Source organism: Psittacula echo (assembly GCF_963264785.1).
Source record: "Psittacula echo genome assembly, chromosome: 21".
In the NCBI taxonomy this organism is placed as follows: Eukaryota; Metazoa; Chordata; class Aves; order Psittaciformes; family Psittacidae; genus Psittacula; species Psittacula echo.
Genome location: NC_137757.1, coordinates 3,662,628 through 3,946,711, shown reverse-complemented (window position 1 = coordinate 3,946,711; position 284,084 = coordinate 3,662,628). Strand labels below are relative to the sequence as shown.

The 284,084-nt window shown below is 52.2% G+C and overlaps 8 protein-coding genes across 18 annotated transcripts; 2 read left to right on the top strand and 6 right to left on the bottom strand.

Moving 5' to 3' along the window:
- Nucleotides 1-49,858: 49,858 nt before the first annotated feature.
- SDC3 (syndecan 3) lies at nucleotides 49,859-84,822 on the bottom strand (the record flags this gene model as incomplete). The annotated part of the gene is made up of 5 exons (XM_080632528.1): nucleotides 49,859-50,025; nucleotides 50,977-51,247; nucleotides 52,977-53,584; nucleotides 54,323-54,440; nucleotides 84,733-84,822. The coding sequence occupies 5 exons, from the start codon at nucleotides 84,820-84,822 to the stop codon at nucleotides 49,859-49,861; spliced, it is 1,254 nt and encodes a 417-aa protein (XP_080488654.1).
- A 2,992-nt stretch (nucleotides 84,823-87,814) lies between these two features.
- On the bottom strand, nucleotides 87,815-151,484 carry PUM1 (pumilio RNA binding family member 1). Of its 9 annotated transcripts, none has more exons than XM_080632222.1 (22): nucleotides 151,390-151,484; nucleotides 147,089-147,462; nucleotides 136,462-136,530; nucleotides 128,974-129,082; nucleotides 126,660-126,838; nucleotides 124,554-124,720; nucleotides 123,073-123,343; nucleotides 119,063-119,156; nucleotides 117,678-117,794; nucleotides 111,979-112,130; nucleotides 109,998-110,136; nucleotides 108,317-108,460; nucleotides 106,665-106,961; nucleotides 104,460-104,696; nucleotides 100,686-100,953; nucleotides 100,017-100,146; nucleotides 98,779-98,913; nucleotides 97,354-97,491; nucleotides 95,629-95,754; nucleotides 94,523-94,644; nucleotides 92,442-92,634; nucleotides 87,815-89,670 (listed from the first exon to the last, which is right to left on the bottom strand). In XM_080632222.1, exons 2-22 carry the CDS (start codon nucleotides 147,449-147,451, stop codon nucleotides 89,539-89,541), a joined length of 3,582 nt encoding a protein of 1,193 aa, XP_080488348.1. In that variant the 5' UTR covers nucleotides 147,452-147,462; nucleotides 151,390-151,484; the 3' UTR covers nucleotides 87,815-89,538. The 9 variants fall into 9 exon arrangements, 8 of the variants coding, with proteins under 8 accessions (XP_080488348.1, XP_080488350.1, XP_080488351.1 ...); XM_080632224.1 differs by having other exon boundaries at nucleotides 98,785-98,913; XM_080632225.1 differs by having other exon boundaries at nucleotides 117,678-117,782.
- Nucleotides 151,485-160,201: 8,717 nt separating this feature from the next.
- NKAIN1 (sodium/potassium transporting ATPase interacting 1) lies at nucleotides 160,202-180,317 on the bottom strand (the record flags this gene model as incomplete). Its single annotated transcript, XM_080632527.1, has 6 exons — nucleotides 160,202-160,287; nucleotides 162,899-162,959; nucleotides 163,649-163,846; nucleotides 165,613-165,693; nucleotides 165,875-166,012; nucleotides 180,264-180,317. The coding sequence occupies 6 exons, from the start codon at nucleotides 180,315-180,317 to the stop codon at nucleotides 160,202-160,204; spliced, it is 618 nt and encodes a 205-aa protein (XP_080488653.1).
- A 4,137-nt stretch (nucleotides 180,318-184,454) lies between these two features.
- On the bottom strand, nucleotides 184,455-193,513 carry SNRNP40 (small nuclear ribonucleoprotein U5 subunit 40). Its single transcript, XM_080632655.1, has 10 exons — nucleotides 193,200-193,513; nucleotides 192,195-192,324; nucleotides 191,086-191,179; nucleotides 190,311-190,476; nucleotides 189,785-189,907; nucleotides 188,704-188,824; nucleotides 187,700-187,782; nucleotides 187,225-187,286; nucleotides 185,708-185,811; nucleotides 184,455-184,867 (listed from the first exon to the last, which is right to left on the bottom strand). Exons 1-10 carry the CDS (start codon nucleotides 193,419-193,421, stop codon nucleotides 184,818-184,820), a joined length of 1,155 nt encoding a protein of 384 aa, XP_080488781.1. The 5' UTR covers nucleotides 193,422-193,513; the 3' UTR covers nucleotides 184,455-184,817.
- Nucleotides 193,514-193,547: 34 nt separating this feature from the next.
- Nucleotides 193,548-206,806, top strand: ZCCHC17 (zinc finger CCHC-type containing 17). Of its 3 annotated transcripts, none has more exons than XM_080632657.1 (8): nucleotides 193,548-193,622; nucleotides 194,296-194,442; nucleotides 194,812-194,869; nucleotides 195,989-196,089; nucleotides 196,661-196,752; nucleotides 197,813-197,913; nucleotides 198,846-198,994; nucleotides 206,147-206,806. In XM_080632657.1, exons 2-8 carry the CDS (start codon nucleotides 194,401-194,403, stop codon nucleotides 206,339-206,341), a joined length of 738 nt encoding a protein of 245 aa, XP_080488783.1. In that variant the 5' UTR covers nucleotides 193,548-193,622; nucleotides 194,296-194,400; the 3' UTR covers nucleotides 206,342-206,806. The 3 variants fall into 3 exon arrangements, with proteins under 3 accessions (XP_080488783.1, XP_080488784.1, XP_080488782.1); XM_080632658.1 differs by having other exon boundaries at nucleotides 193,593-193,668; XM_080632656.1 differs by lacking the exon at nucleotides 193,548-193,622 and adding an exon at nucleotides 193,694-193,853.
- A 1,028-nt stretch (nucleotides 206,807-207,834) lies between these two features.
- FABP3 (fatty acid binding protein 3) lies at nucleotides 207,835-210,727 on the bottom strand (the record flags this gene model as incomplete). The annotated part of the gene is made up of 4 exons (XM_080632539.1): nucleotides 207,835-207,888; nucleotides 208,478-208,579; nucleotides 209,959-210,131; nucleotides 210,655-210,727. The coding sequence occupies 4 exons, from the start codon at nucleotides 210,725-210,727 to the stop codon at nucleotides 207,835-207,837; spliced, it is 402 nt and encodes a 133-aa protein (XP_080488665.1).
- Nucleotides 210,728-213,681: 2,954 nt separating this feature from the next.
- Nucleotides 213,682-214,638, bottom strand: LOC308228746 (cAMP-dependent protein kinase inhibitor beta-like; the record flags this gene model as incomplete). The annotated part of the gene is made up of 2 exons (XM_080632281.1): nucleotides 213,682-213,764; nucleotides 214,494-214,638. The coding sequence occupies 2 exons, from the start codon at nucleotides 214,636-214,638 to the stop codon at nucleotides 213,682-213,684; spliced, it is 228 nt and encodes a 75-aa protein (XP_080488407.1).
- Nucleotides 214,639-232,322: 17,684 nt separating this feature from the next.
- SERINC2 (serine incorporator 2) lies at nucleotides 232,323-238,614 on the top strand (the record flags this gene model as incomplete). The annotated part of the gene is made up of 10 exons (XM_080632565.1): nucleotides 232,323-232,361; nucleotides 235,662-235,823; nucleotides 236,327-236,514; nucleotides 236,613-236,692; nucleotides 236,810-236,947; nucleotides 237,072-237,241; nucleotides 237,333-237,423; nucleotides 237,548-237,683; nucleotides 237,826-238,032; nucleotides 238,476-238,614. 10 exons carry the CDS (start codon nucleotides 232,323-232,325, stop codon nucleotides 238,612-238,614), a joined length of 1,350 nt encoding a protein of 449 aa, XP_080488691.1.
- Between the last annotated feature and the right edge of the window lie 45,470 nt (nucleotides 238,615-284,084).

Genomic DNA, 284,084 nt, shown 5'->3' with positions numbered 1-284,084 from the left:
GTTCAGCCAAACCCTGACGTGCCCCTGCTGAATGGACTCATCAGATGTTTTCCAAGCATCCCTGATTTCTATGAAGCCAGGGAGAGAGCTCAGGCCTCCCTGACCCTCACAGAGGGGATTTTCTCTCCCAGTACTGGATGTTTTAGCTGCAGCACTGCTGGGAGCCCTGCCCAGGGTTGAGGCGTTCTGCTAAGCACCAGAGCTCACTCCATTGAAAGGGCAAGGGATAGAAATGGAAACATGCCCTGAAACAGAGGAATTCCTGGGAGTGGGCTCTGGGCAGCGGAGATTGTTTGTCTCTGGCTGTTTATGTGAGGAAAAGCTGCTGAGGTTCACAAACAGCCCCATGCAGGGCAGAGGCAGTGGCTGGGTTTACAGCCTGTTCATTCACTGACCTCCTGATTATTACCTGCCCGTTAGATTGAATGTCTCGGGCAGGCCGGGCTGATTTCCCCTCTCTCCATCACCCTGCTCACCCCTTTCCGCCTCCTAATGGGCTGCATCTGTTCAGCAGACCCAGCAAAGCTGGGATGCTGAGAGGGGGGGATGTTGGCTGCCATCAGCAAGAGCTGGGGAGGGAGGAGGGAGAAGGCAGAGTTTGCCTGAGATTCCAGGCTCCAGGAGGAGGAAATCCTGCCTCCAGCCAAGGACCAGCTGCCCCAGATAGGGTGAGTGCAAATCAAGTTGAAGGGATGATGATGCCCAAAGAGGGGTCCCAGTGATCTGCTGCGATGCTCTGAGATGATGCCCTATATCAAGGCGGCCTGGCTGTCCTTGGCTCCAGTCTGTGGGACCTGTTCCGCATCCCAAGGCACTGTCCCCCCTGCCATGCGCTTGCACACATGCTCTTTGCTTCAGATCTGCAAAATTCAGACTGAAAGCAACCCGGGTTTGCCAGCTCTTTGCAAGGTCAGACCTGCCTGTGGGTGAGAAACAATGCAAATGCCACTTCCAGCTGAGCCAAAGGTCGAGCTCTGCAGTATCCATCAGGGAGCAAGGTTATGAAAGAGGGAAACGAAGCATTAAACCCCCTTCATGTGAAACAAGGAGGCTCCCATTTGGTTGTTGTGATCCTTCTCCCCTCAAATCCTGGATAAACATGAAGCCTCTTGACACTGGATGACAACTCCTGTCCCAGTGGGGCCGTTTCTACCCAAGCCAGGAGCAAACCTTTAATCCCAAAGCATGGATTGAATTCACAAACATGCAGTGGATCCTTCCCTGAGTGGCTTCAGAGGATCCCTAGGTTGGACGCATCCCCTGGCTCAGTGTTTGCAGATGGTCTAAGGAGGTTGTGTGGGTCAAATCAAGGTAATCAACTCTGCATTAACATGGAGCTTTGGGAAGTGAGGTCCGTAGGGTTACCAGGGGTTACCTGACTCATCCATGCTGGGGGCAATACGGTCGCACATGGAGGCCGGAATGGGGCTCAGAGCTGGATCCAGCACCCTGGTAGGAAACTCTCCCAGTTTGGGGAACCCTACTCATATGTCGAACCATTCTCCACCCCAAAATCTCCTCTGCAAGGCTCCCATCCTTGATGCTAATGGTTGTGTTGCTTAACTGCTCCAAATGTGGGGCTGTCCCCACTTAACCCTGGCCTGCAAAGCCCTTCAAGATCCTCAGCTGAGATGCAAAGGGAGCGTTGCTCAGGGAGAGGGGTGAAAGTGTGCCTGAGCCCGTGCCTTGGTGACACAGACATTCAATAACCAGACACACAAGAGGACGGCAGCCTGAGCTCAGGACACAATATCTTCCCTAATCCCCAAATTGTGTCTCCTGGGGATAATAATCAAGTATCTTGTCCACAGCTTAATTGTAGTCAATTATACCAGCAGGGAAAAGTGCACCTTCATTGTGCAGATACAAAGGGAAGCTGAGCGGGAGAGCTTGGATCAATCTACTCAGAGAAAATGCAACAAATGGGGCTTTGTGAATATCTTTCCTTGGTTCTTTTTTTTTTCTTTCTCTTTTTCCTTTTTTTCCCCCTTTTTGGCATATATCCAGGTCAAAAAAAAAAAACCCAAAACTGTGGCAAGAGGTGATGAGGGGGGATTGGATTTAGGTCAATGGGAGACAAAAACCCACCAGACAAAGGAAAAGGAATGGATTTTGTTCAGATTTTAAGTGTTCTTTTAAACTCCTTATAAAATGAACTGAAGCAAAGCCCTACCTGAAAAGGTCGGGCTGAATCTGTAAAGGAAATAGCAGGGTCTTTGCTCCTGTGTTTGAGCTGGGGGAGGAGGAAGGTGTGCTGGGAGCATTTTGGTGTCTCAATCCGTGCTTTTCACTGCCAGGGAAACACTGCACCCAGCAGTGGCAGAAGAGCCTGCAGGCTTCCCTCTGCCTTGCATCCCAATACAACCCAGTGCATCCCAGTACATCCCAAGTGGCTGGGGAAGCCAAACCAACCCATTCTGCATGTGCCTATATTAGCCACTAACTTTTCAATGCCTAGTTGCAGTTTGGCTGATGCCCAGTGCAATGTTGTGCCCAGTTGCAAGCAGGAACCACCGTTTTCTCAAGCCTCAGCCAGCCTTTTCCATCACTTCCAGGTGTCACCAGCTCCTGGAAGCTCTGAACTGGATGTTGGCTCCAGGACAATGCTTTTAAGCCTCAGGTGCCCCTGCTTTGAATGGGCAGGGTATACCTCATGTGGGGATAAGAGCAGGAGTGGATTGTCCATGATACATGCTGCTGAAGGAGGAAAACCCTCAATGGGATCAATCCATCCTTTCCTCCATTCTCCTGAGCCTACAGGCTCTCATCCCAAAGCAGCAGGATGCTGTGGCCGTGCTGCTCACCAAGGCTCATCCCAGGCACTCTTAGCTGGTTTGGCTGGGAATTCTGGCCTGGCCTCAGACCACCAGGCTGATTAAAGGGATGGTGGGGAAATAGAGAGGAAAGCTTATGCTACAGGATGAACAAAAGCAAAAGAAATAGCAAAGCATGTGGCTAGAGAGAGGAAAAGCAGACGTGGGGCCAGCACAGGCAGAGAACAGGCCAGGCAAGGGAGAGGAGGGAGCATCAAAGAGCGAATCTCTGTGTATTTCCCATTCAAGTGCTCTGAAAGGCAGACAATTCAGTGTGTGTCTGCCTCATCTCCTACACCAATTAATTCAGTGATAGAAAAATCTCACACAGACTCATCAGCTACGCTCTTCCTTTCCTGAGTGCTTCCCATCAGCTTCTACAGATCTAAAGCATCCTCAAACCCTCCATTTGCAGCGCTGAAAGTCTCAGACCAACAGAGCCCATCATTTAACACCACGACCACCGTGAGATGGTGACTTGGAGGATACAGACCCGGGTTCACATCGAGCCCTGGCTGGTGGCAACCAAGAACCACCACTTCCTTACAGTGTTTTTCATAGTTTTCCATGAAAGGGTTGAGGAATAGGGTTGGATCTTTCATCACAAAAGTCCGCATCATGCACCATTGCCTGGAGACACCCAAGGCCAGGCTGGATGTGGTTCTGGGCAACCTGATGTAGTTGAAGATGTCCCTGCTCATTGCAGGGGGTTGGAACTGGATGAGCTCTGAGGGCCCCTTCCAACCCAAACCATTCAGGGACTGTATGATCACTGATGGACCGGTTGATGGGGTCTTGGGCCACAACAGTGCTCAGGCAGGCATGGGAAGGAGTTTCTGCAGAACACAGCTAAAGGAGGACCTCATGCCTTGCAGGACACTCACACCAGAGCAGTCTTCATCCTCAGGGGCTGCCAAGCTCCATGGGCTTTCAATTAAAACAACAAAGCCATCCATCAGGAGAGGAGCTTTTTGAGCCAGCCCCATGTTGTGCAAGCCCTGAACCTGAACGTGTGCATGGGCAAGTCTTGTCCAAGGGCCTTCATTGAAAATCCAGGGAGCTCCAGGGAGGGGGTGTCAGCAGGTGGTGCTCTTCACCTGGAATCAGTGGGAAGCTCCCACTGCTCGGGGCCTCCTTCTTGATGGTGAGACATCAAATGGAGGTCTTGACCGCTCATGACCATGAAACTGCTCAGAGAATTGACTGTACAAACAGCACCTCGCTCAACAGCTCTATTCCCTCTGACACATCCTAGCCATGAGCAGAGGCTCTATTGCTTTTAATGCCTGTGCAGAGAGGCTGCTAAATGCTTACACAGAGAGCTGGTGGGATGGAGCTGATGCCCTCCTCCATGCTGTTAGCAGGAAAATGAATGGTCCTGTCCAGAAAGTGGGGTTTAGGTGCCTCCCTATCCTCCAAACCTATTAGGCTCCCAGCTCAGTGGTGGGTTGGCACTAGCTTCCCGTCATGTTTCAGCTGGATGTGTTTGCTGAAGGCAGTGGCATTCTGCAGGTCCCAGGGATGGTGTGCGTGTGTCTGCAGGGGATGCGGCACGAGCAGGGATGCAGGGAGCGCGGTGCTCCCGGCTCGGCTGTCAGCTCTCCGGTGTCAGCAGTATCAGTGATGCTGACAGCTGGCGACGGGGAAAAACCAACCTTACAAACGGAGCCTAATTGGTCTGGAGCTCTTGGAGAGCAAACAGAGACACCGGGATGGGCAAGCGTGCCAGGTGAGTGGTGACATGTCCCTGGGAGAAGCACAGAGCTCTGCTCTCCAGCACTGATGCTCTGATCTCCCCAAGAGTGTCCACTACAGCCCCAACACCTAATAATGATGTTTCTGCAGGCAAACTCTCAGCCAGTGCAGCTGGAGCTGACACCATGTGAAATGTGCTTGATTTCTGCCAGACTTCCTGACCCGTTGATGTTTCTGGCGCTCTATTGCAGCTCTTCTGGCCAACTGACATCTTTCATCCTCAGACATTTCTTCAGTCGTTTTTCCTCTATCACAGGGTCTGAACCTCCTCGTGCCCGCACTGAGATGAGAAGCTGATAGCTGGGTAGAGCAAGGCATCCAATCTTGCCCTCCAAAACGCTCCTAAGGTCAGGCTGGTGATGGGAGGAGCAGGGCAAAAGGGTTTGTGTTAACAGTGAGTATTTACAAAATATGTAATTCCTTCAGGAAGTCTTTGGAAAGCTGAAGTAATCCATTCAGGTTGTGTGTGACAAGCATCCAGCCAAGAAATACAATATACCCTGGGTGCACCAGCCAGCAGACAGCACGATTTGTATGCAGGGCTGGTCCTTGGGTAAACTGCTTCACTCTACAGAGCTTTCCCAACAGGAAGAACTGTGGGGTGGGTGTTTGTTGGAAGCACCGGAATAAAACTGGAGTCACTGCATCTTCCTGGGGGAAAAGCGTGGTGCAGGAGGATGGCACCAAGCACTGAGGACATGGAGGAAGCTTCTACCAGGGCAAAATAAGACCACTGAGATCAATGGGGAAAAGAAAAGCTCTCCCTTTGGCTTTAAAGCTCAAGATGCCTTTTCCCTGCACCCCTCCAGTACTCTGTATGAGCTCTACAGTGACTCCACTCAGCAGAAAAAGAGGTAATTTCCACAAGTCTTTATTGCATTTATAATTAAGAGGCACCACTATTTCCTCCCAGCTGAATTGCCTTGGTAGATCAGGGCTTGCTTTGAAACAGGGACTATTACTGTTCAATTGGTTATTGATTATTAGCCCATTCTCATTCCTCAGTAAAAGCAGGCATTAAGACAGAAATGTTCTGCCTGTGATCGAAGACCTTGCAAGGGCTCTTAGAAACATGGGGATTATTTATTGAAGCACTGACCCAGTAAAAGCAAATGCGATGATATCTATTGATATTTGATTAGGATTTTGCCAAGGAGCCAGGAATAAGTTATTAAATACAGCTACTACCTGTTGCATAGAAGAAAACAATTCCACTGCTGTCCCACATAGCCCGTGTGCCTGTCTCCATCTGTGGTTCCTCATTGCACCCTTCAAGTGATCAGCTCTTTGTGGAGGAGAATACATCTCTTTCATTAGGACATCAAACATCCAGCACCGCTTGGCCTGATCTTGGGCTGAGGTGTCTCAGTGTTAACACTACTAAAAATGAACACCAGTGACCGTGATGAATTAGGCCATGCTGCAAACACCAAGGGAGGAAAAGACAAAGGCAACTCAAGTGATTAATCAATGGGCTATTGGCCCATTGGGTAGTGCGTTTTCTTTGTCCCTATTCAATGCTATGAACGGTCATCCTAAAAACACTGTGAAAACACAGCAGTTTAACACAACACTGAACACATAGGCTGGTACACCAGGAGGAATGCCCCCTTCAACCAAAATAAAACAGAGGGATGAAGATAAGGGCTTGAATGCTCCCCAGTCTCATGGGAATGGCTTCCTCCACGTTAAAAAAGTGGTGTAACCTACTGTAACCTGTCACATCCCTTACTTCTGAGCCAGGCTTCAAGTGTCCAGATAGTGATGATGCTCTGATCTCCACTTCTTCTGCCCCTCTTTCTAGGTGTCCCAATGCAAATTGCCATCAGAAGGGGCTGTGGAAAGAGCCTGCCCTAACGTATCTACTGTCCTAGGGTGGACCTGAAGGACATTTACACTGCTGTTTTGCAGCTGAGCAACCTTCACAGCCAGCCCAGCTCAAAGTGAAAGAGGATCACAGCCTCCTCCTGGGACCAAGAAAGGATTGAAACCCAGGGACAGGAGCTTGTCCTCCAGCAAAGCAGCTGGTGCTGTAGTCCCCCAGCTTGCAGGAGGGTGAAGGCGCACTCCATGATGCCTTAGCTTTAACAACCAGCTCCAGCCCAGAGCAGCTCAGCCCATCACAGCTAGACCAAAACAGCTCTGCCTTTCCAACGCTGCTCTCAGCTCTTCTCCCATCTGCTGCTCTCTGGCACAGAAGCAGCAGCAAGGCGAAGCCTTGGGTACCTGCCACCCAGGCCCACTTTGCATTCAAATCCATCCCACACGTCTTGAGCTCCCACTCAGCCCGGAGCAGCTGCAGTTCCAAAAAAAACCCCTATTTGTCAGGAAATGCCACTTAAAGCAGTGTTAAGCACGAGCAATTGGGCCATGCACCAGCAAAGGCTCCCGGTTGTACCATCCTCAGCTCCTCGGCTACGATTCCGAGAGAGAAACTGCTAACCCTGAGCTGACTTTGATGTCATTTAAAATCAATTGCTAATAACTCTTCATTTCCCCCCTCTGGTACTTTTTCCCCTTCTTCTCCCCTTTCCAGCCCATTTCTTCTTCTCCCTCTGTTTTCTCCTTCCCTTTCTCCCCCTGCCCTTTTCCCCTAAAGAAATGAACTGAAGATGAGAAGTATCTGTTTTCTGTTTGCTGTGTGACTGTTATTACTGTTCTCTGTGCCTTCACTGTCTGAATTCTGGAGACAGGGCACAGTAAATGGGATGTTTAATCTTGCTGTCAGGGCCATATATCATTCCCCGAGCTCCTTCTGGGGTAACAAGAGCTGCTCAATCGACAAAACAAGCCGAGGAATGAATAAACCAACAGAAAACATTCAGTCCATGCTATTAATCCACCCAGAGCCAGAGGCAGATTCAGGAAGGAAGGAGCACACAACAGTGGCTCCTGATCTCTATTGCTTCCTGGAAGAGTTTGGCCATGAGGAGTGTGACTTGCTCCAAGGACATGGACCTGTCCCACAGCATCAGCCTGCAAACGTGCTGGTCCATGAATCCCACTGTAGCCATGGGAAGCAGCAGCACTTTCCCCTCCTCCTCCAAGTCTAATTTCTAGGGTGAGATGGACTCCATCTGTATCTTCAGGCAGGCAGTGGCTTCCTCTGTGTCTTGAAAGTGCCTGACATGTTCTGAGGTGTTGCTGTCACCAGGAACAAGGCTTCATTAAGGTGATGGAGGGTTGAGTGGGAGCTGCAGCCACTTTGGGAGCAGCCTTGCATGGCACGATGCTGCTGGTGGCTTGCTGCGAGGCTGCTGCACACCCAGCAAATGGGGCTGCTTATGGTGAGCAAAGGGAAGGCTTTGGGTACCAGCATGTCCCGGCTTGGCAGCAGCTCACATAGACACTGGCAGGGCATTTGTCTCTGTGCTTTCAAGCTGAAAACAACCTGTCAAACTGAGCTCCTCTGTCAGGAGCTGAGCCATCATTTCTTCCTGCAGCCCCTTCTGAAACAAGCAGTACAGACCATTTTGAAGACCTTCCACAGGGACGCTTAGAGCAATGCAATGCTCAGAGGTCTCCAGGATGCCAACCAGCCCTCACACCATCCCCAGCCATGGAAACACCCTGAATATGGATCCAAGCACCTGCAAATGTGCTGGTCCATGAATCCTGTCTCCAAACGTTGGGTATGGACCTTAGCTTGGCCATGGCAATATCTTGTCCACGATGAGGCATAAGGAGATGGATAAGAAGATGCTGGCCTAGAAAGGATGAGCTGAAAGGTATTTCCCACCTTCCTCGTGCTTGACAGTTTCTAAATGCAATAGTCCAACAAAAGTAGGAGCAGCAGTGATTGATAACGTGGGCACTGAAAGAGGTGCTTTGTCATTTAATATTCACTGGCCATCTATGATGAACCTATGTTACATGTAACATGCATCACACAGGACAGACTTGCTGCAGGGAGAAAGATGGGGGAGATGGAGAAGGGTGGAAAGTGCCATGCTAACAACAGCAATGTTATTCTGAGATTCCTGGGCAGATCATTACTAATATGAGAAGTCCCTGTATGCAGAGGAAGTTTTCCATCCTCTCCACAGGGGGAGAACAGGAGCATCTCCAGGAGGCACGTGCCCTGTAGGCCATTACAGCATTCAGGATGATGAAGATGTTTGTTAATGGAGCTGAGGTAAAAGACTAGCCTCATCCAACTGCGAGAAGTTTCTGGAGATGCCCAGCAGAATAATAATCGCAGCATTAAGCATTCGGAGAGTACTTAGCCATGCTATCATATTAGGCAGGACTATCAGATGGCCAATAATGCATGCACACAGCTACGCGATCACAGAGGCGGTGGAGCAGTGGCTGGGGGAGAGAAGGGAGAGGGAATTTAAAGCATGTCTCAAGCCACGGGGGTGGGTATAAGGGAAAGGGACGTTATTTCAAAGGTGAATGGAAATGCTTTTAAGCATAAACAAATGAAGCATCCGAGCTCCCGGATCATGACGGGAATGGATGTTGAGATCAGTGTTATACCCCTGCGCATCTTAATGGCAAACAGCTGCCAAGCATCTGTGGTTGATGAAGGACAGAGGCTTTCAGGGAATTGCTTTCACCTGCAGGGCTTGAGAGACCTCATCCCACCTTGGCTTGGGCAACCCACATCCCCCTAACCAAAGCCAGGCAAGAGCACACAAATGGGTCTGGGTGCAAGGAGAGTACATGTCCACATACACACTGTCTGATGGGATGTCTCCATCAGAGCCTACAAGAGCATTTCTCAATGGAAAACACTTTTGCAGAAGCAGAAAGATTCATCTCACTGTGCACAGAGGTTTTACTAACCCCTGAGACAGCTAGGAGGTCATCTCACCTGGATGGTCTCTATTTCAGCCCTATCTCTCACACTAAATTCATGACCAATGACTTTAATACATTCAGAGCTGGTTCCTTCCCTGTACCTCAGTTTCCCCGGCCTCGGACTGGCAACGCCACTTCTTGATACCTTTGAGAGACAGTTTGAAATGTGGGGAGTCAGCTCTGAATGGTGCAAAGCTGTGAGCTGTGCAAAATGACAATGCTCACCAAAGCTAATGGGTATCCACATAGGTAAAGCTGCAGCAAACCAGACAGGGCACTGAGCACACCAGGATGAAACCCTGAGTTCTTCAAGCTCTCGCTGCTATTCCTATTTATTCTTATTTATGTTGATCAATAGCCACATACCTAATATCAGAGGCAGAGCAAGGAGTGAAGGACATGGGGAAATTAGAAAGAAGACCTTTGCGTTGGAAGATGCCATCTAGAAATGACATCCAGTTCACCAGGAACTGAACTTGGAGCCCTGAGCTTGTTCTGCACAGCCATGGGATGGCCTGGGGCTCGCAAGGTCGGTTCTGTAGCAGCTTGGGGTTAGAAAGTGAAAAAGGAGGAAAGAAAACCATTCCAAATGCAGCCTGCACTTCTCTGAAGAAGACATTCCATCTGCATCGCCTTTCCCTGCACCTACGCAGGCAGCAGTGTGTTAGAACAGGACCATGGCCCCCTCCTGAGCAAAGATTCATGGTACAAAAAGAAAACAACACAAACCCCACAGATAACCCCCCACACACACACAACCTAGATCGGGATCTGCTGTCACTTCCAATCAAAACACTCATCAGCATCCCGTTTTCCCCCAAACCGCCACCAACGCTGCAGTGTTGCGGCTGCCCCCTCTCCATGCTCCCTGTTAGCAGCAGGGAGGGGAAGGATGTCAGCTCCTCCTCGGCAGGTTTCCCAGCGCTTGGATCCCACCACCAGCTCTTGTTCTGGGCAAACTGGGCCAGTGAAGCTTCCCCAGTTCTCTGCCTCTTCAAAGTGGGATTTCCTACACTGTGGATTCCCCTTGGTCTTCTATAGTCAAAGCATGTTTAATTCTTAGCCTTCACGTTGCTTCAAAAGCGCCAACAAAGGAATGTCTGTAAAGCTGCAGAACTGAGCACCAAGAAAGGAGGAAGTGCCAAATTTGCCACATCTCCACCTCAAGCTGGCTGCAGGATGACACATCCAGCAACGTCCCAGCAGACCGGGGCTCTGTTTCCTGGCTTCATCTGAATTGCACAGGGATAATGGAAAGATTCCCTTAAATTCAGACCCCTACAATATTGGAGGGGGGTTGAGTTGGCTCCGATGCCCTTCAGAGACATTTCCTCCATCCCAAAATACATCTCTGAAATAACTAGAATGATTCACCACTTCATTCAATGAGAGGACCTGGGATGAAACCCAACTTTGATGGCTAGCAGAGGAGAGATGCATCCCAGCTGAACAAAAACAAGAGTCTGGGCTGGAAACATCCAACAAGAGTGTCCTAGAGCTAAGGAATACTTGGTACATGAGGTCTAGTTCAAGACGACTGCAAAGAAAAGAACTTTTCCTGGGTTTTTCCTTAACTCTGAAGGACCCTGCCTTGGCATGTGTGGAAGCCACTAGACAATCAGTCTGGATTAGAGAGACAGCTGATTAAAACGAGCGCCAAGAACAATGGTTGCTGATGATGAGTAAGATTGGATTTAGGTCACATTAAAACACTGTGAATAAATCATCCCGCTAAAGACCAATTACGCCAGATTCTTTGATTGACGAATGGAAAGGAAAAAGACTCTTCTGATGTGTTGCTGATGATTTCTAGGCTGCCCTTTAACCATTCTCTGCCCAGAACCAAGCACAACACTTTTCCAACAAAAGGCTGTGAGCAACTTTCTTGCTCCCTGAGGCTTTTGAGAGTGGTGTGGGACAGAGCAGAAACAGGCTCAAAGGCACTTCCTCCAACCTGACCTAAAGCAGCAGAGATTGCAGCTGTCTGTAACCTGGTGGAATAAGGACCAGAGCCTCTCTTTGTGTAAGGAAGTTGTCCCCTGACCCTCACTTTGTAAAACTCAGCCCAGCTCCCCTTTGAAAGATCCCTCTTAAAACCCATGGCAGGGCTCCCATCGCTCCTCTGTCCCATCTTCTCCCTCTTAGTGATTCTGTTCCTCCATCTCCAACAACTATAAGAACTGCTATTTAACTTTCAGGAGGTAGGAATTAGCCCCATTGAAAACAAAGGTTAAACCGCCAGGTTTTGATTTGTTTTTCAGCAAAGCCAGGATTTCATCTGAAATTGCCCTCTAAAATAAAGAATAAGCACAAGGGTTTTTAAGCTGGGTAATACACGATCATCCTGGCTTATTGTGCTAGATGTATACCTTCCCTTAGCCAGGAACCTTTATCTGTTTCATGCATCAAGTCTCTTTTTGCTTGCCACCAGTTTTTGTTGCTCAATCCGTGTTCACTGAACTCTTAAATTATTGTTTAAAACAAATAATCTCCCTATTGTCTCTCTTGAAGACACAAAGACCAGTCCAGAACAAAAGGAGATGAATTCCTCACCGTAACGGCTGATTGAGTTGGATACAAACCTCAGCCTTAAAAAGCCAAGTGTATTGCAGACATCTCTACCTGCTCTAAGCAAATGGTTCATCCTCTGTAAACAACTGCCCTCCCTTCAGCAGCTTCTCACCCACCTCTGTCTAAAGCCCCAGCATCCTAAATCTCTTACTAACTGCTGCACCCTTGAGAGCATCCTCAATATCCAGGCTTAGCCAGCACAGGAACTCTTCTGCAAATGCACATCCCTGTGTATGTGCACATGAAACACAGAACTTGCTAAAGGCTATTGGGCAGCAATGTCCAATTGTCCTTGAATCCTTGAGCTCTCCAAGGATTTTCCTTGGTCCTTGTTTACCTTGGGAATTCACAGCTAAGCGTGTCCTCCATGGGGTGGGCACAGATATATCTGTGTTGGTGGCAGGACACTGCTATCTGCAGAGCGCTGTCCTGTCCGTATGATTGTTCTAATGATGCAGAGAGGTTCCTATTCTGTAATAAATATGCTTGGCCTGCCTCCAAGGTGAAGGAGAAAGGATTGGTTACGAATCTTTTCTGATAGAGAAAGCCAAGTTAACAAGTTTATTGATTTTGGCAAATAAAGCTCTTTATGTTGCTCCCTTGCTCATAGAAACAAACATACACTTAGATCAAGCCCATATCACCAGCCCTGGGTTGCTGTGACTCAGCAACACCCCCGAAGCACCCTCAGCCAAGCCACCCTTGGAAGTTCTTGTATTCAGATCCCTTCCTCCAACCAAAAATATTGCTGGAATACGCCAGGCCTTTGCTAAATGCCTGTGAGGCTTTTATTGGTTCTTATTGCATTTCCAGCAGAAAACAGGAGAGGCTGAGCGGAGCTCGAAGGCAGCTTGCTCTAACCTGCCTCGCCATGGGGGATGTGCTTGCTAGGAATCAATGGCATAATCCATTTTGTTCTGTCTTGCAATACACTCTTACAGTTAATCCACAAGGACACTGCAGTTTCGGTGCCAAATGAATGCTGGCACAGAAGATGTATATCACCTGCACCTGGGAAATCACCCTTACAAATTCCTAACTGCATTGTGTTTGGCATCCTTTACAATCCGGAGGTTACACAGAGTTTAGTTACAGCTTTGCCATCAGTGCTGAAGCACCATGGGAATTTGGTTCACAGCCCGATGTAACACAGAAAATGACCTTCCTTCCTATTAAAATATGAATTATAGTTGTCTGTAAGTACATACTAGTAGCCACCGTGGTGCAAGAATATGTATGATTAACTACGTGAAGGGGACATGCATATTCCTATATATGCATCATGTATATAGGCATATTCGCATCCTGACATAAATATATTCTCAAGTGACAATATTCTTTATTACCTATATCATGAGTCAGGAGCTGATTTCAGTTTCAGAAACTGGTGACCAGATAAGATTGGGAAGAACTCAGCTTTTAAAATGTAAATAAAGGATGAAGATAAGTGCAAAGGAAATCAATAAAAAGATGAAGACATTTCTATGAGTCGCCTAAATGAGACAGCTACAAAGGGAAGAAGGAATATTTGCCTTTATAATATAGGCTAAGGGTACATGGGTTCATGACGTAGTTTTTATTCTTCTCCCAGATTCTGCCTACCTCAAATCCTTTGAACAATGAACTCGCTCAAGGAGTGCAGACATTAAAGCCTCTCTCCCAACAGACGCGTCAGAAGACCAGCAGGACTTCAGCAAAACTAGACTCAACTTTCCTGCCCGTCTGACAGCAACCATCGAGCATAAACTAACACAAACATTTAAAACTCTTTCAGGGTTTCTTTATACACGGCAAAGAAATCCCAGCGCGACAGAGTTCGCTTTCTAAACGCCATCCTTTGAAGGGCACCTTAAAATACCCCAGGAGAACGCAAAGCACGGAGCAAAGACCAGAACGCCTTGAAAGGAACCTTCCCGGCCATCAATTCAGCCCTTGCTATTGCTGGCAGCCACATAATAAAACCTATTCATAAAGCCCCATTTGAAACGACGTGGGCTTCTCGCCGCCACCGCTCCCGCTGGAGCCTGTTCCAGGACCTCACTCCTCCAAGCTCCAAGACCCTCTCATTTCCAGGCTCAGTTTATTGACGGCTGTTTTGTAACTGCTTGGTCATGGGCCAGCCTGGTCCCTTGGTTCTCCTCCCTGCACTGCACGTCCCCGTGCTGTGCTGCTCTGCTTGGGGAGAGACATCACATCTGCTCCTGGGCTTCCCTGCACAGACCAGGATGGGATCTGGGGAGTGCTTGGGGCAAAACATCCCCCCGTGGCCCCTCTGCAGTTGATGGGGTGATTCCAGAGGAGGACTTGGATCTTCTTGCTCTGAAGTCCCTACTGAAGGAGTCCTCTTTTCATCGACAGACTTCAGGGATTTGGCTGCCTAAGCTGAAGCAGCCTTTTAATAGCTCTGTCCCCACTGGTTTTGAGTGCCCCTTTCCCCAGTCATCCCAGAAACCCTTATCCCAAACCCAGCCTGAGGAGTCCCCCATTCAGACAACTTCCCAAAGGAGGCAGTGAACACTTCCATGTGTTCCATTAGCCTTGACATCCGGAAGGCAAAAGGTTTCTCTAACAGGCAAGCTCCAGGTTATACCAATGTTCATAGTGGTCCTGTGATGCTGCACACCTTCCTGCCCTCAAAGGAGAGCACATCTCCTGAGATAATGAATAGAGGTAAGCTGTCATGCATGGAAACTGAGAGGAGACAAGACCTTGTAGGTTTCACCCTGATATATGTCTCTAACCAGGTTCTACACTGGGTAAAGACGTACAGCCGGAGAGAACAGTATTCATCTCCTCCAGCAGCATCACAGCAAAACCTATGTTTTACCTGTCTCCTGCAGGGTTTTACAGCACGACAGGCTCCTGGCAGCACACGACGTCTCCACTGTGATGGTGTGAACAGCATTGTCAGCACCTCCAAGAACAGGAAAAACTGAAGGGGAGACAAAGATCTTCAGGAAATTCTAACAGCTCCAAGAGCAATTTGTGTGCAAACAAAACTGAGTTCATTTTCTAGAAGAAAAATGTTCTATTTGAATTTATTCTTAATTGATTATTTTCACTCGGGATTGTTCTAATTGTGTGTGGGTTTTCTTATGTTTCCAACGTTTAATGGCACGACTTCAGTGACAGTGCATAATATGGAATGCCACTCCATGTTAGTGGTGACAGGGAGAACATGATGCATTAGCTGCTACTCCTGCCATGGTATAATGTGACAGAGCGTGTCATACTGGCAATGCAGGAGATCATCCAGCTCCAACCCCTGCCACGGGCAGGGACCCCTTCCACTAGAGCAGCTTGCTCCAAGCCCCTGTGTCCAACCTGGCCTTGAACACTGCCAGGGATGGGGCAGCCACAGCTTCTCTGGGCACCCTGGGCCAGCGCTTCAGCGCCCTCACAATATAGAACTTCTTCCTTATCTCCAACCTGAACTTCCCCTGTTTCAGTTTAAACCCATTCCCCCTATTATAAAATCATTATATTGTCATTTATTTAAATTTATTTTAATTAGAGTTAATTTAGTATTATTTTTCCTTCCATCTCCATTTCCAAGGCAGTTGCCAAAAGAGAGAGGAGAAGGAGAAGGATGAAGAGACTATAACTGGGAAGGAGCTAAAACGGTTTCCCCAAGGCATCACATACACCCCTGAGCAAAACAGAACTGGTGGCTTCTGCCACTCAAGCTCTGCTGCTGAATTCACCTCTGGTTAGAAGCTGGGAAATGGCAGCAAAACCAAGGAACGAGTGAAAAATAGACTATATTATCCAGAGCCCAGTGCACTCTATCCCAACCCTCCATCCTAATAGCCACTGGTGTTCAAAACCAGAATAACTGTCACAAGTGCTCCAACTATTTCTCTCCTTCGGCGCCTGCTAAGTGCTCCAGAAAATGCATGTTGTTGCCTCTTTGGGTGACAAATTTAGCCTGCTAATGAGCGGTTGCATCACTGTTTGCTGAAGAAAATCACTGCTGCCATTTTTGCATCTCCCAGCCCGTATTTTAGGTGTCACAATATTTTCCTCTGTGTGTGCAGGGCAATCCTTTAGCCCCTTGTGTGCCTGCAAGGGTTTTATATGTAGCTCTGAGGCCGATGCTCTCCCAGGCACAATCAGGAATGGTGAAAGAGCTGCATTCCTGATTTCTCCTGCATTCCTGTAATAGGACTTGTGGCTTTCCAGGCAGGAAAATCCAGGCTTCCCTTGGAACTCTGCATCTTCAGAAGGTCCTCGCTGGCCATGAAAGCCGCAAGTAGGAAACCCCTGATTGCCATGGATATGGTGCTGGCCCTGTGAAGGGCTTTGAGAGAAAACATGACAGGGAGAGCAAGTATTTGCAAGGTCAGAGGAGCAGACACTGCCCCGGTCTCCCCCACCGTGAACTGCCCTAGCATTAAGGATGGAATCTGGCTCCCTCCTCCCAGCAAACCCTTCATTGTGCTGTTGTGAAAGCCATGTCTGCAGCTCTGACCTGAGCCAGGACCCCCAGTACATCATCTCTGCCCCGTTTACCCATGGCTGCACGCTGTGGGAAGCGTTGGCTCCTGCTCTGTCACCCTCAGGACTTTCCTGAGGACACTCAAAATCTCAGTATAAGGGGATTTTCTCCCAACAGGATCTGGCCCTCAGCAGGTCCTTATGATGGCCAGTTAGAGGTAAAGGCACAGGGCAGGCTGGCTCCTTCTGAGAAGAGGCAGGATGCTTCTTGTCTTCAGTGTCACCCCAGAAAACAGCCTGATCTTCCCAAGTCTGGAAGCTGCAGGGTGAGACCAAAGCGCTTCCCTCTCAGAAGGACATCAGGCAGTTAGGACGAGAGCTGGGAACCCATAGAATCATGGAATATTAGGGTTGGAAAGGACCTTAAGAACATCAGACAGGGAAAATTCTGGAAGTTGTCTAAGCACCAGAGCCTGAGAGAGTTCTCCCTCTACACTGATTTCCTTTAATCCTTTCCCATAAATCAGACTCCTCGACTCTTATGCCCCTTTCTGTTGCTTTTCTCTTAACACGCTCCAATCCATCAAACTCTGTGATGCCAAGTGCTCACAGATGAAAGTCCTGTGCCATCCCCAGCTCAATAGAGCTGGTGAAGAAAAGGACTGAATTCCATAGCAGATTCTGAGTTGGGGGACGTTTCTGAACACTTCATAATGGAAAATCTCCACTTCATCCATATATATTCTGGGGCTGAAACAAAGCTGCTGGGGACTCTTCAGTCTACACCAGGCAACCAGAACCTGCTCTGCAAATCCAGAAATCACCAACATAACTTTAAGACACCCCTTCATCCTTAAATAAGGCAACAGATGTAAATGAGGGCTGGTGTGTTGATAGATCATTTTCCATAGACATCCAATCTACATATTTGCAGTCACAACAGATTCAAATATTGATACTGATACCCACTATAGCTCTATGATATCTATTAAGTGTATTACCCTCTCCATCAGAAAGCTGTCTGTGACAGAATGTTCTCTCCTGAACCAATACGAGCAAGGTTGGGAGTCATTTAGAAAGAGTGCTCTAAATGTCAAGTCTGTCATCTATGTTATTAATACGTCATGAGTGGACTCTAGGTGATGCTCGCTGTGAGATGAACGTTATAAATGGAACAAGCTGCACGTACAATTAATATTCCTCTTGATATATCATTTGTAAGTGCTTTCGAGAGGTTGTAAACAGGGAAAGCTTGCTTGGAGATGAATGAATTAAAGGGAAAGGAGTTGAAGAAAGAGAAAGGGAGGTGCAGGATTAGACCAGGCTGCCTCCTTCCTAGCAAATAAATGCCAGCAGCCTTTCCCTCCCTCAGACCTGTTGTGCTGCCTTCATATCTCCCAGGACCAGGCAGGAGCAGGCAGAGAGAAGGAATGGACTCTCCACCTACCCACCGCCCGAGGGCACAGGACTATGCACACAGCATGAGGAAGGGCTACAAGGAGACCAGGTTGGAAACAGAACTCTTCAGCACTCCTTTTGGCCTCGTTACTGCATGTTTTGCAGGCATCCTTGGGCTTCCTGCAGCTCCAGCTGGGTAATGAGGAGATGGCAAACTTGGCTGGTTACTTCAGACATATGTCCATCATCAGCCACCCCTGGGGGCATCAACTCTGCTGTGGGGACAGAGCTGTGCTGGCCACAGTCTAAGCAGACACTTCTGGCATGATGCTGGATCACAACAGTCAGCCAGATCTCTTTGAACTTGCTTTTGAAGAAAGGGAGTTTAATGCTTTTATCTCCCTGGATATGAAGTGGCTCGTAAAGCCCCAGTCAAGAAAATTCAACAATAGATTCACAGAACCATGCATTGAAAGGGTCCTTAAAGCTCCTCCAGCTCCAACCTCTGCCACGGGCAGGGACCCCTTCCACTGGAGCAGCTTGCTCCAAGCCCCTGTGTCCAACCTGGCCTTGAACACTGCCAGGGATGGGGCAGCCACAGCTTCTCTGGGCACCCTGGGCCAGCGCCTCAGCACCCTCACAGGGAAGAGCTTCTGCCTAAGAGCTCATCTCAGTCTCCCCTCGGGCAGGTTAAAGCCATTCCCCTGGGCCTGTCCCTCCAGGCCCTTGTCCCAAGCCCCTCTCCAGGTTTCCTGCAGCCCCTTTAGGCCCTGGAGCTGCTCTCAGGTCTCCCCTTCAGGAGCCTTCTCTTCTCCAGGCTACCCCAGCCCAGCTCTCTCAGCCTGGCTCCAGAGCAGAGCTGCTCCAGCCCTGGCAGCATCAATTATAGTTGGAAACATCCTGAAAGTAGTGGAGAAGATGTTAGAGCAAAGAAGGTAACTTCTAAAATCACAGTTATGATCCTTGTTTACAGAAAACATAGAAAAGTCTTGGGGGTGAACAGAGGCTGCAGAAAGAATGGGATGAGGATAGAAAAGGCTGAATCCCACTGGAAGAAAGCTTGAAGCACCATTCTGGCCTGTCCCCTGGTAATAGGTGCTGCATAAAAATAGAACAGAAAGTCAACACGGTCTAAATAAAAGATGAAAGGCAGGCAATGAATACAAAAGGCAGCCAGCAAAGCACCCAGGTAACAACACTGTAATGAACATAGTGCCTATTATATGCAAGTAGTAATTCCAACTCACGAACGGCCTCACCTCCATCTCATCTCCAAAGCATCCCTATAGAGGTACATCTGAAAACTGACAGCATCAGTGCTGTGCCTGCCCCCTGGACAAATTGAGGACTGTAGTCTCCATAGTTAACAGCCTGGCATCTCCCATCAGAGGAAATTCCCACCAAACATGCCATGACAAACCAAGATGCAGTGTTTGTGCTCCGGATGAGTGACAAAACCACTCCTGACAGCCTGATTTTGCACTGCCGTCGTGCTTTCCAAGCACACATCCCAAAGGATTTCTCTCTTGATAGGGCCTTCGACGTGCTTTTAGGAGAGGCTCAGATGAAGGAGGGCTGTGGAGGATCACTAGCTCTGTGCAAGGAGCAGGAGGGGGGGAACAACTTCACCACACTGGAAAGCCAGATGAGATGGACTTCGAGTCACCAGGATGAGATGGATCAGCAGCCTGGGGGTTATGAATCTGGGAACAGACAAATGCAGACGAAAACTTCCCTTGGTCTAAGCTGTATTCCCAGTGAAACCAGAACAGCCCTCGCAGGCCTGGCTGCCTGCTGTCCTCTCCTTCCTTTATGGGGAGCCTTCTGGGAGCCATCACTGAGGCACGACTCTCATTTATTCCTCTGTTTACAGGGACTGGTCATTATTTACTGAAGGTTCTCAATGCCTCAACAGCATTTGAAGCAAGCAGGAAGAACTGCATTTGTAAAGACGTAGTCAGAGATGACAGAGAAGAAAATTGCTCCTATCTATCATGTTGGCTTCTCTGCTTTGCTCTCACCAAGCGGTGCTGCTGTTAATGCAGGCTATGGCCCTCCGTGGCTGCAGTAGGGATGGGTTGTACGCTTCTGCCTTCCTTAATTCATGCTTCGCAGCAACAAGTGCTCTTTCTCTCAAAGACAAGCACGATTCACTCTGAAGCTGGACTTTGCAGTGAGATGGGATGGAAATGAGAGGCTTGGGGCAGGAAGGAGCACCAGGCTCACCGCACAAACACGTGTGGGGATGTGCACACACAGGTACATACAAACTTCCTTCCAAAACTTGTGCTGTTCCTTGCCACAGACCACGATCGGCGGCTTTCCATAAATCAAACCTCTTGCAAAGCTCTGTGCAACGCTGGGAGATTTTCAATCGGGTTTGATGAACGTCGGAGCTGTTATTTCATGGTGGCCATAGCAACTTCATACAAACCCCTTTTTTGAGGCAGATACTGTTAATGATGCTACTGCAAAACACTCCCATAAGGATGCAATTAAGAAAGGTTGATGATAATGGGCATTAAAGAGACATTTTATCAGCTTCCTAATGGGTGGTAAAAAGCTGCTCAAGCAGGCATGGACCTGGGTACAGCTGCAAGGATCCCACATGTTCTCTTCTTCTGCAGCACCTCTTGCTCCAGTCTTCTCTGTGGTTTCTATTGTTGCCAGCCTCAGCACTCTCTGTATAGTAACTCTCACACCACGCAGGCTTCTCTTCCTCACCTTTTCCATTCCTGGGGCCTTTCACTGTCAAGGCAGTTTCAGAGACACTGGTCCAGGACATGGACATGAGGGGTTCTTGTTCCTCTATTGAACAGTTCTTCCACCGTTTCCTCACCTCACAGCATCCCAGTAACACATCACTGTTATTAAGTTAGCTGTGTGACTCATCCCAGCTGAATCCTGACCCTACTGAGCTGGTGGCTGCTTACACTCAAGGCAGTGCCTGCAGAGAAGAGCTTAGCATCCTAAAGAGACAAGAGCAGACATCAGGAAAGGAAAAGGAAGTCCATAAAGAGGGAGTAACTAAACCAAAAGCACAGACTCAAATCTCTAAGGCATATTTATCCACCTCAGTGGTAGTTATTTTGGGTTCACTTCATACTTTCAGGAAACTTCATGGTTTTCTTCGGCTGTGTTATTCCAGAAGTCTGATTTAAGTTAAGATGAAGCATTCTGGAGTCCACTTTTTGTCTCTACAGACCATTTAACCACTCATAGGTCTGGATTAGATGGAGACATCTAGTTAAAGTGAGATGGATCCCAGCCCTGGTTTATCAAGGTGAAGTCTTAATTCCTCAGTCTGTGCAAACGAGCATTGTAAGAATACATTCATTAACCTGCAATAACTTTGTGTTGCCTTATTGTCCATCTTCCAGTGCCTTTGCGTATCAAGACAGAGTCCTTCAAGCTGAGCTGATATTTCCTCATACCAATGCAATGGCCAATTTGATGCAGGGGTTTCAGTCTGAATATCACAAAGACACACAAGGGCAAACCATCCAAATCTTTTACCATCAGAATAGGCCATGGCTGAACAAATGACCCCAAAACTAAAGCAGAATAGCATCGGGGAAAACATAATTTCTTATATCCACCACACTACCCCTGTGGCTGGTGATGAGGAACCATCTCTGTTTACCTTCAGCTTGCCTTCACCTATGGCAAAGAGCTTTTTCTTCATTTCTAATACTAATACAGCTTTCCAAACTGTTTTCTTTAAAGCAGCTATTAAGAATGAAGGGTTAAAGTTGCTCCTCTGTGTCTCGAACATGGTACAGGATAACCAGTAGCTAAACTACAGCGAGTCAGACTAAAGGGCAATGAGTCTTTGCTAGCCTTGCAAAAAATTGCCCAGGTGTCCTAATGCATCTTCTCGAGCAATGTCTCCTCCAGTGAAATTCTGCTTGCTGAGGTGGTCCTTAATCAAAGAAGTAGCTGTTACCTGTGACACGACCAGGGATTTGATGGTTTCCCTCATCATGCTTTACCAGGGTGCCTAAAACAAGACTGCAGACCTGAAGATCAGTCCTATGAGAGTTGTGCTGGAAGAGGAGACATCTTCCTCTGAAGAAGTGCCTGAGGAAAGGTGATCAGAAGAGGAGCTATTCATGTAGATCATCTTCCAGCAATTCCTTTTCAGGCAGCCCCCAGGCAGACCACTCTTTGCAGGGATCATCCTTTAGAGAACAATTCCACCTTGATGAGGTTATAATTTAGTGTTGAAAAGAGCTGGGCAGCTCTTTGAGTGCTCATGGGTCGTCTGTGGGATGAGCTGGCCACAGATTCCCATTCTCCTTCCATCCCTGCAGAAAGCCCATATGGAGAAAGAGCCTGGTGGATGCAGCGCATCAATCAGGTAACATGGTAATAAATGGTTTGAGGTAGGAGTTGTGCAGCGGCAGTGTGCATGTGTCACATACACCTGAACACATAAGGGACATCTTCTCTAGGGCTGCTATAGCAGCAGTTGCAAGAAGAATGGAGAGACACAGATGGTAATAAACTATGGTGGATCCAAAACTTGTATTTAATGATGTTGATTTCATAGGATCACATAATCCCAGCCTAGTTTGTGTTGGAAGGGACCTTAAAGCTCCTCCAGCTCCAACCCCTGCCACGGGCAGGGTCACCTTCCACTGGAGCAGCTTGCTCCAAGCCCCTGTGTCCAACCTGGCCTTGAACACTGCCAGGGATGGGGCAGCCACAGCTTCTCTGGGCACCCTGTGCCAGCACCTCACAGATTTCTGTCCCTAAAAATAGGCACCAGCAATCCGGATGGGTTTGTTTTTCACAGCTCTTCCTTCAGCATTCCATATATTCCTCCCCAGACCTCCTGTGGGCAGGCAGACACCAAGGACACGAGTGCCTGACTTCCACGCTATTTCAGAACCAGTGACCTATATACAAGCAGTGGCTGCCAGTCACAGCGAGAGGGAGAGACTCGGCTCTGGTGTTGAGATGCTCACACATGAAGGATTTCTGCCTGGGTCATCAACCCCCATTGGCAGAGCTTGTTGATGCCTTGGTTCCATGACACGGAGGAGGGCATCACAGTGAGGTAGCGACGAGGCTGAGAGCTGGCGAGATGCTATGGGTGGGATGGGGTCTGTCCCACACCTGCCACCACCAAGGCTGGAGAACAGCCTGTCTTAGAGACGATGCCATCACACACAGCTTGCTGACACCACAGTTAAGCAAATGGTGCCATTAGCAGATGAGTGGATTTTATTGGGAGCTCCATATAAACTCTCCCCACCAACGCTCCCTGCTTTAGCACCCCACGAATGGCTGATCTTTACCGCTGCTGAGCTGCTCTCTGAGGTCCTGGCAAGGGAATAGGGTGGGATGTGCTCAAGTCCTGCAGGCAATCTCTGCCAAACCCATCCTTCTTGAAGCAGCCCCCGACAAGGACAAAAGCCCCTAGGCATCACTTTGGAAGGTATTTGATCCTTGGAAATACTGCTAACAGCATGATGCCATCCTGGGGGCTCCGCAACCAGTCCTGAAGCCCCACTGTGCCCTCATAAGACAGGAGCCCTGCCTGCCTTCCTCCCAGCCCAAGCCATGAAGATGCAATCACAGCAGAAAGAGAAAAGCAATGTTATGCCCAAAGCCATGCTGGAAAGTAAAAGATGCTCCTAAATCTCTGCTACACTGAGCCAGGGGTAGATCCACATCCCTCAGCTCCATCAGAGAAGCTCCTGACACTTGGCAAAGCGTGGGTTCCCTGTCGCTTTGGGAAGCCCCTTTGGGAAGGGGGGGACTTCAGCCTGTTCATAGCCCCCAGAAACACACACCACATTGTCTATGAAACCACACAGCTTCAGAGAGATCTAATAAAGAATATGGGGAAAAGAGAGAGACCACAATAAATAAACCTGAGCAAAAGGTGGTGTTTCATAGCAGGCTCCAACCATACATGACAAGGGGGACCTGATAGATACCGGGCTGCAATAGAAACATCACCTTTTGAACAAGATACTTTATCTGCTAAATCAGTTCCCTCTCTTGTCAAATTAAATCCAGAGGCCATTTAATCAGGAAAGTCAAAGCCAGATCCAGTGTCTCGGGGGAAGCTTTATTGGAAGCAGGTTCTGTCTCTGCGAGGAGGAAGGTAATACATATTTGAGACTGTATATTAATGCTAAAGCATTTGTCAGGAGAAGGAAAAAACCATTGCAAAGTAAGGAGGGAACAGTTCAGTTTCCCCCCCAGAACATCATCTACATTGAGGAAATATGGACTGACCCAGTTTTCAGAGGTCTTTTTTAAGCAAAGAGGAGTAAACATTGTAAGTGATGTTTCTGACCTAAAGAATGAGCTTTGGAAGGCACACCAAAATGATGATGAACTTAAACCAGGAGAGAAACAGGCTGGGATGAGGGGTAATATCCTGGCCTATCTTGAGAGGAGGTTTCAATCCCTGCAAGAGGATGCCTTCTTGCCTTGATCCTTTCCAGCATCACACACTGGAAGTGCGCTGGTTGAGAAATGGGAACAGCCCCCTGGTCCCACTTCTGGAATATGATTTGAGCTCTTCTGTAGTGCTGAATCCTTTCATAGGGAGAATAAATCCCAATATAATAAAAGCCAAACAACAGTAATGAAGAGAGGGAAAAACAAACAGGAGAACAGACCAGGGCAAAAAGAGTATGACCCAACAGAAGGAAACACACAGGGGAAGATGCTTTGCTGCCTGAAACCCAAACCAGCCCCTGGGAAGGAAGCAGCTGAATTTAAAGTGACCATTTTGGAGATAAAGAGGTTGCTAAAATTACTGTTGAACATTATCCAAAAAGGCAGATAATGCCTAGATTACATCCTCACAGTTTTATCGCCTTAAGCTAAAGGAGAAAGAGAAGGGGGGGGACAGAGGCTCATAGGGAGAGAGATTTGGTTTCCTAGGACTGTCACGAGCCACATTGACTTGGACTCCAATCTCCGGGATGTTTAATATGTAGATTGACTTAGGCTTTCTCAGTGAGTAATTTAAGAAAACAGCATCTGGAAAGAAGTCTGAAGTAATTTAAACTCGCTGTAAGTGAAGGCAGCAGAAGGTCAGGTTCTTTAACATAGGCGAAAAACGATGACATGGTATCTGGAAAGAGGCCAGGTTTGCGCAGTGGAAGAGGATTTCCTGCTTGTATTCCCATCCATCGTAACTCACTGCTTCCCTTTAAAGCACATCTGCGTGCGTGCGTGGAGATGCTCATGCTTCCAGCTGCAAGAGTTCTGAGCCTCCGAGGTTTTCTCCTCCTCCCCAGGCATCACTGACTAAGAGGTACCCCAGGCTAAGAGCAGCAGCTACAAGAGAGGAAGGATCCCATCTAGCAAGACAGAAGCAGCGAGGTAATGATTCAAGGAGAGGGATTCTCATGGCTGCCTCTCCCAGGAGAAAATCACAGTCTCTCCTTCATCCTTTCTTTGTCTGGCTTGTCTGCTCTGGGTCCAACCCAGTGAAGCAGTTAAGCGAATGCTTAACTCCCATTGATTTCAAGGGGATTACGCACCCAGCCTGAAATTAAATGTGCTTTAAATGAACCAGGGACTGAAAACCACAGTTTGCAGTGGGAAAGAAGCATAATGGGCCCCAAATGGAGACAGAAGCTATTTGGGAACAAAACTTTTGAGGCTTTCCCCCTGCAGTGTGAGACTTCTGCTGATGGGCTGAGCAAAGGGCTTTGTGATGCTCTCCTGGTCATAGGGACATGCGATTGCAAAGGTGGTGACAAAACAATGCTATTAAAAACTAGATTAAATCAACTGAAATCGTGTGAGCAGAAGCAGTTCCAGGTCCAGCTGTACATCCAAAACTATGTCTGGATTAGCTCAGAGCTGTGTCTGGATGAGCTCTGCACCTTCTCTGAGGAGGAAAGGAGGAGATACAGCAGCTCTGGCACCAACATGGGCAGCTGGGAAGCCAAAGCCACAGTCATAGTCTTCTAAAACCAACCTTGAGTCTTCCCATCCAAAAGCCAAATCCCAAGCCAGTGATGGCCTGTAACAGTCTTCCAATGCCTAAAGGCGGCCCAAAAGAAACCTGGAGAGGGGCTTTGGACAAGGGCCTGGAGGGACAGGCCAAGGGGAATGGCTTTAACCTGCCAGAGGGGAGACTGAGATGAGCTCTTAGGCAGAAGCTCTTCCCTGGGAGGGTGCTGAGGCGCTGGCCCAGGGTGCCCAGAGAAGCTGTGGCTGCCCCATCCCTGGCAGTGTTCAAGGCCAGGTTGGACACAGGGGCTTGGAGCAAGCTGCTCCAGTGGAAGGTGTCCCTGCCCGTGGCAGGGGCTGGAACTGGATGAGCTTTAAGGTCCCTTCCAACACAAACCATTCCATGATTCTATGACTCTGTGTTCACAGTGCAGGAACATGCAGAACTGCAGAACACTCAGCTGAACATCCTTAGAGCCTACTTGGATCAAATGTGAGTTGCTTGCCAAGGCACAACAAAAGGCACCTTCCTGACCTCCAAAATAGCTTCGCATGAGACACAGATTGGCTTCGCGAACTGAAGAGCATCAGCACATCAGGGTGGCCTGACTCATTTTAAGTTTTACTCTGCAAATTGAGCTGCTTTTCCTGGACATTTCCACCAGCTTCCAACCCGGAGTAAAAACTGAGCCTGGCACTTTTCCTTCCAAAGATGAAACACTTGGCAAAACGATCAACAACTGAAATCAGAGGCTCACTGTGGGGACTACTACAGAGCTGCAAAGGGGGGTACTGCAAGTACCCACCAAATACAATCTCCTCTTCTATAGATTTCTTTGTGATCAGCCGCTGGTGCTAAGTAACCACATTTTAGTATTAAAAACACAATTTGTTCCAAACGCGGTGGCTACAGGAATGCCACATCCTATTCTTAACAACCCCATGATGTACTGACAGCAAGCCAAATCCTGTTCTCAATTACACGAGTGTAAATTCACAGTAACTCAGAACATAACCCTCTGCGAAGGGAGTTAGCAAATGCTCCGAGCTTTCAGAAATCACATTGCAAGGATTTGCATGCACAGGACTGGAAAGGCTGTCAATCAGAGCATGGGGACCGTGGAGAGCAGGCACGTCCCATCAGCTTGGCATTGGTGAAACCATCAGGACTCACTGCCCGTGCTCTGGAGGGCACAGATTTGACAAAGAGAGCTCGTCAGACAGTGTTCTTTCTCTCTTATGCTCCCACCCACATGCAAAGACACCATTTTACAGCAGCATAAATCCAGGAGGGAGAATCCAAGCTCTCACTGCTGTCCCTGCCACCAGGCTGGGGCAAATCCCTTCCTGTCTGCATCCACAAGCCCTGAGCCATTGGTTGCTCCAGCTGGGCAACACACTGCTGAGCCCCAGCATCAAAAGCCAGAGACAGCAGAACAGAGCCCAGCTGCACTTGAAAGACAAAGTCCTTGGGAAAACAGCCCCCCTCAGAGCATGGAGCGCACCCGAGCCCCCATGCAGCAGCAGCAGCACTCATCCTGCCAGAGACTTCAAATGGAGACATCATCTCCCTTGCGTGACTCCCCCTTTCATGCGCCCGGATGCAGGCGAAACCTCTCGCCAGAGGGACAGGGTCTGGGTGAGGACGTGCTGGGGCTTTCCCGGCCGCCACAGAGCTCTCATTGTGGAGAGAATACAATGGAGTCACCACAGAGCACATGGGCAAGGCGAGGGCTTGGGGAGAGCAGCGGCTTTGATGTGCTGAGGAGGAGCCGGCTGTGGGGTCCGTTAACCCTTGGGGCTCTGCCCAGTGTTAGCTTCTTCCCTTGGTCTCCCTGCAAAATGGGGCCTTCAACTGATGTGGGAAAGCTGGGAACCAGGTGTCAGGATGCTTGGGGTCCCATTCAAGCATACCTACCCTCCCCACCAGGTATTTTACAAGCTGCAGCGTTTCTCTGCTGATTTCCCATCCCTCTCCTGAATGATTCGAACATTATCCTTGAGAAAACCCCATTTCTTGAGCTCCACTTATTTATCTTTTCTGCCCAGAAGCAGACTGCTCTTGAGCTCCAGCCATTGCACCCTGCACCTACCCACTACCCAAAGCCCACTGCCCACCTGCTCCACTACCTATCTCTTTTATACCATCCACAGGCCATAGACCTCCACTGGACCTCTCCAACACTACTCAAAACATCCCATGATGTAAATGAGACCTTGTTAGCTCCATAGAGAAGGAATGTGGTGCTAGGGGAGGAGCTGTTCTAGAAGATGGAACTGCTGGAGCAAGTCCAGAGGAGGCCACAAGGATGATCAGGGACTGGAGCACCTCCTGTATGGAGCCAGGCTGAGAACATTGGGGCTGTTCAGGCTGAAGAAGAGAAGCTGCGTGGAGACCTCAGAGCAGCTTCCAGTGTCTGAAGGGGGCTACAGGGATGCTGGAGAGAGGCTCTTCATCAGGAACTGTAGGGATAGGACAAGGGGTGATGGGTTCAAACTGAAACAAAGGAAGTTCTTCCCTGTGAGGGTGCTGAGGCGCTGGCACAGGGTGCCCAGAGAAGCTGTGGCTGCCCCATCCCTGGCAGTGTTCAAGGCCAGGTTGGACACAGGGGCTTGGAGCAAGCTGCTCCAGTGGAAGGTGTCCCTGCCCGTGGCAGGGGTTGGAGCTGGATGAGCTTTAAGGTTCCTTCCAACCCAAACCACTCTGTGATTCTATGGTTTTGAATCATAGAATACCAGGTGGGAGGGACAATGATTGTTTCTTGTTGACCAGAGAAGGCTGTACAAGGCGGCATTTCTAGGAGGGGGACAAGGCAAGGTAGGATCTCATCACATGCATCCTTCTCCTGATGTCAGCATCCTCCCTCACACGGTGCCTGCGGAGTGCACACCATTAGCTAGATCAATATAGTGTTTCTGAGGAAGGAAAATGCACCTGGAGTGTGGTTCATCTGTCACTGACTCCAAAATGTATGAAAGCACCAAGTGACTGCGAGGAGCTGACAGACAGTTCCTTTGGGATTACAGGAGCAGACTCCAAAGCAAAGCCCTTTCCAAGGCTTGACATGCGAAAACGCAGTTTAGAGGCCTGATGCTCAAAGATATTTATTCCCCAGGATCCTGGCCAACAATGAGAGGAGCTGCACATGGGTGGCAGGGCTGAGCGTCAGGCCCTGAAGCCAGCTGTCTGGGAAGATGCATCTCATTCTGAGCATCTTTATTCCAAGCCTGTGCCAGAGAGCACTTGTTAGTGTGGGTTAAATCCAGGCTTCACCCAACATAGCCAGAAGCCCATCACTGCCATTCAAGTGAGCGGCGCCTTTACTACTACATCTCTAGAGGAGCGAAGCAGACAGGAGCATCTTGCAAGTTAGTGTCTAAGACAAAGCAGGATCAGTCACGTCTCGCTTTATTCCCCTTGTTTTACAAGCATCTGTTGTTTTGGAAACATCTGAAATGAGCACAATTCAACACAAGGCACCCACCCTATGCAAAGCATCCTCTGTCAAAGACGGAAATCTCAGACACGTGTCTCAAAAGGACTTGAAAGCTTTTTGCTGTCGTGCTGCTGGTGGTAATTTTGTTTAAAGAAAAAGAAAGGAAGGGACTCCTGGTTTTTGAAGAACTCGCCCAGATGTTTGTGGTTTGGGATCATTTCTTTTCTTGAGTGCCTGGTTAGTCTCATGTCTATTGAAACCTGCTCTGCTCACACAGAACAAGGGGGCTCTGACAACGTTCAAAGGGATCTGGAGAGCAGCAGTTTATACAAAGCTTTGCTCTGCTTCCCTGCGAGAGAAAGAGGAGGGAGGGAATGGTGGGTAGGCGCTGTAAGGGTGGCTGCTGCAGTAGCTTTGTCTACAGAAACAAAATGCAGTGAAACAGAGCTTTCCAGCAAGAAGTCCTACAGGCACACTGGGGTGTTTCTCCAGCATAATGTTCCCAAAGTCTTCAACAGGTTTCCGGGTGCAGATAGAAAATGCAGCCCATGCCCCAGCATGGAAGAGTAAAAACCTTCTTCATGTGTCCCACAAACATAAACTGACTCCTGCCTCCCATCAGAGCATGGTGTAGCTGCCCCAGGTGTCACCTCTCTTATGTGAACACTTACTATAGTTATACTTCATGTTAAGTGGAGAAGATCAATGCTTAGGAGAACAGGGAGAAGAAGTCCAGAAGCTCACTAGCCATCAGGATGAACTACAGTGCACTCAAGAACAGTCATGATGCAATGGCAGGGGTAGGAGCCTGGGAAGATGCAGGCTTACAAAGTACTTGAATTCCCCTTCCAAAATTCATGGAACTCTGGAATTCCACACTCAAAAAACCACCATCCATCTGATAGATTGAACCAACACAGAAACCTGGGTTTGCTGCCTTCTCATTGGGATGCCAGAAGGACTTGGTCACTGCTCGAGTGCCAACCATTACTTCCCAGCACAGTGATGCGAGGACATGCAGAGCCACACAGCAGCCTTTAGCTCTCCAGTTCGAGCTAGGCGCTGTTTTCCACCCTGAAATACAGTTTGACCTGAAAGAGCATTTAACTGCAACATTTTCCACCAAGCCAGGACCTGTCAAATGGCAGATCAGAGCTGAGCACAAGCAGACACTGTGCAGTCGCAAGGCAGAAACCAGTTCATTAACCCCAGATTACACAGACTGCAGGAACTGGTGCTGAGGGAGCTTAGCTACCAAGTGGGTTGGTGAATGCTGTTCTCTTGGCTCAGCAGTGTCAGCTCTGACCACAGGAACTTTGCTGCTGCCCTCCCAACATGCCCATCCATCTCATCCCATTCCATTCATGTCCATCCATCTCATCCCATTCCATTCCAAAGAGAAATTTCATCCCAGAAAGGGTGCTCAGGCATTGGAATAGGCTGCCCAGAGGAGTCACCATCTCTGGAGGTATTTAGAAGACATGTAAATATGGCACTAAGGGCTTAGTGGTGGCCTTGGCAGTGCTGGGGAATGGTTGGACTGGATGAGCTTAAAGGTCTTTTCCAATCTAAATTATTCTGTGATTCGATGGCATTGGCATCTCAGGATGCTGATCCAGGCAGCCAAGCTCAGAGGGGACTGGATGGCTCATAAACCAACCAGGGTCTCAGCAAGAGACAATGCATAGCCTCTCAAAGGGAAATAAATAGTCTCTGGAGCAGCATCCACGAGCAAGGAATATGCAAGGCTGGGGCTGGAGAGAGGGAGGAGAAAAGCTTTCCTGGTCTCTGCATCCATCACTACTAGACATACCTGAAATGGATCCAGGAGGATAGATGTCACTAACTAGGTATATTTGTCACCAGGCTAACAAGGAGATGTTTTAAATCTTAGCAAGGAGACCTAAATAATTCAACCAACAAGGCTGGGGTAGGTGAGAGGACTGAAGGGAGCTGAGTTCACCGCTCTGAGAAAGCCCAGCATTATCTAAACCATCACATCAGCTGGATTAAAATCACAGCTAAAAGCCCAGGTTTGGAGGCAACGAAGAGGGGATGGGATGCTCTAAATCCCTCTGTGGGAGCTGATAGCACAGGAGGGCTGTCATGGAGATATTCCAAACCCCAAAAGACTCGGTGTGGGGTCCAACTGCAGGACTTCCCACCCGTCAGCCTCTCCTATTAGCACCACTCCTCAGCTGCCACAGGCAGGAACAAACGCTGTGATTCCTGATGCATGCTAGAGTGATGTTTCTATTAGATTTCCCTCCTTCGTTGAATGGGGGCTTGGTTGGAAATAATTCGATGTGGAGGGTTCAGCAAATTTCCCTATTTTTCGGCCGATTCAGTTAGGAAAATCTCATTTTCTTTCCATTCCTCCCGGTAGGCTTTGAACCTGTCAATTAATTTCCAGCCAATTTGATGAAGGGAGAAAAGTTTCAGACCTCCAAACGACGTGAAAAGAGATGGCTGGGAGAGGAGATCCTGCCCGTGTCTCACGGGATGGCTGCAGGATGAATTTATCTGGGGTGTTAAGCAGCACTGAGCCACACTGGGAAGTGCTGTCAGGATTGTACCCAACCTCAGGTGAAGTTTTGGTCCGAAAATGCATTTCTCTAAGCACAGGAACAAGGGAAATAAATCAGAAATCAGGTATCCCAACCCCAGCTAGTGGTGGGGCAGCGAATTCTAACCAGCGAAAACATTTCTCTCCTTCTCCCTAAAGTTGCTTTAATAACCCGAGATCTTAAATGAAGGCAAGAAACATGTTTTCTATTCATCATTACATCAAGGAAGCATTACGACATCATGGAAATGATATCTTTGATGTTAGACTTCACAAACGAGCTTTGATGGAGCATGGAATAAGGAATGGCGGTAGAAACCCCTAATGGGGACCCCCAAATTATGGGGTAGGTGCACATTTTGCTGTCAGCACTATGTGATGGGGGTTAAGCCACAAAACACCCTCTGAGGACTCGGATGCTGTAAACAAGGTGCTGCAAGGATTTCTTCTCCCTTTTACATGTGTGCCTTGTCAAAACAGCAGCGTCCAGCTCTGTAATATCTTTTACAACATTTACCCAGCAGTTGCTTTTCTAGTGGCCATTAAGACAATTCCGCTTGGCCAATTCCCCCTCACCTCCTATTTGCTGTCACAATCACAGTTTGGGAAACCACTTGTATTTCATGAGAGCTTAAATCTGGAATCATCCCCACAGGGCTTCCTTTAAATGTTTTCATCATCTCCTCTTCCCCTACTCCGCAGACTTTCCAACATGGGGGAATTTTCTCCAAGCCGAGGTTAACTTGCTGAGATGTCATTATAAATCCAAAGCAAATAGGCCTGAGATGTTCCTTGTGGGCCTTTCATTCAGTGAAATGAGTCTGGCAGCGCAGCAGTTACTTTGCAAATACACTGCAAAGCTTTGAGGTTTGCCTCAAATCATCGGTTGTGTCTTTGCTGCCTGCTCCTTGGAGCTGGAGGAGGGATGGGAAGGTCACTGGCTTGCCAGGAAAATGCTTTCTCACAAGTGCTGGATGAGCCCGCTTTAGGGGCTAAAATAAGGGTCTGCAGAACTGGGACCCCTTCTATATGTGTAGGGTCAGCTCTTGGAAGACTGACTTGACATGAACCTATTATGTCCATGAAAATGGATGGAAACCCACAATCCCTGGTGTTGCCAGTTGCCTGCTGAAACCTTTTACAGGTGATTGACCTAAGTATGAGCTGCTCTGCCAGGACATGCCTGTGAAAGCAGCTCTGCCCCTTGACAGACTCAACAGGTTCTGCTACCACACACATCACTCCCAGCAATGACTTGGTCAAGCCTTGGGAGCTCTGGAGTTCATCCTCACCGAGCATTTCAGTGCTTCCAGGGAGCAAGAATAGTGGGCAGAGCCAAGCCAAGACCCATGAGACCATAGAGCTGGCAGACCAGATTCTGACAAACAGGGATCCCAAGGAGCCCAGAGAAGTGCAAGCACAGAAGCTGTTCAGAAGCACATGATTCCCTTTCCATCCCTGGCACTGCTCAAGGCCAGGTTGGACAGGGCTTAGAGCAAGCTGCTCTAGTGGAAGGTGTCCCTGCTCGTGGTAGGGGGTTGGAACTGGATGAGCTTTAAGGTCTTTTCCAGCCATGCTCCCATGAGCCCTCCCTATGTGACATCCACCTTGGCCTGTGGCCTTGAAGAGGGGGTGCAAGGAAGGACCCAGAGCTGGATGATGCTGATGAATCTGTCTCTTTCTCTGTCCCTTGTAGTCTGGAGAGTACAACTGCTGGAAGGCAAACACTGGCTCCACTCTAGAGATCATCAAGCTGTTAGCTAAGCATGAATAATACCTTTTGCATTTAGTCACTCCTAATGCAGACTAAATGGGAGGCACTTCTGGGTGCTCCTTCAGCTGCTCTTAGAGGTGGCTCCCCTCCATTCAATCAACTGCAGCTGTGTCAAATATCCCTGCCTCAGGAGATACAGGAAGACAGTTGGTTCAGCCTCTGATGAAGGCAGATGAAACCCTCACTCAGTTTCTGAGATTCAATCCCACTAAGATCTATCAATTAACTGAAGACATTGGAGCTTGCTAATGTCAGACTAATTAAGACATGCTTCTAGCACTTCCTATTAGTTATTCTCATGGTTATTAGGTGTGGAGGAGATGTATATAAATAGACAGGAGCTCTTTGCTAAAGCAAGAGAGACTGTTGCAAAAGCAGGCTCTGATGGGGTGTTCTGAAATGAAGTTTGAGCAATACAATATTGTCATTTAGCAAAAGAGGGGTTTAATCTAAATATGACAGGAGCATTTTGAAACCTTTCAAGCTATTAAATTAAGCACAAGTTGGACCTGAGACTACAGGAATTGATCTCTGCCCAAAGCATCATCTATACCTGTGTTGAACTGAGGCTGGGAGATGAGAGCTTGAAGACCAAAGCACCCACTGAGTCTTCTCCCTGCTGGAAACAAGGGTGGTTGCTCTACCACCCACTATTGCAGCTATGTGTCCTGGGTAACCTGCAAACCTGCTGACTGACTTCAGCACCATTTGAGATAGGGTAAGAAGTCTCAGGGAAATAATTTCTTTACCAGTTTAGTGGAAATAGGTCATAAGAAAACGCTGAGGGAAAAGCTGCCCTATAGATTTAGCCTTTCTTAGACCCCTGACTATTCGCACACATGGGAAAGGTTATTGAAGTCCCAGCCACAAGGAAATCTTCCTTCCTCTGGTTAGACCAGAGGATTGATCTATGAGATCTCTAGGAAATGGATGTCTTTCTCTGTGCTCCTGCCGTTGCTTAGCACAGCTGAAATGCTCAGAGCTGCCTGGCAAGGCTGAAATTCTCACTCCAGTGGAGCAGAACAAAGCATCAGACATGGAGAGGTACCCAAAGATGACCTTTTCCATAAGAAGATCAGGCTGTGGTGATCAACTGATCCAGCCTCACATCTTTGCTGAGGCAGTTACGCTGGGGGGGTTTTATGGCAGCAGAGCCCAAGGGAGGAGGACCATGATACACACCACCCAAGGGGTCACCAGCACCATGGGCTGAAGAAAACCTGTGTTCTCCCTTCCCATGGCCCTGAGCCATTCAGCATCCAAGAGCTGCTCTTTAATCAGGCATCTGAAATATCAAATAGAGTCATTTGGGGAAGACTGCCCTAAAGTTAAAAAGGGAACTTATTATGGAGCCTGAAACTAAAGAGAACCAGCCCATGAGCCTCCTCCTGCAAGTCTTCCTCTATCCAGCAGAAACCTCAAGGGATCAACTCCCACTAAATTACCCTTCTCTCTGCCAGCCAGAAACTTGTATGCCTCAACCTCCCACTAAATTACTCTCCTCTCTGGCCAGCCTGAAACCTCAGCGGCTCACTTCCCCTCTGCCAGGCACTGATCCTCCTTTCAGTTGAATTTCCATCCTCAGGTTCTTCTCCAAGTGCAAGATCTGTAGGACTCAATGAAGGAAAACAAGCCTGCAGGCTTCTGGAGATGTCCTGAGGGGCCTCGAGCAGCAGGTTCCTACCAAAACCAGGCATGAGCCCCCAAGATTTGCTTATGCTGCTCCTTAAAAGCCCCCTTAACTGTAGCAAGAATCCGGAGTTCTCTTTTCTTCCTTTCACAGCTTCTCTGGGCACCCTGTGCCAGAGCCTCACCACCCTCACAAAGAAGAATTCCTTCCTTATACCTAATCTAAATCCCTGCTCTTTCAGTTTATTTCTGCTCTGTCCTCTCCTCAGCTCCCCCAGGAAGGACAGAGTCACATCCTAGAACAGTCAATGGGCTCCGAGATGTGCAAATTATGAGGAAGAAGCAGCTTTAAACATTTTGCTTCCCCTCAGCCTCCCTATATCTTTGTAAAGTATTTATTCTGGCAGCCCCTAGTACATTTACCATGGGAGATAAACTTTCCCATTTGGGGCTAGTGATGAAGAAAACTGCCTGTTATCAGCTGACCAGCTCATACCAGCAGGAGACATCCTATCTTGGACACATCAAGGCAGATTTCATTACTAAAGAAGCTGTTTGTTTGCCCTGATCTATGGAGAAAAGAACCCAAAAAGGCAATCTCTTTTGTTCCCCACAAGCAGCAAATCAGTGTTTCTGCTCTGTCTTCATTACCTGCTCAGTAATTGTGGCTGCTGAGTGCCTGGTGAGACACCATGAAGGACGCCAAAAGCTTTCCTTTCCCCTTTTTGCAGCACCATCTGCTTTTGTCTTCTGATGGAGGCAAGGAAGCATCCACTGCATTAAAGGGGCATAAATGAACCCTCTGGCTTTATTTTTAATGTGATAAATAGTAAATATCAAATGGCCTTTGCCTGTTTGCCCTCACCATCTGCTGCAGGAGTTGATTTATTGGGAGCAACATCCTTCGGCTGCAAAGGAGAGGATTCCCCCTGACACCTCAGCTCCCTGCCCTTCACCTTGCCCAAAATGAGCAAAACAAGGTGAGATTTGAGGTGTTTCAGAGGTGACTGGGGAGTAGAGGTTGTGTTTGCAACATCCATTTTTCTCTTCATTCCAGGGGCTCCGAAAGCATCCTGAGAACATTACTTGGCTCCTCCTCTAGCCGCACATTGTCTTTGCAGGGATGCAAATCGCGCACATAGAGGGCAGATGTTGGATCACATCTCATGATCCAGGGGTTTGGCCCAAGCTACTCAAGACTCAGGGCCGGGAGAGATGCAACCAACCACTGAAGGATGGTTGAATTGCCCTGAGGGGGATCTGGTCTCTTCCTTGATCAGACACTGTGTTTGCACTGATAGAGCCTCTCAGGTGGCTTTTAGAAGGGACAACCCTTGACCATGTACCATGGGTTACAAATGAAAACACACACAAACCATCACAGCCTGGCAAGAGAAGATTCCACCTCCTTCCCCCATCAAACATCCAGGCTCGGAGGGGAGCCACTGTTTGCTCAGCCTCCCAAACAGTTTGTGCTGATTGGAACTCACAGTACAAAACGTTCCAGCGGCTGATTCCGGGCCTCCGGGAGCCCTTGAGGAGGCTGCAATAATGAAAAGTTATTAATTAGCCTATTATTAATTTATTATAATTATTAACTGCTGACATCCTGCTCAGCTCCAGCTGGTGGGGCTGCAGTTGCAGATGGCAGGAGCCTGCTATGAGGAGAGATGATCTTGTTATAGCCCTGCTCCAAGCCATGCACTGAGGTGACAATGAATGGGGGAAAGGGAAGGAGGTAGATAGGCTCTTCAGATGCCTGCATTAGAAATAGCAGCCCAGGATTGCCATATGTATTAAGTTTCCTGCCCGAGCTGCATACACAGTCTATGCTGTCTTACAGGAGACTTGGCAGCAGCATAGAGAACACTTTAAGGATGTGAGCAGTGGTATTTCAGAGCAGAAGTAGAAAACCAGGGGAGATGGGAAGGTTGTGGTTCAAAATCTCTTTGGTGGAGTAGACACAGAGCACATGCTCCGTGTATCGTTACCCCGCGCCAGCCAGGATGAGGGCTTTTTGTGCATGGCCGCATTGATGTGCGCTGCTCCATCTACCCAAACCATCCTCCAGCTTCTCACATTAACCCCATGGAGACCTTATAACATCAAGTTTCAGATGTCCCTTCTCAGGGCACCACTCTACACGCAAAACAGGCAAAAAGTGCCAAAAAAACAGCCTTCTTTCAAAGCTTTTTCAAATTTGAGCTGTTGAACTCATTGCCTTGAGTGGTTTTGGATTCAGAATGTTGCGCTATTACAGAGGGAAATGCCCTGGGGTATAATAACATGGATTCAGACTGAAACTTGAGCCACAGACTGGGCACAAAACCTAATGTTTCTAAGCAGGAATTAACCCCTTACTGTTCACAGCTGGGAAGAAGCCTTCAGCTGCAGTTCAGAGAGCAGCAGAAGGAGCCACTTCCATCCCCAGCCTGATGCTATAAGAGAAACAATTGGATTAAAGGCATAGGAGATAAATCACTGCTTGTGCCTCAGTTTCCCTGGTATGTAGCCAAGAGGAGACTAAAGAAACAGTTCAGCCAAAAAGCCAAGAACTCAGAAACCCTCCTGGTTCACACACACTGATTTTGAGATCTTACCAGAGAACTCCCTGTTTTCCCCTAGTCCCTCCTCTCCCAAACCCACAGCAGCTCCTTAGGGGACACTACTGCTATCTGGAGAGCACCCCTGGGTGCCAGGGCACTTGTTATACGCTCTCCTGTAGCCCCACCACAGCCCTGGCTGATGAAAGCCTTGTCATTATCCAGTTACCTTGCAACTGCTTTTAACTCCAGCCAAATTAAAGCAAAATGCAAATGAAGGTGTTAATTCCCAGCATCCAGAACCAGACAACAAAGCCAGGGATGTTTGTGGGAGACAGAGGTGAGGGAATAATGAGAAAAGCACATTTCACATCGCCTCAACAAGTTCAAATCAGAGCAGCCTCCCTCTGTAACCCAGCCTCTGCTGTAGACCTTTCCAGAAGAGATGGCAGGGAGGATTCTCTGGCCTCAGAATGTCCCTTTTGTTGGCAGGGACATGTCTGTCACACAGAGGATGCCACCCAAACGGTCTTCAATCTGTCATCTCCACCCCAGCTTTGCAGAGATGGGAGCAGATCTCCAACTTACCTTCCTCACCACACACATGGAATGCAAAGCCACAATGATGCTGCTTGCCAGCAATGCCCTACCTTATGTAGCAAATAGCCTGCAATTTAATGCAACGATTTGCAGCTGTATGGATCATGTGCTGATAGAGACCACCTCTCACATCCATTCGTTGGGCTTCTGTCCTGATATTTAAAGGAAAAGAGGTGAATAAAGAGGTGACATCTAGCTGGATGGGGTATGGTGGTTATGAGGCTCAGCCAACTCTTCCCAAGTGTTTCCAACTTGTGCAGCTTTGGTTTTTAAATGGAACGCTAATAATTGCTGTGGTAGGATGCAAGCAGGATTACCCAGCAGCTCCTCTTGCCAGGTAAGTTTACTTAGACCAGACCTACAGAAGAGCTCCCCAACCTATGCTATAAGAGGAGGATGATGATTACATCTACCCTTGACCCAATCCCTTCCCCAAAATTCAAGCTGTGGAAGATGAAGAGGCCTCCTGCAACTCAATGGGCCAAATGCAGAGAGAAATCTCATGTCAGGAAGCATTGTCCATGGTGGGAGTGTGGGGCTGCTTGTGGTTTCCTCTGGAAGGCATTGACAGGGATGCAGTTTAGTCTGAGCTTTATCAGAACCAGCTGTTCCAATTCTCCGTTTCCAATGACTTGGTGTTGATGAGAGTGGATTACAAGGAATAATGAGAAAGGCAGAATCAGATTGGAATGTTTGGATTTTATCTAAATGGAATGCTTAAATGGATTTAGCCTTTATTATTATTGTTTTGTTACAAGCAGTAGCACAGGGTCCCTATTATTTTTAATTGGCTTTGTTCCTCATTAGATTGAACACAGATTGTCAACCAGCAGAATTCCTCATTGAATACAAATCCAGGCACCAACTGTCCAGGCTCCAACAGGCCTGAACAAATGCTGATATTTTATTCTGGGCCTTTCTATAGAGGTGGAAATTTCCCACCAGGGAATTCTCTGGGCTCTCAGACCTAGGATACAGGGCGAGTTGTCCTGTCCTCCCACCATGGGGATGGACACAGCCTCAGGAAAAACAGCCCCTGGTTTGCAGAGGGGAGGAAATACTTGTGAGCAGGGCTGGGAATAGGTGAGGGACACGTGCAAATCCCAAAGGTGTGCTTAGCAGCACAAATGCCAATTGTCTTGTAGCAGGTAAATGATGGGAAATGTTTGACTGCTGTAGTAGCTGCTAATAATATCGGCTGATGCTCAGGAAATGCTGTCATGCAGGGCAGGAATGGGCTGCTCTTTGCCTCAAATCCTGTACAATAGACCAAAAATACTCGGAGGCGGCATTCTGGAGCCACTGGCGTCAGGCATGCCCAGATATCCATCACTCCCATCAGGCAGCCCTGTCTTGCAGACCAGGACAAGGAGTTTTATCCGGCTATTCTCTGCTAGGGTTTTATCTGTTTGTATATACATTATGTTTTTAAAGGGCTTCCTGTCGTTGGAAAGCAGAGAAAAGGGTTCAGGAGCTCCAAAAGATAGGGAGAAACACAGGGAGGATACTTAGGTGAGATGGGCCGTGTCTTCAAGACCTCAGAAGAGATGGGAAAAGATGGGAATGAAGATGTGGAGATTATATACAGCAGGACAGAGGGCTCCAAAATAGGACTTTGTGCATATAGAATGAGGCCTGTCAGGGAGCTGGAGGAAAGGGAAGCAGGAGATGACCCACCATGTGCATGTACTGAGGTGCCAGCAGAGCAGCAGTTGCCTGCACTCTGGGATGAGGCAGGACAACCCATCACTGCCTTCAGCAAAGCTGCCTTGGGAGCAGTAAGACAGCATTAGCTACACAGTTGGTAAATGCTCTTTATATGATGTAAGGAGAAAGGCTCATGAAGGATTTGCAATCCTCTGAGGATCTAATGGGTGGCTTGGTCACTGGTTGAATGCAGCCAGTACTGGGGTGGTGCCATGTGAGGTCTGGGCATGGGGTACAGCCATAAAGGCATTTGAGCCTCACCTCATTCTTCAATACCTGAATATTCAGGTGGATGTCTGGTCCTGGCAAACCCCATTCCTCCCTGCCCTGACTCCTTTCCAGCACACCCCAAGGCTCATGCAGGAGGTCTCCATCCGACATGCAAGCCCCTAGTAACATCTTCCCATTGCACCCAAGCATCCTATAGCATTTGGGCACAGTGGGGAGACTGCTTAGGCTCTGGGGACTGCTGGGACATTCATTATATGGCATTATGTGGTGCCAGCATCTCTGGAACCCAGAAGCTGATTCCATCATTGCAGACTGGTTTGGGTTGGAAGGGACCTTCAAGCTCATCCAGTTCCAACCTCTGCCACGGGCAGGGACCCCTTCCACTGGAGCAGCTTGCTCCAAGCCCCTGTGTCCAACCTGGCCTTGAACACTGCCAGGGATGGGACATGGCCCAATGGCCTGATGTCATGATGAGGGGTACTCAGGAGCCTTGAACCTAATTCTAGGCTTCATACAGAAAGCAAGAGCCACCAGTAGGGTGCCTTTGGGTGGTGGTTGCCAAATGGGCTCTCCTTGAGCTGCCATAGCAGCAGACACATCCTGGGTTCCTGGGACAAGCTGCCTTCCCAAGGCTTCTGTATTGGATACTTGGATAGACCACAAAAAGTCCACTGATAATGGAGATATTGGGATTTTTTTTTGCAGTACCTTCCCAGTTTACTGGGATCACCCGGAATTCCAGCCCTGTCCTTGGATGCACTCGCTGTCCCTTCCAGCGAGGCATTGCCTGCAAATCTAATAATCATCCGTGTTATGCCATCATTCAACTGTTAATGAAAGCATTGAATAAACCTGCCCCAGGAGAGGCCCTGTGTGGATGCCCGCTCAATCCATCTGTCTGCTTTGACAGTGAGCAGCTGACAACCACTCCCCTGGTACCTTACAAACAGGTTTCTCACCCGTCCTACAACAACTGCATGTAGATGAGGGTCCCCTGTGAGACAGTGACAAAACCTCACTGCCCTGGCCGTGTTTGTCACAGACAGGTCCTTGTCTGTGCACAGAGCCAAGTTCAGGGTCACAAAAGGACATTAGGTTGATTTGACACATCGGTTCTTGACAAGTCCATCAAGTCTGATGTCCTTGTCATCTTCAGGGTGCTTACAAGCAGTGTGACTGTTTCATCCAATTTATGAACAAGCCTGGACCTCCCCTGCCTAAGCTTAGGTTGAGCCGTAGTCCTGCTTTTCCCTCTAAAGTGGGCATCTTTAGCCATGCAGCTTTTTAGAGCATAGGCACACTGGTTTCTCTATCTATTGGCTCTTGAAAGCTCTGGGGACAGTTTACCCCGGGCAGCAGTAACAATTCTGTTTCCCTCCATGCTGTTTTCAGCTCAGGGTTGGTATGTGAAGATCTTTCCCACTGACACTCAAGTGTGCATCATGGAGGTCCTCATGCAACTGCCTAAAAGCCATTTGTGAAGCAAGGAAGGGGTTAGTGCCTTTGGCCCATTCATTTGCAAGGAAAAATCTCAATTACAGTGTTGGTTTTGGACATTCTGCTCATGTCACAGAGATTTATGATGTCTGAGTCACAGGGAGCCCCTTTTTCTGCAAAATAAACCCTGCTTTGGACTATTTGGGGTTATCCTACCAAATCCTAGGGGGCTGCAGTGGTGCCGTGCGAAGGGAACATTCCCATAACAACCATTGCAGGGGGGGAATATGCAAGACATGGGGATGGGGATATAATTAGAGGCTGTTCCAAGCCTTCAGCATGAATACCAACACCTCAGTGCAAGCAGTTATTCACTTCACTTGTACCGGCAGCTGGCTGTGGCTGCTGCCAAGGGTGCAGGGGCTGACCACCAGCACAGTGAAATCATTATTACTGGGGCTGGGGACAGCCTTGGAAACCTGAATGGGTGGCCCTGGTAAATCTGAGACCCTTCTGGAGGCAGTGAGAGCTGCTGTGGGGTGCAGGCAGGGGATGCATAGGGGCTGGAGGAGATTGGAAATACCAGGTACTTGGATGTGTTTTACCTGGCTCTGAGAGTCAATGGTTGGAGTGAAAGGGAGGTGATTTTATAGAATCACAGAATCAACCAGGTTGGAAAAGCCCTTTAAGCTCATCCAGTCCATCCATTCCCAGCACTGCCAAGGCCACCACTAACCCATGGCACTGAGGCCTCGTCTCCACGAGCTGTGAACACTTGCAGGGACGGTGCCTGCAGCCCTGCCCTGGGCAGCCTGTTCCAATGCCTGAGCACCCTTTGGGGCAGGAATTGTTCCTCAGCTCCATCTAAACCTGCCCTGGTGCAGCTTGAGGCCGGTTCCTCTTGTCCCATCCCTTGTTCCTTGGGAGCAGAGCCCAGCCCCTCCTGGCTCCATCCTCCTCTCAGGCAGTTGTAGGGAGCGATCAGGTCCCCCCTGAGCCTTCTCTTCTCCAGCCTGAACCCCCCAGGTCCCTCAGCCCTTCCCCATCACACTGTGCTCCAGACGTGGGGCTCTGTCTGCTACCGTGATCCAGTGGGGTACTTCTGAGCTGCCTGGCCTCAGAGGAAAAACGGGGTTTGTCCAACGCAGCAGTCTGGGACCCTTGCTAAAGGTTTAGTGTTGGGTTATATAGAACAGCAGTTTAACCATCTTTGTACTGGATGAAGCACTTAGTGATGGGGCATGAGAGCCTTCAGCCAGAGGCTTATAAGGGAAGCAGGGTCCAGACCGGTAGTAAAAACCAGCAACACTTCAAAAAACATACCCCAAACCCAAAGTGATGCTCCCTGAAACTCATACCAGCACTGGGGCTGGGGGCACATTTGGAGCACGGAGCACATCCAGCTCATGGGGTTGCTAACTTCCTGGGGCTTGGCTGAGCCCTTGGCTGAGGCTGACTCTCAAGACAGCACAAAGCCATGCAAAACATGCCTTCTGCTGCAAGTTGGGATGCATCCATGGAGGTCTGGCCTCTGCAACACAGGAGCCGGTTAAACACATCCAAGTATCTCCCTGCGGAGGCCAAGAACATCGCTGCCAAATCTCTCACCACGTTCGCTTCCAGGAATCGCTTTGGAAAGGAGAACTGTGAGAACGGGACCCCAGGCCAACAGCCAGGCTGCTTCCACCTCCTGCCTGGGGAGGGGATGGTTCTCACAGCTCGGATACCTCCTCCCGCTTGCTGGTGACACTTGTAGGACATGGGGACACTGGCTTGGCTGGAATGTTCCATGCTGTTAGACGCATCTGTATCACTTGCAGCATCCCTCCGCATCCCAACCTCCCCCGTGGTCCAGCACAGGCACAGTGGGGCGTGCTGCGGTGGTCCCCGCGGCGCTGGCTCCTCAGCATCTCTGCTGAGTTGCCATGGAGACCATTAATTAACCATCATCCCTCGGTATCGAGCCCCGAGAACAAGTGAAACCTTTTCCCTTCACCTTCATTGCAGGCTGGCACAAGGAAAGCCGGGGCCAGGCAGGCTGCAGCAAGAAAGCAGGCAAAGCCCTGGGCAGACAATGTTTAAATGACTTTATTTTTATTCCTTTTCTCCTTTTATAAATGGGCACAGCACAGAAAGAATTAAAAAAAATAGACAGTACCATTAACAGTGCTCGATCCATTGGCAAAAGATTATTTTTAGAGTCTTTTTTTAATCATTATTATTATTATTATTTTTAAAGTTTTGGCCATTGAGTAAGAACAAAAACAATTGACAAACATTTTCTTTCCTTTTTGCTTTGTTTTATAGTTTTTAACAGACACTATGAAGCAGTTTCAGTACTAAACTCTAGGAGAGTTATGTACATACCAAAAATGTTCGGTTTAAGATATGTTTCCTATTAAAAATATTTACATGCATTGTTTTGTCACCCCCTCCCCTATTCCTTGAAAGGTAAAACATTTGTGGTTTCTTCTCATGGGCGAGATTTGTTGTTCTTTAATTGGGAATTTAAATTAGCTTCAAAGAAACAGTGAAGTGGGGCTCGCTTGTTGGGCTTTTCCTTTGATTTCTTGGAATCTTCTGGAAAGGGATTTTTTTTTTTTGGATTTATATCAATGGATTTTTCTTTTTTTTGTGGTTCTTTTTTCCTTTTTTTCTGATTTCTACAAGAACGTTGCATGTTTATTTACAGGAGAACCGATGTGTGGTGATTGATCCTGGTGGTGAGCGCTTAGTGAGAAAGAAGCATGTGATTTTACAAAGGAGTTCTATCAAACTGCAATGGATATACATTTCCCTAAAGTCAGCAGTTCTGTCTGGTTTGATTGTCAGCTGTACTCTTATGACTTAGACCAGGGGGACCCAGAACAGGGGTAGCTTATGCACTTAAAGTCACTGGTACCCTTGAGGTCTTTGGAGATGCGGTGGATGAGCTGTCTGGAACGTGGGGTGAAACAAACCCATCTGGGCATCACAGGAGCATCTCCAGGGGAGTCTTTTTCCCAGAAATAAAAACAAGAGTTAAAAAAAAACCCTCAGAAGGGAACCCAAAAAAGGTTTGTACGCTCCAGACTGAGACTTCTCTATAGAGACTGGGTGCGGGTATGTCCGCGGAGCTGCAGGCACAAGGTATGTGGGACAGACCAGAGCGAGCACGGAGGGGCTTTGGCTGCTTCACCAGCATCCCAGCTCCGCTTCGGCTCCGAATGGGGATGCAGCCATCGGAAAAAGGCTCCTTATCCCCAATCCTGGCAGACCCCAACCCAGCACCGAGGTGACCAGGGTCAGGCCACTGCTATGACGGGGCAAAGGACGGAGCTGGCAGCACAGGGTCAAATCCTGCACCCCACAGCAGAGCATGAGGGCTGCAGCGTCCAGCACACGATGCTGGTTGATAAACCCTCCTCCTCCTCAATAGGTGCCGAGTTTACATTGAACCTGTGCACGCGCGCGTGCTTTGCACACACACGTATATACATATATACATACATATTAATTACATACACATATATATACATACATACACAACACACCCATCCCTGTCGCCGCAGGCTCCAGCCCAGCCGAGCAAGCTGGCGAGGTGCCTGGTGAGATGCTGGTTACTCTAATAAACCTTTCAGTGCTGAAAGCTCAATGTCACTGTAGGAGCTGCCAGAGCCTTGCAGAAACCCTCCGAGCCCAGAAACACTCATAAAAAGGGTGTTTGGGGGGAGCTAAGGGGGGAATAATAATGGTGATAAAAGAAATCCATTCTTTTAGCTGATGGGTTTGTTCCCGTTAAAGCCTCCGTGCTGGTGACTCATGGCAGGGGCCGGGTAGCTCTGAGTTATGAGCCTGAGGAGCGGGAGCCAAGGTTCACAGGGAGCAAAGCAGCTCCTATCCAGCGATCTTTGGCACCCACCACACAAAATGGGGAGGGAATGGGAACTGTAGAGGTAAAGCAGCACATCGCAGCACGCATCCAGCTCAGTGCCATCATCTGCCCTGCAGCAGGATCCCCCCAGTACAGGGATCTGCTGCTTTGGTTTTGAAAAGTCCAAAATCAGAGATTTTGGGATAAAAAGGTGCAGCTCCCCCGAAGCCCTGCAAAACCTGTGTGGGGCTGGGTCCTGCTGCTGGCTGGGGCCACCTCCATCCTTACCCATCCCATCCTCCCTCTTCCAGCTCCTCATTTGGGCTCCTGTGCATGATCTCTGGTCCTCCTTTCTCTTTGCCCCCTCCTCCTTATTTATGCAGCCCAGGAGTCGTTGGTCACTTCATCGTCCTCCTCTAAGGCATCAGCTGCTGCAAATCACAGCAGAGAGTAACTGAAAACAGAGCTGGGAGAGGAACCACTGCCACCTTCCACCCTTGCAACTGCAGCTTCCTTAAGACTACAGAACTGGCATGGCAAAGAGGCTTCCTTCAGCTTTGGTGTATCGCACACACACAAGCATGCAGGAAAGGAATGGAAAAGGAAGTGGGAAGGCCCTGCTTTATGCCCATGTGGATGCTCATATCCTTGGATGCACAGCTGGAAGGATGGACACATCTGGGCGTTACCCCAGCTGGGAGACCACGGCTGTTCATAGGGATGTCACTATAAGGGACTGACTATATATCTCACTATATATATATATAGTGATATATAGAGATATATATATATGACTATATATATCACTATAAGGCTGAGTTTGTGCAGAGGGAGATGATGACAGATCCATCAGGCTTTGGGAGGGGATGATGTGAGAAATGCTACCATTGGATTTGATTTCCCTAATAACTTGCTCTGTGGCCAAATCAACAGCTAAGGAAAAAGGCTTTTGCTCCTCCTCCCTGTGCTTTCTCGCTTCTTCCTCATCCATCTTCACATCAGGACTCCCTTAAAAGCCCCAGAGATGTGTGCCCATTCAGAAGTGCCTGCTGGAGGGAGCAGTTGTGCCCCACTGCCACCAGCTCAGGACCATGAGCCACAACACACCTTGTTCATGTGGGTACCATACACCGCCTCAAGGATGGCCACACTGCAGCCCACCACCACCACATTGCCATTACAAACCCTGGCAGCATCTCTTAGCTGGAGTTCATTGGGTTTTTACCCATCCCCATTGCACTGGTAATAAAGAGCTGATGGTATCTGCAATTTGATTTGGAGATGGGCTTCTCCCAAAAAGATCAGCCCATGCTCAGCTTCATCCCACCACCACCACTACAAGGGAGGCCCAAGATCAGCCATCCTCCAGCAAGACAAGGCTTTTGTTCTTCCAAGCATCAACTCCAGCCACTAACCCAGTGCTCCTGGGGAGCTGAGGCAACAGGAAAGGCTCCATCAATTTATCAGCAGAAGAAGGTGGGCTCCAAGAACATAAGATCCTCCTTGAGATCCCATCCCCTCTCCAAGCAAAGAGCAATACAATAAATGCATGGAAGCAGCAGATATACGATGAACTAAGACTTTGGACAATTCTGATCACCAGTTTAACTGCTTTCACCTTATTTTGCCTGTGGTTGTCTTGTACTTCTAATTACCGCAAGAGAAAGCGCTGCCCAGCCTCCTCTCGCCATCCCACTTCCAGCCTTCCTCACCTCCAAAACTGTGATGGATTTAAGTGCCAGGATTACAACTTAACACCAGCTGAGTGAGCCGAGGTTAAGCTTGAGTGAATAAAAAATTGTATTATGGAACGTCGGACTATTAAATGGGGAAAAAAACGGAATGAAGAAGATTAAGGAAGCAGCTAAGAAAAGCAGCATTTAAAAGATTAAGCTGGGAGGGTTTTTCTTTAATGTAAGCTCAAAGATTAAGTTCACGTTTTTCCAAAAGATGGTGATTTTGGGTGGCCTCAATACTTGCCGTGTCCAACTCATTATACCATGAAGAGGCTCAAGTTCTGCCACTCTCCAACAGTCCCCAAAAACCCCAAAGCCATCACATCAATGAGTTGAAACTCTCCCCTTCAAGCAGCTTGGAGAAAGTGGCTCTTAGAGCCAGGCTGGCACCAGCCTTCTTCAGATGTTGGGTCCCCTCTTCACAGCATCCTCATCTTCCACATCCAGGATGGACCCAAGAAATGGGTACACACGCACTCACACACACATGCACACCATTTGCCTTTCAGCCTCACCATCCAAGGCATCCAACAGGACTATCTTTCCCAAACTAAAAGAACCAAAACATCGACCATTTTGAGGCTGACATCTCTAAAATGGGGATTTCAGAGCTGGCCTGTACACAGGGGCTCTGCTGCTTACCCTGAAGTAAAACCAGGTCAGCGTTTTGGGTTGCAGTCTCTGCATTGGGCACCCCAAGGGAGTGTAGCCCAAACCTCACATCTTCACAACCAGAAAGTCCCATCCAGCCATTATAAGCAGTGCAATGAAAATTTACAGGGATTTCGTTTCATATATATATATAACTGTGTATGTATGTGAGTATATATATATATATATATATATCTAAAATATGCGTTTGGCCTCTCAAATTCCTAACATAAAGAAGCACTGCTGTCTTGTAGACTCCATCAGGGTCATAAATCCCTATATCCACTAACACCCTGAGGGGACAAAGTGTCACTGTGTCTGTGCAGGTTAATTCACGATGCAACGGAGTCAAAGCAACTGATTTTTCTCCCTTTTCCTGTTTAAATTGCTCTAAGAGCAAAGCCAAGGTCTCCATGGGACACCACTGAGATCACAACCATCATGAAAACAAAGCTCCTTGACTGCATCACAAACAGTGCTTCAGCTAATTAAAAAGCCAACTCATTGAAATAGCTAATTGACTTTTCTGCGCAGAGAGCTTGCTCCAAGAAAATCTAGCCTTTCTAGAAGGCACGGTTGGGCTTTGGATCAGGCCCTGCTGCTCTGCACCTTAGGTAGCCTCAGGGGGGAAACCACTGCACTTGGGTGGTGATGGCTTCCAGGATCTATTGCTCTCAGGCTCCTGGGTGCCCTGTGGGTTGTACTGGAATTTAAGCAACAACAAAAGAAACACAAACCATCAGTCCTGGGTCTTGTGAATGATATGTAGCAGCCAGCCTGCCCTGGGGTGGACTGGTGGGAAGCCACTGCTTTGCCTCACCTTCCTCATCTTCTGGGTGCAAGTGGCCTGGAGGGGACCCTTGACAAACCCCAAAGGGGACACGGTATTGCCTTGGCTTTGCATTTGTTATGCTGTGTCTTACACCTTGTAGGGCTTTCTAATCCCCTCTGGAGTAACAGGGGAGAGGATTCAGGTTCTCCATTTCCAGCTCATCTCCCTGCCAGCTCCCCACCAAGCAACGTCCCGCTCTGCTGTAAAACCAGTGCTGTCGGTCGTACTGCGCAAGCTGAGTTTTATTGGTCACAGTGAAAACCCAGCAAAAGCAAGGTCCCTTCTCCACCAAACCCCTCAGCAGCCGGCAACATGCGGCTTCTATAGATTTAAGGTCTCTGGCTGTGCACAGCGATGCAGTGAAGCGAGGCGGTGGCAGGAGGAGAGCAGCAGGAGATACCCCAATGCAGCTTCTTGCTGCTCCGCAAACTCTCCAAAGAGTTGATCTAAAAGGATCATTTCCAGCGTACTGGCCACGTGTGTGTTGATTTTTGCCTTTCCTCACTCCAAGAGCAAACCCTGGGGCATCAGGTATTCCAGCCCCTTGTGCTTGTTTTCAAGGTTCGAAGCGTATTTGAGAGTCGTGTCCTCTCTTCAAACAGAAGCAGGGAGCAAGGAAATTCCTGCAAAGCAACCGACCCCGTTCAAAAAGAAAAGAAGAATTAAAAACAAGAGAGAGGGAAAGAAACCTCGCTCCTTTCCAAAGGGAAAAACAAAGGAAGATAAATCCAAACCAACCCCCCTGCACCCCAGGGCTGGTAGAAGGTGTCTAGATCCCAGAGTCCATTGTGTTGGTGGGAAAAGCCCAGTGACCTTCAGCCGTTGTTGGCAGCCTGAACACCCTGTCCCATGCTCACCAGGGTGCTCCCTGGACACGGGTTCTTTGGTGTTGGCTCCATGCCCCGTGCCTCCCACTGTGAAAGGCCAGCGGTACTCGCTCTGAACTCGGCGATGCTCTGGGCACTTGGTTTTCCATCCTGCTGAAGATGTGTTTTCTCCTTTAGCTGTTGCAGGTTTTGCTTTTTAAATTCACAGTCTGATCCAAAGAAGAGAGAAAGAAAGAGAGAAAGAGAGAGACTGGATGAAGTAGAGGAGGAGGGAGAGTTTGGAGCGGGGAGGGAGGGAGCGTGAGGCACGCCAGGCTCTCCTTCTACGCATAAAACTCCTCCTGCTTGTCGGGCTTCTGGTACGTCACGTTGGCTTGCTTAGGCTCCTCCAGCGTGTAACTGCCTTCATCCTTCTTCTTCATCCGGTAGATGAGCAGCATGACAAGGAAGGCAGCGAAGAGAGCTCCCACCACGCCTCCCACAATCACCGCTGCAACACAGACAAGTAGCACATCCATCAGTGCTGCCCCAGAATGGCTTTCAGAGCAAATAAGGGGAGGGGGGATCATTTTGGATTCCAGCCTGGTTTTGTGCTTTGCAACTTTCCTCCTCGAATGTATGGTTAAGAAAACTGAACATTAAAGTGAGGGGCTGATGCAGTGGTGTGATACAAGGAGCTTCAGCAAGCTCCCCAAGTGCAGTGGTGTTGAAGGGTGGGTAGGGCCTCAAGGTGAATGACTGGCCACTGACCTGAGGCAGCCCAGGCACAGAGAGAGGTCCCTTGTGCAAGGAGGGTGCAGAAAGTACCCCCAAAGAGCTGCTTATTTGGGAGCCTCCCAGCATCTGCCATGCTGAAGACCACCAGAACAATAGCTGCTTTGCTGTGCCATTGCCTCCAGCTGTCTTTAGCTGGTAATGGGACATTGACACTTCTGTCCCATCAGTAACGTCTCTTGCAGCCAGAGGTGGCCAACTGGTTTTCAGCCAGTACCATAGCACATAGAATCACAGAATCATAGCATCATTTAGGTTGGAAAAGACCTTTAAGCTCATCCAGTCCCACCGCTCCCCACCACTGCCAAGGCTACCACTAACCCATGGCACTGAGGGCCTTGTCTACATGGTGTGTGACCTTGCCACCTCCTGGCTCCATCCTCCAGTCAGGCAGTTGTAGGGAGCAATCTTTCCACTAACATCCTACATTTTCCCTGGAAAACCATCTTAGCAAAAGCAAACTGTGCACAGCTCTGTACTCTCCTCACAAAGACATGAGGACTCTTGAGAACCCCTCAGCAGAGGCCCTGGAGTGCCTGTTGTGGGCTATCCCACACTCAACACTACCTCAATGTCCTTCCAAAGCCCAGCCCCAATCCTGGGGCATGGCCATCCCAGCTCTCTGTCCCATCCCTAAAGCCCCCAGCTCTTCCCCACAAGCTCTCACCTATCAACACTTCTTTCCTCTCCAGGATGTTCTTCTGGGGAAGCTGAGCGGCCGAGTTGCCAGAGTCTATCGTGTTGTCCATCAGCCCCGGCTCCGCGTTCCTGCCCAGCCCAGGTCCCGATGGGGGTGTCACCACAGCCATCACCTCGTTGCCAAGCTCGGGACGAGTCGTCTCTTCCTCCTCCCGGATCTCAAAGTCCCCGCTGGGGCCGCTGCTGACTGGGACCTCCAGCTCATTGTCAAGGGCTGTCGTCACCTCCCCTGGCTCCATCTGGGAGAAAGGACAAGATGGAGCAAGGGGACAAGGACTGAGGAGTGGTTCCTGCCTTCAGCAGCTCTGATGCATCCAGAGGAAGGACATCACAGTGCTGATGACAGCAGGGAACATGGGGGATAACGCTGGGGTGTCCCTTCCCTGTGTCTCTGATGTGGATGATTACATTGCATCAAGTAACACAACCCCACATCTTGATGGTCACCAAAAGGCTGAGGCCACTGTGGCTGAGCTGGACCATTCCTATATGTTTCTATCCCAGGTACCCCGAGATGCACAAACTCTCACCTGCTCCCTGCCTGTAGCTCCCCCTGAAGAGAGCCCCACATCCCAGACCCTCATTTGGGCTCTCTGTCCCCAGTGTAGACGGATGGATGGCTGAAACATCTCACAGATGCCTCCTTGCTGGGCATGAAGTGATGCAACTCTTTGTGCTACAGCAACATAGCAAGCGTAAAGATTAATGCCATCAGACGAGCCCCAGGGAAGTTCCTTCCCTCTCCTTTTTCTCCCTTCAACCTGCTTTTGTGGTTGCAGCCCTGTGGCGCGGGGCACAAGTGGGAAGATGGGTCCAACTTTGGCCTAAGATCTCATCTCAGTCTCCCCTCGGGCAGGTTAAAGCCATTCCCCTTGGCCTGTCCCTACAGGCCCTTGTCCCAAGCCCCTCTCCAGGTTTCCTGCAGCCCTTTTAGGCACTGGAGCTGCTCTCAGGTCTCCCCTTCAGGAGCCTTCTCCTCTCCAGGCTGACCCAGCCCAGTTCTCTCAGCCTGGCTCCAGAGCAGAGCTGCTCCAGCCTAACCATGACCTATTCATTGCCTCCTGCTTATCCCCACGCCTGCAGCTCACTCAGGGCCAAATCACCTTTCACATTCCCCCTTGTCCCAGCAGCCTGACCTGCTGCATGTTCACATGCTGCGCTGGACCACGCTGAGCATCCCTGAGCAAAACCTCCCTGGGATCCCTCCTTCCTGGAGCAAACAGCTCCCTGTACATCTGCCTCGGGATGTCACAAAGCTCAATGGGCCAAAGCTGGGGCAGGCGAGTAGGAGCCCTCTCCGTATCACACTGCCGCTGGCATGAACACATGGCTCAGTGCTTCCCACAAGCAGGCGGTTTTGTGACAGGGATTAATTGAAGGTCAGCGGGAGCCCCAAGCACTGTACATACATCTACATACGGAAAAGAGGGACCAGTTTAGACAAATCATTCCCCCTTTCAGTCAAAGCAGTTTTGAAAGGGCCCCTGAGGGGTTCTGAACGAGAGATGAAGCAGCACATTAAATCCCCTGCTCAGGACACCCAACGGGCTGGAAATGCTCCATCAAGCTGGAATTGTGAAGCTTTTGGGCCTCCCAGCAACAGGCTGCAAGGTGGGAAATGGTGCAATGAGCCCAAGCACCAAACCCAAAGCACCAAACCCTGGCAAGGCAGAGCTGGGGGCACCAGCAATGCATGGCATACCCTGTGTGCCCCCCATCATCTCTTATGCCTGCCCCATCACCATGCTCTGCCTGTGCTAAACCCCCCACCCTTTAGTCTCCCATCTCCAGCTCTCCAAATCTTCCAATCTGCAGTGAATGGAAGACCCCAACATGGCTTTGGCCTCCCTCTGAGCAACAGGCTAAGGATGGATCAATCCCAAAGGCTTCCCATCACCATTGCTTGGCTTCCAACATGGCCCACTTAAAGGGCTTCTTTAGCAGGTGAGAAGGGCTCCTGCCTCCTACCTGGGGGGCTTCTGTGGGTGGCAGCGTGGCAGGACTGGAAGGCAAGGCAGTGCTTTTGTCTGTGGGCTCTGCAGTCCTGGAGGTGGTTGGTTTGGGCAGTGACCTGGGTTTGGCCGTGCTGGTGGGGACAAGCCGCGTTGTGGCCACCTCTGTTGGGGTGCTGGTTGCGAGGCTGGCCGTGGTGGGTGTCTCCAGGGTGGTGGCCCGGGTGGTGGCTGCCTTGGTGACAAAGGGGAGCAGGAACCTCCTGGTGGTGGTGGGCTTGGCAGCGGCCACGGTGGTGCTGGTGGTGGTGGTGGCCGCGGTGGTGGTGGTCGTGCTGGCTGTGGTCGTGGTGGTGGTGGTCATGGTGGTAGGGGTGATGCTGGCAGTGGTACTGGTGGTGCTTGCTTTCCAACTGGGGATCACTGGTGTCTCTGTCATCCTGGGGATGTACAGGATGCTGGTGGTCTGCTCGGGGGTGGTGTCCTCAGCAGGGAAGGGTTCAAAGGGGGTAGCCACGGGCTGCACCATGGTGATGGGCAGCACGGCTGCCGTGGTGGGCAGAGCAATGGATGTGTCCGTGGGGAGGCTCACGGCCGTCTCGAGCCCCGACTCCCTCTCGAAATCTGAAACAGGGGGAGAAGAATGAAGGGTGAAACGTTTCCAAGGGCTGGAATGTACCTGGAATGTGCCTGGCCTCACCCCTCAGCAATGAGAACAGGGACTGGTTCCAGGCTCAGCTGAAACCAAGCAAATCTGCAGCATTCAACTATCCGAAAGGGGCTTACAAAGGTGCTGAAGAGGGACCCTTCATCAGGGACTCTAGCAATAGGACAAGGGGTGATGGGTTTAAGCTTAAACAGGGGAGACTGAGATGAGCTCTTAGGCAGAAGCTCTTCCCTGTGAGGATGCTGAGGCGCTGGCCCAGGGTGCCCAGAGAAGCTGTGGCTGCCCCATCCCTGGCAGTGTTCAAGGCCAGGTTGGACACAGGGGCTTGGAGCAAGCTGCTCCAGTGGAAGGGGTCCCTGCCCGTGGCAGGGGTTGGAGCTGGATGAGCTTTAAGGTCCCTTCCAACCCAAACCAGGCTGGGATTATGTGATTCCATGAAATTCCCATGTGTTGGCCAAAGCGCCTCTCTGGGGTCAATGTGCCATTGTACCAGAGGACTAATCCTGCCGTGTAGCGCCAGAGACTGAAATGGCAAATGGAGTTACTTGAGCCCAGCTTTGGGGCAGTTCCCTTTGCTTTTGCCTAGGAAAGGGCAGGAGGGCAGCTCCAGAGGTAGGTAAGGGCAATCCCTCCCTCACATCCCACGGCAAGCCCCTCTCCAGTCCCACCAAGGACCCTTCCCCACAGCTACTTACACCCTGAGCCCGAGCCCGAGTAGACATCGTCCAGTTCATCATCCCCAAAGGGGTCATCGTCCCCGGAGCCCTCCAGGTCCACGGGCCTCTCGTAGTTCTCATTGCGCCAGCGCTGAGCCTGCAGCCGAATGGGGACACAAGTGAGCAGATCCAGCCCCACCAGTGCTTGCACAGACACCCCCAGAAAGCCCTCGAGGGATAATGCATGGATTCAACAGGCCAGGGAAGAGCCACACCATGGGAGCAGAGGCAGCTGAACCACCCAAATCGTGTGGGTTTGTCCCCAAAACCATTCACTGCTGCAAATCCTGCAGACAAGCCGGCATGTGGGGAGCTCTCATTGACACCAATGACATTCCCCATGGAAACAAGCCCTCTGGAAAAGGGGAGGAGAAAGTCCAACAACTGCTTTTAGAAACTCATGGGGAATTAATCAGTTTCTCCAGCTCATTATTGTTGGGTTTAGGTGATTTTTGGGTGATTCCTGGCACAGATGTGACAGTAACACACGCTCCCCAGCTGCCGTAGCTTGGGAAGTCTCCATATGAAACAATATCAGGCTTCACGCATTCCACTGCTTTACAGAGCTAAACCTTGAAGAGCCCTTGCTAGTAGGGCTCTTAAACATCTTGTTTTGCAGATCAAAGTGTCTCCTGGTTGTGTTGCAAGGAAACAGTTTGGCACTTCATTACAAGCCAAACAAGGAGTCTTTGATCTGCAAGATAGCATCAGATGTTCCAAGATGTAAGGAGGCAGGTTAGTGCTTAAATTTGAAATCAAGGGGTTGAAGGGTCCCCATCACCTCTTGGAGCGTTTTACCTCTGGACAGAAGGTTGGGGTTTCTTTGTTTTCGTTCCAGATCGGAACAAAAAGCAATCTTGAGGAGTCAGAAGGTCCCATGACATAGAAAATTGGCTCTTAACTCGTGTTGTGTCCCCACATCTCTCCTCCTGGAGCCCAGCAGCTCGCAAGGGAGAGAAAACCCTTGGCTGGAGCAAGATGCATTGGGGCTAGAAGACACTTCCCAAGGGCTGTGAGGTGATTACAGCCCTGGTGCCCAAGCCAAGGAGAGTCACTGGGTGCTGCAGATGTACCCCTGTGTCACCCAAGGCCCTGCTCCAGGCTTCCTGTAGCCCCTTTAGGCACTGGAGCTGCTCTAAGGTCTCCCCTTCAGGAGCCTTCTCTTCTCCAGGCTGAGAAGGCTCCAGCCTCCAACCTGCAGCACGTGGCTCCCCAGCAGGATGCAGATGTTTGCAGCTGGGAGCCTTTCCTCTGGGTCAACCCCAAACCTGCCCTGTGTGAACCCCATCACCCCCTCCAGGCTGAGGGAGCAGGATCCGTGCCCCGGCCCCGCAGGGATCCATCTCCTGGAGGTGCTGACTGCAGCGGGAACAACTTCACAGCAATCAAACACCTCACAGGGCCAAACCTGGCTCTATGGAGCCAGCTCCCCTGATGTGAGAGACATCTCTCCCACGCCTGCCCCTCGCACGCCAGCCTGCAGCAGAGCACATTGATACGCAGCCAGGTTTTGTCCTAAGTGGATTCCAGAGGATCGGCATCAATCGGTGCCGTTTATATCATAGAACACTGCCAGGGATGGGGCAGCCACAGCTTCTCTGGGCACCCTGTGCCAGCGCCTCAGCACATGTTCATGCAGCTGCAGCATTCCTGCTGCTCAGGAGAGGTGAAATGAGACCTAATGTGGGATGGCAGAGAGTTTCCCTTCTCTTCCTTGTCTGCAAGCCTCTGGAGGCTGCTCCTGAGCTGCTCCTGCGTGCAGGGGAAGCTGGTGATGCAAAACCAGGGCAAGCAACAACGGATGCTGGGCAACCCTTTACTCAGCATCCTCCATCCTACTCCTACATAACCACACAGCCAGGACCAGGCATGGGGCACCCCCCCGACTGCAGCAAGCACAGCCCCAGCTCATCCAGCTTCACAAAGACTTACTGGTAAAGCCTTGTGAGGCTTCAACAGGCGTTCCCAGTGCAGAATGGGGGTGTCTGGGACACGGCTGTTCCCAAAACAAGCCCCATGAGGTACCGCCATAACCCTCCTCCCAGCCAGGCTGCCCCAGCTGCAGCCCCGATGCTGTCAGGTCAGGCTCACGCAATAAATCTTGGGAACAGTTGGTGTTTATTCGGATTTACGGCTGCTTAGATCCCTAATGCTCCACATGCCCCCAGCCCCACACAGCCCCGCTGCAAGGAGGGGGCTGCTCCCCCCTTGCACCATGGGATGAAGGGGAGAGGAGCAGTGCTTTTGCCAGCCCAGGAAATCACAAATCACACAGGCCGGCAGCTCCCAGCCTGCGGCTGCCTCCCGCCCCTCACAGCCCCCATCGCATCAAAGGCGCAGCTGGCTGGAAGAGAAACCCCATCCAGGCTTTACCCCAGATCCTGCAGGCTCCAGGTCGGAGCGAGGTTGGAGGGAGCCTGCCGGCGGGATCCCTGGGTGTGCTGGATCCATCCCTTGCTCTGCCTGCTCCCTGGGATAGGGTCACAGAATCAACCAGGTTGGAAAAGCCCTTTAAGCTCATCCAGTCCAACCATTCCCAGCACTACCAAGGCCACCACTAACCCATGGCACTGAGGCCTCGTCTCCACGGGATGTGAACACTTGCAGGGACGGTGACTGCAGCCCTGCCCTGGGCAGCCTGTTCCAATGCCTGAGCACCCTCTGGGGCAGGAATTGTTCCTCAGCTCCATCTAAACCTGCCCTGGTGCAGCTTGAGGCCGGTTCCTCTTGTCCCATCCCTTGTTCCCTTGGGGGACTGTGTCAAGGACTGTCCTGACCCCGCTGCATGGTGCTGCTGCTGCCCCAATGAGCACTGGAAGCACCAAAAGAGGGTTTTCCATGCATTTCCTGCCTGCCTAGGACTGGGAGTGACACAAGCTACATCCACCCCTTGCCCGTGGTTGAGATAGGGAGGACACGCTCGCAGGACTCCCACATCCTCTCTGTAGCCCCTCTCTGGGTGCCCAATGCAAAGCTGGGCCAGGCAGAGAAAGGCTCCTCGGGGCAGAGAGGAAACCCCAGCATGAGGAGACCAAAGCATGAGGAGACCCCACTCTGATGGTGATCCTGGCCCCAGTGCTCCCTGCCCCATGCCAAGGGACAGCAGCTCCATCCCTGCAATTACAGCTTCCCAGCCAATGGCTCTTGGCAGGGAGGCACTCAACAGCTCAGCACACTCTTGCCCCTGGGCTGGGGGATTGCATCACCTTTGGCAATGTCTAAATCCATAGGAGGCAAAAAGGAGTGGGAAGGTTTAAATTGCCCCTCGAGGTGCTGGCTCTCCACCAGGCCATGCTCAGGACTGTCCTGCAGAAAGGGAACTGCTCCATGTGGCTCTGTTCCTCCCAGACAGGGAGCCACATCCCTTTGGCTCAGCCCATGCCAACCATGGAGACAGCCTGGGCCAGGATCCAGCTCTGGCATCATCCAGACCCCAACCATTTGCCCTTTTTCCAGGCCTCCAACATCCAGAAAGGTCACAGATCTGCTATAAAAGGAAGTCCTGGTGCAAAGCGGTCTCCATAGACCATAGACCAGACAGTCAGATTTCAATAAACATCCCTCCAGTGCTCTAAATGACCCAAAATAAGTGCCAGACCCAGAGGATGCTCTGGAGATGACAAGGCCACTACATCAAGCTTGGACAACAAAGACACTCTCCACTTGATCGCAAAGGACCCTTATGGTCCCATAGCTTCCACGAGGCTGAGCAAGATGGGCAGATGATGCCCACGCAGCCTCTTCGATGCCCCTGCCCTGCAGCTTGGCTGGACCGGCCAGGAACAGCAGCCAAGGGGCTGGAGCGGCACAAATCACACCCATATCCTGTGCTAAGAGCCTTGGAGAGCAAATGAGAGCTCTGACCCTTTGGCCTGGGACTGCCGGAGCTGAGCAGGGAGATTAAAGAAGCTTCAGTCCCTCTCCTTCCTCTATGCCCATCTCACCCACGCAGCACAGCCCCTTAAAGCTCCTCCAGCTCCAACCCCTGCCACGGGCAGGGACCCCTTCCACTGGAGCAGCTTGCTCCAAGCCCCTGTGTCCAACCTGGCCTTGAACACTGCCAGGGATGGGGCAGCCACAGCTTCTCTGGGCACCCTGGGCCAGCGCCTCAGCACCCTCCCAGGGAAGAGCTTCTGCCTAAGAGCTCATCTCAGTCTCCCCTCTGGCAGGTTAAAGCCATTCCCCTTGGCCTGTCCCTACAGGCCCTTGTCCCAAGCCCCTCTCCAGGTTTCTTGCAACCCCTTTAGGCCCTGGAGCTGCTCTAAGGTCTCCCTTTAAGGGGCCTTCTCTCCCTAGGCTGACCCAGCCCAGCTTTCTCAGCCTAGCTCCAGAGCAGAGCTGCTCCAACCCTCGCAGCATCATTAGGGTGTTACATTTTTTAGGGTGCTCCCGCTCCATGGCAGGGCTAAACCCCTAAACCTGCCCTAAACATCAAACCCAAAATGTGCTGCCATTGAGAAAGCAATATTCACTGCTGAGTGGCTGGGTTTCACACCAGGAGGAAGGGAACCTTATAAATCAATTCATCTTTAACCACGGGGAGAGGCTGGTTGGTGAACCTCCCTGGGATGCTCTCAGGTCCTTTACCAGTAGCCATCAGCATAGCAACGGTCGCCATGGAAACCGCCTCCTCCATGGCGATGCATCCCTGGCTGGTGCGGGGTGATGGGTGGTGTCCTCCAGCGCATCCACACGATCCAGGTCTGGGGTCTGTTCCCTATGAGGGGTCATGGGGAAGGAGGAATTGAATGACCTGACGGGATGGGCAGCAGGGTGGGGAGGAAAGTTGCCTCCAAAACCATGGAGGAGCTCCTGGGGAATGGTCCTGATAGGGAGAGAAATCCCAACTCGATTTCCAGCATCCACTGCCTGTGAGACTTGCAGGGGGTCAGAGCATCTCCCCACACCACAGCAGCCCTGGCGGGGGTGTTCTCTGCCCCACTCTGGGTGTGATTGAAGGCTGTGGATGTTTCTAACTTCCCTGGCTGTGAGAAGCAAGAGTTTTCCCTGAGGGAATCAGAAGGGACATAAAAAGAGCTGGAATTTGGTGGTTTCTAAGGCAGCTGGGATGCAGGTTTGGTTCATGTCCAGAGGTTAGGCGGGTGGTGATGGGGGACAAAGCGAGGTGGCAAAGTCCCTTCCCTGGCATACATGTAAGGCTCATGGGCAGTGTGCATGGAGAGCAGAGCTGAGCAATTCCAGAAGCAAAGCGTCCATATGCATCCTCTCACTGGTCCAACTGCAGTCCCCAGCACCACAAATGGGGTTTGAGATGAGGAGGCTCCTGCTGTGGAGAGACCTGGCATAGAAAGCTGGGGATGAAGGTGATTTTATCCAATGGCATGGATGCCCACGGCCATCCAGAGGCCTTCAGCACAACTCTAGGGCATGAGATGAGGCCAAGGCAGGGGAAAGGATGCTTGTGGAGCGCATCAGCAGGGACGCAGGGACCAGCTTGCTCCACATCCCAACAAGTGGGCAAAGAGAAGGAAGATTGAACCAGTGTGAAGGCAGCCTAGAGAACAGGACAGGGTTGTGAAGGCGAGCACAAGGACTGGCTTGCATCCCATCCCTCCCTACTCCTTGGTGCCAAGCGCAGGCACTTGCCTCTGCACCCAATCCCCTGCCTACCCTGCTTGCAAAACAAACAGCAAAGCCAAAAAGGCAAAGTCTCAACGTTCTGTTTGCATTTCAACCCATTGAGCCAGCTTTGGGAATCCCAAACCCCTGGTCCCAGCAGCAGACCCACTGCTCTGCATGCTGCAAAGGCAGGAGGAGAGGACAAGATGGGCAGGGACTGGCTTTGGCCAGGATGGAGAGATGCAAACAGCAAAGGGAATGCTGGGCTGTGTCATCCAAGGGAGATGCTGACTCTGACCGTGTGGGAGAGCTCGGAAGGACGCAGCCAGGGTCAGTAATCCATCGGGGGCTGAAAACCGTTTTCTCCAGGGAAAACAGAGACCATGTCGCAGGAAAAGCGTCGATTATTTCTTTGCTGTTTTCTGCAGGATATTTTCAATTAATCACCCTTTGAAAGCGCTTTTCTGGTGTTTTATACAGCAAACCTCAATAGCTCGTCACAACATGTGATTTAGTGATACTATAAACAGTTGAAATAATATTCACTTGCACATAAAGCTGGAATGAAAACATTGTTTCTGAGCCTTAAAGACTCCACAATTCTTTTCCCACTACAGACCAAAAAAAATCACTGAATTTCCACTCTTGGATCCAAGGCTGTAAGTTAAAAATAAACCTGTTGGAAAGCTGCTCCAGACAGCATCTCAGTGGCACGGGGACCTGCTGCTTTGGGAAAAGACCTCCATGTCCCAGCATGGTCAGCCCCAGCCAACATTTTGCTCATGGATTGATGCTGGAGGCCACCAAAGCTGCTTGAGATGGGGATGCCCATGGTAAAGCCTGGGTTAGGAGGCAGTTTGGGGTGCAGGATGCTGATGGAAAGCAGGGAGGGGGTGATGCTCGCAGCCAACTTGCAGACTGTGGCGTGAGCTCGCACAAGCAGCAGCCAGGTTGTTTGTGTAACTTCATTCTTTCTCTGATTAATGAACCCCTGCACAACAGCTGCCGAAACCCCAGCGCATTCTGATTTAATAAGCCCGTTATTTTATGCAAGTAAAACAATCATTAACATTTAGCAAGGAGCAGCAATTATTCTGGCTTTGTATCGATTCTCCACTGCCAACGCAGGCAACGCTGCGAGGAGCCAGGCTGGGAACAGCCACATCCCAAAACCTGCCTTCGGACACATACGCTTGGGAGCGTTTAATCATCACATAATGAACTGCCAGGCCTAGGTACCCTAAACCAGGCTCAGCTCTTCCTCCTCCTCCTTGGGATCGTCTGTCTCCACTGTCATTCTTTATCCCAGTTCTTCAATGGATTAGTGCCAGATCCTACCCGTTACACAGTAAATATCCCCGAGCCAGGGCTGGCATGAAAAACAGCAAACCTCCTGACAAGGTGGATTGCTGCTAACACCTCATCTCCCAGCACGCTGCGCTCTTACCTCCGGGGACATGGAGGAGAAAACCAAACCAGGCACAAAGCACAAGTCCCCACCTCCTGCTGCATGTAAATCCCTGGGGAAGAAGCACAAAGCAGCCATGCATCAGCTGGGATTGCATCAGGCAATGAGATGGCTTCTTGGGGTCTCCCCAAGCCCTAAGCACCCCTGGGATCACTGTGTTTGGTTCTTGCTGCATCCTCAGTGTGTCGAAGCATGGCCCTTCTCCCCACAGCTGTGGGTTTGGCCAGAGCTGATGGAGCATTTGGCTGGGAACGATGCTGTCTGCAGATGCAGGAGTGGAGCAGGAGGTTCCCCAAGCCTGGATAAGCCAGCATAGGGAAAAGCCAAAGCCAGGCTCTGCAGACCCCTGAAGAGGGGAGAGTCCCATGCCACAGCCTGGAGCACCGTGATACCCAACTCACATCCCAAACCGACGGTGCCATCCGTCCTTATACCCAGAGCATCCTGCTCACCTGGATGGGAAACAGAGACCACCTGCATGGGATGGAGCAGAACCAGGCCAGGCTGCAGGGCAGGGATGGTCTTGGGCAGCCGGGCTGCCTGCACGTCCAGCTCTGCCTCCTCCACCTCCCACTGTGCCTGGCCAGGCTGATCCCTTTTCCACACCGAAGGATTCAGTGTGCTCCAGACTCATTAATTCCCATGGGATTGCCCATTGCCATGGCGACGCAGGCAGCCCCAGGAATACCCAGCACGATGCCTACAGCCCCCAGACCAGCGTCCATGGATGCTCATGGTGGGCTCCATCCACCATTTCCTTCCCAGGGCTCGGGAGCTGCTGCCATCAGCAGGAATTCCTCCCAGTCATTACAGAATTGATTTAATTTGCTCTGCTCCATAATCCTATTGCAGCTTAACATGCAAAACTGTCTGGAGCTTTTCTCACCTTCCACAAAGGCTCCTTTCAGAGCTCCCTCCTCTTAGACTCGATAATGAGGAGCTGTGGGGACACATGGGTGGGGATGTACTGGGTGTTGCACCTTGCTGGGGAGCAGCCTCCTCTCTGAATTACTCTCCTAATTACACCTGAGAGGCTTTTGGTGAGGACCTGAACGAATTACTCCCACTTAACACCTTCACCACCTTCCTGTCCATTGACCATCGAGGGTAAATGAAAATTAATGTCTCTGAAAGTAAATGATGAAAATGAGGTTATTTCGGCCTCATAAGGGGGTTTCTCCATTCCCAAGGACTGTCCTGTTCCTTTAGGAACACAGATTCCTTTTGGTCACGCAGATTCAAAGCCCCCATCAGCCCTGGCCACAGCTGAGCACGAGCCCTGCTGAGAGCTAGGGGGGGTTTGGCAACAGCTTGAGCTCCTCCACACACCCAAATCTCCCCAGCCAGATGGTTGGGTTGATTACATGCTTCCCAGGTCACCCGAGGGCAACACCAGCATCCCCACAGGCACACCAGCTCCGAGTGAGGAGTCTCAGATAGGGAGAGAGCTTTCCCTCCCCTTTCCACCCTATTTGCTGCCAGTAGGAGCTCATTCCCTTCCCTTCTTCATGCCCAGGGAAGGATGGACACAGCAGACAGAGAAAAGCCACCACCATGCACCCGATGCCATGAGCCTCATGGAGTGTTTGTGCACCACCTGGTTCAGTTTTAATCCACAACAAGCAGAAAGGGTGGAATCAAATAGGTGTGGGGATGGCTGGATGCACAGCATCTCGGACACTGGCCTCCTTGTTCTCCACCAGCCACACTGCATGGCTGGAGCAGGGGAAATCTAATCCCTGCTCCCTCCCTGCTTGGGTTTCTCAGCTCTTCTGTGTTAAAGCACTGAGGAGGCAGCAGCAGCACTAACAAAATGTGATGGTGGCGCCAGTCCTTGAGACACAAGCATTTAATGCCCAGTGCATTACAAGCAAGGCTGGGATGGAGCAAGGTTTGCATGCGCTGCGCTCCCGACTCCTCTATTTATTCCAAGCCCCTAAGCCAGAATAGACCCTGGCAAGGGGGGGGTTAATCCTTGTCAAGACCATCCATGAGGACAAGACTCCCAAGCAAAACCCAGAAGGGATGGGGGAAGAGCACGTGGAGTAACTGAGGTATAGGGATAACACTGGGGACATCAGGTTCCTAGTGAGGTGCAGTGATTTGGTGGGACTGATGTGCCACTATCACTGGGGGAATGCACCTGATTTCGGGGGTGTTGAGAGAGTTAATCAACCAGCACTTGAAAGACGTGCAAACACCAAGTGTTTCTTGCTTGACACTTAAATACTCACATTTTTTTTTGCACCTTAAAAATAGATCAATGCATGATTAGATTCAGAGCAACCAGGTATTAGCACTGCAAAAGGCGTGTGAAAACCCCAGCTCAGGCTCCTTGCAAACAGTGAGTGGTTCCCAGTGCACGTGGAAGAGCTTCTCACCACCAAGAGTAACCCAATTCCTGCTGTCTTGTCTCATCACTCAGCTCTCCTATGAGAATTAGAGCAGGGTGGGGAGCTCACATCGGACTCCCTGCCCTCACTGCCCATGCCCAGGAAGGAGAGGTGATGCCACAAAGCAGGGAAAGGCCAATAGGCTGTCTGGGGCTGCATCCTGTTTCTATCCAGCCCCTCTGGGCAAGACGCAATCATCCAATTCACTTCATTTTCCAGCTTCAAAATGAACCTCTCTCCCTCCAGAAGTGCTCAGGAGCAGGTTGACGTTTCCCACACGCAGCAGATCACCACTGGAGCAACTCAATTGAGGGAGAAAAAAGGTATTTCCTCTTTCTAATCCACACACAAAAGCCCTCAACCTATATTTATCCACCCTGAACTTTATCTGCTGCAGTTATTCGTCTGGAAAAGGAATCAATCTCCCTTCCAACAGCACCAGCCCCTTCAGTTCAGTGGCTGCGCTCCCCTCCGCATCCAGAGGCGTTCAGCAGTGAAACCTGGTGTGTGACAAAGACAATAAATACACAGCTTTGAAAGCACAACTTTCCCTGCACAGGAGAGCACCTGCATCTCTTCAAACTCTGCATCTGTTCAGACTCTGCTTTGTGCAAAGGCAGGAGACATGGTCCCAAAGGTCCCACTGGCTGCAGGAGCAATGGGACAGGCCCCTGCAATGTGGTCACGCCAAAAGCAGCCACCTCCAGGACACCAGGACCTGGTTCCCGATGTGTCCCATACGGAATAGCTTAGGCTCTGCACCGTGCCACTGAAGGTAAGGTTTCCCAATGAAAGCAAATGCTCAGATCTGTTGGAGACCAGAACCTTGACCTCAGCGTTGCCCATCTCCGGTTACTTGTCCTTGCCCAGGAAACACTGCAGGGCTCAGCTTACCAAGAAAATAACAGAGCTGAAGGTTTCAAGCCTTATAAATGAGCAAAGCTTCTGCCAATGGACAAAACCACTTCGTGTTCTTGCCGTCCTCACACTGGGAATGGGGGATTTGAAGGCTTTTGCCATGCAGTGGGAAGCGATTCAAGGTATCCTGCCTGCACGTGATGAGTGGATGTGTGAAAGGGGGTTACGTGACTGGAAGGAGTTGTTCAAATATTTATACAGCCCAAGCCTCCTTGTTTCCTGCCCTGAGATGAAGTCCTCCTAATGCAGTGTAACTAAACAAGCCTTTTCCATGCAGCCTTTCTGAGGATAATTGTGGCTGATACAGTGAGCGGGACGGCAGCCTTTCAGCATCCCCATGGGGATGAAAACCAGTGGCCTTAAGGCAACAGCTACCAAGCAGCCCAGCACTTGCAAGAGCCCAGGGCAACACCGTGCCACCAGCAGAGAAGACAGGCTGGGTGCTGAGTACCATGCCCTATAGGTGCTGGGTGCTGTGCCCAGGGTGCACCAGCAAGGACAGACACCCAGCATCAATTCCCTTCTCTTTAGGAGGGGAAATGCTGTGTTTGCCAAGGAAAGGAGATCTCCAGCAGCTGGAAGCTGATGTCCACCATGGATGGAGGAATCCTGGCAATGGCTGAAGACAAATCCCTGGTGCCTACAGAGTTCAACATCCCCAGCCTGGGCACCTCGAAGCATCCCACCTGCAGGGTCAGAGTGGGGTTGCAATGACCCAGGGGACAATCACTGTTGTGCACTTACAACAGGCCCATGCTGGAGTGGGGACAGACCCCACAGCCCAGCTGGAGGCTTCCACATCACCCCTCAAGAGGATTAGCAGTGCAGAAGGAGCCATGCAAAGGGACCACTCTTCATCCCATGGATACAGCAGCATCCTGCTGTGACACAGACCTCCCCGATTGTAAGCTGTAGGGCCAGCATCCTCTCTGCCATTCAGGTGGGGAAGCTGAGTCACAAAGCAACTGGGCAGCATCTCCCCACAAGCCTGGGAGAGGATCAAGGAGTCCTGGTCTCCATCTCACACGACCTTGTCCTCAGGGGATGTAGAAAGCCAAAAACTGCTGTGTCTGGAGGTGCTGGGGCCATGACCTGGTCCAGCAGCGTTCCTGATGCACTCACAGCACTGTCCAGCCCTGCTGCAGGGATGGGGCTCCCCAGGAAGCAAAAAAAAGGGAGGAAAAACCACCATGAAAAAGCTATTTCCAGCTCTCCAGCCTTTTTCTTTTCCCTTTTTGTTATCCAGATCTAAAATTGATTAAAATAAACCCAGTGATCTGACTGAGCTGTTTCTATTTAGGACCTGAATAAAGACTCGCGAGCGCAAAAGCTTATCTGCTTTGGAGCTTTTTTCCCCCCAACCATATCAGTTGCTCTAATAAAAGCTTCGGCCTCTCCCCGCCAGCCTCCTCGCGCTCACATCCCTTCCACTGTCACGCTTCCACCCCTCCGACTACCGCTTCCATTGATCCCTCCTCTGACTGGAGCAAGCGGCCAGGTCCCCCACTGCTATTGCTCAGCAGAGCAGTGACAAGGTTACGACTCGCCCGGCTGCTGCTAAAACCCCGCCACAAAACCCTTCAAAAGGCAAGGATTTAGGTTAAAAACCCTGCTGCCTTCTCTCTGTTTTCATGGCTGCTGGTGGTCTTCCCACCACATTCCCAGCCCTGTACAGGGCTCAAGGCCTGGGTGCCCACCCAGCACCAGAAATGATGCTCCAGCCGTGAGACATGGTTTGCATGCAAAGGAAGCAGCCAGGCTTGGGTGCAAGCAAGGTGGGAAAGCAAGGCCAGAACCTTGGGTGAAGGCAGCTGCCTGGCTGCATCCAGGTCCCCTCGGCTATTTAGCTGTGGATGGGGAGAGCAGGAGACCCAGCTCAGTGCTGAGAGCGCATCTGGATGCTCAGACTGGGGATGGGGCACTGTAGCAATAAGGAAAGGCTGGATGGGGCTTGGAGCAAGCTGCTCTAGTGGAAGGTGTCCCTGCCCATGGGAGAAGTTGGGGCTGGATGAGCTTTAAGGTCCCTTCCAACCCAAACCATTCCATGATTCTATGAAACATTGGGGTGCAGCACAGAGGATGGACAGGGGACTGTGTTCCCACAGAATGACTCTCTATGGGTGCCCAGATCCCAGATTCCAGGCTGAAATGGTGCTGCTCCTGCAAATCAGGCTCCCAGATCCTCCAGGTCCAGGATCTCTCTCTCCCACTGGGGACAGCAGTGGCTGGTACCCCTTCCAGCCTCCCCTTTGTGCAAGGACACATGCACCTTGCTGCAACACAACCCCAGCAGCAGGTTTGGCCATGGCACCACCCTCACCCAGCACTCGGAAGCAAACCCAAGCTCGCCTCTTGCTCCCTTCCTCTGCCCCAAGGCCGGTTCAGCGAGGGACAGGGTGAGGATTAAGGATGCAATAGCGAAGGGATTACCCGGAGCCCTCACTGGGCACTCAGATCCCTACGGATTGCTGGTGCCATGGGGGGAGGGCAGCATAAAGCCTCCTGCCTTTGCGTCTGATGGGTTTTTATGGTGTAATAAAATGGAGGATTTACCTGGGGAGGCTTCAGTGCTAAAATGACAGCAAGGAGGCGGCAGAAGCGAGCAGCATCCATTGCAACGCTGCGATGGGTGGGCAACCCTTGTCTGACCAAAGGGGTCAGGAATTTCTATCCCTCTGCCAGGCTTATCCAGGCACCTGCACTCCCTTTTCACCCATAGGGAAACTGGCTGGAAGTCACCTCTCCATCAACTTCACACCATAACCTCGGAAATGAGCAGGAATGTCCCTTGCTCCTCCTTACAGCCACAAGCATCAGCACCCCAAAGAGCACCCCAATGCCCACATTGCCCCCAGCAGCCTGGAGCTCCCATTCATCCCAGTTCCGCTTCTGCCTTTCCTCGTGCCTGCTTCCCAAAAGGCACAAGGACACGTGTCTGTAGATAAAAAGCTCTATTTTTAGCACCTGGTTATCATGAACCTCTGGCGCTCGCTACTGCGCATTGGCATCCTCAAGGACAAGGTTTCAGACTGAGGCATCAAACCCAGGGATGGGGAAGGCGCATTGACATCAGCCAGAACAAAAACCAGGGGATACATCTGAACGTGGCTGCTGTGAAGAGGGTGTCCCCTCCTCTCCCCATAGGAAATGAAGTGGTTTACACCATCCAGCTGCACTGGGTTTGGGGTCACATCCAGCCCTGGTTGTGGGAAGCGGCAACAGCTCTGCTCTCCCTGGCCCCCAAACCCCACCAGGACCAAGCTGAGCCTCTTGGGCTGGACACTGAAACCCCAAAACCCCACCACCTCCCTTTGTCCCTCCTGTCCCCTTGGCTTTATCTCCATAAGCCGATTGCCGGTGCGGGGCCGCCTGTGGTGAAGGTCCATGGTGCAGGTGAAGTGGCAGCAGGAGCCTGTCTGTGAGGATTAAAGGGAATTACAGCCACTGCTTAACCAGCCAGAGCAAGGCAGGAGTCAAGGTGCAACCTGAGAGTGGTCCCCAACCAAGAGCATCCTCCCCAGAGCTCCCTGTTGGGAGACAGGTTCGGTCATTCTCCATCTTGCTCCTAACCTTGGCAGGTCTGGTCCAAACCTTCCCTAAACACAGGCAGGAGATGCGCATGGGGTGTTTTCCCTCATAAGGACGTGGAGCTGTTGGAACAAGCCTGAAGGAGCTGCATAAACCCTTCTGACTTGATTTCACAGCCCTTTCTAGGCTTAAAACCTACCACACAAAGTATATCCGAAGGTATATCCATTATATATATGCAAAACCTGCCAACCAAGGTATATCCCAAGGTATATCCATTATATATATAAAATCTACCAACCAAGGTATATCCCAAGGTATATCCATTATATATATAAAATCTACCAACCAAGATATATCCCAAGGTATATCCATTATATATATAAAATCTACCAACCAAGGTATATCCCAAGGTATATCCATTATATATATGCAAAACCTGCCAACCAAGGTATATCCCAAGGTATATCCATTATATATATAAAATCTACCAACCAAGGTATATCCCAAGGTATATCCATTATATATATAAAATCAACCAACCAAGGTATATCCCAAGGTATATCCATTATATATATATATATATAAAACCTACCAACCAAGGTATATCCACGCCTTGGGATGGTGCAAGAGAGATGGAAGCTGCTGGAGTGGGTGGGAGGCAGCAGGGCCAGATCCAGGCCCTCACCTGCTGCATTTCCCACCATGGATTAAAAAAATCCCTGGTTTTCTCTCCCTAATTATAGCCAGGAAAGGTTTCCACAGTCTCTGTGCTCCAGCTCCTAATTACAATGCAGAGTGTGCAAAATACAGGTCACCCGGCGCTATTATTACACACCTGGATGGTTTCCATTAATTAAGGAGGGGAAAGAGGGAATCTGTGGAGGGAGATGTGCCACACGGGAGCCTGGAGCGATGGAGGTAAAAATACCCCACACGGGTGACTCATGGGCACTTGGCAAAGCGCAGCCAGCACCAGGACACCGAGCAGATGGGCTCCAAAGATGAGTTAATGGCACATCCCCATCTGTGCTGGCTCCATGGGTGATGCCACGGGACTCCCAGATGGGGATAATGGGGTATTTGGGGTGTCTTTGTGTGTACAGAGGAGGAGAAGCACAGCGTGAGCAGTGGGTGCTGTGCTGAAGTGGGTGGGTGAGTGAGATGCTCATAAATACCCATTGGTTGGAGCAGAGGGAGCCTCTGCTCCCACCAGCATCCCATAGGGAGCTAATCATGGGCTTCGTAGTGCAACACCAGGACCCTTCAGAACCCTCTTTGCGCATCCAGATGGGCTCCCAGGAGCAGCATTTGGCTTCAGAGGAACCTCTTTACACCCTTCCTCACCCTTCCCAAGCAATACCAGGCCAGCTCCGGCTCCCGCTTTGGGCTGGGTCATAGCTCAAGTGAAGAAATGGCTCAAACAAATGGCTCAGATAAAGAAATGAAGGTATTATTTCTTTGTGCCCCAATTCTCAGCCCTGAAGCCTCATTTCAGTCGGGTTGAAAGGCTCCCTCCAGCCAAGCGGCAGCTTGTTCCCTGCCTGCTCAGATAACAGCCCTTTGCTAACAATGAAAAGGCAAGGAAAAGAGCAATTACCCTTTTCAAAAGCCAGCCAAGCGCAGCCCCAGCCCTCCCGCCCATCCACCAGGCTGGGCTGGTCCTAGCACTGAGATGCAGGCAGGCACCAGCAGCGTAGATTTGGTCCCTATGACCTGGAGATCCCCTCCTCTACCAGGGAAAAAGGGGGAAAGGCTTTGGGATGCTTGTGGAGTTGTGTCGACGGCGAGAAGGGGACCACAGTGTTTTAGCTCGTGTCCCCTCCTTAATTTTCAGTGGAATAGGGAGGACAATGCTCAATTGTGCTACGGGAGGAAGAAAATGATCTCAGAGCTGCTTGTGGAAGGAAAGGTTTGGTCTAGAAACGCCTCTGTGCCAAGAGAAATCACCCCCAGACAGAGGCGCGACACGGGAACCGGCCACACCACACCTCAAATCTCTTTTCCATGAGGTTTCCCATGGGGAGCAGCCGGGCTCAGCCCTCCCAAGGAGCGGCAGAGATGGGATGAGCTCAGCACGGTTATTTGGGGACATGGGGATAGAGCCCAGGACCTTGATCCAGGCTGAAAACCTCTTCTGCCTTCAGGCACATGATGCTCCGTCCCAGCCAGAGTGACTCAGGAGGCAGAAATCCCCCTTATCGGAGGCCACCATCATGTCGCTCCCTCCATGGAGAGCACCATGGAGTGAGTTGTGCCACTTGTAGGTGATATTGGCACAGGTCAGATGCACCACAACTGTTTTCTCCCCCCGCTAAAGAGATAAAGGAGAAATCTGAACTCCCCCAAATAGCCCCTTGGGGAGCATGGGGTGGCTTCGGTGAGCCAGGGTGCTGTCTCCATGCCAGGGGATGCTCCACTGAAACCACAGGAGAGGCAGCCGCAGGAGGAAAAAGCCTTTTAGTGACCACGAAAAGCAATTGTGGGATTCTTTTTAACCTTATTTTGTGCTTTAAATGCCACTTCATTTCCCAGGATTGGTTTAACTGTGGTCATTAAGGTGGTGAGAGGAACACTGAGCCTCTGAGGATGGGCTGGGGTGAGAAGAGGATGGCTATAGGGGCAGATCTCAGCCCCTTTGCTCTTAAAGGGAGGATTCTCCAGCCCTACAAACCATCCTCCTTTTCCCACCTCCTCTCCCTCCCGTTCGCTGCCTCAGTTTCCCTACTCTCAGCATCATTTTAGGGATCCTGGAAGCTTCCATGGAAATGGCAATAAATGCATGAAAACACAGGGAGGTTGTGGGGATGCTTCATTCCTGCCATGTGTAAGTGGCACAGGAAGGAGAAAAGCTGTTGCTACCCTGACACCATGAAACCCATCACCCACCTGCCCCTACAACCGCTGCAGTTCAGTTCCTGGAGCCCTGTTGCCTCTCCCAATCCCTTCTCACACTGAGCCACAGCTAATGAACCTCCTAATAATGATTAATTGGGAATAGATTAAAGCCTCTTGCAGGCAGCTGGAGACTGATATCGACTCCTCCACCAGCATGCCCCCCAAACCACTGACGAAGAAAGGAAGGGCCCCTTTTCCCACACAGCCCTTTTCCTTATGGCGTTTAATTGGGAATAGTGCATCGAGGGGGATGCGTTGCTGACCGCTAGGCTGGGGTGGTTGCGAGCTGGTGTGTGCTCGGTGGAAGGAGTCACTGCCCACCTTCCCTGGAGTTGTCATGGAAATTGGAATGGATGTTGATTAAGATGCTGCGCTTGCCAAATGCAAACGTGCCGCAATCTCCAGAGGGGCTCCAGCCTGGAGGAGTAATCCAGAGCTGGGTTAAAGGGGAAGCGCCGGAGGGACATGCAGCCCCTTGATGGGGATGGAGAGAGAAGAGAGATGCCCCGTCTCATCCCAGACAAGCTTCATGCTTCACAAATGCAGCTTCAGTGGGATTTTCCTGCCTGACCACTAAAAGGAACTAAAAACCCCCAAAACATTGGGAAGCAGGGAGCTGGGTTGGGATCCTCCAGGCACTGCTGCTCAAGTGCCCGCTGCAGGCAGGGATGGAGCTCAGCACCCACCCCAGGAACAGGGGGATGTGTTGGATGGAGAGGGAGGCAATCCCAAAGCTTCATCCCACAACTGCAGACCCACGAGCATCCGCTGCTCACTCCAGAGATGGAAACAGGACCGGACACAGGCACAGGGCCCCACAGCACCACTGGGATGTGCCCGATGGAGGGTGAGAGGTTGTTCCGAGCCGCCTGAACCTGCAGTCATGCGAGCAGCCAGAAATAGACCCTATTTCCATATGTAGGACGGAGCCCGCAACGCCAGCACGGCCACGACCTACTTTCCCGCATCCCGGTGGGATGTGGGTGCATTCCATGGCTGCAGCAGGCTCGGCTCAGCCCCCCCCTCCCCGAGCAACCCACCCCCACGGGAAGAGCAGAAATAGGCTGGGAGTCCCGCTTTTGACGCAAACCCCGGGTTTCACACCCAAACCAGCAGCTCCCGGGGGATGCGATGGCTGCCGGCGCCTCCGGAGCTCTGCCGGCAGTGGGATCTATATGGGAAGGGGCTGATGGGCTCGGAGCCGCTGGTGGGTTTAATCACAGACTCATTGCAACTTGCTGTGGACCCTGAGCAAGGTCAGGCCCCACTTCCCACACGTCACATGCTGGGGCTCAGCTCCTCACATCTCCATCTCCTGCTCCTCGCTGCCGTTCCAGGGCCCACCAGCACAAGGCTCTTCCAGCACCGAGCACGTGGCACAGAGACCCCCACGCACCCCGCACATGCTATTTTTGAGTTCATAAGCGGTTTTGCACCACTGAACATAACACAAGCAGCTTTTACCGGTGCCTCTGGGATGCTCCTTCCCTTAAGGACTGCACAAACTAATTGGTTTCTGTACAAACACGGCCTTTTCCATCAAGTTAACACAAGAAAACCCAAACATAATCTATTGCTGCTGAGCTTCTTCCTGCTCGTAGGGTTTGCTTGCAGCTTGGAATTGAGGATGGCAACCGGGAGTTCCCAAGGGTAGGAATGCCGATACTTATTTCACAGCCTGTTGTTGCCCCCAGCCTGGGCAGCGCTCAACAAATATCCAGGCAGGAAGAAGGGTTCTGCTCCCATCTTTCCTATAGTAGTAAAGATTAAAAGCAGCTTTAGCTTTCTGGTGGAAACAGCCCTTCCTGACACGTTCTATTTGTTCAGAGCTATTCAGGGCTTCCAGTCTCTGCCACTGGAGAATGACTTTGTATTGTAGAGTGAAAATAAAACCCACTTCAACCAGCTCTCGAATATAGTCCTGGAAGCAGGTGAGGAACAACCTCACTCAGTGGTTAGTCAATGCACTGTCAAATATACCGGGATCCCGAGAGCAGGACAGTCAAATATACCAGCATCCCTGCATGGGGACGGGTACCAACATCCCTGCGTGTGGACGGGTACCAGCATCCCTGCGTGGGGACGGGTACCAGCATCCCTGCGTGGGGACGGGTACCAGCATCCCTGCGTGGGGATGGGTACCAGCATCCCTGCATGGGGACGGGTACCAGCATCCCTGTGGGGGACGGGTACCAGCATCCCTGCGCGGGGACGGGCACCAGAATCCCTGCGTGGGGACGGGCATCAGAATCCCTGCGCGGGGACGGGCACCAGCATCCCTGCGTGGGGACGGGCACCAGAATCCCTGCGCGGGGACGGGCACCAGCATCCCTGCGTGGGGACGGGCACCAGCATCCCTGCGTGGGGACGGGCACCAGCATCCCTGCGCGGGGACGGGCACCAGCATCCCTGCGTGGGGACGGGTACCAGCATCCCTGCGCGGGGACGGGCACCAGCATCCCTGCGCCGGGACGGGCACCAGCATCCCTGCGTGGGGACGGGCACCAGCATCCCTGCGTGGGGACGGGTACCAGCATCCCTGCGCGGGGACGGGCACCAGCATCCCTGCGTGGGGACGGGCACCAGCATCCCTGCGTGGGGACGGGCACCAGCATCCCTGCGTGGGGACGGGCACCAGAATCCCTGTGGGGGACGGGTACCAGCATCCCTGCGCGGGGACGGGCACCAGCATCCCTGCGCGGGGACGGGCACCAGCATCCCTGCGTGGGGACGGGTACCAGCACCCCTGCGTGGGGACGGGTACCAGCACCCCTGCGTGGGGACGGGTACCAGCACCCCTGCGTGGGGACGGGTACCAGCATCCCTGCGCCGGGACGGGTACCAGCATCCCTGCGCCGGGACTGGTACCAGCAACCCTGCACCGGGACGGGTACCAGCATCCCTGTGCAGGACTGTCAAACATACCAGCATCCCACAGCAAACCACCCAACGACACCCAGGACCCAGCCTCACCCTTTCAAACCCTGCAACTTCTCACCCACAACCCAAAACCATCAGACCAGAATGCAAAATAAAGCAGGGAGAGCTTCATCCCAGAGGATTTCAGCAGGAGAAGCCATGAGGATTGTTTCATCCATACCCAGCTTCTCCTCTATGGAGATATTTCTGGCCTCTGTACAGAGCAAGGAAGAACCTCTCCACACAGTGACCATCTCCCACCACACACCATGTTTTCCTCCAAGCCTCAGCTCCACAAGTCGAGGGATTCCTTGTGCCTGGAAAAGCATTTCCAGCCTTAAATAAGTAGGAAAGCTGGAAAACGAGACCCTGAGAAGCTCTCACAGCTCAGTGGGGAAGGAAACAGACTCAGAGTTTCAGTTTCACTGAAGAGGAAGATGTTTTGTCCTAGGTTTCACTGCTGGGGTGATGGCATTGGAAAGGCACATCCCTGCTAAAGCAACCAGAAAATCAAGCCCTTTATCAGCCTGAAACACCAACTGACCCTTGGTTTTCAGGTCAACCCAGGGCAGCTTCTCCTCACAACAGGTTCTTTCTATTATCCCACTTTCCTACACCCAGTGGAACCATCAGCTCCAGGAAAATGGGGTTTTCTGCAGCAGAACCCACTGTGCCCCAGCACCATCCTGCCCGGGTCACCCAGACCTGCTCTTGCTCCTCAGATTCCCCCTCCTGGGCTTTTACTTCCTCTTTCCCATACAAACAAGGCTCCAGCCATGCTGTGCCCAGAGCCATCCATCCGGTGTAGGCAAACCCTGGGAGCACCACAACCACAGTGGGCCCTCAACCTCCATCTTCCTGCCTCAAAGCAGCAGCTCTGGTCCTCAGCCGGGTTAAAGCCTTGGCAGAAGGAAAGGAGGAGCCATGAAAACCCACCAAAGCACTGATTTATAGGCAGGGAAGTGCAAGGCTTGAGCAAATGAGCTTGACCCTGCTGCCCGCTGGGGAAATGGGGATCATTTTCCCCTGGAAGGCACTGGGTCAAGCAAAGTACCATCGAAATTCCCCTTACGGCAGGATTGGTCCTGTTTCTGTGGGAGCGGCTGTTTTCCCTCTCCTCCTGCCCCATCCTCACCCCGCGAAGGGGTCATTCACACACCATAAATCCCTCTGCACTTGGCCAAGGCATTTGGGGAAGTTCAAGCTCGGAGCTCCCTAATTAACAACATCCAGAGACATTCAGGTGGCACCAATCCTGCTCCAGCACCACTGCAAACACCAGAAACAAGAAGGAACCCGATTAACTTCTTGGTGCTCTTTCATTTCATGTCAAGGCTTTGGCCAAGGGCCCGTAGGGACAGGCCAAGGGGAATGGCTTTAACCTGCCAGAGGGGAGACTGAGATGAGCTCTTAGGCAGAAGCTCTTCCCTGTGAGGGTGCTGAGGCGCTGGCACAGGGTGCCCAGAGAAGCTGTGGCTGCCCCATCCCTGGCAGTGTTCAAGGCCAGGTTGGACACAGGGGCTTGGAGCAAGCTGCTCTAGTGGAAGGGGTCCCTGCCCGTGGCAGGGGTTGGAGCTGGAGGAGGTTGGGTTATGGGAGGGGGGTTAGAGCTTGTCCCATCCTCTGGAGCCACAGTGGTGGGGGAGGAGGAGGCACGGATCCTACAGCCCCAGCTGAGGATGGGAAGCACTCGGAAAAGAGCTGGAATAACACAAAGCGCGTTGTTGGGTTGGTGATCTTGTTTTCCCCTCTAATTGCTGCGCTGTTTTAACAGACAGACATTTCCTTGGCAATTTTCAAGGGCTATAAATGTTTTATGTTCCTTTCCTCTGCACTCAGACAGCAACTTCTCCTGATGCTCGGCATAAGCAAGACCCGGAGCGGAGCAACTCAGTGCTGCCAGGGAGCAAAAGGACCAGGACGCTGGCCTCAGGGAGAGGATCCAGTCCCGTATCCACATGGAAAGTCATCATCCTCCACCATTGTGTTATCTCCTTCCCCCCCATTCCCATAAGGGAATCCCACCACCCATGCAAGATAAGATGTCTTTCCACTGCAGACCGCTATAGATAGTGCCTAAACCCTTTGGGAGCTTTGCTGTTCTCTGAGATATTTATAGCTGGAGGCAAACTGATTGCACTCACTGGCAGCAGCTGGAATTGCATCGGGAGAGGTGAGATCCAGCCCATGCCTGATGCAGGGGAGTGGGTGCTGGCTGAGCATCCAATAGGCCCCAAAACCACTGGTCCCTTGCACTGCTGTGGAAGAGATGATGCAGGATGCTCAACTGCTGGACAGAGATTTAGGATCATTGAATCCAAGCCTGGTTTGGAAGGGACCTTAAAGCTCACCCAGCTCCAACCCCTGCCACGGGCAGGGACCCCTTCCACTGGAGCAGCTTGCTCCAAGCCCCTGTGTCCAACCTGGCCTTGAACACTGCCAGGGATGGGGCAGCCACAGCTTCTCTGGGCACCCTGTGCCAGCGCCTCAGCACCCTCACAGGGAAGAGCTTCTGCCTAAGAGCTCATCTCAGTCTCCCCTCTGGCAGGTTAAAGCCATTCCCCTTGGCCTGTCCCTGCAGGCCCTGATGCAGGGTCCATCTTCAGCATCCAATTCGGAGGGTTTTGGGCCAAATCTGGAGCAAGGAGGACACAGAGCTGAGAGGCTCCCATCCAAAAACCCAGGCGCTGAACCCAACCCATTTCACCAACAGCATTTCCCACGGGAAGGGAAACTCAGCCCACGCTGCCCCTCACCTGCTCCGAGCATCCAAAGTGGAGCAGGAGGGAGGAAACGGCCCCTTCTCCTCAACGCCTGGCCCCAGCCCCGCTCCTCCCACACTGCTGGGGGAGGGCCCAGCCTAATTGCTGGCAGCTCGTCCTGCTCACGTCTTGACTTGAATACAGCCCATCAGGCTGAATGCTGCGGCTGGAGGAGGGCAAATAAGGGAGATGGATGGGGAGGGGGATGCAGCCACCGTTTCCTGAGCCAGGGATGCAAAACCCCACTGGTACGAGATGGGATGAGATGAGGAGCAGGTTGGGAGCGTGGGGGCTTTGCCCCCTAATCCTGCTCCATGGAAAGCAACTGAGCCCTTCCTTGTCCCAGCTCGCCGGCATGATGAAGCTACCCGGCATGGATTCAGTCCTGCTTTTCCTGCAGGGGTTACAGCACTGGGATGCGCAGCCCTCGGGAATTGCTGCAGATGCATTCTTTGCTCCCACTGGAGCTGGCAAGAGAAACAGGGAATTTGGAGCTGGGTCACAAGGAAAAGCCCACATTTGGGTCGCTGGGACCCTCTCCTGTACCAGTGGGTGCTTTACAGCCAGGAGGGCTCCAGCCGCATCCTCAGCATCACATCAGGATGGTGGCACCAGCAAGAAAAACCTCCTTAGAAAGCAACCAACACAAAACCAAGCCAGAAACACTCCTTGTACCAGACACTTGTCAGTCACACGAGGAGCCCAGGGGGTTCATCCCCCTCAGTTCCAACCCTGCTGCTTTTAGTTCAAGTGCTCAAAGGCTGGAAGGGAGCACCCTGAGGAGACAGCCCCAAAAATCACTGTTTAGACCCAAACCATCTCTCAGCTCTGGTGGGAGGGAGGCAGGAGACAAAGCTATTGCTTCCTTCAGACCCTGCCTGTTGCCTTCTCTTTACAGCTGGTATGATTCCAATCTCCTCTCGGATTGTGGCTCATTTGAAGCTAGATTGATGCATGCAGAGCCCGGACAGGCTTCTTCTTCCCCTTCTCCTCATACCAACTGGAATCCTCACATTGCAGCCTGTTTGTGGGTCTCGTTTCGGCTGCTACAGACACAGCTTGAGGTTGGTTGTCTGCAAAGTGAGCCCAAACTTTGGTGAACAGAAACAACCCATCACGGATGCTAGGAGCTGCATCCAGGCAGCTCCACTCACCAGAGCATCCCAGCCCAGGGCAGCTCCAGCATCTCCAGTGGGTACCCAGGGAGCCCGGTGGGATGATGATGCACCACAGCCACTAAACCCAGCACAGGACCCTATTTCATCCCAGCTCATTCCACTTGGTGCCTCTGATGCCCAGGTCCTCATTCAACACCCTGATTAGAAAATACATATCAGCATACTCCCTAATTAACACCAGGCTAATTAACACCAGGATCTCCCGCTTGCTCTAGTGGAAGGTGTCGCTGCCCATGGCAGAGGGTTAGGACTGGATGAGCTTTAAGGTCCATGGCAGAGGGTTAGGACTGGATGAGCTTTAAGGTCCTTTCCAACCCAAACCAGTCTGGGATCCTATGATTTATCCTGGAGGAGATGGTGCCAAAGGGAGCGGTGATGCCAGCTGAGGACCAAAGCACCCCAAAGCCATGGATGGGGACACGCGGATGTGTCCCAGCACCTCCAAAAAAGGGAAGCTCTCAATTGGAGCAGCTCCCACCAAAGCTGCATAAAAACCATCCCAGTTCATCAACAAATACCTGGCAGCTCTGGCTTTTTCCACTGGGCCAGAGCCAGGACTTGGGGAGGTTGAAGTGCCCGTCCCTTCCTCCTCCCCATGCTCTCCATAAGCACCTCCTCCTGTGACACTCAGCTCTGGCTTTTCAACACTGTCACCAATGGCAGGAGATTCCCACGACACCCTCACCTCACGTGGAGCAAACACACATGGAACCATGCATGGAGAAGGAACATTAAAGGCTCGATGATGCTACTTGGCAAAAAGCCTCCAAACTGGGAGGCAAATGCATTATTCCAGCTTCCTCTGATTAATCTTCATGGAGATCTTTCCCAGTTGGCAGCACTGGACCCAACAGACATCCCCAGGACAGAAAACAGCTAAACAAGTTATTAGGAGCCCACTGGACCCCAAATTGCCTTAAATGTACTGGAAATGGTGGACTTGACACCTAGGTTGGGGTAGTAAAGCCTTTTGCATGCTCTATGCCAGCATCACTCACTGCCTCTGCAGGGAAAACTGCTCTGGGGTGGGAGAGGAACACAGGAGCTTCTGTTCGGTTCCAGCTTCCCTTGCAGAGAATGTGAAACAAATCAGATTTTTATCCAAAAAAAAAGCTCCTTTTGGACCCAAACTCCCACTCCCTTCCCCCAGAACGCAGCCCGGGGATGCACTTTCGACACCGCTAACACGAGCATCACTTCCACACCGCGCCGAACCCGTGCTTGGGACCACACGCCCTTGCTCAGCAGCTATTGAGCCTGACCAGCGCGGCTCACGGAGCAGCTTCATTCCCCTCCTCCTCCTCCTCCTCCTCCTCTGGAAACCGGCATTTTTTGGCAAATGAACTGTTTTGCCAACAACTGTGCTCCTGCAAGGGGACGTTTCCCCCCTGGGCCCAGCCTCCTCTGCCCCAATGGGCCCCACATTGGGGCTGCAGCCATGGGGACACGTGCCTGTCCCTATATAGAGTTGTTTTGCCCCCTTCTTGCTCCAACAGCCCCTGTTTCGCCTCTGGCCGAGCCTAAGCAGCAGCCCTGAGGTTGTTGCTGTTATTTTTATCTTGAGATGAATAGTTTGAGCTGCGGCCAAGCTGCTCCGAGGGAGGGAGATGCTTTGCATCGTGGCCGCAGAGATGTAAACACACGGCTGGGCAGGAGCAGAACAAACAGAGGCAGGCCCAAAGGAGCTGAAATCGCCTGTTCTGGGATGCTGAAGTGGAAAAGGGGAGTGTGAGGTTCAGAAAGGCTCACTCCCAGGGTGGGGAGCACAGCGGTACCCGTCGCGGTTCACCCCCAGATCGATGCCATCCCTCCCATCTGCTCAATGCATCGCACGCGCTGCCCCAGCGGGGCTCAGGGCTGGTTTAGCCAGGACCAGAATGAACTTTTGGAGTCATTTTTAGCAAGAAGCCTTGAAAGAACCAGCTCTAAAGATGGTTTCACCTTCCCAGAGGAACCAGGAGCATCCCTGTATCACCCGCACAACACCAGGCTCCATCCCATTCCTTCCCAACTGCAACAAGGCCCAAACAAGCACATTTTGGGGAGGGCAGATGCTGCAGACAGGCTCAGGTCCTCTGCCTGGATCTGGCCACATCCATGCCCCTGCTTTGACTTCCAGCAGCTCCCATCCTGCCCCATGGGGCTGGGCACAAAGAGGGGCCTTTGCCCCATGCTTTGCTTATAAAGGTCATGGAATGCTCAGGAGCTTTGCAAGGGAAACCTGGCATAAACAAGTGAATTAACTGGGAAGGATGCCACAAAAGCTCCCTGTTCCCTCCTTGCCACCTCTGCTTGTGAAAGGCCCAGGGAGGGGAAGGACCACTGGGTGCTTCCCAAGTGAATCATTGCCCCCATCTTAACGCATTGCATCAAGGGAACATGGAAAAGCACAAAGTGAGGATGGAAAAGCTGGGAAATCCTCCCCAGCAGCCACTGCTCCTCCCTCCATGCACACGTGTTGTGTCTCCAGGGATGTGGATGGGGGGGGACAGTGGAAGCCAGCGGCACGGCCCCTTTCTGCCCATGAGAGGCTCAGTGGCATCGCCCGTTCCGCAGGATCAATCCTTCTGCAGCAGCTCCTGAGCCAAAGGAGCCTTGTGCAGGCGTTAACCAGAGCAGGGAGGATGCTGAGGGCCACAGCTCCAGCACAGGTACCCCCCTGCACACAGGGGATGCCAAGCCATGTGCTGAAGGGGGTTTTGCTCCCCATCTCCTGAGCGCTGAGGCTGGGTTGCAGAGGTGCTGAGTGATGGGTTCATACATCAGGGAGCGGAAGAAAAGCAAAGAACACACCCAGAGCGAGGATGCGCTCGGACCTGGCATCCGTGCCCTGCTCCAAGCACAGGGAAAGCTGAGTGGGAATGAGGACCCCAGATCTAACACCCTGCCCTAAACCTCTTCTAAAGCCTTTTGAAGGCTCCCTTCTCCCAGAGCACAGCCCTGCATTGGGAGGCCCCGTTTTGTACCCGGCTCACGTAGTGCCGGGACGGGCATTCCCCCGGCCTGGCTGCTGTATCCCAGGGCTGCCACGCGTCTCCCGGATGCTTTTCCAAAGGGAAAAGAAGCTTTAGGGATACTTGGGGATTTAACCTCCCCGTTGCCTGCACCAGCAGCCAGAGGACCCTGCGTCCCTTGAGATGCTCTGGGACCGCTCACTGCTTGCTTGTAAGGGGAAGGAGCTGGTGCTGAGCACGGCTGGATGGGGAGAGCCGAGATGTGCCTACAGAGAGGGCTGGGTCACTACATCCGATCACCTCGGGAGCCAGGCTGCGTCCCGGCAAGCTCATTACACAGCACACAGTGCAACAGCAGCCAAGCACCGGGACGCTGAAACCCCAACTCCTTCGCAGGGGATGCTCCATCCAAAACCTCTGCAGCACCATGGGGCATCCGTGAGTCCCGCACTCCCCTTCATCCCAATGGGTTGAGCCAAGGGTGGTTTTTGAGGGATTGCAAGGAGCAGGGGATGCCAGATCACATCCACCCTCACCCCATGGAAAGGAATCCAGGACTGCGTCAGAATCACCTCCCAACTCCCTACCGAGAGGAGCAGGATGGGGCTGGGCAAAGCCCCAGGAGGGACAGGGACAGGAGCAGGGACATGAGCAGCCAGGAACCATGGAAAGGTTACAGCTAATCGATGCTCTCAGTAATTAAGGTGATGAGTTGATCCCTAATTAAGGTCACGGCTCGGCCAGCAGCCAGACAGAAGGCGATGTGTCCATCCCCAGCACTCCGAGGGATGCACCCACTCCCCCGGCACTTCACCATGGCCCAGTGCATGGGCCTCTCTCGAGGGTTAAAGCTCATCAGCCCCCTGCACTTAATGAATAAGCACCTAATTAACATGGGCAGCGCTGCCTGCTCTGCCTGTGCTGTCCCCAAAGGGATCCTGGACACCACTTGGCCACCAGCATCCCCACCACGGCCCTGCATGAAGGAGGAGGAAGAGGAGGAGGAAGGAGTGACGCCGCTGGCCTGTGGGGTGGGGAGCAGCCGGCTCTCCCAGCTGCACAGAACACTGCCCGCTCTTGGATTCTCAGGTGTCTAATAAGGGGTTGAGCTCACCCCCAGCCTTGAGAACAACTGATGCAGGGGGATCCTCTCCATCAAACTGCCTGCATCCCCAAACAGGACCAGACCTCATCCTCTCAGAGTGGTCCATAGCCCGGCTCCAAAGCGATGAGGCAGGAGATGGGGTCAGCAGGGATGGGCAGGGTGAGCTCCTTGTTGTTTCCAGACAAAACCAAGCCTATGTGTCCAGGACACTGCTGGGACAATCCACTGCCAGGAGCGGGAGAGGCAGCTCCTGTCCCACGGAACACCCAAGGGTTAAAGGCAACCATTCCCGTGGGACCAATCCCAGCTTCCCCAAACCAAGGCCAAGAGGGATCGCAGCCATCAGAGATGAAAGGGAAGCTCTGAGCTCCCAGAGACTTGTTCCCAAACACTCCAGCAAGCCCGGTCCTTGCGCCGAGGCCGGGGACACAGGGTCCAGTCCCTGCAGTGCAAAGAGCGATCCTCCAGGTCCTGCCCCAGAGAAGGGCTCCCTGGCAGGACCAGGATGTGCATTATCCAGGTACAACTGCTCCAGGGGGCCCCCACATCCATGCCCTATCCCATTTGGGCATTCCCATAACACAGCAGTCAGCTGGGATGCATCAGGTCGGTGCCAAATAGCTGCTTCCCACCCAGGTGACCGCAGGGAGAAGCCAGAACTGTGTCCAATGAGACCAAGTGATCTAAAAGCTCCTGTGAAGAGCAGGGGGGAGGCCTCAGTCCCCTCCGGATGGGGATGCCCGATGTCCCATGGAGCATCCCTCCTGGGGGAAAGCAGCCTCTCCTCTCCTTCAGGTCCCTGTGGTCCCCAGGAGCATCCCAGCATCCCACCAGCTCCCACCCTGGCATTTCACAAGCCCAAAACCTTTCCTGCCTAATGATCCTGAGCAACTGCCTCCGCCTGTGGCACCATCCATCAGCCAGCGCCAGGATTCCCCAAATGGGGAAAGGGGAAAACGGGGGGAGTGATCACCCACACAGCCCACCCCATGCATACCATGGGTGCTGGGGACACTGGCACGGCCTCACTCACCCGGGGATGGGGGGAGCTGCCAATGGAGCTCGGGCTTCCCTGGATCAGTAGCAAGGAGGAACACTGGAATATTGGGCTGCATAAACCACTCTGTGTGAGCGGCATCACCGGGAGCCCCGGTATCCATCACTGCTCAGGCAAGTGATTCACACACCTCATGTTCCACAGCACCTCAGCAGCATCCTCGGAAGCACTGAAGCTGCATCTGCCCCTTTGGGAAGGGACTTTGGCTGCCGGGAAAGCCGGGATCACCCCGCAGGTACCAGCCCACAGCACCCCCAAACCAGAGCTCCAGGAGGGTGAGGGAGAGCTTTGGGTCATTGGATGCAGCAGGTCACGGGTGAGCAGCCAGGCCCTGGGGTCTTCTCCTCCTCTTGAAGAGCAGAGGAGGGGGCAGCCGGCCTCTCCCCACCCCGAGCTCTCCCATTCCCTTCTGATTGCATGGTGAAGGCATCTTCTTTTCCTCCTCCTATGGGATCCTTCCCACTGAGCATCACCCAGCACCCTGCAAAGCCACCCTGGGTACTCCAGAGGCTTCCATGAAGAGCGAGGGCAGGCAGGGTGCAGGCAGGGTGCGGGCAGGGGGCTCTCGTGGAGGGTTTCCCCATTGTGCCCGCGATGGGGAGCAACAGTTTTGGAAGCGCCACGAGAAGCCGCAGACGTTTTCCTCCTGGAGGCACGGAAATCCTCATCCATGAGCCGGGCAGGGAAAACCGGGAAGAACCCGGGCCGAGAGGAGCAAAGGCTGCGTGGGCAAAGGGAGCAGCAGCAGGGCTGGCGCCTACCCCTGCCCATCCCGACAGGGGCTGGAGCTCGGAGGGAGATTCCCGAAGGCAGGAATGGGGGGGGTGGAACCCCTGCTCCCAAGTTTCTTGCTCAGGAGCGGGATGCTCCCTCTCTCCCTTCTCCCAGGGTTATTCTTAAGGCGCATCCCTACGACCTTCAGATGGACCCCGCCTGCCCCTGCCCCAGCGCTGGGGGGGTGCTCAGGGAATGGACACGGGGGGGGGGCTCTGTTTTGGGGGTGCTCTGCGGGCAGCAGCCTGCGGGGCAGAGGGGGGCACACAACGCGGGGGGGGGGGGGGCACACAAACGCAGAGCCCCCCTCGGGCACACAACGCGGTGGCGGCTCCGGGATCCCCCCCCCCCCCCCCCAAGTGCCGGGTGCGGGTCCCAGCGCAGGTCCCCCCCTCCCCGCACGCTGCCGCTGCCAGACTCCGCCGGGTCCACGCACGACGCCGATACCGGTCGCGGCACCACGGGCCGGTCCCAGGCCCCGCGCCCAGCACCGGTCCCGCTCCACGGTGCCCGCCGCACCCCTCAGCCTCCCCTCCCGCTGCCGGTACCGGTCGCACCGCCCCTAACCCGGTGCCGGTCCCTTCAGACCCCTCGCACGGTGCCTGTGCGAGCCGCATCCCTCCGCCCGCTACCGGTACCTCGATACCCCCGGCCGGGGCGAGTCCCCGCACGATTCCGATGCCGATCCCACCCTTCCCGATACCGGTCGCAGCGCGATCGCGTTGCGGTGCCCGGTGCCGCTGCACGCCCGATGCCGATCCCACCCTCCCCGGTACCGCTCGGTGCCGGTACCGGTCGCAACGCCCCCCCCCTCCTCCATCCCGGTACCCGGTACCCGGTGCCCCCCGCACTCACCAGCGCGGCGCGGGCGCTCAGCAGCAGCAGCAGCAGCACCGCGGGGCTCCGCAGCCCCCGGGGCGCCGGCGGCGGCTCCTCCGCGGGCATCTTCGTGCCGCAAGGACGCTGCCGGCGGCTGCAGCGGCGGGAGCGGCGGGGGGCGGGGACGCGCCTTTGTTGCCGCCGCCCGCGGGAGGCGGGGGGGTTGGAAGGGGGGGGGAGGAGGATGGGGGGTGCGGGATGCGCCGCCTCCCCCCCGCGTCCCCGTCCCCCCCCCTCCGAGCAGCAGGAAGCGACGGGACTGGACCCAAACAAGGGGGGAGCGGGATGGGGGGGATGGAGCTGGATGATGCTGGGGCAGATGGGGGGGTTCCAGGGGTGAATGGGGCGGTGCTGAGGCAATGGGGGGGGGCTCAGGGAAAGGAGTGGATGGGGGGAACCGTGGGCCACCTATGGGGGGACTCTGGGGTGGATGGGATGCACTGGAGGGAGGGAAGGGGACGGGGGCAGATGGGGGGGTTCCAGGGGTAGATGGGGTGGTGCTGAGGCAATGGGGGACTCAGGGGCAGTGGGGGGGCTCAGGAGTAAGTGTGGGGGAGCCTGGGGTACATAAAAGGGGGGATCTAGGGAGTACTGAGGGACCCAGGGGCAGATGGGATGCACTGGGGGAAGTAAAAGAGGGGACTGGGGCAGGTTGGGGAGGTCCAGAGGTAGATGGGGTCATGCTGAGGCAATGGGGGGATGCAGGAGGATTCGGGGGCTCAACAGGCTGATGGGGGTATTGGGGGCATCACCCCAGGGCAGATGGGGGAAAGGAACCCCCTGGGATCCAGCTCCGTGGTGGGATCCCCGCTGCCCTGCTCCATAGCCCCTCGGTCACCCCTGGCTGGGTATTGGGCCGGGACCACCATTGGGGTACCACAGATCCCCTGGGACCCGCTGCCAGCGCGGGGCCAAGCAGCGCCACAGCCCCTGCCTCGGTTTCCCCTTCCAGAACCGGAGGGGTCAGAGCCCGGGGCAGTGACTTCCTGGGGTGATCGTGGCCTTCAGCCACCCCGACGGGGCCAGGTGGATGGGGACGGGATGGGACGTGAAGGTGTCGCTTCTCACCGTGTAATTGCTCCTGATGGCGTTCACACCCTCACTGTGAAAGCCTGAAAACGCACTGGGATTGTCATAAACCCCTCATCTGAATGGAAAATAAACCCCGAGGGGGGGGGGGGCAAGAGGGAGCAGGGCCCCACAGGGCCCGGTTAGGAGGGGGCATCAGCAGAATGCCCTGTGAGGGTGCTGAGGTGCTCCAGAGAAGCTGTGGCTGCCCCATCCCTGGCAGTGCTCAAGGCCAGGTTGGACACAGGGGCTTGGAGCAAGCTGCTCCAGTGGAAGGGGTCCCTGCCCGTGGCAGGGGTTGGAGCTGGAGGAGCTTCAAGGTCCCTTCAACCCAAACCAGGCTGGGATTCGATGAGGTGCAGCTAAAACCGGAGCCCCTGGACGGGCAGCACCCGGGCACTTCCCACACGAGCATCCTCCTGCTCCCCGCTTGCTGGGAAACTGGGAGCAGCCTCCCCTTTGGGGGGCTCCGCCTCGGGGGCTCCACCTGAGTCATTTCTCTCCATTTTAATTGCGCTGGAATTAGCAGGAGCCAAATTAACAATCATTAAATGCCAAAGAGCATCAACAGCATCAGCGGGAAGCGGGGGGGAACAGAGGCTTTGGGGGTGCAGAAAGGCAGCGGGGGGGGAGCGGGTCCTGAGGGTCCCCGTTGCCGATGCTTTGCCGTTGCCGGGACTGCACCGCCCCGCAGTGGCCGCGGCCACCGCTGCAGGGGCCGGATGGAGTCCGGAGGACGGAGCCCGGAGGATGGAGCCCGGAGGACGGAGCCCGGAGCCCTGCGAATCCCCACCGAGGGGGTGGCACCCGAGGCCAGGCGTTGGCAATGGGGGGGGCCTGGACACGAGAATCGGGGTTCACGGGGTTGCTGCCACCGGGTCGGTTCCACCCCATGCTGGGATTGGGGGGACCCGGTTCTGTCAGGGCAGGGGGGGTGCGATGGGTCCCGGATGAGGTGATGGATCCTGGGTGTCAGGAGGGACCCCGGCTGATGGAAGGGACCTTCCAACACGGGGGAAAAGGGCTCAAAGCGCAGGTCAGCTCCTCTCGACAGCGAATGATGGGTGAGGAAGGTGGGGACCACTGCTGGAGGCTGGTTCCTCCGCACATCCCGAGTCCTGGGCAATGGCACAGGGATGAAAGGCAGAGCTGGGGCTGTGCTGAGACAGGGAATGAGGGCACCAAGGGACATGGTGCGGGCAGCGGGTGAGGACAGCCCCGAGCCCAACACCGCTCCTGGGCACAGAGCAAAGGCCTCAGGAACACGAGCTCGATGCTCGCTTTGCTTTCCTCACGCCCCCCATGACCCAGGAACCATCACTGGGTGCTGCTGGGGCATCTCCTCCATGCCTGCCCGGAGCAGCTCCCTGCTCCCCACACCCTCAAGGTGAAGAAGAGGAAGGAAGACCCTGACCCAGCTGCAGCCAGAGCAGCAGCTCGGAGCACACCACGAGCAGATGAGAGGGAGCAGAGGATCCTTTCCCTACCCTGCTCTGCAAGAGTCACTGCACTCAAAGCAGCCAAGAGCTGGTTGCTCATCTCCAGCTTAGAGGATGGAGGCTGCGGGAGCTACAGGTTCATACAGGCCCTGAGGAGGGACTTGCTCAAAGCAAGGGGGATGCAAACAGCCAACACAGGATCCTAAAATGGGCTGAAGGCACCTTAAAGCTCCTCCAGCTCCAACCCCTGCCGCGGGCAGGGACCCCTTCCACTGGAGCAGCTTGCTCCAAGCCCCTGTGTCCAACCTGGCCTTGAACACTGCCAGGGATGGGGCAGCCACAGCTTCTCTGGGCACCCTGGGCCAGCGCCTCAGCACCCTCACAGGGAAGAGCTTCTGCCTAAGAGAGCAGAATCCCAAAGGCTCAGGGAGGAGGCATGGACATGGGGTCACTTTGCTCTTCCATTTCCAACACGCACCCGGTGCTGAGGGCGGCTGCTCCTCAAACCAGGAGCAGAGGTGGGAACGTCGCTGTCGGAAGCAACCACGGAGCCAGATTCCAAAGTTCTGTATTTTTCAAAATAAAGATCACACGTTGTTTAGAGACAATCTACACAAGAGTTACAAAAAATAGGCGCCCAGGCATAAGCATACACAGGTTTGTTAATTATACACATATGGTTACAAGTGTGCTTGCAAAAAAGTTCATTGGAAATATACACAAGGCTCTGTAAATGTACACCGTGTAGTGTTACAAGTCTATATTCAAACAAGGAAAATTGACAGTATGTTACATTCACTTACAAGTAGACAAAATGCAAAATACAGTTCATCTTCTGTACAAAAAGGGGAGGTGATTCACACTTTACAAGGTGAAAAGGGGCTCTGATTGTAAGGAAAAAACCAGGGGGAGCCGGAACTTCTGCACTTCTTGTTTCTTACTGTCACAAAAAGAAGCAAAAAACCATTACTTTGTAAGAGTCAAAAAAACCACTATTTGGAACTGAATCGGGAGGGGGTGTAGAACATTTAGAAAGGGTCGCTACCGTCCAACGAGGTGACAAAGAAAACCAAGCATCTCTTTTTTACTCTTTTTGCTTGTCAACATGAACTAGGCTGTATAAAGAGAACATTTCCTTCCAAAGAAAAAAATTTACTTCTGGTTGAAATTACAATTTACAATATACAACACTATATGCTACGACCATAAAAGGTGTGAATATACACTGAAATGCACAGGTTTGGCTAATTCTCTTTTTGTTTTCTTGTTTTCTTACCAAAAAACGGGTTTGATGTCGAGTCAAACTTCTCCACATTTACATTACAGAGGTTTACAAATGTACAATTGTACAGTCAGAAGTATGTTCCACTACTAGGGTACATTATAGATACAGATCAGACATCAAAACAAGAAAATACTACAAATTTTTATATATGTAAAGTCTACACCAAGTATACACTATATATTTATAGAAGCAAGACCAAAGCTGAGTTGGATTTTGTTTTCCTCATGCTAAGTAATCAAATGGTGTCTCTCACCGTTAACAGGACCAGGTACACCCGGCCCCTTGCGTTAAAACCTGGTGGGGCGCGCATCTCCTTGTCCCCCCGGCCACCAGCTAAACTCCCTCCTTCAGCGTGTTCTACTCCACAAAAGAAGAGGGAAAACCAACAAAAAAAAAAAAAAAAAAAAACCAACCCAAAAAAAAAGCAATTAAAAAGTTTCAGAAACTTCATTCTTTGTTTAAAACTTCAGCGAGTTGATTTCTTTCCACGCGGTTACTGAGAGCGTCCAAGGCGCCCTTGCACTGAGATTCAACCTTTTTTGTGTCGGCTCAAGTTTGGACTAAAAAGAGAAGGAAACCAACCCAAGAGGGATTTGCACAAAGCTGCCTCAAGGGCAGGTCAATTAAAACCTGGGTTTTTTTTCCTCTTGCTTTTTCTTCAAACCAACCACCCTGAAAGTTTCCACAATTGGAATATAGATACAACAGTGAACAAAAACGTGGCCTTCCATGTACATTGGATCCCTATGTACAAGTATTCTATACACTGGTAAAACAGCAGGGCAATTAGTTAATTAAAAAAAATAATTAGTACATGTTATGCATAATAAAATTAAAGAAATTTACAAAGGTTTTTCATGTTTTTTTGTGTTTTTTTTCTTCTTTTCTGTTTGTTTGTAGCAACCATTTTAAACCTTTTCTGCCTGTGGACTGGAATCGCGGCGGTTGCTGGTTGGCGGGGCCCAGGGTGCTGCTCCCCCATGCACCACCTCAGATGATGCCATTTGGGGGACCACAAATAGGCCCCAGGTCCACCCCGTTCTTCATGTAGTATTTCTCCAGCTTGGCCAGGATGTGTTTGCCATAGGTGTACTTGCGCAGGGTGGCGATGTGAGGCCGGATCTGGGAGGTAAAAGAAGAGAGAGTGAAGCTTAAAGGACATGAATTATGCTCATGGCAATCCTGGGGGAACTCCGGGTGCTGCCTGGTCAGAGACCAACAGATCACAGTGCCTGGAATATTAACGTGCTGTTTGCTGTAATCACATTAATTAGAGTCATCAAATCCCAGCCTGGTTTGGGTTGGAAGGGACCTTAAAGCTCCTCCAGCTCCAACCCCTGCCACGGGCAGGGACACCTTCCACTGGAGCAGCTTGCTCCAAGCCCCTGTGTCCAACCTGGCCTTGAACACTGCCAGGGATGAGGCAGCCACAGCTTCTCTGGGCACCCTGGGCCAGCGCCTCAGCACCCTCACAGGGAAGAGCTTCTGCCTAAGAGCTCATCTCAGTCTCCCCTCAGGCAGGTTAAAGCCATTCCCCTTGGCCTGTCCCTACAGGCCCTTGTCCAAAGCCCCTCCCCAGGTTTCTTGTAGCCCCTTTAGGCACTGGAGCTGCTCTAAGTCCTCCCTTTATCACGCTGCTGACGTTCTCCTGAACAGTTTCAGAGGAACGAGACATCAGAGCAATTCATTTTCCTCACTAGATGAGAAATACCACACACACCAGCTTGTTCCCTCAGGAATACATTTACAGTGGAGTTTTTACTGTGCCCTGTGCCAGCTCCACTTCACAGCTGCAGATGGGATGAGGAGGAAACAGCCGGAACAGGATGCGCTCCTCAAGCAGCACAGCGCCATTACCTGCCTAAGCCAGGAGCAAACAGAACACTCCCATGGGTAATCCCCCCCAGACTCAGCCTATTCCACTGGCTCAGCTTTTTACTGTTTAAATTCCTATTTCACTTCAAGGATCCACCTTGTAACAGTCAGAAATCGATGCCCTGGCCACTGCCACATCCCATTTCCAAGGTCTGACTGCTGCTCTGAGGTTAGGGAGAGGAAAGCTCCCCGGGGCAAATCGTCCCTTCTTTGTTCCTCTTCATTTCTAAGACTTTTTTTAACTGACACGACTGTCGTAATGACTTTCAAGCTTTACAAGGTGTCTTTAACACCACCACGAACTCCCTCTTTGTGCAAACAGCCATTTTCACAACCCAAAAGCAACAGCCGATGTGGGCTGGAAGTGGATGAGCTTTAAGGTCCCTTCCAACCCAACCCAGGCTGGGATTCCGTGGTACACTCACTTTTCCCAGGCTTCCATTCTGCTCGTGGCTGAGCTCTTCATTTGCACTCAGTCCTATTTAGCTGTCATCCCAGTTCTATTTCTGACAGCCACACTGATAATCTGATTAACATTTTATTCAAAAGACTTTGCTTGACAGGGAAGAACATGTCAGTAAAGATCATCTCTCTGTTACTCTTTCAATATACACATCTCTATACATAGATCAGCAAAGCCACAGGTCATTCTTGCCATGTATTTTCATTACCTTTATGATTTCTTTTGGACTAATACGGATTTCGGTTTCAAAGAACGACTCTGAATGGTTCCTAAACTGAAGAATTAACCTCCTTGAAGATTGTTTTAGCTGCAAGTGTGGTGTTTATCCACTGATTAACTGCCTTGTGTAGGGAAAAATCAACTCCCTCATACAGATAATACCCACTTCTTTATACAGAAATCACTTGGTCTGTTTTCCTCAAGGATTCTTAAACACACTTGATTTCATCGGGATGCGAATACCTGGCACTTCTCTCAGTTGTTCCTTTGATAAATACATGAATGTGGGTTTCCCGTGCCAGTGTTAGTACTTCTTTTCTAACAAGAGGTCTGGCTGTAGCTGCTATTCTGTACAGAGTAGCACACCCAAACACATGTGACTGCAGAAAATCAGCTTAGTTCCACCACCCATCCAAAAGCCTGGGTTTTCTCATTCATTACAAGCACAAAGACCCACAACCGTGAGCCTTAGAAGCAGGAAAATGAAGCTATCACCTGATTTCTAGCACTTCCTGCCCCTGGGGCAGCAGGAGAACAGCCCTGGGAGGCAGGACCAGCAGCAATGCCTGTTTCAGCCCAAAATTGCTTCTTTTTTGACAAATATGAAGCCCTGAAACTGTCAGGCTTCAAACTTTGTAGCGCCACACTAAACTGTGGATGTGTTCACGGCCAGGTTGGACACAGGGGCTTGGAGCAAGCTGCTCTGGTGGAAGGTGTCCCTGCCCACGGCAGGGGTTGGAACTGGATGAGCTTTAAGGTCCCATCCAACTCAAACCAGTCTGGGTTTCTATGAAGTCTCTCATCAGAACCATATTCAAACCTGAGCAATAAGGATTTGATCAGGGGCTGCAGGCACAGCAGCAGCACAGCAGCGCAGTGTCACAGCTACCCAACCGCCCTAATAGGGCTGCAAGGGCATGGACACGAAGGGAGAAGGCTCGTGCTGTGGGTGTGCAGAGGTCTGGCTCAGCTGCACCGAGCTGCTCTCATCCGTGAACACTGTCCTCAGTGAGGACAAGTGTGTTGCCATCGCCAGACCTTCGGAGGCCCCTCGCCAGGCTTCAACAGTGCTGCTGCAGTGAATACTGATGGTTTTCAGCAGCATTCGCTAGTGTGGAAGTAGGTTACTAGGTCAGATGAGATTGCTAGAAGCAACCAGCTTGTTTTAAGTCCAAATGGTATCTCATTATTTCACATTTTCATCTTTCAGCTCCTACCCAAAGTATATAGATCATACACATCCAGCTTTGAAACAGCCGTAATTAGGAAATGCTAATGGCAGAAGCAATCCTGAGGAGCCCTCTTACATCCTTCTCCATCGATGGCAGCTGCTTACCTTGTGCATGACAATCTTCCGCTGAGCTGGCTCTGCCACATCAATCATCTTCTGCACCACGTAGTTGGCATACTGATCTTTCATCATGGTGTATAAGGCACTGTGAGGGCCGTCGTTCATAGTGCACACCTCATCGATCAACATGGCACGCTCCGTGCGGGAGGCGTGAGTGACGCACTTCTCCACCACGTTGCTGTAACAACAGAAGAAGGACAGTCTGTGGGCATGGCTTCTCCTCAAACCCCAAGGAGATCTCTTGCTAACAGTAAGGGCAGACCATCTGGGGCTCCTCACTACAAGACAGTGATGCTAGAGCAGGTCCAGAGAAGGACATTGGAGCTGGTGCAGGGCCTGGAGCACAGTGTGGGGGAAGTGAAGGGCTGAGGGACCTGGGGGGTTCAGGCTGGAGAAGAGAAGGCTCAGGGGGGACCTGATCGCTCCCTACAACTGCCTGAGAGGAGGATGGAGCCAGGAGGGGCTGGGCTCTGCTCCCAAGGAACAAGGGATGGGACAAGAGGAACCGGCCTCAAGCTGCACCAGGGCAGGTTTAGATGGAGCTGAGGAACAATTCCTGCCCCAAAGGGTGCTCAGGCATTGGAACAGGCTGCCCAGGGCAGGGCTGCAGTCACCGGCCCTGCAAGTGTTCACAGCCCGTGGAGACGAGGCCTCAGTGCCATGGGTTAGTGGTGGCCTTGGTAGTGCTGGGAATGGTTGGACCTGATGAGCTTAAAGGGCTTTTCCAACCTGGTTGATTCTATGATTCTATGTGCTGGCACAGTAGTTCAGCAACGTGGAACAGAAAAGCGGTCCAAGGAGCTTGGGATCCAAGTGGGAATTCGGATAAAGGACTGGTTCAGGTTTTATTTCACCCTAATTTGTACAACCCTGAGTGAGGCTATGTTTGAGATCAGCGTCTGTTCTCAACACACCCATCAGAGAAGCGGGTGAGTTGTTTTTTGTTTGGTTTTCTCAGTGCTGGATCTCAACAGGAAGAGTCCCCAGGTCAGAACAACAGGGAAATGCTTATTCAGGAACTTAAGATCTTAGCAAAGTCAGAGAACTTCCAAAATTCCTTAATATATTAGATGACTGGCCTCTGCTCTCCAGGGAGCCAGGTTAAACACAATACACGAAAGGGGATGAGGAGTTTTCTAGTCTTATCTTCCACATCCCTGGGATCACAAAACCACCAAGTGGTTTGCCACAGCTAGGGCTCAGTGCAGGGCACACTCTACACTAGGTTAATGCTCATGTGCAAAGAAGTTTAGGAATTAAAAGAGCAAGGCAAGTCGGGGAGGAGGACTCTGAATAACAACATTAAGAGAGCTCTCTTCTGCTTCTTAATACACTTCCCTTGTGTCTGCAAGTATTAAAGTTCTATTTCACTAACCCTAAAATGGGGGGGAATGTTGAGCCTTTGAAGAGCTCAGCCTTCATGTTCCAAAGGCCAGAAACACACACAAAAGGAATTTACAAACGTGGGAAGTACAACTTTGCCTCGACATCCACTAAGGTGGATTTCGCTTCTCCCTACGTGTAGCTCTGTAGTATCTGGACCAAAATCCCAGCTTGCTGCAGCTCCCTAAGAGGGCATCCATCACGTTACATGTGTCTCCAAAGGGACTGCAAGACTTGGCAAGTAAAAAGCCCAGCTTCTTCCATGAAGAGTGAGATGAAAGAAGAATTGTGGCTACATGGATTTCCCGAATTCCCATGTGGCTTTACCCAGCATCCCAGGAGCAGTGAAACGCTCTTATGGCATGTTACTAACCAAGGGATAGTGACCACTTCAAAACCACCAAACCAAAATTAAGCCAACACACAGCAAAAGTCACGGTCACGTTCCAGGACTGGATTAGAGTTGCTCCTCCACGTCTCCATCCTCCTTCATGACAAGGAAAACTTACCTTGCTGGTCACTCATCCCACTTTATAAGCGGTTATAAATAGCATTCTGTTGTTAAGCAAAAAGGTCTTTTCACCTCCTTTCACCTCCCTGCACCCCACCCCTAACTCTTGGGCAACTCCAGCACGTGTCCATGCTCCCACAGGGCCTGGAGACTTTAAGGAACAAATTCATACCTAGCAAATTTATGTTGACTCAACACCAGCACGTTGCCTCTAATTTCTGCTACAATCTTGCTCTTATCCTCAGGCCGACCATGTTCTAGTACATGCTGGATAACATAGTTCCCATACTGATCCTGTTTGAGAGACAGCAGAAGTGTGTGACAAAACGTGGACAGGAACCATTAATATCAAACTAGTTCCCACTGTGCATTAAGACTTACAAGCTTGAACTAAACGCTACTTAAAGTATCTACTGTACAAATCACGTCAATACTTTCTACTTCTACAGCAATGTGCATGCTAGAGTTTCAGCAGGGGGTAAAATGCTACATCTGTGTACAAATCACAGCATCAAAACAATGTCCTTCAGCATGAAATGTCAATACTCTGCTTATTGCAAGTTTCTTTGCTTTCTCCGGGCTCAGACACACCAAACCACACGTCCTTGGAAGGCTGTGCTATGGTTCTAGCTATGGGGGACTGGTCTCATGCATGTTCACATTGTGAATGTGTGTGTATTCAGATCACAAAGTGTTTTCCCAGTTGATAGTACCAGAGGCATGACCTGATGCTTCCCCTCCATGCCCAACCTCTTCCCATTCTCCAGCTGCTAAATACACAGGTTTCCATGTGCTAAATACACAGGTTGTATATGGGACAGGCTCATCTGCTGTTGTATCCACTGTGCCCCAATACCTGGATCTGTGCAAGACAAGTCCTCAGGAAGAGGAAAGACAGCCATGAAGGGGGTCTCCATAAAACCAACATACTTTAAGAGCCCAAATTACTTGGCACTTTCTTCTCTTACTCCTCTTTGATCTTACTTGCATAGTAATGCCTGGAGTGAAGCATCCACTCAATACTTAAGGTCCTTTTCAATAAGGAAAGTAACTACAACTTTGATACCTGATGGATATCTGCACATAGCCAAAACAATTAATCATGATGCAGTTCTTGTCTGGCTCTTCCTTCCCATTCCTCCTCAGGGACAGCATCCCTGTGTTCCTACCAGTGTGTCCAGCACCAGTCCCAAAACAGGCTGCCAGGGAGCTTTCCTAATACAAAGCAGTAACTGAGAAACACCTCACAGCACCTGCATTCCCCTTTCCCACACTGACCTGAACGAGCTGCTCGGTGTGTTGGTGAAGTTCCTCCAGGATGGGAAGGGTCTGCTCAGGAAGACAGTGCTCAAGGATCCTCTGGATCACACGGCAGCCATATGGATGTGTCGACAAGGCAAAAACCTGCGTTCAACAAGGACAGGCAAGCACAGGCAGCAAGGCTGCTGTTAGTCTTTGGGAATCCTAGAAACCTTCTGGAATTAAGTGAACACATGGCAGGTATTCCCGGGAATGGGAGGTAATGCCAGTTTGCAGCTCTGGATAGCATGAACTGGAACTGGAAGCATCTGAGTCCCACTGCCACAGGGCTACCTGGTGATCACATCCCTACGTGTGCTGCAGCTTGCCCTTTCATCAAAGAGGGAAACAAATGCTAAAGCTTCTTTATTAATACAAAGAATACCAGGATAACCAGGCCTTATTAAACACTGCTTCAGAAGAACAAACCCAGCACACTTTGCCAGGGATGTATGTGAAGCTATGTAAGAAATGGTCTGAACCAGACAAGTTAAGGATGTTCAGCAAAGGATTTTCCCCAACTCGGTGGATTTGTTTGAAAGCCTTAATTGTGCTTAGAGGAGAGACAACAAAGAACCTTCTTTCTCATTTCTAATGGATTACCAAAGCTGTTGCTAAGAACATGACACATTTTATTACTGCTGCACAAAGTCCCATTTGGCTGCTTAAAATAACCGAAAGGAGCAAATCCAAGCACTGAAGTTAAACTGACATTCTACACATTTTTAATAACTATTGAGTAAAGTGTGCAAGAAAACAGGACTTGAAGTGCAATTAAACTGCAGGAAGAGTCTTGAGGTGATGGGTTTAACCTCCCATATACAAGTCCAGATGAAACTGGGACAGCTGGTCAAAGAAGCACCAGTGCCACCAGCCAAGCTCCCAGAGGTGTTTTGGCTTTGCCTAATTCCCTAGTGGAAGGTGCAAAGCTAAACTCTTAACCAGCAAATCTGCTGAGCAAGTTTCCAGCTGGAATCCTGCTTGTTCTGACACAGCCAAGCAAGTCCCCACTTTCCCTGCTGTTTCAGCAGCAGCCAAATGAATGAAGCTGGTTCCTGCTATAATAACCCCAGGCTATCCTCACATCCCAGTGGCAAAACCCTCAATCCTTCAAAATGCCCCTCCAAAGCCCATTAAGCTGAAGTTGGAAACACCCAAACCAGTGCTTTTGTAATGGAAGAGAAGCTGACTATGGGCAGAATAAAGCCAGATGCACAACTAAGAGCCAGGACATCAATTCAGGAGAGGATACAAGAAAAAACATGAAAATGAAGTGCAAGAAACTGCCCCTTTCTAGATGCAACTCCTGTTTCTCTTCTCAGCACAGACCCTTGGGAAGCAGCAGTCCTCTAAGGCATCCTCACAGCTAGGGATCATACTGGGAGTTTGCTATACCCATCACTAAACCCTGCTCACCACCTTCACTATGAAGATGGGTTAGCAAGAGATTCGCTTTGTCCTCCATCAGTCAGAAATACCTGATTTTCCAGGCAAACAGGGTTTTGCAAGGATGCTTTCCTGTGATACACCTGGACAAAAATGGCAACAGAGACACGACCAAGAGATTTCAGGTTCCCTAATGCTGCTGCATTAACCTTTCAACTGATACCTGCTGAAATGCATAATGGTTGAACAAGCTACAGCCACCCTCACACTATTCAAAGCAACACATAAGGATACAAAGATGAGAGATCAAGGCCTTACCTGTCCCTTAAAGGCGTCGATGATGAACTGCAGGGACTGAGGCTGCACACACTCAATGCACTTCTGCACCACGTGATTACCGTTCTGGTCCTTCACACACTTGAGGACGTGGCCATCCAACTCCCGAACCATCTCGTTCTATTGGGGAGAGAAAGACAAACAGAAAGCACCAGCAGGGCTCACGGCTGAGAAATGCAAAGCTTGCACTGCTGAATGGGGTCATGAATACGAATGGGATGAAGGATGCACCCATGGATTTCCAACTGGAAGCTCTCCACGTGTTGAGGTGCAGCTCGCTGGACTCCAGAAACCACCAAGACTATGACGAATGGAAGATAAAGCCCTTCTTTCATTGAATGTGAGTGTCCTCTTATGAGCATTCAAATCTCATGATCCACAATGATACTGTTCATCCTCCATTCCCTCCTCTGCTCCTCTCCAGGAGAAGGAACTCTCAAATGCCCAAACTTCATGAACTTCTTTGTGTGTCAGCTTCATGTGTGATTAAAATGGGGTAAGAACTTGTTAGTATTTTACACTGCGAGTTAATGAAGGAATGAGCAGATGAAGTTTAGCTGTGACCAATGGACCATACGTGCAGGCCAAAACCTTCACCATCAGAAAACAGAGAATGACAGCTTCGGGTAAGCCAAAAGTGGCTGAGTTCAGGTTTGCAGCTGGCACAAACCCAGGAGCACAGAGGCCTCAAAACCACCATTCTGGAGGAAGCCAATGGCAAACCCTGGCCACTACCCTGCTGCTGCACCAGCAGCTTCGCTCCGGCTCAGCCCACAGGGAATGAGCGCTCCTGAAGCCTCGTTCAGTTTTCAATGTAATAACCTACGTTGAGATTCCTGCATCATGATTCCCAGCACCTTTATTAGCTGGCTTGCCCTGTGCATTTCTCATCTTAATTCATTGCTCATAAAACCCTTGAGGAACTGCTTTATTAATGAGCGCTGAGTGGGACTCTGGCTATCACCCACATCTCTGTAACACCAGGCCAGGCTCGACAAGAACTCCTGTATGAGGAGGAATTACTCACAGCAGGAAGGCAGAGTATTGACCCACATATCAAAGCAGTGATACCTCAGCGTATATTAAAGGCAAAACCCTGGCACTGCTTCCTTCAAGGGATTTAAAAATATCCTTTAATTCACCATCATTCTCAGTTTCCCCTACACACATAATCTGATTTCAGGGAATTAACAGACAACCAACACCACTGCCAGTTAAGTGGAACAAGGAGATGACAACGAGACCCAAGAATGGCATCACGTACTTCTCATGCACAGGGAACAGGACAACCATGCCATAAACCAAACCAAAAGAACACCAGCCACAAGAGGAACAGGAGGTCGCAGGTCAGGTACCAAAGGGCAAAGAACGTTAAACATCAAGAAGAAAGTTAAAATTGAGACTTACAATTACCTGCTGGTCTGGGGGAATAAACTCCAGGGCCTTCTGGATCACCCTACAGCCGTACATCTGCAGAGCCAGGGACAGAACATGCCCACGGATACGTTCTGCCAAGGCTAACTTCTGTTCCAGGCTGCCAAACTGGGGAGATGGAAACCAATCACTAAAAGCACGAAACTTGGAGAAGAGAAGGCTCCTGAAGAGGAGACCTTAGAGCAGCTCCAGGGCCTAAAGGGGCTGCAGGAAACCTGGAGAGCGGCTTTGGACAAGGGCCTGGAGGGACAGGCCAAGGGGAATGGCTTTAACCTGCCAGAGGGGAGACTGAGATGAGCTCTTAGGCAGAAGCTCTTCCCTGGGAGGGTGCTGAGGCGCTGGCCCAGGGTGCCCAGAGAAGCTGTGGCTGCCCCATCCCTGGCAGTGTTCAAGGCCAGGTTGGACACAGGAGCTTGGATCAAGCTGCTCTAGCGGAAGGTGTCCCTGCCCGTGGCAGGGGTTGGAACTGGATAAGCTTTAAGGTCCCTTCAACCCAAACCTGTGAGTGTATGAAAACCCTCAAGCCCTCCCCTGCTGTCACACTAAAGTGGTAATCTAGAAACACTGTGCCTATGGAAAAGAAGGAAAACACCCACACCACCTCAATGGATGTGAAGAGGCACAAGCCAGGTGTCAGTTCTATAGCTGTCAGACATGCCCAACATGTGAAATGAACTCCAGAGTCAAAGGTGCTGGAACCACCAGGGTGCCAAGTGCCACCTCTCTAACCCTTGACAGGGTCGATATAAAACTACTGGACAGAAGAACCACAAGGGCTTGGTGCGGAAGGAACAGCCCTGTTTGAGGAGGAGAGATGTGTGTCTGCCCAACCTCCTGGTGTGACACCACCACGCTTTGGTCCAGCGGATGCTGCTCACTGGGAAAGTTTCTCTTTTGTTCCTAAACACGAGCACTGACAGCTCAGCACAGCATCCATGAATGCTTTGTTGGACCTACATGTCCTGGGTATGTGGCTATTTCTTCCTACACCTCCTGCATCTCAAAGCAAAGCGTTTCTTTTCAGATGAATCTCTGCAAGTCCCACATCTCAGTTACCCAACAGGAACGATGCAACAGCCCAGGGGGACAAGATGACAGCAGTGCTGACAGATACCCACTGGTTTAGCCAAAAATCAGGGTTTCTATGAACTCATCCAGTACCTCGGGACAACATGCTGCAGAGTAAGGCTTGCAGGGGAACACAGACTTACTTCAAAGAACTTCTGGATGACATAATTCCCAAACACATCCACCATCAACTGATAGGCTGCCTGGAGGATCTCATTGAACACGAGCTGACGTTCTGCTGGGGTTGCACGCTCCAGTTTCAGCTGAATAAACCTGGAAAACAGGGCTGGTGTGATGCTGCTGGCACATACACCCTCAACACAGCTGTTCACCCAAAGCCTTCCAAGAGCCTCACGCACTAAGCTCCTGCAAAGCAAATCTTAAATGCAGTCACCTTATCCAGCAATCTGAGACCTGAGCGTGTTGGCAGCCATGAGGTCCGTGGCCTCACGTCATTGTTGGTACCCCAAAAACCTCCTCACTCCAAGCAAAGCGGATCTCAATAGAGTAGTGCATCAAGGTCTTGTGTCCACAAAGCTCTTCCTAATGAGTTAAGCTACACCAGTGGGACTAGCTAGCAAACTGCACAGCAAGCAAGCTCCTCTTCAGAAGGAGGAACTCCTACTATCACCACTGGTACCCAGGCAGTCTTTAAAAAGAAGGCTCAGAGTGTTCCATCACTTGGCTCTTCACACCTCCTTTTCCCCGTTCTGCCTCATTCCTTCAGGACGGGATGCAAACTGCAAACGATGCTGACTCAAAGAGCAGCTTTCCCAAAAGCCTCCCCCACAGCACGAGGTTTTTAAGCCCACCTGGATCCGTGCTGATCTTGGGAGAACTCCATGATGTGCCCGGCGATCTCCCTCAGCTGTAAGTTGGGGTAGCGGTTATTGCGGAAGTCCTCAAGGAGCCTGCTCCGGCCGGAGGGCATCACATCTGACATCCCATAGCGCAGGCGGGAGGAAGGGAAGAGCGTGCTGCTGGGGCTGAAGAGGCTGGAGGCACTGCTGGCACTGCGGTACTTGGCTTCAGCTCCAGGAGCAGCTGAGATGTAGCGGCCGCTGCCGTTTGTGAGCCCTCCTGCAAGGAAACCACATCAGCTGGATGGGGACATGGTCCAGCACCGATCCTCAGTGTTCAGTTAGGAACAGCTACAGGTTTCAGTGAGGAACAGACTGGAAGAGCTTCTGGTGTCAAAACTGTCTAAAGCAGACAAATGTCAAGCCCAGCACTGGCAGCTTTTCGCTCACTTGATGTTTCCACTTCCCCTTTCCTCCATCCTCAGGTTTTTTTCTCACCTACCCTGCTGCTGTGTCAAGGACTGATTTCTCTTCATCAGGGACTGCAGTGACAGAACAAGGGGGAATGGGTTTAAACTGAAACAGGGGAAGTTCAGGTTGGATATGAGGAAGTTCTTCCCCATGAGGGTGCTGAGGCGCTGGCACAGGGTGCCCAGAGAAGCTGTGGCTGCCCCATCCCTGGCAGTGTTCAAGGCCAGGCTGAGCAGTGCTTTGGGTGACATGGTCTAGTGTGAGGTGTCCCTGCCCACGGCAGGGAGTTGGAACTAGATCATCTTAAGGTCCTTTCCAATCCAAACCAGCCTGTGATTCTATTATAAGAAGCACACTGGGGATGGGAGTCAGGATTAAGATGAAATTAGGTAAGAAAAAGGCAGCAAGAAGGCAATAAAACCCCAAATCATTATTAAACACAGGCAAATAACAATAAATTAAAAGCAATAAATAAATACTTTTTAAATCTGTGCTTTCACAAATGCCCTGAAGATGTTCACCCCATTAAAAATCCACCCTGTTACCCAACAGCAGGGATGGGGGAACAGGCAATGATTCACAATGTAGTCAGTGAATTGTGTGCACTGATAGGAACCAGCTTAAACCCTGAAACACCGCTTCCTTGCGTATCAGCTTTCAGAATTCCAAGCTATAGAGGAGGACTCTTCCCTTTCCTGCAGGGCTCGGGATCCCTCTGCTGGTCAGAGAGCACAAGGTGCCTCCAGTGAGTACTGACTGTTCTAGGTGAGACAAAGTCCTCCCAGGAAAACTGCTGTTATCCCATGGGAATCTGCCAGCTGAGAGGCCAATGGGAGCAGAGAGGGCAAAGCTGGGAAGCCCTGGCAAAAGAGGGGAGACCTTCAGGGCAAACAGTGGTGGGGATGTCTGAAAGGGAACAGACCTTCTCCTGCAGCTGCGCACACAACCGTGCCTGAAATCAATACTTACATAAAGGAAGAGCTGAGTGAGCTGCACTCTGCAGCTCCAGCAGCGCCTGGAGGAAGCTCCCATGCAGGAAACACTACATGAGAATTAAGTATCTGATAACAGCCTAATTGTGTTCTCCTGCCTCTGAGCTGGGCGAACATGTTCTGACTTCTATGGAGCTGGTGCCAAACCTGCCCTTTCTCAAGGAAAAGGAGACTTGAGAGCTCCTTGGTCACATCTCTGTCTCACACTGCCTTACCAATGGTGTGGCCATCATCTTCTCTATCTACCTGAGTGAGCAAGAACTCCACAAAGTGACCAAGTGATGTTCCTCACAAGGATATGCAAAGGAAATCACTGCACAGGTAAAGGAAAACCAACAGGGACAAGCCCAGCAATGGTGTACCTATGTTATCCATGGCATTCCAAGAGCTCAGAGTTACTACTTGTTTTTTGAAAGCCTGGAGCAAGTCACAGTCACAGCAATGGAAAATGAGTTCCTGATCACCAGCAAAGAGCTGTCAAGAGGAAGGAGTTCAGCCCTCACACTGCTGTCACCCATGAATTTGTACAGAAAACGTCTCCATCAGAGGTTTTCCAAGAAAAACCTTCTGATCTTTGTGGAGATCCAAAACAAACCACAGATGACTCCAGTTTTCTTCCCACGTCTCCCAGTGGAGATGCTGAACATCATCCTGGGAATGAAGAGACCGCGCTGGGGACAGGTTTCCCAAATCAAGCTCTTCTGAAACCCACCAGTCAAGCACCAAAGGCCAGAAACCTCAGAGCAGCTCATGATGGGAAGGCCCACAGTGACTGTTCTGGGGCACAACCCATCCATGTCAATGGTAACTCCTCTCAGTCTGTTCTCAAACAGATCTGACCCTTCCCTGAGCCACTTCTGAAGATTCATTCTTCTATCTGCCTGCAGGGGTAACAAAACCCTTTCTAGTGCCTGATTTGGAGTCTGCTTAGTCTTCAGCATTAATTTATTGTAGCTGTTTAACTGTCAGCTTCAGGCCTGTACAGCTGCATAAATAAAGCTAAAACCCTTCCAATTCCATTAAAGCTCTGAACAAGGGAAGATGGTAAATCTAAACTTGATCTTAAAGTCATATTTATTACTGCTCCATGCTAACCTTTAGCCAGCATTCAATTCATCACACAGGCATGTAATAAACATGATAAACAGCATTTTATGAGTGCACATATGCATGGAACACTGTTCTGATAACCAAGTTTCGTTAAATCCAGACAGATACACGATAAAACCAGAGATTTTTGAGCAAGTACTGGTACAGACAAAGGAATAACCTACCTTATTTGCTTACAATGCCTGGAAATGAACACTTGATTGAGGAAGTTCAGGTGAGCACTGCTTTGTTCTTTAACATTTGCTTTATCTGTTTTATTACAGGTAAGAGCTCTGGGTCAACTGGAAGCTCTTCCAGAAGATGTAGCCTGCATAAACTAATGTATCTGACCAGAACTAAGGAAGCCTCTCCCCTGCACTAATGTGCTTTTTGATAAGGCCACGTTGATGGGAGATTTTCAAACACAACCACACAAAATCTGTGCTGCTCTTCACCAAGAGCTCTGTGCTGCTCCAAATAATATTGCATCTTGGGGTTAGAAGAAGCAGCTGTCTTCTGAGTTCATTCCTTATTGAAAACTTAATGGGTATTTTAAACCATCTGACAATTTTAAGGATCAGCCTTATTTTATTCTATATCTATGCTCTATTTTAATCCAGGGCAACACACAATAAGTGTTGTTACCAAGATCTGTGCAAGAACAAGTTTGTTATTCAAACACTTGGGAATGTTAGCTGTAATTCAGGGATGAGCAAACATGGAACTAACAGAGAGGTGGGGCCATGCAAACCTCATGAAGCCTGAAGATAGGCTGACAGAGCTGGGCTTGTTCAGCCTGGAGAAGAGAAGGCTCCTTAAGGGGAGACCATAGAGCAGCCTAAAGGGGCTACAAGAAACCTGGAGAGGGGCTTTGGACAAGGGCCTGTTAGGGACAGGACGAGAGGGTTGGAACTGGATAAGCTTTAGGGTCCCTTCCAACCCAAAGCACTCTGTAATTCTATGAAACCTTCCTATTTACAGCTGAACTACTGCAAGAGACAAACACATAACTTGATGATATTAAGAGTCTTTTCCAGCCTAAATGATTTCTGATTCTATACCATGGATGCTACAGCTCCTGCTTCAGGGTTTCACCTCCTTCTACACAAGAAGAGACCCTGCTGCAGGAATAAGAGCAGCCCCTCTGCAGCAGGTATCTCACCTACACAACGGTGTAGAGGTGGTCACACCTCAAGCACAGCAGCAACCTGCACTGCTGCACTGTGGCTCTTACCCAGGTTTAAACTTGAAGATGATCCATGTGAGGATAAGGATGGTGGTGGAGTCTGAGAGTGGCCAGGTCCTTGGCTGGGCAGAGGCATTCCCACAGGTCCAGGAGAGGAGGAAAACCCAAGGCCATTATAAAAACTGTGTCCTATAGGTGTCAAACTGCTGGATGTCCTCTTGTACAGGTCGCTGCTCCCTGTAAGGGAGTCTCGGCGGGAGCCACTGCCCGTGTTGGAGTTAGCAACTGGAAAGAGGAAGAGAGTCAAGTTGAGTGATGTCAACAAGCTGCTGAGACAGCCAGAGAGCCCCGACAAGGGCTCCCATTAGCAGCCATACAGCACCAGGCTGTTTTCCTACAGGTGTTGCGTGTGCCCCAATGAAATGCATTCATTAAATCCACAGTTGATGATCAAGCAGAAATCCCCGAGTTAAAAATGAGCCTGAATCCTGGCTTTACTCTTTGGCCATTAGAGCGAAACCAAATCCAAAATGAGATTTGATCTTTTCCTGTTTACTCAAGAGCATGTACACCTTCACGTACGTTTGCTTGGAATCCTCATGTTCACTATGCACTACATCAGAGACCAGTTCCTGCTTGCACCTGCTTCATTGAGATGGGAATGAGAAGTCGATTGAACACACAAACCCAATGGGTTTTGAAGAGCTGTCTCAATACTCAAATACAAACTCTTTAAATGTGCTGTCAAATTGAGGGGAAAAAAGATCAATTTTGCATCAAAGTCTTGCTTAATAAATAGTGAAACTGTTACCTGTAATGAACCAAGCATCTTTCATGGCCGCACACAAGCTCTGGAAGCCAGAACCTCACATTTCTATTCAGTAATTGAGGGAAAACATGTTTGTGCATCTGGGCATTGAGCAACCTCCTAACTGAATTCAATGAGTTAAACTGAAACAGAAAAGGTGCATCCTGTTTCCCTGAAGCCAAGATGGCTCCAAATCTCAGGCTTAAGACAAATATCCAGACTAACTTGTGTTTAACACTGGGATTTGATGCAGTGACAGGATGTGCCTCCGCCTTTCTGGATGGAGCAGGCTCAAAAAGCATGTTTTAACTTGCCCTTACACTGATGAAAGCAGGAAAGTTCAGGATAATTACTACCTCTGAGCCTAAGCAGTCATTAAAACAATTGTTCTACTTCAGAAAACACAAACCTAAGGAATAAAAAATACCCAACCCACAGACATCTTTCTGCTTTGGCTTTATTCTGAGAAAAATCTTTGTCTCCAACTGCCTATAACAAAGGTATCAAAAGAAACCATGCAGGGAGCATTTCTTGCAACCACAGTAAATGACCTTTGCTTGGTGCATGATAAAGAACTCCCAGAATAAAGCACAGAAAGCACCTCAGGTCAGCTTTTTTGAAGTCATGAGAAGTTACTCAGCCATTATCCTGAGGTAAGAAGAGTTTGCACATGGGTGGATACTGCTCCCGAGCCAATCCCTGTTAGTCCAATGCCTCCACCAAGCACAGCACGTAAAGGCAAGGACATTCAAAGCTGTTTTAAAACTTAAGCTGTAGCAACAAGGGGATGACTGATCACGTGTATAACCAAACAAGTTCATTACTTTGGTACTTTGAATTGTATCATCTACTAAAGCAGTTTCACCAGCAAGCGCTGCACATTTTGAAAGCCAAAGTATTGCTAAGGGAAAATCACCATTTAACCTAAATGGATTTAACCTCAATTTCCATTTAATCTCCAGGCTGAGAGAGCTGGGCTGGGGCAGCCTGGACAAGAGAAGGCTCCTTAAGGGGAGACCTTAGAGCAGCTCCAGTGCCTAAAGGGGCTGCAGGAAACCTGGAGAGGGGCTTTGGACAAGGGCCTGTACGGACGGTACAAGGGGAATGGCTTTAACTTGCCAGAGGGGAGACTGAGATGAGCTCTTAGGCAGAAGCTCTTCCCTGGGAGGGTGCTGAGGCGCTGGCACAGGGTGCCCAGAGAAGCTGTGGCTGCCCCATCCCTGGCAGTGTTCAAGGCCAGGCTGGACACAGGGGCTTGGAGCAACCTTGGAGCACAGGAAGGTCCCTGTCCATGGCAGGGGGTTGGAACTGGATGAGCTTTAAGGTCCCTTCCAACCCAAACCAGGCTGGGATTCTATGAATGGCTCGGCAGCTTGCACAGCCCCTCACTGCATGTAAAGCAATCTGCACCTCTTTTTTCCCCAGGAAGACCTCTCTGCTCTTACCTGCTGTCCCAAACCCTCCCAGCGCAGAGCCCAACGTGGCACCAAGAGAGCTGCTGCTCCCGAAGCCCAAGGAAGTGTTGGCAGGTTGGGCAGAGCCCTGAGAAAAGAGCGAGCTGCTCTGGGAATTGCTGCTCAGCGAGTTGTTGCCATAGAAGGAGCTGGATGCCAGGTTGTTGGTGGGCTGCTGCTGGGGCTGGGGCTGGGGCTGCTGAGTTCCCAGCGGGCGGAATGGTCCATTTGTGGTTCCTGCCAGGCCGCCCGCTGCCCCGTTGGCTGAAGCTGCAGCCGCTGCAACCGCTGCAAAGGAAAGAAGCAGAGACTGAAGAAGTCCATTTCCACACCAGTTTTAGCACTTAAAACATAGCAGTTCCCCTTTATTTACTAGAAACCTTGTCCTTTCAGGATGAAAATGTCCCTTTTACATCAAACTCTGCACAAAGTGCCTTTACTTCACGCCTGAGCTCCACAAGTCTTGCACAGAGCTACTGAATACCAACAGTACCTCCTTATTATAACTGCCTGTATTATTAGAGCTGCATGGATGAAACACACAAAACCATTCCCTCTCTCCCAAGATCTAAGGTTCAAATCAACACAGGCACACACTGGGCAATATCCAGTTAAGAAACACAGGTTTTGAAAGAAGCAAAATTGCCCTTTAGTGCCTGAAACACAACCCTGCAGGGCCAGGAACATCAAACTCCAGGACTTTTGGGTTTCAGCCAGTTCTAAAGTAAAAGAAAAAGCAAAATAAACAAGAGCTACAAGGAAACAATTAAAAGGCCCATTTCATAATCTGTTACTAACCCTGGCAAAGACTGCTTACACGTACAGATTCTGCCTGAAAAAAGCCTTTTAAAGCCTTGAGCTCCCAAAGAACCCTAATAAAACATGACCCAGCTCCTGGCAAAGGCCAGGCATGTAACATCTTATGCAAGGTGATCATTTGGGAGCTTTACACAGGCTAAAAGCTTTTATTACGTGAGAAACTAGATGCCAGCAGACAAAGTCCTATGGAGCCAGGCTGAGAAAGCTGGGCTGGTTCAGCCTGAAGAAGAGAAGGCTCCTGAAGGGGGGACCTTAAAGCAGCTCCAGTGCCTAAAGGGGCTACAAGAAACCTGGAGAGGGGCTTTGGACAAGGGCCTGGAGGGACAGGCCAAGGGGAATGGCTTGAACCTGCCAGACGGGAGATTGAGATGAGCTCTTAGGCAGAAGCTCTTCCCTGGGAGGGTGCTGAGGCGCTGGCACAGGGTGCCCAGAGAAGCTGTGGCTGCCCCATCCCTGGCAGTGTTCAAGGCCAGGTTGGACACAGGGGCTTGGAGCAACCTGCTCTAGTGGAAGGTGTCCCTGCCTGTGGCAGGGGTTGGAGCTGGATGAGCTTTAAGGTCCCTTCCAACCCGAACCAGGCTGGGATTCTATGAAATGTAAAGAGCTGTCATGAAACTGCAAAACAAAAGTTTATGTGGTGCTGCCCTTGTGAGGCTGCTCTGGAGGCTCAGCCCACAGTGAGCACAGAAACGTTCTCACCAACAATCCCCACATGGGATCTCAGTGAGGGCAAGTGTGTCATCATCGCCAGCAGAGCCCAAAGGGTTCAGGTCGCCCTCCACCAGGGATGGAGCAGAATTCTACCTGCTGGGACTGCGACTCACCTGCTTGAGCTGCAGAGGAGCTGATGATGACAGGAGCGGGGGCCACCAGGCGCACGGGGGCCCCCAGACCGTTCCTGGCCCCTGCATTCACCACCAGAGCACCTGTTTGGTCATAGTAAGCAGCAGGAGCCAGCACTGGGTAACCTGAAGAAGCAAATTACAGGAGCACAGATAAGGTGACAAGCAACACAACCCAGGGCAGATCCACCACCTTCAGATGAGTGTGGTGCAATAGGACTGTGAAAGGAAAATCTCACTGGAAAAAAGCAGCTTCACTTCTCCTGCAGAGGAATGAACTGTATTAACAGTCTACAACTTCACACTAGTAAGATTTTTAGGTAGAAAAGAGTGTTTTTTTTCCCTAAACCTACTACACTAGCATTACCCTCAGTGTCAATACAGTTATACACACAAAAAAAGGTCTTATAATACCAAAGCACTCTTTCTTTTCCATTGCAAGTACAAGGTGTGCTGGAACTCTTCATGCACATCAACATGCTGCACTTCCAACTCTCCCACTGAAGCTGTTCAGTGTGCACACAAGTTAGGCATTCCTGAAGGTGTGTATCACATTAATATAGATAAATAGAACCTCCTAAATCAAATATGCTGGTTGCACACAAAGCAACAGGCTTTCAGCAGCATACAGGTATTTAGGTACCTTGCCATCTAATTCTTCCTGCCCACAGCAGGGGGTTGGAACTGGAATGATCTATAAGGTCCCTTCCAACCCAACCACAGTCTGGGGTTCTGTGATGATTCTACAGCTAAATAAATCCTTCAGAATGAAGTGAAGTGCTTCTCTAAGGTGAGGCCACAAAGAGAACGTTCTCTGTGGATATCTCCTTTGCAAATGAACCCCCCTAAACCCCAATAATGAAGCGTTAAGAAACTCTGCAGATTGCTTGGAAACATGTCTAGAGTCTGACATTTTACTTCATAACTTAATACAGTAACATCCTCCTTAAACCATACAAAACCCCCATGTAACAACCTTGCGACCCTTCCTGAGGTCAAAATAATCCTGTTCTGTCCCATCTGACCAGTCGGACATATAGCGTTTGCCCTTTGCCCTTACAATAATATTCCATATAATAGAATGTCAAAAGCATGCCTCATGGAGCAGAGGCAGAAGTCACACAGCAGCTCCTCTCTTGCAGAATTATAAATGAGAATAAGCCCTCCCTCCTTTTCTTTGTTTTCTTTCCCTGTATTTAAGCCACCAGTATTTGCCTTGAAGAAATGAGGCAGGGGAAGGCCCTACCCTGCTAAAGTCAAGCACTTGGCAGGGATGGAGAAAGGAGGCTAATGAACAAGACGAAGATACCTCTGAGGTTTTAAACTAAAGATCCCATAAGCTAACATGATCCACAAGAAAACCTGAAGGCAGCTTTCCATAGGCAACTGAGTACACAAACTACTAACGCACATCCCGCAATGCAGCTGATAACATCTGTGACCCAGACACCTAAACCCAGATTTACTTTAACTACTGCCAGGTTGTGAGGTTTACATTTAACAGCCTCTCAAAAGTGCTTTGTAAAGCCAGAAATTAACCCCAAACCCTAATAAACCCAGGATGCTGCTGAATGCCAGGTGAATAGGACACCCCCAGAGACACAGACACAGCTTCCTCAGCCCTGCCCTGGCACTGGTGACATGCAGCTCCCCGAAGCCCTACCTGGCATCCCTGCTGCCAGCCCCTGCCCAAAGGCAAGGGCAGAGTTGACGGCTGCAGCAGCCACCAGCGGGTCAGTCTGCTGTCCCTGCTGGTTCTGGTTGGGGGTCAGTGGGCGCTGACTGGCTCCTCCACGGAGAACCTGCAGGAGACAGAGGAACATCACATCAATGTGGTTGCTTTGGGACCCAGGAGCAAGCTGCAACCACCAGAGACTTGCAGGAGTGCGAGCAGGGATGCAGCTGAAGTTCTTGCACAATGAGTGTGTGACAAGCCCTCCCTTTACTCAGGACAGAGCTGCCTTTGCCACCACCAGCCTTGATACTGCCACCATGGTAAGTGGTAAGACCTAGTTGAAGTTATAGACCCCCCTCAGGCTTACTGAGTGTAATCTGGAAGTGCTTCATCATCTGCTGCATCATCTCTTGATCCACCTTCAATACTCACCGTTGTTAGAAATCAAGCCATCAGCCCCATCCCCATCTCCAGTAATAGCTGGTCTCTGCCACTGAAACCCTCACTTAAGCAGAACCCTCAAGAAGCCCAGTGTGGGAGCTGGGGCTGGTGACAGGAGGTGACGGGGGTTGTTCCAAGCTGCCAGTCCCCATAGGAAACAGCGACCCAGTGACATGACACTTGCTCATCACTGGAAATAATGACCAAAGATCACACGCTGCCTTTTATATGCAGCTCTTGTGGTGTAAAAGCACAGGCTGCTCTGAGGGGAAGATGGCAAAGTGACCTTTCCTGTAATTACCTGTGACAGGCTGGGCTCGCAAAAGCCTTTTGCTCAAAGTGGTGATGCAAGAGTCTGCTGCTGCTCTGCAGCTCTCTTAGCACACACCCTCCTCATGGAGAGAGGTTCCCATCTGAATGTCAAAGCCTAAGTGCCTGTCGCACACTCTCAGTGCTGGTTCACCTGTGTGCAGGAGCTCTGTGCCACACACTCCTGTCTGTGACCTGCCACATGGGGAGATTTGATGATTACATTGTCATGAGCAAAGTGTTCTCCTCCTGATCCGTGGTCCACAATTGCTGGTGTGAAACATCACCACTTGCACTATCCAAAAAGGCCTCATAATACAACCCAATCCTGAGTTTGGCTTTAGTTTTTGAAGCAGAAGCTAATAAATTCAGCTGCCAAGTGCTCTCTTCTATAATTGTACCACAAGGACCAGGAAGGAAGGTCTGTGTTACTATGGGAAAGGAGCCGCCTCGCTCTTCAGAAGGGTAATGAACCCATTTGGTTTCCAAGCAAGAAGTACCGTGGGACCAAGGCCAACAAAACTGGAGAACACCAATGTCAGGCAAGGACCAGAGCTTAAAAATACCAGACAGACAAGCTGGGGCCATGTCAGAGCTGGCTGGGAAAGAGGAGCCTGAGTCTGGTTCCTGACACCCATCCTATGGGTCCCGCTTTCTCTGAAAGGAGAAAAGCAAAGCATATCCCATTGTGTGTCCAAGGGGATCATAACCAAAGCAAGGGTGGTGGGATGCCTCTCATCCTTCTAGCACTTAACTTAAATCACTTGGTTTAGCAACCATCAGTTTAGTCTGAAAGCTTGGATTTGTTTTCTTTAAATCTGGAAACCTGAGAGGGGCTTTGAACAAGGGCCCGTAGGGACAGGCCAAGGGGAATGGCTTTAACCTGCCAGAGGGGAGACTGAGATGAGCTCTTAGGCAGAAGCTCTTCCCTGGGAGGGTGCTGAGGCGCTGGCACAGGGTGCCCAGAGAAGCTGTGGCTGCCCCATCCCTGGCAGTGTTCAAGGCCAGGTTGGACACAGGGGCTTGGAGCAAGCTGCTCCAGTGGAAGGGGTCCCTGCCCGTGGCAGGGGTTGGAACTGGATGAGCTTTAAGGTTCCTTCGACCCCAATCACTCTGTGACTCTATGAACTGAGGGTCAGGAGCTGTCACTGAAAGAAGTTCAGGGTTCTTCCCATCTGCTGTGTTCATGATGTGATGTTCCAAGCACCCTGGCCCTTACCTGCTGCTGGCCCTGCTGGGTTTGCTGGGTTGTCTGCTGGCTGGCCGAGTTGGTGGCAGCGGCGGCAGCGGCTGCTTGCTGCTGGAAGAGGCTGGCAGGATACACTCCCCAGGGAGTAACTCCATAGTACTGGTGAGGAACAACCGCTGGGCCTGAAACACCAAGGACACGGGTGAGCTTCTGCAGCGTGACGGGAGTTACACAGCAAACAGTCACCAAGATACCTGGCTCCTCATGTTTGGTTTAACAAAGCCCATTTCCAGGTGATCTGCCTTAAACCCTTTGCAAACACAGAGGGATTCTGGCAATTGTATTCTTCATTTTTGTAGAGCTCAGAAGTCAGACCTGAAATTCCATCTTTACCTGCTTTTACCTTTTTGGATGAGGTCAGATTCTGGTACTAGTGATCTTGTAGAACCCTGGGTTTGTTGTTGAGGCCTAGTTTCATAGTGGAGGAACTACACTTTCTTTCTAACCAAAGGAGAAGGAAAGCACAGAGATATACAAGTCTCTTCTATCTCAGCTGCCATTCACAGCTCAATAACATCCATCATTTAACTCCCCAGTAAATTAAGGCTCCCTCTGGAGAGCATCAGTTCCAAGTGTTTAAAACGTTGCCTCTCCAGCCACTCAGTCCTACTTTGCGTCTGCAAACCACCATCAAGGAGGCTGTGTGATCCTGTGTCTTTTCACATCCCTCCTTGAACTTCAGAGGCTTAGAAAAAAGGGAATCATCCCAGAGAGCACCAGAAAAAGCCTGAACCATTGAAGATTCAGTGTGTTTTGTCACGTCTCAGCACAGCACACACCCTTATGGCAGCCTGGAGTAATTCTAGCTGAAGGAAGCAGTGAGCACTCTGTGCTCAGTGGTGGAGACCCTCCCCGAGATAACACGTAAGTGAATCCAACAACATTCTTTAATATGTCTGCTCTGTATCACTGGGAATGGGCAGCAGAAATGGAGAAGTACTTCCTTTGCTTTTCAAACCATCCCACGGGCTCCTTCCCCACAGCAGCAGTAACTCACACCACACCGTGCTTAAGGCCGAGTGCCATAGTCGTATTTCACACTGAAGAATAAACAGGTCTTCAGTGGATTCAAACCACAGACTTGTTCATATATGGAATAAAAATAGCTTTTATTTTAAGAGAGACAGTTGGTATTTGAGCTCTAACCGAGCCATTTCAGTACTGCTGTGTCTCAGAGACACTGCAAAGGCCCACACGGGTAAGACAAGAGGCTTAAACTTGCCAGAGGGGAGACTGAGATGAGCTCTTAGGCAGAAGCTCTTCCCTGGGAGGGTGCTGAGGCGCTGGCCCAGGGTGCCCAGAGAAGCTGTGGCTGCCCCATCCCTGGCAGTGTTCAAGGCCAGGTTGGACACAGGGGCTTGGAGCAAGCTGCTCTAGTGGAAGGTGTCCCTGCCCGTGGCAGGGGGTTGGAAGTGGATGAGCTTTAAGCTCCTTCCCAACCCAAACCAGGCTGGAATCCTGTTAAATTCCTATTTCAAAAGCGTAATAATGACTCTCCTTTTATGATTTTGTTTTTATCCATTATACTTCCCTCATATTTAGGATTTTGTAAGCATCATTGCTGACCATGCCCAGCCCCATGTACACACAGTGATGTGGGATAAGTCGCAAGTAGCCCCTTGCCTAATTGCAGGCACTTCAGCAACACCTCCTGAGCAGCTGGATTTGTATCTCACACTAAAGCTCCACCCTGGCTGGGTTTACTGGGCACCATCAGGCACAGACAGCAACCTGCCTGTCCCACTCAGATTTGTCTTGCAGCAACAGCCACTTGTTTCTTACCTTCCAGTCTGGGAATTATGTAGCTAAAATGGATAAAAGCTGCAGGAAATGAACCATGCCCACCATGGCAGTGCTTATCCTGACCTGAGCACCTGCACCCACACAGCTCATGGGTGGAGTAGAACCTGTTTAGAGTCAGTCAATGCAGATCAGACACCAACGGCTCAGGTGCTTCTGCACTTGTTGCAACTGCTCCGTTTTGTACAAGTAATAACCCTGTGTTTGCCCTCAGGCTACCAGGATGTTGCTGCAACACCCTTTATCTGGGCAAAATTTGGGCATCTCTGTGGCTTATTTTAATCTCAGTTCTAATTATCAAACAAGTACAGTCTGGATGGGGTTTTTTCTCCCTAGTAAGAGGCTGCTGATCAGATCTGCAAAAGCCTTAGGTGTTTGAAAGAAGACACGGAGGCTTTGAAGTCTGCAGGCAGCTAGGCTTAAAAGAGCTGCAAGTCTGGCTCAGCTCATTTGCGCACATGGAGAGGCTCATTATTGAACAGTGTTCTCAGTGAGGGCAAGTGTGTCATCATTGCCAGACTTACCCAAACACCCAGAGTGTTGCTTGACTTCAGGAGATCTTGCACCTGCTTTTACACTTAGTAAAGACAGGCACACACAAGCAAATAAAAGCCTTTTTGGTGCCTTTGAAATCAAACATTCCCACTACTACGTCTCACACATCAGCCACAGACACCCACAAATAGTCCTTGTAAGAAACATTAGCAAATCCATGGGTGTGTTTGTAACAAATCCTCTGCTTTTCATCTCAGCTTTGGCACTCAAGTCTCTTTAAGCTCAAGCCATACCTGCCCCTCCAGCCAAGAACGAGGGCTTGGGGACCACCAGGCCAAAGAGCCTTGAGAACCTCATGTCTGAAAACACACAGCTTCAAACTATATCTACTATTAGTGACTTGTGTCTGCTTCAGAATTACCAGTACAGAAACAGAGGGTACTAATGGAGTCATGGATTTTTAGGGATGGGGATGAGGACCAGCCCATCTCCAGTGGCTCCAATGCAGCCTCATGCAAACCCTGTGTTCAGCGCCGATTCAGAGCAGAGGCACCTTTGCATGATGCTGTACTCAAGGCAATGGGGATCTGCCTGCTGGATCTGCTGCCCTAAATCCCAGCCCTCAGTGATGTGTGCATGCATCCATACTGGTCCCAGCTCTGAGCTGGGTCAGCAGAGTGGAAGAGGCTCCTCAGAACCCCAAGCTGAAAATCAAAGCACAGGCGCATCCAAACCCTCTCTCCTCAGTCCAGGAGCGCTGCTTTTTCCTGTTATGCGGCTTAATCCAGCATCTCCACAAAGCACAGAAACACTCTGCTACCTGTCTCACATCTCGGAGGGAACCAACCAGCATCTCCAGCTTGTCTTACAAAAGCCAGGATTTCTTTATCTGAGTGACATCTCTCTCAACTGATAGAAGGCAATTCCACACCACTTTCTAAAGGCAGCAGTTATCTTCCTCGTGCTTTAAACTCACAAGTGATTTCTTCTTGAGCCTAGGGACCCTTTCCCTCTGCATTAAGATTCCTTCTTTAAAATGCTACTATTGTTGGGAGGAAAAGAGCACTGTCCCATTGTCACAGGGCTGACACTCAGAGTCATGAAAAAGCTGCTGGAATGGCAGAATCTTAATGACAGAATTATCTCTGCCATAAAACACACGCAAGTTTCCCCTTTGCTCTAAGAGTGGAGCAATAAACTACCAACAACTCTAAACTCATTTCTTCCATCTCATAAACTTCTCCAGGTCTTCCCAACTTTACCCTCCCATACACATCAGGGAGGCATCTGACTCCATACATAACCCTCACCATCTGAATCATCCCGTCCCTTCAGTGCTGCACTCATCAGAGACGAAGACTTTCAGAACTGCTCAAGTTTAGACAGAAAAGATGGCTTATCCTAAAGCAAACATCAACCCTGACTCTGTTAACGTTGCCATTTCGAGCTGTCAGGGTCCAAAGCCCAGTGAGATGGATGAAGTAACTCCTATTTCTCCATGGTGTAACACTGTAAGTACACTGCAGTGTGTTACACATCCTTTTGTTTGGCTTTCTGGAGTCATAAAGTCTAGAAATGATTCAAGTGGAGACCCTGATGCCAAGTTTCGGGATGCTTTAGGTATCCTGGGGTGCGTTATTTCCTAGTTGCAGATACTCAGGCAGCTGCAGCTTCAATACTGCTGAGAAAAAGGAGAAGAAAACAGGCTGTGGCAAAGAGACTTCCTGTTTCCTGGAAATCTGGCAGCAGTTCCACGTGCCTTTCTATGAAATCAAGACACCGACTTCCTGCTCTGCTGAACTCCAGCACTGCTTCTGAATGAGCATTGCCTTTAGAAGCACTGAGCTGATGCAAAGAGGCCAACCAGAATCCTCTTTCTACAGTAATTGCTTACACAGCTCCTCTTCTGACAGGGACTGGAACTGCTCATGCTCCAGCACCTCTCCCCTGCTAAATCCTGGCTGAAGCTCCTACTCGTATTTGCCATTGAGAGTTCAGGTCATTCATTCACTACCACACATTCATCATCACATGCTAGTTTATCAACTCCTGGACTGTTAGAAATATCCTTGTACTCTAGCTCTTGGCTTTCCTCCATTTAATCACAGCGTCATTTGTTTGCCAACAACATGTTGTTACCTAACGTTAATCCTGCATTGTTATTATGCAATCAGCACACAACACTCACAACAGCCAAAAAGTCCAAAGCCCACAGCTTTCAATTACAATCTTCATTCTTTACATCCATCCATATGATGCATTAAAAAAGCCATCCAAGTGGGTAACAGCTGCTGAAATCCCATTTCGGAGCTTGATCTGATGCTGGCTCAAACCTTAAGAGCTCAGCAGTGTTGTGTAAGAGCACTTCAACACCCCAAAAAGTCACGTACCAAACCCCAGCGCTCTTTGGCAGAGCGACATCCAATATTTTATGGCTTTAATTTGGTACAAGCCACCCCACAGTGAGCCTAGGAGTTGTAAATGGAGTGTGGCAACAGCGTGCAGGCTCTGCTGGAAACCCCCTGTGCTCTGAACTAAGCGGGCTTCACTTCAGGTGCAAGCTTCCTCCCCAGTGACTCCAGGACAGCAAAGTGGGGTTATAAAGCTGATCTTCTGAAAGTATGCTCTTCCTTTGTCCTCCAGGCTTAGGCAAGAACTTTATGGGATCCGCAGCACAAGTTCAATGTACAGCATGTTCTTCACACTGCCTGATAAGCTGTTTTCCTGAGCTGTCATCTCAAGATACAAGGATTTTGGCTCTGGCAGTTGGAAACTGATACATGAACGCTGGGGAGAAAGATCTTGCATGAAGACAAGAGCCACCATCGCTGCTTGCATCCACAAACTGCATATTCATGGTGTGCGCCTTGCAGTGGATACAGGATGTTTTTACCTTGAGGACCTAAACCCCTTGAATTCTTGACAGCCTCTTGCAAAAGGGAAAGATCCCATTTGCAGGATGCACTGCAGTAAATCAAGTTAAACAGCGCTGAGATACGACCTCCCTGGCAGGAAAACACATCCTCATCTTTCTAGCATTTAATAAATCTGTTTGCAAAGGTATCTCTCACTCCTGTCAGTCACCAAGAAGCCCCAAACATACAGCAACATTGATGTCTGCAAGTGTTTCATTCTGGCTTTGCTTTAGTTGTTTATCCTCAGCAGAGATAGAGCCCACAGCAAGTGTTATGCAACAATTACCACGTGTAAGCGACAGAAACCAGCGCTTCCAAGACAAATCCTGTTTCAACTCACTGATAAACCATTCTCTCTCCATGGAAATGACAATGTACTAATAGTTCATTTCACAACCACGCACTCCAGAGCAGCTCTGGCACAGACAAGGAATGAATGGGCAATTGGGAGCATCTCACCTAACGTGGCAGCGGCTGCGAGTCCGGCGGCGTAGGGGTCGGTTCCTGGCGGCGCGGCGCTGATGATGTACGGGTTGGGGACAAAGGCAGCAGGAGCTAAACCTGCTGAAAACATACCTGTCAGTGGAAACAAACTTCACTAGAAGTGCAGCCCTGCCAAAACACCTCTGCCTGGTGAACACAGAACCGTGGGTTCTTTTAGGATGTTAAAGAGATTGTTACACATTGATTTCTATAGGGAATGAGCAACACCACAGAGTCTGAAGAGAGCAATTTGTGGAGGGTACTGTTAACATGAAAGAAACGCAATTCCAATGATGCAATGTCCATTCAGGAAAGCTGAAGTGGTAAAATTCAAGTGAGTCCAAAGCAGGCCATGGAGCTGCTGCAAGGGCTGGAGCAGCTCTGCTCTGGAGCCAGGCTGAGAGAGCTGGGCTGGGGCAGCCTGGAGAAGAGAAGGCTCCTGAAGGGGAGACCTTAGAGCAGCTCCAGTGCCTAAAGGGGCTGCAGGAAAGCTGGAGAGGGGCTTTGGGCAAGGGAGAATGGACTTCACAATCGCAATGCTTCAATGAATTAGCTGGGAAGGAGCTCAGGATCATACAGGCATGGCAGGGAATGATCCTCACAGTGTCGGCATTACCTTCCCCTGCAAGGCAGCAGTTTAATCATTAGAGAAATCCCGGGGGGGGTGGGAGAGGGGCGTGGAGGGGAGGTGAAGGTGAAGATGAGCAAGGTAAAAAGCTAAACCAGTTTGATTCAGGTCTATTCCTGAGCCCCTACAAGCCAACAAGTGCACTGTGCAGAGTGGGAGAGCCCCAATGCATTTGTACTGGCCTTCTGGGTAGGAAGAACAACTTAAACTGCTTATAGCGCTAAAAACATTTAACCTTACGATAGTTTAATCATCCAGGAATAGCCCTGCTACACGGTTATGTGCTTTATTCCTAATCCACACTCCTTTAGTAATATCAACCATGTGTTTGCATGAATTACATCTTTAAGTTAAAGACGGCCCAGGCAACTGAGCCACAGGACATGTGTACAGACGCATATGGAGTTGTGCATTGCTGTGCTCACCCCAACTCATGTCTTACTCACAGCATGGATTTCAGAGCACTCTCCTTCCTGAGCAGCCCCCTCAACAAGGGTAAGTGTCACTCCTGGCAGACACAAATGCTCTGGAGCTTTTAAAGCAGGCAACAGCTACCTCCAGAACTCTTCAAGTGGATCTTCAAACAATGCACTTCTGCTTGTGTGTCGATTGCCAGTCACAAAACACAGTGAGGATTGTCCAAAACCCACCCATCCTTTTTCCCTCGTCTTTTCCCAATGTGTTCTGGTGATTAAAGCCCAGTAAAATGTGGTGTATTACATGCAAGACTTACCTATGTGAGGCTGATGGGCAGCTGCCAAGGCGTACTGCTGCTGCTGCGCTGCTGTCAGCTGCTGAACAGCAAGTGCATTCGGTCTTTGGAACAACTGAAGGGAGAGAAGCACAAATATGGTCCTTTACTCTTCCTTTTAAAGCAATTCCTTTACACTCAATTTGTTTCCACAACTACAGACACTCCTCTTGAAGGGAAAACATTTCAATAGGCATTGAAAAACACCAAATGCTTGAAATCAATTGCCCATGATAATCCCCCTGGAAAATAATGTACTTCTGAAGTAGAGCTAAACCCCAGCCAGGGTTTTCTCTGCCGTTCTCTGAACATTGCCTGAAAACCCTTTTATTCCCCAATTCAAACACACAACCCCTAACTGCAGCCTATGGATCACTCGTAGCTGCCACTAGGAGACCATGAGATCTTGATCGATCAACACCAAGCACAGTGAAATACCAGTCACAGCAGCAAACAACCTGGGTGACTCTTCCAGATGGTGGGACTCGTAGAATCCCAAACTGGTTTGGGCTGGAAGGGACCTTAAAGCTCATCCATTTCCATCCCCCTGTGTCACAGGCAGGCACACCTTCCACTAGAGCAGGTTGCTCACAGCCCTGTCCAACCTGGCTTTGAACATGAAGCCAGCAGAGCGAGGTGTGGGAGATGATAGACTTGTGATGACTCCAGGGCCACCCAAAGAGCCATTGGGTGGGACAACAGCCTCGGGAGCTCACAACCCCCTGGCCAAAATGCTCCTTTTCCTGCCAGCCTTCCATGCAAGGAGTGTAAATTCTTCACTGACCACAGACAGAAACCAGACCTGGGGAGTTTGTGGGTAAGTCATCCAAAGGATACACAAGTTTGCCAGCCCACAGCTCCCTGCAATCTCCAGGAGCAGTGTTCCTGAGAACAGTCATTCCCAAGAACAAAAAAGGAGATGATTACATCAGTCTTCCAAGTATTTTTGCTTAGGCTTGGATTTTATGTGTTCTTCATTCATCCAGGTCCTCACTACAAACCCACTTCCCAGCTTTCCTTCTACCAAAGGAAACACTCCTCGATTTAACCCATCAACAGAGGATGGCTCAGCTCTAATTCAAACATTAAGGACCCACAAGTGGAATAACAACTCTGGAGCTACCCAGAAGCAATGTTCCTCCCCACTCAGCTGTGGCTGCTCCATCCCATTCAAGGCCAGGTTGGACAGGGCTTGGAGCAAGCTGCTCTAGTGGAAGGTGTCCCTGCCTGTGGCTGGGGTTGGAGCTGGATGAGCTTTAAAGTCCCTTCCAACACAAACCAGGCTGGGATTCTGCAAATGAAGCATCACTTACAGCACATGGGGGGGTTAATTCAGGGAATTCCAAGAAACCAGAACATGGGAGACTGTGTTACAGTTATGGGAACATTTGTGGATGACACTTCTGTAAGCCAGTTTGTCCTGAAATAGGGACATCTAACATCTCTAATCAGATTACATGTGGTTAAGACCTTCCCTTCTTACTATTGCTTTTAGCTGCACTTGCTTGTAATCCCTTCAAAGTGTGTGATGCTTCCCAACAGCCTGGGAAAGGCACTTCTACAGAGGAGATCCTTTTGTTCAGGATATATTTCCTTCTGACATCTGCATGCAAAAAACCTGGACTGCCGAAAGAGAGAGACTGCTTTCATCCAGGCTATAACTGGCAGCAGATTGGATGTCATGCAGTAAGAAAATGGGCACATCTAGGAGCCAAAACACACCAGGTTTACACAGATGTGCACTGAGAGGTCACATCAGGCACAAGGATGAAGCCTTCTCTTTACTACAGTCCTTACGCTTACAAAAGCCTGCGGAGTGCAGTTCCTGTAGGTGTAAGGAGCTATTGCAACAAGGCTGAGACTTCAGAAGAACAGCTCTGAAACAGCCCAGCCTGCTCATTGTCAACATGACCTGGGGAGGAGCTTGGCATAACACAGGGATGGGGTGGGCAGGGTTCAGTGCCCACAGCACAGACCTCCACTGCCACCAAACTTCACCATTCAAAGAGACCAGAGAGAACTTCAGCTCCACCCAGCAGAAAGTTGGATTTTACTTCTTAGGAGGACAGGCTGAGAGAGCTGGGCTGGGTCAGCCTGGAGAGGAGAAGGCTCCTGAAGGGGAGACCTTGGAGCAGCTCCAGTGCCTAAAGGGGCTGCAGGAAACCTGGAGAGGGGCTTGGGACAAGGGCCTGTAGGGACAGGCCAAGGGGAATGGCTTGAACCTGCCAGAGGGGAGACTGAGATGAGCTCTTAGGCACAAGCTCTTCCCTGGGAGGGTGCTGAGGCGCTGGCACAGGGTGCCCAGAGAAGCTGTGGCTGCCCCATCCCTGGCAGTGTTCAAGGCCAGGTTGGACACAGGGGCTTGGAGCAACCTGCTCTAGTGGAAGGTGTCCCTGCCCATGGCAGGTCCCTTCTAACCAAACCACTTTGTGATTCCATGATTACATGGAGGTGACATCAGCTCTATGTGGATATCGCCATCTTCTTCATGCAAAGAAAACCAAACCCCACCAGACCCAGAGCTCCATTCTGCAACCCCTCCGGACATGGGCCCACTTCCCAGGCCAGCCTTCCTCTGACAGTTTCTATCCCCACCAGCTATGTGCAAGACGTTCTAATTTTAAATCCTAACTTTATAAAGCTGGAAGAAACAAATAAAAACCCTCTGAACTCGTCAATGAGCCTTCACTGAACTAAAAACCATGGACAAAATGCACATTTCAGGCTTCCCAGCCCTGCAGTTCCTTTCCCATATCTAACAGTTCTTTCCAAAGCAGTTCCCTTGTTGAGCTCTAACGCAGAAATAACTACCCAAGTATCATTGTTGGGTGTTAATTCTCACAAGGTCCCACACTAAAGGAAGACAAAGCCTTGGAACCAGCTCTTCTTTGTGAACTCTTCAGCCACTATTTAATTTAATCATTCTAATAATGTCCACCACTCCCCTCCTAAATGTGCTGGATAATAAACCAACCCACCAGGCTCTAACACAGCTATTCCCATTGCTTTAAAGCTCTGATTGCTCCATTGGGCCTTTAGCACACACTTGGCAAAGGGCTTTCCCCACTAGGGAATGCCAACAGGCTGTTCTGCTAAAAAGGACTGGGTATTTTAGGGAAGGCAGGGCTAGTTATGTCCCTCTGCCCTCAGCTGCAACAAAGGGTCTTGCTCTTCTTTGAGAGATATCATAGTTACAATAGGAAAGCAATAAAAGTTGATGATTGCTGCCCAAACTAGCAGGAACAGGAGTGGATTGAGCGGATCGTTGGATCTAGGCCCAGCATTCCAGCCAAGCGAAGAGCGAAGCCAGGACTTGGGTTACTGCTCCAGGATGAGAAGCTGCGGCCGCCTGCGTGGGAGAAAGGTCAAACACACTGGGCTGAGATAAAGCTCTGTAGTATTGGACTCTGGCCTCGGGTTTTAAACCCTGCTCAAGTATGAGCAGTTGAAATCCATTATTCTTTGGTTGGCTCTGGATTGGTACTGCAGAGATCCCACCGCAGGGCTGTGACACCAGGCCTGAGCTGCTGTTTGACCTTTAAGTCACTTTAAGGGCTTGAGGGTGGGTTTGGGTTTTGTTAAGCAGTTTTGACTCATTTAAAGCTCTTCTCCAAGGTAAACGTACTCAAGGTAAAAAAGATTAATACACAGACAAGGACCGCTGGTAACTGCTGCTTCCTACGGGTCCTGAAGACTGCAGCTCAGTGGCCGTGCTGAGATCTCCTGCCTCGTGCTCCCTACGAGGACACAGGCCGCACTCTACAGATAGCACAGAGACAATGAAGCCATCCCATATCTTCCTCTATTCCTCTCCCCCAGAGAAGAGCCTGAGCTGGTGCTGACCCCATGACGATGGAAGGTGTCCCTGCCCATGGCATGGGGGTTGGACTTACATGATCTTTCAGGTTTCTCCCAACCCAACTCAGTCCATGGTTCCCTGACTCTCCTGAGGACTGCCTGCAGCAGGATTGGACCAACGGCCAACACGTTACCTGCTGTTGGGAATTGTAGTCAAAGAGCCCCACGGTGGCTGCGGCTGAGTCCACAGGAACTTGAGTGCCTGAATAATCAAACTGAAGAGGCTCCATGCCAACGTGCTCCATGGGATCCAGAGGGACACTCTGGGACTCGATATTGGAGAAGTCCTCCACCGGCTTGGCACCGTTAGTACTTGCCAGCTGGGCTAAGCCCTCTGATCCGTTCTGGTTAGGGCCCAGCAGATCAACCTCACTAGCAGAGTTCTGGCAATTCCCAGGCGTGCGGCTGCAAGGAGAGATCCATCCATTTAATCACACAGCACTGATTCACAGCGAGACACAAGTACTCACCACATCTGCCTGCAGATGGCATGATAAAGGTGAGGGGAAATAAAAGGACACTGAAATAGTTCCCTAAATGAGTTCTACAGCAGAATTTATGTCTTTAAACAAACAAAACCCCCAGTCCCCCACCTCAAACAGCTGGTGCAGTACAAATGTAAAACCAGCCAAGTTCTTTTACTCCTCACTTGAGAGCCTGCCATTATAAGACAGGATTTCAGGAATGCCCAAGCTCTTTGGGAGTTCTGAACTATGTAACACTCAGGTGCTGTATCCCACTTGAAACCTCTCTAAATGATCTAACACAAGCCTTGGGCTCTGGTGGGAACTGGTTCATCCCGAGGCAGGCACCAGCAGGTTGCACACCCCAACACTTGTTCTGCTTTTAGTTTTCCTACATGTCCATGTGAGTGAGTGGGTAAGTGAGCAGGAAATACAAATGCATTGATTACAGCAAGAGCCACCATTTCAGAAGGTTTTAACCCCTTGAGAGCTACGAGGAACAAGCCATAACCCCAGCTATAACCTGGACTATATACAAGCACAGTCAACCTCTTCAGCTGATAGTTCCATAGGAATCCCGCACACAGTAACTAAGGAAAGGTGTGAAACTAAAACAAGATCACAACAGAAAGAACTAGAGCTCACAGATGTTAACCTCCACCTTCCCAGTGCTTCCCTGGGTGCATTAGGACATCTTTACGACACTGTGTCAATGACTCAAAGGCTTTTTCACCACAGCATGGAAAATCTTTCAAGGAGTATTAAGTGTGTGCTGGGTTTGGCTGGGGAAGAGTTCATTTTCTTCCCAGTAGCTGGTATGGGGCTTTGCTTGGGATTTGTGCTGGAAGCAGAGTTACAATCATAGAATCAGGGAATGGTCTGGGTTGGGAGGGACCTTAAAGCTGGAGCTCTGCTGTCTGGGAGATGACTGAAGCCCTGCATGGGATGGGAAGTGGTGAAGGAATTCCTTGCTTTGCATGTGTGCTTTTGCTTTACCTGTTAAACTGCCCTGATCTCAACCCAGGAGTTTTCTCTTTTACTCTTCCTCTCCCCATCCCACCAGGGAGGAGTGAGTGAGCGGTTACGTGGTGCTTAGTTGCCAGCTGAGGTTGAACCACAACTGATTAACTACTGCCTAATGGTGCACGTACCTGAAGTCTTTGACATCTGCGTCGATCCCATTCTGCACAGGCAAACCATTGGTTTTGTCCATCACATCCCCCTCCTCCTTCAGATCTCCTAATTTATCACCATCAAATGTGCCCTTGCTCTTCTTATCCCCTTTGTCATTCTCATCACTCTCTGCATCCCTTGGCCCCTGGGCAAAAGAGACAGTATTTGAATAAGCTTCGTTTTCCCATCAATTCTCCTTTCATTCTGCGCTTGTAACAAAGTCACAAGAACGTGTCACCATCCAACAAGTCACCTGCAAACACTAGTTCCTACAAATAAAAATGGAAAAAAGGCAAAATAGTCCAACATAATGGAAGAAAGAAGGGAATGAGCTCTCACTCTTTCAGGTTTTATCCATTTAGTTTCTTCCATTTAGCAAGTCAGTGTCTGCTTCTAAATGCTCTAAAAACCCACCCTAAAAGAAGGTTAAAGAATACTGCAACAAACCCTCTTTCTAGATGGGATTTGGGCACTTCCAGGTTAACCCAGGGACTTCTCAACATGACAGCAGGAAGTGAAAGGGTACAAAAGGCATTAGGGTACAAAGGGTACAAAAGTCACTGTCTCAGTGGCTGGAGAAGCCCATGTGTAAGAGCAGAATAGGATCACCTCAACACTGTGATTTGCACAGAGAATTCCAAGGTAGGGCTCATTTAAGGGCATTCAAATCAATCATTAGGCTGCTCACTGGTTCATAGAACCCTAAAGCACACTTTGGAGGGGGGAAAGGAATGCAAAGGAAAATAAAGGAGAAAACAAGGGATTTCTGTGCTGTTGAGCATTTGATGGGTGATTTTACATCTGCAGCTTTTCTGCCCTTAACGTCTGTTATTTTCTTTCACTTGGGAGAAGAATCAAGGGGGATTATGCCAGGGGCACAGTTGTGAACATCAAAAGGGAGAGGAAAACCAACATAATTTATGATAAAAACCAGCAAGGGGCATATAAACGTATTTATCAGAATGGTTTTGGTGCTGTCACACAGATAGACATTAAACCCTCCATCTGAGGGCAAACTGCTCTCTACGTAACAGGGCAGCGGAACCCTGTATTGACTGGATCCTTTTTCCATCCTCTTAAATTGGAGAGGGGATTTTTGCCTCCAATATTTAGGAAAAAAAAGGATTGGTTTAAAAGTTATTATCTTCTAATGATGCTTCTTAAAGAAAATCAACCCATGCTTAAGGGCAGACTTGGCAACGCCAATTGTAACCACACATGTGGAGCCCAGTTCTCCCCCTCACAATGGGATATTCCCTGGGGAGACCCCTGGTTGCAGAACTGGTGACCTGACCATCAGTGCGATGGAGCAGACACCTCTCTAAGTCCCAATTCTGATGATAAACTGGCTCCTTCCACTGCTTGTCCATTTCTCAAACCCCATCTCTCTTAGGCTCAGGGTTCAACAAGGTTATCAGGCGCCCGGTAATGAGGGACAAGATAAAGAGGATGGATGAAGGAAACCACAAATCAGCTCCCTGAAGAGCTGAGCAGTCCAACAGTGACAAACCTACTCTGCTTTTGTGCTTTGTGACAACCCCTGGTTGAGCAGTGGCCGAGGAGGTGGCGATGTAGCCCCTACTTCCCCACCACAGGGATGGGGCCTGACTGTGCCTCCTTTCCCCACCCCATGAAGCACGGTGACTACCACCACTTCTCCATGGGAAACGATATGCCCTTAAAAGCATTCCCACTTGGAGTGGCTTCTGTAGCTACGTTATGGTTCTAGCATCATTACATGGAGCTTTTCGTTCTTCACCAGCAACAAAGCAGCCACACTTCACTCAGAACCACAGGCAGATGTGCACACTCCTCCCACCATGAGCTCAGGTGGGCGGTCACTGCTGGTGGGGTGATCCGAAGAACCAGGGAACATCAGGAACCTTCACATTCTTCACACCCATTCCAACCCCACATCCCGAGCCAATAGCAATGGGTAAAACTTGCCTGGTTTAAGAGAGGGAGCTAAACAAGAGCAAATTAAAGAAGGAACATCTGCCTTTAGGGATGGATTAACAACCAATCAAACCAAGCAGCAAATGGAGAAAGGAACATAACAGGAACTCAGATGTGGGCACACTTACAAATCCTCCTTTTCTTAGGCAGGAATCTCCAGGAGATGAGCTCAACACATACTCCACCATGCTAACTCCAAGTCCTCCACTCTCTGACCGTGGTGAAAGCACTGAGTTGACTTCACTATTCACATGAAACCCCTGACCAGGTCTTCTCTGCACCATAATTGGTTGGGAAACAGAGTGATCTGGAACAAAAACATGGATAATGCTTATAAGTAGATCCAACTATTTACAGGAGGCAAATCATCAAATAATTAGTCTCTAGGGTCTGAACTGCACTATGAAGTGCCAGTGTTTTGACTCTGATGATGTCCATTAGACAAAGTAGGAAGGCTGCGTGGTTTTTTAACTGCTAGAACCTGGAAACCTACATTCAGAGTCTAAAATCAGAGCATTTCAGAGACTTAAGTCTCTAAGTAAAGCTTGCAGTTAAAACCAGGAAGCTGCAGGGTTTAGTTTTAGTACAACTCTTGTATTGGTACAACAAAAAAAAACAAGCAGTTTTGGTTTGTCATGTCAAACATTATCCTACCGTTACCCCCGCTCTCTTGCTCAGATGAACTGCCCTATTCATGTCACGATCATATCTTCTCCTAGATGAGAACTTCATTCCTTCTTCTTCATCCCCTGTCCTCCTGCATCAGCCCCATTTATCACCCCTGCAAGGACTGACGGCTCCAAGTCCTCTGCAAGAACTGGCTGGGCACGGGAAGGGACCCTGCATCCGGCAAGGAAGGGGAGCAGCTCTGCTCCTCCCTGTTGGGGCTGGCAATGCTCAGAAGCAAAAATAACAGGCAGCAGATACAGCAGTTGCCAGAGGATGGTGGAAGACACATGCAATGATATTGATACTGAGCTGCCCTATAAAGCAGGCATAAGCTGTGGAGAAGTAATTCTGTTCTGTTATTGGTCCTGGCTATGCTTCCCTGCCCTGTCCCTCAAGCCAGCACAAGCATCTAAAGTGGACTAAGGGAGACTTTTGGGGGATAAAGTTAATCAAGAAAAGAGAAAATCAGGTTTTAACAGGCCAGTTCTCCAGCAGTTTTCATTGTGCTGCTGCATAACCACTTAGAACACCAGAAAGAGTGCTTTTTTCTTACAAAACCCCAGGTTTCATTAGTCTGGAGAAGAGAAGGCTCCTGAAGGGGAGACCTTAGAGCAGCTCCAGTGCCTAAAGGGGCTGCAGGAAACCTGGAGAGGGGCTTGGGACAAGGGCCTGGAGGGACAGGCCAAGGGGAATGGCTTTAACCTGCCAGAGGGGAAACTGAGATGAGCTCTTAGGCAGAAGCTCTTCCCTGGGAGGGTGCTGAGGCGCTGGCACAGGGTGCCCAGAGAAGCTGTGGCTGCCCCATCCCTGGCAGTGTTCAAGGCCAGGTTGGACACAGGGGCTTGGAGCAAGCTGCTCCAGTGGAAGGGGTCCCTGCCCGTGGCAGGGGTTGGAGCTGGAGGAGCTTTAAGGTCGCTTCAACCCAAACCATTCCATGCTTCTAAGATTAGTTCCACTGTTCCTGGAACAAACTCATCCTCTCACCAGGGCCACTTCCACAGCCACCTCCATGTTGTGCTCCTCGCTTTGGGGCAGGGACCTAGAGGAACTGCTCAGCCTCTGGCTCTTCTCTCCAGTTGAGATGAGCCAGAAGGGAAACTCTGCCTTCCCTGACTCACCAGTGTGGGCCATGGCTCAGCAATGGAGGCTGTTGAGGTGCACAGGATTAATTGTGAATAAACAAAGGAAGAGATGAGACCAAAGGTTTTGACTCATGGAGATTTGGGATCAGCCAGTGTAGGAGTCACCTCCCCCAGATCTCCACGCGCCTGTGTGGTGGCTGGGACCAGCCTCAGCTGTGCACATGGTGAGAGGCTTTATCTCCTGGTCACAGCTCATTTGAAGTGTAAGTGATAAACCCTACCCTGATCACTATCCCAAAACCTTCCCCTTAATTCAAAGCATCACTTCTTTAACCTGAGTGGTTTGGGGGTTTGGTTGGTTTAGTATTTACAAAACTAGGGGGTTTTGGGCTTCTATTTTCTTGTTCTTGAGGTTTTATTACTCATCTTGTTCTCTAACACCTTTGTTTGAAGTTCATCCCAAGGCAGAAAATACATCAAAAAGTTGAAATTGAAATGTTAAGGGTAATCTAAAGCTTTGAAGCAGATAACAGGGTGCACATATTCACATTAACCAGTCTTTTAATACCTGTGGATATGTTTTAATCACAAACCAACGTGGGGGTTTCTAGGACATAAAGCAGGTGTCTCTGAAAGCTGAGTTGCACATGTGTGTTCAACCCCAACTAAATCAAGTAAACAAGGGAGCTACCTGATGTTCCCCAAGCACTGTCTCTCCACTGATCTCCCAGAAATATCCCTTTTGGTCCATCTTTGCTGGAATCATCAGATTCCCAAAACTTTTTACCCGGCAACAGCTGCTGCAATTAAAGAAACACAACAAAAAAAGAACACAAACAAAACAAAGCATGATTAAAAGAAGGAGAAAATGCAAACAGAAACCATAAGCGTCTCCCTTGGGAACATGGATCAATCATTCAACACCAGCTGAGACATGCTTCATCACCAAAACACGGATACCCTCCTCCGGAGCCACCCAGCACTGAGGTACCACTTGCATCCCCACATCCCTCTTGCATTCTGAAGTGCTTTATGAAGCCCACACGTGGAAGCACACACATACCATTGACACTGTTCATACGTTCCATACTCGAGAGCTGCTTGCAAATATTAGCAGGAAAAAAACCCTGTTCTGATCAGAGAATTCTCATGTGTTGTGGTTTAACCCTCCTTCATTCTACCTGGGCCAAGACCAGGACATTTTGCCTTTCACCTGAGCTGGGAGGTGCCTCAATTGCCAACATTTCCAGCACTGACTCTTGCTGTCAAATACTGAATACAGAATAGCTCAAGAGGTGCCAAGAGCTCTCACTTCTCTCCTGTTCAATGTCTGCTGAGGGCTCTCCATGCTGAGACAGTTCGCTGTAAGCACTACAAAGAGTGAACAATTCTGGGCCACTACTCGTGCTGTTCCTATGGGATGAAAGGCAAACAGGGAGATGCTCTTACAGAGAACGAGACAAAGTCACTCTGGCTTGGATGAATCCAAGGAAGATGGTTCTGAACTCCAGAAGATGGCACAAAGAACAACATAACCTACTGAGATGTGTTTCTAAAACACCAGCTTCACCAAGGCAGCACGTGCTGTGTGGTACCTACATACGGCAAAGGGAATTTTGAGCCCTCCTCAACTACCTTAGATGTCAAGCACAGGATCTTCAGATGAAATCTTGTGCTGAATGAGATGTGTGCAATTCTGACAGGAAACAGCAGCACAACCACAGCACGTGAACCAAATTGAGCTTTGCCTGACGTTGGACTAAAACTAAAGGAACTGGAAGATTAACAACTCCTTGTGTCTGTCTGAAATGCTCACGGAATGAGACTCATCGCCTCCAGCAGCTCACCTGCACAGTTGAGGCAATGGCAACCAGAGCAAACAGGCTGCTGCATGAAGACAAAGCAAGCAGATATGATCCAAGAGCTCTGGCTGAAGGCAGACATCAGGAGAGTTGTGCTCACCCTGTACTTGTTAATGTAAAGAAGATCTATTCACTCAGAAACATATCACAAAGCAGGTCTCTATGTATAGGATTAAACCTGAGGTTCAGGTTTGGGTTTATGGCCAGGTTACACAGAACACAGGTAGTACAAAGAAAACATCAATTCTAGGCCTCGCCTGAAGAGCGGAATTCCTTTCGAAACCTGAAAACACCAGAAAAACCCCAAAACCACTGTCCTGGGTTCAGCTGTAGCAGTTATTTTTCTCCTTCTTAGTAGCTGGTGCAGTGCTGTGGTTTCAACTTTAGCCTGAGAACAACACTGATAACACACCAATGTTGTTAAGGAATATTTACTCTGATCAAGGACTTTCTCAGTTTCATGCTCTGCAGTGAGGAGGGGCATGGGAAGCTGGGAGGAAGCAGAGAAAGGACCCTTGATCATCTTTGGGGCTCTTTTCTGGACCTTCCCCAGCGTGTCCACATCTTCTTTGTAGAGCAGGACCAAAACTGAACCCAGTACTGCAGGTGTGGCCTGACAAGCACTGAGTAGAGCGGGACAATGACATCTTTATCTCTGCTGGTGATGCCTTTATCGACATTCCCCAGCATCCTGTTGACTTTCCTTACCACAGCTGCACACTGGTCACTCTCACTGAGCTTTACATGCTGCTGCTTCCAGCCAGGCAGATCCCAGCCTATGCTGCACTCTGGGTTTGTGTTCTCCCAGTTGCAAGACCTGACACAACACACTCACAAGCATCCCTGGCCACTATAAGAACAGGCATACCTAAAGCAGGACTGCCAATACAGGGGTACTGCACCTCCCACACCACTTGCAAATCTCAGTTATAGCTACATTAGACACTCAAAGTGTGGAAAGGGACATCCATAGACATGAGGCATCAGGTTCAGACCCAGCTCGTGTAGAGCTGCACAAACCAGGAGTACCTGTGAGATAAGGAACACCAACACTTCACATGAATATGTGTGTCCAAAGCACAGCAACAAGTTGTGTTAGGAAGTGGAATACACAGAGTGAGCTGTTCTTTGGATTCTGGTGGCTCATTTCAGTAAATGCTTCTATTTTCCTGACTATCCAAACGGGGTCACTACCACAAAAGACCATCTCTTCAAGCTGGAGGGTGCCTTGAAACTCATTCAGCCTGGTTTTGATTCACCCAGCCCTTTTCTTCAGTGGAAAACACATCCACTTACCAGCAGGAGCCTGAGGAACTGCCCCCAAACACCTTCCTATGGTTTTGCAGTGAATCACAGACCAGGATTAGAAAAATCTCAACTACTCCCTCCTGTTCTGTGCACACACATCCTTGACTGCACAAACAACAACTCTGTTGCCTCCAGTTTAATCTTTTCCATTCCAGAAGCATAAAGCTCCCTACTGGAAGCTCTGTAACATCAGCAGAAAGAGAAGTGTTTCTTTTCCACACAGGTTCCAGCTGTATTTAGATACTGGGGAAGAGGAAAACCAAATGCCAGTATTAACAGATGGCAATGGAGCCCTTGTGCTGTCAGCTTTTGCTCCAACCCAAACCAGAGAGTTAGCAAGCAGCAACCATCCGAATTATTACTGACTCCTGCCCAGGAGATGAAGTTTTCCTCCGGGAAAGTTGTCAGCTCTAATAGAGGGAGGCAAAAAATGGTATTTGAAGTGAATCTCATTCAGGTGGGAAATGAAAGAAGGAACATGCAGCAGTTTGGAACTGGACCAGTTTCATTGTTCCCAGTTTTAGTAAAATTGACCCTATCTAGTATGAAAATAATCCTCCTGAGCCCTCTTAGAAAGGACTTACAGAGTTAGGCCAATATTGAATACACCAGAGTGGGGAGGGGGGGTGATCTGCACATCCACAAAGGCAATCCTACAACCCACAAGTACAGACCCTGTGCTTGTAGATCCCACCACGATGGGATTAGGAATTAGATAAATGAAGTGAACTGATCCCCTCCAGACAAGGCAACCATGAAGATAAGAGGAGCCATCTGTGCCACTGCAGAGCTCCATTCATCTGCAGCAACAGGTAGGAGGAGGCAGAGCACGCATTTACAGATCAGATTTGGGCAGTGCTGCAGGTTTACAAACACTAAGATGTTACCTGCCCCCCAAAATATGTTGCCATGCACGGAAAAAACAAGACAGGGAGGCTGAGCACACCATGAGCAATGGAGAGGCAACCCCAAGGGCAGCTTCTGCCGGCTCAGGGAGTTCAACTGGCTGGTGGAGGCTCTGACAGAAAACAAGGGGCAGCATCCTGCTCCTGGGTCAGGCAATCCCCAGCACAGGCTGGGGGAGCCTGGATGGAGCAGCCTGAGGAGAAGGACTTGGGGTGTTGGTCAATGACAGGCTCCCCATGACCCAGCTTCAGTGTGTGCTTGAGCCCAGAACCCCCCCAATGTGCACTAAACCCCAAAGGGGACAGCACTAGAGAGTGAGAAATGCTCAGCAGATGAAGTGGGAATTATTCCTTATAGCATTTCAAGTGTAGGGTAATGTTCACCATTACCCCTGATATTCATACTGCAAAATGTTGGGTCCAATCCCTTCCATGTTTGAAGGGAAGTACCTACCAGCTGCCTCCTGTCTCTCTGTTCTCCTCCTCCTCCCACCCTCCTGGGTTAAGTTACAGCTGCTCCTCTATTACAGATCCAGTCTTATCTCACAGCATCACCCACCACCAAACCAAGAATGCTGCTGCAGTTCAAAACGATGTAACTCATTGATGACAAACACCTCTCCCAGCCTCTGCACTGGCCACAAGCCCCCAGAGATACTGCACCAATGTTCAGTGTTGCAAAGCTGCAGATAAAAGGGATTTATGTGAAGAACAGCAGATGTCCAGAGATCAGAATAGGCCACAGAGCTGCTGCGAGGGCTGGAGCAGCTCTGCTCTGGAGCCAGGCTGAGAGAGCTGGGCTGGGGCAGCCTGGAGAAAAGAAGGCTCCTGAAGGGGAGACTTGAGAGCAGCTCCAGTGCCTAAAGGGGCTGCAGGAAACCTGGAGAGGGGCTTGGACAAGGGCCTGTAGGGACAGGCCAAGGGGAATGGCTTTAACCTGCCAGAGGGGAGACTGAGATGAGCTCTTAGGCAGAAGCTCTTCCCTGGGAGGGTGCTGAGGCGCTGGCACAGAGTGCCCAGAGAAGCTGTGGCTGCCCCATCCCTGGCAGTGCTCAAGGCCAGGTTGGACACAGGGGCTTGGAGCAAGCTGCTCCAGTGGAAGGGGTCCCTGCCCGTGGCAGGGGTTGGACCTGGATGAGCTTTAAGGACCCTTCCAAACCAGTCTGGGATTCTATGATACCCATTTCCCCTGTCCTGAAGGCCAGAAAAGAGAGAGAACTTGCACAGACCATGATAAGTCTCAGATAAATCATCACTGTAGCACCAAGACCCCCCAAGCAGCATGGACACACACTCTGGTCATGTGCTAAAGCAGCAAAACCAACTGGCCCCTACATCCAACTTCTGAGGCACCATCCTCCTCCTTCACTAACTTCTCTGCACCACTGCTTTTTATTGCTTCCCAGTTCAACATCTGCTGAGAAGGAGAGCTGGACACAGAACCAGACTGCATTATCCTTGTGTGGCTTGTAACGAGGCCCTACAACGACTTCCTCCATTAGAGCTTCAACCTGCACAGAGCACTCAAAGGAGGGGAGAACAAACAAGCACAGACACCTCTTTCACAAAGCTACTCTCAACATCATCGACCATGGCCACTATCAATGGCCCAAATCTCTTCCATTTTAGAGCAGAGTAAAAGGGTTTCTGTGGCTCCTCTTTTAATCTCACACTTAAAAGCAGCACACTTCCAGGCACAAAGGAATTTAGGGGGGTCTGATGCTGACTGCTGGGATTGTGAAACTGGAAACAAGGCATAGATTAAAGTGGGGGTTTAAGCTATTCTGTTTTCCCAGATTAAACTATCTGTTCATCACCAAATATTACCCACCCTGCAGTCAAAATGCAGGTAAGAGATTTAGTTGACAGCCCCCTTTAAAACAAAGCTCTTATGCCTTCAGAGGCACAGACTCCTTATATCACTACAATGACAATACTGCTTACTAAGAAGCAAGAATAGCAGAAGATTAAAGGACACACTAAATGATGAAGCACTCTTTTCCTCATCTTTCCCCTCCAGGTTTTCCACTGTCACCTCAAAGTATGGAATTACTGACACTTCCTACAGGTTCAGAAGACACGAAATAAAGAAATAGAAATCAAATTCCCTCTTTTCCTCATTTATTTCAGGCTTAAATGTTTTCTTAGCAGCTTTCTCCACGAGTTTCCTTCACATCCCAGGAGGAGGAGGAGAAGGGGCGGAAATCACCCCTTTAGTGCCTTGCTAAAGCATCTATAAACAACAGACAGGGCATGCTGCACAAAATCAAAGCCTGCAGTTGAAGAACATGGTCTATATCCTGCGCGAATCTCTGTTTACACAGGTCCTTAGATCAGCCAGGTGGGTCTATGGTGAAATACCTTGGGAAATACAGAGAAAATTCAACAGATAAGGAAAGACAACTGTGAGACTGAGGGAGAAATGCAACAAGAGAAACAAGAAGTTGTGGAGAAGGCGAGATGTCACCTTTCCTGGAAAACCACACACATTCCCAGTGCCAGAAGGATGCCATCTCCAAACCTTCTGCATCACAGGTACAAGAAGAAGACGGTGGGGAAGATGAATCAGCACTGGAAGGCAAACCTCACATCCTCCAAAGGTAAAGGTTGGACTTGATGACCTTAAAGGTCTTTTTCCTACCATGTTGATTCCATGATTTGATGTTCTGCAGCGCCTTCAGGCAGTGAAGCCAACGCGACCTAACACCACAGAACAAGTGCTGTGTTTACCCTCACCAGGCTTCAAAGAGCCTGGATGCTCTATATCAGAACATGAACTTCTTGCCCAAGCGAGGTGTTAAAAAATAGCATGGAGTGAACATTGCCACCCCCGTCATTCCATTGGCATGCTTCACATGGAGGCACCTCAGCTGGCGCTCAGCAGCTTTAGTCAGGTTTTTAATGGCATGTTTTCTCCCCTGTAAATCACTTTCATCTATTCTGAAGTCAAGTGTCTCAATATAGGTTAAGATAACCTGGAGAAACACATTTTCCTATCAAGAACTGTCAAGTTAACATGCAGCTCAGTGTAAAGATCCTCCAGAGAAGAAAGAAAGGAGAGAAGCTAAGCTGCAAGCACCCTGAGGCCTTTCACCTGAGAGAGGGCACTTTCTCATGAATCCCACCACACAACAGTCCTGGTTTGCTGTTTTCTCCAGTAATTTTGGAGTTCTAGGGATTAGTTTTTATAAACTTGGCTCATAAAGTAATTAAGAGATAGGATGGACTGAATATGGAGGAGAGAAACTGGTCTGAACTCCACAGACAGGAATGCAAAGTGGAAGGCTCTCCAAAACCACAGCCTCTCTCAAGCTGACCTGCTGTACATTAACATCCTCCTCCAAGACAGCACTTTCTCATCCACAAGCCTATGAAGGGACTGCCTATAAAGGGAAAGGGAATAAAGAGTTTACAGCACAGCCAATGGGCTGTTCAAGTCACCCTAAAACCAGGGAAATTCTCTCTTTTCAAAGAAAACCAGTGGCCATCTCCCCCAAACCTGCCACCTCCTTGTTGCACAGTGAGGTTACAACAACCCTGCCTGGGTTTGTGCAGTCAGAACTGAAAGGCCATGATCTGACAACTCCTGCTCAGGCCTTTGACCTGTTCAAAGCACTTGGCACTTCTGCAGCCCTTGATTCCGTTGCTCAGTGACTCCCACTGTTAAACACAGCCCTGTGCTCGGTGCCAAGAGCCAAAAGGTGGCCGGGAGTGGAAACAGGGCAGCAGACAACAGCAGCCACCTAACCCCACAGTGTGACAGGGTGTGAGCTCACTGCATCCCAAAATAAACACGCTGCAAGTATTGTACCACTTGTCACAAGCCACATTTCTAACTGTTCGCTTACAACCACTGGCTTGCTGTTTGATGATACAGCAGGTGGAAGGCTTAGCTGTTCCTCCTACCAAGATGCAGCCCAGCCTGGCAGGGTCTTGTTTGTTAAAGCACACACACACACACACACACACACACACACAGAGCTTCACAGCCACAACAGAGACCTCTCACATTCAGCAGCATTCCAGCAGCCTCTCCAAGTGTGATTTATTTCCCTCTTCCCTCCCTCAAAATCCACTGGTTTTTTCTATAGGCCTTTCACTTACCTCTCCCATAGCCCGTCCTTCCAGAGCAAGCGCTTGAAAATCATGATTCAGCTCATCCATGGAACGTACCTATTTAGAGAAGGGGAAGAAAAGCCCATGAGGGAAATGCTGGATTTAGGGTTTGGCTCAGTGATAATCAGAGTTCACAGCAACTCTTCTGATACCGACGAAGACCTACATTCCATATTACAGCATAGGACAAGATTATTGAGCTCCAACAGATAACTTACCTTTAGGACTCCCAGCTATAACGTATATAGTGTTAGATTTATACACACGCAATAAAAGGAAAAACCAGCAATTACTTACAAGACACACAAAATCTAAAGCCTTTGATAAAGTTTAATGCAAAGATTAATGTTGAACAGTAAAGATTTCAGGGGAGGGAGTCAAAGCATAAGCAAGCAAGTCAGCATCTCCCCTTTCAGCTGAGAAATCACTAAGGCTCTTGTATAAACCAGGCAGATTTCTAGTCAGGTTACATTGGTATGAAAGGGAAAAAACCCAACTCCGGACCTGAAGACAAAGCACAGACGTTCAACCTCATGCCAGGACCCAGCCCAAGCTATTGCCCTCCTCAGGTAACACCCCTGTATCGAGGCAGTGCTTACTACACCATCCACACACAGAGATCAATACTACACACCCCCTACTCGATGCTTACACAATCCCTGCAACCCAACAGGTCTGAAACACCTCGCTGCCAGAGCAGGGGTGATGGTTTATAGAACATTAGGTATGAGGCATCCACAGCCTCTGGTCGTTGCAGCCCCTCACAGGCTCTTCACCGGGGATGATGACATGTACATAGGGTTTAGACGGGCCAACACTGGACTCATGGCATGAAGGAGGCCAGGAACACGCAGTGGTGGGTTTATAGGACAAAACCCCTCAGAACTGGTCTAGATAACTGATTACTACAAGGGGGACACAGAGACCACGATAAGAAGAGTGGTAAAGGGCAAAAAGGAGGATAAAGATGAAAGCAAAGTGCACGCCAGCTGTATAACTGCACACCTAACAGAGCACTGGTATTTCCACTCCTCTCCTCAGAGTCTGAAGGAAGCTGTCCTTAAACATGCCTTTGATGGCAAATTGCCATCCTGACCTCCCTGTTACACAATATACAGTCGAAGTGAGCTGCATCCATCTTCCCAAATACACTTTACTCACTCACTATCAAAAGCAGACAAAAAAATAACACAGAATCATAGAATCACAGGAATGGTTTGGGTTGAAAGGGACCTTAAAGCTCATCCAGTCCCAACCCCTGTCACGGGCAGGGACCCCTTCCACTAGAGCAGCTTGCTCCAAGCCCCTGTGTCCAACCTGGCCTTCAACACAGCCAGGGATGGGGCAGCCACAGCTTCTCTGGGCACCCTGTGCCAGCGCCTCAGCACCCTCACAGGGAACAGCTTGTGCCTGAGATCTGAATTACCCAAGAAAGATGGTGAGAGTTGAGGCAACAACTTACACAGACCAATTACACTCCTTTAACAAGCCACCCTTTGGGGGCTGATGTCCCCAGTGCCCAAAAGCTGTAACAGAGCCAAGGAGGAGCAGGGAAGCTTGTGACAGTCCCCATGTGCCCCCAGGAAGCAGCAACAAATCTGAGCTCTGGATGGGACACGCGGCACTGCAAAGTCCCATTCATTTTAACCCAGGCACCAACAGGGCCCACAGGGCTGAATGGCACTTGTCAAAAGGAATCCTGCACTCAGGTACATTAACAGCAGCCAGGGCCCCAAACTGTCCTTACAATTACTAAACAGGGATGTGAAGGCCCTAACATGAGAGCAACAGTGCATTTGCTTTTCTTCTGCAATAATCCAAGGGGCTTTTCCCACTTGGGAGCTCCCAGCAACGGAGCTGAATTGTAATTTTAAGTAAACATTAATGTCAACAATCAGGTTAATACTGCACCTTATATTAAGCAAACATGGTTGCTACAATGACCTTTATCTATAACTTCACAGTGCACACATTTTGAGGTCTTTTGGGGATCACACACCAGCCTTGTGCACTGAGGACTCCTCCCTGATGTAGGACTGATATAAACCTACACCGACACACAGCAAAGCTATCACAGAGCAGCCTTCACTCTTCATCACAAGGGATCTTCTCTTCCTCTTTATGCCAAGTGATGTTTCCCAGTAAGAGAAAGGAGAGGTGGAAGTAAACAGAGCAAAACCCCAGCCAAATACACAGGAATAAACCCAAACAGACAGGCCAGAAAGTGCTCTGGAGCACAAGCAGCTGAGGAAGAACCAGCTGAGAAATCCTCCAGCTGATGATGGGAAGGAAATGTCTCGACAAGTGCAGCAGGAAGCCTGAGGCTTTCTGATTTCTATTTTCTTTCTTGATGTTGAACAACATTAAACAGATCCAACATCTGCATGTATTAGTGGTAACAGTGACTGAAGAGGGTTTAAGCTATTGCTATGAAGCCAATTACATTAAAGAGGGCAAGCAAAGCAAACCAGAGGATGCTTCTGGAAGCCTTAGCTCTCCAGTGTCCCTGCTTCCCCTTTCCCTACTGCCTCACAAGGGCTGACCCTCTCCTCCCCCAGCACTTTCTTATACCAGGATCTATCCAGCCCCACTCTCCCTTCCACTGGAGCACTTATTTTCCCTCTCCTCCAATTCCACTTCTGACCAGGAGGCAAAACCTCCAGGACAGCATCTACTAAACCCAAGGTAGGCCCGGTGCTGCAAAGACAGGATTTGGGGAAGTTGGAACATGTAGATGGCTGCTTTCAAGGCTTCTTTGATCTACAGTGAATTACAGGGCAGATTGCAGGCTGCCACCCTGCCAGCCAAGCAAACCAACTCCAGGTATCCCACAGATCCTACCAGAAGGAATTCAGAGCACCCTGAACTTATCTGCCATCCCAGCAAATGAAAGGGCCAGGTGTTGGGAGCACAAATCCATGGAAGGGCTCCTTTCTTGGGCTTCACTGGTGCTGAATGTGCTCGTGGAGCCCTCCCACAATCTGAGCTCTGCACAAGAGCGATGGGACCACCTCACTGTCCTACTCCTACAGAGTAATAAGGGAAATGCTGTTGTCGGGACAGATCAAAATGCCACGATATCTCAGAATAGCATTTGCTTGTTTCTGTGAGAAGACAAAAGAGAAGAGATTCCATCCCCCTGCCACGGGCAGGGACAGCTTTCACTAGAGCAGCTTGCTCCAAGCCCCTGTGTCCAACCTGGCCTTGAACACTGCCAGGGATGGGGCAGCCACAGCTTCTCTGGGCACCCTGGGCCAGCGCCTCAGCACCCTCACAGGGAAGAGCTTCTGCCTAAGAGCTCATCTCAGTCTCCCCTCTGGCAGGTTAAAGCCATTCCCCCTGGCCTGTCCCTACAGACCCTTGTCCAAAGCCCCTCTCCAGCTTTCCTGTAGCCCCTTTAGGCACTGGAGCTGCTCTAAGGTCTTCCCTTAAGGAGCCTTCTTTTCTCCAGGCTGAATGAGTAAAACATTCCTCAACAGAAGTCACCACTACTGCACCAGGAATCCAGCGGTAGTCATGTACTGATCCAGGAAGAACAAGAAATATCAAGAACATTCAGGCTGCTGAGGCTCCTTAGAATGGAGGGGAGAAAAAAAATTATACACTTATATAGACATAAATACATATATATATATAGCTGGTTGAACACCCTAAATATTTAGTGGCACTTGACTGATGTACTCTCGAGTTTGAAGCTTTCTCAAGTAACTAAAGGTTTCCAAACTGAAGAAGGAAACAAATGCCTCCTACTCAGCTGCAGGAGCTGCCGGCGCCTGTCTGCTCTGAAGGGCTCACAGATCCTTAGTTAAAACACATCTGAGAACACATACGCACACACAGATATAGTATCTAGGAGAGGAAAATAGTATCTACCAAGTGAAAACAAGCACTACACACTGTCAACAACAGGCTCACCACCACCAACTAGACCAGGGTTCAGGTGTTTTGTTCCATTGACTGATTACAGCACTATTTCTAGTCCTCTCCCATAACAATGGTGGGTAAAGGATGAATGTGAAAGTACAAGTAGTAGATGGGATGAGGTGGTTTAACTACTATTTTTGTAGTAGAAGATTTACCATTAGAATTGCTACTCTCATTAGCATTGGAAGCAAAAAGCTATCGAACTTACCCGTGGCTCACGATGGCTGTGGCGTCTGGCCAAGGTGATGAGTGATGCAGGGTACAGGAATCAACCCAAGGAAGCCTCTCACATTGATTATGGGTTTCCTCAGGTTCTATTCACAGAGGGAAGGGCTTCAGAGAAGCTGTGGCTGCCCCATCCCTGGCAGTGTTCAAGGCCAGGTTGGACACAGGGGCTTGGAGCAAACTGCTCTAGTGGAAGGTGTCCCTGCCCGTGGCAGGGGTTTGAACTGGATGAGCTTTAAGGTTCCATCCAACCCAAACCACATTGTGTATCCATGATACATAAATGTGGAATTTAGGTGCCAGAGGTGTCTCAGGCACATAGTGGGGTACAAAATTCCAGAATCTCAGATTATGGAAGCAGCAACCTTAGCTTTGTCCTGCTGGAGCTGGTAATACCTTGGGAAAACCACTTTCTGCTTCCCAGGTACATGTCTGGATCAAGTTTTTGTGCAAGCACTCAGGGCTACACTAAGATCTGACTCACCTGACCACTGCGAGGGCTTTTCCTTTCACTCCCACCCCTACTCTGATCTTCCGAGGTTTAAATTCAGAGGGACAAAGGTGTAAGGAAGGGAAAGGCCACATCTCATTCAGTACCTCTGTCACAGGAGAATGGAAGTGGCCCCAGGCCATGCTTGCAATGGTGCAAAGGGCTCATTTGAGGGTTTGATAATAGTGAAGTGTCATTCAGTTCAGAACCAAGGTCTGAAGCCCAACTTCTCTACAGGGCTAGTAACATGGGCAGATGCTCCCAAGAGAATCAACTGCCCTACAACAGAAGCTACCCTTAAAGGAAGAGGAGAAACGTGATAGCTGAGAGATCACTTGGCAAAGGGAGAGCAGCATCTCATGACATGGGCACACAAAAGCTGTTCCTCAGAGCAGAGATCATCAGTCAGAGACAATTCAAAAGTGTCTCAACAAACACATCAAAGCAAGTTCTCAGATACAGGCACCACCACATTCAGTGCTCTGGAACAGCTCCTTACGGAGATTTCCATCAGCAGCTGAGATCAATTGGGCCAGATATAAGGACCAGGTTACCCTTGATGGAGTGTGCCTTCACCCATTTACAAAGACACTCCTTTTATCACAACCTGTCCTGCTGAAGCACAGAGAGGTCACACCAACACAGCAAAACACGGAAGAGCTGAAAAGGGGAAAGCAAAGTTGGAGAGAGGAGAGGAAGATAACAGGCAGGAGCTGTGCTCTAATGAAGCTCTATTCAAAACACACTTGGGCACAAGGTACAAACTGAAACACTTGATTTCTTCTTGAAGCACTGAAATCTGTAAATTCAATAGCGTGAAAACAGCTTTGCTCTTCCTGAGCAAGCACCCAGCGAGGAGCCAGAGCTCAAAGCCAGGCTGGACAGGGCTTGGATCAAGCTGCTCTAGTGGAAGGTGTCCCTGCCCATGGCAGGAGGTTGGAACTGGATGAGCTCTAAGGCCCCTTCCAACCCAAACCACCCTGTGATTCCATGATTCTCATCTGGTCTGACAGACCAGAGACACATCCCAGAGCCAGCACACCAGGGCACTTGTGCAATCCCAACTAGAGCCAGGTAACTTCCCACTGCCTGTCAGGGACAGGGAAACCTATGGATTCTGAAGAAGCAAATTCTTAAGGTAAGCTTCTGAAGATTTCAGGGTGTTTTTTCTCCCCGTACTATTAGAAGGATTTTCCAATACCCAACCTAAATATCCAGCTTCACCAATCTACTCATGCTCCTTCTAGCTCAGGAAGGACTTTCAAAGGGCAATATAAAGCAAAAGACCAAATGAAATATTCCTATTCCCCTTCCCCAAGACACCCCTTTTACTATGGGGAAATCTCTGTGAAACAGATCAGCCAAATGAGACATTTCATGCAGGAGAGTTATCATGTTGTAATTCATCTGCATATTGAGTTAGCACAGCCCTTTCAGTGTCAGCATTAAGAAAAGCCCTAACACTGTGATAGGAGGAAGCAGCCATGAAAACTCAAAGGGATTTAATGAAACACACCCCAGAAAGCCGTCTTCGAGAGCCCCATGTGCTAACACATGGTGTACATGAAGGACTCTGTGCCTTCAACTCCAGGAGACACCAAGCCAGGTTATCTGGACCCCAACAGCCCTCACACACCAAATGGTTTCCAGGGGCAGATCAGGAAATCTCTGTCCTGAAGAGTCAACTGTCACTCAAATAGGACAGGACAAGGGGTGATGGGTTTAAACTTAAACAGGGGAAGTTCAGGTTAGATCTCAGAAGTTCTTTGCTGTGGAGGTGCTGAGGCACTGGCACAGGGTGCCCAGAGAAGCTGTGGCTGCCCCATCCATGGCAGCGTTCAAGGCCAGCTTGGACAGATCCTTGGTGACATGGTGCTCTGCTGACAGACAGGGTACACCACAAAGTGACCACACACTAGCTGTATAATATGCAGAGTTTATTAAACAAGCACACTAAAGCCAATAAGCACACTAAAGCAAGCATGCTAACGTGAAGTAGGTAAACATCTCTCTATATATAGTGAATAAGTACAATAACGCAAATCAGAGATATATGCATATAAGCAAAGTACCGAAGAAAGTTAGCAATGCATTAAATCATTATTGTAGAGAGAGAACAGAGATTAAGAAGAAATACATCACCAGCTACCACTGAATCATCCTCCAGGCTCACACTTCCAGCTGGGAAGCCCCACTGCAGCCGATGCCAGGAGTCTCAGGTAACTGGGAAAGTTCCTATGCAGTGCCTCCACCCATAGGTGAGGCTTCTGCCATGGCCACAAGAGGGTTCTGCTTTTATATCCTTATCAAAAGAACCAGCTTTGTGCCAGATCTCTGTTTGCTCGTGGGATTGTGCAGTTTCTCATCATCTCATTGTTGTCCACTTGTGAGAGCGCTGGCCAGGCACCCCAGTGCAGCCAAGTATGAAGGTCACAAAACAGCTGCACACCTATGTTTTCCTGCCTCTTTCCAACACTCACCATAAACACGTATCTACCTATGCTGTGGCAAACAACATCCTTTGTTCTGCCTTTCAGCCATGAGAGGGAATCAACTCTCACCTAGGTTCATCCATTACACATGGTCTAGGATGAAGTCTCCCTGCCCATGGCAGGGGATTGGAACTGGATGATCTTACGGTGCTTTCCAACTCTATTCTATGACTCTGTGTTTCACTTCCAAGCACAAACACCAGGGCTCCTGCTCTCTTAGCCTCCAGGTTCTTTTTAGAGGCCCTTGTCATGACTTTAAGGCAGTGACAGTGCCTGCCAACAGGCACTAACACAGTCAAACATCAAATCCAGACGCTTCCACAGAAGCATTGAGTAGCTGTGCTCTAGACAGGCCAGGAGATTTACCTCCTGTCTCCACCTGAATTCAAGTTCCCAGTTAAGAAGTTCCATGGTCACATTGCCGAAAGGCAAAACTGAGCATAAACCCCAGTCCCAGCCCTGCTGCTCTCACTATTCTCCACCAACTACATGAGAAAAATTCCCCACATTCAACAAGATGATCCCTGTGGAGTTCTATTGTCTCCAATTACTAAACATGTTCTCAGAGCAAGCAAATGCCTAAAATCATTTGCTTCTACTTAAACAGCTCCCATACTACCCTGAGTGCAATCCAGACAGTGAGCACAGCCACCCACTGCAATTCAGAAGGCACCACACCACAGAGACGTTCCCTTCGCAACAGTTCAAGAACACACATGCCTCCACCAGCCCTGTTCCAGAAATTCCAGCCAACTTCCCTAAACCCCTGCTCAGTGTTGGTAACTTCTCCCCGCTCAACATCTTGACCAGCTTTTTCTTCCCCTCAAGAGCCATAGATGGCTGTTTGGATTTGGAAAGAGATATGCAAGCTTTCATAGAATCACAGAACCATGAAATGGTTTGTATTGGAAGGGGCCTTAAAGCTCCTCCAGCTCCAACCCCCTGCCACAGGCAGGGACCCCTTCCACTGAAGCAGCTTGCTCCAAGCCCCTGTGTCCAACCTGGCCTTGAACACTGCCAGGGATGGGGCAGCCACAGCTTCTCTGGGCACCCTGTGCCAGCGCCTCAGCACCCTCACAGGGAAGAGCTTCTGCCTAAGAGCTCATCTCAGTCTCCCCTCTGGCAAGTTAAAGCCATTCTCCCTGTCCTGTACCTACAGGCCCTTGTCCAAAGCCCCTCTCCAGCTTTCCTGCAGCCCCTTTAGGCACTGGAGCTGCTCTAAGATCTCCCCTTCAGGAGCCTTCTCTTCTCCAGGCTGAATCAGCCCCGCTCTCTCAGCCTGTCTACAGGAATTTCATTTAGGAGCTCAGGGATTTCAGTTGGGAAAAAAACCCTGATTCCACCATTACTTCAGTGTGTGCAAGAACAAACAGGAATTTATAATGTATGCTATTTTTGTGGATGGGGTAACTTCGATACCTAAAGATGCAGAGTGACAGCAGCATCTTTAATTGCTGAGTTTTAATATAAAACTTGCCTCCCCTCACCTCTGGTAAAGGGAAAACAGAAAAAAGAATGAGCATTTTTCTGCTGTTCACAACAAGAGGATACAATCTACTTCCTTCGGAGCAAAGAAACTTCAGTTTCTTAAGTCATCCCTATTACAGCCATGCACAGCTCCATTCTCAGAGCATCTCCTCCAAGTACCAACAAATGAGAACAGCCAGCACAATGAGAAAAGAAATCAAGGACACAGTAAATAAGTTCTGACTCACAGCACTTGTAGCTATATAGTAACACATGATGAAATACTATCATTTGGTAAAACTCACTGGAGCGTTATCACCAACAGACAGAGAGATGCCTGTCTACATCTGTAACGAAGGAGAAACTGGGATTCAACAACTAAAGCATCCCTCTATCTTTAATTACAACTCCCAAGCTCCAGGCAGACATTAACCTGTATTACCCTATAATTAGTTTTTTCTGACTTCCCATTATCTTTTAGCTCCTGAGTTTCTGAACCAGTCTTCAAGGCAACAAGGGCCCTCACTGCATTATCTTTGCAAGTCTAAAATCAAGAGTACAGCAATGGAAGTGTATCCATCAGAAATCAGGACCGAACAGACATCCATAATGATTTCCCACCTCTTGGCTTTTAACCACCAGGACTGAGCAACAAAGAAGTTATAGCCAATGTGCAAACCACCAGGAAGCAAAACAAACAAGGTCCTACTGTTAACTGTATTTATTTTGAGCTTCAGATCACAAAACACATGGGGGAAAACCAGAAAGTATCACGTTCAGATCTCTTCCATCATTCTCTCTTGCAATAACTTTCACATCTAGTGACTGAAAACTTGGCCAGTTAACAGGAAAATTACACCTCCTCACTTTAAAGGAAATAACTGCATTGAAATAACTTCATTAAATCCTTTGTTTCCACATGAGGGAATAAGAACAATATTCTTCTGGCTGCTTAGTTCATATTCTTTTTCTTCCAGACAAAAAATGAACCTGGATTTCCTTCTTTGTTGATGCACACACCAACACCAGCAAGGTTGCAAAACTCACTGCAACGTTTGCTTTTCAAAGGTCTGGATGGCAACACTTCCCCCCGGGCAGTGCAACAGAGGAGTGAGAGCCTGTTGCCTCCTTGAAATACTAGAGGCAGGAGATACTCATGTGCAGGTTGCAGAAGCTTTGTGTCTGCTGCTCTCCTGCTTGTGGCAATGATTCCGTGTGAAAATGTGCTTCCACTTAAGCCGTGCTCCCTTAGAAGAGGGAGCACATCTCCTTTGAGGAGCTACTCACAGGTCACAGACAGAAAGCCAGAGTGAGTCATGCACTCATTTAACTCACAGCACATCTGACAATGCAACTGCTAAGCAGACATCTAGTAAACACTACTACAGAGGCACAGGCCAGCCCACTACCCCTTTAAAAACATTAAGTTGCTGTAAGAAGGTAGCTGTGTGCCTAAAAGCTGTTTCCTGACACTCCTAAGGCAGTTCTCAGTTCAGCTAAGCACATGAATAGCACCTTCCCCTTCCAATTATAATAAGAAAAACCCAAACCCAAAACAAACAAGCAAAGAAACCCAGGAAAACACATTACCAGTGACTTCCAGAGCTGTGTTTTTCAATATTGGGAATGGTAAAAGCCCAACCTCCATGCATTGGCAGTTTTGTAATGCCATTACATAAGAATTATTTAACTACAGCAACAGATTTGAACAGCAGCAGCAGGCACTGCTACACTGGTTCACACATTGGAAAAAAAATCAGATCAATAAAGGGAATGAGAAACTTTGCAAACATGCATTTGACTGTCACAGAGTGGTTTGGGCTTTCAACACCCTCCAAAGCCAAAATGCTTCAGCTTATAGCTACCGAAGCACCACGATCCTGGAAAGAGAAAACAAAAAAGCACAACTCTTGCCATTTCAACCACCCAACAACCAGCTTAAGCATCATTCAAAGCATCTATCACAAGCCCGATGCATTCACAGGTTGAGTTTGGAAACAGGGAACTTGGTTTTTACCTGATGTTCTGCATGAATGTTATCCCCAGTAGGCCAGCGATGTTTGCTGTTATTATAGCCGCCTCCACCACTTCCTCCTCCCCCAAGCTGCTCACCATGCTGCCTCTGGAAGAAGTAATCCACCATGGCGTCGTCCTGGGAGCGACCAGCAACTCCAATTGATCCAGGAACAGGACTGGAGTGTGTCCCTGCTGCAAGGGCCTGATTTGCAGCTGGCTGTGGCTGAGCCTGGGACCCTGTTCCAGATGTCAGTACAACAGGCATGTTGGGATTAGCTGTATCTTGAGTGTGCTGCTTCAGGTGAGGGCTGAATGAGTCCTGCCACAGTACTGCTTTTCTCTTCAAAACACACGCAACGCTCATTCCACCAGCACCTATGGAAGGGGATGGATGGCGGGGGGAGATGGAGGGAAAGAGGGAAGGAAAAGATAACATGAAATCCTTACAGCTTCAGCTTTACAGCTTCAATCACATACCCAGCTCGTGACTGGCAGGGAAACATCACGACGCTAAAACCCAACTCCCTGTAACATATTCTTTGCTCCATTAACCTAGCAACTAAAATATCACCTAACAATGCATGCCAGGCAAAAAAACCCCACGTTTTGTGCTCCAAAGCTTTATCAGCACACGCAAGGTTTGTGTAAGGTGCCCATTACACTGAAATCAGAATGTCTCAGTGTGTGCTATGGACACAACACCCACTGGAGTGCCATGGCTCCCTGGTGGAACACGAATCCCACCCTCGGAGCCTGCTGTGCTTTTTTCCACGTGACACATTACAGGCCAGATCCTCAGTCAATACACGAGCCCCAATATCACCATGTGCTTGCTCAGTCATGCAAAATATTAAGGCATGCCTTTTAAATCAAACTTAAACCCCTGGATTTCTACTTCTACAGTTAGCCCCAAGCACAACACGCACCCTTCCTGCACACTCAGCCGCTGGCTCGAGTCATGAGTCGGTAAAACACCCCGGCCTGTTTGGTACAAGATTCCCTGGAGACAGAGCAGGTAATCTCCCAGTACCCGGCATCCTACAGAACCTTCCAGAGCATCCAGCAATGCCAGTCCCACTGGCACCAGGGGAAAGCTGGACAAGTCACAGAAACCCTGCAACATTGAAACCACCCCAAACACCTTGCATGCACCCCACATCATCTGTGTGAAGGAAGATAGGTGGGCTTCCAGCACCCCCAGTATTACTGTCCCCCCAGTATTCTGATGACATCCCAGCAGCACAAAACCGTGGAAGTCTGTTATTTAAGACGTTATCAGCTGATCCTGAGAGCAATGAAGACATTGCACGTGTGAAAAGAGAAGTGTTTTCATCTGTTACGCAATGCCCAGCCAGTGCAGAGCACACACACAAACCAAACCTGGGTCTAAAGCCATGCTGTAGTCAGAACTGGTTTAAGATCATCACTAGTTTATAGCTTCAGTTACCAAAACACAACCTCAAAGATCCCACACAGGAGTTATAAGGATGACACCGGGGCAGGGGGTGTTCTGTACAACACAACCCGTTGCCGTTGTACCTTGGTGGCTGCAAACCCTGGCCCTGATCCTGATGACCTGAAAGGCGCCTCTGTTTGCTCTCTGCTCATCAGACTCGTTTTGAACAACACTCAACTACTACAGGTAACTTCCAAGAACAATCTTCTAACAGTGCAGCAAGAAAGTCGACACCAAAAAGAAACAACAATCCAAGTCCTATCTTGGCTCAGACTTTGTCAGGTTTGTCCCACACATTGAGAAGGGTGTTAATAGTCACAAGAAAACAACTCGAACTGCAGAGATGAGATATAACTGCCCCTACACACAGCTTCCACAGCCACACACACAACTCCAGGAGGTTCCTTATACAAAGACCTTCACAACTTAAATACCAGCAGCATTCAACAGAACTAACTCCTCCTGTCTTTCCCAACCACTTCATAAACCACTGTGACAACACCTGATATTACTAAACCCTGGTTTTAAGAACACAATACTACAATTTAATGGCATTTTCCCCTTAGTCTCCCTTTAATAATCATTATCAAAACCCTTTGGTACCACGAAACGAAGGAACAAAGCACCTCCATGCCATAAGAAAAACTCAAAGTAAGTAATTAGTGGGAAGAAATGCACATATCACCCAGTCGGGGCGTGTATGAACTGCTGACAATGAAACCTGAGCAGCCTTTGTGGAAAGAGGTTGCAAGTTCTCTCTGGGCAGTCTTAAAAACCATAGGAAGATACTACGAATTCGCAACGGGTTTCAAGTATCTGCACACTGTGCCAAGGCCCCTTTTCCGGGGGAATACCACAGCAAACAAAGTTGTGAGAGGCAGGCAGCACAACCACAAGGTTGTTTTCCTCCCAAAGAATCTCCTGCTCACCAGCACAAAGTGGTTTCTGCTTTCATTTCCACGCAGATCGGTAATAATTGTGTTACTATAAAGACGGGGGGGTGAGACCGTCGAAAGGCTCAGTGGAGGCACGGTGCAGCTCCGCACCAGTGCCTCCTGCTCCCAGACACTTCCTCTTTCGTCTGATCCAGACAAGGCAGCTCCAAAGCCGAGAGGAAAACTTGGCACAGGCGACATTTTGAAAGGGAGCGAAGGGGAAAAGAGCTTTGGGGGCAGTTCAAGTTTAGTTCCAAGCCGGGTTTTTATAGAAATGCCGTGGTAAATGCAGCGGACAGCTGAATCCTGTCATTCAAAGCACACAGAGCATCACAAGCATGTACAGTCACCTACATAACACACAGTCATTCGCTAACCCGCAGCTGCTAATGGCTCCGAGGAGCTTTCCAGTCCCAAACTCTTCCTCAAAACAGAGAATAAACTTTTCCAACCTAAACCAGCTGCTGGGAGGTTCTGTATTTCCAAACAAAGGTTTCCACCCCCTTACCAAGCATCCAAGGCTGCGATTTTCCTTTTCCCTCGATAAAAACACAGCATGTAAATAAACCGCTCTGTGTTACCATTACAAGCAAAATACTTTAGCTTATGGGACTTTCTACAAGCAACAAAAACTCCGGAGCCATCTCCAAGCAAGTCTGAAGCATGGCCTTGACTAAAGCAGCTTTAATCCACGCAGAGCACAGCTCCACACTCAGCTCTTCCCTGCTCCTGTTCAATATCCCTCTGAAAACAAGGCAATATCCCAAAATCAAGCCAGCACAAGAGGCGTGTTTCCAAAAGTTCAACCACGAACGAGAAGGGAGCTGGAGCTGGGTGGGTTATTTGGGAAAGTTGGGCTGGATGGTAAAGCAGAGCCATTGTTCCAGCGCTGTGTGGGCCTAGGAGAACTTTGAGCGTTAAACCTTGTGTTTTCCTTCCAAGCCTGGGGACACGCTGCAGGACACTGGTCACAGTCACCCATGGAGGTGCTTGAAAGCACCATGAAACCCTTGGGTGATAAATGCTCCCCTCCCACACCCCGTACCCCACCTCCCTCAGTCTTAATAAAGGAAACTCCTTACTCATGATCTGCCTAATAAAATCCCTGCTGAGAACAAAGTTATTAAACACTGACTACAAATATATATAGATATATACATAAAGCCCAGATTGTTTCTCAGGCTGGGGCAAGAGACAGACTCTTAAAATTACAAGCCTGCAATTAAAAAGAGCCAAACGCTGTTATTACGTGAAAACGAGATAAAAACAAGGGGAAGGGATAAAAAAACCCCACACAAACACAACCCCCCCACGGGTCACCAGCACACCCAAAGTATTGTCTGCATCCTCCTCTCCCCCCCATCCCGAGGCACCGTCCCTCGCCCCCCACCCCCCCCAGGGACACCGACCCCCGGAGACCCCCCCCATTAAGGCCAGGGAGAGGAAAACCCAGCGCACCCCCCACCTCAGCGGGCCGGGCCTTCGGGTAACAAAGCCCCGGCCTTTCCCGGCGAGCCAGGCCCGGAGCCCCCCGGGAGAAGGGGGAGCCCCAAGGGAGCCCCTCGGCGGGCCGGGCCCTGGGGGGGACGCAGGCGGGGGGCGCCGGGATGGGCCCGCGGTTCCCCCCCACAATAACACCCCGGTCGCTGCCGAGCGGGGAGCGGCGGGGAGCCGCGCTCGGGAGGCGGGGGCCCGCCGCGCCCCCCTTTCCCGGTAACAATAGGGGCCAGGCCCCGGCCCCCGAGCGCCGACAAGGAGCCGGGCGGGAGCGCCAGACACAGCGCCCCGCCGCCGCTCGCCTTCGGGGCGGCCTACCGCCACTCCGCCTCCCCCCCACACCAATATGGCCCCACCGGCGGCTCCGCTGGGGTGCGCGGCGCGGCGGAGGCCCGGTCCGGTGCCGATACTCACGGGCGGAGCGGTAGGATGAAGACGGATCTCGGCCCCCCCCAGGCCGCTCGCCGCCTGCCTCTCCCCCTGCCTTTCACTCCGACAACATGGCGGCCCGGCGGGGACGGGCGCCGCGCTGCACGCCGGGAAGGCGAGGCCGCTCCAAGCGATGCCGGCCCGGCCCGGCCCTGCCCGCTGGCCACGGTCCCTTCACACACCCTCGGCCCGGGGCAGGCGCCTTCCTCCGCGGCCCTTCACCCGCGTGGGTTAGGGCCAGGCCGCGGCTCAGCGGCCCCGGCTCCCACTGTGGCCGCCGTGTGGTCGTAGGGCTCAGGCCGCCCCCAGCCCCGCGCTGCCTGGCCCATGCGGCTGTGGTGGAGCCTCCTCCCCGCTCCCGGGCACCCCGCACCCCTAGGCCGGCGCTGGTTGGAGGTCAGGCAGCGTCCAGCGCCCTGCCCCACATAGCAGCACCCACCCGGGTGCCCGCCATGCGGAGCCGCTACAGAGGCACAAAGCGCGGGTCTCCCTCGCCCCACTCCTCTCCCAGCCCAGCACCAGCAACCAAGCACGCTTTTGGGGTGTTTCCCTCACCTAAACCCTTCCACTCCCCATCCCCACAAAGCCAGGGCTGTAAGGAAACTACAGACCCCAGCGTGCGCTGCTCCGGGTCCAGCCTGGGCACTAAAACACAGCGCTGCACCTTGGGAGCAGTAGTTTCTGCCATAACACCTCCATGTTAAAGGGGCAGCTCGGTCGGGAAGGGCCGCGGTTGGTTTGGGGCAGCCTCCTCCATAGAGCTGCCGGGCTCCCGTGTTTTCGAGGGGGACTTAACATGTGCGCTCGATGCTTATATGTGATGTTTTCTCTTCCTGTTGGCCAGGCGAGTGACCCACACATGAAAAGAGGAGGAAGGTGCTGGCGCAGGGAAGCGCTTGGGACGTGTCCTTGCATGCACACAGAGAAAACAAGCCCAGCGCGGCGGCTGCAAGTGTTTCAAAGGGCTTCAGCTGCCGACGGGGCCCCACAAACCACACAGGACACGGCGAAAGGTTTCCCTTTATCCTGAGCTTCTGTGGGCAAAGCCATCAGGTTGTGGTTTCAGGTGCAAGAGGTTACCTCGGTTTATCACAGGCGTTAAGCACGAGCAGGGCTGGATCCATCTTCTCCCCCAAAGGGTGCTGGGTGTCTCTGTGTCTCTTCCAGGCACCCCCAGCACCGGACTTGTGTGGAAGCAGCCGACTCCAAACCCCTAAGGACACACAGCTCGTGGCTGCAGCCTGGGGGGTGCTGAGCACCCCAGGCCAGGCACGATGGGGTCCTTCAGGATAAGGAGTTAGCTTATAGCTTGTACAGCACCCAAAGCTTTCTCCAGCAGTGCTGGCGTGGCTTATTTGACCTGGCAGAACCTCCCTGTGATAAACTGCTCTGCTGGGACCATGTTGTCCAAACAGGTGTGTGGCCCTTGGCACGGCCCCCCCATGCCCTGAGCACCCCACAATGGCTGCAGCGTGGATCCTGTGCAACGAGTAGCTCCTGTTAGTGAGGCCTGGCTGCCTTCAGGCTCTTCAGCAGGATAGGAACGTCAGCAGGTTCTCCTAGCGAGCATCCCTAAAGAAGACGAAGCTTATTCTGCTGAGCTGCGCTGCCCTGCTCCGAGCAAATGGCTTCAGGGATGCAGTCAGCCCGTCAGACGTGTGAAGCCGGATCAGTTCTCCACCTTCCAGCTGGTAAAGCCCTAAACCTGGCTCTGCCATGCCATGGTGGACCATGCAACAACCCCAAATCACCGCCAGTGTGAGCAAAGCCAACCTCTTGGCATAGCAGAGATGTGAATAGTGGAACTGTGTCATCTTGGTGCTGGAGCAAATAAATCTGCCCACACACCCTTCTCCTCCCTGAACATCCCAGGCTCCTACAAGGCATCAGTGTGGACTCCTGGGTGACAAATGTTCCAGCTGCGAAGCATGAGAGGTCGGGAGCTGTTTCTCACACCATGTCTTCACTTGCGGAGCCCAGGGGAAGATGGGCAGGTCCCTGCTTGCCTCTCCTGGCCATGTTTTAAAGCGCTGTGCTTGCAAACTGGCAACCTCAGCACCCCACCTTGCTGGTGGGGCTTCCTGGTCCCAGCTATCACGCTGGTGGTAGCACAGGAGTCCCCAAGCAGCGCTGACCCTCCACTGTGAGCCAGAGATAACAGCTACACCACAGTGGGTTGCAGCACGCACCCAGGCTGCTGCTGACACCAGAAACAGGGTTCCTGTTAATTACACCGGGGATAATTACATTTATACCGGTATAATGAGAGGGGGAGGGAAGGAGTCCTCCTGTGGTTGAAGTGTTACTGGTTAAAACCCACGTATGCCAGTCAGTTTACTTGGTTTAAGAAGAAAGAGGCAGCGCAATGGCACAAGGGGACCTGCAGCCCTGTGGCTATGGGACTGAGTTGGAGTTTGGGTCTCACCTCAGGATAAGCCTGATTCTTTTCTCCTCCTGGTTTGCAGCTGGTGCATCCTTTGGGGAGGATGCTTGGTACATAAACCCATGCCATTCCCCCAGGTCCCAGCAAACGGAGGGTACATCACTCCCATCACTTTGGTTTTGCGCCCATCATCTTATTTTCAGAGCAGCAGCGGAAATGCTTCAAAACAAAAATGATACGAACAATCACCCAAAACAGCCTCAGCCGTGGTGAGTGTGGGCATTGCACCACTACCCACAGCCATGGTGAGGTCTGAGGGCTTCACTTGGAACTCCTTATTCCCTGGATCAAGCCAGTCCCTCCTTACAGCCACTGTCCCCTGCCCGGCCAAGGCTGCGATGTCATTATAGAGTCCAAGCATCTCTCCCTGCGATCCTGTAAAGAATTCCTGTGTCACTGTAAACAGGAAGGGCAAGAAGAAAAACGAGTTGATTTTCTTCCATCCCAACCCGAGCAAAGAAATGGCTGAGGAGCAACAAAGGATTAATTTACCCTGTGCAGAAGCGCCGGCTCCCTCCCGCAGCCAAGGGACCCTGGCGAGTCACAGATGTTAAGGAGTAAAAAAGCCGCTTTCACAACCTCAGACAAAGGCATAGAGACGCTTTTCAGGGACTCGAGTTGATCCATAGATCCGGCTGCCTGGTCCTAGGTGTGCCGACATAAATACGGCTGGTTCCAAGGGAATGGGAGCAGGGCTGGTAGGATGTGGTGGGTGAATGGGAACAATGCTGTTTTCGTGCTTGGAAGGAAGCTTTTGGTGGTGAATTGATTGAGGAACACATCCCAGGCCTTATTTCCACCCGCCTTGGATTTCCTTAGCAAGGATGGATGGTTCTCCAGTGGTCCTGCCAGGCAGGATGTGTGGTGGCAACCCCGAAGGACACTGTCCTGAAATTGCATTGCCCAGCAGCAGACTGACGGCATGGCTGGAGGAACCCTGAAATGCCTTTGCTGGAGCCAAGCAGCATCACGCTCTGGTCCTGCAGCAGAACCAGCTCTCAATCAGCTGCCTTTTAGCTCCAGAGCCTCAGAAAGGGCCCAAGGATGGGATGGAGCCACTGCAGGCAGCTGCCCAGGCAGGAGAAGCTCCATTTTGTTCCTGCAAGTGGGACATGTGCCAGATGTGTTACACCATTCCCTGAGCTCCTGTCCCTGCCCTGTTGCCATGGGACTCCTGTGTTGTTCCTGGCACTGGTGCCTCTTGCTCTGGGTGGTTTGGTTGCATTGCCAGGGCAAGCTGGAAGCAGAGAGGCTCCACTCTCACCTTTTGCCCTTTCTTGCTCAGCAAACCCTCCTGTAGCACCCTGGATTCAAGCAAAATCACTCAGGATGTGAGAGAGAAGAAAGGCACAAGCATTTCAAGCACCAGATCTGCTGTGGGCTCCTTCCAGCTCATGCAGGAGGGGACATGGGGGTCCCACATCCAGATCTCCCTCATCCCTCTGCCCCAGGGCAGATCCAGCCCTAACTGGGCCACGGGTACCACGGTAAGAACCTCATCTACAAAGCAGTAATTAAAGGCTGGGTCCCAATGTGTGTGCCTCAGGGGGGCTGAGCTGAGGTTGTGGATGTAACGCTGGTGTTTCCTAAATGTGGGCACAGGGATGTGCAGTGGGGGTGATGCTTGTCTATACGTGACAATGCGTTGGGGTGTTGGTTTTAGTTAACTGGGAGCATAACATGAAGCACATCTTGAAGGTGCAGCGTGCAGATAGCTGTGCCCTGGGGAGGGCCCCAGGAGGCCACTGTGACAGCCCAGCAACAGCAACACGTTGTCACCAATGACAAGAGCAAAGTGGACAGCTCAAACCCAAGAAATCAGATCTGGAGAAGCTGGAAGCAAAGGAGAAGTGGGGTTGGGGACTCGGAAGACCTTCTGGCTGACTGACCCCTTGCAAATCCATTGCTCATGCCCTGATGAGCATTGCAGCCCTGTGACTCTGCAGTCTATATGTTCCCAGTAACAATATATATTTTCCATTACATATACATATTCCAATAGATAGCTGTGTTTGCAGGGGAAGGATCCGATGATCTCGATGCTCTCCAGCCCTGTTTGCTCTGGAGATGTAAAGAGAAACCCAGAGCTTCCCTCCTGCCAATCTTCCAGTGCTGAGGAAGGGCTGATGCAGTGCAAATGAGATACACAGAGCTGGTGGAAAGAGGTAGCTCCTCACAAAATGCAATCAGGCTACAGGACTGCAAGAAGATGTCATATGGACTGAGAAGGCAGCAAGCTTCCAAAGGGCTTACTCATGTAATTGCCTGTTGAGAAAATCCAGCGTTGATATACTTAGTGATAACAAACAAGCTGGAAAGCTTAATGAGCCTGCTGCTTCAGAGCTCTAATGATTAGGAGTTGGGATGAGATGTGGTGTGGGGGATCATCATAGAACCATGGAATGGTTTGGGTTGGAAGGGACCTTAAACCTCATCCAGGTCCAACCCCTGCCACGGGCAGGGACACCTTCCACTGGAGCAGCTTGCTCCAAGCCCCTGTGTCCAACCTGGCCTTGAACACTGCCAGGGATGGGGCAGCCACAGCTTCTCTGGGCACCCTGTGCCAGCGCCTCAGCACCCTCACAGGGAAGAGCTTCTGCCTAAGAGCTCATCTCAGTCTCCCCTCTGGCAGGTTAAAGCCATTCCCCTTGGCCTGTCCCTCCAGGCCCTTGTCCCAAGCCCCTCTCCAGGTTTCCTGCAGCCCCTTTAGGCCCTGGAGCTGCTCTAAGGTCTCCCCTTCAGGAGCCTTCTCTTCTCCAGGCTGACCCAGCCCAGCTCTCTCAGCCTGGCTCCAGAGCAGAGCTGCTCCAGCCATTGCAGCATCTCCATGGCCTCCTCTGCCCTCGCTCCAACAGCTCCACGTCCCTCTTGTGCTGCTGCCCCAGAGCTGGATCAGGGCTGCAGGGGAGGTCTCCTCAGAGCACAGCAGAGGGGCAGGATCCCCTCCCTGAGCTGCTGCTCACGCTCTGGGGGTGCAGCCCAGCACACAGGGGGGTTCTGGGCTCAAGCGCACACTGAAGCCGGGTCATGGGAAGCTTCTCATTGACCAACACCCCAAGTCCTGCTCCTCAGTCTGCCCCATCCATTCCCCAGCCTGTGGCCGTGCTGGGCATTGCCCTGACCCAGGGGCAGGACCTTGCACTTGGCCTGGTTGAACTCAATGGTGTTCCCATGGTCCCACCTCTCCAGCCTGTCCAGGTCCCTCTGGATCCACCCCTTCCCTCCCATGTGTGTTTTCTGCTTTTCTACTGTTTTCAATTCAGGCTTTTTTTCTGTTATTTTACTACCAGGGAGGAAATCACCCACCCGGGCAGCGAGGGAGCAGGTGGAATCTCACTGGGACACCAGAAAAGGAAGCTCCTGCTTACAGGTACAAGCTGGGTGCTGCAGAGCCCACAGGAGTGAGTGGCAGCATTAAGAGGGAGGGCAAAAAAGGGGCCAAAAGTAAAAAACCCACCAGATTTTAATCGATTCAAGTGCAGCAGGAAGGGAAATGCCCCAGAGCAGGACAGCATCAGCTGAAACCTTCCTTCGCCTTTTATAGTTACAGAATAGAAAAGAAATCCTCGTTCACATTACAAATACAGTCCTGTATAAAAACAAGCCAACAGAAAAGGGGGAATAAGGAAACCCAAAAGGTCGCGGCACCAGTGCCTGGCTCCCTCTGAGCTCAGGAGGGAGGGCAGCTCCTCTGAATGAGTTAGGATGATTCCAGGCTTTCCTTCTGCTTCCTGCTGGTTTGGAGAAGGGTTTTGAGCAGGCAGGTGTCTGCCCTGCCCATCCCACCCCACCCCATCACATCCCGCATCCCACCCCGCGGCAGGTCAGTGAGAGCATCCTTGGTCCTGGAGAGGAAAATCAACCCCGGAGATGCTGTTGTCGCCGGGGATGGGCAGCGTTTGGGGCTGGGAATGTGTTTTGGGGATAGGGGGGAATCTGTTGCTTGGAAAACATTGTTTTCCTTGGAAAAAATAAGGGAAAGGGTGGAAAAATTATTGCCTGTAGAGTTCGCAGCTTGGCTGGAGGCGATGGAAGGGCTGGTGGGGGGATGCAGCCAAATCCAGGGGGGTCTGGGCTTGGGCAGCTTTGGCTGTTGGCACTTCCCAGCTGCTTGTTGGGAAACACAAAAATATCCCCAAATAACCCCTTGGATGGGAGGAGAAGCCCCTGGGAGGCAGAATTCACCCACACCCCCCCCTCTGCTGCTTACAGATGCCAAGGGTGGGCTTGGGGCCAGAGCCAGGAGACACCACCTCTGGGAAGCAAAGGAGAAGAAGGAGGTTGGGAGGAGCTGGGATGCTTCATGGAACTTCCTTTTCCTTCCAGCTTCCTCTGAGACTTCCCAGCTCATCTCCATTCACAAAGCAATCACTTCCCAATGGATCTCGAACCTTCCCCCCTCCCAAATCACCATTCCCCACATCCCGATGTCGCCCTGCTTCTGCTGCCAGACCTGATGGGGTGGATTTGCCCCCACGATCCCACAGGGATGGAGGGACCGGGGGGGCATTGCGAGGCCCCAGGGTGCCCTGGGGTGGGCAGAGCTCTGCTGAAGGCACGGTGTCGGCCGGGGGGGTCGTGTTCAGCCACTGCTCAGGCACTTCAAATTAATACAAATTAACTAAACCCAGTAATTAAAAAGGAGAAAACCAACCCAAAACATTCATGAGAGGCGTTAAAACAGCCGGAAAGGGGCTGTGTCAAAGCAGCGTCAGTATTGCCAACTTTGAGCAAGACCCCCCCCAAAGGTGGGAGGGATGGGGGGGCTTGCAGGGGGACTCAGGGTGCTCTGTGTCCCCCCCATGTCCCCAGGCAGGGGGGGAATTGAGGCAAGATGCTGACAGCCGGATCCAGCTCCTGATGGTAAACGGAATCACTCCAGACCGAACCCCTCTGACACTGTTCCATCCAGTCAGGGGGCTGGGAAATTCCTTCTGGGAGCAAAACCCCCATTTTGGGGACCAGCCCAACTCCCAGACCCGGAATTTTGGGCAAGCGTCCCAACCCTGGAGAATGAAGCTGGTCCCTGTCCCCAAAGCACTGTTCATCCCCACCCCTGGTCCCAGTTTGCTCCAAACCAGCTGGGTTTCACCCCAATCCTGCTCCAGCCCCTTCCTGCCCGGAACACTGGGAAGGGCCTTGCTGCTCCAAGGGAAAACCAGGCTGGGAAAACCAGAAGATGGTGTCCACTGAGTGATGCCACATCCCTGCATGTCCCCGTGTCCCATCCTGGTGAGGCTTTGGGAGCATGAAGGGGGGACACAGTGCAGGGGGGTCCCCCTGTATCCAGCCCCCCCCATCTTGCTGTGGGTGCGTGGTTTGGGCTCAGAGGCTTCCCAGCTGGATGGACGTGCAGCTCCCGGCTCCATCCTTGGGGGTCTTGCGCAGTGCAGGGAGGGGATGGATGTCTTAGCATCGTGTCCCCCCCCATTGCCGGGGGTTGTGTCATTGGGTGTGGGGCAATTCACTCTCAGGGGGTCCTGTGGCCTCTGGCTCCCGTGCTGGGCTGGGGCTGGATCCAGGGCAGGTTACCCGGACCTGGGGGGAAAGAGGAGACGTGTTAGGGGTGAGACCTGAGGCATGGAATCACAGTCCCAGCCTGGGTTGGGTTGGAAGGGCCCCTAAAGCCCATCCGATAAAGAGCATCACTGGGGCACATGGCTCAGGGAGGGCAGGACACCCACATCCATCCCCATGATGTGTGTGCTCCCACCCTCGGGATGACACCATCCATGTCCCCATCCCGGCAAGCTCCCATCCCACTGTGCCCCGCTCACACTGGAGGGCTGTGGTGGTGGTGGGGAAGGACCAGCTCCATGCAGTGGGGTGCAGCACCCATGGGTGCTCACCCATGCACTGGGGTGGGCACATGAGAGCATGTGTGTGCCCAAAGGTGCAGGGAAGGCTGAAGAGCATCACAGATGCATTTGTTCCACCACAGCTCTCTCATTGCAGGCCCTGCCCTTGAGTTTGCATAGAAGGCTTTGGATATAATTAATTCCTGGCCCCCAACATGAAGTGAATCCCTTTGGATTTCACAGCCTTATCTTGTTTCAGCCTTTATCTGGTTAAGCCTAACGGGGAAGGGAGCAGAGAACAGGCAGCTCACTTATCTGCAGAGCTGCCTGTGGGGCTCAGCAAACACAAAGCTGCAAACGAAGGCATGAACCCCCCTAAAACTGCCCAACCCCAACCCTGATGGAGACTCTGGTCTTTATGGTGAGGCCAGGAGGACTCAAACCTGCATCTTTTGGGTTATGATGGTGCAATGAGGGACCTTGGAGGCACTCCTGCATCCCGGAGCATCCCAGAGCATCCCTGAGCATCCCCAAGGCTTCCCAGCCTGGCACAGACTCACGTGTAGAGTGGCTGTAGCTGTAGGTGTGATGTCTTCTGTGGTGCCTGGTAGCCATAGGAGTCAAACCCACCAATGAAGTCGACTGGAGAGAGGGACAGAGGAGCAAGGTGAGCTGGGGAGGGTGGTGGGGACACTTCCCTGCCTCCCGCCTCCACCAACAGCACCCATGGGTAATGCAGCATCCTGGGTTGCAGCAGCACCCTGGAGAGATGCAGCAGCGCAGGGAATGCTGTATCTCAGCCTGCAGTGGTGTCCTGGGTCCCTGCAGCATCCCAGAATCACTGAATCCCAGCCTGGTTTGGGTTGAAGGGTCCTTAAAGCTCCTCCAGCTCCAACCCCTGCCACGGGCAGGGACCCCTTCCACTGGAGCAGCTTGCTCCAAGCCCCTGTGTCCAACCTGGCCTTGAACACTGCCAGGGATGGGGCAGCCACAGCTTCTCTGGGCACCCTGGGCCAGCGCCTCAGCACCCTCCCAGGGAAGAGCTTCTGCCTAAGAGCTCATCTCAGTCTCCCCTCTGGCAGGTTAAAGCCATTCCCCTTGGCCTGTCCCTACAGGCCCTTGCCCAAAGCCCCTCTCCAGGTTTCTTGTAGCCCCTTTAGGCACTGGAGCTGCTCTAAGTTCTCCCTGGAGCTTCTCTTTTCCATTCGAGGTCGTGGCATCATCCCAGGTCACCGCAGCATCCTGGAGAAGTGCCATTGAGAGACAGAGGAAAGGAGCTGGTCTGACACACAGAGATCCCTGTGGCTTTTCCCATCACCACAGCTCTTGCATTGCAGGCTGGACAAAGTGGGTAAAATTACCCTGTCATTGCCTCCAGAGTGGGCATTTAAGGAGAATTATGGGGGAATTACCTCTCCTTTAAGGCCTGTCATATAGGGAATTGCAGACACCCATGGATCAGTGTTCACTGATGCGATTTCCAGCCTCATGGCTCCTCACCCTGCAGAGCGCATCAATCACCTATCGAGCCCTTGGGTGCTCACTGGAGGAGCCCTGGTGGCAAACCCCGTCCCTTCACCATGGCTGGATGCAGTAGGAACTATGGGGGGACCTCAACATCCTCCCGATCACCTCATGTGCCCCCAGTCCTGAACCCTCCACCAGCACAGCCAGGCTGTGGTGCCTGAGCTGCTGCAGGAGCCACAGCACGACCCATCTCTCCAAACCCAATCCATTCATTCCCATGGAGCAATGAGCTCGATGGGTTTGCACAGGGATGTCCATTAAACAGCAGCGTGCTCAAAAGGGGAAGCAAATTTATCTTCCTGACTTAGTATTCAGCCTGCTCTCAGTTTTGACACCATCCATCCTTCCATTTCCAAACCTAGTATGATATTCCATTGAAAATATGCATTTGAATCCTGGGCTCCAGCAGCATTAATATTAAAAGTGTATCGAATGCAGGAGTTGTTTGAATGCAAACACACTCCAAAGCCGGCGGCGCTGGATAAACCTTTTTGCCAGCTTCTTGGATACAGAAACAAGGTATTCCCGCTGGCAGTGGGCACTTTCACATGGAGATTTTCCTTTTCCACTACACCGGTTCCCAGCAGGGGGAAAACATGGGGATGCTGCACCTCTGCATCACCGGGGACGGGCTGGGACCATCCCTGGCTCCGTGGCGCCATCCTGATTCCAGGGAAGGAGCTGGATGCTGGGGTGGCTTTGGCCATAAGGGGCCATTGCAGAACATCTCTGCCTGTGGTGACTGCTGGGAGCTGCCAGCTGGCAGGAATTCATTAACAGCAGATGAGCATTTAATGTGGTTGGATGGCTCCAGCCTTCACAGCCTGGTTAATTGGGATGCTCAGTGCTTCCGGAGGGAGGTTTGCTGGGATCAGATTGGAAAGCACAATGTAGTTCCTATAAAAATCAGCCTGTTACTATCTTAAATTGCTGGTTCCCCCCTGTTTTGGGTGAAACCTGTTTGGGTGATGCTGTCCATGAGGATGCTGGCTGGGAACACCCAATATTTCCCATTCCCTTGTTACCAAGCCCAAGCTTGCTGTCCAAGGGCTTGGCAGGCAATGGATGGAGATGGGAGCAGCGCTCTCCCACAGCACCCTGGTGCTGGATCCACACCAGGAGGAGCATCCACCATGAATATATCAAGGCATTGAGGTGGATCTTTGCAGCGAGGGCAATTCCCTGCCACTGCCATGCTGGAGCAGGGACCTGGAGGAGATGCTCTGAATTTAGGTCAGCAGGGAGCAATGAGAGTGATGCTGAACCCAAACCTGGCCACACATGGGGGTGAGCTTCCTGGCTTCAATAAGACCTGGACTTGGGGGACTGGGCACCACTTCAGCCTCTTCATGGGCGGCTGTGGGGCCAAAGTCCTGCCCCATTCATTGGATGAAACTGGTCCCATTCCTGCACCCAAAGACCGTGTGTGCTGCAGTCCAGCATCCCCATCCCTGTCCTCTGCCAGCCTTGGCCAAGGTACAGCACCTTCCCCAAGGCTGAGGAGGGGGACCCCACTGGTGGCACAGGGTGGCACATCACACCGCAGCCCATCTGCCTCAATAGGGATGGGGAAATGGGGCAAAAACCACAACTAAAGGTATTCCTTCATCTGTGACCCAGGCATCATTCCTGGCTGGGAGCTGCCACCCCAGGAAGGCACTGGTTGGTGTCAGCAGAGGCTGTTTTGCAGCTCTCCCACCCCATGACAGGTATCAGGAGCACTTACAGCTGTCTTCTTCCTCCAGGAACACTTTGCTGACGTAGCAGGCATAGACGAAGCCAAAGAGCTGCAAAACAGAAGCAGTTGGTCACTGGGGTGATGGGCAATGGACCAGCAAGGAGCCTGCTGCTGCGAGGGGATGCCTGGAGCATCCCAGGGGCACCGAGAGCATCCTGGGCAGGATCAGTGCCTTCTCTGGGCTGGTGGTGCTGGAGCCCACCTCCAGGGGGTGCTGGTTTGGGATGCAACAAGGCTGGATGGTTTCAGCTGCGCTATGGGGACAAGGGTGGTGGCACAGGATGGGTGCTGAGCCCCACGCGGCACTTGATGGGTGCATGGCAGCTGCTCTGTGCCCCAATTCCCTTTCCTTTGTTTCCCTGCAGCCCCCAAGGCTCCAGAGGAGTTTTGGATCCAGGTGTGTCCCCTTCCCACCTCCCCATGGGATGAGACAGCCACTGAGATGGAGGGACCATCCCCTGTGCCAAGCAGCGCATCCTCCAGCAACACCTCTGTGCGGATTACACTGAGAGCTCCCCAATCCCTGCAGCACCCAGCCCACAGCCTGACAGGCTTTAGGGTGAGCAGCACCCCAGGGTGCTGTCATGGGCTCATTGCTCTCGGTGCTATAAACAGGCACTGATGCGCGATGGCACACTGGGACAGCTCCAGCTCTGCCCACGCCGGTCCCTGCCGCCACCCCCTTCTCCCACTCCGTGATTTGGGATTGGGGATGAGGAGGAAAGGAGCAGTGCTCACCGCCAGGAAGATCTGCGTGGCGCTGCTCACCACCTCGATGTACTGGTAGTCGAGCAGGCAGCCGCTGACCGTGATGACGTGATGGTCCTCGGGCGCCAGGTTGGAGTTGAGCACCGGCGTCACCAGGCAGCCTGGCCCGTTCTCCATCCACCACGAGCGGTGCAGTGAGGTATTGAAGGTCATGATGAAGTCTCGGTCCTGCGGGAGGGGAGTGCAGGAGGAGGCACAGAGCGTGGAGCTCGGGGTCTTTGCAGAGGGGTTGGACAGAAAATGGGGTTTTCCAAGCCAAGGATGCTCCATGAGACCCAGAGCGCGCTAACACAGTGCAGGGCATCTCCCTAACCTGCAGCCAGCACCCAGGGTTTGGGGCTTCCTCCCATGCTGGTGTCCGTGCACCAGAGGGAGAGAATCCCCTTCCTCAGCCTGCTGCTTGAGAGGCAGAACTGTGGGACCACTCCACCAGCATGGTCCAGGGATGCAGGGCAACCCCCTCTGCTTCTCCTGGGGTTCCAGACTGCATCCTCCATCCCCATCCTCACAGAGCCATGCAGCGATCCCACACATCCCTTCCTTGTAAGCCTATTGCCAGGCTTTGAGGCTCTCCCTGTTTCATCTCATTACTGAGGTGCTGGAGCGGGGCCAGAGAAGGGCAGCGGAGCTGGTGCAGGGCCTGGAGCACAGTGTGATGGGGAAGGGCTGAGGGACCTGGGGGGTTCAAGCTGGAGAAGAGAAGGCTCAGGGGGGACCTGATGGCTCCCTACAAGTGCCTGAGAGGAGGATGGAGCCAGGAGGGGCTGGGCTCTGCTCCCAAGGAACAAGGGATGGGACAAGAGGAACCGGCCTCAAGCTGCACCAGGGCAGGTTTAGATGGAGCTGAGGAACAATTCCTGCCCCAGAGGGTGCTCAGGCATTGGAACAGGCTGCCCAGGGCAGGGCTGCAGGCACCGTCCCTGCAAGTGTTCACACCCCGTGGAGACGAGGCCTCAGTGCCATGGGTTAGTGGTGGCCTTGGCAGTGCTGGGGAGCGGTTGGACCGGATGAGCTTGAAGGACTTTTCCAAGCCGGTTGGTTCTGTGACTCCAGCAGCTCTGAGGTGCCAGTGGTTGGCAGCAGCCTCCCTGCTGCAAGGACACTGTGCTGGCATCGGGGCTGGATGAGGCTCAGGGCTCATCCCTGCTTGAACTCCCCCACAGCAGCTTCACGCAAGGCCAAGCTCCTGGGCTCCATCCCTGGACACACAATGGCACCTTTGATGCAATGCCCCTGCCTGTGGGCCCAGCTGGGTGCTTCATGGGTTGGGTGGGCTTGGAGAGCACCCATCACATGGAGGGTCCCCTCAGCCCTCAGGTCTGCAGCAGCTGGATACCCACTGAGCATCCTTGGTAGGAGATCACCAGCCTGCTGCTGCTGGGGGCAGAAAGGATAGAAACAAGTGGGGTTTGGTTTCTAAACCCAAAGGATGTGGGTTTAGGTGCCGGGAAGCACAAAGAGGGGGAGTTCTGGCACTGCTGCATCACTGGAAGGTTCGGGATTTCCACGGAGAACAGTGGGAGTGCATCCTCCCTGGCGGCATTCCCCATGCCTGCTGCCCGTATCCCATGTTTCAGCTTGCTGAAACAGCCTCAAGTGACCTGGAGCCACATGGGAAGATGGTTTCATCCATCAAGTCCCCCCAAAAGCCCTTCTCCGCACTGTGGGCAGCCACAGAGTGAGCTGGGACCCACCTCCTGAGCCCTCTGGGATGGCATCCTTGGACCAGGAGCGGGCTGGTGGAGCAGGGCGCATCCTCAGCATGGGTACCCCAACCACAGGCTGGGGATGCTGAAATCACCTGATGATGCATCATTACATGGAGTTTTCACTACATGAAGATTCGCTCTTTTCCATGCACGAGCTCTAATTTAATAGCCCAGGCAGGGATGGAAGGACCCGGAGAGGAAGGGGAGGAAGAGGAGGAGCGTTACCTGCGACAAGCGTCCGACCTCCAGGTAGAAGCAGATGATGAAGGCGTTCCAGCCGACCCACAGCACCAGCCACACCGCGTACTGCCAGGAAGAGAGGAGCTCAGGGAGTGCCCAATGGACACCCCCTGCTCCATCCCATCTCCAACCCTCTCAATGGATCCCGTTGGATCCACGGGTTTGGATACAGGGCGGGACCTGGGGCTGAGCCATCCCCAGGGGGGATGATGCTGCACACAGGCGCAGCATCCGCGGTGGTACCTACCACCATGAGGTATTTGGATCTGTACTGGATGGTCCCAAAAATGCCCAGGATGACGGCCATGATGTGTAGGAAATTAGCCAGGATGGGGGCCCATTGGTAGCCCAGGAAATCAAAGATCTGCCTCTCCAGCGCCGCCACCTGCAAGAGAGCACGGGAAGGGGCAGGTATGAAAGCACCGGTCACCACAGCATCCTGGGATGCTGGAGGCAAAGAGCAGCTGGTAATGAATGGGAATTCCTATGGATAATTGGTTGCAATGGGCTGAAACATCCGTGTGATGCCCGGGATGGTTGGGGGGCGAAAGCATGGTGGGGAGTGAGGGGTTACTTGGAATAGCTGGAACTAGAAGGGGAAAGCAGGAGATGCCAGCTGGTACTCACCAGCACCCTCCATGCCTCAGGGTCCCCATTGCTCAGGTCTTGGGCACTGCTTTGATCACCCTTTGGGATGGGTTTATCCCTGTCCAGGGGGAAACCTGTTTGCCTCATGCACGAGGTCCTGGGTACCAGCCCTCCCATTTAACACCACTGGGGTTTGATTGCTGTTTGTTATCATTGATAATCCATAAATAAGGACTTGGTGCAGCTTAATAAATCACACAAGACACAAAATCAGGGCCAGCGGCTTTGGATGGAACCCGCCTTTACCCCAGCACTCATTTACAGCTCTATTTATACCAGCTCAGGGTCTATTACTCTTAATTACAGGATTAGCTCAAAGCAATGTGGTAGCAGAGGTGAGCTGGGAGCACTGGGGCATTTGTGAATGGCTTTAAGGTAAAGAATGGAGGTTGGATGAGGCCATGGGGTTTTAGGGAGCTTTTAGGGCTCCTGAGGGCTGAGCTGCAGCATCCGTGCCTCCAGCAGCTTTGCAAACCAAAACCCCTCTTGCATTTATCTTTGTGACAGCCCAGCCCCATCTCAGCGCTCTTTGAGATGCCCCAGATTCACTCAATAAACCCCCCAGGGCCCCAAGTCCTCCCTTGCAGCACCGTGCCTCAGTTTCCCCTCCCAGGGCAAGGCCCTTCATCCTGGCAGGGAAGTGGGAGCTTATCCTGCAGCTCACAAGAGAAAATGGGCTTCACATCCCCTGCTGCACTCACCAGCACGCAGTGAGCTGGGCTTAGGGGAGCTCCATCCTGGTGCTCCCTGAAGCTCCCATAGGAAAATGAGGGCCTCGCAGCATCCCTACCCAGCCACAGCTTCTCTGGGCACCCTGTGCCAGCGCCTCAGCACCCTCACAGGGAAGAGCTTCTGCCTAAGAGCTCATCTCAGTCTCCCCTCTGGCAGGTTCAAGCCATTCCCCTTGGCCTGTCCCTACATCCCTTGTCCAAAGCCCCTCTCCAGGTTTCCTGCAGCCCCTTTAGGCCCTGGAGCTGCTCTCAGGTCTCCCCTTAAGGCGCCTTCTCAGCAAAGGCAAGGACTGTTGTATCCCATTCCCTATTCTATCACTGGGATCCACGCTGGCAGGACCCCAGTTTGAATTGAAGGCGATGGAAAGCCACAGAGCAGCCGCTGGATCTGTGGTGCTGTGACCGAGGCTCTTTGCATTGAGCTTAATTCACTTCCACACTATTTAAACTCTCTGAGGAAACAGCCTTTGGAAATACAACGGGGCTGTAAATCCTTTAAATTGAGGGATGTAAATAATAGATGATAACAGGGAGCGTGGTGCCCGGGGGGGTTAGAGCCATCCATCGAGCTGGTGGCTGTTGACAGAGCTGCTCAGCAGGAGCTGGATGCAAAGGCTGGGTTTTGGGTACCGGTGAGTCTCCGAAGCGAGGGAAGGGACTCTGAGAGCATCCCATGGAGCAGGAGTGATGGATGGCACCTGGACAGCTCCTTAATTTCAGCTCATTGAGCCAGGACAAGGTGGGAAGAGCCTGGTCAAACCACATCCTTCATGCCAAGGAGAGGCAAAATGAGAAGCAAACACCACAGTGTGGAGGATGAGCAAGGGCTCATCTCAGGCTTCAGCTGGGACATTTGGGGACAGAATTAGGGGTTTGCACAGTTTTACTACGTGGGCAAAACACCTTCTTTGGTGGGGGGAAACATCCGTTTTTGGGAGGATGGAAACTTCTGGCTCCCTAGGACGTGGCAGGAACAAACCTGCCCTTGTCCTTCCGAATGTCTTCACCAAACCACCCAGGCAGGGGCAGGGGATGTTCCCCCCTCATTTTTCCCAGAAAGAGTCAAAAATAGACAGGAAGAGGCTCCATCCCCCCAAAAAAGGGATATTTCCCTCTGAAAACGCTATCCCTAAAGCCTGAAGAGCCCTGAGCACGCAGCTGCAGTTCTGCCTGCTGTCAGTGGGGCCGGAGCAGGCAGCGCAGGCAGGATGCTCCCGGCTGCCGCTGCCCGCAGCATCTGTGCATCGGGCTGAACTAAAGCCTCTGCCCTCCCCTGGCAGGAGCGGAGCGGTGCCCCCCGATGGGATATTATCCTTCCCCGGGTGATTCCCTCCCGAACACCATATGCCCGAGGCTCGCCGGGGATTTAACCTTTCATTTCGCTGCGTTTTGAAGAGATTTGGGGGTTTATTCCAGCTTGAATCCAGCCTGAAGATGCTGCGAGAGCATCACTGCCCCTGCTGCTCAGCCTGGCCTGGGGGAATGGGGCAGAAATGCCCCATTCTAGGAGTTTGGGGCAATAAAGTACTGGGGTTTAGGGAGAATACACCCCCCAGCAGAGCTGGAAAGCAGGATCCGGCCCTAAGGGCATGTTTCCCACAGCCCAGACCTGGATGTCCTTGCAGCAGGTCATAGAACCAGAGAATCATTACAGTCTGGTTCAGGTTGAAGGGACCTTAGAGCTCCTCCAGTAAAGAGCATCACTGGGGCAAATGAAGCTCCTGGGGCTCCCAGGTCCTGCCCCCATCCCCAGGAGGAACAGCCAAGCCCAGCTCCCATCCTGCTACAGGCACCACACCACCCTCAGCACCCTATTGCAGGCTCCAACACCGTTCATTTTGAGGCAGTTTACGGCATTGTGCTCATTTTCCCTTTGCCATGGAGGTGTTTCCATCATGTGGTTCCATTCCCAGCTCCGCTCGGCTCCACTTTGGGGAATGGCTGTGATTGGAATGAGCCCCAGCAAGTGAATTGACTATTAAGGAAGTGCAAATACTGCTGTGAACCCGGGGACTTCAGTTAATGACTTGGAAACAAGTTCTTGACCTACTTCCAACTTGCAAAAGCCTTCGTGAAATCACAGAGAGAAAGAAATTAAAGGGGCCAGAGCCTTGATTGCTCTGTGCTATGGGGTGGAGATGAGCAGGATGCGGCCCCTGGCCTAGAAGATGCTCTGAGATGGAGCAAAAAGCAGGGTGAAAGAGGCACAAATTGGGAGCTTCCTCAGCTGTTGCAACCTCAGTGGGTTTTGGGGGGGTTCTGGCCTTTGCAATGCCCCTTTTTCCCCACTCCCAACGCCAGCATCATGGATTTAGGAGCTCATGGGGCAGCCCAGATCTCCAGGATGCAGCTGCAAGTGCTAGGGGCTCAGGCAGAGATGTAGGGGGGGGGTGAGATTCCTTGCCACAGCTCCCCAGCACCCACCCAGCACCCATCCCATTGGGCTTTCCTTCCTCTCGCCTGTGTTTTCCCACCCCCATTCCCCGTTATTTATTTCATTTCCCTGCATCCGGCAGCGTTGCCATGGGAACGCGGCGGCTGGATGCGCTTGTCTAGACGCTGCGCCCCAGGAGCCCGCCGCCAGCATCCTGCACCATGGGCTGGGTGCGAGGTCACCCCCTGCATCCCTATGGCTGCATCCCCTCCAAGCTCCTGGCTCCATCCATCCCTGGGGGCTCCCTACAAGGAGGGCTGGGAAATGCAGCTTTGGGGTGGATAACGGGGATAACAGTAACCATCATCATCATTGAATTATCCAGTCCCAGACTGGTTTGGGTTGGAAGAGACCTGAAAGCTCATCCAGTTCCAACCCCACCACTTTGCACTAGAGCTGGGCCCATTGCTCCCAAACCTGGAAGTTTTGGGTGGATTTGGCTCTGTCTGGCTTCGATCTCCCCAGCAAGGACCGCAAGGGGTTGTTATTCCCGGAGGAATGTCAACAGGGGTTATTTTTCCCAGCAAACATCACAGCTTACCCCTTGAGGAGGCTGCTTCAGCTCTAATGCAATGTCAGATCCATTTAACTTCCATCCAGGATTCCACCTCTTATTTCCACTGTCCTATAAGTGCTGAGACAAGACTTTCTGCTTTCCCTCATCTCCCAGCAAGGGAGTCACTTTTCCACGCCAAGGAAATCCAAGCAGCTCAATTCCCCTATTGCCTGTCAGAGGCTGAAGCCCCAAGGTCTCTGGTGCTGGCTGGGAAGGGCTGATCCTGCACTGCCCGGGTGCTGTGCCATGCCTCAGTTTACCTGGGAATTGGGCTCAAGTCCCATTGGCCCCGCTCAGCACCACACTGGGAGCATTTGCTCTCTTGGTCAGCTCCATTAGTGTAGGTCTAATGGGGAAACTGAGGCACACAGGGATGATGGAGGAGACCAGAATCCCAAGCCCTGGAGAATGGCTCTGCCTTGAAGACAATGGGTTGGGAGCTGCTCCAAAGCCACAGGAGCAGGGCTGGGACTGCTGGGCTGGCTCAGAGAGATGGGATAAGGGCTGAGTTACAGCCCTCAGCCTAAATTAAGCCACAGGAAGCTCCCATTTCTCCCTGGAGATGCCGAGTGGAGCCGCATCCCTGACTCCGGTGCAGCATCTCCGGTACCCGCACCGGTCGCATCTCTCCGGTGCCGGTTTTCCCATGGGATGCAGTGAGGAAGGGGATGTCCCCCACTGCCCATGGAGACCCCAACACTCACCCAATGCCTTGTCCTGTGGGTGAGGGGGGAGAAGGAGCCTTGAAGGAGCCAGCGCTCCAGCAGGACACCCATGGGATCCTGCCCTGCTCTGGGTGGGGACAGCGGCTTGGAGCTGGGAATCTTGGGCTGAAACCTGGGAGATTTTGGGCTTAGATCTGAGGATCTTGGGTTTAAATTTGTGGGATCTTTGGCTTAAATCTGAGGATCTTGGGCTTAAATTTAAGGGGTCTTCACGTGAGATTTGGGGAGTTTGGGGCATGAATTTGGCGGATCTTGGGCTTCAGTCTGCGGGTTGTGGGGCTTAAATCTGGTGGATCTTGACCTTAAATTGGGGAGATCTTGTGTTTAAATTAGAGGGATTGAGACTTTAACAATGGGAGATCTTGGGCTTCATTTTAGGAGACCTTGGGCTTAAATCTGGGGAGTTTGGGGCTTAAATTTGGGGGATTTGGTGCTTAAATATGGAGGATCTTTGGCTTAAATTTGGGGGGCGCACAGATATGACAAATGAAATGGGGACCAGGAGAGACACAGGGAGCCTGACACATAAATAACAAATGATGGGGGTGAGACACAGGGGTTCGACAAGGAATGGGAGCGAGCAGGAGCTGGATGCGCCAGGAAAAGCATGGTGGGAGCGGATGGATCCTGACGGAGATGTCCCCATCCACCCGCGGTGGCCGAGCTGTTTGGCCAAGGCTTAAGCCTCAGGCAATTTCGATGCTAATTCTCCCCGCTAAGTTCTTTAGCTGCCATCTGCGAGGAGCAAGAGGTGTTTTCCTCCGCATCTCAAATGATGCCTCAAAGACAGCGTTAATATAATCCCATGGGGGAGGAAAGGAGGGGGAAATACATACAGATATATAGAGAGAGATATAAAAATCCAATTTACTGACTTATTTAGTGACACTTTGTGTAATCAATTCTCGCAGGAAAGAAAGGCTGATTAAAGCCAAGCGCATCGCTATGGAAACCGGCATTCCCTCCTCCCACGACCCGCCGGCTGGGAAGGGTGAGGAAATCTGCCTGGTAACAACCCCGTTAATGAGCCAGGGAGCCCAAAGAATCCCTGGAAGCGCCGCTGCCGCGAAAGGAGCAGCCGGGAGCAGCCGGTGGGGAGGCGAAGCCGCACCGCGCTCCCCAAATATTGATTCAGATGGAAGGGGTTTGGAGGAGGAGGGGATGCTCCTGCATCCGTCCAGGATTGGTACCCAGTGGCGCACCCAGCGAGCCCTGTGAGTGCGGGTGTTTCTTAGCCAATTGTTTCGCCTTCAAAGAGAGGATGAACCCATCCTGACACGCGGGTTTGAGAGATTCAGGAGGGAGCTGCCAGCACAAAAGGGGGTTCTATGATAAACCCAGCGGGTTTCCCTCTCCGCGGGGTGATTCCCCAACCCATGGGCATCACTTCCCACTGTCTGTGCTCATCTCCCCCATAGGCCAGAGTTCCTTGGGGAACTGGGGATTTATTCTTATCTCTCCATTGGATAACAGCCCTCATGGAGGGTTCAGGGGTCTCCTCCTGCCTGGATGCATCCCTCACCCCAGCACCCTGCAAGGAGAAGATGCTTGAGGCACCCATGGGTGCTGCTGAGGCAAGGGTAAATATTCCCATGGGATGAACATAACCCCCCCTTGGGTGGTGGGAATCAGCTGGGGCTGGCAGTGAGCAGCACAGAAGCGACTTGGCCATTTCCCCATGCACTTGTGATGCTTTTTGGGGTGCTTTAAGGAGTGCAGGTCTGCACAGGGCATCATTACTGCTGCTCCTTGTCTATTGAGGGATTTAACAACAAACCCATCCTGCATTTTCCTTAAATTCCTTCCATTACCACCACTGTCACCATGAGCAGGGATGTGAGTGGAGTCCCTCTGCTTCAGCAATGGGATCGTGGTCCAGCCTAGGGACCAGAGCATCCTGATGCTGCATCACCCCATCCACCCACACCCCAGGACTATCACAAACCGGAGCATCCGAAGGGATGTGACATCCCACTAAAACCAGACACCTGGATATTTTGAACCATTCCAGGCAGCTGTTAAACCTTCCCGTTCATCCTGAGGAGCATTCACTCAGTGTGTGCTGTGGCCACCGGTGCATTCTTAACGCATCCATCAGCAGCAGCGTGGCCCGGAGCTCATCAGAGACACCTCTAACAGCCATAAAAGCCACTTGTATTAATGGCTGTGTCCTGTTTTATCCCCACCACGTCCAGGAGGGGGGTTTGGGGTTGATTTTACCATCCCTTTTGTTGCTTGGGGAGCATTGGATCCATCCCAGTGTCCACACCGGGGCCTTCCTGCTCTACTCAGCCACATCCTTCAATGACACCGGGGTGACAACGCCACAGCTGGAATGATGCCACCCCAGGCATCCCAAACCCTGCATCCAACAGGGATGTGAGCCCATCCCTCTGGCATCAGGGCCAGCCCCACATCAGGGAAACCAGGATTTTCCCCAAAACCTTGGGTTTTCTCCCCCTATAACCCCATGGGATGGCTTTGCCAGCTGGGTGATGGGTGCTGCTCCAAGTCACCCCCCTTTTGGATGCACCCACAGGAGGGATGAGGATTTCCATCTCAAAATCTCTGGGGAAAACCCAACCCCGCAGCCCCCATGGCCTGGACATGGGAGTTGGGGGGACTCCTGGGGTCCCCATGTGGGACACCCCATGACCCGGACACAGGACTGATGCTCCCACCACCTCCTGGAGTTCCCCTGTGGGTCCCCCCATGGGCAATGGGGCTCTCCCTATGTCCCCCTGCTCCAGACACTCACCTCAGCACTGATCCTGCTTCCCCATCCCTCCCGGCTCTGCTCTGTGTCCCTCCCAAGGGAAAGTGGGGGAACACCCTGGGTGTCCCCGAGGGGCAAAGGGTGATGGGGATGTGACCATGGCCAGGCTGGGCATGAGGACGCCCGGCCCTTGGGGACCAGCCCCACAGCATCATCCCCACCAAAGCCTGCCTCTGGTACCACAGAGCTCCCAGTGGCCCCACTGCCATGCCAGGGGGATGCCACCACCGATACATAGGTGCCACCCTGCCACAAGCCCCACCAAGAGGCATCTCCAGCCCTGGGGAGCAAAGAGGCACCCCCAGGCCCCCCAAACCTCGCTGCACTCCAAGCACCCCATCAGCCACCTCATACACAGGGACTCGGTGCCAGCCCTGAGCCACCCCGGTGCCTGTGTCCCCTCCTTCCTGAGCCAAGGGAAAGCAGAGCCAGATGCCACAGAAAGGGGCCAGGAGAGAGCCCTGGCAGCTGCCAAAGGGAATTGGCAACCGGGTGGTGATGGGCTGGAAGTGGCAGCAGGGGAGGGGACAGCAGGGGCCAGGAGCAGGGGGGGTGCTGGAGGTGCAGATGGGGATGCTGTGCCCCTGGGTAAGGGGGACAGGGCTGGTTCCTGAGCCAAAAGAGGGCGGAAAAGAAAAGGATTGAGAGTGCAGGGAGAGAGCCCCGGGGGGGAAGGGACAAGGACTCCGAGCATGACATTTCCTGGCAGGAGCCAAGGCCCCACCATCAATCTGAGCCATTACTGCACAGGAGCAGGAGCAGACAGGGCTTCCCAGGGGCTCCCATTAGCGTCAGCATCCCGCCCTGTGCTGCGCGAGCATCCTCCATCCCGCTCGGAGCATCCTTCATGCTCACCCGGCATCCTCCACTCTCATCTCAAGTACCCTCCATGCGCACTTCAAGCACCATCCACTCCCCCAACATGAGCGCCCTGAGCATCCTCGACTCCCACCTGAGCATCCTCTGTGATGATGCCAAGCATCCTCCACTCCAACCGGAGCAGCCTCTGCGTCCACCAGGGACATTTCTCCCTTGGGGCTTGTAGCTGGGTGTCCTTACGGGATGGGACAAGGTGCCGGGCAGAGATGCACCGCTCCAGTGACAGCAGAGTAGAGGGGATTCTCCTCTACTATTTACACACGGCCAGAGCTGCTCCCTGCCAGCTTTGCTTCCCAGTTCTCCCAGCTGTGATGTCCAGAGCTGGACAATTGGAATAAACAGCAGCTTTCAAATGGAGGGCAGGAAAAAACCCCATGCCCATCCTGAGCCCCTCTGCTCCTCCGAGCATCCCTTGGGATACAGGAAGAACACCTTCTCCCTACTCAACCCCCAACGCTCCATCACTTCCAGCCAAAATACTACCCCCAGCTCCATGCTGCGATGGGGATAAGGACATCCCAGGGCACCCCGGGAGGATGAGGGATGGGGATATAGCCTGGAATGGTGGGATGAGAGGGGTCTGAAGGCGCCTGCCCGCCTGCTGCTCGGCTTGGCCAGGCGCTGCAGCGATCAATAGCCAATAACCTGCATGGTGCTGAGGAGCTGTGAGGACGTGTGGCTGGTGCTGATGGGAACATCAGGGTCTTGGGGGGGCTCCTGACCATTTCCTTCCCTCTCTATAAGGATATCCTCAAGCCCCTTCCCTGTCATCCCATGGATCAGCAGAGCCCAAGCTCCTTCAGATGCTGCTTTGCTGCATCCTCCAACCTCAGCTCTCCTTTCCCCATCCCCTCCTGATGTCCTGCAGATGTATTTTGGGATGGGACACCCGGCTGGCAGGGATGTGGTCCCAGGGGTGATGCTCACTGCCCCCCCTTCAGTCCACACGTTTCCTCCAGCGCTGGTTTTATTCCTCCTCTTCTTTCTTCCCATTACTGAAAGGAGCATCATTGATTTTATATAGTGCTAATTCTTCTCCTAACGGAAAGCCACCTGGGATCACATCAAATTGCTTATCAGCATCCAAACACTATTATGGCAGCTCAGGCCCTTTCAGCAGCCAAACGAGTGAGCTCAATCAGAAACAGCATCAAGTTTGACTGGATGAGGCTCCTTTTCCCAGACATCAATTAGGCCACCTACTTTTAGGCTTTGCTGATCACATCATGCATCAACCTTCCCCTGCCGTGCTCTCATGGCTTCGCTATCAGGCCATGCTCATCCTCTTTATTTGCTCTACAACTGAGACATTCGTTTTCCAGTGCCCGTTGCTCCCAGCTCTGTTAGGAACGGGCAGGAATGATTTAAGGAGTTCTTCAACCACTCGCGTTAATGCTCTTGGGTGCACATTTGCTGGTCTTGTAAATGTAGACGCACTGCACTTTAATCGCAGTTTTAATTGCAAGCGGGAATGTTCCTCCTTCCCAAACGTGCCCATAAACCTTCATAGCTCTGCCTGGGAATACTGCGACTGCAATGGGATAGAATAACAGGATCCCAGCCTGGTTTGGGTTGGAAGGGACCTTAAAGCTCCCCTAGCTCCAACCCCTGCCACGGGCAGGGACCCCTTCCACTGGAGCAGCTTGCTCCAAGCCCCTGTGTCCAACCTGGCCTTGAACACTGCCAGGGATGGGGCAGCCACAGCTTCTCTGGGCACCCTGGGCCAGCGCCTCAGCACCCTCATAGGGAAGAGCTTCTGCCTAAGAGCTCATCTCAGTCTCCCCTCTGGCAGGTTAAAGCCATTCCCCTTGGCCTGTCCCTACAGGCCCTTGTCCCAAGCCCCTCTCCAGGTTTCTTGTAGCCTCTTTAGGCACTGGAGCTGCTCCACAGCCACCCAAACCCATGGCCCCTTCCTGGGTTGGTCACCCACGTTGGTGATGAGGTGGGTCGGGGTTTTTCATGCCTCCAGTACACACAGTTCCCACCTTGAAGCCATCTCCAGATCCTCAGCACTGTCCATCCTTATCCCTCCACATCAGCACCCACCACCCCGCAGCATCCCTGGGCACGGAGGCATCACTGCGCTCATTGTGTCCCATCCCATGGGATGGGGTGCAGGCATATGAGGGTCTCACCATCCCTATGCCACTGCCAGCCCCCCATTGCCATGGCAACCATGCAAATGTGAAAGCTTTCCATAATCATTAGGGAGCAGAGCAGTATAAACAGTGACTGCAGCAGATTACATGCCTATTATGAACTGTCGCACCTTCTGAGTGCTGGTAATTATACCTAATTGTGCATTTAATTGTGTAATTGAAAACCCCCATCCACAGTTCATCCCGGGCTCTGTTCCCCTTTCCTAGCAATGGGAATGTGGCCAGGGGCAGCTCTGGCCCCGCTGTCCTCAAGTCATCCCTGTGCCAGGAATGGGGCACGATGGCAACCGCGTGAGGACAAAGGATGCCGATGGATGTTGGAGGTACCACAGCTGGAGGGTTGGTGGCCAAAAGCAGGGAGATGGGGACAGCAGGGTCAGGAAGCACCCGAGGGTGCAGCGGGGTCCTGCTGGGGATAGGGATGTCACACAGGGCTGATGGGTGCGTCAGGGATACAGGGATGGACTTTGCCCATCCCTCCTTAGGCCGACCGAGTTAGCTCCTTCTCCAGCCTTGGTGATGGGGGGAATTCACATCCCAAAGGCTTTCAGTGCCCTGTGTGAAGCCCATGGATCAAGGAAGCAGGGTGGGATGGACCCGTGGCCCCTCGCCCTGCACCTCAACCCTGGGAGGCTGTGGGGGGAAGGATGCCAGTGCCGGTGTGGTACAGCAGGGCACGGCATGGCACAGCACCGCACGCTGTCAGCCCGGCAGGCTCAGCCAGGCAGGAGGTGCCAATGGAGCTTTGCTTTTCCAGCCAATTAAAGGAGAAGGAGAGGAACAAAGAAGGAAAAGAAAGCCCTGGTTTGGAGCAAAGCTGAGCTGCATCCCACCCCCAGTGAGCCCTGTGCTGTGATGGGGTCACCACTGCGGGATGGAGGAGCCCACTTGAGCAAGCACCAGCTCCTGAGCACGGCCCCAGGGTACAGAGCGGGACGGCCGGATCCAGCCAGACCTCAGTGTCCAGCATCCCACATCCCGGTCCCCGTATCGCTGCCCACAAGGGTGGGTACCACCCTCTGCAGCAGCACAACTGTCCCGGTCTGCAACCAACACCGTTAGGCTTCAGAGTTAACAAGAGTCATGGCTTGTGGCTCTATGTCCACGCTTGCAGTAGCAGGGTGGTATCGCTACCAGGTTCATTCCCATCCAACCACCTCAGCAGCTCTCATCTTCACATAAAGACAAATCCTCCCAACAGCATCCATCCCAGCGAAAGGTGGCCAAAGCCTCTGGAACCCCCCAGGCTTTCCCAAATGATGGGAAGGACCAGCAAAAACCTGAGAGTTTTGATTTCATCCCATCTCATCAGCACAAAGATCCCTCAGCAGCTCCTCTTGATGTGGGGCAGGGCCGGAGGGCATCTGGCAAGTGCATCCCTGGGTTTTTACCAAAGGAAAAAACAGAGGCAAAATCCAGTCCCTTGGGAATGGTGACCCCGGGGTGCAGCATCGCCTCACTGAGTGCACATGGGATATTTGGATGCCCCAAAGCTGCCGTGCCATGGCCCTAACACCGGTTTCCCAGACCTGGTTCAGGCACAATCACTGCCCCAAGGGCTGCGCTGGGCTCTGCCTGCAGTGTCCTGCCCCTCCAGACCCTCCCACCCAGCACAGGGGACCTGGCACCCAGTAGGTACCAGCAGCATCCTCTGTCACCATGAGCATCCCCCGTGGGGACACAAGGGACCAGGGGCGCATCCCCAGGTTGCAGATAGTGGGGAAACCAATGGTTCCATGGTGGCACACAGGGAGCAGCGGGAAGGTGCCTGCAGGAGGGGGGCCCAGCAGTGAGGACCAGCCAGAGGTGATGGTGTCACCCAGGGCAGGCTGCTCCTCACCCTCACTGCTTTGCTTAAGGGAAACTGAGGCTGATGAGGTTTGGCAACCAGCATGCTGGCTGTTGGCACAAGGTGACCCTGCAGCCATGGGGCCCCCCCGGCACACACCAGTCCAACCCCAGTCATTGGGAGCATGGCTGACATCCCCCCACATAGCACAGAGAGCCGGGGTCAGGCATCATTCCCGCTCCCTATCATCCCCTCCCAACCCTCAGCACCGCCTGGGCTGCACACCCCGACCACACCACCTCAGGGATGAACATCGGCCTTGGTACCCAAGGGGACCCTGATGGATCAGCCCAGGGCTATGGGTGAGCACCCAGACCCCCCCATCCCAGGCAGGGCACTCATTGGTACCTTTGCCTCATGGACCACATGGGTGCCACTGCTGTGGGATGCGGTGCGGGGGGCAGAGAGCATCTCCTCATGGCCAGCGGGATGCGAGCTGCTGCCTCCAGAGCTGGGAGAGCATCCCACAGGCTGGGAGGGGATGAGCTGTAGGATGGGGTGAGCCTGAGGTGGAAGAGCCACTGGTGAGGGGCATTTATGGAGCCAAGCCTTTGGGAATGCTGGCAGCACCAGGACACATGGGGCAAGGGATGGAGAGCAAAGCCTGACCCCCATCTGTGGCACCAAGTTTCTCTGGGTGCGAGCAGGAGCTGCTCTCCCAGCTTGGTTCAGTTTTTCCCCTACAATAAATAGGTTAAAATCCCCTGGATCTGGGATACGTCAGGGAATAAACACCAACAAGTGACCGAGAGCCAGAAAACTCCTGCATGCCTGGAAAACACCCGTCAGGTTTATCCTAAGGGGGAAGGCGAGCAAAGAGCAAAGCACAAAGCAAGGCTTTACAGACTGAACCAGGGGGACGAATGGGGACACAAGAGGCCGTTCCCACTGGGAAAGGCAGGACTTCAGCCTGCGGTTGAGGGCTGGCTTGGAGCATTCCTGTATCCCGCCAGGAAAGGCCAGTCCTCCCCATCCAAAAGTGGTGACCCTCCCGCTTGCTGCCTGCCAAAGAATGGAGACTGAACGAGAGCAACGCCAGGAAGAAAGTGCGGGTCAGCAGGATAACACCATCATCCCTGGAGCGCATCCGGAGGGTTTCCATCACCGCCTCCATCCACCCCATCACCCCCAATCCCTGCATGGCCACGGAGCAAGTTGGAGGAAGCTGATGCTCTGTTACTGAGCCACCCAGCCGGGATAATCCATCACATCCTGGGTTTAGTGGAAACCCCCCCAAACACCCCATGTGCTCTCATCGCCAGCTCCGCTGTGGGCAGCCTGATGAGGACTGACCCCCAGGCAGCAGCCAGCACAGCACCTAAAGCTTCTGAAGGCCAACAATCCCGTTAAACCCTTCCTTCCCCTCTGCTCCCACCATCCCAGCATCCCCCCAGACGGGTCCCACTTGGAAGCAGGAGAGTTTCCGAAGTGCTGGCAGTGGCTCCGAGTTTCCCTCTTGCCCCAGCTCGGGGGACCGGCACCCCAAGAAACATCCTTGGAGTGACCAGGATGGGAAAGCGCCGGCGGGAGCGAACCGGGAGGGAAGAGGATGCAGGTGGAAACAAAGCTCACACCTGCTGGAGACGCATCCCCAGGCGCTGACAGCGCAGGGAACCGGTTCCCATCCATCTCCCCAGCCGTGACTCCAGCGAGCGCTGGATGGAGGCAGGGGATGAGGGGGGCATCGCATTCCTCATTGAGTATTAAATCTCCTTGGGGTAATGGGGGGGGGGGGGGGTGGGTTTGGGGGTCAGTGGAGCATCCCCGAGCCGGTCCCACAGCAAGGTCACCGCCGACACGGCGCGGGTAGCGGTGACAGCGGCGTTCGCACAAAGCACGACCCGGCATGCTGATGAGCGCGGGCGGCCCCTCGCCTTACCAGCTGCAGGCAGCAGAATCCGACCAGCGTGCATCTCCCATTGCATCTCCCCATGGCTTCCCAGCCGGAGCCGCGGATTTTCCCCCACCGTGGCCTCGCGTCGCCGTCCTCCGGCTCCTCACCGGCAGAGCCGACACCCGGCGAGCATCAGCGGGGCACCAGCAACATGTCCCGCTCCGCAGCCTCCGGACAGCCCCGATACTTTCTTCACAGCAGCCCCGCCATCTCCCGCACCCTGCCAGGGCAGCGCAGAGCCGGGCTGGGCTCAGACAGGGGCATCGCCCCCCATTCTCCGCCTTTCCCCCCCCCCAAGCCAAGTGCGCTCCCCCCCGAGCCCGCTACAGCCCCATCCCTTAGCGCAGAGCCCCCGGGGCCGCGCAGCGCTCGCCGCCCATCCCCGGAGCCCGCAGCTCTATTGTCTCTCCCGCACAGCCCCGGGGGCGGGCGGGGAGGTGGCGGCGGGGTGGGGTCGGGGGCGCGCCGGGCAGGGCGGGACGCGGCGGCCGGAACAACGCCAGACGCGCTTCCCAGCGGGGCCCGGCGGGCGGAGCGGCCGCGCGGGGCGGAGGCGAGGCCGGGCACGCTGCGCCGCGACGAGCCCTTGGCGGCTTCCGGGGGCGCCGGGAGGCGCGGACCCTTCGCTGCAGGCGCGGCTCCCGGTAGCGCCCGCCTTCCTTTAGCCCAATATTGGTCTTTTTAATCGCAGATTTCTATTATTTCCCCCCCTTTCCGGAGCCAGGTGGGGATGGGTTAACCCCCCGGCCATTGCGAATGCAAAGGGGTTACTGAGCTGCTGCCCTCCCCTTTCCCTCGGCCCTGCGGCCCTTGGGCGGTGCCTGGACCCGCAGCGCGGGGACCCCGCAGCCGCCTCCTTTGGGGTGGTGATGCCGGGGCAGCAGCGGGGCTCGCAGGGAGGAGAAGCCCCCGAGCATCTTCCCCCTGCAGAGCCCTCAGCCCGGCACACGCGGCTCCAGCGCCGGGAGCTGGCCAGAGGCGAGGCAGCATCCACCGGGCTCCGGGGCTGTGGTCCTGGAGGGCTTAAGCCCAGCAGAGCGGACAGGGTCCGGCCCCAAACTGCCACCCACCCTGCTCGCCTTTGTTCTGCTTTCACAGCGCGGCTTCAGGGGGATCGGAGAGCGCACATCCTCCAAGGAGCGCCTGGGATGCTGCTTTAGGAACCTGCTGCTGAAACGCCACCGGCAGAAGGACTCGAGAATGCGTTGCTGCTTCTCCCTTCCATGATTTCTTAATCCTCAGCTCTGGTTTTCATAAGGAAGCATCTCCTAAACCAGCCCCATACACCGTTAGATGTCAGAGCAGCTCTGCACCGGATCTGAGGGGCTGCAAACCTTACAGGTACATTAATGTGCAAGTGTCACCTGGCCATGGTCTAACCAAGGGCCCATGCCATCCCCATGGGCTGCGGGGACCTGGAGCTTTTCCTTCATCCGCCATAGTGGGAATGTCTCTCCCTCCCTGTGTGTGGCTTCCATGAATGCAAGAACCACGCAGGGGGTTCACCAAGTGATGCTCTGAAGCAAGGGGCCTGCAGAGGTGATTGCACCCAGGCTCAACCGGTCACTGTTTGAGACACAGGGACCTCTGCATTTCTTCTACCCTATCCCCAGGTCCTCACCAAGAGCCTGAGCGAGATCCCATCACCCTCATCCCATGGGGAGAGGTGTCCTGTGCTCCTGCGGGTTATCTGGATGCATAAGCAGGGGGAATGGACCCATGTCCAGCATGGAGCTTGTGGGTTCCTCTGGGATTTAAGCACAGCAGAAACCCAAAGCAGAGGGCCTGGTTTCACCCTATGGGTCAAAACAAGGCCCAAGCACCCCACGGCATCTCCTTGGCAATGCCCAAATCCGCTCAGCTCAGCCTGCCCAGCGGGCTCCTAAAAATGCCAGGAAAAGGCAAAAAGCCCTGATGTAAACCCACAAAACCCAATCCAATGGCTCCCGAGCGGGTGGAGCTTCCTGAGGAATCAATTGTAGATTAGAAAAGATCAATGGAACGTGTCAAGTGCTTCCCTAGAAGGCGAGGAGAGAACTTCATCTATGTTGTGGGTGGGGAATGCACCCACCTTTGGCTTTTGTTCCCTTTTCTGCTGCAAGAAAGCACCTCAATGACCTTAATGCTCCCTACAAGTGCCTGTCAGGATGGAGCCAGGAGGGGCTGGGCTCTGCTCCCAAGGGACAAGGGATGGGACAAGAGGAAACGGCCTCAAGCTGCACCAGGGGAGGTTTAGATGGAGATTAGTGATGGGGACCCCAAACCTGGGCATCAGGCTCCTGCCAGCACAGCCATCACCAGCCCTCACCCAGCACCTCTGCTGCTGCCCTTGACCCTGAACCCATCCTCCTCCTTCTCACCTCACCTGGGACAGCCCCAACACCGAGCCTGTGTCACCCTCATGTCACCCTATGGGGGGCATCCTCCAGCTCCCAGCCCCAGGAGAAGGATCACGATGGAGCAAAGCAGCAAAGACCCCTCTATTTAACTGATTCCTCCCCGATTTTAACCTCATGAGCCCCCAACGCTGCAAATCCCCTCAGTTCCTTGGATCACTGGTAATGGATCCCCATTCCTCTGGTTCATGTTGAATTGATAGAGAAATTAAAATGCATTCACACCATTCTCCCTCCGTTGTCATCTTATCTGGGTGTCTCGCGAGCAGCCTGGCACATTACAGAACCCATCAGCATTGAGCCTTTGTAGCTCGCAAAATTCATAATTAACCAAAAACTTCTATTCACTTGTTCATGTAATTTAATTAGTTTCCCATTAAATAGACACTAAAGTATCCTCTATTTCCCAACAGAGCAAATAATTGTTTTCTATCCTCTTAGAAGTTATCGCTTGCTTATTGTAACTATCACAATTCATTAGGAGCCTCCGAGCAGCGGGAGGACAAGGACTGGAGGAAGGACAGGGAGGTAATGAAAGGGGGTGGCAGGGCCAGGGGTGCCCTTGGCTGAGCCAGGACCTCCCAGTGATGCCCCTGTTGTGCCCAGCATCCAGCACAGGATCAGCCCATTCTGGGTACCGCATCCGCATCCAGCCCAGGTCCTCTGATGATGCTGGCGTTGCTGAAGGGTCAAGGACTAGGATGCAGATGAGGATGCAGGGGGTCCCTGCCAGCTCTCCATTCCCTATGGGAAGCAGCAGGCAGGAAAGCTCAGAGCAGCTCTATTGCACAGAGGCCATTTATCTGGATCCCAGGAAGGATTTAATTTACAGTGGAAATCTGTCAAGCAAAGACCTCCCTTGGAGGAAGGAACCTGTTAAAGAAAACAATTTGCTCTGTGCTTGGATTATGCCTTGAACACTTTGCTGCTGCGATGCCCCAGAGCTGGCGCAGCTCCGGTGTGGGATGGGAGCCAAGAGGGGCCCAAGGCAGGGACTGGGAACCCTGGGAGAGGGAACTGGTGGGTAAAGCAGCCCCAAATCCCCTGGAGCTGTGGTACCTGGTACAGAGCATCACCCTGACCCCAAGGCCTGGTGCTGGCCCTGACAGCCTAGAGGGCTGTGAGTACATGGGGTACACATGGGTACAAGTATGAATGTGCACATGCACGGGAGTGTGCATGGACACATGCATGTTTGCACCTGTGTGCATGTGTGTGCTTGTGTATGCATGTATGTGTGCTGGGCTGCACCCCCATAGCACGAGCAGCAGCTCAGGGAGGGGATTCTGCCCCTCTGCTGCTCTCTAGGGAGACGCCCCCTGCAGCCCTGATCCAGCTCTGGGGCAGCAGCACAAGAGGGACGTGGAGCTGCTGGAGCGAGTCCAGAGGCCATGGAGATGCTGTGAGGGCTGGAGCAGCTCTGCTCTGGAGCCAGGCTGAGAGAGCTGGGCTGGGGCAGCCTGGAGAAGAGAAGGCTCCTGAAGGGGAGACCTGAGAGCAGCTCCAGTGCCTAAAGGGGCTGCAGGAAACCTGGAGAGGGGCTTGGGACAAGGGCCTGTAGGGACAGGCCAAGGGGAATGGCTTTAACCTGCCAGAGGGGAGACTGAGATGAGCTCTTAGGCAGAAGCTCTTCCCTGTGAGGGTCCCTTCCAACCCAAACCACGCTGTGGTTCTATGGAGTTCACATCTGTGGTTTCCCTGAGGTGTACACAAGTGCTTGATTTAGTGTTGGACAGTGAAGAGTAAATCAGAACAACATATCCCACACACAGAGTTCTTGCAAAAAGCCATCTATTTCAGTTTTCACTGTATAAAAAAACCCAAGAGAAACGGACAAGGAATATACAAACCACATGTGGACCTTGAGCAACTTTTACCAATTTTGAGTGATCTGGGGAAGGGTTTTATCATCTGTGGTACAGCCAAAACCAAATTCCTTGCAATTCTTACTTTTCCTGCCTCCTCAGAGAAGGGAGGTTGGAAGGAAGCTGTACAGTGACATCACAGCCTGACGAGGGCAGTTGGTCACATTGAGCTGCTTCAACATTTGCCCAGTGCCACGAGGGGGTCTGGCACCAGCAAGAGGCAAAGTCAATCCCACCTCTGTAAATCAAGGATCATGGATCCCATCTCCTTGTTGGCTTCACTGGATCTCCCCCATGTACAGCCTTTTGTCACTGGATGCAGAGAGAACTGAAGGAGAGAGATAGGAAAAGAGGGATACGTTAAACACAACAGTTTGGGATCTCCACAAAACACACAGAGTTGGAACTGAACTCATTTCACTTGCTGCTTGTGAGCTATAAAGCCAAATTGTATTTGCTCCCCAAAACCACCCCATGGAATTGCTCCTCTGACCACTGCACACCATGATTGCCATTCCCCCAGCTCCAGACAGGCATAACCACACACTGCCTGCAATGTCTGAGCAGAAAAGCAGTAAAGAGAGGTGTACAAACACGCTGGTAGTGCTCTGGAGCATCCCAAGGGGTTGCTTTCACAGCCCGGATGCTGCCGAGGGCCTGCAGGCCGCTAGAGGGCACAGGCTGTCCAGGGAAGCCTCGATGGTGGTGGTAGATTCAGAATAGGGTAAAGGCAGCTGGAGCCCTGCTCCAATGCACCACCTCCACCTCGAAAAGGCTCTTCAGAGGATTCAATACACAAGAACAAGCCAGAAGCGCCACTCTTGACACTGGTAACGGCTTCATTTGAGCCCAGGAGAGGTTTGGTTGTTTCTGTGTGAGCTCACACGCTGCTGTGTGTCACTGAGCATAGAATCACAGACTGGGTTGGGTTGAAAGGGAGCTTAAAGCAAGCTGCTCTAGTGGAAGGTGTCCCTGCCCGTGGCAGAGGGGTGGAACTGGATGAGCTTTAAGGCCCTTTCCAACGCAAACCACTCCGGAGTTCCATGAAATCTGTGCGATACTCAGGGCTCTGGGCCACAAGCAATTGTGGGGCTGTTTCCCAGAGGATGAGCAGTTTAAGCAGCCCTGAAGCTATTGCCCCCTCTGACTTCAGGTGGAGAGCACTTACTAATGGGTTCCTCTGGATGGAAAGCCAGCTCATTCACTGACCCAGCGTGGCCCGGCAGCTTGTACAGAATCCTCCTGGATGTGGTGTCCCACACATACACAAACCTACAAGAGAGGCATTGTGAGTGCATTGAGGAGGGAAAGCAACTGCCCCCCTCCAACAGCTCATCCCTGAGCAGGCTCAGCACCCAGCCTGACACAGATCCAGCTCCTGGTGTGGAAACCTCCAGGGGAGGGTTAGATGGAGCTGAGGAACAATTCCTGCCCCAGAGGGTGCTCAGGCATTGGAACAGGCTGCCCAGGGCAGGGCTGCAGTCACCGGCCCTGCAAGTGTTCACACACGAGACCCTTAGTGCCGTGGGTTAGTGGTGGCCTTGGCAGTGCTGGCAATGGTTGGACTGGATGAGCGTAAAGGTCTTTCCCAACCCAGTTGATTCTGTGGTTCTGACCACTGAGGAGTTATTTTGTACACAGACAAATGACAACATTTATTTAACCTTCCTTTGCTTTCCCAGCAGAAACTCCTCAAAACCAAACTGAAAAGCTCAGAGATGGCAGAAGGATTTGCACAGCCTTGTCTAACCTGTCCTGAGACCTGGCTGCCTGCTCTTCCCCATGGAACAGCACCACAGAGCTGCTGTCAGACCTCAGAGCTACACCAGCATCTGCAGAACTAACCCAATGTCCCAGTGCTCGGAGGGACACAGGCGTCCCTCCACCATGTGCTGCAAAGTAGTCACAGCTCAGCCACTTGCTGTGACAGCTGCCCCACTATATCTGGCCAGTGAGAGCCAAAGTTCTCCCTCTCCTCTATCAGAAACTCATTAATCTGCTGATTACTGCTCCAAGTCCTGGCCTCCAGCTTGCAGGAATTCCTGTCTCCATGGCACTGAGGGTGCGTCTGGATTTGCTCCAGTGGCAGTTGGTATCCTTCACAGTGACCTTCAGTGTCTGGCATGGACCCTCTGCTGGCTTCCTCCCTCTGCCCCTTCCACTCCTCAGCTGCTTTAGTTTACAGAATATCTCATTTTAAAGCCCAGTATGTGCTAATTTAGCCAGATCTTTAGTTCTTGTTACTCATGAATTAAAGTAAGGATCAAGAGTGATCCTTGGAACGCCACTGGTGCCTCCTGCAAGCTGCCACACAGCAATTTAACCACTTAATGTGGTTCTCAGCAGTACAACCTCCACACTACACACACTTCCCAGATTCCCTGGGTCCTGAAGAGTCTCACAAGCACCTGTTAGTACGACCACATGGGTCCTAGTCCAACATCAACCATGCTCCTGTCATCTGCTGGTCCTGAGGTGAGATCCCATGGTTGAACATAAGCAGTAGGGCAGATCTCTTGTCAGCTTTTGACAATAATAAGAAGATTTTACAACTATATGGTGCTCCTCCACTGCCATAAAGGCAACAGAAACACATCACTGTAGGAATCAAGGCAGCCAATGTGATCCAGCTCATTCCAGGAGTGCCTGGATTCATGGTTAACAGGGAAGGCAGCAGCAACTCACCTGTCAGCCGAGCCCCCCGCGATTTTACTCCCATCCGGGGACCAAGAGCACCTCAGAAGGTTCTAAAATGAAAGAAGCAGCACAGATCTGTTTGCAAAGGAAGATTTAGTCTTCCCCTTCTACTCGAGTTAAGATCACCGCGAGACTTTCAACATCACGAGCACCACGTTAATGATCCCGAGGAGATGGCAATTACAGATTTTGGTTTATGGCTGGCACCATCCAGCGCCTCGTTATTTCACACCAAGTAGGTAGTAAATGTAGAAAATACTTAATTTACAGCTAATTACAGTGAAGTGAGCAAAGCAATCTGGTTACTGCAGTTTTAATCGGAATCCCACTTTGTGCATTCATCTTTCTTTGAGGTCTTATTAAAACCTTTCCGGTTGAAACTTGAATTGAAGAAACAACTTGGAGAGCAGTTAACAGCAGCAGCACTTCACAAACACCACGTTCTGCTCTGCAGGACACTCACCTTCTCAAAGTTGTGCACGTTGCCCTGGAAGATCTTCACACATCTCTCCTTAGGAGCAAAGGGCCGCACGTCCCAGATGCGAACTGCAACACAGAGCTCACAGTCACCAGCTGAAGGTGGCACAGGGCAGCTTCAGGAATGCTTCTTTCCCGAAGACATGCTGCTAATGAGCAAAGCTCCTTGTTCTCTCCATAGAATCATAGAATCCCAGACTGGTTTGGGCTGGAAAGGAGCTTAAAGCTCATCCAGCTCCAATCCCCTGCCACAGGCAGGGACACCTTCCACTGGAGCAGCTTGCTCCAAGCCCCTGTGTCCAACCTGGCCTTGAACACTGCCAGGGATGGGGCAGCCACAGCTTCTCTGGGCACCCTGTGCCAGGGCCTCAGCATCCTCATAGTGAAGTTTTAACTAGTATGTCCCCAGAAGCAAAGGGAAACCAGCAACTTCCCCCTGCAGAAAGCGCTGGTGTGAAAGGTAAAACACAGACATTTAGAATCACACCAAGACCCCACCAAAAGGAGGGGGAAAATCCAAGCCAACTCTTACACAAATGAGGCACCATCTCCTTACATGAACCTTCTCTTCGTTCTAACACTCCATGACCATGGTGCTGAGCAGCTTCACTGAACACCCCCCAGGAGACAGTCTGGAATCTGCTGTCATTCCCGCTGCAGGGAAAGAGCCAGACCTCCCTGACAAGAGCCAGGCTGAGGCTGTGTTCAACTGTCTGTGCAAACAACGTGTGCCACAGTGTGTCCTCCCTGCCCTTTGGAGCCGTGACAAACCCTATGCTGCAGCTGCTCCCCCCCTGCAAAGGACACAACTGTCACTGGTGTAACAAGAATTCCAGCTTTATCTCTGGAGCCAGACTCCTTTCAGCTTATCTCCACGGCTGGATCTTGTGTTTCGACGTCACACAAGTTGAGCTGATTCTAAACATGGTGTAAAGCTGGTGCAAGAGAGCAGCACTTGGCTGCTGTGCCCTCGGAGCAGGTAGGACGTACCTGTGTTGTCCATGGCGTTGGAGAGCAGGTAGGAGCCTTCTGAGCTCAGACTGAGGCCTGTCACCGAGTCTGCGTGTCCTCTCATCGTGTAAGTGAGCTTGTTCTGGCGCAGGTCCCACACCTTCACACACAACAGAACCAGAGTTTAGCAATAAGACAACCAGGACCGTTGCAACTGATGGTTCCAAAGTGTTTCACACAGGTATTGACCACAGCAAACACCAGCTTTTGATTCCAGTTGGGGAGGTCTGAACGGCTAAAATAAGAGACTAGAATGTTATGTGTATATTAGGAAAAGTGGAATTTGCTCCTTAGAACATGTTCAACCACCAAGGAGTTTAATGTCAGCAGCCCCACACATGCAGGAATCCCTCTCCATCTGGCTAGAGCTCCCCAGCTCCCAAATTCCACTGACTGAAGGCACAAAGCAGTTGTTTAATTCCCCAAATTCCATTGTTCTCTCCCAAAGCGGAGCAGTGGGAACAGTTCTCCTGCTGATGCCACACTCAGTGATGGCTCTGTGACAAGCACACGCTCCCCACACCTAGGTGAGGCTGGAGCCTGAGGCTAAAGGGCCAGGAAGACAGATTAAACCATGCAGTATCAGGAGAATCTCAGTCACCAGCTGAATGAAACCCTGACCTGGCTCTTAAATAAGAACTTTCCACACTAGCAGGTGACAAAGTGAGCTGCAAACTGGAGTAGAGGTCATAGTGTGGATGCGTCACCACATTTTCTTTAGTTTACCTCATATATGGCTCTAGAGCCTCTAGGACAGGCACAGGCTGCCAGAAGAGCAGCATTCCATGTCTGCTCCAGCAGATGACAGCAGCACTGGGACACTTGGCCAGGAATGCCAGGGCTGCCCAAGCTGCCACATGGCAAAGAGCCCTGGAGCAACTCCCTCAGAGCTTATTGGCCCTAAATCAACAGGGAGGTCAGACACAGGAGGTCCACGTGGTTCTTGTGACTGTAAAATTAACCAACAGGCTTCCACATTTGGCCTTGAGGAATGGAAGATGTGATGGGATGGAAAAGGTGTGCGTGGTTGGAAAAGCACGCGAGGATAAGGGTGTTCTACCTTAATGTCATTGTCGATGCCTCCGGATATGATCTGATCACTGGTGTCATTGAACGTCACAGCCAGGACCTGGTATGTGTTCTGGAATGTCTGGACAGCAGCTTTTTTCCTGATATCCCACAGCTGAAAAACACAGCACTTGTGTTAAAAGGTGCACAGAGACATTTAATGTCAAAATGACAGGCAGTTGCATGGACGCATAGAATCGTAGAATGGTTTGGGCTCGAAAGGACCTCAAGATCACCCCGTTCCTACCCCTGCCGCATGTGCCAGAGGCTCAGAGTGCTCTCCTGAAATTCCCTCTTTAGATCTCAGGAGGTCTCTATAACCCCCTGAGAATGACAGTAATAAAGGAGCAATCAAATTTGATTTCAATGTTTCAATTTCTCAAGACTAAGTTATTACCTAATGGAATGAGAACAGTGATGAAAGGCTGGATTTAGCCCACTTAAGGAGGAAACCCCCCCAAATTCTTTCAGAGATCCCATCTTTCAGCCCAGACTATCTCCTGCCACCACACACTGACCTTCACTGTCCCATCATCACTGCCTGTGCAGACGAGCTGGGGCCCTCGCCTCGCTGGGTAGCAGGAGTTCACGAAGGATGTGTGGCCCTTCAGCCTCTTCACCCTCTCTCCAGTCTCACTGTCCCACACGGCCACTGTTTTGTCTGTGGATGCTGAGAAGAGCATGCTGCAAAGGAGAGTCACTGTGAGGATCCCAATTTCAGGAACACTTCTCCCCTCCCACCTTTTTAACTCTCAAGGTGTGTGATCAAAGGTGGGAACAGGCCATGGAGAAGAATCTCCTCCATACACCAAGACAAAGGTGGTGTTTCAGAAGAGGCTGACTGGTGGGGGGGCAGCTACACTGGAGGCACCCCCATTTCTAGATACATAGACATTGGTTTTCTGCGTTCTCAGACGCTACCTGGAAGGTAAACTGAGTGGTAATGGCTTAGATGCAATAGTGGAATGGTCTTTTAAGCTAACAAATATCCTCTGAATACCAAGACTGGACTGTTTCAGGCTTATACAAATAACTCACTCATGTTCTTTCCCTCCTTAGGGTCTCCCAACATTAACTTTCCTCTGCTCCTCCAGACCAAAATCAACGGTACTAGTGATGACTCCACATCCTTTGCTCAAGCCAAAGCTGGCACCATTCCTTATCTGGGAAAGCCACACCACAAGCATTGGCCATATGAGGACCAAGCAGGGGATAGTGGTGGGACTACAGCCAGCAAAAAGCACCTTCAGAAAGAGCTGTAACTGAGGCCAAGTGCCAGCAGCACCAGCTTACCTGCCATCAGTGTTGTAGTGCAGCTCCATGACTGCCCCGCTGTGTCCCTTCAGGGTGGCGTAGTTATCACAGTCCCCGTAGACGTTCCACAGCACTGGGGGAAAAGGAGGGAATTGGGAAGAACAGGAAACATGGAAACACCTCCCTGCTGCAAAGAGCTGGTCTCCAGGAATTCAGCTAAATGAACTTTGTATCATCACTACGATCATCACCACCAGGGATGAACAGCAACAAAGAGGCACTATGTGAGTCCCAGGAGGACAGAGCTGATTTGAGCTGATTTATGGGTTTAGATCAAGCTGAATTTATGAAGAAAATAACCTTCACGTCAGCAACCCACAGCATTAAAGGCTGTGTTTCTGCAGGGTGCTGCAGTCACAGACTGGGGCACACCAAGCTATGAGCCCCATCTGAGAGTCCTGGTTTCAGCTGGGATAGAGAACCCTGGAATAGCTTGGGTTGGAAGGCAACTCCAAAGCTCATCCAGTTCCAACTGACTGCCATGGGAAGGAACATCGTCAGTGAGATCAGGTTGCCCAGAACCACATCCAGCCTGGCCCTGAATGGCTTCAACTTGTGCCAGTGTTTTACCACCCCTCATTGTAAATCTTTCTTCACATCCAGCCTGAATCGCCCCTCTTTAGTTTAAACCCATCACCCCTCGTCCTATCACAACAGGCTCTGCTAAGAAGTCTCTCCCCATCTTTCTTACAGGTTTCTTTTAACAACTGAAAGGCCACAATAAGGTCTCCCCTTCAGGAGCCTTCTCTTCTCCAGGCTGACCCAGCCCAGCTCTCTCAGCCTGGCTCCAGAGCAGAGCTGCTCCAGCCCTCGCAGCATCTCCATGGCCTCCTCTGGCCTCGCTCCAACAGCTCCACGTCCCTCTTGTGCTGTTGCCCCAGAGCTGGATCAGGGCTGCAGGGGGGGTCACCCCAGAGCACAGCAAAGGGGCAGGATTCCCTCCCTGACCTGCTGCATGGCTCCTTTCTCACAGCCCCAAGGTGAAGCTCAGGACCCAGTAAGACAAGGGCTCCACCCCAGCAGCCTGATGTATAAGCCCCAACCCCACGGAACCAGCACTGGCTGGGACCCCGGTACCTGGTACTCACAGATGAGCCTGTCGAAGCCAGCAGAGGCGAGTGTGTTGCCGTTAGGGTGGAACTTGCAGCAGTAAACCTCCCCCTCGTGTCCCGAGAGCAACATGATGGGTGCCTGCAGTGAGGAGCAGCGCGGGGGGCCCTGTGGAGGCAACGGGGAGAGGGTGAGAGCGATAAGAATCATGAAACCACAGAATCAACAGAGTTGGAAAAGCCCTTTAAGCTCATCCGGTCCAACCATTCCCAGCACTGCCAAGGCCACCACTAACCCATGGCACTGAGGCCTCGTCTCCACGGGGTGTGAACACTTGCAGGGCCGGTGACTGCAGCCCTGCCCTGGGCAGCCTGTGCCAATGCCTGAGCACCCTCTGGGGCAGGAATTGTTCCTCAGCTCCATCTAAACCTGCCCTGGGGCAGCTTGAGGCCGGTTCCTCTTGTCCCATCCCTTGTTCCTTGGGAGCAGAGCCCAGCCCCTCCTGGCTCCATCCTCCTCTCAGGCACTTGTAGGGAGCCATCAGGTCCCCCCTGAGCCTTCTCCTCTCCAGCCTGAACCCCCCAGGTCCCTCAGCCCTTCCCCATCACACTGTGCTCCAGGCCCTGCACCAGCTCCGCTGCCCTTCCCTGGCCCTGCTCCAGCCCCTCAATGTCTCTCTTGTAGCGAGGGCCCAGAGCTGAGCACAGGATTTGAGGTGCAGCCTCACCAGTGCCGGGGCACAATCCCTGCCCTGGCCCTGCTGCCTCACTGGTGCTGATACAGGCCAGGATGCTGGGGGCTTTTCGGCTGCCTGGGCACAAGCTGCTCATGTTCAGCTCCACCAATCCAGGCCCTTTCCCATGAGCAGCTTCCAGCCGCTCTTCCCAACCCTGGAGCTCTGCACCATCCCCGGGGCACGGCCGGACCCACAGCTCCCACCGACTCCCCACGGCCCCACGTGCACATCCCCTGCCTCCCGGCGCCTTTCCCCTCCGTTATCCCCTCACAGCCCACCCCGACCCCCGCACCCCCTCACGCCGTACCGCCTGCAGCAGGGCCCCGGGCGGGGGCTGTCCGCCGCCCCCCGCGCCCGGCGGCCCCGGTAGCTCATGGCGGGGCCGCTTGGCCGGCACGGGCACGATCGGGAGGTCGGCACCGGGCGGGGGGGACGCCCCGGGGGCGGTGCCGGGGGGCGCGACGGGGCCTGGAGCGGGACCGGGGCCGGGGCCGCCGGCCGGAACCTTCCGCTTCTGCTGCTCGATCATTGCCGTCCGGTGCGCGCCCGCCCGCCCCGCTATTGGTCAGCCGCGCCGCGTCCTGCCGCGCTGATTGGTGGAACACGGCAGGATGGCCCGCCCCCAACCTCAGGCTTGCATCCGGCGCGGTGGTGACGTCAAAGAGGCGCGGAGGGCCGGAGGGTGTTCCACGTACGGATTGGTTGATGGAGAGGGCGCCGCGTAACACGGGTAACGCTGAGTGGATAAAAGCTGACACCCGGCAGCATTGAGCCTGGTGATTGGAGGAGTGTGAGGTTCTTCAAGGGGAGGGGGGTGTGTGTAGAAGTAAAATGGCGGCTGGCGGGAGGTGTCGTGGTGGGCACTGACGGGACCCGCGGTCTCCGGGCAGGCCTGGCCTGGCTGCACCGCGGTCTGGGGCTCACACCAGGTTTCCGTCTACGGCCTCGGCTCCCCGCGCCGGTGAGAGCCGCTGAGCACACGCGGTAGCAGGGCAGGGGCGGCTGGAGCGCTGTGACGGGCACCGCGGGGCGCTCGGGGGTTGGTGCTGGTTGTAGCTGAAGGCAAGGCAAAATGTAGCGATGGGACAAGGGGTGATGGGTTCAAACTGAAACAGGGGAGATTCAGGTTGAATATAAAGAAGTTCTCTGGGAAGGTGCTGAGGCGCTGGCCCAGGGTGCCCAGAGAAGCTGTGGCTGCCCCATCCCTGGCAGTGCTCAAGGCCAGGTTGGACACAGGGGCTTGGAGCAAGCTGCTCCAGTGGAAGGGGTCCCTGCCCAGTGAATGGAACTGGATGAGCTTTAAAGTCCCTCCCAACCCAAGCCAGTCTATGAAACAACCACTGTTGCCTATGAATGAGCCTGTCTGCAGTGCTTTCATGTATTAATCAACTGTTTCTTCCTAGGGTGTCTCCCTGCACCCGGGTGATGGATGTGCTGTGCCCTAAGTGAATTCAGCTGCTGTGGGGCAGCTGGAGTGACTCTCACCTGGACAATACAAGGCTGCAGCTATGGAGGTGCTGCCCGAGCTCTACTCCATCTTCCAGGGAGAGGTACTGAGGGTATTGCCTGTGGTCAGGACCTGGGGGAAGGGCAGGCTGTGACTTCTTTATCTCTTGGTCTTGTGGAAGGTGTCCCTGCATGTGGTAGGGGATTGGATCTGGATGGGCTTTTAAGGTCCCTTCCAAACCAAACTATATATATATATATGTGCGTATATACAAGGTGCTCATCAGACTCACATGGAGTGCTTGGCTGACTATACCCACTCCCAAGTTAACCAGCGCTGCTTTGTCTAACCTGCTCTGATATCTAAACCTGAAGGAAAAGCAGGAGAACCATGTGGGCTTCTTACGCCTGCTCCAAGCTGTGGTTTGAAAGTGGGTGTTTTGTCAAGGGCTTTGTGTCACTTTTCTCCCCAGGTTGCTGCAGTGACAGAGTATGGGGCCTTCATCAAAATCCCAGGCTGCAGGAAACAAGGTTTGTTTCTGTGCTTTTGTTCAGCTGTAGTTTCACATTGGGGTGTGTAGCAGTTGTCTGTGACATGAAAGGCTCACTGGTTTTTAGCCAAAGCTCAGAGAAAGGTATTTTTTCTAAATCAGAAAGAAATTGGGCTTCTCAGAAGGTATTTGCAATCTGATGGTGAGTTTGCATGAATACTAGGATGACTCAGAAAGCTTTTTGGTAACTTCAGGATGTTCTAGAGAATCATTTGAAGGTATTGGGCAAATTATAGTAACCTCTTGCAGTTTGCTGCTTTGCCCAACTGAGTTCTTCAATGTCCAATGTAGCTGAGTTAATAAAAATGACTGATGTGAAGCTCAAATACAAAACTCAACAGGAAAAGCTGATTCCCAACTCTTTTGGTGTTTGTGGAGAAACCTGCATAAGAAACAAACTCCTTTTACAGAAGAAACAGTGCCTGGTGGATGTTGTGTCAGATGCTGGCACACACAGCCCCTTCTCTGCCCATAGCAGGGGGTTGGAACTGGATGATCTTAAGGTCATATCCAACCCAAAGCAGTCTGATTCTATGAAATAGGCTCTTTATGCCCCAGTGCCCAGGGTGGGGACAGGCAGGAAGAGAGAGCTATGACTGCCTGCTGTGCTGTTCCTTATGGGCATCTGCTAGTTTGAGTACAAAGACATTGCTTTGGAAGGATCTGCTTCTCTGGGTTAATTAGGAGCAGATCTTGATGAGCTTTGCCATGTCTCATTGCTGCAAGTACTTGATTCTCACCTACTTGATGTACTGGGGGAAGGAAATGGTTCATTTTGCTTAGGGGAACCACTGAGCAGCTTCTCTGCGGACTCCAAAGGGGTTTGGTTGTGCACCCCTGGGGCATGATCAACTGATCAGTTAATCAAAGACTTATTGAGCACCCCCTCAATTTATGTCTATTGATAAATTCTATACCTGTTCTGCTGTACTAATGTCATGAACATTATGAAACACACTCAGAAATGAAGACAGGATGAGCTGAAGATGAAATGGGTATCCAGCCCACTTGGCAGACTGCAGGTCTGGAGGGCAAAACTGAGCTTCAGTGGAGACTTGGCTTAATTTTTCTCCTTCTTCTCTTCCAAACCCATGCCCAGGCCTTGTCCATAGGACCCACATGTCCGCCTGCCGTGTGGATAAACCATCGGAGATAGTAGATGTTGGAGACAAAGTGTGGGTGAAGCTCATTGGGAAGGAGGTAATGTTCATTCTTGTTTCTTCAGTGCTCTGTGGATACAATATCCTGCAAACCCACTGAGAGCTGTACTGAGGGGCTGTGTTTCTGGTGCTGTGTTAGCACTTGAGGGCCTCTGTTTTACACACAGGTGGATTCTCTTTACCTGCAGACATGACTGTGGGCACAAGGCTTTGGTGACTTGCAACAGAACAGGGACTGCATCAAAGCTTTTGGCTTAAAATACCCTGGAAGTGTTCACACACCGTGTAGCTGAGGCCCTCAGTGCGATGGGTTAGTGGTGGCCTTGGCAGTGCTGGGAAATGGTTGGACTGAATGAGCTTAGAGGGCTTTTCCAACCCCGTTGATTCTGTGATTCTATAATTCTATATTTGAGCTTGTCTCATGACTGAAGTAGCTGTGAACAGACCCAGATTTATTGGCTACGCTACTAAATGCAGCTACAGACATAACAGAACAAAAGCGCTTTGGTGCAGTATCCCTTGTGGTGCTGCTCTTTGCGAACCAGACTTCTCAATAGGCCTCCAGACACAGGGCATTAATTAACTAAGTTGTCATGAATCCTGTCTTTCAGATGAAGGATGACAAGCTGAAGCTTTCCCTCTCCATGAAGGTTGTTAACCAAGGCACAGGAAAAGACCTTGATCCAAACAATGTTTCCCTTGAGTAGGTAAATCTATTGAGCAGGATTTGACAGACCAGCCAGGTTGCTTCTGCCTTGTCCTCCTGCCTCTCCTGCCGTACCCCTTCTAGAGTTCCCCTCCTTTGGAGGGTGGGGGGCCCTGCCTCAGCCTGGTGGTGTCTGGCTACACACTTCAGCCAGGGTTGGCTGAAGACAATCCCTTGGTTACACTGCCTAGAGGCAGGAGCTGGAGAAGGCTGCAAGTTCCAGCCCGTCACACTGCAGCAGGATTTTCATTCCTGCGTCATGATGGGCATTAACTTGTGCAGGAAGGACTGTTGCTCCAGCTGGACATTTGTCTCACTTCACGTACTGAGAAACCAAATTGTAACTGATGGAGTGTTTCAGAGCTTCTTTATCTACTTTTTATTGCTCTTTTCTTGTCTTTCGATGATGTCTCTTGCAGGTCAGAATCCCAGCCTGGTCTGGGTTTGAAGGGACCTTGAAGCTCCCCAGGTTCCACCCCCTTGCCACGAGCAGGGACACCTTCCACTAGAGCAGGTTGCCCCAAGCCCCTGTGTCCAACCTGGCCTTGAACACTGCCAGGGATGGGGCAGCCACAGCTTCTCTGGGCACCCTGTGCCAGCGCCTCAGCACCCTCCCAGGGAAGAGCTTCTGCCTAAGAGCTCATCTCAGTCTCCCCTCTGGCAGGTTAAAGCCATTCCCCTTGTCCTTTGGACAGGCCTTTGTCCAAAGCCCCTTGCCAAAACCAAAATCACTTTACTTTCACACTGGACAAGTTACAGGTGTGTGTTCACATACCAAATACAGATGTCAGCATAAAGAACATATCTGCAGCTCCCTGTGTTTGTCTGCTCTGTGCAGAGAGCACTCAGTTTGCTTCAGAAGCAGATGATGATGAGCAACACACTGTTAAGAATGTGGTGTATTGTCACGAGCAGTTGCTCAGCTCCATTCTTTGGTTTAACAAGTGGGACTTTTAGAGCAACATTTGAAAACAACTGTGTTCAGGTTGTTTCTGTGTAACTCTATTTGTTTAGAGATGAGAGTGGATTGAAAATGGAACTGTCCTTCCCTTTCCAGTCAGGATGAGAGGAGAAGACGCACATTCAGGGACTACACGAGTCAGAAGATCACACTGGAAGCTGTCCTGAACACCGTGTGCAAGAAGTGTGGTTGCAAAGGTACGTTTATGGGCTGCCTTGTTCCAACCAGGTAGCGACATGTAGGCTGGATTGTATCCACATCCTGCTCATGGTGTGTTTAAGGGATGAGTTTTGCTTCCACGGGCCTTAGCTTTGTTTTCTGTCTGTTGTTAAGGGAAGACTTGGCTGAAATTCTGTAGAAGTCACATTTGAGCTTCCTATAGAGAACCTTTCTGCTGAGTGCAGGTCCATACAGGTTCCCTTTTCCCAAGATTTGTGTTAGTGCCTCTTGTTAATGAGGCCTTGTTCTAGTTTGGCATTTGAAGAAATACACATGTGCCTTCACCACAGAGCCACAGGGTAACTAGTTAATGCTGTTCTGGAGAAGGTTAGTAGCAACCTGGTTCTCTGCAATGGTGGGTAACTCTCTTTAAAATACCATTTTAAAGAATCCCCTAAACTTTAAACTGGGTTCTGTGTGTTTCCAGTCTGGTTTTTAACAGTGATATCCCCTCTAAGGGGTGGGCAGATGCAGCTTCCACTACAACTGTGTGTAGGGCAACTTTGATGTCTCCAGAGTAGGAAGATTGAAGCAGAGCAAGCTGCTCTCCTCGTTGCCTGTGGCTTTAGTCTCATTACTAGGTGCCTGTGACACCAATTTACTCTTTCCTATCCACCTTTCCTGTTTAAGCACTTGCACAGACATGTTTCTACCAGTTGCACTGTTCAGACAAGAGCATCTTAGTGTTTTGCCTGACTAATCTTTCCAGAATGACCTGGGTTGTGTTTGCTCCTGGCTTGTTTAATCAGGGCATGTTAAACTAGCTGGGAGGCTGGGTGAAAACATGGGTTCTCTGATTGTGATTTAATAAGATGATCATTGGTAGCACTTCAGGTGCCAGAAATAGAGTTTTAACAAAAGAATAATAATAAAAAAGAGGTGGCTTTCTCCTTCAAACACTCTTTTCCAGGTCATTTTGCCAAGGAGTGTTACGTGCAGCCTGGGGGTACCAAATACAGCCTCATTCCAGAAGAGGAGGAAGATGAGATGGTGGCAGCAGGACATGAAAGACAGAAAAAGACCAGCCTGGCTGATGAGCCTTCAAAGAAAAGGAAAAAGGTACGAGGTGCCCTGCTGCTGGCCTGGAAAAATGAGCCACATTTGTCCTGTGTGACTACATCTGAGTTGCTACAGCCCCGTGGCTGTGAGCAGCCGGTTCTGGGCTGAGAAGGTGGCTCAGTTCTGGACCAAAGCAGCAAACTCTGCAGTCCTTTAGGTAATTCTCGTACTTTCTGCCTTTATTCTTGTTACACTATCTTTAAGGTGGTTTTATGCTGTAACACGCAGTCCTCAGAAGGTATCTTAGTGAGAAAAGGGTTATTTTTACCCTGCTCTTTGTGAGGCTCTATAGAAATTGCTCCAGTTCCCTGAACATATTTACCTGTTATCCTCTCTTCTCTCTCCTCTTGCCCTGCCCTGTCTTTAACCTGCACTGGCTGTCCCCTGCAGCGGGTGGCCTGACCCAGGCAGTGCCATGTGCCCTGGGCTTATCTGCCCCCATGGTGGGGGAAAAGCACCAGTTGTGTTTGCACATGTAGCACGCTCCACTTCCAGGCTCTGCAGCAATTCTTGTCCATGAGAAAATGTCAAGAGATAAGAGACGTTTTATGTCCAGTGTTTGAGCTTTGCCTTCAGAGCTGGTGTAAAGTATAGAGGAAACCTGAATCCAAACCAGGAGCTGGTCAGTGTGTTTGTACAGCATCGAGTATTCCAACTTTAGACTTCAGTAAACAAACTGTTTCATCAGCCCCTTCACAGCTGGAGTCCAGCTTTCAATTACGCTTCCAAAGCCTGCCCTCTTCCTTCTTTCATCTCTTTTATTCCAGCTCTGTGACCTGTCTGTATCCCTGGAGAGAGGCAACAGGCAGAAGAGGTGGTGGATTTGGGTTTTACAGGAGAGGGACAAGGACAGCATTAGCAACTGCATTGTAAGGACTAACTTCTGAGGGCTTAGTTCTCCCAGGCTCACTGTGGAGTTAAGCCAGGACTGGTCTCAGCAGGAGAGACTGCAGATGAGGGAATGGAGGAGTCTGTTTTGATGGCAGGACTCAGACCAGTTCAGAGGGGCTGACGCTCGATGCTGAAGCCTCACATGCAGTGATGTTATTCACTGGTAATGTGGTTTGTGGTGCTTTGGCACGCTCTTACGGGAGAGAGGAGGGGTAGCTGGGGCTGTCTGGGGTTGTAGATGGTGGCTGTGCTGGGGAAGAGCCACGTGTGTGTTGACTTCCCTTGTGCAGCCCCAGCCCTGTGCCAATCGTGTTCCTGCTCTACAATCGGTACAAAATGAAGCTTGTGTTCATTTAATGCCTATTTTGCAGTTGTTGTTTGCTCTGGATCCAGTAGCAGCAACAGGATCACCCTTGATTGTAGATCCTGTTGCCTGGTTCCATCCTGAGCTGTTCCATCTGGGACCTTAAAGCTCACCCAGTTCCAACCCTCTGCCATGGGCAGGGACGCTTTCCACTACAGCAGCTTGCTCCGAGCCCCATCCAACCTGGCCTTGAACACTGCTTGTGTAACTGTTACTTAAATGTTATGGGGGGAGAAGTGACACTGAGATGTGCAAACAGCTCCTTGTTGTACCAGTGCCTGTCCACTGGGGTGGGGATTCCTGGAGGAGTCTCTTTCTGCTGAGACTACAGGAGATCTGGGTCACTATCCTGACTTTGTTACTAGTTTGGGGGTTTTTTTTTGGGTTAACAGCTTCTCTTTCAATCCTGCTGCTTCCTTTGATCCTCTTCCATTCTCAAGGAGGAGATCAAAAGTTTTCTGATGTTTTCCAGTGCTGCTTTGAGCTTTCTAGAGGCAGGATGTGGGATCCTCGGTGTGAATAGCTCCCTTGTTGTCTTGAGTGCCTGCTGTGAGCTTGTCTGGGAGCCTCCATGTGCTTCCCTGTTTGCCTGGAGGCCCGGGAGAGTTACACACAATAGAAATAGCTCATTCTACCTAGTGCAAATTGCTTCATCCCATCCAGTGCTGTAACATGAATGCAGAGCTCTATTTTCAAATGAGTAGACAGGGAACTGCTCTTTACCAATATCTCTTCAATGTCATGGCAAAGGCATGAACACTTTTGGCTGCTCACAATCAACACTTCTGCCTTCCTTGATCTGATCTTTCCTTGCAGTTTCTGGATGCTCTTTCCCCTCCCCACAGAGATACTCTGGCCTCGTAGACTCATGGAATGGTTTGTGTTGAAAGAGACCTTAAAGCTCCTCCAGTTCCAACCCCGTGCCACAGACAGGGACACCTTCCACTTAGTGGAACTAAGAACTTGTGCCTAAGAGCTCATCTCAGTCTCCCCTCGGGCAGGTTAAAGCCATTCCCCTTGGCCTGTCCCTACAGGCCCTTGTCCCAAGCCCCTCTCCAGGTTTCCTGCGGCCCCTTTAGGCACTGGAGCTGCTCTCAGGTCTCCCCTTAAGGAGCCTTCTCTTCTCCAGGCTGACCCAGCCCAGCTCTCTCAGCCTGGCTCCAGCATCACGGGGCTCTGTCCTTTCACTTTACTCCTTGGGTCCCAGGCTGAAGGAGCTCCCATGGGAACCAGCAGCGTGCCTGTGCTGAGCTGGTGTGGGAGGCAGGCGTGCTGAGAGACATGAACCCTGCCCATTCCTCTTCCTTCTCTTGTCTTTCAAGAGCAGATCTGCAGTGTCAACCGTAGGAGTAACCCCTTTAGTTTAACTTCTACAAAGCCTCCCATCTTCTGCTCACATACATTGATTGACTCATCCCTGGGGTAGTTCGGAGATAGTTGTTGGAACTGTGTAGTAAATGGGACCTGGGATGCCTTCTGGGCAGACTTGCTGCTCCTCCTCCCACCTGGAAAAGGCTTCCAGGCATTTTCCTTGCAGATGTTGTCTCTTCATGTCAAAACCACACCTCGCTTTGTTGTTTGCTCAGTGACCTGTGGCTCATCAAGCCTCAGCCCATTCTCCCTTGTAGCTGGTGCTTGTTTTACCAGTTCTTACATGGCATTAGCTTAGGGCCCAGCTCACACACTGTGCTGTTTTCTTACTGTCCTCTGTGCTTCCCTGAACTCTGCATTTATCAGTGCCATAGAGTGAGTTCTGTTCATCAGATCAGTTCTGACTGGGCCTTCAGCACAGGGTGCACTAATACCTTCAGATTCTTGTTTGGAATTAAATGGTGGGGGGTGGAATTCTGCCTTTTTGCTTGTTCTCTTTAAGTACAAACTCTCCCAGAAGGATCACTGGCACCTCTGGAGATGCACCAAGAGAGATACCTGGAAATCCATTCCAGTTTTTCACAAGGACACAGGCACAAAGTCTCTGAATGAGGCCATAGCTCTGTGAAAGGGTCTGACAAAAACGTTTCAATGCTTTGGAGAGCTCTGGACACTCCTGTCTTATCTCAAATACCTTTACAAGGAATGAACTGTTGCATAGCTTGGGGCAACTGGCCTTGCAAAGGGCAGGAGAGAGCCTGCTGGGTGTTGTGGTCCCCTTTAGTTCCAGCTTTTTAAATGTAAGTAGAGGAGTAGGAAATCCCCATCACGGCCACAGGCTGGGGAATGGATGGGGCAGCCTGGGGAGCAGGACTTGGGGTGCTGGTCAATGAGAAGCTCCCCATGACCCAGCTTCAGTGTGCGCTTGAGCCCAGAACCCTCCCCGTGTGCTGGGCTGCACCCCCAGAGCGTGAGCAGCAGCTCAGGGAGGGGATCCTGCCCCTCTGCTGTGCTCTGGGGAGACCCCCCTGCAGCCGTGATCCAGCTGGGCTGGATCCTGATGCTGCTGGTTTCCATAGAACAGTTATCCAAAGTCCCTCTCCAGCTTTCTTGCAGGACCCCTTTACCCTCTTGCCTGCTGGTTTGCTCCCTGCAGTATCCATAGCCCAGCGCACACTCATGTCCTGTGGTACTTCCATTGCTGCACGGAAAGGTCTTTCCCTGTGCTGCTGTGAGCACTTTGGCTGTAAGAAGTCCCCAGAAAGGGGACAGGGAATGGCTTGTTTTCTTCAGCCAGCACAATGTCCATGTGTGTCCTTCCATTCCCCCTGTCATCCTGAAGGAACGCGTGCGACATCCTGCCCTTTCTTCAGCCTTCCCATGCTGAGAAAGTTTCCCAAGCTCTGGAACGGAACTCTCTCACTTGCTAAGGTCTTGTCAAACTTTCTCATCATGTGCACAGGCTGGAAAAGCTTGAGAAAATTCTCCTTGCTGCATCCCTTTCTCTGGAAGGTTTAACTCTTTAGCAGCCTCTTCTTCTAAAGACTGTTACAGCTTCCTTCTGCCCTTCATCTGGAGGTGGGGGACTTTGTAATGTGGTCTTGTCCCATGGAAGAATGCAGACAGTCCAGTTTTGGTGACATCCATGATCATGGTGCTGTAGTGGAGCTGCACAAACCTGTTCCCTGCCAGGAGTCTGTTAGGTGTGGAGTGAACTCACCTCTGCTCTCCCCCCTGGATTCCCAGAGGCTTCTTTGCTCTATGTTCAGCTCTGTCCATGTGTTGTCTCTGCTCTTCCACCTTCCTGAAAGAGTTGTTGTGTTTCATGTTAAATAAGCTGCTGCCTCCCTCCTTTCCTTTTTGTGGTCCCTCACTAATAACCACTGTGATTCTATGATCAGTACAGCAGGAGAAGCCTTGGTAAGGCAGATGAAAAGCCAAGCTTTCCACCACCAGCAGCTCTAACTGCAAGAGGGTGAAGGATGGAGTGTTCAGAGCATAGCCCTTCACAGGTTTTGGGGAGCAGCACAATGGGAGACAGACCCAAGTCAAGTGCCAGTTCCAAACATAAAACACAACCATGTTCTACATTCTCCTGCAGAGCAGAGTGTAATGGGAGAAGCCTGGAGCCCCAAGCCAAGCACTCTCCTTCCTTTCCTTGCCAAGAGTGTCCCAAACAACCTCAAGGGTACCCTTAGGCTTACAGAGTGTTACTGGAAGAGATTTGCTGTATGACCCCTGCTTTGGCAGGGATGCTGGGGCCGTGCCCTCATTTCACAAGGAAGCAGAAAGAAGCAAGTCCAAGGGCACAGTTATGCCAGTCACAGGACAAGGAGTCCTCAGGGGGGCCACCTCCTTGGCTGAGGACACCACAGCCCCTAGGAGCTAAGCCAAGGGAGAGAGAAAGAACCCGTGATTACATGAGGGAACAGTGGCAAAGAGCCAGATACACGAGAGACCTGAGCAGCTCAGAATGATTGGGGTGGGCAACTATTTCCACCTGCTCCAGCACCACCAGATAAGCACAGGGCTGGCCATGGGGGTTAAAGGTCTGACATCAGCTTACACTGAATCATAAAATGGTTTGTGTTGGTAGGGACCTTAAAGATTGTCCAGTTCCAACCCCTGCCACAGGCAGGGACACCTTCCACTAGAGCAGCTTGCTCCAAGCCCCTGTGTCCAACCTGGCCTTGAACACTGCCAGGGATGGGGCAGCCACAGCTTCTCTGGGCACCCTGTGCCAGCGCCTCAGCACCCTCCCAGGGAAGAGCTTCTGCCTAAGAGCTCATCTCAGTCTCCCCTCTGGCAGGTTCAAGCCATTCCCCTTGGCCTGTCCCTCCAGGCCCTTGTCCCAAGCCCCTCTCCAGGTTTCCTGCAGCCCCTTTAGGCCCTGGAGCTGCTCTCAGGTCTCCCCTTAAGGAGCCTTCTCTTCTCCAGGCTGACCCAGCCCAGCTCTCTCAGCCTGGCTCCAGAGCAGAGCTGCTCCAGCCCTTGCAGCATCTCCATGGCCTCCTCTGGCCTCGCTCCAACAGCTCCACATCCCTCCTGTGCTGCTATCCCAGAGCTGGATCAGGGCTGCAGGGGCATCTCCTGAGAGCACAGCGGAGGGGCAGGATCCCCTCCCTGCTCTGCTGCTCACACTCTGGGGGTGCAGCCCAGCACCCGGGGGGGTTGTGAGCTCAAGCGCACACTGAAGCTGGGTCACGGGGAGCTTCTCACCCAGCACCCCAAGTCCTGCTCCTCAGGCTGCTCCGTCCCGTCTGCCCAACCTGTAACAATGCCTTATTAATTGATGCATTGAAGTGAATATCCTGCACTTCCCCCACCTCTTGGCACAGGCTCAGCCAACTCATGACTGCTGTAACAGAGCTCAGCCCTCCAGAGGTCGTGGCCAGTGCGGAGGGCAGTGCCATGGTTCCTTGCTCATGCTCTGCTTTGACCCTCAGCTGCGGTGCTGTTGTGCCGTCTCGGCTGCAGGCTGTGTTCTTACAACCCCAGGATGACACCAGGCTAGAGGAGATGTGTCCAGGAAGGAAAAAGGACATGTAGGGGGAAGGGAGCTTTGCTGGGGCTAAAGCTGCATCTAGTAAAGCTCACAGTGGTTTGTGTATCACTGGCATCTGATCCAGGGGGATCAAATCCTCTCCCCAGTCCGGTTTACAAGTCAGATACCCACAACTTGCGGTGCTGCACCATTCAGTAGCCTTCATCTGCTTTGGGATGCTCTGCCCGATGCCATTCCAGTGGGAGATGTGTACCATGGTGCTCATCTTGGAGTAATCTCCACTTGGGAGTCAGATGCCTTGACATGAAGGATTTAGATCCATTTCCAACTTCCTCAGGAGCTTTATTCTAGCACCAGCCATTCTCATCCTGCATCTCAATGCCATCTCTTGAGCTCTGCTTATCTTTTGCTTCAGGGCCTTGCAGAAGCACGGCCCAGGGGCTCAGTGCTGCTGTGCTGGGGAAGGGAGAGGCTGTGCAATCTGTCTGAAGGTTGTGCAAGGGTTTGCACAAAACCCTCACCCCAGGGAGCCTCTGACTGGCACTGCTTGGGCTTGGGCTTTCCCGAAAGGGGAAGGGTGTGTTGGGAGTGCTCCAGCATGTCTGCACATTGCAGTGCCTGGTCTGGGGCTGCGGGAGGTGTGGGGATGGTGCTCACGCCCATGTGGCTGCTGTACAGACCCGTTTTGTTGGCCAAAAGGCTGCATCCTGCCAACCTCTATTAGTAACAGCCTCAAATAACAGAGTAGGCTCTGCCTGTGGAGCAAGGGCTCTCTTCTTGTGACCTAACTGGCAGTTTTCAGGCTGGGATTTACACCCTGACACCCTCCTCTGCTCACTGCAGCCTGGACAGAGCAGTGGCTGAATCCAGCCTCAGGGGTCAGAGCTGAGAGCACATCCCAGGTAGGAATGGGCTTGCCCCTGTCACAGCTTGTCACAGGGCTCATTGCAGTGTGTCTCACTGCCCTGGTGAGCAGAGGTGACAGGTTTCCCACCTTAACTTGTTCTCCTTTGTTTTCTAGGAGAAGAAAAAGAGAAAGAAGCACAAGCATCAGCCCTCCTCATCATCATCCTCCTCCTCCTCATCGGCCTCAGACAGCTCAGACTCAGACAGCGATGGGGATCAGCCAGCCAGCAAGAGGAGAAAGCACTCAAGAAAGGGCAGCAAGGCCCAGAAGAAGAAGAAAAAGCAGAAGAAGCATAAGAAGAAGGCCTGAGGCTGAGCAGGCTGGTGGAGTACCAGCGGTGTGAGCCCCTGATGTGCACCACGAGGCATGAGCAGAACTGAACAGCACAGCCACCATTAAATAGCCTCCATCTGCTTTGAGATGCTCTGCCCGATGCCTTTCCAGTGGGAGATGTGTACCACAGTGCTCACCTCGGAGTGATCTCCACACACCCCTTCCTCAGCACCAGTCCTGGCTGCAGCCTCGTGTCCCACTGGTGCTGCCCATTGTGTCTGTGAAAGGTGGAGCAGCTCAGCCGTGTGTCCTGTGTCCTCCCAGTGCAGTGCCTCTTGGCTTTAGGCTTAAACCCTCCCCTGGCCTCACTCATGTTGGCTGCAAACATTGGGAGTGGAAAAGTAAGGAGCAAAGAGGTGAATGGAGATATTTTAAGTAAACATTAACTGTGGTGTGTTGGCACCATGGTAAGGGATGGAAAATAAACCTCTCCAACCTCCAGCTGCACTTTGTACCTGGTCTTGTCCTTTGTGTGTTCTGCACTTGGACTTGGGCAGTGAAAGAGTCAGGGTAGGGGTGTGGGAGGGGGTGAGACCTGTATTAAAGGGGTTGTTTGGAGTCCTGGCTGCTTTGTGAGGTTCCCTGCAGTGGGAAGAGAGGGTGTAAGGAAGCAAGAACCCTTTTGGTGGGGAGGGTGAGCCTTGTAACTGGAGCTGAAGGCCAGGGGAAGGGGTGGCAGAGTTGGGCTCTTCTGTACCAGTGACCGCAGGAGGTCCCCTGTGTGTCCCAGCCAGGCAGATGTGCACGTGGGAGCTGTTGCTCCCACAGAGGTGGGAATGGAGCTGGATGGAGCTCAGCCATTGGCATGGCAGGACACAGGACAGCTGCTCCTTCTCACGTAGCTTCTCACCCCAGTTCCCCACAGCCAAGTCCCCTTTGGGGCCGGTTCCTTCCCAAACCCACACCTGAGGTGCTGGTGGCCTCAGTCCCTGTCTTGGCGCAGCTTTGGGTTGTGGAATGATGGCTCTCCCTGGGATGGAACATGCCGGGAACCCGGCGGAGCGATGCCAAAGCTGCAGTGGGAATAAACCCAATATTCCCTCTGGAGAAGCACATTTCTACCCGTGACCACCTCTGCTTCCCACAGCTCAAGAGAACAGGCTGAGGCCACTACAGGGATTGAGCCTCCTTAACCCCATCAGTGCTGGGGCTGGTTTAACCCCGCCATTCCCCACGGCTGGAGCCTGCAGGTGAGCCCGAGCCAGACCCCCTCTTCCCAAGGCGCTGCTCCCGGAGCTGTAACAACGAGACCTTTATTCATCCTTCACGTGGCTTTTTCCCATTCTCAATAAAAAACAAAAGCCCTGTCCCACGAGACCGGCCCCAGCAGCCCCCGAGCGATGGGGACAGGGGCAGCGGGTGGCCCCATGGCGTGGCGGGCTCCAGGACCCCGGCGTGGGGCGAGGGCTGAGGCTTGTGGGGGGAGTGAATGTGGCACCAGGTGACAGGCAGGGAGCTGGGGATGGCATCTATGTGGCCTTCTCGTAGGTGCGGGTGGACACGACGTTGCCCAGGGTGAGAGTCTGGTGGTAGAAATGGCGGTGTTAGTTGTGATGCTGGGGCAGCTCCTGCCTGCCCTGGCCTGGCCTGAACCCTTCTGCAGGGCATCCCAGCCTGGTTTGGGTTGGAAGGGGCCTTAAAGCTCCTCCAGCTCCAACCCCTGCCACGGGCAGGGACCCCTTCCACTGGAGCAGCTTGCTCCAAGCCCCTGTGTCCAACCTGGCCTTGAGCACTGCCAGGGATGGGGCAGCCACAGCTTCTCTGGGCACCCTGGGCCAGCGCCTCAGCACCCTCACAGGGAAGAGCTTCTGCCTAAGAGCTCATCTCAAACTCCCCTCTGGCAGGTTCAAGCCATTCCCCTTGGCCTGTCCCTACAGGCCCTTGTCCAAAGCCCCTCTCCAGGTTTCCTGGAGCCCCCCCTCCTCTTTTTTAAAGCATGACTGCACCCCTTCGCTCACACCATTCCCATTATGGCTATTGAATAGATTATACATCATGATTTTGCTTCTTGTATCCCCGAAAGCAGTTTTTCTCCCTGGTTTTCCCACTAATCCACCCATTCTCAACACCCTTACCACTTGTTCTTCCTTCAAACCATTTCTGTTTCCTTACCAGGATTAACTTCCCATCCTTCAGCTCCCGCACCAGCGATGTCTCCTTCCCATCCCACTTCTGCACATGGACCAGTTTGCCTCCGTCCAGCGTGACCAAGGACTGAGGGGAGAGAACAAGACTCACCATTACTAAGGGCAGGTACCAGGGCAGGTACTAGGAGAGGTACTAAGGGATGTATCGGGGCAGGTATCGGGGATGGTACCCAGGGATGGTACCAGGGCTCTGATCTGAACCAAAAGGGCCTGGGAAGGCTTTTGGAGGGGCTGACCCAGCAAACGCCTGCACTCCGGGGCTGCTGTGTGCACAGCTGCTGCTGCTGACTCAGCACCCAAACCCTGCCAGTGCCAAGGTTACTGTGAGCCTGGGGCTGTGCCAGGGCCACATCCTGCCCTGTGCCCCACACCAGCTCCTCCAGAGACCCTTGGGTCTCCCCATGGCTCTGGTTCCTCCTCCCCAGAGCTCAGGTCTCCCCATGGCATTGTCCCTGCCCAGGCTCTCTGCACACCTTGGGATCCCCACAACTCATCTTCTGGCACAGAGCCCCACGGCCCTGGACCCACACATCCGGGTGCCCCATAGTGTGGCAGCCCCATGGCCCCATCCATGCAGCCCCATGGCTCGAGCAGCCTCCTGTGCCCTTTGGCCACCAGCCGAGGAGCACCCGAAGGGCACGTCCTGGGTTGTGGCAGGGGCTGGTGCCGGTCACATGCCCCGCTGCTCCAAGCATAGTTTCCACCAGCTCCAGCCAGTGTGAGCAGGGATCCGCTGTGGACGTGGACCTGCTTTGGGCATGGACCTGCTGTGCACATGGACCTGCGATAGACAGGGACCTGCTGCCCTGTATCCCCCCAGCACCCATCGCGTTTCAGCCCATCCTCACTGCGTGCCCAGCTCTTGCACTTGCTGCTTTGGGGCTGGGGAAGGGGATTTGTGTCCAATGAGCCTCAATCCCTCCCCCAGAGATGCCTCCTGGGCTGGGGGGCACAGGGCTGCCCCATGCTCAGTGTATGTCATGGTGCATGGGATCAGCTGCTGGAATTAGGAACAAGGGACAATGCAAGGGGGGAGAGGCCAGGGAAGGAGCTCAGACCCTTCTTGAGGTGGTTTTTCCTTGCTCTTATGGGGAGGAACAGCCCCATTGGGTTCAGCATCATCCAACAGCTCCATCCCTGCTGCAGCTCTGCCCGGAGGGGGCTCAACCCCGAGCTCTGTGCCCCGATCCCTGCCCTGGAGCAAGGGCGACGCTCGCTGCCACCCCACAGATCCCTTTGCCTGCTCTTGAGCAAGCCCAGCCCTTGCACAACCTCCTTGCCCTCCCGGGACACCCCAGCTGAAAACGGGGTGAATGAGACCGGCTTTGAACCCTAAAGCAAAGAGGCTTCCTCCTTCCATCGGCAACAAGGCTGGAGCCCCAGCGCCATGCGGCGACGGCCGGATCCCGTTGATCCCACAGGTCCCACTTGGCGGCCAGGGCTCACCTTGACGTGCCTGTCATCCGCCGTGGTCTCATCGAACTCCTCGCCCAGCTTGAAGCTGATCTCCGTGTTCTTGAAGGTGCTCTGGGTCTTCACCGTCACCTTGTCCCCATCCACCTCGATGATGGTGGTGGGCTTGGTGAGCCCGGCCACCTGCCGCGTGGCAAAGCCCACGCCTGAGGGTGCAGGCATAGGGTGAGGGTGCGTGGAGGATGCAGCATCACCCTCCAAGCATCACCTCGGGGTTGTGGGGGGGGGAACCCCAAAACTCCCCACCCGTGGTCCTGGCGACCCCCGGTGTTTTCCTGCTGTGCTGAGGGAGGGCTCTGGGATGGGAACAATGGGAGAAGGGGCTGGGAATGCTGCCATTGCATTGGGTTGCGCTTGGCGGGGAGGGGGGGTTCACCAGTGTCACCCCCTCATGGACCACTCTGTGGTGTGGGATGCACAGAGGTGATGCAGGTTTGGGGGGGGGGGGCGAAGGTTGGGGGGGTCCTGCGCACCTCCTAGCACCCCCCCCACCACCAAAGGGCAGAGAATGATGAACCCCCCCCCAACCCCCAGACCCCCATAACCCACCCCCCTATAGCAGCGCTCCCGCCCCAACCACAGCCCCATGTGCTTGGGGGGGGGGGGGGGGGGGCGGGATATAAACCACGCAGAGGGCGATGCCCGGCTGCAGCCCCCGCCGGTACTCACCCAACGCCTTCATGTACTCATCGAAATTGGTCGTTTCCACCAGCTTCCAGGTGCCCACGAACGCATCCACCATGGTGCGGGGTTCCGGGGGTAGGTGCGGGGGGCGGAATCACAGGCAGCGGCTTCAGCAGCGCCCAACCCGCAGCTGCCGTCCGGCCGCGCCGCCGCCTTAAATAACGTCCCCATCACATGATTGGAAAGAGCAGACCCGCTCCAGAAATACTCCTCCTCGGCAGCGCTGCCAGCGCCCATCCCGCGCCCCGACGCCGGGGCTCCGGGCGCAGCCGTGGGGCGAGCGTGTCCTGAGCTGCGTCGGGTCTCGGCTCCCCAAAGGGCGATGGGGAAAGCGAGGCGGGGAATTGGGGGGGTGAGTGCGCGCCCCGAGGGGGGGCTTGTTTCGAGGTGGGGATGTGGGGCACAGCAGTGGTGTCCTTCAGGGGGATGTGTGATGAGGTGGGGAAACTGAGGCACGGCGAGGACCCCTGCTCCATGGGGGGGGGACACACACGTGTGCATCCAGTGATGCTCTTTGTCTGAGGACACTGGGGACAAAGGGCGGCCATGGGACCCACACGTATCCCCCCATGTGTCCCCGTGCTTCGGGCTCTGGTGGCAGTGGGGTCCATCCATCAGGACTCCATCGCCAGCATTGGGGGGGGTCCCACTTTCGGGGTGGGGTGGCCTCACCCCCATGGCTGCAGCGTGTTCCCCAATCCTGGGGACAGCAGGGTCAGAAGGGGGTGAGGGAGGGACCCAGGGACACCTCCTCCCTCTCTCTGGCCCCAAGGTGTCATTGCAGGCACCCAAAAATAGCCGGAGCTCGTGTTCAGCCTCCTCCCACCGCGCTGCCTGTGATGGGACCCATTGCGGTGGGGAGATGGGGACAGACCCCCGTGGGGTGGGTGACATGGGGGGGGTTCACACGGGGTGTCCCATGGGTGCAGAGCCCGGTGCCCACACTCCTCCGCAGCCCCCCCCTGCAGCAGTGGGACCATGGGATGTGGATGAGCACATGTAGGGCATAGGGACACCCATGACAGGGACACCACGTATGTGGGTACCAATGCACGTGAGTACCCCTGCACACGGACATGTGTGCGCACATCTGCCCATGCACATGGACACGGGTGCACAGGGCTGCCCGTGCACATGGATACCTACCCATAGGAGCACCCGTGCATAGGAGCACCCACATGCATGGATACCCTCACACAGCAGCACATCCCCATGCAGACATCCTCTCCATGGACACCCATGCCCACAGGCACCCACACACGCATGCCCGTGAACATAGGTAGCCACATGCATGAACACCCACTCACATGCCTGAGCACTCATGCATATGGGCACTCACCCACAGGAGCACCCATGCACTTGGGCACCCATACTCACAGAGACCCACCACACACATGAGCACCCATGTGCATTAACACACATGCCCATGCACGTGGACACCCACCCATGGCAGCACCCATATGCATGGGTATCCATGCACGTGGACATCCATCCACATGAATGTACATGCACATGGGCATCCATGCACATGAACATGCATGCACATGGGCATTCATGCATACAGGCATCCATACACATGAACATACATGCATATAAACATACATGCATATGAACATACATGCATATGGACATCCATGCACATGAGCATCCATGAACATCCATGCACATGGACATCCATGCACATGGGCATGCATACACATGAACATACATGCACATGGGCATCCATGCACATGAACATACATGCCCATGGCTGCCTGCACACATGAACACCTACCCCCAGGAGCACCCATACACATGGCCACCCATGCACACACGTGCACACTGTGTACACAACACCCATGCACATGGATGCATGAAGGTGCTCACACATGGGTGCTGCATGCACAGAGGCACCCATGCATGCAGGTACCCATGAACAAGGGTCTCCATGCACACACACATGGATCCACACACGTGTTGCTATGTCCAGGTTGGCTGGACACGGTGACCCCACACACGACCCCACACCGGTGTCCCTGACCCGGTCACCACCACGGTGATGGCCAGAGTGGACCTGGCTTTGGGCTTCCTTTGCTGGTCCCACAGCGACAGCTATAGGTGACCGTGGTGATGGAGATGGGTCCAGCCCAATGTGCAAGCTCTGCCTGGCTCCAGCTTCCCACCAGGAAACCCCAGCCTGGGCCGGATCCTGTCTCCCAAGTCCTTCCCATCCCCTCGGTGCTCGGGCAGGGGGGTCCCCATCCCACCCGCCAGCAGGTTTTGGGGAGCAGCACCTGGGAAAGCCCGGCTCCATCTCACACCCTCCCATTCCAAAGCACTGCAGGACCCGTTTGCTGCTGTTCCGCCTCTTGGGTTTTCCCCAGGGAATACAAGAGGATCCCAGGGCTCTGGGCATGGGCACCCATGGGTGGCCCTGGCACAGGGGGGATGCTCAAAGCAGCATCACCCTGCTCATGTCCCCCCCCCAAATCACCTGCATCCTGCTGTCCATGGAGCCAAGACCCCCATGCATGGGGCAGGGACCACCCTGGATGCTCTGCTCCTTGGTGGGAACCCTCAGCAAGGTGCTGGCTGCCTTTGCTTAAAGGCTGGGGGGGGGGGATGTTGGGGTTGTGCCCCCCTTGGAAAAGGCCCCCTCGTCACGCAGGAAGAAAGGCGAGGAGACGGAGGTGGTACCCAAACCATCACAGTGAACACCACACTCAGCTAGAAACACCACAGGCTGCTCCTGCGGCCAGGAGGAGCCCCCCGGAGAGCCCCCTGTGCTCGGCTCTGCCCAGTGTCCCAGGACAAACACATTCCTCCCTCGAGTCCTCGCCCCGGGTGGGAATTGCCCCTTGGGAATCATCCCGGCAGGTCCCCGTGCGATGCTCGCCCCATGGCGGGGGGATGATGCCTGATGGCAGCACCGAGGAGAACCCAGCGGACTCCGGCCGTGCCAGGGAAGCTGGGCTGATGCTCCACAGCCTCCTCCTTCCTCCGCCGGTCAGCAATGGCCCCCCTGGAGCGGGGTTAGGACGTGTCCTTCAGCTCGGGGCTGGGGGGCTGCGGAGGGGGCACCTCCGCCGAGGGCGACTGCATCTCCTGAGCGCTGCCTGCGGGGAAAGACAAGGGGTGAGAGCAGAGCATGACCCCCGCAGTGTGTGTGTGTGTGTGTGTGTGTGTGTGTGTGTGTGTGTGCTGGGCTGCACCCCCAGAGCGTGAGCAGCACAGGGAGGGGGTCCTGCCCCTCTGCTGAGCTCTGGGGAGACCCCACTTGGGTCCTGCGTTCGGTTCTGGTGTCCCCAGCACAAGGACATGGAGCTGGTGGAGCAAGGCCAGAGGAGGCCACAAGGATGCTCAGGGGCTGGAGCAGCTCCCGTATGGAGCCAGGATGAGAACATTGGGGCTGCTCAGCCTGGAGAAGAGAAGCTGCGTGGAGAGCTCAGAGCAGCTTCCAGTGTCTGAAGGGGGCTGTAAGGATGCTGGGGACGGGCTCTTCATCAGGGACTGGAGCGATAGGACAAGGGGTAACGGGTTCAAACTGAAACAGGGGAGATTTAGGTTGGAGATAAGGGAGAAGCTCTTCCCTGTGAGGGTGCTGAGGCGCTGGCACAGGGTGCCCAGAGAAGCTGTGGCTGCCCCATCCCTGGCAGTGTTCAAGGCCAGGTTGGACACAGGGGCTTGGAGCAAGCTGCTCTGGTGGAAGGTGTCCCTGCCCGTGGCAGGGGTTGGAGCTGGAGGAGCTTTAGGGTCCCTTCGACCCAACCCAGGCTGTGGTTCTATGATGAGCAGCCCCAGCTCCTGCCTGCCCCACGCCATCCTCCATGCTCCTCATCACCCACCTGCGCTCAGGGACATCTCTGCCAGCTTGAGGGGCAGGTCAGAGGGGCTGACACCGGCCGGAGAGCCCAGGATGTCAGGCAGGGCATTGCGCCTGCCCGTCCTCCCGGAGGATGCGAAGTCCAGCACGGGTTCCACCTCGGTCATGTTAACCCTGCAGAGACACGACCCTGCCCATCAGCCCCTGGGAGCACCGAGGATGAGCTTTAGGGTCCTTCCCAACCCAAACCATTCCGTGATCATGGAGAAACGGGGTGCCACCAACCCCCCCATCCCCAGCAGCCTTACCGGGCACCCTCCAGCCTGGCCTGGTGCTGTGCTTCCCCCGTGCCCAGGGTCCTGCTCTGCTCCCTGGCTTGGTGCTTCCTCCTCCCAGCGTCTCACAGGCAGTGAGGGACCCCCCGGTAGATGGGGATCACCCGGCTGGGTCCTTCAGGCTCCAACCTGGGGGGAGGCAGAGCAGGGATCAGCAATGGGGCTGTGCAGGAGGGAGCCGTGTCCCCATGGGTGGTACCCAGAGCTCTCAGCACCCTCCTCCCTGCAGGGCTGCAGCAAACCGGGCTGTGAAGGGCAGGGGTTGGAGAGATGGATGGAGAACAGGGATGGGGACATGGAGGGGGGATGTGAGGGTGGCCCAGGGTGCCCAGAGAAGCTGTGGCTGCCCCATCCCTGGCAGTGTTCAAGGCCAGGTTGGACACAGGGGTTTGGAGCAAGCTGCTCCAGTGGAAGGGGTCCCTGCCCGTGGCAGGGGTTGGAGATGGAGGAGCTTTAAGGTCCCTTCCAACCCAAACCATGCTGGGATTCCATGATTCTACGGCAGCAAGGCAGGCTGAGAGGGCACTGTAGGGTGTGCTTGTGCATGCATGGCATCCCCTGGCACACATGTGCATGTGTGTGCACCCCATGTCAGTGCAGGGGCTCCCAGTAAGTGCCAGGGCTGTGTCACCCCCTGGTCACAGGGGTTCCCATCACACATCACACGTCCAAGTTCATGTCCTCCATGTGGCATCAATTGTGGCCACCCTGACCCTGGGCACCAGGACACGGGCAGGACACACGTAGCATCCATGTGGGTGCCGGCGCAGCTGCTATGTCCCACTGTCATCCATTGGGAGCAGGGGCTGGGCTGACAGCCGGCGTGTGTGATGGTGCACACACACATACACACGTGTACACTCGTGTTCACACACATAGTCATGTATGAGCGTCTTCAACTACACTTATGCACGCATACACATGTATACACACATGGATGCTCGCATGCACACACGCATCCAGCAGGGCAGGAGCCCCACAGAGCCAGAGCCTAGGAGCTGCAGAACCAGCAATAAGGAGTCTTCAAGGCCAGGCTGTGTCCATCCTGCAGCACCAGGCACACGGGGTCAGGGTACCAGGGATGCAGGCGCGGGTTCCATCCTGTCCGTTCCCCAAACCGCCATGCAGAGAGATCAGAAAAGGTGCTGGGACCCTGCAGGGGTTGTTGTGAGTGGGGATCCTGAGCGCTGCTGGGTGCAGCATCACTGTCACAAGGAGCCCATCGCGCTGTCCCCATCCCGCTGCATCCCTGTGTTCCCATGGAGCCTGCGCTGTGCCGAGTGGTCCCAAATGCAAATCCTGGGCAGGGATTTCCCCTTTAAGCAGGGCTGTTTCTGTGGGGCTTAATATGGTCTCATCTTAAAATAGCTCCTGGAGTCACATGGAAGGTCCTCAGGGCCACTGGCTCCTGCTTTAATGCCCCTAATGGGATATAGGAGGTTGGGGCAGAAATAAACCTTAATCCTTCCTGGAGATGGGCCGTGGTGGAAGATCCTGGGAAGAGGAGGAGGAAGGACATGGCACAGGGATACATCATATCCCTTCAGTCAATTCCCTTGGGAACCGAGCCAGCCCCCACTGCCCCCAAACCTTGGGTATCTTCAAGCACCACAATGTCCTCGCAAAACAAGAGCATCCCATCAGGTGCTGCTGAGCCCTGATGCTTTCGTGACACAGAGATGAGAGCCATGGACAAGCACTGAGTGTCTTGGTTTGGGCTCGGCATGCTCAGCAGCATCATTTGGCTGCAGCAATGACCAAGCACAAGAGGGGAAGGTGATGGACACCAGGCACATGAACCAGGCCTGCTCCGGGGTGTTTAGGACCAGGGAGATGGGACAACGATGGCTGGGAAGTTTTGCTAAGGATTCATTTCCCCATCGGATTTGCTCCTTCAGCTTCTAAGCGGTTGGTGTGTCCTTGGCTCATCTGAAGCGTGGGTTTGGGCCATTTCGTGTCCGCAGCTTGCTTTATGAGGGGTATTCTTCACGCCCCTTTAGTTCAATGTGGTTCAATGGGGTCCGTGCTGAGCCTCTCCAGCCACAGGCTGGGAAATGGTGCAGCCCAGCCCGAGACATCCGTGTTGTTAAGGGATGACGAATGGGATGAAACATGGGAAGGATTTACCGAGGCGTAGCTGTAACACTGAATTAAATGAGGCTGCAAGCCGGGAAGGAAAGAGCTGCCCTGGATCAGAAGGGGATGAGAGCATCATCCAGTGATGAGTCCGTACGGGAGGCAAATCCAAAGGGGCTGATTTAAGCAGAGAGCGCCAGGCACCAGGCAGAGCAAACAGCCCCTGGAGCTGGGAACAGCAGATGGCAACGATTAAACACAGGATAAAGTCTGGAGAGCTGAGGGATCCCCCCATGGAGGCAGCAGGTTGGGATCCGGTGGGTTCATCTCCAGGGATGTGGCTGCAGGCACAGGAGGTGCTGAGCAGCACCTGCTGCCATGGGGCAATGGGCTTTGTCAGCTGTCAGCAGCCCATAAACAGCGCCCAGGATCTAGGTGAGAGGGAAGGATGGGAATAAATATTGTCCCAAACTCATCGTCTCCAGGGCATGGATGGAAAAGGCTCCAGGAATGTTGGCTCGTGCTGGAATATTGATGCCGAAGAACACAGAGAATATTCCCAGGAATATTCCAGCTGGTGCTGGAATATTGATGCCGAAGAACACAGAGAACAGGTTTTGCTTCAAGCCCGCCAGTGAGTTGGTCTCAATCCATGTGTCTGGAGATGATGATCCCTCCTGTCGATGGATGCAGCCCATGGGGGATGCTGACACCCCATTGCCTGCCCTTGGCAGCAAAATCTCTCTGATCATGGACTGCACTTTTGTCCCTAAACTTTCAGCTTTCCGAGGGGAAGAGCTTGGATCCTGCCTGGTCCCTTTCCAGGGATGGTGGCACAGTCTGGAGCAAACCTGTGCCTGGATGCTCGGAGCATCACTGAGGTCTCACCCTAACCTGACCTGCTTCTCCTCTTCTCTGCAGCTCCTGCTTGTGCTTGGGTTGCCTCATCCATCCTGGGGAGCGCTCAAGGGTCTCTTCCTCCCCTCCATCATCCCAACATCCCTCTCATCATGCTCACATTCCTCTTCACCCCTTCCCCTGCTCCCTTCCTGGTAGCCATCATTGCTTTGCAACTGGCAAGGCCAGGGCTAAGCTCAGTGACCAGGTGTAAGCTCAGTCCCATTCCTGCTCATACCCCAATCCTGAGTCATTCCACCCAAACCTCTCCCGGGGTTACAAGGATGCTTTAAAAGATCTTCCTTCCCTTGCATTCTCCCTCTATTTCCTTTTGGATGCCTTAGAGATGACTTGTTTTTTAATCTCCAGCTGTTGGACTCAAAATCTCTTTTTCCCCCTAAAACCTGGGATGTGTCCGAGCTAACACCAGCCCAGATGGGGCTGGTTGGATGGAGCTTGGAGCAAGCTGCTCTAGTGGAAGGTGTCCCTGCCCGTGGCAGGGGGTTGGAGCTGGAGGAGCTTTCAGGTCCCTTCCAACCCAAAGCATGCCATGATTGTGGACCAAACAGAAACACTTCCCTGTCTCTGCAGTGGGGCTCGTCCACGCTTCTTGGATATTGGTACCTAAATTCCCATTCGAGGCAAAGAGGGAGAATGAAGGAGTCCAAAACGTGACACTGATAACCTTAATTCCCCATAATCCCTGGATGCCAACAGGGAGATGAATCCTGGAGGTGGCTTTTGCTGCTGACATCCATAGGATGGAGTCGCTAGGAGGAACAAAGGATGGGTCTTGCTCCATCAATCCCTGTCTCATTGTGCACAGGGATGACGGCAGAGTTCAGCTCTGCTTAATACCCTCCCGAAAGCAAACAAAATCCAACCTGAGCCTCTCCAGACAGGATTCCTTGCTTGCAGGAGCTGTCACTCTGGTTTATAACACTGCAAACACAAATCAGAGCAAGGCCTGCTCGAGGGTAAGAGTGAAACCAGCTCAGGCGCTTGCTGCAACCCTAAGCTTCCCCTAGCATCTGCAGGGCAAACCCAGCGCTGCCAACCCAAATGTGGTGCTCACCACCATGTCCCACATCATGGCTTGGCTCCCGCAAAGGGCAATGAAAAAGACTACAGGGAAGATCCCTTTTTGATCCTGCAGACCCGGATTGGGCCAGGAAACAGCGCTCCGGAGGACTCAGCAGTTTAATCCTAACTCAGCCCTGCTGAGCACAGCATCTTCTGCAAGTCCCTGCATGGATAAGATAAAGGCATCTTTTCCTGTGGGAGCAGCATCCCAGGAAAATGCCAAAAGCACTGGGGAAACCTGAACGTGTGGTGCCCTCTGGACCATCCTGGCTTCATCCCTGGACAAGCCTGAGTTGCTCTCATGAAAGAGGAAAGCACTGAAAGCTCAGCCGGGCTGGCAGTGCAGCATCACCTCTGGGCCTTGCTGAGCACTTATCCTGCACCCCAAAGCTCCTCATCTCCATCCCTCTGCAACCTGGAGCTCCCAGCCTAGTGCACACCCCTGCTTCCCATTTCATCCTATCCTCGGATCCCAGTTCTTCCTTGGGAAACTGGGAAGGGAAAATGTTCCTTCTCTTTGTGCTAACAAAAAGCACCTCCAGCTTTTATTGACCTAAACAGCAGAGCCCCTGCTCCCTGGCTGATGGGAGCTCCAAGATCCCTGCGCAGAGGTGAGGGAAGGAACCCACTGCATCCCAGGGAGGGATGCAGGGAGTGATCCCATCACATTCCATGGAGAAATGGAGGGAGGGATCCCACCACATCCCAGGGAGGGATGGAGACATCGCAGGGAAGGATGCAGGGAGTGATCCCAGTAAGTCCCAGGGAAGGCTGGAGGAAGGGATTGCACCACATCCCAGGAGGTGATGGAGGCTGCTCCAGCCACTCCCAGGCCAGCCTGTGCTCCTGCCCATCGCTGCTCACACCCCATCAGTTCATCACCTTCAATTGCTGTGGTGGGAGAAGGATCCCCCCTGGGGGGGTTCAAATGCCCATCTCCCCCATCTTCCTCATGCTCTCAGGCCCATCCTTTGCATTCGGGTCCTTATGGAGTCCAAGGGTGAGATGGAAGAGCCCCATTCACAGGGCAGTGATGGAAACCCACATGCAGCCCAATGGAGAGGACTTGGCACCACAGGTAAAGCAGTGCTTGCTCTCGTAGCCAAGGGAGATAAGCAGGAGCTTCCCCTGCTACACAGCTCCATTGCAGAGCAGGTGATCTAATGGGAGGTAATTGCAGTGATTGAGCCCTGGCTAATACAGCTCCCATCATAACCCTGAGTTAGCTGCTCCCCAGCAGCACAAACTGTGATTTGGCACAATAAACGTGTCACTCACATCTCAGCCGCTTCCATTCTCCATCACTTCCAGGCTCCTTCCTCCCCACATGGCTTTTCATCAGCTGCTCCAGCCTCAGCTTCCTGGTTGGGAGCCAATGGACCCGATCGGAGGCGCTGGGGACAGGGACAGCCTGGATGCTCCCTGGTTTGGAGCGTGTGGGTGGCAGTGGGATTTGTGCCAGGGGAAACCCAAGGAGATGTGAGGATGTGGCGACACCGGCTGTGGGATGTAGGGGCTGGGACATCGGGGGCCTGATGGGTACCACTGTGCTCATTCTGGGCTGTGCTGGGTGACACGAGCCACCAGACATCTCTGATACACAGCTGGATGGCCCCAGGCTCACCATGCATTGCAGAAGCCTCTTGTCCCATCACAAGGTCCCTTTGCTCCATCACTTTCCTCCTTTACTCCATCACTTTACTCCTTTACTCCTGGCCAGCATCAGGAGAGGAGCGTGGTCCAGCTGGGTATGGTGAGGAAGGCAGCTTCCCTAAGGAAGCATCATGGAATGCAGCGGATGCTCCCAGCCCTACCAGGACACATGCCTGCTCCCCCAGATCCTGAATTTTGGGGGCGAAGCCTGCTGAGGCTTCCCAGGCCATGTGCAGCATGTGCTTCCCCCAGGGCCTCTCTCCTTCCCACTGCAGCTCATCCAAGCAGGGATGTGGAAACCTCCTCGGTGTCCTGCTCCCCAGGCAGCATCCTTTCCTGAGGATGGGTCTCCCTCACGGTGAGGCATCACATGGAGGTGATTCAGATGCTTCCCCCCATCCCTGCATGGATGCCAGGAGCATCATTGGGATTCCCTGATGCGGTGGCTGTCACCTCATCACCCAGTGACACCCACCTGGCCTCTGGGGAGCTGCTGGGAAAGGGACTGAAAGCCAAGGAGGGAACAAATCCATGCAGGCACCCTGGGATCAGAGGTGGGGATTGGAATCCCCAGCCTGGATGGAGCAGAGCTGAATCCATCACCCCTTGGCTGAGCCAGGCACTAGAACCTCCTGCCCAAGGAGCCAAGGTTGGAGCAGGGCTGCGGGCGCCCTCCCCATCCTTCATGGTGCCATGTGCCCACAAGGGACTGGAGCACCCTGAGGGAGCACAGGGCCAGGTCAGGATCAGGTACCAGAGCTCCACTGGCTGAAACAGCAGCTGAACCCCAAGGCATCAACCAGAGACTCCAACAGCCTCCCAGCGAGCATCCTCCTGCTCCCGGCCACCTTCTCCACCTCCTCCAAGCATCCCAGTCCTGGAACCAACACCGTGAGTCCCCCAGCTTAAGGAAGTGAGGAGATCCTGGCTCCGCCACCACCTTCCCCTTCAAAACCTCCTGCTTAGGGGGGAAGATGCTGCTGAGCACACAAAGGGTGGAGGTGGTGGTCAGGCTCTCACCCCTCATTGCACCTCCAACCTCTTCTGCCTGGCCACGATGAGTGGGGATAAGCTGGGAGGACCCAGGCTGACAGCAAGAGCTGTGGTGTCCCTTGGTGGACAGCCCCAAGGTCACAGGTTGTGGGTACTCCAGGTGAGCACAGGGCATGTCCTGCCTCTGCCACCTCCTTGGTGTCCCTGCCACCCAGCCAGGGGACAGGAGCCTGCGCCGAGGACCAGAGGGACCGGATCCAAGCATCTGTGGGGGCAACCTGCCAAAAGAATGCCCTGAAGGCAGCGGGGAGGGGGTGTCCCTGGGGAAGCCCTTTCATCCCGAGGGGATGCCTCGGGAGGAGCCTGTCCCCTGCACAGAGCAGTGCTCGGCCCGTGCTGGGTCTCACTGCTGGGACCCCCCCAGCTTCCCAGGCCTGAGATCAGCTGGGAAGCTGAAATCTGGGAAGGTGAGGGCAGGAGCTGGGGGGGTCGGGATGATGGAGATGAGGATGGGACAGGGTGGAAGGTGGTGGGGGCAATGGTGACCCTAGGACCTGCCAGGGTGAAGGGACCAGGATGGGACAGAGGTGCCACCATGGGGGTTGATCTCAAATGCCCGCCGTAGATGAATGAGCCTTGCTCAGTGACCGATTGCTGCTCAACCTCATCCTCCACAGAGCCTCCAACCCCCAGTGGGATGGTCACAGACCCCCCCCAAGCCCCTGAGTACCCCCTCACCACCAAGCCTGATGTAAAGTTTACTCCCCCTAAGCCCCATCTGTGCCCTAAAGCCACCGCCACCTTCTGAGCCTCCTCCTGCCTTTGCTCTGATGTGCTTCCATGGAGGTGCCCAGGGTGGGCACCCAGTCCCCACGGTGAGCACCCAATCCTCAGCACCCGTAAGCACAGGGCATCCACCACCATGGCCCAGGCCCTCGGTGGAACCACATCACCAGCATCCACCACCCATCAGCTGCTCACCTGGGCTCTGCTGGAGCCGGTGCCTGCGTCGATACCGGAGCCCGTACCGGTGCTGCTGTCGGTGATGATGTTGATCCCGATGCTGGCGCTGATGCTGCTGCTGGTGTCGATGCCGATGCTGCCGCCGGTGCCGATGCTGCCACCGGTGTCGGTGCTGCTGCCGGTGCCGCTCGGTGACCGCAGGAGGGATGCTCCGCGCTCCGGCTCGCAGGCGGCCCTGGGGGCACCGGGGCCGAGCCGCCGCCGCCGCTCCCGCCGCTCCCGGCCCACGCTCCGTGCGGGGGGGACCCACCCGCCGCCCCCCCCGCCGCCGCCGCCGCCGCGCCCCGCCCGCCGGTGCCGCCCCGCCGTGTCCTCCCGTGTCCCTCCCGCCTGTGGCTCCCCCCCACGGTGCCATCGCCCCCCCCGGGAGGCTCCGTACGAGACCCCCGGAGGATCCAGCCCGGGCTGCGGGCTCGCAGCGCGGTGCGGGCGGCAGGGGTGAAGCGCTGAACCCCCGGCTCCTGATGCATTCGGGTCTGCGGATGGAGCCCCATGGGGGGGTGATGGGGGTTCCACTTGGGGCAGCTTGGTCCACCCCCCCCCCCCCGCATTTATTCCAGCCCCAGGATCGAAATGTTAGGAATACTAATTAAAGATAATGAGGGGATGCAGCCCGGGGGGGGGGGGCGAGCGGGGCTGGGAGAGCCTGGATCCCTCTGGAAAATCCACCTGAGCCTGCCCCAGCCCATGTTTTGCCCAACACAAGGACATGGGCAGCACCGAGTGTGTGTGATGGGGGGTCCCCCCCGCATCCCTGAGCTGGATGGGAGCAGTGAGGAGGGGAGAGCAGCCTGAGCATGAACTGAGATTAATCCAAATCAGCACCCATCCCCTCGGCTGCCGTTGCCTGTGTGTGTAACTGGGGCTGGGGAGAGCCTCCAAACGTCCCCTCCTGGCTCTCAGGGTGGATGTGCAAGGCCAGGGTGGATGGGGCTTGGAGCAAGCTGCTCTAGTGGAAGGTGTCCCTGCTCATGGCAGCGGTTGGAACTGCATGAGCTTTAAGATCCCTACCAACCCACTCCCTGATTCCATGATCTGTGGTCAACCTCATCTCCCCGCCGATGGCGAGGGGCGATGCTGAGCACCCGCAGCAAGGTGCCCATCCTGTCCCTTCCGTGGGGGCACAGCACCACTCCTGGTCCCTGGGAAGGCACCGATCCTGGTGACCCATGAAGGGCGATGCTCTCCTGACCTCCATCCCTGTGGAGGGATAAGACTCACAGAACCAGCCAGGATCGGGTCCCCCCGTACCCCACGGTGGGGCTGGAGCCAGCAGCCGGTGGGGGGGACGCATTCATCCTGCTGCTGGTGACGGGCGCTGGCAGCTCCCGCAGGGACCAAGCCTTCACCAGATGCTATTTTTAGCTCCTCACGCTCCGTTTTCTCCTTGACTGTCTCCCCTCTCCGGAGCAGTCTCGGGCCGAGCATCAGGGATGTTTATCCTGCCTGGCACCAGATCGGATGTGACACTGCCGGTCCTGGCGGGGGGCCTGCATCCCTCTGATCCAGGACGCGTGTGGGAGCAAGGAGGGGGGATGTTGGAGGGAGAGGAGGGAAGCACAGGGTGGTTGGGGAGGGTCATGATGGAGCACCCTGCATTGGGTCCCCCTTTCTCCACCCTCCGGGTGTCCCCAAGGGATGCTCTACCCTGGGACATCTCTGGTGCAGTGCCTGCGTCCACCTTGGAACGCTTCCCTCTGCCAGATGATCCTTTGGGCATGGCTGGGCTAGGGGGGCTGGGTAAACTGAGGCACACAAGAGGTGTGTGTGTCTCCATGTGCATCCGTGGTGCTGAATAACCACCCCAAACCTGCCTGCACCCAGGACATGGGGAGCATCAGGGCCCAAACTCCAGCTTGGGTACAAGCCCCAGCAATGCAAAAGAAGTGGGAAGGGAAGGATTATTCCCTTATCAGGCAGCACCCGCTGGGTGTTGGGATGGGGCCATGCCTGCTGCTGTACCCACATGGAGCAAAGGTTGCTTTGCTCCTCTGCTCCTTCAGGCTTTGCAGATGTTGGGAACATCTTGCCAGAATGCTCCCAGCAAGGACCTCAAATACCCCATCCATGCCCTCCCCAGCATCAGGAGAGCCCCTGCTTTATCCATCACGGTGGTGAAGTCAGTGAGGATGGGCTCAGACCACTCCCTGCCCTCCACCTGCTTTAAATCCGAAGAAAGGGGTCCAGAGCAGGGAGGGAATGGGCTGGGAGAGTCTGTTCTGCTCCCACTGCTGCATTATCCCACTGGTCATCGAACCCCACTGACCCTCGAGCTGCTGATGGGGATGGAGGCAGCATCCCCTGCCCCAGCCTGCAGCAGGGGAGGATCAAGCTCTCCTGCTCTGATCTCAGCTCAAAGTCACCTCTGAGGAGAGCAGCACTTTGCTGTTCCCCTTTTAAATGCATCTTCCTAATTCCCAGCCCCTTTAAGACCCTGTTTTCTGGCTGGGTACGGAGGTGATGTGGAGGAAAGGCTATTCCTGAGCTGAGCTTGGCCCCAGGCTGTGTCAGTCCCTCCGTTAAGGTGCTATTTCGGGACATGGGTCACAGGGTTTGGGGACCTGCAGGTTGTTTGCTGGCTGGGGACAGGGGCTTTCCATGAGGATGGGCAGGACACAGGCTCTGGGGCTGTGAACCAGCCCCATAGTGATGGAGGTGGCTCCTATAGGATGCTGCAGAAATCATGCTCAGCCCTGGAGAATAACCATCCTCCCTGTGAGATCCAGGAGGCCAAAGGCAAGGAGAGCATCTGGTTGCCTGGAGGATTTAAAGCTAGAGGGAAAATGCCAGCAAACACCTCCCAGGGATGCAATTTGTCACCAGGCAGGGTGGAGATGGAAGTCTGGCCATCACCATGCTGCCTCGGCAGGAGATGTAAGGTTACAGCACATAGCAGTGCCCTTCCCGAGCATCCTCCTGTATCCCGGTACTCAGCCATCTGGATGTGAGCTGGCTGCACCGTCCTTCACAGGGACATGGATTATGCAGCACCATCTCCCTGTGGGCATGACATGATGGAGGTGGTGGAGACTTCCCCACGCTGTGTCTGTGCATCCTTTCCATGTCAGGACACAGCACATGAGCTGCTTCTCCTATTCATGTAGGAAAAACAGCTTGAATACGTGCAAAGAGTTGCACAGGTCTTTGCAACTTATCTGCAACTTGGCCATTCCCAGCAGAATGGGAAAATCCACCCAGAATAACAACATCTTCCTTTAAATTCATTGCAGCAGAAGCTCTTTCCTGACCCAAACCGTGATGGATCTCACAGCCACAGCCTGGGGCTCACCCAGTCCATCACAGGAGCTGCAGTTCCACCAACAGCATCCCCATCCAATGTACCTCTCTTGGGGCCCAGGCATGGAATGATTCACATCACCTGCCCCAATGGACAAGCAAATTGGTTTTGGGACAAAATAGCCATGGTTTTGAAAGCCACTTTACTCTGTATTGACTCCTATATTGGTTTCAACCTCATGTTTCTGGGCAGCGACCTGCTTTACATAGGCAGGAGGGGAGCCCAGGCAAGGTCAGGGATGTGCGGAAGAGCTCGGAGCAAGGCAGGAGGGTTTGGGAAGAGCTGGGATGTGGTGGGATTTGCCCAGGGTTTGCAGTAAGAGGCCTGGTCGGGATGGTGAGGTGAGCTTTGGAAGAAAGGTGTGTTGGGAGTAACTGAGCATAAAGAAAGCATCCCCAAAAAGATGTCTTCATAGGGGAAAAAAAAGCAGCTCAAACCTATTGTTCACGCTCCAATACCTTCCAGATGCCTGGGTCGGGATACAGGGAGCCTCACAAACACCTCCTCCACCCTGCCCATGAAGGGGGATGCCTGCCCCAAAAGCCCTATGATTTAACCAACCCCTCCAGATCTGAGGCCTCATCCTCCCTCCGCAGACCCTCCCTGTGCAGCTCAACACCAGGATGCTGCAAAGCAGCCAAATCAGCCCTAAATCACTGCGGGCAAGGCACCAATTGGGTGGCTATGGAGGAGCCATCCCCCAGTGCCCCCTTGCAGGGGGCTGCTGCAGCCCTGCCTCCAGCTCCAGCTCCAGCAGGGATTTGTACAAAGCTCCCGGCGCCTGGAATGGGCTTTTTTTATCCCTGGCTGCTCTTACGCTGACATCCTTCGCTGTGCCACTGGCTCCGGCGCTGCTCGCTAACCCCTTTTACAGGCAGCTAAATATAGCCCAGGCAGCTAAGCAAAATCTGCTGCTCGGCAGGGCCACGTGGGGCTCGGCAGCGCTGCTGCAGTACGGCCAGGCTGGGGGGTCTGCCAGCATCGGGGGGGGACAATAAGGTCTTTGCTGGTTGCATCTTTCACCCTTGCGGTGTCTCATCTGCATCCAGGTGAGCATCACCGCTGCTTGGATGCTCCCAATGGCATCCCAGGGCTCCTCTCCGCCTCTCAGCCGGGGGTTTCTTGTGGTTCTTCCACCCGATCTTGGGTATTTAATGCTGGGGGAACATCTGGAGTTCATCAGCATCCCTGATCCTATAGAACCACCATGGAAAGCCCCAGGGTGCTGCTGTGCTTAACACAGAACAGCCGCGTGGCTCCGGGCGTCCCCACGGGTGTTGTGTGAAGCACTCAGAGCAGGGAGCAAACCCCAAACCAGATGAGGCACCGTGTGGGGTCACCCCCACCCCAATAGGGTCAGGCAAGGGGGGGACACAGCTCCCATGGGTGCAGCTTGGTCTCTGCCTTGCCTATCAAAGGCCGATATTTCCTCTGGAGCCATGAACTCATTAGGGAGACACTGATTTAATTGTTTGCACACTGCGCTTGTGGGTCTTTCCCTTTGGGTTTAAACAGCAACGAATCCTGGAGGGATCTAATTGGATCCCTATGGCTCATTAGCCATTTCTCTGGGAGGAAGAATTGTTAAAGCTGAAGAAAAGCTGGAAAACCGTCTGCGCTACACACAGCTTCCATGGGCATCCCTAATGTACAATCCCCCTGGCGTTGCCCCAGCCACGCCGTGGCACCAGGAATGCCCTGTCAGCCAGAGGACACGGGAGATGCATGGGATGGGTTCAGGGAGGCTTGTGCTGGAGTTTGGAGGAAGGATGGAGCCTTTCAGAGAGCAAATTGAGGGGCTTGAATCCAGAGCTGGGGTGAGGATGGAGGCAGAAGCAGCCAGCAGTGTGGGGCTGCAGGCTGGGAGTGGAAGGACCATGTCCTCCTGCGCCATGGACCAAGGGCACCTTCAGAGCAAGGTCTCACCCTGCTGCTTCCTCCTCCAGCCTCTGTTCACTTGGATCCCAGTACATTGGGAAGGAATTTAGCTCACAATGGAGTCAATTTTCCAGCCCATGAGGGACGCAGCGGTTGTGACAGTGCAGAAAGCTCAGCAGGACACGGCCATCCATCACCAGCCAGGCATCTGGCCACTGCCATGAGACAGACAAACAGCATCTGTCCAAGCTCAGCAGGGAGATGCCAAAGGTTTTCCAGCCCAAGGTAAATCCAGCTTCAAGGACGGAGGTGGAGGCTGGCCTCTCAGCCCTTCACTCTTCTGGCTGGGAGAAGACCCCAGCCTGCTGGATGACAAGTGGTGGTTCTGGTGATGGCCCATTACAAACCCCACCACCGCATCGGCTCCACATCACTCCACCGGCCCTTAAGATATCTCAATCTGGCAAAAGGTCCTTGAAGAGGATCCCAAGTGCTCAAGCACAGAAGGTCCTGCAGGTGCCTGAATGTTCCTCCTCAAAATCAGGATCACAGAATGGTTTGGGTTGGGAGGGACCTTAAAGCTCATCCAGCTTCAACCCCTGCCACAGACAGGGACACCTTCCACTAGAGCAGCTTGCTCCAAGCTCCTGTGTCCAACCTGGCCTTGAATCCTTCCCCTTCATTTCCACTGGATTTGAATCCTGACCTTGAACATCCCCTCTGCCTGTAACCAAAGGCCAAGCAATCACCCATTGCTGGTGCTCTGTGTGTGTTCATTGCAGAAGAGCTTATTGGAAAGCTAATTCCCTCCCTCAAAGGCATCCTTGGACAAGAGGGGAGAGAGATGCTTCAACACTTCTGCATTTGTTCTTCCCATCCCAGTTGGCTTTGTCCCCATTCCCCTTCTCTTCTGTGGGCTGGAAACCCCAAGAGAGGCAGCACAGTGAGAACAAGCACTGCTGGCTGTAAACAGGGGGAACCTTCATTCCTGGCCTCCTCACAGCTCCCATGGTGAGCAGCACCCTGACAGCTCGGAGCAGCTCCCCAAAGCACCCAAAGCACAGGGCTGTGATGTGCTTGCTGGCAGCTGGTGGCCAAGGGAAGGGGTTTGGGTACCCAGGAGCAGGGTCCAGCCCCCAGGGCACTGGAGGTAGGACAAGCCCATGGACCAGGGGTTTATCCAACCTCACAAAGGCACCTTACACCATACCTGTGTTTGCACTAAGCGATGCTCCGGGGGATGCTTGGTGGGTTTAGCTGCTTTTCCAAACACAGGCTCGATTATTAATTGTTATTAATCACTGTAATGTGGGTTTAGCCATGAGCAGCATCCCTGGGGCTCAGCAGGAACCCTTCTGCCTGCGCCCACGGCTAAGCTGCTGTTGTCCCAGATACAGTCACGAGACCATTTGTTGTCCCCCCAAGTCCCTGGGTGGGAGGACAGCCCTGGCAAGCTGTGCTGGGCTCTGCCACCACCAGTCTGGTGCCACCCTCAGCCCTAATATCACCCGCCAGCAGGCAGACAATGGTACCCTCACCCCTAAGGTACCAGGCACTGGATGCAGGGGGGGAAGAAGATGACCCCTTGTGCCTAGAGGATGCTGAGTGATGCAGAGAAGGAGCGGAGGGGGATGCAGAGCAGAAAAAAAAGGTGATTTTTTTAGGGGTACATGGACAAGGATGCTCCCAGCCCTGCTGAGCAATGGGACATGGGACGGGGGCTTCTGTTGCAAGGGAGAGCTGGAGACAGGCACATGCCCTTGGGCTCTGGCGTCATCCCACATCTCCCATTCCTCATCGCGCAGGGTGATGTAAAACCAGTGTCCTGGGGGACTGTCACAGCTCTGTCACTTGTGAACCTGGTGCTTGCTCTGTATGGGTCCTGGGCTGCCTGCTGAGAAGCGGATAGTGAGGGGCTGATGCTGAGGGTGATGGAGGCCTCTCCCTCCTGCAGCCAGGGCCCTGCTTGGCCATCCTGCAGTGGCGATGGAGCCCAGGCACCACCCCCAGTCTCATACCGGCACTGCCATCTGGCGACATCAGCAAAGGGGACAAGGGGACACTGTGGGGAGGATCGATCCCTCCCAGGGACTGTGGGTGTCTGCTCCTGGCATGACAGGGGGCTCCTGGAACCACAGAGCCACAGCCTGGGTTGGGTTGAAGGGACCTTAAAGCTCCTCCAGCTCCAACCCCTGCCACGGGCAGGGACCCCTTCCACTGGAGCAGCTTGCTCCAAGCCCCTGTGTCCAACCTGGCCTTGAGCACTGCCAGGAATGGGGCAGCCACAGCTTCTCTGGGCACCCTGGGCCAGCGCCTCAGCACCCTCACAGGGAAGAGCTTCTGCCTAAGAGCTCATCTCAGTCTCCCCTCGGGCAGGTTAAAGCCATTCCCCTTGGCCTGTCCCTACATCCCTTGTCCAAGCTCCTCTGCAGGTTTCCAGCAGTCCCTTTAGGTACTGGAGCTGCTCTAAGCTCCCTGGAGCCATCTCTTCACATCTCCACAAGGCACAGAGGGACAGCAGGACCAAAGGGACAAACACCCTTGTGGCCACTTTGCCTTTCCCATGAGGACAGGGGCTGAGGGACCCTCCTGCCTCCGGTGTCACAGGGCTCCCATATCCAGCCGGGAAGAGACAGGAGCTGCCAGATCCCCCCCCTCCATGGAGGGACCGTGCCCATCTTGTCCCTGTGGGCGCTGCCAGACCCGTGCCTGCACGCAGCCAGTGCGGGCAGGCCCCCAGCGCACACCCCTGCCGGGAGCAGCAACCCGAGCTGGGCTGGGATCACAGAGCAGCTCCGGGCTCTGACCTCTCCTGCTTCTGAGAGCTCAATGCGTGCCAGCTGATGAGAGGCCAAGCCATGGGGCTTCAGTGCTGGAGCGAGCAGTGGGGCACCCTCCTCTTCCTCAAGGACACAGGGGACAGGTTGGCTTCCCCCATGCCCGTATCCCCCAATCCTGCTGTGCACTCATGTGCTCTCCCTGCTGTCTAAATTTAGGGTCTGGAAGCAGCTAACACATCCCATCCCAGCCCTGCATTATTCATGCCAGCTCTCGCTGCTCCAGATGGATGCGGCAGAAAGAGCTGGGAAACCCACTGCTGGCCCAGCCCCATCTCCCACCCTTGGCTGTGCATGGAAGGATGCCCCTTGGAGCCCCTCACCTGGAGTCTGGCCCCACAGAGGGACTGGGTTCATGCTGGTGGGTCTGCTGGAGATGGAGGGTGTGTTGTCAGAGCCAGCAAGAAGGGCTGCTAGAGGTGATGAAAGGAAGAAGAGGGAAAATATGGGTCCATTGCTGGGATGCACCAGCGAGCACTGAGGGAGGTGGCACATGTCGCTGTGAGGCCAACCTCTGAATGATCACGGTGACTGGGAGAAGAGCCTGAAGGCTGGAGGAAAGCAAACATCACTTCTATCTTCAAGAAGGGCAAGGAAGGACCCAGGGAACCATGGGCCCATCAGCTTCACCCTCATCCCTTGGAAGGTGTTGGAGCAGCTGATCCTGGAAACCATTTGCAGGCACATTAAGGATGAGAAGTCAGCATGAGGAGGCCATGCTTGGCCAACTCGATAGACTTGTGCAATGAAAGGGCTGGAGAGCAGAGGGCATTGCCTGCCTGGATTTCAGGAAGGCCTTTGGCACTGTCTGCCCTAAGATCCTCCCAGAGAAGGTGTTGATGCAGATGGATTGAGGTGAATTGGGTTGAACACTGCCTGCATGGCTGGGCCCAGGGGTGGTGGGTGACCAGAGGCACCAAGTTTAGTTGGAGGCTGGTACCGCAGGGGTCTGTACTGGGTCCAGTCCTGTTTAACATCTTCATTAACGATCTGGATGATGGGGCAGCATCAGCTCCACGATGACACTGAACTGGGAAGGGTGCCTGGTGGAGCAGCGGCTTGTGCTGCCATCCAGAGGGACCTCGATGGTCAGGCTGGAGGAATGGGATGACAGAAACATCACAAGGTTCAACACGGAGAAAGGCAAAGTCCTGCCCTTGGGAAGAGCAATCCCAGCACCAGCACATGGAAAGCAGCTCTGCAGAAAAGGACCTGGGGGTTCGTGGCGGATGAAAGATTGGACATGAGCAGGCAATGTGTGCTTGAGATCAGAACCCCCCCGTGTGAGCACCCCAGAGCGTGAGCAGCAGCTCAGGGAGGGGATCCTGCCCCTCTGCTGCTCTGTGTTGGATCTAACACAAGTTCTTCCCTGTGAGGGTGCTGAGGCGCTGGCCCAGGGTGCCCAGAGAAGCTGTGGCTGCCCCATCCCTGGCAGTGTTCAAGGCCAGGTTGGACACAGGGGCTTGGAGCAAGCTGCTCCAGTGGAAGGGGTCCCTGCCCGTGGCAGGGGTTGGAGCTGGAGGAGCTTTAAGGCCCCTTCAACCCAAACCGCTCCCTCGTTCCTTGACTCCCCCACCCCGAGACATCCCCGAGCCGCGCTCACGCTGCGGTCGGGTCCCCTCGGCAGTGCCCGCTGAAGGAGGCTCCGGGGCTGCCGCTTGTTGGGGGGGTGCTCACGGGTGCCAGGACCCGCCCCGGGGGAGGCGCAGCGGGAGCGACGGGCCCCGGGCGGAGCCAGCGGCGGGAGCGGGGACCGGAGCGGGGTCCGCGGCCGCACCATGGGGGCCTGCCTGGGGGTCTGCTCCCTGCTCAGCTGCGTGAGTGCCCCGGAGGGGACCGGGAGGGGACCGGGAGGAAGCGCAGAGGGAGCGGGGCTGCGCCGGCTCCGAGCGCCGCAGCGGCGGGGTAATCGCTGTCGCTGTCGCTGCGGGTTGAGGGGGAGGCCCGGGGAGGTGTGGGGTTGCCCCCGGGGATGGGCCCCGTACAGCCAAAGGGATGGAGGAGACTCAGGGAGGTACAAGAGGAGCCCGGATGGTGCCCCCGCTGCACCGGGGGGATGCAGGGGATACCCGGGGGATCCAGGGACCCCTATGGGGATGCACCTCTGTGTATACGGGGGATACAGGAGACCCCCGAGGAGATGCAGCCATGTGAACACGGGGGATACAGGGAACCCCCAAGGGATGTGGATCTGTGTGCACTGACGATACAGGGGGCACGCGGGGAGATGCACCCTGTGTACATGGGGTATACAGGGGACCCCCGAGGGGATGGAGCCCTGTGAACACAGGGCATACAGGGACACCTGTGTACACGGGGGGGGGTACAAGTGACCCCCGGAGCAGGCATCCCGCAGCACCCAGGAGAGTCCAAGGGGGACGCAGAGGGTTCACCCCAGATAACTCTGGGGCTTGTGAGTGTCGTGGTTGAGGGGAGTGTGGAATCTGAGGGTGCCTGGAACGGTGGAGCACCTAGGGATATGGGGAGCTGGAGGAGTGACGCCCTGCTGTACTGGGGGGAGTCAGGGGGTCCTGGCCCCCCTTTGCTAATACACCAGGGAGACGAGTCCTGCTGCACCCATGTGATGCTGAGGGGCTGGGTCCTGCCAGGGGATGCAGTAAAGCAGGAGCCGGGAGGTGGGTGGCCCTGTGTGGGTGCCATGGCCCAGGGCCGGGTGCATGTCTCAGGGTGCTGCACCCAGTGACGCAGGCAGCTCTGTGGCCGGTGTTGCCTTTCCTGTTGTTGCCTCACCTGCGGGCACAGGGCCAGGGCTGCGGAACCAACCCCGGAGCCTGGAAACCTGGGAACGGGGCCGGTTGTGCACCTTGACCTCAAAGCTGTGGATGTGTCACCAACAGGAGCCTTTGAAATGCCCGATGGAACGCGGGGGGGGGGGGGGGTGTCTGCAGGACCTGTCTGTGACACATGGCCAATAGTTTTCCTTATGGGCAGGTACTGGAAAAGCCGGGAGTTCCCATGGAGCAGGGCTGGGGAGGTTTCTGGCCTAATTCTGGGTATTTGTCCCCAAAAAGCTGTTCTGGTTCAGGCCATAGAATCACAGAGTGGTTTGGGTTGCAAGGAACCTTAAAGCTCATCCAGTTCCAACCCTCTGCCATGAGCAGGGACTTGCTATAAGGGCAGGGCCTTGCTATGTAGGGCAGGGACTTGTTATGTAGGTTTAATTCTCCTGTTCCTTCAAGTGGAGCTGGTTCATTCATGGGATGCTTGAGCTCAGTTCTGAACTGGAAAACCACAAGAAGGAAAATAACCAAACCAAAACCAACCCCCCGAAATCTGTGTGGTTTTTAGCAGGACAATCTGAGCTAACTCCTGGTGAAGCCTGTATCGTTTGGGCCAAACAGCAGCGGATTGCCCAGCCACCTCTTCAAACCTTTCCCTTCAAGCTCTTCCTGAGTGAAACTTGGCAACAAACACCAATTATTTCCCTTTCTCTGCCTCCAATGATTTGCCAGACCCTGCCCACCAATGCCATGTGTGGAATGGTCACCTCTAGGTGCCTTCCTTGTGGGATGGGGTTGGTGTTACAGTGTTGGTCCCATAACACCTCCTTATGGGATGGGGTTGGTGATGCCAGCAGAAGGCTGCCCATGGCAATGGCAGTCCTGGGGGCTCCTGCAGCCCTCCAGCATGGTTTGGGCACCTCACAGGGACTGTCAGCCTCATTGTACCAACACAAAGCCAAGCATGAGAGCCACCAGCCTGTGCCTGACCCCGTGGGCTCAGTACTGATTAACCTTCTGGTCATTAATTGAACTGGAGATAAGAACTGGTTGCTCTGCATTGCTTTCGGTTGATTCAGGCTCTGCAGCCCTGGGTTTGCCAGGGTGAAGGCAGCTTGCAGGAGATGTGTTGTTGGGGTGTTGTTGTTGGGGTGTTGTTGTTGGGGTGGTGGTGTTGGGGTGGTGGTGTTGGGGTGGTGGTGTTGGGTTCATGCTATTGTGTTTCCTTGGCTGGGTGAACAGTGCTTGTCCATCTCCATCCACGCTCCCTTGGCCTGCAGGCGGAGGAGGGAGCACAGCAGCCCTTAGGTGTGAGTTGTGCTGCAGGTGAGCTGGGTTCCATGAGGAAGCCGATGGTGGAACTGGAGACATCAGCCTTTTGTCTGCAGTGCCTGGAACCTGAAGCTTCCTCATTACCACAGACTGCCTTTTGCCATCCTGCTGTTAGGATGCCTTTGGAAGTCTTTAAAGGAGATGGATGAGAGCGTGGCCAGCGCTGCCTTAACAGGGCAGGATTTCCCTTGCTCTTAACCCATTGCTTTTGAAAGAAAAAGGCTGAAATCAAGAGGTGCCCAGGCAGTGTGTGGCAAAGGCTTCCTTTGCACAGCAGCTTAGAGCAGGGATGGATATCCAAGGAAGTAACCAGGAGCCATGAGAAAGCTTGACCACGCAGCGTGGTGGCTCAATGACCAGAGAGACCTGCATCAGGCTGGAGAGGTGGGACCTTAAAGCAGCTCCAGTGCCTAAAGGGGCTGCAGGGAACCTGGAGAGGGGCTTTGGACAAGGGCCTGTAGGGACAGGCCAAGGGGAATGGCTTGAACCTGCCCGAGGGGAGACTGAGATGAGCTCTTAGGCAGAAGCTCTTCCCTGTGAGGGTGCTGAGGCGCTGGCCCAGGGTGCCCAGAGAAGCTGTGGCTGCCCCATCCCTGGCAGTGTTCAAGGCCAGGTTGGACACAGGGGCTTGGAGCAAGCTGCTCCAGTGGAAGGGGTCCCTGCCCGTGGCAGGGGTTGGAGCTGGAGGAGCTTTAGAGTCCCTTTCAATCCAAACCATCCCATGGTTCTATGACTCTATGAAATAGGTGGGTGAATATCCAAGCTGGGGAGCAGAAAAGAAGACAAAAGATGTCTCCAGGAGTCCTGGTGTCATTTTCCAAGTTGGGTGGGTATTGGAGTGAACCTGTTCCTGCAGCATTTCTGGTTGTCAGCAACCTTTTGGTGGGATTTGGGACCATTTCCATGAGGCCCTGCGGGTTGCAATGCTGGTGAGGAGCCCTAAGCAATGGTGTGGATCCCTGGGCAGATCTCCATGTGGTCCAACCTGGGCACGTGTTTTGGGGCTGATCTCAACCCCTCTGACACAGGATGCTCTTGTTGCAGGTGTCCTGCCTCTGTGGCTCTGCACCATGTCTGCTCTGCGGCTGCTGCCCCTCGGCCAAGAACTCCACCATCTCCCGCCTCATCTTCACCTTCTTCCTCTTCCTCGGCACCCTCGTGTCCATCATTATGATAATCCCTGGTGTGGAGAAGGAGCTGCACAAGGTAAATAACCCCTGGATGCTGCTGGGCTTGGTCACCATGGGGAAGAAGTTCAGCTCGTGGGGGGTGCATGAGGCTGAATCAGAAAGTGAAGTTTTGGGCCATGGTGTTGCTTCTGTTCCCTTTATTCTGAGCATCTCACTGGGAGAGGTGTTGCTGGCCCTGATTTTCCATGCAGGGGAAGATGCAGTGGGATAATTTCATGCATTTCCACGTTTTTCCAGATCTCTCCCACAGAAGTTCCCTACATCCCAGTTTTTGGGCTCAGCTGGCCAAGTGACTTGCAAGTCATAGAATCATGGAATGGTTTGGGTTGGGAGGGACCTTAAAGCTTTTCCTGGGATGACTGATGGCTTTAGCTGTGTCACTCCACTGCTGTCCCCAGGCAGGCCAACCGCATGCTTTACGGGTGGCATTGGAGCAGTCATGGGCATCACTGATGGCACTGGGGATCGTGGTGGCTGCAGGATGCTGGGGTGATGCTCACCCTCCCATCACCATTGCAGCTCCCCGGCTTCTGTGAAGGCAGTGGGTCAGTGCTGGGGGTCCAGACCCACGTTGACTGCAGCAGCTTCCTGGGCCTCAAGGCTGTGTACCGCATGGGCTTCGCCATGGCCGCCTTCTTCTTCCTCTTTGCCGTCCTCATGGTGTGTGTGCGCAGCAGCAAGGACCCGCGGGCCGCTGTGCAGAACGGGTGAGCCCTTGTCCCTGGTGGGGGGGGATGGACCAGACCCCCCCTTCCCTGGGAGCTGGGTTCCAGCTCCGGATTGTGCCTCCTCTCTCCTCCCACAGCTTCTGGTTCTTCAAGTTCCTGCTGCTGGTGGGGATCACAGTGGGGGCCTTCTACATCCCTGATGGTGCCTTCACCTCCGGTGAGGAGCTGCCCCTGCTCTCCTGGCATCGCTGGGCTCTGCATCCCCACTGCTGTGTGCCCCTGTGCCCAAGTCCCCCTTTCCCTGCTCTTAACTGGGGTTTTCTCCTCTCTCAAGTCTGGTTTTACTTTGGTGTGGTCGGCTCCTTCCTCTTCATCCTCATCCAGCTCCTCCTCCTCATCGACTTTGCCCACTCTTGGAGCCAGCTGTGGCTGCGCAATGCAGGCGAGAGCAACGCCAAGGGCTGGTATGCAGGTCGGTATGGGTGGCACCAGGCGGGGTTTAGGGATGGGGAAGCTCCTCCTGGAGCTGGTGATGTTGAGCTGGTGGCAATGGGGGCCTCTGCTCCAGCCCCTTTCCTGTTTGGTTCTTCCCCCAGCCCTCTGCACCATCACTTTCATCTTCTACGCCGCCTCCATCACGGCCATAGTGCTGCTCTACACCTACTACACCAAGCCCGAGGGCTGCACGGAGGGCAAGGTCCTCATCAGCATCAACCTCATCCTCTGCCTCATCGCCTCTGCTGTGTCCATACTGCCCAAGATCCAGGTTAGGTGATGGGGAGGGCACCTTGGAGGCTGGTGGCCATTTCACTGTGGGGTACAGGACCAGCTCTGAGCATCCATGGTTGTGTTCGCAGGAGGCTCAGCCACACTCAGGGCTGCTTCAGGCATCCCTCATCACCCTCTACACCATCTACATCACCTGGGCTGCCTTGGCCAATGTACCAAGTAAGCAGGATGCAGCCTTGGTTTAGGAGGGGCATAGATGGGGCACCCACTGGGGTGGCTGCTTTGCCCTCCTGGGTCTCTGTGTGCTGGGGAAAGGTGCTGAACCTCCTGTATGTCCCCGCAGGCCAGGCCTGTAACCCCACGCTGCTGGTGAGGAACAGCACCAGCGCAGCGACATCCACCCAGCCACTGACAACCTGGTGGGATGCCCCGAGCATCGTGGGGCTCATAATCTTCATCCTCTGCACCCTCTTCATCAGGTGAGGACTTGGCTGGTGCCCCTAGGGACTGCATCACCCCTCTGCCTGCCCAGAGCAGCAGGACACAGGGAGGCTCTTGGGGAATAGGTGATGCTGGAGCGGGGGTCACTGCTCAGCATCCATGAGCCTCCCGTCCCTGCAGCATCCGCTCCTCTGACCACCGCGAGGTGAACAAGCTGATGCTGACAGAGGAGAGCACGGCCGGGGCGGGCGGTGAGGCCGCGGAGCACGGGGAGCATCGTGCCTATGACAACGAGCAGGATGGGGTGTCCTACAACTACAGCTTCTTCCACCTCCACCTCCTCCTCGCTGCCCTCTACATCATGATGACCCTCACCAACTGGTACAGGTGGGCAGAGCAACCCCTTCTCCTGGTGTCCTCCCTGCTCCTGCACTGGGCAGAGCTGGTTGCTCAGGTCCATCTGTGTGAGAACCCACTTCACGTGCACCATTATCAGTGCTTATGCTTAGTGCTGCCTATGGCAGGTTGTGCCTGGGCTCACCGGCTCCCTGCTGCAGCGTGGGATCCCTTGGGATGATGCGGGGGGGAGCCAGGACCCAGCCTTGGGGATGCTGTAGCTGCACTGTTAGGGGTCACATCCCTTGGACAAGCTGTGGGGAGCCACAAGATGCGGCTTCTCCTCTCTCCCCTCCGTGTTCTTTGCGTTGCACCCATGGCTTGGTGCTCGCAGCACCCTTCCCTCCCCAGCGCATTGACTGTGCTTGGGATGCGCAGGGAGATGCCTCCCGCTGCAGCACGGGGATGGGGGCTGATGCTGTTGGGGATTTCAGGCCGGATGAGAGCTTGCGGGTGCTGTCGAGCCCCTGGACCGCCGTGTGGGTGAAGATCAGCTCCAGCTGGGCCGGGCTCCTGCTCTACCTCTGGACCTTGGTGGCTCCGCTGATGCTGCCGGACCGGGACTTCAGCTGAGGTGGCCCCGGGCATCCTGCTGCTGGGTTGGAGCCATCGTGTCCTTGCCCCTCGAGGCTGGGGACAGCCCCAGCGATGCTGGGTTGTGCCTTCTTGGAGGTCTTTTGGTTTCATTTGAAAGGGATGAGGTGCCAAGCACTGAAAATCAGCCAGGGCTGAGGAAGACCTGAGGATGGTTTTGAAGCTCTTCTCATCTCTTTTCATGCTTGTTTAGTGCCTTTGGGGGTGCTCCATCCCCTCCTCTTCTAGCGGACAGCCCGCCTTGCCTTCGGAGGGTTTGGTGTCACCGGCTCACTTGGAGCTCCAGGACCGTGGTGCCTTTTGGAGGGGGTCTGGGGACCTGCCATGTGCCAGGACCCAGGGCCTGGTGTTCCCTCCCCAAAGAGCCTGGATGAGAGCGGGCCTCATTGTGGCTGGAGGCAGATGTCCCACTGCATCCCCCAGCCATGGTGATGGCCCTGGCTCCTCCAGGGCCCTCCTGCCCACCCATCCCATGGGAGGACAGTCCCAGCTCCTCACTGGAGCGCAGGTTGGGTGTCCTTGGTAATAAAGTCTTGTTTGGAATAAACCCATCAGATGTGGCCTTGTGGGGTCTTTCCTGGCGGGTGCTGGGAGGTGGAGGAAAGGGGATGGATTAAACAGCCCTGACACCTGGGTGAGGGCACTGCTGCTGCCCTGGGGGTGCAGGCTGGGGGGGGGCATCCCTGTGTCACAGCAGCCTGGAGCCCTGGACCCTGCTGCCAGCCTGAGGCACCCCGAGCGCTGCAGGGCGGGTGGTGGTGGTGATGCTGGAGAGCACAGCATGGGCTGCACACCATGGAGGGGCTGCACACAGATAGGGGTGCACACAGCACAGGGGTGCGCGCAGCAGAGTGGCTGCACGCTGGGCACGTGGGGCTGGGGGTAGCACCGCGGTGGGCACACGCTGTGCTGGGGTGCGCATCTCCCGTGCTGGGCTGTGTCCCACGCAGGGTGCAGCCTGTGCCGGGGGGTCCCTGTCCCGCAGCAGCCGTGGGGCGGGAGGGGCGCGTTGCGCACCCCAGGAGCAGGCGGGGACAAGGACAGCAGTGAGCCACGAGGGGGCGCTGGCGGCACACGCTGCGGTGCACCCTGGACCATGGGCCATGGACCATGCGCTCTGCATCATGCACCCTGCTCCCTGCATCATGCACCCAGCACCCTGCACTCTGGACCATGGACCATGCACTCTGCATCATGCACCCTGCACCCTGGACCATGGACTATGCATATTGTGTCTCTAAGCTGTACTCTGCACTGTGCATCATGCACCCTGCTCCCTGCATCATGCACCCTGCATTCTGCACCTTGCACCTTGGACCATGGACCATGCGTGTTGTATCTCTAACCTGTACTCTGCTCCCTGCATCATGCACCCAGCACCCTGCATCATGCACCCTGCATCTTGGACGATGCATATTGTATCTCTAAGCTGTACTCTGCACCCTGCATCCTGCTCCCTGCATCATGCACCCTGCGCCATGGACTCTGCACCCTGCATCATGCACCCTGGACCATGCATATTGTATCTCTAAGCTGTACTCTGCACCCTGCCTCATGCACCCTGCTCCCTGCATCATGCATCATGCACCCTGCACCCTGCATTCTGCACCCTGCATCATGGACCCTGCTCCCTGCACCCAGAACCCTGCATTCTGCACCCAGCACCTTGCACCCAGCATCATGCACCCTGTGTCCTGCAATCTGCACCCTGCATCATGCACCCTGCACCCTACATCATGTATCCTGCATTCTACTCTGCACCTTGCACCTTGGACCTTCAGGAGCCTTCTCGTCTCCAGGCTGACCCAGCCCAGCTCTCTCAGCCTGGCTCCAGAGCAGAGCTGCTCCAGCCCTTGCAGCATCTCAATGGCCTCCTCTGGCCTGGCTCCAACAGCTCCACGTCCCTCTTGTGTTGGCTTTAATTAGCTCTAATGTGGCTTTAATTGCTCTAAATTGCTCTCTCTGGGGAGGGGGCATCTCAGAATGATGGATATGGGGGGAAAGAAGCATAACACGGGAACACTGGGCAGCCCAGGCAGAGCCAGGCACCGGTTTGCTTTACAACAGGGAACTCTGAGCACAAACTGAACTGAATTTAAAGCCGGGGGGGGATGGAGCCGTTCTGGAGCTGGTCGGAAGGGTCATGAACAGGTTTAGGACCCCCCAGCAGCACCCAGGTCCAGGGTGATGGAGGCACCCAGAGTCCCACATGTGAAGAGAGGGACAGGCCAAGGGGAATGGCTTTAACCTGCCAGAGGGGAGACTGAGATGAGCTCTTAGGCAGAAGCTCTTCCCTGTGAGGGTGCTGAGGCGCTGGCACAGGGTGCCCAGAGAAGCTGTGGCTGCCCCATCCCTGGCAGTGTTCAAGGCCAGGTTGGACACAGGGGCTTGGAGCAAGCTGCTCCAGTGGAAGGGGTCCCTGCCCGTGGCAGGGGTTGGAGCTGGAGGAGCTTTGAGGTCCCTTCCAACCCATCCCAGGCTGTGACTGTGATGCACACCCGGGCAGCAGCAGCCCCGGCTGTTGCTCGGAAGAGGAGGGGAAGGTGTTTCCGTAATTCACTGCAAGGAGGCACCCGGGGAAATCCACATCGGGCCCGCAGCGTTCCCAGCGCCCCGCCGAGCTCCAGGAGCCGCATCTGGAGCCATCGGTGCCTGCCAGGCACAGCACAGCGCAGCTCTAACTGATTGTGGAGCAAAGCCAGGGCCCAGCCTCCAGCCTCAGCCAGCGCTGCCCCTGTGGGCACGGGTTCATTTCGGTGGGTCTCTTCTCTTCCCCAAGGTGTTCAACTGGGGTAGGAGGATGCTGGGGTTAAAGCAGGAAGAGGAATAAGCCACGCAAGGCTGTGAAATCAGGGCTGCTTGGCCGGGCCTGTGGGCAAGCATCATCTGTGAGGGCTCCTCAGTGTGTGTTTGAGCACTGTGGCCATGGGCAGGCTCAGGGCTGAGCCCTGCCCTGGGCAAGGGGTGAGAGGGACTCCTCTGATGGAGCAAACCCACAGTACAATGGGGAGCAACCAGCCCAGCACCCCTTAGCCCCCAGTATCCCTGTTTTGCTCTGCAGATGCATGGACCAAGCATCCTCTGGGCTGAGGTTTGCTGCTGGGTGAGGCACTGGGGATGCTCCAGGGACCTGATCCTGTGCTCAGCCCCCTCTCTGCCCTCACGTAATCACTGCACTGGGTGCGATGGGGCTGCTGTGGCTCCCATGGGCCAGGGCAGTGGTTTGTGCCCTTGTCCTTGCATGGGGCCATGGGGACACCTCAACCTACCCAAGCCCCAGAGCAGGCAGTGACTGTGCTGCCTCCCCACTGGTGCCTGGAGCTGCTTCCTCTGCCCTCAGCAGTGCTTTGAAGAGCAAAAGGGATGTGAAGGGAGACAGGGATTCAGAAGGAAAGAAACAGACCCATGGAGCTTGAACCCTGCTGCTAGAGAAACATCTGCATCTATAAATACCACTGATGGGAGTGGGAACAGGCTGTATCCCTGCAGCTCCCTAAGGCAGTGGAGCAGCCTTGCCCCGGCTAACCCCATCCCAACACGTGCTGCTGTAGCACACACGGGTTGCTGCAGCTTTGTGGATACTGTTCTGGGGTAAAAAACCCCAAACCTGCTCTTTAAACAGAAAAGGAGATAAATAAATGTTGTCTTGTTGTTTGCAGCTGGGTCACAGCGTGGGTGAGCGCGGCCCCAGGGATGTGAGCTGAGTAGCAAGGATGTCCCAACGCTCCTGGCTGGGACGCGATGTCCCACTGCTGATCCTCACCCTGCTGTCACCCTTCCAGTGACCTTCCCATCCCTCCAGCCTGGCTCACATATGCTCAGAGAGGCACCGAGTCACTTCTTCACCATACATGAAGTCCTCTGGGCAGGGAGATGCTTATCCACATGGGAAACCAATGAGCTCCTGGATGGATCCATCCCTGGCAGTGTTCAAGGCCAGGTTGGACACAGGGGCTTGGAGCAAGCTGCTCTAGTGGAAAGGGTCCCGGTTGGAGCTGGATGAGCTTTAAGGTCCCTTCAACCCAAACTGGTCTGGGATTCCATTATCCCTGCCCTGAGTCTGCAGGAGCCCAGCACCAGCCCTGGCGCAGGCAGGATGGGATGGTGGCCATGGGTTCGAGCTGGCCCAGGGATGTGCTGGTGCTAAAGAGCTTTCTCAGGAGGGTTTTGTTCTGCAGTCACTGACCAGGTTGCTCACATCGAGGCGATGTCCCCCACTGTCCAGCCAGCGACAGGAGGGGGTTGTCATCACCAAGTGCATTGGTTGGGGTTTCCCATCAGAGATGCTGTTAAGACAGTGATTTCGCACACCCTGTACAAAGCTCAGCAGCTAACGGAGGCCATTCCTGCCAGCCACACAGCACTGCTGTTGTGCTTTTTTCCTACCATCATCCATGTTATCTGTGCTCTGCTCAGGGCCATAAGCCTGCAAGCATCCCCTCAAATGCAGCATCATTTGGCTCGGGGGAGGCAGAGGACTGAGCCCCCTCCTTGGAATATCCCAGGGGGAAGACTGAGGAATGGAATCAGTTGCTTTACCAGATACTTGCACCTTTGGCTCTTTCAGCAGGGTCCCATTCCCACTCTTTGGCTTCCCTCCTCCCAGACACCAGCGAGGGACACGTCACGTCCCGGCTTCTCAAGGACTCCGCTTATTCCCAGTCCTGGAGGAACCCCATCCTGAGAGCATCCTCCCACCCGTCACGTAGGGATGCTGCAGATGGCCGTAGGCGCTGGGGACCCTCGGAGCTGGCGCGGGTGCTATTGATGGAGGCAGCAGTGTGGGAAGCACAGACTGCACTCCCGTCACCCTCCTTCCTGGGGGCTCCTCAGGAGCAGCTCTGCTTTGGTTTTCCCTTTTCTCCTTTGTTATCCCCTTCTGACAACAAGGACTTTTCATGAGCTGCCTCCCTCCCCCTATTTCCTCTCTGACTCATTCCCTGCTGCCCTTGCAGCAGGGATGTGCAGCTCCCCACGTCCCGCAGCATCCTCTCCCTTTGGCTGGGTGATCCACAGCAGCAATGGGACAGCGCAGCCCAGGAGGGGCAATCCCAGGGTGAGGAACAACGAGGGGTTTGATGCAATCAAGTGAACAATTTCTTCCCTTTTGTACCAATTCTTCCAGTGAATTTCAATACAAGAACACAACCATCAGTGAGCCCAGAGCCCCCCCGTGTGCTGGGCTGCACCCCCAGAGCGTGAGCAGCAGCTCAGGGAGGGGATCCTGCCCCTCTGCTGTGCTCTGGGGAGACCCCCCCTGCAGCCCTGATCCAGCTCTGGGGCAGCAGCACAAGAGGGATGTGGAGCTGTTGGAGCGAGGCCAGAGGAGGCCATGGGGATGCTGCGAGGGCTGGAGCAGCTCTGCTCTGGAGCCAGGCTGAGAGAGCTGGGCTGGGTCAGCCTGGAGAAGAGAAGGCTCCTTAAGGGGAGACCTGAGAGCAGCTCCAGTGCCTAAAGGGACTGCAGGAAACCTGGAGAGGGGCTTGGGACAAGGGCCTGTAGGGACAGGCCAAGGGGAATGGCTTTAACCTGCCCGAGGGGAGACTGAGATGAGCTCTTAGGCAGAAGCTCTTCCCTGTGAGGGTGCTGAGGCGCTGGCCCAGGGTGCCCAGAGAAGCTGTGGCTGCCCCATCCCTGGCAGTGTTCAAGGCCAGGTTGGACACAGGGGCTTGGAGCAAGCTGCTCCAGTGGAAGGTGTCCCTGCCCATGGCAGGGGTTGGAGCTGGAGGAGCTTTAAGATCCCTTCAGTGCAAACCATTCCATGATTCCATGATCCCTCCGTCCTGGGGCATCCCAGAGCAAAGGGGGCTGAGTAGAAAATGACAAGCAGGAGGGAAGCGGGAAGGAATCCTTAAGGATTCACATAGTCCATAGTTGGGCTCATTAGGGGCTGTTAAAAACCTGACAGTGTAAAAGACCATAAAGACACCACTTAGAAAAGCTTTGTAAAGGCCAAGCGCTGTTAAATGGGCAGAGACAATAGAGAAATTGCCCCTTCTTAGAATAAGAAAGAGGTTTTCTGTGTACCGGCACTGTCAAGAAGCAGCAGGATGGATCCTGCGGGATGGGTGAACCCATCAGTGCTCTCTAAGGTGAGCACACAGCTCCCGGTGGGTGTCTCTATGAAAGCTGAGGTGCAGCTGAACCCTTCAGGCTTTCTTGTGGGCAGCTCCTGGGTCTGTCTGAGGTCACAATCGAAATCATTCCTGTATGATCTTTTGTCTTCGTAGGCAAGGTGGCTGCAAGGTCGTTGTTCCCCACAGAATTCCAAGTTCTGAAGCGCTTTGAATGGAAAATTTGAGGGTGAATCATAGTTTTGCTTTAAATAAAACCCCTTCCATCCTTAAGAACGTGTTCGTCATCGATTGTGTGACTTCTGTGATTGAGCAGTGCTTAGAAGAAATAAAGCAGCCAATAATTATCCTTTACCTCCACCCAGGAGGGCTTGGTTGAGGAAGGCACAATGAAAGAGGCAACGTTTATGGGAAGAAATAAGGTGGTTTTGACTAAATCAAATGATAGAGCTGGAAAATAAGGCCTGGTTTATAGCCACAGATCGGGGTGTCCATGGACAGCAGCAAGTTTGGCCGTCCTGTCTTCTCTATGTGCTATTTAATCTAATGATGGTTGTGACAGCCCTGCAGACTTGCCTCTCTTCCTTCCCCATGTAGGCAGAGCTGTCACAGCCCCGTTACACTGAGACAATAAAAGCCATGTTCTCATCTGCCAGGTGCATGGATTTGTTAAGGGATTTTTGGAACAGGTCTAGACAAAGGGGGGGGAAAACGTTCCATTCCCTTCATCTCCCCCCTTCTATGGGTCGTTTTCCTGCTAACTCCTTGGGATGCTGCACCCAGAGACCAGGAGAGCCTTGGGAGGACCCTGCAGCCACTGGGACTCTGCTGGTGTCTCCTGTCACACGTGTTTTGGTGGCCTCTTCTCCACTCAATGCCACCATCCTTTATAGGCAGTAAGCAGCAGTTTGAAGACCTGGCCCTGTAGGTCAGAAAGGTTCCTGCGGCGCTTGCGGGATGCAGGGCTCAGCAGAGAGTCATGGAATCAACCGGGTTGGAAAACCCCTTTAAACTCATCCAGTCCAACCATTGCCCAGCACTGCCAAGGCCACCACTAACCCATGGCACTGAGGCCTCGTCTCCACGGGCTGTGAACACTTGCAGGGCCGGTGACTGCAGCCCTGCCCTGGGCAGCCTGTGCCAATGCCTGAGCACCCTCTGGGGCAGGAATTGTTCCTCAGCTCCATCTAAACCTGCCCTGGTGCAGCTTGAGGCCGGTTCCTCTTGTCCCATCCCTTGTTCCTTGGGAGCAGAGCCCAGCCCCTCCTGGCTCCATCCTCCTGTCAAGTAGAGAGCTATAAGGCATCACCATGTCCAGGCTGCAGGAAACAGACCCTGGGAGCCAGGCGCTGGGAATCACACCCATAGGAGCCCCTTGTGCACAATGCTCTGAAGGGAAGAGCCTGGTTTTTCGTTCATCTTCCCATTCTGTACTCCTTTCTTTGACCAGAGCCAAGAAAATGACTGAAGTGTCTTTGAAAAGTGCCTGGAATATGAACTGAAATGACAGCAATATATTAGGTGCAAGCCTGGTGGCCTGCAGGCTTGAGAGAGCAGGGATTTACCATGGACACCTGGCTGGGAGCAGGGGAAGAGCAGCCTGGAGATCTCCTTGCATCCTGCATGGGGAGGCAGGAGATGCTCTGCGTGGGCCAGACCCCATTTGCTTGACTTGGGACAAGTGAAGAACAAAGCCAAAGAAATCTGTGCTTGCAAACTGAGGGAACTCAGCTCTTGTATTGGGAACATGTGGAAGAGTGAGCAACGTCTGTGTTCCCCAGGGGCAGGGGGTGGCAAACAGAGTCTGTGCAAGCCTATGGTGTGTTCCTTGGAAGAAGAGGTCATGGGGACCCTCTGGAGAGAGCAGAGATCCCCCCCAAGGAAAGAGAATGACAGCAGATATTTGGCAGCTCCCCACTCCAACTGTGGAAGGCTCTGGAGCTTATTTAGTTGAGTGAAGAGGAGGCCAAGATGGGACCTGACAGCAGCCCACAACTCTTTGAAGGGCAGAGAGAAACGATGGATGATGGAGCCAAACTCTTCTTGGTACTGGTGGATAGCACCAAGTTGTGACTTGGGAGGTCCAAGAGGTCCTTCACTGTGAGGATGCCGCTGCCCTTGTGAGAGAATCTCCATCCTTGGAGGTTTTCAAAGCTTGGCCAAAGCCACGGCCAATGTAAATGGGGAGAAATCCTGCATTTGAGTGACTTGCTTGACCTCCCTATTCCCTACAAATGGCCCTAGAACAGCAGGTTTCCACGTGGCATAAAACAACCTGGGACAAGCACAGATTTCCTATAAACAGGATTTTTCACCCTCGTTTCAGTGACTCTGGGCCAAGTTTTCCCTGTGGAAGGGATAAGGAAGAAAGGACACAGCTATTTTCCTGGAAGATGAACCGAAAGCTTGACGTCTCTGTATCCTGTCGATCTCCATATATATCTTCCTCTTCCCATACTGATCTACCCACATGCAATCTGCCACGCTGCAAGCTATCTAGGTTCCCATGAAGTCCTTGGGGTGATGGTGAAGGAGCTGTTCTAGTTTGTGAGCATGCTGAGAGCCTCTTTTATAGCTGGGTTAAAATCTTTGCTGCTCCTTTTCCCTTCCCGACTCCCCACGTCCTCCAGGGAGACCGGGGGAATCTTTCCAACCAGGGAGGAATTTTCCACCGAAACACTTTTCTGACCTAAAATCACTTCTTATCTTTCCAGCAGAAAAACACTATTTCCACAGAAAATGAGTTCTCACTCAACAAATAAAGCCCTTGAGCTCTCAGCTTCCACCAAAGAGAAGGCCTTTATCCTGCTCGCTGAGCACCAATGAGTATTTTTAATCAAAAGCCTTTCTTTCCCCCCCCCTTGCAAATAAACTTCCCCATTATCTGTCCTGAGGGGCCCATCCCCAGAGCTGCCAACCCCCCCAGATGAAGGTTGGGAGCCAGCAGCACATCAGCTTCCTGCAGAGCTGCTCGGCTTCTTAAAACCACCAACGCTAAGAAGGAAAGCCAAGGAAGCCGTCAGACCCAGCCAGCAAGGCTTGGCTGCCGGGGATGGTTGAATGCTGAACACACTTCTGACGATGCTGTTGGCAGCTCTGCTTCCCTGGGCTTTGCGGACCCATCCTTGGCAATGCTGGTGCTGCTTAATAGCAAACACGTGGGCATCTCAGCCCCTTCCCCTTCCAGTGCTGGGGTGAGGAGCAGAGGTAGAGGGCAGTGATGCTGCATCGCTCTCCTCTGCTCCAGCAGCTCATCCCAGGGTGCAGGATCAGGGCTGGGAAGCAGCTGGAGGGGTTTCTCTTGCAGAGGGGCATTTGCTCCTTAATGCCGCCTCATTTTTGCCCATAGGCACAGAGGCTTTTCCTATCCCAACAAATGCCTTGAAAAATCACGGATTCACAGAATGATTTGGATTGGAATGGACCTTAAAGGTCACCTACTTCCAACCTACATCATCTAGCTCCAAACCCCCATGAGGAGCTGCCGTGGGGCTTGTACAGCCACTGGAGGCATCCAAGGAGGGATGGTCGAGGTGAAACTTGGCCACTGCTTTCACAGCACAAGGCCTGGCACTGTCCATAGGTTGTGTTCTGTGGATGCATCAGGGATGTTCTTATTGCTGAATCCTTCCATTGTGGCGTGACAGAAAGGACCATTTCTAATGCCTTTTGCCCAGCCTGGCTGGTCAGTGCCAGCAAGAGCACAGCAGCGCTGAGGTTGTCTTATCCTGCAGACCTAAATCCTCTTGGCAGGAGGTCTCTGATCTGCTACAAACCAGGGACAACACAGGGGAGTCTGCACTTCTTGACAGGCTCTTCAAAGGCAAACCAAGCCCTCAATCCTAAATCCATCTTTACATGTGTGGTTGTCCAGGGTGTAAAACCTCCTGCTCATTTTCCTCTTATCTGGAGCCAGGTATCCTTTTTTTCCCTAGCACGCCGCCTGTGATGCACCTGATGGAGGCATTTACTGGCAGTGTTTGAAGGAGAAAGGCTGTAAGTGAGTTTCAGAGGTGAATTTCCAAAGAAAACCCTGACTACAGGAATGGGGCGGATGAGTGCACCCTGCAAATGGGGGTATGGGGAAAAGCTTGTCTCTGAGGTGTGCAGCAGCACACGGAGCTAGGACTGGGACGTGGAGAACGTGTTCTCCAGCACTGTCAGGCTATCTGTGCGTCCACACTGGGGTGAGCTCAGGCATGGAGACAAGGAGCTGTACTCATAAAGCTGGGACCCTGGGGAGCCACTGGGGCTTTTTCCAGTTAGGATTTTACTTGGAAAACAGCTTAAGCAAAAAGCAAAGGGAAGCTGCAGATTGTGGTGCTACCAACCAGCCTCAGAGCAACGGCTGCTCCCTGCACCTTGTGCTGGATGAGGACGTGGCAGAGGGTTTTCCAAGAGAGGAACCTGTATCTGAGAGTGTTTGGAAAAACGGCTTCTCTACCTGTCCCGTTCCTGTAGGAATTGCGCTTATATTCCATGGTATCACAGCATTCCAATTCCTGAGTTATCCCTTCTCTCCAGGTAGCACCTGGGAGGGGAGAAAGCCAAGGCTGTAAGCGATGGAGAGTGCAGAACAACTCGGGCTTGGTGGCACACGGGGAGATCACGGCTTTACTCCTGGATGATCCAAGGAGGACTGGAAATTGCCAGGCTGTGGCAGGCATCTCCACTTTGGTGTGGAGCGATGTGTCCATGGGAGGTGGAAAGGATGCCCAACAATAAGCAGGGAGAGATGGGCTTGGAGTCACAAAGACTTGAATGATATCCACATAGGAGGCTTCCCTAGAGCATGAAGCTTTGGTGGTTTCCCTTTGCATACACAAATCAAGGAAGCAGCAAGAGCACTTTTTTCTCTGCTGGGGTATATGGGCTCTGGAGAGGGCTCTCAGCTGCCTGCCCTCTCTGAGCACTTTCAGACCCCAGGGATAGCAATGATTCACTTCAACACATCAGAGCCTGCCCCTTTGGACCTGTGTTCGGTGGTTCAGTAGGGCCTTGGGCTCTGTCAACCCCTCTTAATGCCACATCAGGTGCATTTTACCCTTTAAAACATCCATTGCCTCAGCTCCCCAGCTGCAAGATAGACCTCTTCTTGCACCTTGTCTAAATAGGATGCTGGGTCCATCTGCTGCTGTCACCCAAGCTTGAATTATAACCCTGAGCATGGGATGGCAGTGATCCTGTAATCACAGCAGTCTATACATCAGCAGAGAAGACAGCTCAGAAACATCTGCAGAACATGTCTTATAGGCATATAATATGGGACTGATTATTTGATTGGAAGCACAGAGATAATATGTTTAAAGGGTTGTAAAATCTGACCTGAATTGCTTTTTGACTGTTATTGCAAGTGGATTGAAGCTTGGAGTTGGTGATATAAAAACAGAAGTAACATAATCAGTAACAAACATCTCTGTGGTGAGGTTTCTTTTATTGCTTCATGATTTGAAACAGAAACTGTTTGTGGGATCTTCTGGGATCACAAAGGATAAATACACAGAACGTCTGCTCCAGACGCCTTGAGACGAATATGCTGCATCTGACGAAAAGCAAGGAGCAGCCTCCAAGGCCTGAAGTTTGTTGATTTCTCTCTGCTGTTATTTCCAGTTAAAGTGTCATCTCACTTGAATTTCCTATCAGAACTTCTTTAGACGGATTTGGAAATGTGGGAACCTCAACCCCATCAGGATGCGCCTCGTACAGTGTGCTCCATGTAAGGCAGCAAAGCCCAGCAGTGTGAGCGCCCATCTCGTGGCTTTCCCAGAGACAGCTGCTGGAAATGGGCACTTTTCAAGGTCTATTTTCTTTTCCTGCTTGGTTTTTCCCTTCCCTTTCAGCTCCTCCTGGTCTGTGATGCTCCCGGGCTCATACTTGCTGATGGGCCGGTCGGCACCTGCAGAGCCTCGAGGGTGCTGAGCTGTGCTGAGCCAACCACAGCCATCCAAGCAACAGCCTTTGAGATGGCTGTGCAGAGCCCCTCCACTCTCCAGACCCTGCCAACAGGATGAATCTCTGCAAACTCAAAGCAACCCTACTGAAATAGCTGTTTTCATCAGGTCACATTGCTGTGAGGTAGGTACGGGTCGCATCCTACATCAGAATCACATCCCTACATCTGAAATCACATCCTACAGCTGAAATCAATGCTTTACCCCTGCAACCCCTTCTTTCTTACTCCTAATTACGTCCCTGGAGTAATCCCACTCTGCCCTGGAGCTCTTCTTGCTGAGGAACAGGAACTGCTCATAAAGTCACCAGTGGTCCTGTCACCAGGTCCCTGCCTCTGCCATAGGATGGACCATGCCATGGGCACTTGCCACCTCACATGCAAGAGCAACAAACGAGCCCTTGGAAATATGAATGTAACAGAAATATGCCTTTCCTTCAGATGTTTGTTTTCATGACCCAGTGGGTCAAACAGCCCAAAAGTACAGAGATGTTTTCTCAGTAGGCTTCGATTTGAAGCAGTCCAAGAATGCTGGGAATCTTCTTCGACGTTTCGGTCCTGGGCTAACAATGGAGGACATGGGCTAAGGTCTGCTTGAAACATCCACCCTTCACATCTGTTTGCTTTTAATAAGAGATTTATTATGAACAAAGGCAGCTCTTGGAAGAGTTGCGCTTCTCCGACATGCCTGCCTGGCCTGTTGGACCAGATGGACAGAAATAGTTTTGCATATTAGTCAAATCCTGGATGGCTGCTCCCCATAAACTACAGGCATGAGGAGAATGGACATCACATTGTCCCTGATTTATAGACAACTGCAGAGAATAAATTCTAGCCTTGTATGGGGATGTTAGCCACTTAACTTCCAGTATTGATCTCCAAGCCAAGAGGCTGAACCACCGGGTTTTTGTAGCCCCAAAGCCAGTAGCAGTAAAGGTTTATAGCATCCCTGGTGAATTTGTGCTGCACATTGAATGGGAAAACTGCTCTGAGGAGCAGAATAGCAGCTGAAATTGTTCCACTGGAAAGCAGGGGACGTCTTTCCTAGGCTGCAGATCCAGGGCTTTGCTTCTTACTACCTGGCCTTGAACAAGAAATATTTCACAAGGCAAATTTCTCCTCCTGCGCTCCTAGCTAAGGGGAGATAAACGGCATTCCCAATTTTTCCTAACAAAAGGAAAAGCCATTTCCTCCAAGATCAGTCAGAATTCCCCTATCTCCTCAAGTGAAATAAGAGCATGTGATGAATTGGGTGAGGTACTCATCTCAACCAAAAGAGGACCTGGTGATCTCAAAGGTCTTTTCCAACCCAGAGGGATCTATGATTCTATGACCCCTGTGCAGGTCTGTCTGCATCGCTGACAAGCAATGAACCCATCAGTTGTACAACCACGGCGTGTACTCCCACTGGATGTGTTATCTCTCCCTCATTGTTCCCTGATTTTAAGGACCACCCAGTTCAAGGATTCCCTTCCAAAGCACTTGGCCTCCACATCAAAATCACATGCTCTCCCCAGGCCTCCAAACACGGGTTCTCCGTGCTGGCTCCAATCACTGATGTTTTCTCCCAGTGAGGGCTGGGAGCAAGTGTTGAATCCTGGTGGTTCCCTGCCATGGCTGGGACTGAAGGAGGTGGAGCAGGGATTAAATACAAAGGCTCTTCCCTTTCCAGACTTTCGAGGTCTTTTCTTCCTGGTGTTGTGAGGTGTGCTGCAGCCTGCATAGACAGCCAGCATGGCTTCAGCCGGGACATACGTGGTGACATGCTCTTCCTCTGCACCTCCTGCTGCCTTTCCCCTGTTGGGGCACGTGTTGCGGCTGGGGCTCAGCAGGTCCTGTCTCCTCTTCATAGAACCATGGAATGATTTGGGTTGGCAGGGTCCTTAATGCTCCTCCAGCTCCAACCCCTGCCATGGGCAGGGACACCTTCCACTGGAGCAGCTTGCTCCAAGCCCCTGTGTCCAACCTGGCCTTGAACACTGCCAGGGATGGGGCAGCCACAGCTTCTCTGGGCACCCTGGGCCAGCGCCTCAGCACCCTCACAGGGAAGAGCTTCTGCCTAAGAGCTCATCTCAGTCTCCCCTCTGGCAGGTTAAAGCCATTCCCCTTGGCCTGTCCCTATGGGCCCTTGGCCAAAGCCCTGACCAGCCTGGCTGGATCCCCCAACCACAGGTAAGACCCAAACCTCCTCCACTGCCAAATCTGGGACTTCCCTGCCCTTCCATCAGGGTGTTCTCCCTAAATTACCCTAAATCCCCCTTCCCCAGTATCCAGCCACGTGGGGAACAGTTTATTCCCTTCTCCCTGGAGCAACTTCTCGCATAGCTGAGGGCTGTTATCACGTCTCCTTCCATCGCCTCTAGACTAAACAAGCCCAGTTCTCTCAGCCTCTCCCCACAGGTCGTGTTTTTGAGACCTCTGATCACGTTCCCTGATCTCCTCTGGACTGTCTCCTGCTGATCATCATCTCTCTTTAAAGGCAGTGCCCGTTGCATGTGGTTCTGACTATGCACACGAAGCAGAGGGATTATGCTGCATTTCTTATGGACAGCGTTTGGATTTATACCTCCCAGGGGAGGGGAGAAAGCCAGCTTCTCCTTAGCAGCTCCGCTAACCACCCATTTATGATGCTGCCTCGCAAATCAGGCTCCCAGCATCCGAGAATCACAAGATTCAGGCGTTTCAGGCATTTTCTTCCTAATCCTGTTGCCTCAGGGACCGCCGGCTTGACCCATTGTGGTGTTCTCTGCACTTGATAAGGCTGGAAGCCCCATCATCTCCCCCAGCACACAGTGCTGAGAGATCACAAGTGGACAGATAATAGATCTAGGCAGAAACAATACAACTCCCGTCCCCTGGGAGAGGATCAGGAGAAACTTTATGTTTTTCTCATAGAAAATCCAAATTCTGAGAATTTGGGGCTGAAAACCAATAGGATTTTTTTGCTTTCTCTTTTAATTCCAGAAATGTTCTGCAGTGCCTCGTGCGTCCTTCTGGACCTTGCTCTGTGTTCTCTGGCCAAATCCCATTCCGTGGACACTCCATTGCCTGCCTTCACACTGTTCCAGCATGGAGGAGTCTCCATCTACCCCGGGCCCTCAGTGTTACAATCCTTTGGCAAAAATCACCCTTTTTTAAACAAAGAAAGCAACTGTGATCCAAAATACCCCCCACAGTGTCCCTATGGTGTCAATAAACCCAACGCAGAAGACACAAGGCTCGGCAGCAAAGAGCCAGATGCACTGAGTGATTATTGCAGCAGGTCTCACACCTCTCTGATGAGAGAGGGATGTGCTGAGCTCAGAGCTGAATGCCCAGGGAGGAGCTGCAAAGGTGGGACACGAGCATCCCCATCTAGACCCGTGTCCAACATCATGAGCTCAATGAGCTGTTTGGCCCCTGGTTGGGAGCATAAAATGACACAAGGAGCAATGGTTTCAGCTTTGCCACTTGTCCAAAGAGCTTGGGAAGGCCAATGGGACAGGACTGGGTAAGGGATGGAAACACAACCCCCATTATTAACCAGCAGCTCATCCTATCCCACCTCCCAAAACGCAATCGAACGGGAAGCAGCCTGTCCAAGAGCTCCTGCTCTAAATCCACCAGAAGCTGTATTTCCTAACCGAGGGGCTTTCACAGTCCTTACAGTAAGTAATAAAACTTGAGGAGGATTTTCTTGTGGTTACACACTGAGGCCTATTTTGGCCAAGCAAAGTGGGCTCTGCTCTGTCATCCGGATGGGGTGGAACAGGACTGATGGTTATTTATGTTTTGGTTTAAGCATTACCCAGAAGGTAGCATTAATCATAAAGCCTCCTGCACGGCTACCCTTGTTTTCCTGGTGTTCCTCTTCCTGTCTTTAGCTGGATTCTCTTTGCCATTGGCTATCAAACATTACTGCACATAGATCACACAATGTCAGGGGCTGGCAGGGTTTCTGGTTTGGCTTCTCTCCTCTCTACAGCTGCTTGGAGAGCTCGCTTTGCTGAAAGGAGGGTGGTCTGTGCCTCCTGTCCTTTGAAGTCCAAGGAGCCCCCAGACGCATGCTCGGACTCTGATGTGGTCTCAGCTTGTCCACGTTCAAACGTCAGCTGGATCGTGGCTGCCAAACCGCCCTACGTGAGGCTTTGCACTGGGAGGGAAAGAGCAGAAATGCAGCTCCCAGCTTAGGTGCTTCAGCCTCAGACTCTACCTATAGCCAAGGGGGTGAAAAAGGACCCTCAGGGAGCCTTTCCCCCTACCCAAAGCATGGCAAACGAATCGCATGATGGATCATTCACACTTTTGCCCTTACCTTTAGGAGGGAGCTGAGTGGGGCTGGCTCTGATGTAGGCACCCAACTCCTTGGCATGTGCCTCTTCCATTTCATTTCGTCTTCCTGAGCTCAGTTTCTGCTGCTGGCTGGCAACTGCACCACTATTGAGGCAGTTTTAGATCGTTCTTCTTCTCTCTTGCTGGCCTCAGTAACCTCTGTTCTTGAACTCACCCTCAGAGCTGCCTCTGTGCAAGTGTGACCATGCAAGACCTCTCTATTAGCAATGCCATCACCTCTTCTGGTGGGTGCAGCCGTGTCTTCTCTTCAGCCTCAAGTTTGCTCGTAGAATCATAGAAACCCAAACATCGGAAGGGACCCTAAAGCTCCTCCAGCTCCAACCCCTGCCACGGGCAGGGACCTCTTCCACTGGAGCAGCTTGCTCCAAGCCCCTGTGTCCAACCTGGCCTTGAGCACTGCCAGGGATGGGGCAGCCACAGCTTCTTTGTCCCTCGCCACCCAGGGTGACTGATGGGGACGTGGGGCTGTGTCCCAGCTGCTCCAGGAGCTTTGATGCATGAGCTTAAACCCTCCCATAAAGACTGGGTTGCACTTGGGTGACCCAAGTGTGGCGAGAGTGAGTGCAATCAGTGCTGGGGGATGCACAGAGTGGAACTTCCCCTCTGTGCCTTGTGGAAACCTGATGCCTGTGGGTAGAATGTTCCTTCCCAGTTAATGGTCTCCTTTTGGCTACACCAGAGCCTGGCATTGTCTGGAAGAGAGCGGCAGGGCTGGCTTTTTAATGCTGCTAATGAAGAGTGATCCCTACCTGACCCTCGCATCACGAGTCTTGGCAAGGTAGGTCTGGCTGCATTTTACAGGGCAAAGAGGAGAGCCTGAAGTTTATTGCCCTGTTTGAATTCCATGCCTCCAGATAAAAAACAAGCCACTTAAAATGATAAAAGGGCCTGCTTTTTATTTACTGGAGTGGCAACAGGACTCGGAGCTACATCTCTCTTGTAGGCTGTGCTCATGCAGATCAGGCACAGCCTTTCTTGACATAAAGCAACTGCCTTTTGCAGGAGAGGTTTGAAGGGTGCTGCAGAAATACCTGCCTGCCTTCTAGTGCTCTGCCTCTGCGGCTGAAGTAGATCCATCCTTGAGTCCTTATTTCCCTGCCTTGGTCCCATGACAGCATCCCTACACTGTGCGGGACAGAAGCAGGACTGCAGGGAAGGATGAGATCAGTGGTGGCTGTCCCAGAGGAGAGTGATGGAAAGGATGGGAAGTAACAAGGTGTGCTGCAAAGGGTCAGGCTGACGTCTGAATGGGGTGAAGAAGGTCTGAGACAGGGAGAAACTCCAGAACACTGAGGGATATGAAGGAAATGAAAGGGAGGAAGGAATGGTGCTGGCCTGACCTTGAGAAGGGAGAAAAGGCAATGGCAGAGAACGGACACCAAAGCCTCAGTGAAGGAGGAGGAGACCCCTCTCACCCCACCAGTGGGGTGGGACAGGAGAGAAGGGGTAACACCACGAGGTTGGGAGGAGCAACCCCTCCTGCAGCCCCAGCCCCACAACTCCTCTTGGTCAGTCAGAGAGCAGGGAGGGCAGGAGGGCAGCAGTGGGTCTGCCAAAGAGGGTGAATGCAGTTAGCAGGGTTGAGCCAAACCTTGGTTTGGGGGTTTGACAGCTTATCCTACATGACAGACGGCTTCAGCTTTGTCGACTTGTGAAAAGCCCCTTTTTAATGGTTTCCAGGCTCCCAGATCCTCCTGATTTCGGTGTGTTACAGGCAGTGAGATCCGCAGTGCCCCAGGGGTGGGGGTGCAGGAACAGGCAAGGTGAAGGTGTCTGAGCAATGAACACTTCACAAGGCAGCTCACCCCCCGCTATCCCTGCACGTGTTCGCCTGATGCAGATGCAGATGTCTCTGTACATGTGCTCTCTACAGCATTACATCACTGCAGTGGAACAGCAGCAGGTAGCAATGCAGCACACTGCAATCCGGACCAGGGCAGGCTTCTTGCTTCTCCCTCCAAAATAAACCACAACAGCACCTAGTGGGAAATGGGAAGCTTTTGAGTGGGGTTTTGAGCAGCCCCATCACTTCAACACTTGTGCCACGGTCCTTTGAGGGGGATATGGCCATCAGCTTTCGGAACCTGGGTGGGCACATGCATTGCAGTGATGGGATCCCACAGTGTAGTCTTCTGCTGTGATTTACAGGATGCTGTGGGAGAAACACAAGGATCTGTTCAGGCTGCCATGCTTGGATGGAGAACAAGCTGTCATGGCAACTGTATCAGTGTCAGGACATAGGTTGCAAAAAGGTGTCACCCCCATGGAGCCAGGGGAGCCTGATGGGAGCTTGGATCCAGATCCAGGGAATGGGTTGTCCTCACTGGATGTGGCAGCGAGTGGATACACACCCCATGGGCCAGAAAATGAAAGTGGCAACATAAGAGACTATTTACATCCCACCCTTGGCCATACAGAGACCATAAGGGGCCAGTTCAAGAGGTTAGGTGTGCTGAACTTGGGAACAGGAGGAGTTATATTAGTACCTGAATGGCATTTGGGCCAGAGCTCTGAGCTGCAACATCCGTGTTGTTCTACAGATCACACTGGTTGCAGAGAAGGTTGTTTATCTGTTTATAGACACTTCATTATCAAAGTGATGTGATAAATTGGATCAAATTCCTCCAGGGATTTTTGGAGACATAGCTTTGCAAAGGAGGCTGAAAGGACCAAATGTGCTTAGGATTTACTGAAGGACTCTCTTAAGGGACAACGTGCCGCCTGTCGGGTAGAAATGCTGACTGCCTTGATTTGAATGGTTTCGGAAGTAAAACTTGGGATAAATGTAGGCAAATTACAATTTAGACTGGATCTTGCAAAGGATGTACCAGAAAAAAACACAGAGGTGTCTTAAATGGGAGCTTAATGGAGGAACAACCAGGGACTTGTAAAGGCAATAAAAGGACTGATTTATTTCCAGAGGAGTTCAATGGCTACCACCATCTATTTCCTTTCTGCAATCTCGAATGCAGTTACGATAACTGCTCGGTGGGATGAAGGGCTTGGCCATGCTTCTAGAGCACTATTGTTCCACCCCAGTTTTACCCTATGAATTTCAGTCAGGCAAATCTTTCGCTACGTGCGGGTTATGACAACACCGAAACCCCTTTTTCCTGTTCCCGTGCTGCAAGCACAGAGCGGTTGATGTGATTTTCTTCACTCTCCATTTAATTGGCAAGTGAAAACAAAACCCTTGTGTCACCCGCAAGATTCTTCCCCGATTATTCACAAGGTGTGTGTCAGGCAGGATGTGCAACCGCTTTGTTGAAATCAATGACATTACCTCTGAGGTTTGGCCAGCATCCCAAAATCAGCTCTACAGGCCTTTTTTGGCGTGAAGTTATGGCATCCTTTTGCAGGTATTTGCTTTCTGCAAAGGACAGTCCCTATTCCTACAAATAAAGCAAGCCCTGCTTCCGCAGATGTGTATGTACAAGGGATTGCAAGCACCGGTGATGCGTTCAAAGAGAATTGATTTCAGAAATCACTGAAAGATTTATGATTCTGCACTGTTTGAGCATTGACTTGCAACCTGGGAACAGGAACGCTGCCATGCTGTGCTCAAGACATGGTCCTTTTCAAGTGTGTGATTATATTACAGCTCTGGGCCGTGCTTGCACGGACAGGTTAGCATGATGGAGGAGGTTGTACACTGGGTGCGAGGATGACACCCGCTGGGAGAAACTGGGAACGTGTTGGAGCTCAGGGTTTGGATTCAAAATGGGTTTGTCAAGTTAGGGAAATGGTCCTAAAAAATAGACCTCAGTTCAGCAGGGACAAGCCCCAGGCACCATAGAGATGTGCTCACACCAGTAAGGCATAGGAAGAGCTGTTTGGGCAGCAGATGCAGAGGAAAAGGGGAAATAGAAAAGTGGGAGCTGTTGAATTGTAACCTGAGCACAAATGGAGATGGGATTGAAGAGGAAAATAAACCAAAGAGAGAGGATGTGAACAATGAAACAAGTGTGGAGAACACAACGTGCAGGGAGGGAGCAGGGGTACGGGAGCTGCTGATGCCCAAGTGCAGATGGGATGCCCAACAGCCTTCTAACACACCAAGTGTCTGCTGAAGGGAGGGAGGAGCAGCCTGCAGCCAAGATGAGGCAATGAAGATTCAGACCCCATTCAGGACAAACCTGAGTGGCAAACAGATACCAGGAAGAAACCTGCACCTGAAACCTCCTCATGGTCCCTTCTTGGCTGATTTTTGTCTATGTTTCTGCAAGCTGATTTGAGCATCAAAGCTGCTGGGACTTGGTGCTGTTAGAAAAGGCAGCGCAGTCCTACCCCAACAGCAGTGAATTCCTCCCTGGATATATCAGGCAGTAGGCTCAGAGTTTCCACTGCCGCCTAATCCGTGCCCAGCCTGCTCCGGGTACAGCTGCCTCTCTGAGATTAGCTCCTGGATCATGCCCTGACCTTTACCTCCCCTCCCATGGCTGTTTTTGTTTACTTACTAAAATGAACTTAAATCCCCATGTATTTGAGCACCTTCATGCATTAACAGTCATGCAGTACCTGGTGAGCGACACCAGTAACTATAAATGCTGCTGCAAGGGCTAGAGAGGCTGCTCTCAATTGCCCAATAACCTCAACTCAGAGGGAGAACAGGCATCCCCCAGGAAATCTGCATTGCACGGGGCAGGAACTGTCCATTCCTGCCAAATATTCCGGCACGGTGTGAACAATTCCTTTTGATAGGTCAGTAAATATCATGTCTTGGGTATATGTCAGGAGGTTTTGTCTCGTTAAGGGCTGTAAGAAAACTGATGTAGCTCCAGTTCACCAAGGGATGAGTTCAAAAGAAAACAAGACAGGGTTAAACCTCTGGGAAAGCCTGGGAAAAGATCTCACTGGCCTGGAAATGGACCTCTTTGATTTTCACGCCCCGTTCTGTATTCTCAGGGGTAGAAGGGGTGTTCAGTTCCCTCCAGGAAAGGATTAGGTCCATCTTAACACTAGTTTATTCTTTATTTCCTCCTGCTTGCCTTAATTTAAGGTTACTTCTGCCATTTGGTTGAGAATGGCTTCTGTTTGAGGCCTCATTTTTAAAGGGAAAGCTCATAGCATCTCTGAAGACCTGCCACATCTACACAGGCCCACCAGCAGCATTGGGAAGAGTCTCACTCTGGCATGAACTTGTTGTGGGGTGTTGCAAAGACACCTCTGCCCTGTGTGCCTGCTTTGTCCGACCCAGCAGAGCTGCACCAGGGCAGGGGGCTACATCATTGTGCAGTATTCGGGACATGGGGGTTTCTAGAGCCCTGGTAGATCCAGAGCATCCTGGAAATCAAGAGCACTTTCTTAGAAGGTCTTGCAAGGTTTGATGTTCCCCTTAGTGGAGACCAGGGTAGACTGACAGCTTCTTACTGCAAACTATGGCTGAATCTGAACAGTAAGACTATGGCTCAGTACAGGAGCCAGCAGCAAGCTGTGGATGTTCAAGTCTGCCTTACCTTGGAGCTCACTATCCTCATGTAGGTCTAATTTCTTCAGCCACACGAGTGGGTTTCTGGTCGTGCCAACTGGAACAGCTTCACAGCAGCAGCTGCCCTGAAGTTGCTGCTTTTTCTTTCCCTCACATTCCCCTTCAAGGAAGAAACAGCCAGTAGAACACTTTGATCTCCTGGGCCATGGGACTTCTGGCTCTGCAGCCCATCTGGTAGGCTCCAAGTGGGGTTCTTGCGAGCCAGAGGGTTTCCCATTGTCCTGCAGTAACCACCAAGCTTTGCTGCAGGGTACCTTGCCATTTTCCCTCCCTTCTTCTTTGTTTCCCAACTTGAATATACAATAAGCATCCCAGCAATCAGGTCAGCATATTGTGCTCAGGATGCAGCTCTGCATCATAGGCTGCCACTGCACTGCTCGTGTTCATCTTAATGTCACACCTGCTTCGGTATCTCCTTGATCTTCCAAGCTTCCCAGCCTGATCTTATCCTTGACCGCTACATGGCAGAGTCTTTCCCCTCCAGGAATAGACACTTAAATCCATTCCATGAACAAAAGCTGGATGAGGGCGCAGAGACTACATTTACTCCTGAAATAATGGTGTTGATTTGTGTGGCTGAGAAGGTTGCTCTGAGGCCAGGGATCTGCTGCCTTTTCTCCCAGAGAGCACTGATGCTCTTTGTGGCTCTAGAAATCAGATCTACCAGATGGATTGGAGGTGACGACTATGCCTGGAGGAACCAGGTAGAGAAAGGGCTCAGCACAGTAGGGCAGACAGTGGAAAAGGGGAAACAGCTTCCTGTATTTGCAGCTGGTCCTCGGCTCTTTCTCTGTCTCCACTGTGATCTTGCCCATGGATGCTGGGTGAGGTGGGTCTCACCCAACACCCACTTAGAGCTTCCCGAACTTGCCAGGGCTCTGCTGTGGTGCTTCCCATCCAGCATCACAGAGGGCTCTGAGCATCCCTCACAAGCACTGGCTGCTGCTCTCCCTGGTTCACATCACCGCACAGGGATAGCGGCTCACCCCAGGGATGTGACCGCAGCGGTGGGAGCGGAGCTGCTGCAGACACTCACATTCCCAAAGCCCTGGGAGAGTGAGACCAGACCTGCCCCTCGGGAGGGAAACGCCGGCACAACACAAGCCCTTGGATTGCTTTGTTCAGAGCAAGGAAAAACAAACATTTCACTTCTTAATTAACATCCTTCAACCCTCAAACGTGCCAGGCAATTATTCCTGCTATATGTCACTCAGTCTAATGACTAGTTAATAATAAAAAGCCATGTTGGTCTGCAGCCTTCAAAGCCAGGAAGCTGATTTGAGAGTTAATCTCCTTTCACAACAAGCTTCAAAACATGTCTGTGTTTATTCTGGGACATAACCATTGGGAATGAATGGGCCTCGGCAGGGCCGAGCAATCTTTTGCTGTATGGGATTTTTTTAATATATTGTTATTAAGAAAAGTGAATAATAGAGGAAAGCGCTTTGAAATGATGGCTGGAAGGTTGGTAGCAGGTAGGGCTTTGAGCCAGTGAGCTTGGACTGTCTCTGCAAGAAAAAGCCCTTCAGCTGCAGAGCATTGCTTTAAGGCTGTGCCACCCTCACCCTGCCATGAGGCTCTCCTGCCTCCTTTTGCCATTCACTTGGTCTCATTTGAAGCTCAGCTTCAAACCCATCAGGCTTGCCCACAAAACCACCCTCATGTCCATAGCTTCAGTTGCTCGTTGTGCTGGGGTGGTTTAGCACAAGCAATGCTGAACTTCTGCCAGGCTTTTAGCTGTGCTCCTGGCTGCTACAGCCCCAGGGTCGTGCATCCTTCCTAGGAATGATGGCGTTAAGTCTGCTCTTGGTGGCAGGCTGGAGGCTGGAGTGTCTCTGGGCTACGTGCACCATCCGTTTCCCAGATCCAGCCAATCCAGGCTGCCCAAGGCTCACTCCAGCTGTTCCTGACCCATGGAGATGTGGATGTGGAGTGCGGGGGGACATGCCTCGGTCCTGCCCTGACACGCAGTCAGGATGTGGGCAGCCGAGCATCCGGAGCCAGAAGCTGAGAAGCTGCCCAATGTGGACTACCAGGAGCATCAAAGTGCTCTGATTCACCACAGGGAGAGCTCTCTCTCTGGTAATTGCATTTCTCTCTCCAAGGACTCCTGTGCTCCTTTCCCAGATCTCTGTATCCCCACACCCTTTCCCAGTGTAACAGGCAATGGGGGAATGGGGAAACTTAGCCCAAAGCGCTCGAGACATCAAAGTGGGGCAGCTCTGTAATTCATGATGTCTCTGCGAGGCAGGCTCAGAGAGAACAAGAAAAATCCCATCTCCACGAGGATGTGGCAACATGAGCAAGGTGAGGGGAGGAACACTTTGGGGAGACATGGAGCAATTATTAAGCATCTGTCTTTCCAAATGAGGGCTCAGACGTTCAAAGGCAGCAATGGAGTTGAGAAAGACAAGGAAGTGACCAGAAATAATATAGAAAATGCAGTTGCATTGAGCAAAAAGGTCAGGTCTGGACATGCTACAGCAGAAAGCAAAGCGGGAAAGACAGAAAAGCCCAAACCAGCATAGGTGAGATGGTTTCCCACAGCCTGAGGAATGGATCAAGGCTCTAGCCCTAGTTCAGGTTGCATCTGGAGGTGCCTTCCCTCTGGCTGTGAGCCACTTAGAGCCAAAGGGTGTTTTACTGCTTAACCGTAGATGGGAATGAGGCACCTAAATACCTTCTTGGTCTGTGTTCAGTCTCACTGGGTCTTGGCACCTCTGCTAAGAAAGTGCTGGCTCCATCCCTTACGGAGGAGTGATGGGGATGGAGACTTTCCACTTTGGGGTGCTTATGCGCTGCAGAATGGGTATCTCTGACAGCTTCCTCAACAGCCTTCCAGGGAGGGCTGGAAAAGGGTTAACACCACTCGCAGATGACAGGTTTCCCAATCCCAGGACAAGTCTCTGCTAGGGACAGATTCCACCCATTGCAAGCGGAACAAGAACCACCATGGGAATACCAGTGTCTCCGGTGGGAATTGTGTCCCGCTCCTCAGATTTTGTCAGGAATTCATTGAAAATAGATGTGTGGGCTTTGTTGTAATGGGGGTTGCCATGACGACTGCTACAGCACTAAACCATAGGGAGGGCTCACACTGTCACTGGGGCCATCTGTCCCTCCCGTGCAGGATCATGATGAAGCCATGTACCAACCTCCCCAAGCCAAATCTTCCTTTAAACCTCAAGTGATAAAAGTGCTTGGTGCAATTTATTATGAAGCTCCTCTCCTGAATCACTGTTTCTTTTCTCTGCCCTGACATGATAATTTCCTCTCTATCGGTGCAAATTAAATTCTAATGAGGAAGCTCCGCATTTCAATGTGATGGAGAGCTTCTCTTCCCTAAGACGCACAGAAGCATCTCACTCATTGTGGAGGGAGGAGAAGGGATTAAATAGGAATCAAGGTGGATGAGACAAGAGCAGGCTTTCCCTGCCTGTGTCTCTGATGCTGCTTCCCAGCACTAGAGGTGCAGGAGCCCTTCGGCGGCCTCAGGAGAAGCAGTTTTGCTAAGGTGTCTTATTATTATTCGCCTTAATGCTATGGTGTTATGCAGTCTGGTTCCTCTCTGAGCTGAGACCACAAAACCCTCAGAGGATGGAGGTGGTGAGCAGTTCCTGGAAAGGCATCCAGGATATTGGGCAGGGCTGGATCGCCCTGGGGTTGGAAATAGAGCTGAGTGCAGGCACTTCCCTGCTGTGAAACTGGGGCTGCTCTCCCTCTCTACGTGGTTTGGGTGATGTGTGACACCAGGGTCCTTGCCTCCACATCCCCCAAGCCCCATGGGGGAGGAAGGGGCTGCCTCCACCGGTGCAATTGGATCCATAGGGTATTTTCAGTTGTGCTACAAAGAGGGCACCGCCGCATTTCAGCACTGTGGACCGTCCTGTCGGCTCTGTCACCGCTGTCATGCAGTCCATCTGATGGGTGAAGGCCTGGGAACCCCTTGGCACGGAGCAAGGAGCTGTGTCAGTGCCTCTCTCCATGTGGGAGAGATCCTTGGCAAGGTATTAGATGGGGGAAATGCAGAGATGCTGGATCTGGGGGCTTCCCTGCCCCAGGGGTCCATGCACTAATACTGGTGTGGCTGGGGAGGGAATGAGATGAGTGCCAGTGTGGAAATCTGCTCTCTGCACAGCAGGAGCAAATCCTAGACCCGCAGGAGAAAACCGCAGGGATAACTTCAAAGGAGACTCCCAGCTGAAGCTCAGCACCGTGATGGCTTCCCATTTGGATCCTCTCTGGAGTGGGGGGGTCCTGCTCACGGCACAGGGAGTCTGAGGGGTTCCAGGTCCAGCTCCAAACACCTCATTCCCAGCATCACTGCAAGCTGCTGGATCTTCTTCTGGCACAAATTCCCCCTCAGAAGAAGGGAAGGGACACAAAGCCCAGAGCTCCATCCGTGAGCAGGAGGAGGCTAAACCTCCACATCACTGGGGCCGCTGGCACCCTGCCTGCAGCCTGACAAGCCCTGTTTGAATTTGACATTCAGTGTAAAGTCAGGAGCAGGCAGAGAGTCGACTCCAACCAAAACTGAACTGGTATTAGCTTGACCCCTGTAATGTGAATCTGCTGGGCCCGCGTGATGCCTCTGCATCAGAATAAGCTCTGACATCTGCTGTGGTCCAGGGCCAAAGCCACCCTCGGTGGGAACAGCAGGGCTTTATTTGACTCAGTGCCCTTTACTCCAGGGTTGCTTTCAGCTCCGGGAATGCTGCTGCCCCCACAGTGTTCTTTATGGGATGCCTGTCTGTAGTTGTAGCTGTGCTTTTTTGGACGGCAGCTCCTATCCTATGCTTTGGAAGCTGCTTATGTTGAACCTTGGTGATGAAAATGAAGCCAAAAGATACCAGGCAGAAAGGGAAAGATTAGAGGCTCTGGAAGAAAGTGGTCAGGCTGAGCCATTGTTGTTCTAGGACTGCAGATTCCAAGTAATCTCAATTGTAAACAGAGTTTGCAGCAATCATAGGAAAGAAAGCCAAGTATGTGATTGAACTCTGCCTCTCCTTGGGATGTGCAGCTGTGGGGTTGTCCCAGAGAGCTTTTCCTGGGAGGAAATCAGGAGTTGTTCTGGAGAAGCTGCTTAGGAAGTTCATTGGAAGACCTGGATCTAAGAGGGCTGCAGAGTCCTCAGCCCTGCCCTGATGCTGGGGAGACTGATAGGACTTTGGTGACTTGAGGAGCATCAGACTCCTCAGAGCCACCCAAGGGATGTTAAGTCGATGCCCTGTTGTACCACAACACAGTGTTTGTCCCTTTGTGCCATAGGAACCCTCTGATTTCCATGAGGCTCTTAATCTGTATGATTTACAGGACACCATGGCTGATAAGGTCATCAGAGTGAGAGAGAGTAAAGCTCTGCTGTGCCAGGACGTGCCATGGCTGTGTGTGCTGAACATGACATAGGTATGGGACAACCCTGGGATTACCCTGAGAGCCTCAGGCAAACCAAACACCCCTGACCTTGCACGTGGTATATTTAGAGTCAGCCAGGACAGGTCAATTTAAGCAGTAATAAACTTCTGCAGGATGGCCCCACGCACCCAACTTGTAGAAAAGCCAAGCAAACCAATCCAGCAGAAAAGGAATGGAGAGGATCAAGGGCGGGAGAACAAGGGTGCAAAGACATCAAATGAAAGCTGTGCCATGGACACATGATGAGTGCAGAGGAAGGGGTCAATGGAGGACTCCTCCAGAACTCAGTGTTCTCCTGTTTTATCTTTTGGGAATGTCATTTCCAAGATAGCAAACGGAAACTTCCAGGGACTTCAAAAGACCCTTTTTGTTATCTCCAGAGTGAAGTTCCTCTTCCGTTGGTGGCAGAGGGGTGGAAGGACTTCCTGTTCACTTTTCCTCAAGTGTTGTGATTTCCAGGAAAAGAAAGCAGAGCCAGGAGCTCTGCTCCTGCTGGATCCCCTCCGTGACCTCATGCACACCCGTGATGCCCCTTCTTAGGACAAGAATAAGTGAAGAGCAATTTACTCTCTTTCTGTGCTCAGCCCCAGGAGGGCAATCCCCTGGCTGGGGTGATGCTGACACATTTAGCCAAGATGCATTGATGCACGCTCAGCCTCTAACTTGGGAAATGAAAACGTGCTTTGGCATTCCTCTTGGAAAGGCTTTGGACACACAGAGCTCTGCACAAACATGTTCCCTGTGTTCCTGAAGGCAAGCTCCTGTGCATGGCTGTTGCAGCAGCAGAGCAATGCACTTGGTTTTCACAGGAGTACTAAGTGAAGGTTCCAGCCTTGTACCATGAGACCTGGACCCAAACCAGGCAGGAGAAGAAGGGCTTTCCTTCTGTGGAGCCAGAGCGCTGGTGTAAAGCAAAACAGCTCTGGTGAAGGACCAGCATGAACTCACTCATGTAATGGGTAGTTCTGCATTCAGCAAAGAGCTGGGCAGATGGGAAAGAGCACAGAAGTGAACAAGGAGAACCATGGGGTGAGGTGTCTGAAAATGAGAAGGTTGAGGGCAGACACAGCAATTTCCAATATACAAAGGGCTACCAGAAAGAGAAAGGGTGGAACGTGAGCAGGGCAGATAGGACAAGATGTAATAGGTGCCATCTGCAGAAGGGAGGCTGGGAGTTAAAGCTAAGGAAAAGAATCTAACGGTGAGGATTTCTGGACACAGGGATTGCCTGGGGTGGCTGGGGAAGCCCCATCACCAAAGAGTCTGAAGGACAGAGCAAAGTCTCAGAAACAGGCAGTCACGGATAAATTCTCCTCTGACAGGCAGATGAATGAAATGCCATTTTCAAGATCTTAATCAGGTTTCTTTGGTTGTCTGCTAATCCCTGTATTTGGCAAAACTCACAGAACAGAGTTAATAATAGCGCTGGAGAGAATTGTTGGTTATTTTACCTTATTTGGTGGATAACAGCAAAGCTTTCTTTGTGACAAGGAGGAAACCTTGCCTAGGAGCACAAGAGGCTCAGTCATGTCTGCATTTACTGATTCAGGGAAGAGCCCAGATGAGAATCCTGATTTCCTCCTTGGTTCTCCATGTCCTCCTGTATGGGAGCCACGGTTAAAGCCAGTGGTGTCATCCCCTTGTCATCCTTGGCCTTTACAGGTTTTGTTTAGCTGTGCAACCTCAGCCACACAAGCGGGGGCACCTCTTGCTGTGTTAAAAGGGAGAACTACCAGCCTGGATCTCGCGTTAGAAATCAGTACCTTTAAAGCATTTCAAGACTCTCAAGCAGTAGAAGCAGAAATATCAAGAAGGTGAGTAGGGTTGCAGGCAGGGAGAACCCTTGTGCTCACTGCAGGCACCTGCAATGGAGGAAAGAAAGAACCACATGAGGCATCCAAGCCCATCTCTCAGAAGCACGGACCAGACACCCCCTTTTCAATCCCAAAAGCCCCCACACAGCAGCAGAACACATTAAACTTAGACCCTTTGGTTCAGAATACAAGCTACATAAAGAAGCAGTCAAGACAGCTGAGAGATGCTGTCAGTGCCTAGGTATCTCATCTATCTTCACTGGTGGAACATCACCATCCACAGAAGTGTCCCCAGCTTTAGGAACGGCTGTGCACAGTATATACAATTAAATATCCAAGACCTTATCAGGGTGTCAGTGATATCAGTGTAAATCAGGGCTAGGGAGCTATGAAGGCATGAAATGAGATCAGAACGAGCCCTGGAGCTTTCTCCCATGCTCAAGCCCTATCTCTGGTTCCCCCTCATACTTCAAGCGAGATCTCGCTTGCAGAGAGTGTTCTCATTGGCATAGTGCCACCATTGGACGTTCTGCTGGAATCAGCCATCCAGCAACTCATTACTTCCAAATCATTACATTACTTCTCTCTAATCCAATCGGTCATGTAAGTACAGAACAATCCATTTGGCTTTCTCCTGGTGGATGTTTAAGCAGGCGGCTTCATATTCATTTACGGATGTCCAGAGCATTATCTTTGGAGCGACTGGCAGGCAGCCTGCTTAGGTATATGAAGGCAAACAGTGAGTTGAGGGCACAGTATGGATGTAGGGTCAGCTGCAACATGCACCTTAAAATCTGGGGATTTCATAATCATTTCCTTGCCTTCTCCATTTCTAAAGGGTCTTTCTCCTTCAACTTCTGGTTGAGAGGCCCTTTTGCCTGGCTTGAAAGGTGCTTGCACCTCATGCAGGGCATGATAGCGTGGGATGCATGTGGCGTGCCAGCACATGCGCCCGGATGCTTGTGTGAGGGAAGCCAAAGCCCATAGCTCTGGCTGGAAACCAGCCCAGCTGTGAGGGCAGCTGGATGGGCCCTTGCTGCTGTGTCTCCAGTGTAACCAAGCTGGGGCTGCAGAGGGAAGAGGCCACACAGGGCTTTCTCCATCCACCCAGCGCAGCATCGCCAGCGGGAGGTCCAGCTGCATGGGGCGTGATGTGGGGGTACAACAGCATCCAGGCAGGCTGCGATGCTGCTTCTACCACTCCAGTTAGTACATCTCTACTCGTGCTACTGCGTGAGGCAGCACAAACACATCCAAAGGCTGGGCAGCATCACGTGGTGGATACCAAGCCCTGGTTTTGAGCCTGTGAATGCCTCTGCAGCCTTTAGCAAGGGGTCTGGTGGTCTGGGCTAACGTCACACAGGGCTTTCTTGCCCCTCCCCACATTCTGTGTAACCCCCAAATAGACCCCCCTATTTTTGCTAGCTGGTTTAACAACATCTGTTTTCACCAGATGCTCCCCATTTCACTGCCTTGTTCCAGTGTATCTGCAGTCTTTCCCCGACCGTCTCCCTCAGCAGCAGCTCAAAGAAGATCCTTCAGGCGATGGCAACGGAGTGAAATGGAGTTGAACGGCTCCCAGCCTGAGCATGGAGCTGCTGGAAAGCCTCCAAGCACAACTGGGATGCTGCGAGTGCTGAAAGTTTGCAGGGGCTCAGAAGGCAGCTGGAAGCATTCACAAAGGGAAAGAAATGCATTTAGGGTCGCTGACAGCAGAGAGCCCACCTCTAACACAGCAAATCCCAAAGGCACAAACCAAGGGGGAAATGAATCCGGGGAACCATCTCCCTTTCTCCCTGTTCACCTCCCAAGCACCCACGCCTTCCTCCTGCTGAGGGCATACCCTTGATCTGACCATGCTTTCCTTTTGCTCTGCTCTTAAATGAAACTACGCCTGAGAGTTTGTAAGGAGCCAGAGCTGTGCTCAATAGCCACAAGGCCAGGGTATAATGAGCTTTCAGCTGATTGTAACTAAGTGGAAAGGCACAATTAAAGCCCATTAGCTACCATGACATCACCAGCTTGGAAGAAACACTCCGTTCGGGGCAGGAAGGGGGCAGGATGCAGGGTGGCCATGCGGTTATCTGCAGTGATGCCCAGGGAAGCACAGGGCCCTGGGATGTGAGTTCTGTTTGTGTGAGGACGTCAATGAAAGCCCATTTCCAAACCCAAACTCATTACTTCTCACACACACGGGAGACGTGCATGGATTTACCAACTCTGATGGATCAGAGTGGTTGCGACGCCTCTCATCTGTGCCGCCAAACGTTCACCCCATAACTCATGAACTGGGTTGAAGTCATCAGAGCAAACCCAATGTGTCCTCCCAATGGAGCAGGACAGATCCTGCCCGGCTCCCTTCCCAGGCAGGCAGAGGCAGTTGGCAGCAGGACAGGACCCAGCCGCTCCGTGTCAGCACAGGCTGCTGGCACCCGGCTGCGTGCTGTGATTGAGCAGCAGCACAGAGACCCAGGGGGATTTCTTGACCCTTGGCTGTCCTCATCTCTCCTATGGGAGCGGGGTGTTTGTCTCCTGGGGTTATGTTCCTCCAGGGCAAAGGGGGACAGTGCTGCCAGGGGGATGCCGCTTGGGTTGTGCTGGCAAAGCAGAGCTGCTCCATCCAGAAACTGTGGGAGCTGTTGGCACTTTCGGAGCTGTCAGGATTCCTAAGCAGCAGCTTGGGACCAGTCTGAAACAAGACTGCTGCCTGCTGTTGTCCTCAAGGCATGCGAGTGCGGCAGGGCTGGCATTGCAGGGTATATCCCGAGTACAACAGGCACACGCACGGTGTGGGGCTGAGGATTGCCTTAAACAGTCATGAAAGCTAAGAAAGGGTTTGGGCTGTTTTCTTTCATGGATGCATGCTGAATCCTCCGCCTCATTCGCGCTGAGGAGTTGCCTTCCTGGGTCACGAGGAGGGTTTTGCAACTGTGAATGTTTTTGTCTTCTTTCCTTCCTTCCTCCCTTCTTTTCGTCCTCCCTTTGCCAAATGCAGTGGAACCCCCTTGTGAGCAGCTCTGGCTCCGGCCTCCGTGGGGAATGGCAGAAAGGCAGGAGATTATCCTAGCAGCTGGGAAGGTTTTCTTCCCCACCATGGAAAGATGATCTAAGTTTTGCAACCCAGCAGAGCTCGGGGCTGTGAGCAGCGAACCAAACCCCACGTAAATCAAAGAGAGTTTCCCCTTGTTTCCATAGGGCCCAAGATTTCACCCCAAGAATTTCTGCTGTTGCTTCTCTGCTGCGGGTGCAAAGGTTCAGAGCTCTGATGGGTTTTCATCAGCCTCAAGGGAGATTTGCAGCTTCTCCCAGGCTGAAAACAGGCTCTTCCCACACCTCTGCCACCAAGGCTCTGGGTTCAGGGGGTGCAGTGCTGATGGGCTGGAGTCACTCACCAGGGGCATTAATGCAGCAGTTTTCTTGCTGGTCTCCTCAATCCTCCCCTGGCATGTGTGCAATGGATGTGCTCAGTGCGGGGCTGGAGATCTGAGCCTGCCAACTCTTGTTCCTAAATCTGGTTGACCACATTGCCCTGTTTAAGTAATTAATCACCTTCTCAGTTGCCAGAGAGGGGCCTCAGAAACCTTGTGCAGGGATTTTAGTGTCCATTTTTAGATGAGGCAGCATAAAAGTACTCAGGTGGGAATAAGACTGCACTGGTCTCAAGCACAGGAGTAAGGGATACCTGCTGGGTATTTTTCCTCCTGTCCCACCAGTGGAGTTTGCTGTACAAGCAGCAGTTTGCGCATCACATGGGAGATGCCACAAGCTGGGCAGGGTGGAGGAATCCGACATCCAACCCTTCGGATGCCATGAGCTCCTAGCTGTGAAATGCCTGTTGCTCCTGAAGGATTTCTGAGGTCCCATTCATCAGGGAGGAACTTTGTATCGTCCCCTTTCACAGAGCAGTGTGGATTTAGGGCAGGAAAACGTTCTAACTTGTGTTGTCTGGGTATGACCCTTCTCACCACTGAGCCATGGACAGCAAACACGGAAAAGGAGGACACATTAAACCCAAAATCTGACCCGTTGCAAAGGGATCATTATAAACCAAGATGTCACTTGCACTTACGGGAAGGCATTCAATGCCTTTGGCAGGAATGAGTCTCTGCTGGGCAGTGAAGAGCATTCATCTTCAAAAGTTAAAAAAAGCCCACAGGATTCCTTAAAACCGGATTCTTACCATGTGCATGGAGCACAGAATTAGAAAACCACACTTCTTGGAAAGCTGAAAGGAAGGTCAGCGTTCCCCCGGGAAGGACTCCTGTTACACGTGAGTGAAATCAGCAGGAAATGGAGTTATCTGATAGGAAAGCAAGCTTCAGGAAAGCAAAGGTTGTTAATAAGTGTGTAGGAGCAGCAGGACGGATGCGTCCCCAGCTCTGCTGTGGATGACTTGGAAAAGCTATTTCATTTCTGCCTTTCAGCATCCTCATCTCTCCAAATAGCAGCTGCTTTACAGGGACTGGCTGTAACCGGTGCTTGCAAAGGTCAGTGAGATTCTGGGACCCAAGGTGTGTGAAGGCAGATGGACAAAGTTCTTTCCTCTGAAGAGGTACCTGAAAGGAAGGAGGGAAGTGGAGGAAAGGTAGGAAAGGGTTTGCCTCTTATTTACTGACTTGGGGGAGCTGCCATGGAGCCTGCTGGAGCTGCCTCTGCCTTGCGTGACCCCAGTGGCTGATGCCTGTACTGGGGTGTGACATGAAGCCCTTTGGGGATAGTCTGGGAGGTGGTTTGGTCCTCATTCACCCTGCTTGTGTGGAGCAGCTCAAGGTGAAAACCATCTTGCCAGCCATTCTTGGGTTTCCTTTTGTAGGCAACAGGCTCCTTGGCTCTGGAAAGCAAAGGGCAGAGCAGGATGCACGAATGGGGGCCCAGGAGCAAAGTGAGATAAGACAACATGGAGTGGAAAGACACCCCTGTACCTGGACACCCTTTAAATAAGGCAGTCATGTCTGAGTCCCCTCCTTGGGCACCTCCTACTAAAATCCCAGTGGCCTCTTGTGATTCCTGCAACTCCCCATACATTGCTGGGGGTCCTACAGCATCCAGAGATCCTTGCTTTTCAAGCAGTGCAAATACCCAGTGAACACCAGGCTGCTCAGATCCAAGAGATGTTTTATGTTCAAGTCCTGCTTTCCAATGGGTTATAAAGAGTTAATGATTAAAAGATGTTCTGACCACATTACAGACGTGTCTGTGTTGGACATGTTTTACGTGCTCATCTGAGAACGGTGTTAGAGATCCTTTATAGGGAGGTTTTACCCTGTTGGATTCTATCAGAAACACTAACAAATAATTATCCCTGTTTATTAACACTTTGTAAATTTATTAACACTTTGTAAAAGAGCTATAAATGGAACCTTAATGTATAGTATAGCCCAGAGCAGCCACCTAAATAAAAAGGCATTCAAAGTCCCAGTCACTTCTGCAGACGTTGGCAGTGGTGTTTGCGAGGCTGTGGCATGGGGCCAGATGTTGTCAGGGCTGCTCTGGGTTTTCTCTGATATACAGCACAAGGCTTGATGAATGCTGCTTTCTTTCTGAATTCCAAAATAGCTTGTTTTGCAGGAGAGGGTTTGGAAAACCAGGATTTCTTCTTCCACACTGAGATAGAATGAAATAGCAACAGCCGCCTTTGCTCAGCACCATCGCCGTTGTTGGGGTTGAATGCCCGCAGTGTATTCAACTCTTTAACTCGGGGCTTTAGCCTCACACAGGGCAAGCTTGGAGTGGGATCCCTGCCTGAGCTGGGGCTGCAGGATATAGCTCGAAGCTGGTTATTGAAAATAGGAGAGAGCTGGAATGGCTTTGTAAGCTGAGCCCAAGTTATGCAACGACTGAATTACACGTCAGGCTTCATCTCTTGCAGTTGGCATTTCCTTAACAGTCAAGCTCGAGCCTGCAAAGGTCTGAGCTCTGTGGCCTGGGAGATTCTTGGGAGCTGTGGGAATGCTCGGCTCCATAGGAGCCGAATAATTCATGTCTCCTCACTTCCCTTGCAATCCCAGCCGGGAGCCCTCTCATGAGTGCAAGCACGCAGGCAGCACTGGGCTGTGCTCAGTGGGGCATCACAGAGAGGCTGATTTTCTCTTCCCAAATCACTGCGATTTGAACAGGTTATTCTGCTGGAAGACAGGCAAGAAGCTGATCCACAGGAGGAGAGGCACCATCCCATTGGCAAATCATGTGCCAGATGCTTGTCTCTGCTCCAGTTCAAACATTTACCCTCTTTTTTTGTCCTTTGTCTCTCTTAGTTCAGTTTCATCCATCTCCTGATGGTTCAGACTCACTAATTCCATGTGTTCAGTGGTGGGTTTTGTCTTGGGGACTGAGATGACCAGGTTATGAACAGAAAAGCATCCAGTGATTGTCCAAAGCTGCAGCATTTTTGTGTTGCAGTACGAAGCAGAGAATTGCTTCTATTAATAGAGAAAATAGTGCACAATTCCTAAACAGTGTTTTGTAAATTTACATTCCCATGAAGTCTCCTTTCCTGCAAGCATTCCACATGGATACATCACTATAATTTTGAAGCCCGTTGACCCTACTCCTTTTATGTTGCTTTGTCATCGTTTTGCCCCCTTGTTCCAAGAGAAGGAATTTCCTGCCAGCGCCTGCAGAGCAGAGCCAGCAATGAGTGTTCCTGAGCTTTAACATAGAAATCACGTTTTCTGACCCAGCTTCCCACCTCATCTCAGCCATTTCCAGCTCCCTGTCCTTGCTCAGCAGCCTCAGTGCACCGCTACATTAACAATTAATAACAGAGCAGCAGCAAGGATTAAAACGGACAATAGATCTGTTTTAATTGGACAGGAACATTGCCAGGTAACCTCCTTCCCATTTTCTGTCTGCTCTCCTCATTGCTCCATAAGGCTTTCCCCTTGGTGAGGGCAGCCCTTTTTCCATTAGGATGCTCATCTTGGAGGGCTTGTTCCATCAAAGTGTCATCTATACATTGGATTAAGGCTGAGCCAACACAACATGCACCTGACAAAGCTTGGGAGCACAGAGCTGAAGCACAGAGAAGGGTTTTATTACTATGGTACTGCAGAAAAGCATCTGGAAACCTTGAAACCAGCCCAGGCTGGGGCTATGGTTACGGCAGCAGGAAGCATCACCGGTTGGGAAGCGGCAGATGGTCCATCATCCTGACAGCAGCAGCTCTGCAGGCTGCAGCCGGAGAGCTTTGGCCTGCAATATAAGCCCTGTGAGATGCCTAAAGCTTCTTGAGTGATGCAGAGCATCCAGGCTCCCTGTTGGCTTCAACAGAGACAGCAGCAGCGGGTCAGTCTCTGAACCTCAGCGTGCGGCTTTAAGCATGTGAATTGGGTCACCACCTTCAGTGTGACAGTTGGAACACCAACATGGTGCATGCAGGCTTGTTCCAGCCACGACTGGAGCCCAAATGTGTCGGTGCAATTAATGCCAGCACCATATACAAGCATGAAAAAAAATCTCTTTTCATCAATGGATATTGCCATAAACACACAAGAAAATCTCTTATCAGTGGATATCAAAACCAGAACCTTCCCTGCCAAAAACCCAGGTCCCAACCACTCAGGTTACATAAAAATCCCACCCATGGCAGTCAGTCCAGTCACCAAACACAGTGGGATGTGAGAGCAGGGGGGTTAAACAGAGCAGGTTTACCTCCCTGTGAAAAGTGGCCCAGGGTCTGCCCCGTTGGATTTGGCCCTCTTTTCTTTACTCACTTTGCAGATCCCATCTGTGAAGTGGGAGCAATTAAGAGTAATTAATGTGAGATGATGGTTGTGGACCATCATTTGCATTTAGCTCAGATGGGAATACAGCCTGAGCAGCTTCTAGGAAATAACTTCACCCGTTTTCTGCCCGATTCATTTTCATGTATTTCAAATGTCAGGTTATTGGCAGCAAAGAAACGAGGTAATTATGCCCTGGGAAAGTTGGAATTCAGCACTGAGCTACTCCATTAAGACAATGGGCCAAGGCAAGGTGTTGAATGGCAAGTGGGTTGCTCAGACCAGGCTTCATCACCTCTCATTTTACATCCTGTTGTAAAAAAATAACCTTTTCCTTCAACAGAACAGACAAGGGGAGAGTAAGAAACCCAACTCCACCAATGTAATCCTCTGCAGTGCATAACGAGAAGGAAAACAATAGACATTTCTTGGAAATTTCTTGTTTTACTGATACCCGTAATTGCCATTGCAGAATTGCTGGGTTTTTCTTTCTAGTTAGGCATTTTCCCTGGGTTATAAATACGTCTTAAAAGTGCCAGATCATAAAGTTTACAAGTTATGTGAGGGCCGACTCACTGTATAATTACCTTGGGTTTGCTCTCGGGCATTGCTGTCTTCAAGTGTTATTCTGCAAGGTCTTGCGGGCAGCAGGACCCAGCCAGAAAAAGAGGAAGAAAAGCAAGAAAGAAGAGGTGTCCTGGTATTCCATGGCTCGGTTCCGACATAAACACTGCTGGGATCAGGCAGACGTGCTGGAACGCTGCAGGACTTGGGGTCAGAGCGAAAATCCCCTGGTTTCCACATTCATACACCCCAAACCACAAAAGTGCAAGTTTCCCATCTTCAGCTCCAAAAGCTCAGAGCTCTTGGAGCCAAAACTGGGACAATTGACAAATAGGAACTCCAAGCAAGCAGGAAGACCGGCCAGCAAAGAAAGAGAGAAGCGTTTCCAAAGAGAGAAATGTGCAAAAGCTTCCCTGCTGAAGACGAGGATAATATGTGCTATGCTATCCAAACTGAATGTGCCACTCAGCACCCTCTCCTTTATCACAGTCATTTTAGTGGTGTTGAACCAGAGTTAAAACTAAGGCAAAAATTACTTATTCTGCTTTCCAGACAAGGCTGTTCTCCCAGTCTTCACTAAATGTGTCTTTCTACACATCACCCATAATGCAGAGGCATCATTAGATACATCATTTGCTGGTCACTGCTCACTTTTTCATCTTCACTTGTTCATCATTTCCACGTGTAAAGACACATTTAATATTTAGGTATTCTATAAAACAAATGGAATCCCATCTCCCAACACAAATCCCATGTGAAATTTCAGGCAGAATAGGCACATTTTGGTACAGTTATAATAGGCAGAGCTTTACCTATCAGAATTTCTGAGCAGTTTTAATCATGAGGTTGCCACCAGCTCTGCCACTGACAAATTGAATGAGGCTGGGTATAAGCACAGTTTTTACCCAGTGTAATGGATCACATCTATAGGAAGAGCGGTTGTACAGAGATGCATAAGAGATCTCCACAGTGCTATTAAATAACAACACGACCATGAAATCAAAATCAAGCATAGCATGCGGGAGCCTGCTGCAGCACCTACTAAAACAAAGAGAAACTCTTCATTAAGGACAGTGGATGGGGACACTGATCCTTTAACTCAACACACTGAGGAAGTGCTTAATTTTATGAACAGATTTAAGCGCTGTCAGCTTCAGTGGGACATTAGCACATGCTTAAGTGTCTCTTCAGCAGATAAATGGGTGTAAGCAAAGGCTTAACTCCTGCTAAACTGGGGCCTTGGAATGATGTTTCTGGGAGAAAGAAGTATGTTGGTCTTGCAAAACAGTAGGATCCTTTTGATGTCTCTATGTCTTCCAAAGGCACCCCATGGTGGAGAGGTTCTATTAGGTTTGACATGTTAGAGCTTTTATGGGGCTGAAGAAGCTTGGGTTTGGTCCTAATGAGGCCTTTTAAATGAAAAGCAAATGCTTAGTTTCACATTTTATGTCGCAGAACTGCTTGGAGGTTGGAAAGAGACCCGTGAATCATAATTTGAGAGTTGCAGAATAGGATTTCATGCTTCCCAACTGGAGTTTTAGAGCTCTCTAGTGTAAGGCAATACTGCTATTTTTATTTACACTTTAAAATAATAGTGAGGCTTTGGGGAATAAAGACGTTTTTCAACATTTTCAGAGCCTTCTTTGCAGCTTCCACAAATCAGTTTTGCAGCGTCCATTCCTGCAGCACAGATCCTAATGGGAAGCACAAAAAGAGTCTCCTTTAATCCATGCCTGAACAATAACCTCCCAAAGCTTTGGGGCCACATCCTCAGCACCCTCCCTTTGCTTTGTTAACACATTCTGGTCAAGTTTTTAAGGTCAGAGAAGCTTATTCGTTAGTCATTTTGGCTTTATATCCCTGTTCTTCCTGATTTGGGATGGTGCATAAGGAATGGCACACAGAGTCCGTTCGACAGCTTGAGCTAAATAAAGTTCCCATGGAGCTGCAGTGGATCCCCAAGAGCAGCAGCGAGCGATGCGCATCAAACAGGCATCTCTGATGGACAAAACAGCCCTGTTCAAGCAGAAGAAACGTGAGGTCTTTGGGTAATGTGGCTTTTGGACAGGGAAACCACCCTTGCCTCCTTTCCCCACTGAGCGTGCGGCACATTTCATTACATAAATATCATGTAACCTATTAATATCCAAGTTATAGCCCTGCTGCTTCTTTGCTTAACAGCAAACACCTCATTCTCCTCACCATATGGAATCACAGAAACAAAATAGTTGATTTATATTGTTCAAAATTGGACTTAGGACTTAACTTCTGCTGGATACTGTAGGGAATAGTCTCTTGACTGTATATGCATTTCCATTCAGGGGGAAATATAACCTGGTCTCTGGTAAATACCCAAATGAACGGAAATTCTGCTAGAAGATTTAAGATGTTATAGGGTTATTTTTTGTTTTAATTTGTAAATAGAGCCATCTTAAAGTGCTCTTAAAGCTGCTTTGCAACAAGTAAGAAAGAGATTTTAAGAGACCACGGTTCCAGGATGTCAGCCATAGCACTCTAAATACAATTAATAAGTCCCACAATTATAGACATCTTCCTGCTTGAAGAGCAAGTGCGAGAGCCACTCATCATTCTGAAACCCATTAGCAGAGATGCTTAAGGGCCTTTTCATGCCGGCACAGCAGGGCTGTAGCACCCTAACTCAGTAAAGCTTGGCTTTACACCTGCAAAGGCACTGCAGGAGGATTGGGAGCTGCCCTCCTAATTCACTCTAAACGAGCTGGATTAGTGACCAAACCGATGTTCCAGCCTCTGTGTGTCCTTACAGGTCGAGGTACCACTTCAGCCTGAATTTTCCCTGGCATCATTTTAAGGGCTTAAAAGCTGGATGTGTGAAATGACACAAAACCTGGTTTTCAGGAAATCTTTCACACGGAGGGAAGCAGAGCTCCCCTAAGATCAAAAAGGGATTTTATTTTAGTGCTGTATCTGCCTTCTTGTTGCTCCCCTGGAATAGAAGCAGAGATTAATGGCGCAGATGACATCATTTCCCATCATATATGATCTGCTGTAGGTCGAAGTATTCATTAAATAGATAATTCAGGCACTGGGGATTTGACAGGGCCTTTTTAGGAGCAAAGACGTTTTGGTCCCTGTGTTGTTCAGACATGTGCAAGTGAGATAAATGCAGCACTTCGCATCATCAGATAACACCACAATGGGTTTGGCTTTGTATCTTCTTCCAAAAAAGTAAATGCATACAAACCCTACATTTTTAATACCCTCTGTGCTTGTGTATTTGTGCAGTATGGTCACTGTCCAGGCATACAACTGCTATGAATCATAGAATAGAATCACAGAATCATTTAGGGTGGAAAAGACCTTTAAGACCATTGAGGCCAACTGTTAATCCAGCACTGCCAAGTCCACTGCTAAACCATGTCCCTAAGTGTATGTTTTCTCTCCTGCAGCACTTCAACCTACAATATTAAACCACAATCACATACTATAGATGCTAAAATGTGGCCTAAAACATTCTTACTGAAGATGATGTACCAGTTGGGAGAAAGCAAAGCAAATGTGCTTCAGAGAGACCTTGAAGTCATGAGGTTGGGCACATCCTCCCTGTATTGAGCACTCAAAGAGCACTTAGCAAGTGCTGAGCTACTAACCCTCCCAAAACCCCCAGCAAGGAAGGTATTAGTGGACCACATTATCAGGTAATGGCTCAATCCTTCTGTCCCTTACATCCTTAAGTCACCAGTACTTGTGAGGGATTGCTATTGATCTTCAGCAGCAGGAGGAGGATTAGGAGTCAGTCCCCAAAGATGAGATGGAGAAGGGGGATGCGTGAACTCTCTGTAGGGCAAGGATGAGATGCAGAATGCCCAAGCTCCTGGTTGTGGGGGCTTGCTTGGCCCAGGGAGGCTGAGGAAAGCTGCCTGGTGAAAATTATATCTTCATTCTGCACAACGGGAAAACATTCCATTGAGCGGTGCCAGTGTAAATGTGGCATTTCCTTCGGGAAATGATGTCTTCCTCCATCTCAGGGGCTCTGCACATACACTCCAGCACGTAATTAACAACGGCAAATGAATGACAGCACGTAAGAAGGCAAGGGAAAAGATTGCAGGTGAAATACTGGTTCCACTGATTTCTGCTCCACCCAGTGACTGTCCCATAGCAATGGCTTGTGGCCTAAGATTGCACCATTTTAATGTACCAACATCGACCTTTCTTAACGCTTGGATTATGCGCAACCCATCTCCTGGCTGGAGAAAATACAGAGGTGATGAAAGGTGCACATGGGATACAGGAGCTTTTGTGGCTTGGGAGCACGGTACCTCCATGGCAAGGATTTGCTGTGGACAGAGCTGCCTGCATGGTGTAAATCAGAGCTTCACATGAGCAATCCTGCTACGTGGGGAAGCTCCATCCTGAATTCTAGATGGCTGGGTCATCCCTCCGTTCTCCTAGAGGGAATAAAGACCGTGAGGTTTGCTTCATGTTCTGTTCACCTTCAGTCTCGAGGAGTTACTGGAGCACTTGTAGAGCTGCCACAGATTTATAGGGCAGACTAGCATCATAAACCAACCCTGAATAAGTTTATCTTTGAATGGCTTTCAGACCACAAGAATTTCCAAGCCTTGCTGCTCCAGCGGCTCGGGCGGGTATCAGGGTTTGGGTTTTGTTTTTAAAAGCTTGTTCAGAATTAAAAGCATTTTGATGCCAATTTAAATAGGGAGTGGAAGATAAAATTCCAGCCAAAATATGCTACGTCTCTGTAGTCCCCAAAATAGGCTGGTTCTTCTGAAAGCAAAGGGTACGTATCAAACCAGATAGACTTGTGCGGAGAATGCTTTCTGCCTGTACCAGACTAAACATTTCAATACACTGAGATTGTTTCTATATGAATTCCTGTTCAAGATTAATGTTAAGTCAGAAAGATAATCTCATAGTGCAGCAGAGGGTGAAACACAATCTGAATTTAACCTCTGCAAGGAAGAGTGCGTTGGAACGGTTATTTTTGGGGGTATAGCTTAATTAAGTGTTACTTTGCTACTCGTTACAGCTGAACCAGGCTGGGGTTTTGGTTTTTGCAGCAGCAGCTTGGCAGCAAGTGTGCTGCTACTGAGGTTACCACCAAATCCCCATGCCAAAGAATGCCTCTGGTTTTACCCGGCACCAGTTGGGACTCCAGCATGGAAACACAGCAGCAGTTCAATGAGTTTCTTAGACCTTCTGGCAAAGAGTTGAGCTGCTCATAGGAGACCTCAGTGCTGCTCTTGCGGGGCTAGTTTTGCATTGTTCTCATCTGTGAACGTTATAAACCATGCAATTCCTAATGCCAGCAGGGCTCAGGTGCTTCCCTCTAAATCCATTTTGAGGCAAACCAGAGCAGCAGAAATCAATAATTTCTCTCCAGGAAATTTAAAGGACCAATTTCATGACTTTGGAAGCCTCCAGGGCCTTGTGCTGAACAAAGCCTGGCTACCCAAGAGACCCTCAGCTCTACCCAGGGAATTGCAAGCTGTAATCTGCTGCTGCTCTTCCATTAATCATGTTTTGGGAGGGCTGTTCCTAATCAAAATGCTTCCTTTTGGTTCAAGCTTGGGTATTGCTTGTGGGGAGCCCCAGCCTCCATAGATGAAATCAGTGTTTTTGCTGTGGGCAAGCTGGGTTTTTGCAGCTGCTTGTGAGCTGCTCCAGCCAAGATCGAGCAGCCCTGGGCTGAAGGAAAATGCCTCGATGTAAATGTAAATACAAGCAATCAGATCAGCTCCAGGCTGGGGCAATTCTGTCTCGTTATTTCCTTGCCCTGAGCAGAAAAAGCTCCATGGAACAGCGTGAATGTGCACAGTGGGATTCAGCGCGCAGAGGTGCTGCGCAGCATTGCGGAAGGGGGATGCGTGAACTCTCTGTAGGGCAAGGATGAGATGCAGAATGCCCAAGCTCCTGGTTGTGTGGGGCTATAGCGTTACAGAGGGATAGGAAACACTGCTTTAGTGTGTTTGACCTCCTTCTGAAATACAAGAGATCAGAAGTGTCATAGAAGTGGGCAGCAGCCTCCTTAATCTGCTCCTAGAAACCAGTGCGGTGACAACACAACATATGCCCACAGCATCGAAACACGCTCAATCCTCACCGTTTTCGATCCCGAGATGCAGAAGTTAAACATATCCCTTACCTCGAATGACCTTTGCAGGAGGCTGAATCATTTGCATTTTGATGCACTGGCATTTTCCAAACCAAAGAGACAGAAGAATTTTTATCACCTTCAACAACCCTGTTGCCAGGGGCAACGCTCAGGAATGCGCTCAGCAGCATCAAGCCCAGCTTGCAGCAGAGGGCGGTGTTTGAGTGTGAAAAATGCATATTTATAGGGAAATTATACAATCTCTCTTCAACCCTGGGCAAAACGCGGGGCCTGACTCTATCATCCCGCTAACAGCCGTGGCAACAGCATCCATCAAACACACATTAATCCGGTTGCAAATTCCCTTGCCTCTGCCCGGGTGTTAGTGGGAAAGCGCTGGTGGTGTGCTTTAACTTCCACTGGTTAAGCCTTGTCCCAGAGGACTTGTGATTTAAAAATATCCCTCCTGATGCACTGCTGCTGTTCCCCTCGATAACGCAGCCTTCCCTGGCTCCGGCTCCTCGGATGCTGCCTGCTCTGTTTTAAAAGGAAAACTACGCAGGGAAGAAGAGCCCATGAAATACTTGCTATGGTTGTTTAGATGAGGAAACCAAAGCAGTGAAGCTCTCGATGGCCATCTCCTCAGCTGACCTTTCAATGCTGGCCATTCAGCTTCAACTGTGGTTGAACTCATGGTCCTGTTGGCTTTCTATTAGCATAGACACAGGAGTTATTCAACTTTTGGTGTCCATTTTAAAGGGAGAATGAGACAGCGCTTGGGGGGAATCCCTGAGTCCTGCCCCTGCTCTTATTAACCCCTGGGGAGACCTTCAGGACATTTGGTCCTGTCTTGCACTTCCACCATCGTTATAAGGATGAGGCTGATGGTTGCTGGTTTTTAAGGCATTTCTCGTGGTGGAAAGCGGAGTCATGCCCACTGGATGGGTGCTCAGCCATCTCCCGATCAGGAAGCCTGGGAAGGGAGGTAGGAGCCAGACTGTTAAATTTCATGTGTCTGCATTGGAGAGGAAACTCTCTGACAAATGAGACAAGAAAATGACACATTGCGAGAAACAGTGAAGCCGCCGGTAGGCTGCTGTGTCCCCATTTCACTTCTTAGCACTCGTGTTTTAATCCTCTGGGCTTCGTAAGAGGGAGAAAAAGGAAGAGTCCTGCTTCATACAGAGGAAACCAGCAGGATCACTGCAATCTGCCCTTGTCGCACACTCGCTTCAGGCTGTGTTTTATGGAGACCTAATCACATGAAATCTCTTATTAAGAGGAAAGGCACCATCTCCACCCCATAACTTCCTTTCACACTGTGCATCAGCTGGGGAACTGGGAATGGCTCATGTATAGCAACTTATCTGGCTTTTGTAGCATCATTGCAGCACAGATCCTGCCCCTGTTACAGCCCCATATCTATGTGATAGTGCCCAGAGCACAGAGAGGTTTTACCTTGTGGCTACGTGCAGTAAACTCAGTAGTTAGCTGTGACCTACAACAGCACTGAGCTCACTATCTATTTTCTGTTGTGTAAACATCTTGAATAACTCCCTTATGTTAAGTGGGAACCTTTATAGTTACGTGGTGTTTTGGTTTTAAATAAGCTTATTCGAATGAAAGGGTAGAAGGTGGTGGGGTGATAAAAAGGGTGCCAAGAAAACCAGAACCTTCTTAGAATAAGCAGAGGAAAAACCATGATGGAGGAAAGAGAATAAAACTGGTAGCTCAAGCACTGAATGGTCTATAAATAGCAATAAAGCCAGATTGGGGAGTCAAGTACCAAATGGACTTTCATTGCTGCTGACAATTAACCTCTTGCAGCATCCCTGGCTATGGAAGGAACTTCATGATACACCAGACAAGCCTCTCTCTGTCTATAAATACCCACTGACTTACAGGCTGCCGTGTCCAGCACTGTGTGGTTTGCCTGTCTGGACATCAGGTGTCAATGCAGCCTTCAGTGCTCTTTATTCTGGTACCATGTGGGCTCT

Excerpts from the sequence above, each read along its gene's own strand:
- PUM1 (XM_080632222.1), bottom strand. The coding sequence starts at position 147,451 with ATGAGCGTTGCGTGTGTTTTGAAGAGAAAAGCAGTACTGTGGCAGGAC. Across the intron at positions 112,131-117,677 it reads CGCAGCCGCTGCCACGTTAG|GCCCAGCGGTTGTTCCTCAC; the intron begins GTGAGATGCTCC and ends TTGGTGTTTCAG. Across the intron at positions 94,645-95,628 it reads ACACCGAGCAGCTCGTTCAG|GATCAGTATGGGAACTATGT; the intron begins GTCAGTGTGGGA and ends TCTCTCAAACAG.
- ZCCHC17 (XM_080632657.1), top strand. The coding sequence starts at position 194,401 with ATGGAGGTGCTGCCCGAGCTCTACTCCATCTTCCAGGGAGAG. Across the intron at positions 194,443-194,811 it reads ACTCCATCTTCCAGGGAGAG|GTTGCTGCAGTGACAGAGTA; the intron begins GTACTGAGGGTA and ends TTTTCTCCCCAG. Across the intron at positions 197,914-198,845 it reads CAAGAAGTGTGGTTGCAAAG|GTCATTTTGCCAAGGAGTGT; the intron begins GTACGTTTATGG and ends ACTCTTTTCCAG.
- SNRNP40 (XM_080632655.1), bottom strand. The coding sequence starts at position 193,421 with ATGATCGAGCAGCAGAAGCGGAAGGTTCCGGCCGGCGGCCCCGGCCCC. Across the intron at positions 190,477-191,085 it reads CACTACAACACTGATGGCAG|CATGCTCTTCTCAGCATCCA; the intron begins GTAAGCTGGTGC and ends TCTCCTTTGCAG. Across the intron at positions 188,825-189,784 it reads GCATCGACAATGACATTAAG|GTGTGGGACCTGCGCCAGAA; the intron begins GTAGAACACCCT and ends TTGTGTGTGAAG.